At 40.0% G+C, this 250,803-nt stretch overlaps 1 protein-coding gene and 1 non-coding gene across 15 annotated transcripts; both read right to left on the reverse strand.

Moving 5' to 3' along the window:
* Positions 1–24,572: 24,572 nt before the first annotated feature.
* On the reverse strand, positions 24,573–231,670 carry LOC148879128 (uncharacterized). Of its 14 annotated transcripts, none has more exons than XM_088960544.1 (21): positions 231,108–231,586; positions 229,408–229,666; positions 225,389–225,467; positions 225,173–225,308; positions 201,204–201,468; positions 200,685–201,046; positions 199,032–199,105; positions 193,554–193,707; positions 186,355–186,544; positions 185,055–185,301; positions 161,451–161,957; positions 133,247–133,304; positions 117,890–117,977; positions 94,379–94,453; positions 93,839–93,922; positions 93,496–93,639; positions 60,501–60,582; positions 39,017–39,099; positions 38,838–38,892; positions 25,303–25,433; positions 24,573–25,207 (listed from the first exon to the last, which is right to left on the reverse strand). In XM_088960544.1, the coding sequence occupies exons 1-20, from the start codon at positions 231,382–231,384 to the stop codon at positions 25,368–25,370; spliced, it is 3,285 nt and encodes a 1,094-aa protein (XP_088816670.1). In that variant the 5' UTR covers positions 231,385–231,586; the 3' UTR covers positions 24,573–25,207; positions 25,303–25,367. The 14 variants fall into 14 exon arrangements, with proteins under 14 accessions (XP_088816670.1, XP_088816666.1, XP_088816667.1 ...); XM_088960540.1 differs by having other exon boundaries at positions 229,408–229,669; positions 231,108–231,519; XM_088960541.1 differs by having other exon boundaries at positions 24,573–25,210; positions 229,408–229,669; positions 231,108–231,519.
* Positions 110,779–110,885, reverse strand: LOC148879129 (small nucleolar RNA R71). The gene has a single exon (XR_016106374.1). It is a non-coding gene; the product is annotated as a small nucleolar RNA R71 (small nucleolar RNA).
* Positions 231,671–250,803: the final 19,133 nt, after the last annotated feature.

Here is a 250,803-nt window from a genome sequence, read left to right on the forward strand (position 1 = left end):
ATGCCAAAGTGATCAGATTCAAGAAAATTAAAAAAAGGGGGTAAATTTCTTAAATTATTTTTATGGTTTAGTTAATTAACTAAGTATATCTTAAGGCTATATTTACTGTTTTTGACAATTGAGTAATACTTCCATTACTGTTAACTTTCATCATAAACCGTGACCGTTATAACTTTCAAAAATATCCAACTTACCCTTCTTATAACTATTCAAATCACCCATCATCTGCAAGTTGGCCACATTCTCCTGCAAGAAGCTTCCTTCCCGAATCGTCGATCAGAGCCGATGGGTTAAGCTCTAGCTTATCAACCCTATTGAAAAAATCAATGAAAGTCTGTCTCTTGCCATCACGAAGAAAACCTGAAACCCCCGTAGATACAAGTTTCACATTCAGTGAAGTAACAAGCTGCCGATGTGGTGTTCCGGAAACCGGAAACCAAAATGGTCTCGGTGATCATCGGCGAGCTTTGAGGCGAGGTCGGCATAGTATTTCAACAGGTTCGGATGGCGTGGCGTCAGATCTTGACGACATTCGTGAGAGGAGGTGGACAAGGGGCGGCGGTGGAGTCGACGGATGAGCGTGATAATTTGGCGGGAGAAGGTCTGGTGGGACTCAGTGACGAGTGCTTTTGCTTGGTGGAATGGAGGGGAGGAGTTGGGCTTGGACTTGGAGGGAGAAGCAGGGAAGAGCCAATGATAACCAACTCTTTCATTCTTGGCCAACCATTTCTTCTGGTGAGAATTATCGTTTTTTATACAACTTTCGAGTTTTGGGTCAGGAAATCAAGATTGAATTTGAAAGGCGGGCCTCTTTTTTGTCGAGGTTTGGGTTAGGTTGGGTTCGACAGTTGGACTGTTAAATGACTTACTTTGCCGGCTGAAGTGTGTGACAGGGGATGAAAACTGTGAGAAGAGAAGAAGAAAGACAAAAATAAGAGAGAGACTGGAGGTGGGGTTTAGGAAGAATGTAGATGCCGGTGCCGAAGTTATAAGAAAGGTAAAGATGTGATGTATTACGGTACTGTACATTAGCCCTGTTCAGCTTCTTCAAGGTTGCAACACCGAACAGAGCTGGCGGCGAACCTTGTTCTGCTCTTCCATCTCTCTCCTTCCTGGTTCAACCTTGCGGCGGTGGCAACGAAGCCTCACCATGCTTGTCTACTGATTCGTAATGTGGATTTCAGCATTGTTCATCATCGAACACTATTCATCCATTGTCCCCAATCTCCCGTAAATCTGATACTCAGTTCATCATCTAAGGCAATGAAGATTTTCTACCTCCTCGCAAATCAGATTTTGGCATAGTTCATCAAACACTGTTCATCTATCGTCCCCAACCTCTTGCCTGATACCCTGTTCATGATCTCCATTACAATGTTGAACCAGAGGTGATGAGGTTCTCCACCTCACCCAAGCATTGAACCAGCACTGTTCATCGTGCAACAATTGTCGTCACTTGCAACTGGTCCTTCATCGGCAACACTGTCTTTGATTCCTCTATTCATGGGAGAGATGAGGGAGAGAGGGGGGCATGGATGGAATCGAAATTTCATCCGCTACCTCTGAATGTGCTCAGAGGTAGCTTGGGCGGTGGAACAGGGGAAAGCGGAAGTAGGAGCGAGAGAGAGTACGAGAGAGGGCGGTGGAACAAGGGAGAGTGGAGGTAGGGAGAGAGAGTACAGGTGGAGAGAGAGGGCGGTGGAGATAAGCCTCAGCAATCTGAGAAAGGTGTTAAAAATTTTGTTTTAAAAATTTAAAAAAGAATGATGGGTAAAATATTCTTTTTAATCCTTCCGGTAATGGATTGGATCCGGAAGTGTTAGTCAATTATCATAAAAGATTAGAACTGTTCATGGGTCGGGTCGGGCCTCTTCGTCAATAGAAATTTGTTCGGCCCGAGCTTGAGCCTGGCCCGACCAATGGGCCTATAACTTGGGCCTGAGCCCGCCCCTAATAAAAAGCCTAAAGTCCAAGCCTAGGCTTTTACTCATCGCCAGTGATTGTATTCGCCGGAGCTGAGTTCACGGTGAGCTGCGATTTTAACAATGAAAAGTGTGTTAGTTCGCATCTGAGAGAGAGAGAGAGAACTCACTATTGTAGTCGGTGTCTGAGATTTGAAAGAGAAGTGAGAAGATGAACGAGAGAGAGAGAAAGAAAGAGAGAGAAATAGAGAAAGAGAGAGAGAGAAGAAGATGACTCATTGCCGGAGTTGTTGCACCAGTGAATGTTCACCGCCTCACCGATTGTGTGGCTGCCTGAGAGTGTGAGGACTGAGGAGGATGTGAAGAGAAGAGAAGTTCAGCTAAGGGGAAAGAGGTGAAAGAGGTGAAAGAGAAGAGAGGTTCGGCCTAGGGTTTTTTAAGTTTACTCTATAGGTCGGGCCGAGCTATTTTGGCAAATCCCGAGGTTAAGCCCATGGGCTCATTTGCACGTTCAAACCTATTGGGGCCCGAGAGGGCCACCTGACCCATGAACATGTCTACACAGGATAGCGTTAATCAATTTTCAAAGAGTAAGGATACATTTAGTCAATTCACGAGGGTAATTTAAAAAATTTTCTCTTTAAGACGTGAATAATGGGAGTACTGGGGTTTTGGATCTTTTAGATGGTAGTAGACATCCTTCCAAGCCTGTCTCAATTACCAGGCTTTAAAAAAAAGATCTATATATTCATGGTATCCAATTTTTTTGGTATTGTATGTCAATATTTTGAACCTTGCAAGGAAGTTGTGTCACAGCAAATGTGAACCGATCGAATCGGCAAGTGGGTCTAATTTTGACGCAACAGGATATGCTACAAAGTACAAACACAAATGCGCAATAACCTCGCTAAGTAATCAATTATAAGTTAACACGCTAGCATTCTGTACACATGAACACATTTATTTGTGATTAGTTACTTAGCCAGGTTTACATACTTTGTGAGGAGCCATGCATTAATTCCATTATATTGATTGAAATCATGTAGTTTGAGTTATTGTTTTAAAACCCCAGCCAGAGCTTGAACCGTTCTGCCCTATATACATCAATGGATCAACCCATGGTATTGTCAACATAAGAATTTTTCAAGAAAAGAAATACAATAACCCACTGAACAGGTTAGACATATCTATCAACATAAGAATTTTTCAAGAAAAAAAAATACAATAACCCACTGAACAGATTAGACAGACCTATAAACAATTCAAGAAGGTGGGTTAAAGGGTTGTTCATCAATTCAACGAATTTTATAGAATAATGGGTTGAAATTTAACTCAATCAACAATGGATTGAAAATACTGATTTTAATCACAATTATAACCTTATAGTCCAATTAGGTGTGGTGCGCTCCAAAGTCAATGGATTCACGAAACATCCACATACAAAACACCTCGTTAACAATTCTGAAAATCTATCATATGGAAAGAGTTTTGACCAATCAAAATCCATTCATCAATTTTGATAAATAACACCAAATTTGCTACCACATTTATGATTTCAGTTTATTGATCAGTTGTTTTTTGGATGTCATATCTTTTTCATATAATAATCTAATCCTTAACAATTTAGCGTATGTTTGGTTATGTGGGCATTTCCTGAGAGGCGTTTTTTAGATAAACATTTATATGAAAAATGGTACTTAAAATTTTTTTTTTGCTTTTTTCTATTTGGTTGGATGTTTTATGGTTCTGTGGGTATTTCATTTTAAGAAAGTAAAACATAAATTTGACGTTTCCCCAAATGCCCTATGCACATAAATCAAAGCATTTCAGTTTTTTAGTGTTTATTTGATAAACGGTAAAACCAAACAATGGTTTCATATGCAATAAACACCAATGCTTGTGTGGCACTGATGTGGTGGCATTTTTTCAATAAATGCCCATGGAACCAAACATATACTTAAAAATTGTTGCAAAGTTTTAAACAAAAAGGTATTTGGGATGGGGACTTGGTGACTCGATTATCAATGTTTCTTCATGAGACGTATTTGATGCCACATTAAGGCTACGTTTGGAAACGATGCAAATAAGTGTGAATGTAAATATGTAGAGTGTAAAACGGTTCATATAAATTGCAAAGTTTGGTTAATTTTGCATTGGAAAATTTACCTTCTTACCAAACATGCTTTTAGCTGTAATGGATACAGACATGAATTTCAATAAAGCATATGCTTTTTTTTTATCAAAAGCCCACTTAAATACAAATTTACTTCTTTATTGATGTACTTTTACATCTTATTATCAATGTAAAGATGCATTGGTCTGTAATTTGTCAATGCATAAATGTAATGTTGTCAAACATAGGCAAAAGTGAACCAGAGTGCAAATTTACCCTGAACCGGGATTTACACTCCATTTGCATTGTTTCCAAAAACAGCCTATCACACACAAGTATTGATTCCACTTTAACGTTAACAAAACATATAGTAGCCAGTAGGGTTAGGTTCAACTTGAAATTAAATAAGATCAACATCACATTTTGCTTGAATTTGGCACATAAAGGGATGTCCCAATATATGTCAAAATGATTTTTCTTCTGAATATATTTTTATGTTTCTTGAATTCAAAGGATGTCCCAATATATGTCAATATGATTTTTCTTCTAAATATATTTTTTATGTTTCTTGAATTCAAAGGGCATTTTTTGTTTAATTTGTTTTATGTGGCATCTAATGATGCCTATTATTTCAAATAAAAATAAAATATAATGTACACCATACTATCAAAAACCATCTGCATATGCATCACCCATGATCAATAGTTTTTTTTTTTTTTTTAATTAGAAGGTCTTAGGTGAAAATGATTTTTCAGCATAAATTTATATTGTTATTAAAAGTGTGGAATTTTTGTTTGACTAAAATACTCCAATTTTTGAATTTGGTTTCTTTCTAATTGTATGGACAAAAATATAATTTAAACAACCACTTTTCTCCTCGTTCAAAATTTTGTCTTATATTTAAAGTATTAACTCCCATTAACATATTACTGAATTTTATTTTGGACTAGAATACTCCTATTTTTTGAATTTGGTCCATCTGCAATTGTGTGGATATAAAATGTAATTTGAACTACTACATTTTTAATCATTCAATTCTCTCTCATTAAGTCTTATATTTAGGGTATTAACTCTCATTCTTTCATTGAATCATATATGATAAAGAACAATTTTTTATTGATGATAGAAATAAAAGGCAAACTTAAAACCAACAAAAAAATGGAATTGTTTTTCTATTTGGTGGTAAGTAAACAATTTAACCTTTTAAGTCATATCTATCAATTCTTGATTTCATTAATTAAATAATAATAATAATAATAATAACAATAATAATAATAATAATTAAAAATAGATGAAAACACATAAAAGTATAAAAATATAAAAAAAAAATATAGAAAATATTTGAGCACATCTCAAATATCATATATTCAAGATATGAAAGAAAAATAAGTGTAACAAATAAAAATACTTTTTATAAATAAAAAAATATAAAAAAATTATAAAAAATTTTGAAAATATATTATTTAATATCATCATCATAAAAAAGCAATAGATACAAAAGCATATGCGCACTTACTTGTGCCAATTAAAAGGGGCATTTTGGGTTTCAAGTAAAAAAAATCCTGCAATATTCTATTGATTTAAAAAAGAGAAAAAAAAATTCAACCTGCACCATTTAGGCACGTGGCCTTAAAACTTTCGAGCCCTCTTCTTGTTGTAGGACTGGGACGAATTGATAAGACAATAGGACGTGGGCGTGGCTCATGATATCAAACCCCCTTCAGTCTTCACCATCCAGCCTGTTGCCAACTATTTCGTTTTCGATGCCATGATTTTTACACACTTTTACTTCTTTCTGAATTTTGTCATGGCCAAGTAGTGAGGTAAGTAATAGGATTTGAATCCTAATAACTTTTGTCAAAGATGATTTTTCAGCGCAAACTGGCCCAAGTTTGGGGCCGGAGGTCTCTTTTATCATGCCCCACCCACACAACAATGATTTTAATTTTTTTTTTTGTTTAGTCAACGTATTGAAAAGAAGAAATTTGTTGTCCTTATTTGCACTGACATGGTTTGATCACGGACAATCGGTTGTGGTGTTCATAAATATGCGAGTGCCAGTTTGGATCTCCTACAAGCAAAAAAAACTTGCTGCTCACATATCATCCAGCTGCCACATATTGAGAATTTCTCTGCATGAGCTTTTGTTGATTAAGTTTGTGCAGAGTTTTTGTTTCCTAAGATACCACTGGATTACCATGCTTTCAGAGTGTTTGCAGTCTAATTGCCCAATATGTATAATTTTATCAATGACCATCAAATATAATTAGGCTCTATATGAAAGGAGTATAAATACAAATAATTTAGGGGTGCTCACGATTCGGTTAATTGGAATCGAATAAGAACCTAATAGAAATATTAGGGGCATATTTTGGAATTGAATCGGTACTACTAGTTTTTGAAAAAGCAGTAATTGGAATCAAATTGAAGTTGGTTGGTTAACCAGTTGACCGGTTTGGTTAACCGTTGCTTTGGTTCGTTGGTTTTTTGGTTTTTTAACTTTTATAATATATATTATTAAAATATAATAAAAAATTATAAATATATATAAAATATTATATTTTAAATAATAAATAATATATAATATATTATAAATATATATTTATATATAATGTATATTTATTAATTTATAATATATTAAAAATATAAAATATATAGAAATATATGTATACTGGTCAGTTTGGTTAACCGCCGGTTTTCTATATTGGTTAATCGAAATCGAACTGATACCTTCAATTTTTTAAAAACACCGAATCAAAACCAAACCAATCGGTTCGATTAATCGATTTTTCGGTTCGATTTCGATCGGTTTGGTTTTTTGGTTTTTTTGCTCACCCCTAACAAATATATATAGTGCAGATACATATAAAATAATACAAACTGATCCTTAGGCTGTGTTTGGTTGCAACGCAATTTTATTTGCACTAGTACAAATGCATGAGAATGCAAATGTAACAAATGCAAATTCGTGTTTAATTTTATTTTGAATTTTACTTTATTTTGCTTCATGTCTTAATTTACTCCATTTATACTGTAATTAAACAAAATAAACTAAAATTTAAAACAAAAATAGGTCAGAATTTACACTCAAATCATTTGCACTGTCATGGTTTTGCATCAGTGCAAATTTATTTATATTGTAACCAAACACAGCCTTAAGGACCTTAATGGCTATGGGACCAATAATAATTGGGGATACGGGGCGTTATTATTGGTATTGACCCACGGCAGCCATAAAATACGTATGATTTCACTTGGCATTTAGGCTTGGTATATGGGGCGTTATTACTTATTATTGGTCCTACATCCCATGATACTGCCATGAAAATCAGTCAATTCATTCTCCAATTAAGGAGTAAAGTGGTGATAATGGAAATAGAAATCTCTAAGGCCATTGGTTTGAAAGAAAAGGTAAGGAGTTATTAAACACTTAAATTTGATTAACAAACGATGCTCTTATTCCTTAGTACGAATACAAATATGTAGGGTGCAAAATCATGTATTTTGTATTATTTTATATGTATTTATATATATATATATATATATATATATATATATATATATATATATATATATATATGTATTTGTACTCTTTCCAAACCGGCTCTTAGGCTGCGTTTGAAAATGATGAAAATAGAGTGCAAATCTCGGTTCAGGGTAAATTTGCACTCTAGTTCACTTTGTGTTTGGCAATATCACATTTATGCATTGACAAATGATAGACCAATGCATATTTACATTGATATAAGATGTAAAAATACATCAATAAAAAAGAAGTAAATTTGCATTTAAGTGGGTTTTTGATAAAAAAAAGCATATGCTTTATTGTAATTCATGTTTGCATCCATTACAACTAACATGAAGGAGAGTTCTCCTTGGTCTTCTTCAACCAAGTTGATGATTGGGACCTCCTCAATTGGAGTTGGGGGCGACAGGTTCAGCTGTTAGTGCCCGAGAAGAATCACCTTGGGATGCCTTTCTCTTCTTCTTCTTTTGCTTCATGTCAAAGAAAAGCCCTTTTGTCGATAGATCCTCCATAATGCTTACAGAAGACATCCTCCATAATGCTTAAAGAAGACATGTCGAAAGTTGGTCAAGGCAATATAAAGCAAAGCAATGTAAAGACAAAGTATCCAAACCCGAGGTGATGACCTATCCGGAGGACCCAATCCGGCCTGAATGAGTTTCTCCTCGGCTAAGTAATCCTTTAGCTTCAGGTCACGTTTTGCCAAGTTGCACATCTTGGCTTGCATTTTCTCATCCATTTGGTCCTCGGTGTCTTTGATACCTTTCCTCTAGTGTGTTGAGAAAGGCTACCCCCCATCACTAGCAAGAAGAAAGTGATGTAACCGTTTTCGGCCACGTACCAATGTTTTGTGATGTAAATTTTTTTGGCTAAGTACCTCGTCATTTGACCCGGTGGTGGTGTGCCTCAATGATGAGCTACTTGGTGGTGAGCTGCCTACTAGCGAACTGCTTGGTGGAGAACTGCCTAGGGGCGAACTACCTGGTGGCGAACTGCCCGGTGGCGAACTGCCTGGTGGCGAGCTCCCTGGTGGCGAACTGCCTGGTGGTGAACTGCTTGGTGGCGAACTCCCTGGTGGCGAACTGCCTGGTGGCGAGCTCCCTGGTGGCGAACTGCCTGGTGGCGAACTGCCTGGTGGCGAACTGCCCGGTGGCGAACTGCCTGGTGGTGAGTTGCTCGGTGGCGAACTGCCTAGCGGAGAGCTACCTGGTGGCAAACTCCCTACTAGGCGACCAGTGACTTAGAGAATAGTGGAGCTCCCTAGTGCGGCACAATCCGACTGCCCTCAGCATGAGGCGGTCTTCTTTCCTTTGTAGGCAGTGGGAGCTTAGGGACCTGCGAGAACTCCATCTTTTCCTCCTCTTTGTAGGTGGCGGGAGCTGAAGGGACCTGTGAGAACTCCACATTTTCCTCCTCTTTGTAGACGGCGGGAGTTGAGGGACCTGTGAGAACTAAATCAGAGGTCCCGAGGGTATTTTTCCAGTGGGGGCTCTCCGACGCTTAAGTTAGTGCTCTGATTGTAGAGAGCTCTAAAGATAATATGAGAGAGCTAGAGAGCAGGGGTTACTTCCCTTTTTCCATCCCCCTCCCCTTTGGGGGTTGAGGTCTTTATATACCGGAGTCCTCGTGGGTTAGGTGGGTGAAAAGCCTCCAAACGGTAAGACTCGTCACATCCTGTCAGAACCGGGGTACGGTGGTGAACTCCTCGAGGTCGTCAGGTTGGCGCTTGTGTCAGGCAGCCAGGTCGGCGCCTGGGCCGGGTTGTCAGGGCAGCGCCTGCGTCAGTCGGCGGGTCGGTGTTTGGGCCAGGTCGCCAGGTTGGCGCCTTTGTCAGTCGGCGGGTCAGTGTCTAGGTCAGGTCTTCAGGCAGGAGATCTTCCTGCGATACGCCAAACTACTCCTATACCGAACTTCTCTACAAGTGGCGAGCTGCCTATAGCGAGCTGTCTAGGGGCGAACTACCTGGGGGCCAACTCCCTGTGGCGATTTGCCAATGGCGAGCTCTGTCAAACTGTTTGTGGCAAGCTCTGCCGAGCTGCTGGCTCTTTGGCGAGCTCCCTTGTGAGTTATCGAGCTCGTGGGGTATGTATGCCGCTGAGTTTATCGGTGGGCGTCTTATGGGCGGCTTGGCCGGATCATGTGCTAGGCTGGTCCAGATCATCAGGTCATGCTGGCCGTGTGCCAGGCTGCGCACAGGTCGCGCAGGCCGTGTGTCAGGCCGCGCTCATGTCGCGCGTCAGGCCGCGCGCAGGTTGCGCGTGCCGCGCACAGGTCGCGCAGGCCGCACGTCAAGCCGCGCGTAGGTCGCGCCTAGCCGGCCAGACTGGTGCCCAGGTGGGTCACCAACTTCGTAAGTTTGTTGGCTGGGTGTTTACCTATTTGTCACGAGATGCCACGTGTCACAATTCCACTAGAGGGCCAAATCTTCCCTCATCAGAAAGTATCTCCTTTTCCAGGCTGTGACCTTTAAAGGAAAGTCATGAAGCAATTTGTATCCAGGCCGATAGGATAGGTAATAGCTAAATTTGTCCTTGGCACTAGCAGGATTTTGCTTGATTTGGCAAACTGAGTTGAAGGTCTTCATGTCTAGAGGGAGGCCGAGGTCAAAGAAAAGGGAAATTGTACCGACTAAGGTATGAACAAAGTTTGGGTGCAATTGGTCTATTTTGACATTGTAAAACTTTAAGGCCTCGGGGATGAATGGGTGAAGTTGAAAGCGGAGCCCGACCTTCAAATGCTCCGCGAAGACAATTATCTCTTCCTCATCGTAGTCCCAGGTAGAGGTGTCAACGGCATTCGAAAATCCGATTTCGAATTCGATATTTAGCATAATTGAATCGAATTCAGATAATTCGAATATCTAATCGGTCGAATTTGAATATCCTATTCTTACTGAATAATTAATCGGATTTGAATTCGGATATCACCTGATTCAATTCGATAAATATCCGAATTCGACCAATTATTTAATTCTTATATATAATATATAAAATATTTTATATAATTTATATATAATAATTAAGTTATATAAATAATTTATATATTTATACTTTATATCAATAAAATATTTTTTATATATTTATTAATTATCTAAAATAATTAATTAATCAAATTTGAATCGAATCGAATATTCAAATATTTAATCATATTCAAATTTGGACATTAATTTTCAATATCCGTCAGATATCGAATTGAATTCGGATATCGGATTTTCTAATTGGATTCGAATTCAGATATTGCATGATTCGATTCGAATTCGATCCGTTTACACCCTAGTCCTAAGGAAAACCCTCCAAGGGAAGATTATAACCGTAATGCTTGAGGAACTTATATTGAGCAACCAAGGCACTAATCTCCTTGGCAAACATTTGGGAAGGATCAAAGCAATCCAGTTCTCTAGGACGAGCTGCTCGGTGGGAAGACAAGGCCCTTTTGTGGGAACCTCACCGGTCTTGATTTGAGGTACCCTCCTCGGCCTGATCGGACTCCACCCTCTCTTCACTAAAATCACTACTACTCAACATAATGAAGGCAAAGAAATGAACCGAGCAGGAAAGATGACTTATCGAAAGGGAGAGAGAGATCAACCTCGACAACCGACCTGGTGACTTCGAAGACACAAAGACGATGCGTGACCTCCAAGTGCGAGAAATCAAATAGGATGAAGGGAAATGATCCCCTGAGGCCCCTATTTATAACCGGTATAACCGATCACGAACGCCTCAGATCGATAAGATCCAATGGCTCCCAGGAGGGCAATCGCTCGATTTTCGAGGTCAAATTCAGTTGAGTGTGTGTTTGACGTCCGCAGAGTTTATAGTCTATGTGATGTCTGTGCGTTCCCGAGATGCGATCTAGCTCTAAGGTCGAGCTAGTTGGGTCAATCAGGTCTGACTTGTAGACTGGACCTCGGCCAAACTAGAGGTTGAGCCAAATTTACCCAAACTTGTCCTAAACTTCCGCATCGAGTTGAGCATCTCTAGCATAGAAGTGTGGGGGGCAATTGATGAGGGGTAATTTGGCCCGACCTGTTAGCATGTGGGCACATGTTACGACCTGATGATTGGATGACATCTCAACACTTCCGGCCACCTCAGCAGGCCATGTCAGTTTGGGCACCTCGGCCAGGACCGAGGTTTGAGCAACTCGTGGTGTCTTGACATGCTGAGGTGCCATGTAGCCCACTTCTAGAAGCTAGCCAGCTGTCTTTGACCTTTTTGGGATCACACCACACGTTTGCGAGCCTTATCCTTATCCTGCCCGGATTGGACAGACTCAATAAGCCTTATTAGCTCACACGAAGTCCATCTCTAGGTGTAAAATGGACTTTGGGTAACACAAGCAGGGGATCTTGGATGTATTCCGTGAGGCTTGTAGCAGCTTGCCTATATAAGGGCATCACCTCTAACTTTACAAGGTACGCACGCAATTTAGCTCTCTAGCTCTCTCACTCACAAGCTCTCAAGCTCACAATTACATTCTTTGCTAACTTAAGAATCGAAGTACCCACACTGGGTAAAGCACCCCGGGTCCTCTGATTGTGTTCTCTTGTAGTTCGACCGGCCACATAAGCAAACCGATGTCTGAGCTACCATCCAACAGGGAGCGACCAAATCGTGCACCATTAGTTTGTTTGATAAGAAGGTAAATTTGTCAGTGCAAAACTAACCCAATTTTGCAATTTATATGAACCGCTTTGCACTCTACATATTTGCATTCACACTTATTTGCATCGTTTCCAAATGCAACAATTGCATATTGGAACTTGATAATTGTAGTGAGTAGTAGTGACACCAAATGAATATATATATATATATATATATATATATTCATATTATTAATAACTCAATACTTTTACAAAATTCATTATGAAATTATGTAGTAAGAATATAAATTATAATTTTACAAATTATTCAATTTAAATGTTATTCAAATAATAAAAATTTAACATTAAAAAATAAAACATTATTTAAATATTTTAATAACTAAAAATCTTAAATAGAAAACATTAAAAATAGCTAAATAATATAACAAAATATTTAATATTACATAATAACATTAAAATAAATAAAATTCAAATAAAGAAAATTTTTAAATATTTTACATATTATTTAAATATTTAAATAACGAAATTATGTAATAAATAAAAAAATGTTAAAAGTAGAAAAATAATTCTAATAGAATTCATAATATTCATATTAATAATAATTTAATGTTTTACCAAATTAATAACGAATTATGTAATAATAGTACAATTATAATTTTATGGATTATTAAATTCAATAAATAATTAATATTTTAAGAATTTAAATAACAATATTATTTAAATAACTAAATAACATTGTAAATAACTAATTTCACTTATATCAATTAATAATTATAGAAAATAACTATCATCAAAATTATATTTATTAGTAATAACTTTATAATAATAGTGTATATTAATTATATATTTATATATACTATATTTAATATTTATTTTATTTTCAGTAATTATTTATTGTTTTCTATAAATATGCTTTCTATAATTATCTATAAATGTATTTTTATTTTTGTCATTTAATAGAAAATTATCAATAATTGTTGGAGATTAAGCAACTATTATTTAGCTATTGAAATCTAATTTATCGTATTTATTGTATTTTTGTTATACTTTTATTTTTTAGTAATTATATATATTTTTTATAATTTATAGATTAATACTTTTTAGAGATTAAACTATTATTTAAGATTATACTATTTATTGAATAATTTAGTATATTTTAAATATTTATTATATTTTTGTAATTATTGTATTTTTATTATATATCTATTATATTTTCATTATAAACTTATTTTCAGTGGTTGTGTACGTTTGCTATAAATTTTCAATAATTATTGAATATTAAATTATTGTTATTTATTAGAGATTAGACTATAAATTTAGTTGAAATTAGGAGTGTTCAATGATTGATTCAGTTCAGTTGCAGGCTATTTCGCTAACCAAATTGATCTGGTCAAGTCCGCAGTTTGTCACTCGAAATTGATTGACCATTAGCGAAAATCCCCCAACTCGGGTTGTATTGATTTGAGTCTATTGTTTAACTTTTGCTTAACAAAGCACGGGTCCTCATCACCATGCCTCTCCTTCCTCCATTATCCCCACCCTGCATTCTCTTTACTTTCTCTCATTCCCCTTCTCACCACTCCCATTAAGCCATGTCACTCAACTACTTAAAAGTATTGCTATAATCTCTCTCCTAAGATATCTCATTTAAACGAATAGGAAAGTATCATGTTGCCCCACTCCCTAATCAATTCCTAAATTGCATCCCCCCAATCTATATCCATTCTCCCTCATTTAAAATGTTCATATTAATTAATAAATAGTTAAATTTGGTTAATATTTAATCCCACCCATATTCAATGAGTATTAAATAGTGTTATTCCCAAAAGTTAATAAATACGGTTAGTAAATTACCAAAAATTAAATAATCTTATTAGTATGAGTAGTAAATTACCAAAAATTAATAAATATTATTATTAATTAACTCAATAACAACATTTTATAGAAATTGAAAACTCTTTAACTAATTTCTATAAAATTAAGAATTATATTTAATAATTATCAAAAAGTATAAAATTTAAGTTATTGCTATTATTATAATTAATAACCAAATATAAATGGGGGAACAAAATATTATAATGTTAGAAAATGAAATTATTAATTAATTTATATTGAAAAATAAAAGATAAATTAGTGTAATTTTGTTAGTAAACTACCAAATAAAAAATATATTTAATAACAATTTAAAAAAAAATTCAATAAATCCCCATAGTTAGACAAATGTAATAAAATATTCAAAAATTTTTATAGAGCTACGCTTTTGTAAAATAGAATTTTTGCAATTAAAAGAAATAAAGTATTTGAAAGTTTATTTAAAATGCATTAAATAATTATTGAAAATTATTAGAATATTTTGGAAAATTTAGGAAAATTTATTACATTTGATATATTTTGGAAAACATTGAAAAATTATGTAAATTTTATTGCAAATTATTGAAAATTATTAAAGATAAATGACTATGGGAAATGGAAAACAATAATTTGAATAAATAATTACACAAATTATTGAGACAAATTAGTATAATATTATAAAAAGGAAATTATTGGTTATTTGATATTAGAAATTATAAGATAAATTAGTATAATTTTGTAATTAAACCATTTAAAAAGAAAATAAATTATTTAATAAAAATTTAAATAAATTTGAATAAATTTTCAAAATTACACAAGTACAATAAAGCTTCCAATTTTTTCATAAAATTACATTTTTGAATATGCAAGACAATTTAGTATACTTTTAGAAATTTACCTTGTGGTTGATATTCAATATATCATTTTGATCATTTCTATCATCAAATTGAATATTGGGTTGCCGTGAACAATGTTTTCAAAACTGGATCAAACATGATGGTTAGATCGGAAAAATTGGGAACCAAACATTGTTTCACCTCAAAACCACTTTTTGTCCAAAAACCGTTTATTTGGTTAGCGAACCGATGACTTAGGCGGTTGGATCGTCAACCCAGACAACAGTTTTTGGCCCTTTTTTTTGTTTTTCTATTTTTTTTTTGTCAAAGCAGGTCATCCATTCGGATTGAACAGTCAAACCGTTTGACTTTAGAACGGTTCCCTATCCAGTCCAATTTTAAAACCTTGGACAGGGAACGAGTGTCTTGCCTTAAGCTTGGCTTGGTGTGCGGCATGGCTTGGCCCAAGGCCCGGCCCATGGACCAGCCTAACCCACAACACGGCATGGGCCCGTGTGGGCTCGAGCCATGGGCCATGCCGAATTGACCCCCCAAATTATCGTAGAGGGGGGAGGCACGACCCAGGACGCCTCATAGGCCAACACGACACGACTCACACTTTGTGTAGGCGACATGTGGGTTGTGTCGTGCCGACCCAGCACGACCCAATTTACACATCTACTTGAACCCGCCCAATACTAGGGATAGGGTAGGGAAATTCGAGGATTCTCCATCCTTGATGAGGAGTGGTTACCTTGCCCCAAACCCGTGTGACACTAGGGACGGGGTAGGAATGGGGTATAGTGTCTTGACTATGGGCAGGGAAAGGGATGAAGTTTCCTGCTCTGAACCCACCACGTTGTCATTCCTATATAATTGTTAATTATTAATGAAATTAATAAAAATGTTAACTTTTATAATTATTTTTATTTATTTAAAATTAATCAAAATTTTATTTAAAAATAATAAAAAAGAATAAAAATTACAACAAATTATTAATAAAACTAAATTTATTAAAAAATATTTATTCATATTCAATTAACAATAATAATTTTTTATAAATCAACATTAAATAAAAAATAAAACTATTAAATCTTTCATATTTTTCTATGCATCGCACGGGTCCCTGCTAGTAACCATTTAAATTAGTGGGTGGGTCGTTGGCATTTGAAACTTGATAATCAAGACCTGTTGGTACCTATATATTACTCATAATAATAACGAAATTAAGTGGCAGACCTTTTTTTCCGGTTATGGCTATGATTTTGGAATTGGTTCAATGGGTCTCCGCTACCCCGAATGAATGGATCAGCTAGAATTCTTTCTAATGACTATTGGGCGGCAAGTAGCCCAAGCTCGTGTTAGGGCTGTTCATAAGAATGCCCAACCCGACTAAACCGATCAACCTGGACCGACCCAACCCGAGTCGGCTAGGTTTTCATTAGTACCAGTCGGTTTCGGGTTAGGAAAATATATAAACCGATATGTCGGATCGGTTTTGATTTTCTTGTATGAAAACCGAAACCAACCCGACCCGAACAGAACTAGTCTTCTATTAGTTCGGTAGTTTTTAGTTTGAGTAGTTTCCTACTTAACTATAACTAGTCTTCTACTAGAACTAGAAGGCCCATTAGGCAATTACAATTAGAATAGGCAATCTATCATAATTTCTAACTTTCTATAATCTTTTACACCAAATAGTCAACACATTAGGCAATTACAATTAGAATTCAATTAGGTATCATTTTGTACAGGAGCCAAACCGGAACCAACCCAAACCGATCGAACCCGACTCAAACTGACCAGGTCGGTTTGGCCTATTAGTGGGTCGGTTTCGGTTTCCACCTCAGGTAACCCGACTAGGTTGGTCGGTTAGGAAAACCCCAATAAACCGATCCAACCCGACCCGTAAACACCCCTAGCTCGTGTAATGCATTCTCCCTTGAAACCGGATTTACTATTCATGCATGACCTCACACCGATCTCACAGGCACATCCCACTGTAATTTTATGTTATTATTTATGGGAGACGTTCCCAATACAGGGTAGGATGTGCTTATGAGATCGTTGTGAGATGTCTTGTGTGAGGAGCAGATTTCACAGATTATACTAAAAGTCTAAAACCTAGCTTATAACTTGCATTTTACTAAAATACCCCTTAATCAGTTGTAAGTTGCAACAGATTTGCTTAATTAGCCTTCTATTAAAAACCAATTGTATTGCTGTCTTAAAATGGTCATGCAACCACCTAATCTAAGTGGAAAACGTTTTAAGGGCATGGTCCATATGGGCATGGACCACCCATATCTAGCTTTTAAAAAGACACAATATTTGGTTTTAGTAGAATGAAAGAAGATAAAACAATGGCATCTGGGTTTTTCATTTTGCAATAATAAATCTTTCTCATCCGAAATAGATAGAAGTTATTGTTAACTAAATCCATGAAGGTAGTAAGCAACGCAAAAACTCCATCAAAGTAAATTCGTGGAGTATTTTTCTTAAACAAACTATAGGAGTGTTTAAGTAAATTCATAAAAATATATGGGTGTTATTGTAAGCAACGCAAAAAATAAAAGGAAAAAGTTATTGTTAAGGATCTATTTAAACACCTCTATAATTTGCAACCTATTTCCTTAAACTCATTGTTTCGTGGCTTTTGCCATTGATCAAAACATCATTTTTCCCTCTCTCACTCTTTCTCTGCAAAACTTGAGGTGGCATGCTCACCTCCCTTATTCGATTCAAGGTGTTGGATCACAGTTTTGCTGAAAACTATGTTACTGAACCGACTTCAATTCAAGTTACGCCATCTTCAGTGGAAGCTGGTTTTGGTGCACTTTTTGGGCGTGAATTATCACTTTAGAAGCTACACTTGTGGATTCCATATCAGGTATATTTTTCCCTTTCTGTTAGCTTTAAATCTGGTATAGTTTCGGTGCAAGAACGATCATAAAAAAAAAACAATTTTTTGAAAACTAGGAATACAATTCCTGAAAGGGTAAAAATTTTTTTTTGAAATTTCGTCAAACCATCTAACATGGTTCGGCCATCCATATGATAGATTTCCTCTTCATACCTAAAGAGGAGGCACCCTTATTTATACTTGACCTTGCCTTGGAAGTGGTTATCCATTGACATGAAGGGAATAAGTGGTTCAGCCTCTGGGTTGAGAATTAATATGTAGGATAAACTAGATAATGGTCACCTCCTATTTAATTGGGGCCATTTTTCTAATTTATTTTGTTTGGAACCCGTTGTCTATATGGTAATGGTAAATTTAAGTTACATTTTTTATGTGATTTACGATGCTAAAATAGTTTTTATTTATAAATATTTGTATTTATAAAAAGCTTATTTTTGATAGGTGCATTTTGATAAAATTCAATAAAAAATACATTGGTCCCACATCATTTGAAGCAAATATTTTTTAATAATAAACTACTAGCTTTTTTTACTGGAGGGGAAATAACCATTCTCTAGGAATACTTTTTCTTGAGAAGACACGTGTCAAAAGCATAAAATTTTGTTTGGAAGTAAGAAGGCCTACTCTTTAAATATAAAATGATAGATTAGTCATTTGTAAAGTAAAAACCCTCCTGTCTAAAGCTTTATTTTAATATATTAAATCATTATTTTGGCGTTATCTTGCAATTATTTAATGTTAAAGAAGAAACTAGGAAAATAGTCTTCAATAATTTAAACAAAGAGTTTCTTAATTATAAAGAAGTTTTTAGTTTTTGCCAATGAAATGGGTGTTAGATTGGACAACAGGATGGGTTTTGTTATTGAAAACTACAATTGGACAAAAACCTTACCAGTGAGTTAATTGGCATTAAGGATGATATGGTGGAATTTGTTATGATAGAATTACACTCAACATTTTAGAATAAGCAAATTCATTTTCTCCCTTTTGTAGAATCTTAAGTTTTCACTTTTCACTAATAAGTAATAACCTTGTTTCTTTTTAATGTTCACCCTCCTTTCCACTCTTTAAACCCTTTTCTCTGCTTTTTGTGCCAAAGACCCATTAGTTGAGATGGTCATTAGGTGTGCATATAAAATCAAACCCGTAGAGATGCAGACTCTTCATGGTAAGGTTCATAGAGTTCATGTGCATCACAGAACCCCCCTCTCTCTCTCTCTCTCTCTCTCATTCATTGTATGTATAGTCTCATAGGGAGTTTGGCTTCTCTCAGGTCAAATCCGTGCTCTTACCGTTTGAACGACCCCTTACAACCTTGTATTAAGAATATCTTTCATAAAATAAATCATATAAGTACAAAAAATATTTCCAATGTAAGATTGTAAAGACTGTTGGAACTGGCTTTGCCCTGACCGAAGTTGGACTCTCCCATAAGCAGTATACCACGTGGCAATCTACTGCTTCACAAGAAAATGATAAATGAAACGAGGTTAACAGATAAACCCATCTTGTACGTATGGAGGATTCAAAATATAAATTGTACGCAAAGATTAAAATTTTGGCATTGGTGTAGAAGTCTTAATGAATGAATTTCCTCGGCAAGTCATATGTATACACTGTTCAGTTGGTGGGCCAAATATTGGGTTTATCTATACCAAAAAGAATCATAAAATGTATAAATCTTGGAAAAATCAATGATACCGGAAAGACATGATTCAGGAAGAGTTTTGACCAATCAAAGTATCCCGTGAATTTTGATGAATACCACACTTGAAACTAGAATTTTAATAACTAAAGTGCCATTTAGAAAACCTTTTTAGGAATGATGCCTAAAAGATGTATTGAGATTTTGGAGTCTACTGGGCTGTTAAATAAAAGATTTTAGGTGTGAAAAGGCAAGAGAAGTTTCATTTGAAGCTTCTTGCATTTTGGTTGTTTTGAGCTTCCGTGAGGTGTGAGCTTTTTGGGGCACAGGTCTTTTTGTCTTCCTATCTTTCATTGGCAAATGAAAAGAGGCCAAATTTTGATCTTCAAGCTTTCAAATGCTCAAAAGACTGCCTGAAAAAATTTGTTAAATGCCCTGCCCCCCTAATTAAATAAAGCTGATGTTTGCCTTGATTTTAGTATAGATCATAAAAGTTAAATTCGATACACTATATCAACTTAAACTCTATCGAATAAAGTCCTTAGGAGTTGTCAACATCATGTTCATTCTGGAAACATTTTTGACAATGGGAGTGAATACAATGACTATTTTAATTCTTTAGAATTAAAAAAAAAAATGAAAAGAAAAAAATTTAGTAATTATTTGAATGCATTTGGTTGCGGTGCAATTTTATTTATACTAGTAAAAATGCATGGGAGTGCAGATGAAAAAATGTGAATTCTTGTTTAATTTTGTTTTGGATTTTACTTAATTCTGTTTCATGTCTTAATTCACTTCATTTTCATTGCAGTCAAACAAAATAAAATAGATTACAATTTACATACAAATCATTTGCACTGCCATAATTTTGCATCAATACAAATTTATTTGCACCATTGCAGCCAAATACATCCAAAGATAGAATAACGAGGGCACCAACTGACCAACATTTGCAGTGACTTTTTTTTGCAACATTTGTTTGATTTTTGACGACAATTACGTAACATTACCAAAACACTTTTTTTTTAGTATAAATGATTTTGTAATGATTGATTAATACTATTTTAGCGACATAGGTTACATTACTATTAACGACATTTCTAATCCATGGTCATTTATCATTTGTCAAAAGTAAGTGGTTTAATTTGGACTAATTTTTCACAAATTTGAGATGAATGGATTAGGCTGTTGGGCCTAAATTTAGTTCAAATCCAGACTATCTGGCAGTGTAGGTCAGGCTTGAATTGTGCTAACACTGGCTGAGTTTGGAAAGAGTATAAATGTATACAGTATAAATACATATAAAGTAATATAAAATGTAACATTTTGCACTGTACATATTTGTATTTGCATTCCTTCTAAATTGAGCTTTAGGTTATGTTTAGAAACAATGTAAATAAGTGTGGTTGCGGATATATAGAGTGTAAAATGGTTCATATAAATTGTAAAGTTGGGTTAGTTTTGCAGGGACAAATTTACCTTCTTACCAAACAGACTTTTAGCCATAATGGATGCAAACATGAATTTCAATAAAGCATGTTTTTTTTTTATCAAAAGCCAACTTGAATAAAAATTTACTTCTTTTTTATTGATGTATTTTTACATCTTATTATCAATATAAATATGCATTGGTCTGTCATTTGTCAATGCAAAAATGTAATATTGCCAAACACAGGCAAAAATGAACTAGAATGCAAATTTACCCTAAACCAGGATTTATACTCCATTTGCATCATTTCTAAATGCAGCCTTAGTGAAAAGCAAGGAAAAAAATATTTATTCAAGTAAATATCAGCAGAAGGTAGACAGACATGCATTATCACAGTGATTTTATTTCTTTTCTAATTAGGCAGAACTCAGAAGCAGCCTTAAGCAGGTCTGAGTTCCAACCCAAAGCCAACTAGTTAACCGGTTGATCAGTTTGGCCTTCCATCGAATTAAACTCATTTTTCAGTTTTTGATATTTATAGTATATATTATAAATAAATATATAAATATATAACAAAATACTAAAAATAAATAAAATATATTATTTTATAAATAATAAATAATATAATATATAATATATAATGCATATATATTCATTTATAATATACAGATCAAGGTTCAAAGTATCGATATGACTGATACGTATCGTGCCGATGGCTTATCAATGGACCCCTTCAAGGGTTGTATCGGATCAGCCACCAGTTCAGAGGGCGGCTTTAAACCGACCCCTCTGAACTAGTTTCAAAAAAAAAATAAATAAAATTAAAAAAAATGTACCGACACAGGCCGATCCGTGTCGATATTTATTACCTTGATAGATGATATATTATAAATGTTGATCTGCCAAGGAATCCGAAGACAATTATTGAGGAGTGCTTGCAGCTGGACGTTCTTCTGGATTGTGGTTGTTGTTACAAGCATGTCTATAGCAAAGTAACTAAAGAAGCAGATTGGATGACTCATCCGGCTTCTCTCAACCTGGTTCTTGATGCATTTAACCTTCCTTGGGATTTAGCATACATTTGTTTTGTGATTTTTGGGGATGAGTAACCCCTTCTTGTATAACCTCTTTTGTACTATATAAAAAAATAATATAAAATATATATGAAAAACATATATAATATACATAAATATATACTATCTATAAATATACATATATTGGTGGGTTTGTAATTCGATTTGATTTATTGGTTTTTGATGACCACTCCTATCACCTATCAAAACAATGTTCTACTGAACTATTTGGGTGTAGGTTCAACCGAGGATGATAACTTTAATTAAGAAAATCTACGACCAAGGTACACAATAAGGTTCAAAGTATTGATACGTATTGTGTCGATGGCTTAGTGATACACCCCTCCAAAGATTATGTCGGGTCAGCCACTGGTTCAGAGGGTAGCCGGGTCAATGTACCAACACAGTTTTGGTACAGAATACACACAAAAGGTAGCTGTATTCTCAATTCGTGGTCAAACAGCCGGATCAATTGACTTGTCACCTGGTGGCCAGAATTTAGAGTCCTTTTATTTATTCATTTATTTCTTTTCTTTCTTTATAGGCTAAACAACGGAGGTAGCCCACCCCTCCCTTTAACCACCTTAACCCAGCTGGCAAGGTTTTTATTTCAACGAGTTAGAGATTCTACTAATTACCCCGTACTAAGTATGGGACCATTAATCTGAATTATTTCAAAATTTTAAATTATTTATATTAAACATTTAGGTTAGAGTTTTTATTTGATTCAAGAGACTTACCATGTTTTATCTAGAGAATGACCCCATACAAAGGGGCAACTACAAAGCCTACAATATCATTTAATTTGAAATTTACTATTTAACTATAAAAAGTTAAATTAGAAAAATTAACATGGGTCTTAATTGACAATCTAATCTAACCTACTTTGTTTGAAAATCATTATTAATTTATGTTGTTTTTAATATGATTTAAGAGATTAAATGAGGTCTTATTTGTAAGCAGTAATCCACTTTAATTGGTATTTATTATTTATTTGATAAATTTATTTTTAAAAGCTAAATTAGGTTATACTTCCAAAAAAAAGTTAAATCTAATTTGCAATTAATAAACTATTTCATCTAAAAGAATGGAACTCACACCATTTGTATTAATTGTTTAGTCATTTTTATGAATTTTATTTATTTTTATTTTTATCCATTTAATATTTTGAATATTTTTCAGTTAAATTATTTGTTCAATCATTCAGTGACATCACTGACCAATCAAACAAAAAGTGAGACTTAGTGTAACTAGAAAATAAGGTCACTGGGAACATGATTGAAGAAATTAGGGCAATACACATCCCAAGCTAGGGAGAGGAGGATAAAATCATATAGGGAGAGGACGAGAAAGGAAAGCTCTCAATTAAATCAGCATACAGCGTAATAATCAGTTAGAGAAGGGAAAATGACATTGTTAAAATGAGTAACAAACAATTAAATCAGCATATAGGGAAAATGAGTAATAAACAATTTGTATTTGTATCCCTACCTTTCCCTTTCTTTCCTACTTTTTCCTTCAAACCAAACTCAGCCTAAAAGAATTTAGAAGAGAGTGAAGAAACTCAATATTCCTCAAAACAAATGAAAAAAACTTCATCTGTCTCCTAATTGGGAACAAACCTCCCACAAAAAAAAAAAAGCTTAGTGATAGAAGAATTAATGTAGATAGACAGACAATGCCTTTTTTTTTTTGTGGAGAGGAAGAGAGTGTGCAAACCACACTTTCTTCAATTGCCCGCTAATGAGACAAGTTAGCATGGTGGTGGAAGACCAAATTCAACCTCCGGTTCCCAGGAAGAGGTGGAATCAATTAATGGTAGAAGAGATTAAGCAAATGATCTGAAGGCAAAATGCCTATAGAGAATTAGGAAAAATTCAGGATATGGAAGAATAGCTGCAAAAAAATATTTTGAACAGTGTTTTCAACCAGCCATTGACCTGCCCGGTTGAAGGGTCGGTTTTTAAAACTCTGCTTTCGAATGAAACATGAACTAGAAAGCACTGTGAACAAGGGCAGCCACAGTGGATTTTAATGAAACTAATCAAAATTATAACGGAGAAGTTTTGGCCTAAAAAATAGAACCGAATGAATAAATGGGTCAAATGCGACCCCCCTTCGAGGAGGATATGATCAAAATTAACTTTGATGTGTCTCAAAAAAGGGATGGTTATAATGTGCTATTGGATGTATTGCTAGAGACTCCAGGGGTATAAATTAAGTGCAGAGTCGTTGGGTACCTCATCAATAAATGTGACAGAGAGCTGGGAAGCCTGAGGAGAGAACCAAACAGCAACGGAGCGTGGAGCATCAAAGGTTTAGATCAAAGGAGATTCAAATATCGCCACAAGCTCCTTTCAGATGCGGTTCTCTTCAAGCAGCAGATTGGCTCTCCAGAGAACTTTACATATGTAGCATGGACTCGTGGGGTCGTCCTACTCTTAGATGTTAGAACCCCTTAGTTAGGTTTTGTCTCTCATTTATACCCAATAAAAGGCTTTGGAGGGTGGATATCTCCTTTTAAAATTTCTCGGCAGGACCTTACTGGACTGCACTTTTGTTAAAAAATGGAACAATTGTCGAAGTTCTGCAAATTCTTTATTATCATGTTCATAATTGACTTCATGTTAGTAGGGGAGAAAACGAAGAGAGAGAACAACAGATGTTCTTATTCACAAGGTCCTACAGAAATCACTGGCAGTCACCAAAACCAGAATAAAAGACTGAACGTAAGACACTTCAAAGTTTATACATTAACATGGCAATCGGCTTCTTGGTTAATTCGTAACCAACATAAATAAATAGAATTACCAACATAATAAAAAGAAGCATTGTAATACTTGCTTACAAGGTTGCAGTTTGAATTAATAGAACTGGATATATATTTGGAGACATGGCTGGAATAATAGAAATGCTGCATCAGTATAACTATACGTAGATCGGTAGATGGTGTCACTGAATGGAAGAATTTAACAGATGGGATCGATCCATCAAGGTGTTTGGCGATACACAATTTCCCACCACAAGGATCTTCTAGGTCTTGAAGTAGGATTCTGCAGAGTAATCATAAGAGTAGACGTTGAAGATGATTTATTGCTGTTCTTCAGAGTGTACGATCACCTGCAATTGGGTCAATTCACTGACCTAGAGAATTCCTACACGGGGCACTCTGTGCGCCAGTTATGCAGCGGGGCGGGCATTAAGAGTCCTGCCTTCCCTCCAAGGCCAAAGCTAAATATTCCAGTAATGATTCGTGCTTTGGGAAGTTTCCAATATCTGAAGACTGCTTTAACAGAATTGAAGGGTCTAAGATGATAAACAGAAACTTTTCCTCTGGCTTTACTACAAGCTAACAGTGAATAAATGAAAAATAGGTACCTCTTCTCAGGGAACGAAAACTGTAAAAGCTCGAAGGTAGGATAGATTTGATAATGCCTGTGAGCTCAATTTTTGGGAGGAGGTTGAAAATAAGGATGTTGCAAAGCATCATCAACACTTAGTCGTTCTTCCTGCAATTCAGGCCTACCGTAAGACCACATTCTAAACAAAAGTATCCATCAAATATACAAACGGCTGCTAGAACTCAAGAATATGATCAAAACACAACACGTTAAAAGACCAAATTATTTATTTACTGAGATAACCTTTTTTAAATTTCATTTATAGGACCTCATCTGGAAGCGGGAAGCCTATTCTCTCAAATATTGTCCCATCTACTGACAATTTCTCATTAGAAAGGAAAATTCTAAGTAAACCACAGAAGAGGATGGATGGGTTAATTAATTCCTGTTTGACTGGTATTATGATAATAAATAATGATGATAAATAAAAATGTCCACCATTAGACATGGGATATCTTGTCATTGAATTAAAAAAAAAGAATGGGGCATTCTATAAGTTCTAAAAATATATGCATACAGAGAAGTGCTGGTGATTATAAAAATTCTATTGCAACCCAGGTAATTTCTGCAAGGATGTCAAAACATGCATGGGAAAAAAAAACAAAAGAAAATTCAAGTCTCCAATCTGAGTGTTTGAATTCTAAGAAGAGTCCATGCAGAACTGCCCGAATTTGTCATGCATAAAATATTTGCAAGTATATGATAAACCTGACAGAATTTTCAACAATACAAAGAAAAATGTGAATGCATTTGATCCAGACTTAATATTCCAGATTAAGGGGAAAAAAGAGTCAAAAAACAAGGAAAAGAGCATCACAATGCAAAATGGATTATGAAATTATAAATTCAACAAACAATTTTTTTTTTTGACAAATCACGAAACAAATATCAGATAATTCACAAAAAGAAATCCTGATTGGAAATAAACTAATAAAGATGAAAAACATTTTGTTTTATTTGGAGGAGCCCTCTTCGTAATGCTTGATAAAACTAAGGCAGTCTTTCGGGACTAGTCTTTCAAGTCTCCAATCTGAGTGTTTGAATTCTAAGAAGAGTCCATGCAGAACTGTCCAAATTTGTCATGCATAAAATATTTGCAAGTATATGATAAACCTGACAGAATTTTCAACAATACAATGAAAAATGTGAATGCATTCGATCCAGACTTAATTTTCCAGATTAAGGGGAAAAAAGAGTCAAAAAACAAGGAAAAGAGCATCGCAATGCAAAATGGATGATGAAATAATAAATTCAACAAACAAATTTTTTTTTGACAAATCACGAAACAAATACCAGATAGTTCACAAAAAGAAATCCTGATTGGAAATAAACTAATAAAAATGAAAAACATTTTGTTTTATTTAGAGGAGCCCTCTTCATAATGCTTAATAAAACTAAGGCAGTCCTTCGGGACTAGACCTTAACTTGCTTGGGTTTTCCTTTAGGCACAGTCACTCAAGAGTCTTTCCTTACTGAAGCCAAGTTATTTCTTTTAATTTTTTAACATTTTTTATTTTCTCACCCCTTTAACTAGTTGAGTCCCTATCATGCAACCAAATACTAATGTGCACAATCTTCCAGGAAAACAATCTGTGAGGTGTTTGAACCCAAGAGCAATCAGTTGAAAAACAGCCCACTTGATGTATGGAACTGTTTGAGATTAGATGCAAACCAGAAAATGAACAAACAGGAGAAGAAGAGAAGAGAGAGCTGGCGGCAATGAGTGTTAGAGAGTAAGAAGTTCGAACATAACCTCTCTCTAACACTCTAAACATCTTATTAATAAGTTAATCTTTGACAAATTACAGAGAGGCCCTTGAGTGAGCAGGAAAATACAAAAAACAGAATATTACAGAGTATGGGCCCAGAATAAGGCCCACAACAGAGAGAAACATAACATAACATGAAATGACAGTCTATGGGCCATTCGGCCCATCTTCTCTACACAATCCATGTAACATATTAGCAGAGAAAAAAAGAGAAATAGGGAGGAAGCAGAGGAGAGAGAGAGAGAGAGAGAGAGAGAGAGAAGAAAAGAGGAAGCGTTTTTGGAGAGTTCAAATATGTCTGGCAGCACCAGCTTATATTATTATATATAGGGGGACCATAATTAAAAGGGAAAAGACCCTTATGCCACTGCTGTAGTTAAAGTACAAGAACAGTGATAAAAAAGTTATTTTAAACAGACCAAACTGACCCTAACTAAGTAGAATAGAAACATAAATGTAAAGTAAACATTCCAACACTCCCTCTCAAGTTGGGACATAGATGTCAATCATGCCCAACATGTCACACAAATCATTATGCCGCACACGATGAAGGCCCTTGGTGAAGATGTCTACAAGTTGTTCTTTTGAGCTGACATATGGAGTGAACACTTCTTCACTCACAAGTTTTTCTCTAATAAAATGCTTGTCCACTTCAATATGTTTTGTTCTATCATGGAGGACTGGGTTAGCAGCAATGTTGACAGTAGTTTTATTGTCACAATAGAGTGACATGGGTTTGTTAACTGCAAAACCTAGTTCACTTAATAGGTTTTCTATCCACATGATTTCAGAAATTCCATGAGACATAGCTCTGTATTCCCACTTAAGCACTAGACCTAGCCACCACACTTTGCTTCTTACTTCTCCAGGTACAATACCCACTAGTAGACTTTCTTCCATCGACTACCCTTACCCAATCAACATCTATATACACTCCAACCTTCAAATACCCATGTTTCTGGAATAGCAAACCATCTCCCGGGAACTTTTTGAGGTATCTAAGGATCCTTTCTGTAGCTTCAAATTGAGTTGTCTCAGGATTATGCATGAATTGACTAAGGACATTCACTGCATAGGCAATATCAGGTGTGGTCATAGACAAATATAAGAGTCTCCTTACAAGTCTTTGGAACTTCTTCACATCTTTCAAAACCTGCCCCTGACTGTCTCGCAACTGATGGTTAGGTTCAATGGGTGAATCAATTGGCTTCCCCCCTAACTTGCCTGCATCCTCTAAAAGATCTAGTACATATTTCCTTTGGGAAATAAAGATGCCCTTTTTAGATCGGGCGACTTTAATCCCAAGGAAATAACATAAGGAGCCTAGATCTTTCACCTTGAATTGAGTGGCTAAGAATTTCTTCAGCTTCTATATTTCAGTCTTCTATTCTCCTATGACCACTATGTCATCAACATACACAATTAAAGCTACAATTTTTCCTTTACCCTTCTTCACAAACAAAATATTATTTGACTGGCACTGTCTGAACCCCATCTGGTGTACAACTAAGTGAAACTTGCTAAACCAGGCCCGAGGTGATTGTTTCAACCCATATCAGTGTTTTAAAAGCGCAAGGGTCAATTTGCGCCTGAGGCGCAAGGCACAAGGCAAGGTGCACATCTTTTTAAGCAAGGTTCAATACTACAAAAAGAAACTAAAAAATAAAAAAAATGTCAGAAAATTCAAAAAAAGCCAAAAAAATTAAAAAAATGCAAAAAATATTAAACATAATGTTAATAAAAAATATAAACATAAATTTTAAAATAAATTTTTAAAAAACCTATTATCTAAAATTAAAGTACATAAACATAACATGTAAAGCGTATTCATATGAAAATTTAAAAATAAAAGCAAACATATAAAGCATTTGCAAGCATGTAAAACCCACAATCTCTTATTCTCCTTTATTGCATTGCTTCAAGTAGTTAATGTGATGTAAAACATATTGCATTCTTGATTCTATGAGTCACCTTTGTACCACACCCCTTGAGGCAAGCCCGAACAAGTCTATGTTAGAGTCTGAAATTCTTATTTATCACATAAAAAATAATGATTTTGTAACTTTCATTGCCTTTGGAAGATATTTTATTGCAATGAATGAATGAACAACATTAGCAAATAGGGGGTTCTCAGAGCTTTGGTTGTTTGGGCTTGCCTTGTGGGTCGTGGTCGGGGGTCCGAGGGTAGAGCCCCTGACCCAGTCATTAGATTGAAAAAAAAAAAAACAAAAAGCGCAAAATTTTGAAAAGGCGCACGCTTGGGCTGAGGCGCAAGGCGCATCAGGTGCATGCCTAGGCGCACTAAGCATGTGCCTTTTGAAAGGGGTGTGACTAGGACCTGGGTGAGGAGCATACCCCAAAATGCGCCTTGCCTGTGAGCCTAGGCGTGCCTTTTAAATCACTGACCCATATAATGATTTTTTTAACCTACACACCTTCTGCTCACTGTCTTTGGCACAATAACCTGGAGGTTGAGTCATGTACACCTCCTCCTCTAGGTTACCATTCAAGAATGCATTTTTATTGTTCAACTGGTGAAGTTCTCAGTCAAGATTAGCTATTAGTGAAAGGAGGATTCTGATAGAATTCATCTTGGCTACTGGAGCAAAGGTCTCTGCATAGTCTACTCCATATACTTGTGTAAACCCTTTGGTCACCAATCTGGCTTTGTACCTTCTGATTTTGTTGGGCTGGCTTCTTACTTTGATTAGATGCTGGTTTCTTACTCAATTCTTGAGCCCATTTAGTCTTCCCATGGAGGTCCCAACAAGGGTCTCTAGTGTGCCTAGACTTTTGATAGTGAGTACACCAAAGCTTGTCTTTGTTGTTCATTCTCTTCTATGAATCACCCTTCTTAAAAGAGCCTCCGACATTTGAACTTGTACCTCCTCGGACTGCTAGTGCAACCTACTCCCCCTTTGCACAATTCATCACACTTCTACTCTTTTCAGACTGAACAAAGGCATAAACCTCTTGAACTGAAAGTAAGTCCTTACTTCCTAATAAAATTGAGATACATTGTCCGTATGGTTTCAGATAAGAAGAAGGAGAAAAGGGAGAAGGAGAAGAAGGAGACGAAGAAGGAGGAGAGAAAGAATAGTTCCAGTCGAACTAGAGAGAAAAACCTGTCTTCTCTAGTTGGCTAGTCTTTATTTATACTTTTCTAAATAAACATGAATTACTATTATGCCCTCACTTAAGTGAGAGCCACATCAGCTAAACACTTAACATATAACTTAATATAAAAGGTCTAGACTACCCTTCTACAGCCGACTCTAACACTCCCCCTCAAGCTGGTGAGTATATGTCATATAGTCCCAGCTTGTTACATACGTAGTCCACTCTTCCCCGACTCAACCCTTTGGTAAACAGATCTGCCCATTGATTTCCTGTGTTCACATATGTTGTACTTATCACTCCATTAAGGACCTTCTCACGTACAAAGTGGAAATCAACTTCTATATGCTTCGTCCTTTTGTGAAACACTGGATTAGAGGAGATATGAATTGCAGCTTGATTATCACAATATAGCTTCATAGGAGTGTCAATTGAGTATCCCATCTCCTCTAGGAGATGTTTCAACCACACTAGTTAACATGTTTTGTGTGCCATGGCTCTATATTCAGCCTCTACACTGCTTCTTGCTACCACTGTCCGCTTCTTACTATTCCATGTCACTAAGTTCCCACCAAGAAAGTTCAATACCCTGTAGTGGACCTTTTGTCAGATATGGAACTGGCCCAATCAGCATTCGTGTATTCCTCTATCTCAAGACTTCCTCCACTCTTATATAACAAACCACGACCCGGAGCTCCTTTCAAATACCACACAATCCTTAGGACCACCTCCCAATGTGGAATTCGAGGATTTTGCATAAACTGACTCACTACACTGACTGCAAATGAGGTATCAGGTCGAGTGATGGTTAGGTAATTTAGCTTACCCACTAACCTTCTGTACCTTCCCAGATCCTCAAACTCCTCACCTGCATCACTACTCAACTTAACATTTGGTTCCATGGGTGTTTCAGCTGGTCTAGAACCTAACAACCCTATTTCTTCTAGCAGATCAAGAACATATTTCCTCTGGCACAGATTAATACCATTCTTGGACTTCGCTACCTCTATCCCTAGGAGGTATCTTAATTTCCAAGATCCTTTGTTTGGAAGTGATCATGTAAGTAAGTCTTCAACCTGTCAATCCCTAATTTGTCACTGCTTGTGATAACAATATCGTCTACATATACCACCAATATGATCTTCCCAGCATTGGATTCATAGCTAAATATGAATGGTCAACCTAACACTGTTTCATTCCAAACTTCCTTTACCATTTCACTAAATCTCCTAAACCATGCACGGGGAGATTGTTTGAGTCCATAAATAGCCTTCTTAAGTCTATATACCTTGTCACCCTCCCCCAAAGCAACAAACCCTGGTGGTTGCTCCATGTACACTTCCTCAAGGAGATCACCATGTAAAAAAGCATTCTTGATGTCAAGCTAAAACAAGGACCAATCAAACATTGCAGCAAGGGAAATCAGAACACGAACTGACCCAATTTTGGCAACTAGAGAGAAGGTGTGTATGTAATCAATACCATATAGCTGTGAATAATCTTTGGCAACTAATCGAGATTTCATCCGTTCCACACTCCCATCAAGTAAGTCTTTAACCGTGTACACCCAATTACAGCCTACAACATGCTTACCAGGCGGAAGAGTGGTGAGGTCCCACGTATGAGTACGAGTCAGGGCCAAGAGTTCTTCCATTGCTTGGCGCCACCCTGGAGAAGTGAAAGCTTCCTGGACATCCTTGGGAACAAAGACAGAGGATAACATAGAAACAAACTAACGATGGGAAGCCGGAAGGTGAGATACAAAAACATAATTGGAAATGGGGTGAAGAGTGCAACTGTGTTTACCTTTCCACAAAGCAATAGGGAGATCAAAGTTAGAAATAGGGGCTGGGGCTGGGGTGGTAACAATTGTTGGATCTGTGAACGGTGACGATGCTGGAGGAGGAGCCAGTGCCTGACGATGTGTATACACTTGCCGGATAGGTGGTCGTTCTGTAGGTAGCTACATTGGAGGCAAAGACTTGGTTACAACTGGAACAAGGAGAACGGGGTCCTCAACTGGAACTAGAAGAGGAGGTGATAGCAACGGAAGAGAAGAAACACCCGACCTGGAGAATAAAGGAACAAACTCAAAGAATGTAACATCAGGACACACAAAAGAACGCCGAGAACTAGGATTATAACACTTATACCCTTTTTGAGTCTTGGAATAGCCAAGGAAGATACACTTAATGGATCTAGCATCTAATTTGTCCATTCTAGGCCCAAGATTATGAACAAAACACACACATCCAAAAACTTTGGGAGTAAGGGGAAAAAGAGACAACGTGGGAAACAAAACAGAGAAGGGGGACTGACCTTCAAGGATAGACATGGGCATGCAGTTAATAAGGAAGTAGAATGTAAGTGCAGCATCACTCCAAAAGGGTTTGGGAACATTCATGTGATGTAAAAGGGACCGAGCAGTTTCCAAAAGGTGATAGTTCTTTCTCTCAGCCACCCCATTTTGTTGAGGGGTGTAGGTACACGAGGTTTGATGGATAATGCCATGTTGTTCCAAATATTCTTGAAATGGTGTGTAAAAATACTCATGACCATTATCAGAATGGAGAATTTTAATGTGTACACCAAATTGATTGCGAATTTCAGCATAAAATTTTTTGAAAATAGAAAACAGTTCACTCCTTTCTTTCATAAGGTAAAGCCATGTCATCCTTGAATAATCATCAACAAAAATTACAAAGTACTTGTAACCATTATAAGACACTACTCTGTTTGGACCCCAGATGTCCGAATGGACTAAAGACAAGACTCGATGTATGACTATAATTCTTAAGTTTTAATGTTTTATGGGATGGGAAAAACCCAACTCTCCTATCCAACCATAAAACATGCATTGGCACAACTTCTAAGTGAAAATATAATCAATAATTATTTATTATTTATTTCCAAAAATTATAAAAAAATTAACATTATATAATATATTAAAAAATAGCTATTAAAGAAGAAATTTCAATTGCTTTGTGGATATGATAGATCATCCATAGAATTATAATACACTCAATCATTGTGATCAAATGATAAAATATAATTAATTAATTATTCAAATTTTAATTCTAAAAATATAAAAATAAAAAATTATTAAATAAGAAATTTCAATTGGTTTTTGGATATGATAGATCATCCTTAGAATTATAATATACTCAATTGTTGTGATCAAATGATAAAATATAATTAACTATTATTTATTTTTAATTCTAAAAATATAAAAATAAAAAATATACTAACGAAGAAATTTCAATTGCTCTATGGATATGATAGATGAATCCATAGATCTAAAACATATTTAGTCTTTATAGGTAGAGAAAAATTACATTTTCAGATTTTTTTATTAATTTATATTTTCCCCAAATATCTTCATGAAATTTCCATAGATTTATTAATAACATAGAAAAAATTATGATTTTGAATGTAAGAAATGTAGATCAACATAAATTTAAATATTCAAGAAAAAAAGAAATCATAAGATATTATAAAAAATTGAAAGAACTTACCTATTTTTGACATATTTTTTCAAAATTTATTTTTTTTTCGAAAAAAGTTAACGATTCACACTTGTATCTTGCAAATTTTTGCAAATCCATCACTCTAGGAATGAGGTTTGGAGTTTTAGAGTCATTTGGGGGTGAAAGAAGGCTTATTTTAGGAAAAAGAAGCTTGCTTTTCCCCTTTATTTTTTTTTTCAGTTTTTGGTTGTATCTTTTTCATCGATATGCTACTTATGCCCCAATACACCCTTGATACGCCCTCGATACACCTCGATATGGGCCCGATACGCCTGAAAAAAGACGAAATGTTCGATTTTCATGCATATCCCGTAAATGTTTTTGAAAGATACGATATGATACGCCCTGTATCGGGCATATTGTATCAAAATTTTAAACTTACCTCCAACACAACCACCACCATGACCATACATGGGTCCACCACCACTACCACGACCAGGTTAACCTCCTCTACCACCATGACCTCCCCCTCTCGTAACTGCAAATGCAGACCTATTTGATATGGTGGAATTCTCTGTGGGTCCAACTGAGATCCTCTGAAGACGAGCAAACACTTCCTCAAGAGAGGGAAGAGCAGATCCACCTAGTATCTGTGCCCTTACTGGTTCATATTCAGACTTCAGCCCTACTAAAAATCTGGTCACATCCAACTGCTCTTTCTGTTACTGCTGAATTTTGACATTAGGTGTAAGAGGGTGATTACACATTCAACTCATTTCGCAGATTTCTCATACTTGCATTATAGTCTTCAAGACTCTGATTCCCTTGTTGCAAATTGAAATACTCTTTGTAAAGTTGGTAAACTCTAGTAGTGTTATTTTGTCCAGAATAAAGCTTCCTTGCATGATAGCATACTTCCTTGGCTGTATCTAAAAACATGAAGTTCACACTGAATTTGGATTCCATGCTGTTCCATAGCCATGTCATAATTTGAGCATCCTCTTGCTCCCACTCATCATATCCCAGAGAATCAATTGGGGGTTTAACTTCCCTCACATGCTTCACTTTCTTTTTGCCTTTCAGAAAAACTTCAATAGATTTAACCCAAGGAACATAATTCTCACCATTCAATTTTATAGAGGTCATCTGCACATTCAAATAATCACAAGGGACCATCACACTTGATTTGCATTCACTCCTGTCTCCCATGACCGCACAAGGAAAAAAAGGGAGAAATTCTACCACTAGGTTTTCACTCTACTGCACCAATTAGTCACCACACCACACACTAACAACTGAATAGTACTAGGGTTCCTAGTATCATAGATTTCAGCAACAACACTCACAACTCTTCACCACTGTTAGCAACAACACCACTGCTGCCATCCACTGTCAGCACAATAAACCCTCACAATACATCTCACGAATAGGACATTCAGTTCTGCAACATATCAAAAAAAAAAAAACTTTTCTGCTACACAACACAATTCGATTCAGCTACCATGTACCTGCCGAGTAGAGGGTACCAAACCTGCATTGTTACCATCATGAAACCAGCCCTCTTCGAACTGCCGAGTAGAGGGTTTTCTACCAACCACAACAGCACTCATTGGAGGCATGAAAACCCCTAGAAGGAGAAAACGACCAGTCCTTTTTTTTTTCTTTTTGAGAAACTCCTAGCTATCAGTGAGAATTCTGCAAAACTCTAGGAGAGAATGCGCAGAATAGAGAAAAAGGAAGGAGGTTGACCTGAACTAATTATCGTGGCTCTGATGCCATGATAAAATTCAGATACAGTGTCCGTATGATTTCAGATAAGAAGAAGGAGAAGAAGGAGACGAAGAAGGAGGAGAAGAGAAAGAATAGTTCCAGTTGAACTAGAGAGAAAAACCTGTATTCTCTAGTCAGCCAGTCTTTATTTATACTTTTCTAAATAAACATAAATTACTATTATGTCTTCACTTAAGTGAGAGCCACATCAGCTAAACACTAAACATATAACTTAATATAAAAGGTCTATACTACCCTTCTACAACTGACTCTAACACTTCCCAAGATTTGTACCCTAATAGACTCATATGTAGGATTCAACCCCAAAAGAAAAGCAAATACTCGTTATTGGAAAACAAGTGACTTGTAGGCCTTTGCATTTTCATCACACTTCCAATTCACATTTTGTTAATGATCCATTTCCTTCCAGATTGATGTCAAATTTGAGTAGTACACTGAGGGACTTCTCTACTTGCAAGTGGAGGATTTAGCTTGCAATTGGTATATCTTTGCATAGTGTCTCTGCTCCGAATAGGTAGATTTCGGTTGTTCCCATATTTCACAAGCTGTTTTACCCCACACAAATATCTTCCTTATTTGTGGCAGCATGGAAATCAAGAGCCACATCACCATACTATTTTCTTGGTCCTACCTATCATGTTCAGCACTTCCAGTCTTTGATTCCTTCACTTTACCATTAATGTACCCTATTTTCCCCATGGCATTAATGTAGAGTTTAATTCCCCTACACCATTAAAGGTAGTTTAGTCCACCAAAGGGAGTTACAACCATGGGGAAACTCATATCCATCCCCCCCCCCCTCATTATGTTTTGACCTCCTGAAACCCCAAAAGTTGCAGAATTCTCAGAGGACATGATTCAAAACACTATTCAGTTTCAACACACACCTTAAGACCCCTCTTGACACCCATAAAAAGTCCTAGAAACACACCAGAGATGCAGTCGACATGCACACACTCTGGTCTGGACACAATCTGAACACAGACCAGCTCCAATTCTCCAAAACAAATTTTTTTTAGGTTGATTTCAGCACTCCACAAGTTTAACAGTCAGTCCAATTTTCCAGATCATCTAAACACACCAACTACCAGGAGAGATCATAAAACAGTGTAGTCACACCAAAACAGGGTAAAAACAGGTCATTCGTGATCTACAGGTATCCCATTCTCAGGTACAGGATCACAATCCCTCTGACAGCATTCAGCAGTCTTGTTTCATAGGGTTTTTCTTGGTACACGACCAAGAGAAAGGAAAAAAAGGGTAAAATAAAACTTGTACCAGTCGTAGGTCAACTTCTTTGATCTCAGTCTGGAGAAGACAGAAAGATAAAGAAGAAAGAACTTGTTCGATCTGCTCTCAAACCCAGTAGAACCGCTCTAATACCATATTAGCAGAGAAAAAAAGGAGAAATAGGGAAGAAGAGAAGAGAGAGAGAGAAAGGAGAAGAAAAGTGAAGTGTTTGGAGAGTAAAAATCCGTCTGGCGGTGCCAGCTTATATTATTATATAAAGGGTGACCATAATTAAAAGGGAAAAGACCTTTATGCCCCTGCTGTAGTGAAAGTACAAGAACAGTGATAAAAAAGCTATTTTAAACAGACGAACCTGACCCTAACTAAGCAGAATAAAAACATAAATGTAAACATTCCAACTGCACATTTGTAATAAAAAATAAAACCAATAGTTTGGACAGTATAGATATGGCTGTTTTATCATATATAAACAGAATCTGAAAGATTTCTCCTTCAGAAAAAGCATAGAATGAGTAAAGAATTAAGAATGAAAATATCAGATAGAAGGATTGCAAAACAATAAATTAAACATGCAGAGTTCAGATAATTGAAAAAATACTAATTAGTAATAAATAAATAGAAGAGATATGAGCAATTTGGAAGCACAACCATGCATGAAACCAGATAAAAAATTAATAATTGAACATTGCATTCTCAGTATATAAATCAGCTATGGATTGACAGCTTCCTGATAAAGAGTAAAGTACAAAGAAAAAGAACATGTAAACTGGAAACTTTAAGGAACTAATTTAACATTGTCAAATTCATTGCAGTAACTGAAGATGAAACTAATGTTTTCAGACTTGGATCAGACCAGACATTTTCAGTCAGAACCAGAAACTGATTTCCATTCTGATTTTTTAGATCACTGGTTTTAAGCTAACTCATTACAACCATGATTATTAATAGCAACTTAAAATTCTCATGAATCAATGTTTTCAGACATGGAATGGACCAGACAATTCAACCGTCAGAACTGGGAAATGGTTGACATTCTGATTTATTAGACCACAGGTTTTTAGGTTTCTGAAGAAAAAGCTAATCTGTTGCAACCAATGAGAATTGTTAAAAACTGTCCAGGTTTCGGCAACCTAACTGGTTTTCAACAACCTGCCCAGGTCACTGTTTTATCACTTGTAAAATGACAATGGTGAGATTTGAACTTGTTAGATCTCCTTTGTATAGAGTAACATGTTACCATTGATTTATTACATCATTTTTGTTTATTTTTTTCTTTAATATCTATACTGACCAAATATGATTTATGAAAAAAAAAAGTGATTTATGAGACTCCAATTCTGGTCACTTGCATGAAAATACCAATGTGACACAAAAAATATGAACTTCTAAAGAATCACACTAGAATATAAGTCCAAAAAATGCATCAGAAATTCTAGAAGCATCAGAAAAATTATGACATCACAACAAATCTCTCACAAAAAACCAGCGGCATCATTGATTTTACAATATCAGTCAAGAAGTCTCATCTAATCAAGAGATCTCATGTAATCTATGACAACCGTATTTTCAAGAGATCTCACATAATCCCTTGTTCAGAATCTAGAGTTTTCCTTCTTATCTTTCATTGGGCATCTATTCAAATGCTGACATCACTATTCTGGCTGATGACGTCAGAAGGGTAACTCTCTGCAATTGATCACTGAGATTTTTCCTGCTCTGGTACCAAGAAAAATATTCATGCATCTCTGCTTTGATTAGTGGTGTGAACTGTCTAGAGAAGAAGTGGAGAGAAAAAAGAAATAAAGAAACATAGAAGAAAGAAGAGGAACAAGTATGAACTGCGCCTATTCTGTTGATTATATACTTTTTTATATAATGGTTGAAAAGCACAGAAATACTCCAATTAGTGTAACAAGTAACAATATATAATGAATAAAACTATTCTCTATGAACAACACCATCGACTTCAAACTCCTCAATTCTCTATTCCATCAAACAAGCAATGTCAGCAGTGGAACTTCTTTTATTTTGCCAACTATTGTTAAAATATCAAATTTTAAGTAAAAACATGATCCATTTATGCTTACAGAAAGAAACTGGGAAATCTCAATACTTACAGGCTCCCATACTAACAGCTGTCGCACTAAACGCAAAGCCCGGACATTTGGAAACCTTCCAAACATTGACAAAAAAAATACTAACTTAATTGGCAGAGGCAATCATTTTGAGAGGAAACATAAGAGAAGAAACGAATGGAGAAATTTAAGTAATACAGAAAGTGGTATGAGAAACTAACCCTAGTTTAAGAGGATCTCTACTTTTCACTTGATGTGAAAAATACTCCTCAGAGCACTTCCAGGAAGCTGGCCAAACCCCAACCTTGATTTCAAGAGATGAATTCCCATCAGTGTTATGGAATAGTGGCATGGAATTTTTACCTTTGATTAAGGAATAACTTGCAGTTCGGATAAATATGGAGATAATGCCATCCTGAAGGACAAACATTTCCTAGATCTAAAACATAACTTTCTGGATGCAAGTGTCAGAGACAATACCAGAACATTATATATTAACATGAAATAACAGGGCAACCTGATTTCATCTTTGTTTAGATTGATAATGTTTGCCTTTTTTCAATAATTTCTATAGAAATAGATGACACTATTCTATAATTCATACCTTCATATGTAACTTCTATCATATTGTGTGTTTAAATACATGTCAAATACCTCATGTTCATATGCAAGATTAGTAGACAACCATGTTGACACACTTGATACTCAAAACCTGAGTATTGAGCATGTTAGAACATGAAAATACATTTTTTTATATTTCTTCAGTTCAATAATTGAAGGACAGATGTATTAAGAGGAGTTCTAACATTTAAAACTACTGAAACTCCTTAAATGCTTGTTTTTAACATTTCAGGGACCCTGAAAACTGTCATGTATGGTACGATACGGTATGATACATATTGATACTTTTGAACCATGTACGAGTAAACCACCTGAAATCTTGCTTTCCTAAGTCTCATAAGAGCACCTTGGATGAGATAAAGTACTGCTAACAAGACTTATAGGCATAAAATCCTTTGGGTTTTGTGGCACTTTTCTATGTGATGAGTAAGGAAAAGAAAGGATCTCATATTTTCATCATTAAATGCTTTCTTATAAAATATTCCAGACATTCTCTATATAAAATATAAAATGCCATCATGAAGCTACTAGGATCCATCATACCTGAATACAGATACTGACAACAGGAAACAGGAGAACAATTCTCCATTTCCTAATTTTTTATAATATAGGAAAATTTTATTAAAAGCAAAAATTTAAAGAGAGAGATGGATTTATGGTCTAAACAAAAACAAAAAGCCCATTAGGATGTAGAATTTTTTTCTTCGATAATAAACTGTGGATTGTATTAATTGCCTTAAAGAACAAACCCAAGATTATCCAGGTTAGACAGCAGGGGCTATATACAATGCAGCAAATAGATGACCATACAATCCAGAAAAACTATGATTTTCTAAATATAAATGAACCCCAGGTCCTGGCATTCCCCAAAGACACCCTTGTCTAGCTACTCCAGTTCTGGCCAAGCTATCAGCTAGGGTGTTAGCTGATCAAGGAATCCACCTAAACAAGCAGTTCAGGCTACTTCCCAAGGAAATGACATCACTAACCTTCATTCAACCTTTTAAATAGGCAATTAAGACAAGTCAAAATAAACTCTGAGCCTACAGCCATACCATCAACCCTCATCAAGTTAATAATCCACACCCAACTACCCAAGCAGAAGAAAACCACTACACTGCCTTTCATTCCATAAAAATCAAAGATATGGATATGTATACAGTTACAGTGTCTTGTATGATATGCTTATATCATGTTGAGACTTATGCCTTACTGAATTTAATTAAATATCTAACATGTACAGATTTACCATTTGACTTAGTTTTAAAGTGTTAATTCCATAGAGCACATCTCCAAGTGTCCATGTAGTTCCTTGTTGAGAATGTGTATTTGGCTTTAGGGGTATAACACCCTATTCTCTCCCGTAACTCTTCTTCTTCTTCTCTTCTTCTTCTTCTTCTTCTTCTTTCTTCCCTCTTCTCTTCTTCTTCTTCTTCTTTCTTCCCTCGTCCTACACTCGACAACTTGGTATCAGAGCGGGAAGAAGCCTTGGACTAGGATCCTCTGCCAACTCCCAAACTCATGAAGACCTGCTGACATCAGACCGCCGCTGGATGATGTCAGCAGTCCGTACAGGGATTGGCAGCAACCCTTGAATCTGATATACTCTGGTTCGCCCTGATTTTAGGGTTATTAGGGTATGGTTCTTATCTTCATCTTGTGTCTATGACTTTTCCCAGATTTTACAATAAAAAATTACAGAAAAATACTGGTTCAATTTTGGATTTTTTTCTTCCTTGTCTGAGTTCAATGCATGCTTGAAACTTGTTGGTTTTGGTTTTTTCTTCCCTATATTTCCGCCAGTTCAGTTTTGGGCCTCCCATTGGATTCCAGCCGAGTGTTTCCCATCTTTTGTGGGTCTTGTGTGTGTCAGTTGGTGGTTGTAGTGCTGTAGAACTGTTAAAAGGCCTACTCAGCTCAAATGGATGTGCCTAAGGAGTTACAAACTGTTTCCAAAGTGCTACCGGGTAATGTCGATGTCTCCAGTGGTATGATAACCACTGTAAAACTTGATGGAACCAACTTCCTAGAGTGGTCTCAATCAGCCAAGCTTACTATCGGAGGTAGGGATAAGCTGGGATTTATTACTGATAGGGAGGAGAAGCCAAAAGCTGATGACCCTAAACTTGGTAGATGGGAATAAGATAATTCCTTGGTTATGTCATGGCTGGTGTGTTCAATGCAGCCACATATTGCCTGCAATTATATGTTCTTCTCCATTGCCAAGGATATTTGGGATCATGTTACAGCCACATACAAAAAATACAGCCCGAGTCTATCAACTCCGAAGAGAAGCCTATAATATACATCAGGGGAAGAGGACTGTAGCCATGTACTTCTCTTCTTTGCAGTCTCTATGGGAAGAAATGGATCATTTGGAGAATTTGCAATAGAACCCTAAGGATTGAGTGTTTGACTTCTTGGCAGGATTGAATGGTGTGTATGATTTTACTTGACAACACATCTTGAGTACAGATAATGTTTCCCTTGCTACTGCATACTCCTTGGTGCAGGGAGAGGAGAGTCGAAGAGTTGTTATGATGCATACCCTAGTGATGGATTATTCTGCTTACATGTCTTCAAGGTCCAAGTTGAGTACAAACAAACAGGGTACTAATGAAAAGCATGAAGATGTGGTATGTGATTGCTGCAAGAATCCGAGACATACAAAGGATAGGTGTTGCAAATTGAATCCACATTTGAAGCCTGACAAATTTAAAACTGCAAAGAAGGGTAATGCTCATCTTGCTATTGTTGGAGCTGATTGCCTTCCTAATGTACAAGTTCCAACACATGATTCCTTTGATCTGATGGAGGAGCTTAGGATTTTGTTGACTCAGCTTGAGAAGTCTGGGCTCTCTGCCTCTATTAGTTCTAGCAATCCTTCCAATGCTTTTGCAAAATCAGGTACTGCACTTACTTGTCAATCTTCTCCTACTAGATCCTGGATTGTGGACTTTGGAGCTAGTGCACATATGATTGGTATGTCTTCTCACTTCACCTCTTATAAGTTGGCTCCAGGGGAAGGGAAAATCACTGTAGCTGATGGATCTCAAACCCCTATCTCTGGTCTGGGGGAGGTTAAGCTTACTCATGATCTTTCCCTAAGCTCCGCCCTTCATGTCCCCCACTTGTACAAGAATCTTTTATCTGTTAGCACTCTTACCAAATCTCATAACTGTTCAGTGACCTTTTTCCCTTCTCATTGTGTTTTTCCAGACCTGAGAACGGGGAGGACGATTGGAACTGGACATGAAGCTGATGGAGTTTACCTTTTTGATCAAACCTCTGAGCAAGGATTATTGTGCCAGATTGAGTCATGTCATGATGAAAATTTGAGTTTTTTGAAGTTGTGGCATTGTCGCCTCAGTCATGTGTCTTTTAAGTCCATTAAATTTTTGTTTCCAAACTTATGTTAGTCTAAGTCTAGTTTGGGTATGCAATGTGAAGTTTGTCATCTCTCAAAACAATGTAGAACTATATATCCTAGAAGTAATAGAAGGAGTGGTGTTGCTTTCAACTTGATAGACACTGATGTTTGGGGCCCATACTCTATTCCATGTATGGGTGGCTATAAATATTTTATATTGTTCATTGATGATTACTCTAGATATACTTGGCTTTACCTAATGAAGAGTAGAGATGAGGTCCCTTCCATTGTTCAAAACTTCTTCAAGATGGTGGAAAAACAATTTGAAAGGCACATCAAGATAATACGGTCTGACAATGCTAAGGAGTAATTTGAAAAGCATTTGCAATTATTCCTTGAAGGAAAGGGAGCACTTCATCAAAGTTCATGCTCTCACACTCCGCAACAGAATGGTGTAGCAGAGAGAAAAAACAGACATGTTGTTGAGGTGGCAAGAGGCCTTCTCTTCCAGATGAATGTACCAACTTGATTCTGGGGATGCAGTTGAAGCAGTAGTGTATCCCATTAATAGACTTCCTTCATGATCCCTTTCTCTTCAATCACCTCATCAACTTTTGTTTCCTAAGGATCCTATTTTCAGTTTGCCTCTCAGAGTCTTTGGTTGTAGCTGCTTTGTTCATGACATGAGTCATTCTCACCTGAAACTTGACCCTAAATCTATCAAATGCATATTTTTTGGCTACTCTCTAGTCCAAAAGGGGTACAAGTGCTTTGATTCCCATACTGGCCGAAGGTACATATCTAAGGATGTTACATTCCTTGAGTCTACTCCATATTTTCAGTCCACTCGTCCTTCTCTTCAAGGGGAGAGTCTTTGTGAAGATCGAACTCCTTTTTGTTTTCCTGTTCCTACCTCTATGGACATTCCTAGTTTGTCTTGCCCTTGTAGTAACAGTGTTCCTACTCCTCCTCCTGTTCCTCTCTAGCGATCCTAGCAATAGTGGTTTATGTTGAGCAAGAGCAAGTGAAGAGAGGAGAGTCGAGTGACTGAAAGCCCTCTAGAACATAGGGGGGGAAAGAATGATTTTATTATTTATACTAGTACAGTCGAACAATATAAACAGAGGAGAAATTACAACAATACCCTTATGGTACTAAACCTGAATACATAAACAACTGTCAACACTCCCCCTCAAGTTGGAGCATAGATATCAATCATGCCCAACTTGTCACAAAGATCATGATGTCTGGAAAGGTTTAAACCCTTTGTAAAGATGTTTGCAAGCTGGTTCTCAGAAGTGACATAGGGGGTACACACTTCGCCTGTGATAACTTTCTCTCTGATAAAATGCTTGTCAACTTCGATGTGCTTTGTTCTATCGTGTAGCACCGGATTGGCAGCAATGCTTATAGCTGCTTTGTTATCACAAAATAGAGTTATAGGTTTGGTCACTGGCAGCAATTCTTTATCCACATGCCTTTAGCAACCCCGTGGGCCATAGCACGATATTCAGCTTCAGCACTGGATCTAGCTACCACATTTTGCTTTTTACTCCTCCATGTAACAAGGTTCCCTCCTATAAAGGTGTAGTAGCCACTGGTAGACTTTCTGTCACTTTGGAATCCAGCCCAATCTGCATCTATATAAACTTCAACTTTCAAATGTCTGTGCTTTTGAAATAACAAACCAGTACCCGGATACTTCTTTAGATATCGGAGGATTCTCTCTGCTGCTTCAAGATGGGAAGACCTAGGAGCATGCATGAACTGACTGAGGAAACCAACAACATATGCAATGTCTGGGCGAGTCAAAGAAAGGTATAACAATCTCCCTACAAGCCTCTGAAACTGTTTCACATCCTTAAGCGATTCACCACAGTTGTCACCTAATTTATGGTTGGGGTCAATGGGAGAGTCAACTGGCTTCACCCCCATCTTTCCAGTGTCCTAAAGTAAATCTAGGACATATTTGCTTTGAGAAATGAAGATACCCTTCTTTGATTGGGCAACTTCAATTCCAAGGAAGTATCTGGCAGGTCCTAGATCCTTCACTTCAAACTGAGTGGCAAGAAAAAGTTTCAATTTCTGAATTTCATCCTCCCAATCACCAGTAACAATTATGTCATCCACATATACAATTAGAGCAGCAATTTTACCTTCTCCTTTTTTCACAAACAGTGTGCGATCTAATTGACATTGCCTATATCCTTTCTGCTGAACTGCCACATGGAATCTGCTGAACCAAGCTTTTGGTGATTGTTTCAGCCTGTATAAGGACTTCTTCAACTTGCACACTTTTTGTTCATTGCCTTGGGCTAGAAAACCAAGAGGTTGAATCATGTACACTTCCTCTTCAAGGTCACCATTCAAGAATGCATTCTTGATGTCCAGATGGTGTAAAACCCAATCCAGATTATCTGCAAGAGAGAAAAGGACTCTAATGGAAATCATCTTGGCAACGGGGGCAAAAGTTTCTGCATAATCAACTCCATACACTTGAGTAAATCCCTTTGCCACTAAGCGAGCTTTATACCTTTCCACTGTTCCATCAGCCTTATGCTTGACTGTGAACACCCATTTACATCCAACTGGAACCTTTCCCTTAGGAAGACAACAAATTCCCATGTGCCATTTTTGTGAAGGGCATTAATTTCTTCCCTCATGGCATTTGTCCATTTAGGAACTGAAAGAGCTTCTACCACATTCTTAGGGATAGGGACACTGTCAATAGAGGTAAAGAAGGCACGGAATGAGGATAAAATGTTCTCATAGGAGACAAAGTTGGAAATGGGATGTTTTGTGGTGCACAATCTAACACCCTTCCTGTGAGCAATAGGACGGTCAAGATCATTAGCAGTAGAGGAATCATTTTCAATAGATTCAAGGACATCATTGGGAGCCAAAATACCTGAGTGAGTATGATCCTCCCCCGAGGAGTCTGGTGGCACTGGAGGTACAACTTCCGGATTCTCTATAGCTCTTGAATTTGGTTGGCCTTTGCGGCGACGAGAAAAAAGACGAAAAGGTGGAGGGTCAGGGAGAGAGGGAAGCTAAACCAGTTTCTCCTCATGCCTACACTCCCCCTGAGGAGAAACAAGATAGAAAGGCTCATCTTCAAAGAAAGAAACATCCATGGAGACAGAGAATTTACGAGAAACAGGATCAAAACAACGATATCCCTTTTGAGTGAAGGAGTAACCAAGAAATATGCAAGGGATAGCACGAGAATCCAATTTCCCACGGGTGGGAGACAGATTTTGGACAAAACACCGGCAACCAAAGACACGAGGAGGAATAGAAAGAAGGGGAGCCTTAGGAAAGAGAAGTTGATGTGGGGCTTTGTACTCTAACCGACGAGAGGGCATACGGTTTATAAGGTAAGTGGAACAAAGAACAGTTTCAAGCCAAAATAGTTTGGGAACATTCATATGAAGTAGTAAACCTCGAGCCACTTCAAGGAGATGTCGGTTCTTCCGTTTGGCCACACCATTTTGTTGTGGTGTACGGGCACAAGAGTTACGGTGAAGGGAACCATGCGAAGCAAAAAATTCCATGAGGTCACTATGAAAAAATTCTTTTGCATTGTCTGATTGGAAAATTTGGATTTCAGTTTGAAATTGAGTGAAGACCATCTGTTGGAAATCTTGAATGATTTTTGGTACTTCTTCCCTGGTTTACATCGGGTATACCCAAGTATATCTAGAATAATCATCAATGAGGGTAATGAAATACTTGTAGCCACTCTCAAATGGTAAAGTAACAGGGCCCCACACATCAGAATGAACAATGTGAAACAGAGATTCAGATTTACTATTTCTTTGAAGAAAATGAGTTCTACAATGCTTACTCAACTGACACGTTTGACAAGAAAAATCAGAAACAGACATTGACTTAAACAGTTCTAGGAATACAACTTTCAAAGACTCAAAAGACAAATGACCAAGACGACAATGCCATAAATAGACTTTTTTCTTACAGGACTGACTCATAGACTCTGTAACATGAAGACCAGCCTTATTCTCTAGCATGTAAAGTCCATCAGCCATACGACCCCTACCAATCGTCCTCCCCAAGGCCAGATCCTGAATCACACAATGAGAAGGGAAAAAAATCCACTGAGCAATTCAAAGAATTAGTAACACTACTAACAGAGAACAAATTAATGGGAAAATTTGAAACATGAAGAACATCGGAAAGGGTAAGGCCAAGAGGAAGAGAGAGAGTTCCTTGACCAGCTATGAAAGATTATGATCCATCGGCTAGTCTCACCTTGTCTCTTCCAGAAAGAGGGTGATAGGTTTGAAAGTAAGAGGACGTACCAGCCATATGTTTTGATGCTCTAGAATCAATCATCCATGGAGAGTCAAGGGTGTGAGAAGCAACATGGAAAGCAGTGGCAGGGTTACCTGATGTAGATGCAAATGAGGTTGCGGGAGGAGTATCCATCTGACAAATTGCTCTACCATAGAGCTCTAAATGGTCACGGAAGGAATTCATAATGTCCTCCCTCGGGTCAGGTTCAGTGAGATGTGTCTGAGTCACAGTAGAAATGGGGGGCTGATTCTCCTGAGTAGCCATGTTGGCCATGTGATGTTTCTTTGTACTTTGTTGTCCGTACTTCTTATTCACCTCTGAACCTTGCTTCTTAGTCAGATCTTGAGCCCATTTTGGTTTCCCATGAAGATCCCAATAGGTATCTTTGGTGTGTCGGGGTTTCTGGCAATGAGTGCACCACAATTTTTCCTTATCTTCAGTTTTTTTCTGGAGATCTCCTTTCCGGGAAAAAGATCCCACACTAGTAGATACATCCCCTTTTGCAACTAACACAACAGCATCCCCACCAGGGCTGTTCATCAAATTTCTCCTGCTTTCTTCAGATTGTACAAGAGCATAGACTTCTTAAACAGAAGGGAGATCCTTAGAGCTGAGAATCTGAACCCTGATAGATTCATACATAGGATTCAGACCATGTAAGAATGCAAACACCCTTTGCTGGGAGACAAGCTATTTGTACTTCTTAGCATCCTCATCACATTTCCAATCCACACTCTAGTAGTGATCCAACTCCTTCCAAACAGATGTTAAGTCAGAGTAGTAGACCGATAAACACCTCTCCCCCTATCTACAAGTAGAAGATGCTGCCTGCAGTTGATAAATTTTGGCATAGTGTCGCAATTCTGAATATGTAGACTTTGCTTGTTCCCAGATTTCATTCGCAGTTTCAGCCCACATGAAATTCTTCCTGATTTGAGGTTGCATGGAAACCAAGAGCCAGGACATAACAATACTATTCTCCTGATTCCATCTATCATATTTAGCACTCCTGGAGGATGGTTCTTTTATCCTCCCATTAATATAGCCTATCTTCCCCCTTGCAGTGATGTATAATTTGATCCCTCTTGACCACTCCAGGTAATTTAAACCATCAAGAGGGACAACAGCCATAGGAAAGGATAGGTCACCCCCACCCATTCCATTCAGCATTGAGGAAACTCCAGATGTGGCTGAATCTTCACTGCCCATGATATATGAATAAAAAGTTGAAACAACAACCAAAAAGGTACAGCCGTACAAGACTATTTCAGAGATAGGTCCTTCTGACCACCGGTTTCACTGAGAACAAAAGAAAGAGCACTGTTGTTGCAGTACAAGAACAGGTCCTTCTGACCTATAGTTCACTGAGAACAAATAACACACTGAACACTGCTGTTGCAGTACAAGAACAGGTCCTTCTGACCTACAGTTTCACTGAGGACAAACAACAAACTGAACACTGCTGTTGCAGTACTGAAACAGGTTCTTCTGACCTACGGTTTCACTGAAACAAGTCTGCACACTGCTGTTGCAGTACAAGAACAGGTCTGAATGACCTATTTAGTAGGGCTGATAGCTAACCAGTCAAGGAGATCAATAGGGTAGCCGAACAGTCAATTAATAAGATTAACGTTGAGCAGACAATTAGTCGGCTAAAACAGACCATCAACAGTCCACAATACCAACAAAAAAGGTTTGAATACAGTTACTGTGTTAAGGAATATAGTCGCTTAACAGTAGGGCAGCCGAACAGTACATCAGTCGAACAGACAACAGTAGGGTAGCCGAACAGTCACCAAACAGTTCAGCCAACAATAGGCATCCGAACAGACAAGGATGATAGTACCTCTTTTAGTTTCAGATGATAGTCTCCCTTATGGTAAACCAGAACTCCTTGACTGTAAACCAGAGCTCCTTCTACGAATCCTCAAACAATAGGCAGCCGAACAAAAGATGAGCAATACTTCTTTTAGTTTCAGATGCTAGCCTTTTTGAAGACAGAACACCCTCTACGAACTGCAAACAATAGTCTCTACAATCGAGCAGACAGGAGGAGCAATTTCTGGGCTGGAAGACGAAAAGACTGTAACTTCTGGGTCGAACTGACTTCACCAGATTAGAAGTTCGATTGGAGACAGCACTGGATGCAACAGTAGTTAGCTTGACACCACCCTTCAGGCCTAGACGACTTGCTCTGATACCATGTTGAGCAAGAGCAAGTGAAGAGAGGAGAGGAGAAGAGAGAAGAGAGGTGAGTCGAGTGACTGAAAGCCCTACATAACATAGGGGGCGAAAGAATGATTTTATTATTTATACTAGTACAGTCGAACAATATAAACAAAGGAGAAATTACAACAATACCCTTATGGTACTAAACCTGAATACATAAACAACTGTCAACAGTTTATAAGGCATAGAAGGAAGGATACTCCTGAGGCTGAATGTCCACAACAATCAAATCACCCGATTCTAGGTAACTCTAAAAGCAGCTATCAACTTCCTTCTCCTACTATTATTGAGCCTGATGTCTCACAATCTGACCTTGACCTTCCCATTGCAGTTAGAAAAGGAAAAAGGAAATGCAGTGCTTACCCCATCACTAACTATGTTTCTTATGATGCTCTTTCACCCTCCTATCATGTCTATGTTACTGTTATCTCCTCTGTTTCTTTTCTTCGTAATGTTTCAGATGCAGTTCAGTCACCTCAGTGGAAGGGTGCTATGAACCAAGAGATAGAGGCTCTCTTAAAAAACCATACCTGGGAGCTTGTTCCTCTTCCTGAAGGCAAAGTTCCAGTGGGCTACAACTGGGTGTATACCATTAAACATCGGGCTGATGGATCAATTGAAAGATACAAAGCTAGGTTGGTGGCAAAAGGATACACCCAGACATATGGGATAGACTATCAAGAGAACTTTGCTCTTGTAGCCAAAATGAACTCTATCCGAGTTATTATGTCTCTTGTTGCTCATTATTCATGGCCTCTATATTAGATGGATGTGAAGAATGCCTTCCTAAATGGAGATCTTCAGGAGGAGGTATACATGGATTTACCACCAGAGATAATCCTACCCAATAGTGAGGGGAAGGTTTGTCGCTTAAGAAAATCTCTTTATGGGCTTAAATAGTCCCCTAGAGCTTGGTTTAATAGATTCAGGAAGGCTTTTCTCAAAATTGGGTTCACATAATCACAAGCAGACCATACTTTGTTTATACAAAAGGTTAATGGCCTACTCACCTTGTTGATAGTGTATGTGGATGATATTGTTGTCATGGAGATGATCACTCTGGGATAAACCAACTAAAGTCATTCCTTGCTTCTGAATCCGAAATAAAAAATCTTGGGAATCTCAAATACTTTCTTGGAATCGAAGTTGCAAGGTCAAAGGGAGGGATTTTCATTTCACAGAGGAAGTATGTCCTGGATCTCCTTCATGAGGTTGGGAAACTAGGGTGTAAGCCAATTGAAACTCCTATTGACTCCAATCATAATCTGAGTGCTGATGATGAAGATATTCTTCCAGACAGGGGTGTCTACTAGAGGCTTGTTTTCCGGCTTCTTTACCTGTGCCTGACTAGACCTGATATAACCTGTGCTTTTAGCATGGTGAGTCAGTATATGCACAGTCCTAGAACATCACATATGCAGGCTATCAACAGGATTCTCGCCTACCTAAAGGGGTGTCTAGGTAAAGGAATGCTATACTCTAACCAGGGACATCTCAAGGTTGAGACTTATACTGATGCTGATTGAGTAGGTTTTATAGATGAAAGAAGATCCACCTCCGGTTACTGCACCTTGGTAGGAGGTAATGTTTTGTCTTGGAAAAGCAAAAAACAATATGTTGTTGGCTGATCTAGTGTTGAAGCTGAATATAGAGCTATGGCTCATGGTGTATTGGAGTTGCTATGGTTGAAGTCTTTGTTATCAGAAATTGGGATCCAAGCTGAAACCCCAATGATGCTACACTGTGTTAATCAAGCTACCATAAACATTGCTCATAACCCTATTCAACATGACCACACAAAGCATACTGATTGTGTGAGCATGATAGATATCTATGCTTAGCTTGAGAGGGAGTGTTGAGAATGTGTATTTGGCTTTAAGGGTATTGTTGTCTTTTCTTAATTTTTGTATTTGGATGCCCTTAAAGGGCATGGCTATAATTTCAGATTTAACATATAATGGAATATTTTGGGTGTGAACAGTAACACCCTATTCTCTCCTGTAACTTCTTCCTCTTCTTTCTTTCTTCCCTCTTCCTACACTCGACAACTTACCTGGGGCTATATCAGATATGCATTAAATCTGACACCATATAGAAGGCATGTAGTGGTATCCAAGTATTTAGATTAAGGGACATTTCTCCACCAGAACTATAACCTACCTTTGTGATTTATTCTGTTTGTTGGAATGAAGCTGCCGAGGGAGAAGAGAAGAAGAAGAAGAAGAAGGAGAGTTGAGAATGGCGGCAATAATCTCTCAGTCGTCCCTACTCTATTATTAATAAGTGTATTACATAGTGTTACACAAATAGACTAGAATGCCCCTGATTAGTGATGGGACACGTAGACATAAAAAAAACACTAAATAAGATTAGGCCCAATAGCTAAGGCCCAATAACAAAAGACTAAAGACCCAACAGAGATAGATAAACATATTAAGACAGTCGAACCAACACTCCCCCTCAAGCTAAGCATGGATGTCAATCATGTTTAGCTTGCCAAGTACGTCCAAGAATTTTACTGTAGCTAGCCCTTTAGTTAAAACATCTGCGATCTGCATCTCAGAGGGAGTATAAGGAATGCATAGTTCTCCTGAGACTATTCTTTTTCTGACAAAGTGGCAGTCTATCTCAATATGTTTCGTTCTATCATGTTGCACTGGGTTATTTGCAATGTTGATGGCAGCCTTGTTGTCACAGTACAAACTAAGAGGGGACTCGATCTTTATTCCAAGTTCACCAAGAAGGATCTTAAACCATAGAAGTTCAGCAATACCATGAGCCATAGCTCGATATTCAGCCTCTGCACTTGATCTAGCAACCACATTTTGTTTTTTACTCCTCCATGTAACTAGATTTCCTCCAACAAAGGTGCAGTACCCGGAAGTGGGCTTCCTGTCCCCAATAGAGCTAGCCCAATCTGCATCAGTATATGCTTCAACTTCAATCTTATTATGTTTTCTAAATAGAATCCCTTTCCCTGGGCAAGACTTCAAATATTTGAGAATCCTTTCCACAACTTTCATGTGAGGGATTTTAGGAGTGTGCATGAACTGACTGACAACATGTACAACATAAGCAATGTCAAGGCGAGTGAGGGACAAATAGATCAACTTCCCCACCAGCTTTTGGTATATTTCCTTATCAAGGTAGTCCTCTCCTACTAATTCCTGTAGGCCATGGTTCTATTCTATTGGAGTATCTACTGGCCTACACCCCATCATGCATGTCTCTTGTAGAAGATCAAGGACATATTTCCGCTGACACATGTAGATGCCCTCTTTTGATCTAGCAACTTCAATCCCAAGGAAGTATCTCAGCTGACCCAGGTCTTTGATATCAAATTCAGCAGTCAAGAAATCCTTTAGTCTTTTAATCTCTTCCTGATCATCCCCTGTAATCACCATATCATCCACATAGACAATAAGTGCTGTAAGTTTTCCATTTCTCTTCCTTATGAACAAGGTATGATCTGCCCCACTTTGAGTATAACCACCTTTCTTCATGGCCCCACAAAGCTTCTCAAACCAAGCTCGAGGAGACTGCTTAAGACCATATAGTGCTTTTCTCAGTCTGCACACCTTCCTGCCAAACTCGTAACCTGGTGGAGGATCCATGAATATCTCTTCATGTAGGTCGCCATTTAGGAAGGCATTCTTCACGTCCAACTGATGTAGCTCCCATGAGAAATTCGCAACTAATGACAATAGAACTCGGATTGTGTTGAGTTTTTCTACTGGAGCAAAGGTTTCTTTGTAGTCAATCCCTTCTTTTTGAGTAAACCCTTTTGCTACAAGTCTGGCCTTGTACCTTTCAATGGACCCATCCTCCCTATGCTTTACAGTGAACACCCACTTGCATCCAACAGTGCTTTTCCCTTCCGGTAGATCCACTAATTCCCAAGTCCTTGCTTTCATTTCTTCGTCCATAGCCTCTTTCCATCTTGGGTTAGATACTGCCTCTGAATACCTAGTAGGAACATGCACAGAAGAAAGAGCAGACACAAAAGAACAATAACGGGGAGACAAATGTGAGTAAGACACAAAATCGGCAATGGGGTGTCGGATAGTAACGGGTAGGCTTACGAAGGGCAATAGGAGATCCAAGTTAGAGGGATGTGTGATAGGATTACCTGGGGTTGCTGAGATAGGTTGATCCGAGTCCAATTGGTTGCTGTCATGAGTTGGAGGACCCTTTTTCCTTCTATTGTAGGTGATTCTTATATCTTTATGCTACCTTCTGGAGTCTTTAGTAACATCTGCAACATCACTAGTAGTAGCTGGTGCAATGGGAGCCTCACTAGATTCACCCGGGATACCACAACTAGGAGGATCAGGAGGAGAAGGTGGAAGGTCCGAGGCAGAAAGAGGCACAAAGAATGAGGGAACAGAAGAATCCTCTTCCATCCTACTAGTCTCCCCCTGAAGAGGATTCTGGGATGAATGAAAATAAGATTGAAACTGAAAAAAAACCACATCCTTTGTGACATTTTTTCTTGGTGACTGGATCATAACACTTGTAACCCTTCTGTGTAGGAGAGTACCCCAAAAAGATTCCTTTCGTAGCCTCAGGATCCAGTTTGGTCTTCTTTGGATCCTTTACATGTATAAAGCATACACAACCGAAGACTCTCGGTGGAAGAGAAAAGTCTGGAAGATGAGGGCAAAGGATAGAGAAAGGAGCTTTCATCCCTAATACCTTGGATGGCATTCGATTTATCAGATATGATGCAGTAAGGACTGCTTGAGACCAACAGTTTTGGAGAATCTTGTGCTGAAATAGTAAGGCTCGAGCAGTCTCCAATAGGTGTCTATTCTTGCGCTCAGCAACCCCATTCTGTTGGGGGGTACTAGCACAAGATGACTGATGGATCATTCCAGCATCCTCCATAAATAGATTCAAGGACCTTTCAAAGTATTCAGCTGCATTATCAGACCTGAATTGTTTAATTTTCTTGCCAAATTGTGTTTCAATCATTTTGTAAAACGCCATGGTTACTCGTGGCACTTCATTGCGTCCTTTTAACAAGTAGATCCATGTGCATCGAGAGTAGTGATCAATAAAACTGATAAAGTACCAAAATCCATCAATAGAAATAATGGGTGAAGGACCCCAAACATCAGAGTGGACTAAATCAAAAGAAGCTTGAATTTCATTACTAGAAATTGGATAAACAGTTCTACATTGTTTTGATAACTGACAGACTTCACAAACTAAATTTTGACTTGAAACACCTTTGAATAATTCCGGAAACAACACTTCTAATGATGAAAAGGGTAAATGACCTAGCCTAGCATGCCACAGATGTAACCTAGCTATTGACTCCACATTGGACTGACTACTAGTAGCAGATGTTTGTAAGGCCGAACTGATGTCTGCATCAAGGTAGTAGAGGCCTTCACACTCATGACCGCTCCCAATCGTTCTCTTCGTCAATCTGTCCTGAAAGACACAATGAGTAGGAAAAAAAGTTATGCTACACTTCAAATTCTTGGTAAGCTTTGAAACAAAAAAGAGATTTGAAGAAAGATTGGAACATGCAGGACAGATTTGGGTGAGAGGTCCTTGCTTAGGTCAACCACCCCTTTCCCAGAGATGGTAGAGAGGGAACCATCAGCAACCCTCATCTTATCTTGGCCAGACAGTAAATGATAGGAAGAAAATAAAGAAGACATATGTGTCATGTGGTCAGTTGCATCGGAATCAATAATCCAAGAAGCATGATCAATAGAACTAGTTGCACTAAAAGCAGAGGCAGTACCTGATCTGGCAAGGGAGGTGGAAGCAAGAGAATTGGTCCTTAGACGGGCTAGTGCCCGATTAAGTACCTCTACCTCATCGGCAGTGAAACCCAAGGCCCCGTGTCCGGGGGAATTAGCAATCTGTCCCATGGAAGAGGAAGTAACTGTGAATGAGTGTTTTGAGCCATCACCACTGTGACTGGCAACCAGATTCCCACTTGCAGCTTGACCCTTCTGATGCTTCTTATCTTTTTTCAAAGCAGCTGGTTTCGGATGTGGATAGAGAACCCAACAAGTCACTTTCACATGCCTTTCTCCTCCACAGTGGGTGCACTTCAGATGTCTCTTGTCCGAGTACTTATTCCCCTTTTTGATTTGTAGAAATTAGGGCCGAATGTTCCACAGACTGTTCAGTTCGCTTAGTTTGAGTATCAACTTGCATCTCTTTTCTTCTAACCTCTTCATTCCTCACGAGGTAGTAGACATGATGTAAGTCTGGCATTTCATCCCTTCCCAGAATTTGGGACCTTATGCCCTCATATATTGGATCTAGGCTAGCCAAAAATTTAAAAGTTCTGCCCTCTTAAATTTGTTTGTCATGCCTTTCCTTGTCTCTGACATTCTCCCAATCAAGAATAAGGTGATGATCTAGCTCTTCTCATAATCCTTCTAAGGTAGCAAAATATGTTGCAACAGTCATATCCCCTTGCCTCAAGGCAGCAATGTCTTGATTCAATCTATAAATTCTGGCATTGTTTTTTCTCTGCCCATAAGTTTTAGACACTTTCTCCCATATCTTGGTAGCAGTGGAGAAATGTTGAACAGTCCTAGCTACCCTTGGAGTCATTGAAGCAAGTAGCCAGGACATAACTGTAGCATTCTCCTTACGCCAAACTGCATAATCAATACTACCCACTTCAGGTTCCTTCTTCTGCCCGTCCAAATAACCAGTGAGTTCCCGGGATGTGATGAAGAGCATGGCTGAAACAGACCATTATCTGAAGTTATACTCATCCAACAACACATTAGTAATCTGCAGACTGTGCAGATTTTGGATTCTCCAGATTAGGGGACCTCCCACTAGTCCTAACATCTCTACAAGACATTTCCCCGGATATAGAAGACATCTTCTCCTACTTGCAAAGATCAAAACTGTAAACACAATATACAGAGAACTGTTTCAGACTTACGGAACTTGCTGCACTGCAAACTCTGTCCTAAGAATCCGTAACAGAGATGAAACCACGAGCACCACACTGCTGCACTGTGCTCTAATTACTGCTGTCACAGACTGTAATCAGTCCAGACTTCTACTGTGCTCTAATCACTGCTGTCACAGCCTGTAATCTCTGCCACGACCAGTTCTAGGACTGCCGAGATCAGTCCTCCCACCTAGATCTGTTCCACACAGATCTCTCTTAGCTGAATGGCTACAATCTGCTGTACTGAGTCTGTTAGGGCATCAGCCTCTGGGACTAACTCCCCTTGGGCCCTACAACCAAGGGAAACCCTAAATGTAGGTCCTGCTGTGTTCCACGACCAACCCTAGGGTTTCTTTGCAAAGATAGAAAAGAGGAAGAAAGAGAGTTGGATACGATTAGAAGATGAAGCGGCGGCTGTAACCAGGTGAAAGATTAGAGCTCTGATACCATGTTTTCTGGAATGAAGCTGCCGAAAGAGAAGAGAAGAAGAAGAAGGAGAGTTGAGAATGGCGGCAATCATCTCTCAGCCGGCCTTACTCTATTATTAATAAGTGTATTACATAATGTTACACAAATAGACTAGAATGCCCCTGATTAGTGATGGGACACTTAGACAAATAAAAAAACACTAAATAAGATTAGGCCCAATAGCTAAGGCCCAATAACAAAAGACTAAAGACCCAACAGAGATAGATATACATATTAAGACATACGAACCAACATATTCCCTTCAAATGGATTCATAAGCCACCATGGTGTTAGACAGTTTTGTATGCCCTTAGCTTCAATCTGATTTGATGTACTTTTGTTATTTAGTGGAAATAAATAAAGTGCATGTTTGATTCATGTTGTTTGGTTTAATTCTGTGTAAAACCCTAAAACTGGACATTTATAGAGACTCATGTTAGTTTTAAATGTTCACAGCCGTTGGATAAGTCTGGGGAGATTTATCCTGCCAAGGCTGATACTGGTGTGCCACCAAGTGTTGGGATGGCCTGTCTCAGCCATCAGGGTGAGACCCGAGGCACATGCAGTATGGGATTACTTGAATTCTTGAACCGGACCAGATTTCCAGTATTGCCCTGGACCTTGGAGATAGATGGGCAAAACTGAAAAGTTACACCTGACCCCTAGACTCGATTATGACATTTCACTAGGTGTTGGATCAGGCTGCCTTTGATATGCCAATCAGTGAGATCCTAAGCGGGGATCAAAACCTGGCTATGTTGGGGCAGTTTGAGAATTCATCTGAGTGGGTGATCATAGTGACAGAATCAGCCACTTTGTCGGACAAAGGGTAATGATCGGGAATGCACTCTCTCTGATGGAAACCAAACTGCCGGCAGTTGTTTTCAATCGTTGGAATTTTGTTTTGCAAAATTAATATATTTATATATATATGTACGGTTTCGAATTGTTTGCAAATGGTTTTAATTCCCGGGATCCATGTGAGAGGAGAGTGCGGCACTGTTCCTTGCAGTCGAGGGAGAGGTCCTCTCTTGTCGAGCAGTGCTTGATCATTAAGGGCTGAGAGGTTAAGTGTAAGACCATTGAGGATAATACCTGATGGGCTAATCTTGCACCTGCCCACAGTCCCTGGGTTTTTATAAGATGGCTTGGCCCAGGGACCACTTAATGTAAGTGTTGGGCCCATAGGGTCCATATGATGGACTCAAGGGGTTCATTGAGTTTTTCAGTGAATTCGGCTGGGCCTTGTATTAAAGGCTGGGCCGAACCCATGTGGCTGGTGTGTAGATCAATGCTTGGGTCCCACGCCATACAAAGAAGCCCAACTGGGCAGCAGATTGGAAAGTAATTAGACACTGAACACTTAATGGGCCAAAAGCCCATTTCGAGGTGGGCTGATATGATCACCCATCCTTGGGGCGAATTTGAGATTAAAGTTAGTAAAAGGATTGGGCCTTTAGCCTTATCCACTCTTGGAGACCAAATTCAAATTAGATTTGAATCTGGTAACCTCCTGATAAGATCAGGAGTAAGCTAACTCGATCTGCAAAAGGGATTAAGATTATCCCCTATCCAAATACTGATTTGGATTGGGATAACTCCTAAAAAGGAGGTTTCTTAATCAAGAAGAAAGGAGGAGATTTCGAACCACCTTGAAGAGGTATAGGATACCTCCTGCGAATTCAGATCTGATCTGATTCATACTCTCCAGAAAAACAGAAAAAGCAGTTCAGCCTTTTTCGATTTGGAGATCTCCTCCTGCCGCCGCCATCTGCCATTGCAAGATTAGATCTTTGCAGAGAAGAAAGTCAAGAAATCTGTTCTTGACATCAGTCTTGCAAGAAAGACTGAAAGGATTCAATGTTTAGTACTTCCAGAGGATTCTTGTGAAGGATCCAGTGTGTAGGACGCAACCTGCTGGTTCTGTTCCATCCACAGCTGTGTCATCTTCAGCAGGAACGGATCTTGGAGCATTCTTTGGGCGTGAACACCAACTTTGGGAGATACTGCTTCTCCGGATCAGGTATATTCCTCCCATTTATCTTTTGGTACAGATCTGGTTTGATTATGGTTCAAGTAGGATCCTTGAATACTGTATTCTAAATTTAGGGAATATGATTCCCAGCTGAGAGATGGTAGGAAATTTTTGAAATTCGCCCACCCATTCCGCAACCTTTTTGGCGTCCATTAGATGGATCCTACCATTCTTTCACATGGGAGTCCAACAGCAAGAAGCCACATTTCAAGACCATTAAGAAAAGGGTGCCTATGCCTTCTCACAACTACAAGTTGTAACATTAATAATCTCTCTTCTAACCATTACTTCAATGACCAGAAATAAGGATAAGTTGAAACCTTGGTTTTGCTGGCAATCTTAAAAGACCTTCTTAGTGTATGCGTGCATGGATTGGGGAGCAAATGAAAAATATGATGATGGTCATGGAAAATTAGAGTGAGGAAGGAAGATTGCAAATCATGGGCAGATTTGAAGGAAAGGTTCTCAAATTGGGTTAATATTGATGATGGGTCATTGAAGCCCTTTTCTTTGGGATGTTTCTTATGTGTTTTTCTTTCTTTCTTTCTTTCTTTCTTTTTTGTTTACTTACTTTTGATTTTGAATGCTTCGTATCCTCTGTTTATGTTATAGGGGATGGCAATGTGCCTTCATATATTTGTGGGAGGCTGTTGATTGATTTAGGTAAACTAACTTGGATTCAACATATCATAATCATTCATCATCGTCCATGCCTTATCCTAACTATGGTCTTCATATTTATATATAATTGCAAACTAATAAACACTTTACCTATAAGAAAAGATAAGTACAACATTTAGAAATACAACCTTCTGCTATAATTTTTGGGCAACACTAAATGTTGTAAATTAGCATCAAAAGAGTTGAAGAAACAACCTTATCCATAAAACAAAGAGATGAAGAAAAGAATGAGAAAAAAACGATAGAAAGTCATGTCATTACAACTATAATTCCTCTTGTTACTTGAATAACATGGTGCAATGGAAAATATTTAGTCCTAGGCTCCTAGAATGGAAGGCTGAATGCACCAAGGTATTAACACATAATCATATACATAAAGAACCATGCAGTAAAAAATTAGCATGCAATTATGTAGACAGTTGCATAGTAGACTGAGGAGATAAAATGAGAGTAGACTGAGGTGGTTAGGTCATAGGTATAGACAATCATCTACAGAACCCGTTAGAATAAGTGATCTGTTATAAGTTGAAGGGGCTAGAAGAGCTAGGGCTAGACCGAAAAGGACTTGGGTGGAAGTAGTAAGAAATTATTTAAGCATCCATAATTTAGTGATGGATATGGCAGTGGACAGAACGGAGTGGCAAAACAGGATTCATGTAGCTGAACCCATACAGTTGGGACAAGGCTTAGATGATGATGATAAGTTGCATGGTAAAAATTATAGCACAAAAATATATGACCATATGATGGCCTTGGGCTGGGACAAACTGCTAGTTTGCAGGCCTAGCCCATCCTGGCTAGACTTTTGACCAGGGCTAGAAAAGAGCCAGGCCAGACCTTTTCTTTTTATGTCAATGCGCAGCCCTAAATCTGAACTGGATTGGGCCAGCTGGGTGGCCCATAACCACCTCAGGTTAAACATAGAAGTTAAAATCTTTTAGATCCATCACTAAGAAGGTATAGAACATAAGAAACCAGCCTCCAAAGAGAGAGAGAGAGAGAGAGAGAGAGAGGAGAAAAAAGAAAAGGAAGGATTTATAAACTCACAAGGTCTTTCTTATTGCGACTTCGGTGATGTTTTAAGGAACTCCCTGGAATCAAGATGCACATTTCCATGAAAGACCTCAATCTGGCACCATATACATGAATATTCCAATTATTTTATCACCAATAACACTCTCTCAGAAGAAATTTAAAAAAAAGTTGTTCTCAAGCACACAAACCCAAAACTCAAAAGTTATGGCTTGACCACATTTTTAACATCAGGATCAATGTGCTCATTCATAGTAGAGTTTGCACCCCCATGGATACAAGTGATCTTATTGATCTTAAAGTAATTTCAGAATATTTTGGTCAGAAAAAATTATCCAAAGATATTATTTAAGAGTTTAGTTACTATATGAGAAAGTACAAATATTAATGTTTATAATTTTGAATATTGAGAGCCTACTACATTTCAGTATTAGGGATGATATGAGAACAGACCTAATTAAAAGATAGAGAAAATATTCGTTATAACGATAGAACTCAAAATTAAACATGACGGTATTTATTATCTGTTTCTAATATATATTTATTCTTATTGTTATGATGTGACCAAATCACACTCTAATATTTTATGGATGCACAAAAAGTGAACTCAATCTCAAAGAAAAAAGCAAAATCACAGCATCGTTGTGACTGCAAGGAAGCTCTAGGAATAATCAACAAATAAAAAGAACCTTAAAAAACTTGTAGAGATGAGAAGAAACAGAGAAGGTTGAACTTTTTATAGATAAAAAGAACCTTGTTTACCTTATAGGTTTTCATGTTGAACTTTTCTACACAAAACTCCTTGTGTATATATGTGATAAAAAAATACATCAAAATATCAATATTTGTTTTGTTTTAATCCATTTATGAAAGTCAAAAGGTTGATGACCATTAACTAGTAAATGCCTTCATGTTTCTTATTCTCTTTCTTGGAGAGAGAGAAAAGAGAGAAAGGAGAGAGGAGAGGATAAAAGAGGGAAGAGAAGAGAAGAAGAGAGAGGAAAAAAAGTTTAGGAGTCAAAAAGTGTTGCTGGCGGCACCCAAATTCTTATTTATAATGATAAAGCATAATAATAAATGGGAGATTACATTTATACCCCTAGCGGCACACCCTAATAATAAACTAATTAAAAGAAGAAAAGAACAAGCCGACAGCACACTAACAGCAAAGATAAAATAATAAGACTAACAACACTCCCCCTCAAGTTGGGCTGAATATGTCTATCATGCCCAACTTGTCACACAACTCATTGTGCCACAGGTATGGAAGCCCCTTTGTAAGGACATCAGCTAGTTGCTCCTTGGAGTTGACATAAGGAATACAAGTTTCTCCCTTTTCCAATTTTTCCCTTATGAAGTGTTTGTCCACTTCAACGTGCTTGGTCCTCTTGTGCAGGACAGGATTGATGGGAATGCTTATGGCTGCCTTGTTGTCACAGTAGAGAGACATAAGATTATGAACAGTAAATCCAAGCTCCCCTAGAAGATTTTTTAGCCAAAGTACTTCAGCCACCCCATGTGCCATAGCCCTATACTCCACTTCAGCACTTGACCTTGCTACCACACTTTGTTTTTTGCTTCTCCATGTCACTTGATTTCCTCCCACAAATGTGCAGTACCCACTTGTGGACTTTTTGTCATCCACAACACCTGCTCAATCAACATCCGTATAGACTTCCACCTTCAAATGATTATGTTTACTAAATACTAGACTTGTTCTTGGATACTTTTTCAAATACCTAAGAATCCTCTCTGCTGCCCCCATGTGTGGTTTCTTAGGGGAATGCATGAATTGACTCAGAACTCCAACTGAATAAGCAATGTTTGGATGGGTCATGGACAAATAAATCATCCTTCCTACTAACTTTTGGAACTGTTTCACATCTTCCAGAGGTTCACCATCACAGTCACCCAATTTATGGTCAACATACATAGGAGTATCTGCTGGATTTGCACCTAACTTGCCTATGTCTTATAACAGATCAAGGGTGTACTTCCTCCGAGAAATGAAGATGCCCCTTTTTGAGTGAGCAACTTCAATTCCAAGAAAGTACTTTAATGGACCTAGATCTTTCACCTCAAATTGAGATGCTAGGAACTGGTTCAACTTTTGTATTTCTGAGCTTCAATTTCCTGTAATGATGATATCATTCACATATACTATCAACACAACAACTTGTTCCTCACATCTCTTCACAAAGAGAGTGTCATCAGACTAACATTGCTTGAATCCTACTTGCTAGACTGCCATATGAAACTTACTGAACCAAGCCCTGGGAGATTGTTTTAAACCATAAAGAAACTTTCTCAGTTTGCACACTTATTTTCACTTCCCTTGGCACAGAATCTTGGGGGTTGAACCATGTACACCTCCTCCAGGTCACCATTTAAAAAGGCATTCTTTATGTCAAATTGATGCAATTCATAGTCAAGGTTAGCAGTCGATGATAGAAGAACTCATATTGAGTTCATCTTAGCTACTGGAGTAAATGTTTCATCATAGTCAATCCCATATATTTGAGTGTACCCTTTTGCTACTAATCTTGCTTTGTACCTTTCAATTGTCCCATCCGCCTTGTGTTTAACTGTAAACACCCATTTACACCCCATTGGGTCTTTCCCCCTTGGAAGATCCACCAACTCCCAAGTCTGGTTTTTATGGAGGGCATTAATAGCATCTGTCCATTCAGGTTATTTTAAGGCCTCTGCAACATTTCTGGGTACGGGGATGCAATCAACTGCAGATAGGAAGGCTCAATACGAGGGGGAAATGTGACCATAGGAAACATATTGGGTAATGGGGTGTTTGGTAGTGCATGACCTAACTGCCTTTCTTTGAGCAATAGGAATATCAAGGTCATCCACAACCAAAATGGGAGCAAGGGTATCAATAGGTGCACTAGGGTCTAGTTCATTTGGACTTACCTGCTGGGAGTTTGAAGGTGTCGGTTGCTTAATGTTCGGTGGCTTCACATCTTTGTCACATTGTTGATCTCTACAACATTTATGTTGGAAGACATGAAAAGGAGCAGGGTCTGGAATAGAAGGAAAAGAGACTTGACGGTCTTGGACCTACTTCTCCTCTTCCACACTACTCTCCCCTTGAGGAGAAGTAGGGAAGAACTGTTTAGACTCAAAGAAGGAAACATCCATAAAGACAAAAAACTTATGACTAATGTGATCAAAGCATTGGTAACCCTTTTGAGAGGAGGGATACCACAAAAAGATACATGGAATAGACCGAGGGTCTAACTTACCACGAGGCGGAGACAAATCATGGACAAAGCCACGACAACCAAACACTCTCATGGGAATGGAAAATAAAGGAGACTGGGGGAACAACAACTGATGAGGGGCCATGTAGTTTAACACTTTGGAGGGCATGCAATTGATGACATAAGTAGCTACAGGTATAACATCCATCCAAAATCTTTTTGGTACATTCATGTGTAACATCACCCCTCGTGCTACCTCAAGGAGGTGTCTATTCTTTCTTTCTGCTACACCATTTTGTTGTAGTGTTCTTGCACATGTGCTTTGTTAGAGTGAGCCGAATAGGGGTAGTTTAGTAATCTCATGTCAGTTAAGTACTTTGCTTATGTGGCTGTTTTATTAGAGTACTCTGCCCCACACTTAAGTGAGGGCAGTTTAGTCTTTGTAAGTGTAATTAGAACCTAATAAACATTAGGGGGTCGACTGAATGGGTGACTAATCAGTTTCGACTAAACCCTCTTGTTCTCTCTTTCTCATCTTCTTCCTCATCTTCTTCTTCCTTCTGCTTGTAAAGCATCTCAGCTGTGTTCGTGACACCTTCTTCTTCGTTTCTGGTTAGTTAATGGAGAGAGCTGGTTCGCCCTAGGTCTGAGACATCACAGCTCATTGCTCTCTCTGTGCATAGTTTTCTTCATCAAGGAAGGTGATTTCAGCAGTGAATGGTTGGCTGATACTCTCAAAGGAAGGTTGGTTATTTAGTCCTTTTGTGTTGCTGGTATTTTTGGGTAGGAACCCTTCAAGAATCAGTTAGTACTGATTAGAACCTAGAGAACTAGGTTCATTGTTGCCCTAGGAAGGGCTGTGTGTGCAGTAGCCGAATGGTGTAGGGCTGCTGTGAGTTGTTGAGTGGTGTTAGGGCTGCTGTAGGTGGCCGAATGGTGTAAGGTGGAATGCAGTGATCTTGCCAAGCTCCTTGTGATTGTGCAATGCCCTCTTAAGTGTGTTAAGCAAGTCTGAACTGGGTGTAGCAGTTTGACTGTGTTGTGGTGCTTGTGATGCACAATTTTTTTTATTGAGTGGTTGTAAGAGGGCCTACTGTTGTGTTGTGGTGCTTGTGATGCTTATGTGGGTTGTAGGTGTGTGCAGTCAGCAGTAGTGTGAAGAAGAATAAGTGTGTGCTCCCACTGTTGTGTTTAGGGGCTGCAATAGGTGCTGAAGTATCAAACTGTGAACAACATCAATCAGCTTGTAGCTGAGAAGTAAGGTTAGAGGCAACTGTGAAAGAGTACAATGGCAGCAATAGGAGATGGCTACAATGATCAGAAACCTAGTGTGGTAATTTCCTCCGACTACCTAGGGGTACAAATGACCTCAATTAAGCTGAATGGGGAGAACTATGTTCCATGGGCTAAATCAGTGGAAGTGTTTCTCAAGGCAAAGAAGAAAGTAAAGCATGTAAGAGATGAGAAGCCACCGGAGGACTCTCTAGGGTTTGATGATTGGGAACAAGAAGATGCTCAAATCATGACTTGGTTGTGGAATAGTATGGAACCCAAAATTAGTGCCAACTTCATGTTCCTTGATACGGCTAAGGATATATGGGAGCATGCTAAGAAGCTATATTCTGGACAAGATAACACAACAAGAGTATCAGCTTTATCAGGAGTATTTTGATTTACAACAAGAAACCAAAACACTAGAAGAGTACTATGCCTGCATGAAGAAAGGGAGCAACTAGATGTTACAAGATTTTTAGTGGGGCTGAAGTCAGAATATGAACCAGTTAGAGCCCAAATATTGGGGGGCTCTACTCTTCCTACACTTGAGGAAGTATTCTCAAGTGTAGGAATTTCTTTGGGACAGACAGAGAACTCCACACAGTTTGATAGATCAGCACTTGTGACAGCTAGAGGGGTTGGACATAGTACAAGAGGGGGAGGTCATGCTCCCCGAGGAGGCCGTGGCAGTTCCATGATTAGTCGGGGTGGTCGTGACTCAGGGGGAGGCCGTGGCAGAGGGAAGAATTGTTAGACAGTTTTGTATGCCCTTAGCTTCAATCAAGATGATGTACTTTATGAGTTTATTGTAAATGAATAAAAATGCATATTTGAATCATGTTCCCTTGGTTTGTTTCTGTGTAATACCCTTAAACTGGACACTTAACGAGATTCGTGTTAGTTTAAGATGTTCACAGCCAGTGGGTCGGTCTGGGGAGACCTACCCTGACAAGGTTGACACTGTGGTGCCACCAAGTCGGTTGGGGTGGCCTGTCTCAGCTGCCAGGGTGAGACCCTAGGCACACACAGTGTAGGATTAATTGAATCTATGAACTGGACCAGATTTCTAGTATTGCCCTAGACCTTGGAGATTGATGGGCAAAACTGGAAAGTTACACCCGACCCCTAGACTCGATTATGATACTGCACTAGGTGTCGGATTGGGCTGTCTTTGATATACCATTCAATGAGAGTGCATCCCCAATCATTACCTTTGTCCGACAAAGGGGCTGATCCTGTCACTATGATCACCCACTCAAATGAATTCTCAGACTGTCCCAACATACCTAGGTTTTGACCCCTGCTAAGGATCTCAATCGTTGAGATTTGTTTTGCAAAATATATTTTATATGAGATATAAAAGTATATATATTATGGTTTCGAAATGATTTGCAAAAGGTTTTAATTCCCGGGATCCATATAAGCAGAGAGTGCAACACTGTTCCTTGCAGCCGAGGGAGAGGTCCTCTCTTGTCGGGCAGTGTATGATCATTATGGGCTGAGAGGTTAAGTGTAAGACCATTGAGGATAATACCTGATGGGCTAATCTTGCATATGCCCGCAGTCCTTGGGTGTTACAAGGTGGCTTGGCCCAGGGACCACTTAGGGTAAGTGTTGGGCCCATAGAGACCATGAGATGGGTTTCAGGGGGTGCGCTGTCCATAATAGTGTATTCGGCCAGGCCTTGTAACAAAGGTTGGGCTGAACCCATGTGGCTGATGTGTAGATAAATGTTTGGGTTCCACGCCATACAAGGAAGCCCAACTGGGCAGCAATTTGGAAGGCTAAGTGAATATATAAACTTAAATGGGCCTTAAGCCCATTTTGAACTGAGCTGGTTTGACCAGTCATTTAAAAAGGGGCAAATTCTAAGATGGATCAGCTGATAGGATTGGGCCCAGACCCTATCCACTTAGAGAGTCCAAGATCTAAATGAGATTTAGATCTGGAAACCTCCTAATTAGATTAGGAGATGGCTGATCTAATCTACAGATAAGATAAGGGTTATCCCTTATCACTTAAAGGGACTTCTAATGCAAATATGATTTGGATCAGTAACTCCTAATGGGATTAGAAGCTGATCCCCTTTAAATCTATAAAAGGAGGAGGGGGCGGCAGCTTTTTGACAAGAAACCAACATACTCATGTCTTCAGAGCTGAAATCACAAGAAGAGAGAATTCTGCACCCTGCGAATACTCTCTTGCCGCCTCCTTCCTGCAGCCGCCGCCTCCAGCAGTTCGATCTCCTACTCTACAAGAGTAATCAAGATTTGATCTTGATACAAATCTTTTGGGGAAAAGATTGATTGAAGCTGTATTCACAAGCCATCCTATTGATTCTTGCGAAGGGTCAAGTTCTTTTGGAAGAACACTACTGATTCTGCTCCATCCTGCACTGCGCCATCTTCAGTGGGAGCAGATTTTGGATCCTTCCTTGAGCGTGAACACCTCCATTGGGAGATACTGTTTCTCTGTATCAGGTACATCCTCTCCTACTCCTTTTGGTTCAGATCTGGTTCAGTTTATGGTTCAAGAATGATCCTTTAAAATATGATTTTCTAAATAGGGAATGCGATTCCCAGTTGAAGGGAGAGAAAAAATTTTTGAAATTCGCCCCCTTATTCTGTAATCTTTGGGCGTCCATGTGATGGATATCCTATCCCTTCAAGAATAACTCTACAAGGAAATGTACTCATTGTGGTAGAGAGGGACACACAGTGAATTTCTGTTATGATCTACATGGCCCTCCCTTTAAATGGGCTAATCATGCTATAGCAGGTGAGGTTGATATCAATGACAGTAAACCGGTAGACCGAACTCCTCCCACATCTACATCTACCTCTGGGAGGGAGATGGTGAGCGTACTACGTGATGAGTATGAACGGTTCCTTCAAACTACTTCACAACATACCACTGCCACACTTGCCCAATCAGGTATTGCTTGCATGTCATCTAAAACCTCTCCCTGGATTATTGACTCTGAAGACTTAGATCATATGACTGGGACTCCAGGTGTGTTCTCTTTTCTTTCTGAAACCTCCACATCACAAACTATTACACTTGCCAATGGGTCCTCATCCCCCATATGTGGTGTTGGTAATGTTGACATGGCTTCTGTGCCCTTATCATCTGTTTTATATGTCTCTAAGTTTCCATTCAATCTTATGTCTATTAGTAAAATAACCAAAGCTCTTAACTGATCTGTTACCTTCTTTCCTTCCACTTGTGTTTTTCAGGATCTCAAGACGGGGAAGAAGATTGGTGGGGGGCATGAAGCTGGTGGATTGTATTATCTTGACGCTGGTGGATCTTCAATTGCTCTTTAGACTTCACTTACTCCTCTACAATGGCATTGCCGACTGGGACATCCATCTCTCAAGGCTCTCAAGATTTTGGTTCCGTCATTGAGTCATTTGTCAGTTTTGCAATGTGAGTCATGTCAGTTTGGGAAACATCGTCGTGTGTCCTTCAGTCCAAGAGTTGAGAGTCGTATGTTGAGTCCTTTTTCTTTGGTTCATTCAGATGTTTGGGGTCCAATCAAAATAGAATTTTATAATGGGTACAAGTATTTTGTCTCCTTTATTGATGATTGTTCAAGAATGACATGGATTTACTTAATGAAAGAAAGAAGTGAATTGTTTTCCATTTTTCAAAAATTCCATGCTGAAATACGCACACAATTTGGTGTTCCAATCAAAATTCTCTGTTCAGATAATGGTTGTGAATACTTTCTTCATTTCAACAGTATTTAGAACAGCATGGCATTATTCATCAGACATCATGTGCATTCACCCCTCAACAAAATGGGGTAGCTGAACAGAAGAACCGTCAGCTTCTTGAAACTGCTTGGTCTATTCTTCACCACATGAATGCTCCTAAATGGTTTTGGAGTGATGCTGTACTCACTGCATGTTTTTTCATTAATCGGATGCCCTCCTTCATCCTTCATGGTCGGTCCCCCTTCTCTATCTTGTTTCCCACTTTATCTCCATTCCCATTAATTCGTCGTGTCTTTGGTTGTGTGCTTTGTCCACAATCTGAGCCCTGGAATAGATAAGCTAGATGCACGCTCAATTAAATGTGTCTTCCTTGGATACTCACGGACTCAAAAAGGGTACAAGTGTTATAATCCCATTACTCGGAAGTGCTATGTCTGCCCTGATGTCACATTTTTTGAGTCAATCCCCTTCTTCTCAAGTCATGAAGCACCTTCGTCTCCACCCGTCCTTCCTCTTCCTCTTCCTGTCAGTGATCCAGTTCCAGATGCTGTTGTTGGAGTAGACTCATCACTTCATCCTGTGCAGATCACCACCGAACGTCCACCAATCTGGCAAGTGTATACACGTCGAACGACACCAGCCCCTCCTCCAACTTCTACCTCATTTGCGGATCCTCTTATGGCTCCTATTGTTGAACCTTCAGACCTTGACCTACCCATTGCCTTATGGAAAGGTAAACGCAGTTCTACCTTCCATCCCATTTCCAATTTTGTTTCATTATCTCATCTTTCTACCTCACATCGTTAGTTTGTTTCCCTTTTATCCTCTATTTCCATACCTAACAATGTTTAAGAAGCTCTTAGTTCACCTAATTGGCGGCGGGCAATGGAGGAGGAACTTTCTGCTCTTCAACATAATCAAACGTCGGAACTTACTACTCTCCCACCTGGTAAGCATGCTGTGGGCTGTAAATGGGTGTATACTGTGAAATACTTGCCAGATGGTAGTGTGGAGCGTCTGAAGGCCAGACTTGTTGCTAAAGGTTACTCACAGTTGTATGGAGTGGACTACATGGAGACATTCTCTCCGGTGGATAAGATTGGTTTTGTTCGTGTACTAATTTCCTTAGCAGTTATGTATGATTGGCCTCTGTTTCAGCTTGATATAAAGAATGCCTTTCTCCATGGTGATCTTGTGGAGGAGGTATATATGGAGCAATCACCTAGGTTTGTTGCTCAGGGGGAGGATGGTAAGGTATGTAGATTGAAGAAGGCAATTTATGGGTTGAAACAATTGCCGCGTGCTTGGTTTGGGAAGTTCAGTGAAGTGGTGAAGAGTTTTGGAATGAAGCAGTGCCAGGTAGATCACTCAGTGTTCAACTATGACTCAAAAGCTGGGAAGATTCTATTAGTGGTCTATGTGGATGATATTGTCATTACTAGAAGTGATAAACTGGGGATTGGCAAATTAAAGGTATTTCTGCAAAATCATTTCCAAACAAAAGATCTTGGAACATTGAAGTATTTCTTGGGAATAGAGGTTGCCAGGTCAAAACAAGGTGTAAATCTGTGCCAAAGAAAATATGTTCTTGATCTATTGGAAGAAATAGGATTGTTAGGTGCAAAACCGGCTGAGACCCCTATGGAACCAAATGTTAAGTTGAGCAGTGATACAGGAGAAGTATTTGAAGATCTTGGAAGGTATAGACGACTAGTGGGGAAGCTGAACTATCTGACTATCACGATACCCGACATATCCTTTGCAGTCAGTGTGGTGAGCCAATTCATGCAGAACCTTCGTATACCTCACTGGGATGCAATTCTTAGAATTGTAAGGTATCTGAAAGGAGCTCCAGGCTGTGGACTATTGTATAAACCAGGAGGAAAACTTGAAGTAGTGGGGTATACAGATGCAGACTGGGCAGGCTCAGTGAATGATAGAAGATCTACTACAGGCTATTGCACATTTCTTGGAGGAAATCTTGTGATGTGGAAGAGTAAAAAGCAAACGGTTGTGGCCAGAAGTAGTGTTGAAGTTGAGTATAGGGCCATGGCACATACTACCTGTGAGTTAGTGTGATTGAAGAATCTTCTACAAGAAATTGGGTTTCACATGATGAGATTGTATTGTGACAACCAAGCTGCACTCCATATCTCATCCAATCCTGTATTTCATGAGAGAACAAAGCACATAGAGGTTGATTGCCACTTTGTGAGGGAGAAGGTCCTTGCTGGAGAGATAAACACAGAACATGTTGGCTCGAATGACCAATGGGCAGATTTGTTTACAAAAGCTCTAAACTCAGGAAAAATGAACTATCTATGTAACAAGCTGGGATTATATGACATATTCTCCAGCTTGAGGGGAAGTGTTAGAGTGAACCGAATAGGGGTAGCTTAGTAATCTCATGTCAGTTAAGTACTTTGCTTATGTGGCTGTTTTATTAGAGTACTCTACCCCACACTTAAGTGAGGGCAGTTTAGTCTTTGTAAGTGTAATTAGAACCTAATAAACACTAGGGGGTCGACTGAATGGGTGACTAATCAGTTTCGACTAAACCCTCTTGTTCTCTCTTTCTCTTATCTTCTTCCTCATCTTCTTCTTCCTTCTTCACTGGTTCGGGTTACTGTAGCTGCTCCAAAACAATCTCTTATGAAAAGATCCATGAGAGGCAAAAAACTTATTGAGCTCACCATGGAAATATTCCTTTGCATAATCGGATTGAAAGATCTGGATTTCAATATGAAACTGTGTAAACACCATGCTCTAGAAGTCTTTTACAATCTTTGGAACTTCGTCTCTGCTACGCATGGGAAATACCCATGTATAGCGGGAGAAATCATCAATCAATGTGATAAAGTACTTATACCGACCCTCAGAGGTTATAGTAGTATGCCCCCATACATTAGAGTACACAATATGGAAAGGAAAACTTGATCTTTTATTACTTGAATGAAATGTTGTTCTACATTTTTTACTCAACTGACACGTTTGACATCGGAAATCTGACGCTGAACATGACTTAAATAAAAAAGGAAACAAAAACTTCACTATTTCAAATGAAACATGACCCAACCGACTATACCACAAAAAAAAATTGACTCTTATTTGACTGAACATACGACTCTGAGGATGACACCGAGAGACCAACCTTGTTGTCAAGAATGTAGAGACTATTCACTAAGCTTCCTCTACCAATCATCTTCCTAGAAGTTAGATCCTGAAAAAAAAGGTTACACTACAATTTAAAGAGCTTGTGATACTACTAATGGAAAGCAAATTGATAGGAAGTTGAGGAACACGTAACACATTATTCAGGTTAAGGCCATGAGGAAGGTGTTGACAGATGTATTGTATGTACTGTACACAGGTTTAGTGCCCATAGGGGTATTTTTGTAATTTTGTAGACCTCTTGTGTTGTACGGCCAGTATACTATAAATACAAATGCTTCACTCGCATGAAGCAATTCTTTTGAGGCCTTAAGTCTGCAGCCTCTTCTCTTCTCCTTCTTCCTTTCTTCTTCTTCTTCTTCTTCTGCTCAACATGGTATCAGAGCGGAACCGACCAGGCCTGGAAAACAACCAGCTGAAGTCTCTCTCCACTGCTGCGTAGAAGCTATAGTCCTGATGCTCAAAGACAAGGAAGAGGAAGCATTCTCTAGTGTTGCGGTTAGTTTCCACTGCCGAGTAGGGTTCTGCTACAAGAAAGCTGACCGTTCAACTTCCTAGCACAGGAAAGGGTTCTGCTACAAGTTTTTTCTTCTTTATCCTCCATCCCAGGTGTTGGTGACTGGAGTTGCCCGGCTAAGAAGACTGTAGAAAACCATCCCAGATGTATGAAGGGTTCTGGCCTGTAGAGAAGATTGAGTCCATGAGTGTACTGCCTATTCACAGTTCGGGTGACCTAGGTACTAAACTGAAGTTTCTCTATTTATGGTTCTCTTCTTGCACTATTTCGATAGACTATTAATGTCCTAAAATCCGAGTAGGGACTGTTCGGCTGTTTTTTCCCCCTCCTCCGATTGTGTGTTGCTCTATTTAGCTCTCTAAGGGACTTGAACCCTAAACCCTAACTGACTGTTCGGCTGCCTTGGAAAGTGGATATCGGCCGATTAGGTGTGGTGAACCACCACTTGTATTGCTGTTCCTACTGAGAGAGCTTCATCAAAGTTGTAAAATTGTAGGTCATTCAGACCTGGTTACACTGCAAGTGCAGTGTTTGTATATTGTTCTGTGGACTCCTACAAAGTGTAGGTCATACAAACTAGTACTACAGCTGCAATGTTTGTGCTTGGTTCTCTGTGAAACCAAAAAATCAGCAAGTGCCTAGTTGTGGGCTGTAGCAGCTCTATAAGGTAGTGTGCCTTTGGTTTTGTGTACTTCTAAACCTAGAATCATGAATAGTGAAGATTCAGCTACATCCGGAATCTCCACAATGCTGAATGGAATGAGTGGGAGCAGTGACCTATCCTTCCCTATGGCTGTTGTTCCTCTTGATGGGTTAAATTACCTAGAGTGGTCAAGAGGGATCAAGTTATACATAACTGCAAGGGGATAAATAGGATACATAAATGGAAGAATCAAAGAACTACCTTCTGGAATTGCAGAACATGATAGATGGGATCAGGAGAATAGTATGGTTATGTCATAGCTTTTGATCTCCATGCAACCCCAAATAAGGAAGAACTTCATGTGGGCTGAAACTGCAAATGAGATCTGGGAACAGGCAAAATCCACATATTCTGAACTTCGACACTATGCCAAGATTTATCAACTACAAACAACCTCATCTACTTGTCAACAGGGGGAGAGAAGTTTATCAGTTTATTACACTGACTTGACCACTATTTGGAAGGAGTTGGACCATTACCAGAATATTGATTGGAAGTGTGATGAAGATGCAAAATTGTATAAGAAACTTGTCTCATAGCAAAGAGTGTTTGCTTTTTTACATGGTCTCAATCCTATCTATGAATCCATCAGAGTACAAATTCTAAGTTCTAAGGATCTTCCTTCGATTCGGCAATGGGGACATCAAGATCTGGGAAGGATGATTCCAAGGGAGCTGAAGCAGTACCTGTTATCTCATCTGTGATTGAGAGTGTATGAGCCTCATCTGTTGTAAGGGAAACCACTTGCTCATTCCTGGATCTCTACCTTTGATACACTTTGGGATTATGGGTAGGACGAGGAGGTAAAGAAATAGGAGCACTAGGACAAGAGGAATGAAGTGGCTAATCCTCCTTTGATTCATTTGGTGAGGATACAGATTTGTCAAGAGACAGAACTGGGACAGGAAGGGGAAGAGCAAAAACTTGTGACAGACTCTCCCCCTTTTGACAATGTCCTTCCTGAGAGGAACCATAAAAAGGAGAAAGTTCGTCAAAGGTAACATCCATAGAGACATGTCGAGTGCCAGTCTTTGGATCAAAACAACAATAACCCTTTTGTGTGGGGGAGTAACCAAGGAAGATGCATCTGTGAGCTTTTGGTTCAAACTTGTGTCTATGCACACTTAGAATGTGAACATAACAGGTACAGCCAAACACACGAAGAGGAATTGGGAAGAGATCCTTGTCTGGATGAAGAAGACTAAAGGGGGATTTAAACCCTAAAACCCTGGATGGCATACGGTTTATGAGATAGGTAGCAGTAAGTGCAGCATCACCCCAAAATCTTGTGGGAACATGTGAGGCAAATAAGAGGCTCCTTGCAATTTCAACAATATGTCTATTTTTCCTCTCAACAACTCCATTTTGTTCAGGGGTTCTAACACAGGAGCTTTGGTGAATAACCCCCATGTCAGAGAGATACAGGGATAAACTCTTCTCAAAATACTCTTTTGCATTGTCAGATCTGAAAACCTTAATTCTAGTATCAAATTGAGTTAAAACAAACTCATGAAATTGCCTCACAAGTCTCGGACTTCGTCTCGGGATTTCATTAAGTATATCCAAGTGAATCTAGAAAAATCATCAATAAATAGGATAAAGTATCTGTAACCCCCCATAGAGGATAAGTGGTAAGACCCCCACACTTCAGAGTGTACAATATGAAAAAGAAAAGAAGATCTTTTATTGCTCACTGGGTAATTTTTTCTACAATGCTTTGACAACTGACATGAATCACAATTGAGACTGGACACACTAACTCCCTTAAACAGTTTGGGAAGCAAATGACTTAAAGCAGAAAAAGGTAAATGACCCAACCGACAATGACTCAACATAATTTGACTGACAGACTCTGAAGAAGTAAAACCATAAGCAACATTCTTGGGATGATCAAAGCATTGGGCAGGGGTGTCGAGCAAGTATATTCCATTCGCTTCATGGCCACTCCCAATCACCTTCCAAACTTCAGGTCCTGAAACACACAGTGAGAAGGGAAAAAGGCTACACAACAATTCAATGACTTGGTCAAGCTACTTACAGATAAAAAGTTGGTATTTAAATTAGGTACATGAAGAGGGGAAGATAAGAGTAAAGAGTCTGTAGGCTTGACAGTTCCCTTGCCAGAAATAGGGGCAAGAGAACCATCAGCTAAGGTGATTTTGTCACGAGGAAGCAAATCATATGACACAAAGAAAGTGGAAAGGTTGGTCATGTGATCAGAAGCACCTGAGTCAATGATCCAAGGGGACTTGGGATTACTTGAGGTAGATGCATGGTTAGCAGAAGCCCTTATACCTGAGTGAGCAAATGCGGTGGTGGCTGGACTTCCAGAAGAGTTGGATGATGAAGTTACACCTTCAAGCTGGCTGATCATCTTTCCAAACTTCTCACATTCAGCTTTCATGGCTGCCAATTGTGCACTGGCAGACTCAACCTCTGTATCTGTACTTGTGGCTGCATGTGCACTTCCTGTCTTTCTAATATCATTCTTCTTCTGGAATCGGATAGGGACAAGACTGGGATGCAATTTCCAGCACTTGTCCTTGGTGTGTTTCGGCTTTTTGCAATATTCACACACCACCTCCTTCTTTCCTGTACCACTGGGAGCTCCTGTAACCCCTTTGGGTTTAATTCCCATATTTTCAAAATGATCATTGGTACTGACTCCTTGAACCTGCACTTGCCACCTACTTTCTTCACTGCTGACCAAAGCATATGCTTGAGACAATGAAACATCTTCCTTGGACAAGATGTTTTGCTTTGTAATGTCATATTCAGAATTCAGCCCTATCAAGAACTCAAAGACCCTATTCCTTTCAACCAATTTCTTGTATGTTTCAGCATCCTTAGGGGTATCCCATGTCACAGCCTCTATCAAATCAATCTCTTGCCATATAGATTTTAGGGCTGAGAAGTATGCTGCAAGTGACTTCTCCCCCTGTCTTAGATTCTTCACATCACTTCTCAGTTTGTAAGCTCTGGCAACTTTCAACTTCTGGGAGTAAGTTTCTGCAACACTATCCCATATTTCTTTAGCCGAGTTCATTCACAGATAATGTTGACTAAGCTGTGGCTGCATTGAGTTCACAAGCCACCCAATCACTGTGTAGTTTTCTTGCACTCATCTCTCATAAGATGGATCATCCTCTGGAGGAGCTTTCTTGCTCCCAGAAATAAAACCCCATTTTCCTTTGCTACAAATATGGATTTTCACTGATTGTGACCAAGCCAAGTAGTTGGACCCATCAAGCTTGACTATAGTTACAGCCAGCATAGAATCGGTTGGGGTTCCCAAAATCTGTCTATATTCAACAGCATTCTTTTTTTCAAGGTTTGAGAAATCCATCATGTAAAGGCTCCAATTAGGATTTTCAATAGGTTTCCCAAGGTACTGGGGTCTTGATGAGTTTAGTTTGAGCTGAATAGGCAACAACAACTAGCTCACAGAATTAGTTCAATCTTGATAATCGTGATGGTCCAGTTCGGTGGTAGTTCTTTCTTTACTGTTTCACAGCCTTCAAAGGACACCCAACAAACCTCCAATCACAAGGTATTTCAGGTTCCCAGTAGCCGTTGTCCCAAAGAGAAGAAAAAAGGGCCACAGTCCTTAAGAGACCTTTTGTCGAACACTCAGTGTGCAGTACTTAACAGCCTACTATTAACTAGAAGAAACCACTTCAAAGTGTTCAGTATAGGTCCAAGAAGAGGCTGGGATGAAGATGAGACTAGTACCACTTAGTTTTAGATCAGTTTCAGCAGCTTGCCAGTCCAATAATCAGCCGAATAGCACTTCCAAAACAACCCATAAATTTCTGAGTAGAATCAGTCCAGCAACAGTGGGCCAAATGGAGGTGGGCTTTAAATGCTTTAACAGTCCTCCCAAACAACAAAAAATAACCCAACAAAGGACTGAGAAAAGACTTACAGTAAGAGAGTCTCTAGTTTGAACTATAAACCAGGCCGAACACTTGTTCTCTGAGATAACTTCGAAATTCTTTTTCTCTGATTTCAAATCAGGCCAAACAACTTGTTCTCTGATTCTTCCTGGTCACCAAATCCTTCTCCAAGTATATAGAAACTTGGGCACCCTCCAATGACCTCCAAGAACTAGGCGGATGACTGTAAACTTTCAGCCCTAAAACCTCCTCATGTAGTTGGCTGAACTAGAACCACATGAGGGACACGCCAAGCAATGGCCCGCTCTGATACCAAGTTGAAAAACAACCCACTTGATGTATGGAACTGTTTGAGATTAGATGCAAACCAGAAAAGCAAACAAGAAAAGAAGAGAAGAGAGAACTGGCGGCAATGAGTGTTAGAGAGTAAGAGGTTCGAACATTACCTCTCTCAAACACTCTAAACATCTTATTAATAAGTTAATCTTTGACAAATTACAGAGAGGCCCTTGAGTGGGTAGGAAAATACAAAAACAGAACATTACAGAGTATGGGCCCAGAATAAGGCCCACAACAGAGAGAAACATAACATAACATGAAATGACAGTCTATGGGCCATTCGACCCATCTTCTCTACATCACCCTCTTCCTGGAAGAGATAAAGTGAGACTAGCTGATGGATCATACACTTTCATAGCTGGTCAAGGAACTCTCTCTCCCCTCGGACTTACTCTTTTTGATGTTCTTCATGTTCCAAAATTCCCTATGAATTTGTTCTCAGTCAGTAGTGTTACAAATTCCTTAAACTGTTCTGTGACTTTTTTCCCTTCCTATTATGTGATTCAGGATCTGGCCTCGGGGAGGACGATTGGTAGGGGATGTATGGTTGATGGACTCTACATGCTAGAGAATATGGCTGGCCTTCATGTTACAAAGTCTATGAGTCAGTTCAAAAAGAGTAAAATATATTTGTGGCATTGTTGTCTGGGTCATTTGTCCTTTGAGTCCTTGAAAGTTGTTTTCCCAAAACTGTGTAAGCCAGTGTCTATTTCTAATTTTTCTTGTCAAACGTGTCAGTTAAGCAAGCATTGTAGAACTCAATTTCCTCAAAGAAATAGTAAATCTAAGTTTCCTTTTCACATTGTGCATTCTGATGTGTGGGGCCCTGTTACATTACCTTCCGAGAGTGGCTACAAGTACTTCATTACCTTCATTGACGATTATTCCAGACACACTTGGGTATATCCAATGCGAACCCGTGATGAAGTACCAAAAATTATCCAAGATTTTCAGCGGATGGTCTTCACCCAATTTCAGACCGAGATTCAAATATTTCGGTCAGACAATGCAAAAGAGTTTTTTCACCTCACAAAGTTCTTTGCTTCACTTGGCTCACTTCATCGGAGCTCTTGTGCCCGCACGCCACAACAAAATGGTGTGGCTGAACGGAAGAACCGACACCTCCTTGAAGTGGCATGGGGTCTACTACTCCACATGAATGTTCCCAAACGATTTTGGCTTAAGGCTGTTCTTTGTTCTACATACCTCATTAACCGAATGCCCTCTCGTTGGTTAGAGTACAAAGCCCCACATCAGCTTCTCTTTCCTAAGGCCCCTCTTCTTTCTATCCCTCCCCGTGTTTTTGGTTGTCAGTGCTTTGTCCAAAACCTATCTCCCACCCAAGGGAAATTGGACTCTCGTGCTATCCCGTTCATATTTCTTGGCTACTCATTCTCTCAGAAAGGGTATCATTGCTTTGATCCTGTTTCTCGGAGATTCTGTGTCTCCATGGATGTTACCTTCTTTGAAGATGAGCCCTTCTTTCCTGTTTCTCCTCAGGGGGAGTGTAGACATGAGGAGAAATTGGTTCCGCTTCCTCCTCTTCCTCTTCCTTCTCCTCCTTCCCCTTATCCTTCTGATCCTCCACCTTTCCATGTTTTTTCTCGTCGTCGTAAAGGCCAACCAAGTTCAAGAGCTGTGGAGAATCCAGAAGCTGTACCTCAAGTGTCATCAGATTCCTCGAGGGAAGATCATACTCTCTCAGATAACTTGACTCCCAATGATGGGCCTGTCCTCCCTGTTGCTAATGATCTTGACCTTCCTATTGCCCACAGGAAAGGTGTTAGGTCGTGCACCACTAAACACCCCATTTCCAACTTTGTTTCCTATGAGAACATCTCACCTTCATTTCGTGCCTTCCTTACCTCCATTGACAGTATCCCTATTCCCAAGAATGTGGCAACAACTCTCCCAGTACCAGAATGGAAAAATGCCTTGAAGGAAGAAATTGATGCTCTTTACAAGAATGGCACGTGGGAACTTGTTGATCTCCCTAAGGGAAAGGATCCAATTGGATGTAAATGGGTGTTCACTGTTAAGCATGGGGTTGATGGAACCGGGGAGAGGTATAAAGCTCGTTTAGTGGCAAAGGGTTTTACTCAAGTATATGGAGTTGATTATGCAGAAACCTTTGCCCCTGTTGCCAAAATGAACTCTATTAGAGTACTTTTCTCTCTTGCTGCCAATTTGAATCGGGATCTAGATCAGCTCGACATCAAGAATGCCTTCTTGAATGGTGACCTTGAAGAGGAAGTTTATATGGTTCAACCCCCCGGTTTTCTGGCTCAAGGAAATGAACAGAAAGTTTGCAAGTTAAAGAAGTCTTTATATGGGCTAAAGCAATCACCAAGAGCTTGGTTCAGTAGATTTCATACTGCAGTTCAGCAGAGGGGATACAAGCAATGTCAGTCAGATCACACACTGTTTATAAAAAGGGGAGAAGGTAAAATGGCTGCCCTAATAGTATATGTGGATGACATAATTGTTACTAGTGACTAGAAGGATGAAATTCAAAGTTTGAAGGGCTTCCTTGCCACTCAATTCGAAGTGAAAGATCTAGGACCTGCCAAATACTTCATTGGAATTGAGGTTGCCCGATCAAAAAAGGGTATCTTCATCTCCCAAAGGAAATATGTCCTAGACTTGCTTAAGGACACTAGAAAGATTAGGGTTAAGCCAGCTAACTCTCCCATTGACCCTTACCATAAGTTAAGTGACAGCCAAGGTGAACCTCTTAAGGATGTGAAGCAATTTCAGAGGCTTGTAGGGAGATTGTTGTACCTCTCTATGACTCGTCCAGACATAGCATATGATGTTGGTGTCCTCAGCTAGTTCATGCATGCACCTAGGTCCACTCATCTTGAAGCAGCGGAGAGAATACTGCAGTATCTTAAGAAATTTCAGGGTGCTGGCTTATTATTCCAGAAAGATGGACATTTGAGAGTTGAAATTTACATAGATGCGGATTGAGCTGGATCTCAAAGTGATAGAAGGTCTAGTAGTAGTTACTGCACCTTTGTAGGAGGGAACCTTGTTACTTGGAGGAGTAAGAAGCAAACCATGGTAGCTAGATCCAGTGCTGAAGCTGAGTACCGTGCAATGGCACACGGAGTAGCCAAAGGTATATGGATAAAGAATCTATTGGGAGAGTTGGGTTTTCCAATGGACAAACCCATGACTCTACTCTGTGACAACAAGGCAGCTATAAGTATCGTTGCTAACCCGGTACTACATGATAGAACAAAGCACATTGAAGTTGACAAGCACTTTATCAGAGAGAAAATCATCACAGGCGAAGTTTGCACTCCATACATCAGCTTTGAAGACCAACTAGCAGACATCTTTACAAAAGGGCTAAACCAATCCAGACACCAAGATCTTTGTGACAAGTTGGGCATGATTGATATCTATGCCCCAACTTGAGGGGGAATGTTGACAGATGTATTGTATGTACTGTACACAGGTTTAGTGCCCGCAGGGGTATTTTTGTAATTTTGTAGACCTCTTGTGTTGTACAGCCAGTATAGTATAAATACAAATGCTTCACTCGCATGAAGCAATTCTTTTGAGGCCTTAAGTCTGTAGTCTCGTCTCTTCTCCTTCTTCTTCCTTCCTTTCTTCTTCTTCTTCTTCTGCTCAACAGAAGGGATGTTGATTCTTGGCTTGCAATAGTTGAAAAACAGTCCTAGAAGTATGGAACTGTGCTAGAAGACCAGAAAAACTAACAAGAGAAGATTAGAGAAGATTAGAGAAGAAGAGAGAGAGAGAGAGAGCTGCGGCAAGGAGAGTTAGAGGATTAGGAGTTCGAACTTAACCTCCCTCTAACATTTAATACTCTTTTATTAAGTTAATCTTTTAGTAATTACAAGAGAGGTCCTTAGTTGGACAAGAAATTACAAAAAATGAACATAGAAGAGTATGGGCCCAAAATAAGGCCCATTACAAAGAACATAAAGATAATATACAGTAACAGCCTATGGGCCATTCGGCCCATCTTCTCTACACTCCCCCTCAAGCTGAGCATAGATGTCAATCATGCCCAGCTTGCCAGTGTCATGCTGAAGCCTTGCCTTGGGAAGTCCTTTGGTGAGGAAATCTACCAATTGTCCTTCAGAGGTAATGAATGGAAGATACACTTCACTTGAAGAGACTCTTTCTCGAATAAAGTGTCTATCAACCTCAATATGTTTAGTTCTATCATGCTCAAGAGGTCTACAAAATTATCACAGTACAACATCATTGGCTTCTCATAGTCAATCCCAAGTTCTTTCATCAATGACCTTTGCCACAACAGTTCAGAGACTCCATGTTCCATGGCCCTATATTCTGCTTCTGTTGAGGATCGGGCCACAACTGATTGTTTCTTGCTCCTCCAAGAGACAACATTACCAACCACCAGACTGCAATACCCTGAAGTGGATCTTCTGTCAACAATATTTCCAGCCCAGTCAGCATCAGTATAGGCTTCGAGTTTCAGATGTCCATGCTTGGTAAACAGAATCCCGTTTTCTCGGAGAGCCTTTCAAATAACACAAAACTCGTTCTACAGCTGCCATATGAGTATCTCTAGGTGCATGCTTGTACTGGCTAATGCAGCTAACAACATATTCAATATCTGGCTGAGTCATGCACAGGTACAGAAGCTTCCCAAGAAGTCTCTGAAAAACCCCTTTGTCTTCCAACAATGTCCCATCTGAAGCAGACAGTTTGTGACTCATATCAATAGGAGTAGCAGCTGGTCTAGCACCCATCTTCCCAATTTCAGATAGCAAGTCAAGGACATACTTCCTTTGGGAGATAAGAATCCCATTCTTGGATCTAGCAACTTCCATGCCAAGAAAGTATCTCAATTCCCCCAGATCCTTAATCTCAAATTCTGTACGAAGGAAAGACTTAAGAGCACGAATTCCTGAGACATCATTACCAGTCATAACAATGTCATCAACATACACAATGAGATAGACTGCTAGGGAATCACTTCTCTTCACAAAGAGAGTATGATCTGACTGTGTCTGAGTGTAGCCAAATTTAACAAGTGCTGTTCTAAATTTCTCAAACCATGCTCTAGGAGACTGTTTGAGGCCATAAATAGATTTCTTCAATTTGCATACCTTTCCTTGCATCTAATTTCCATACATTCCTGGAGGGAGAGACATATAAACTTCCTCATGTAAGTCACCATTCAAAAATGTATTCTTTACATCCAACTGATAAAGGAGCCAATCAAAGTGAGCTACCAGAGATAAGAGAACTCTCACATATGTCATCTTCGCAACTGGAGCAAAGGTCTCCAAGTAATCAATCCCATACGTATGTGTGTACCCTTTGGCAACCAGTCTGGCCTTATACCTCTCAATAGTCCCATCAGCCCAGTATTTAATGGTAAAGACCCACTTGCAACCAACCGGATCCTTCCCTTCAGGCAAATCCACCACTTCCCAAGTATCATTTTTGTGTAGGGCATCCATCTCAGATTGCATGGCATCTCTCCATTCTGGAATCTCAAGAGCTTCTGACACAGATCTAGGAATAGGGTTAAAAGCAATTGAAGGGAGATAGGCCAAGTATGAAGGAGAAAGTAGGTCATAAGAAAGGTGTTTGGAAATGCAGTGTGCAGTGCACTTCCGTTTTCCTTTCCTAACAGTAATAGGAACATCGAGATCCAGGAAAGATGGTTCCGAAGAGGTTAAAACAACACCTGTTGTCTCATCTGCGATTGGAAGTGTATGAGACTCATCTGCAGCAAGAGAAACAACCTGCTCATTCCTGGACCTTTGCCTTTGATACACCTTGGGATTGTGAGTAGGACGAGGAGGTAAAGAGATAGAAGTACTAGGACAAGAAGAATGAAGTGACTGGTCCCCCCCTGATTCATTTTGTGAGGACACAGGCCCATCAAGAGACTCAACTGGGACAGGGAGAGGAAGACCAAACACTTGTGACAGACTCTCCCCCTGTTGACAATGTCCTTCCTGAGAGGACCCATAAAAAGGAGAAAGTTCATCAAAGGTAACATCCATGGAGACATATCGAGTGCCAGTGTTTGGATCAAAACAATAGTACCCCTTTTGTGTGGGGGAATAACCAAGAAAGATGCATTTGTGGGCTTTTGGTTTAAACTTATGTCTCTAGACACTTGGAATGTGAACATAACAGGTGCAGCCAAACACACGGAGAGGAATAGGGAAGAGATCCTTGTCTGGATGAAGAAGACTAAAGGGGGATTTAAACCATAGAACCCTGGATAGCATACGGTTTATGAGATAGGTAGCAGTGAGAACAGCATCACCCTAAAATCTTGTGGGAACATGTGAGGCAAATAAAAGGCTCCTTGCAACTTCAACAATATGCCTATTTTTTCTTTCAGCAACTCCATTCTGTTCAAGGGTTCTAACAAAGGAACTTTGATGAACAACTCCCATGTCAGAGAGATACAAGGATAAACTCTTCTCAAAATACTCTTTTGCATTGTCAGATCTGAAAATCTTGATTCTGGTATCAAACTGAGTTAAAACAAATTCATGAAATTGCCTCACAAGTCTTGGAATTTCTTCACGAGATTTTATTAGGTATATCCAAGTGAATCTAGAAAAGTCATCAATAAACAAAATGAAATATCTATAGCCCCCCATAGAAGATAAGTGGTAAGGCCCCCACACATCAGAGTGCACAATATTAAAAAGAGAAGAGGATCCCTTATTGCCCAAAGGGTAACTATTTCTACAATGCTTTGATAACTGACAAGACTCACAATTAAGACTGGACACACTGACTCCCTTAAACAGTTTAGGAAATAGATGAATTAAAGCAGAAAAAGACAAATGACCCAAACGACAATAACTCAACACGATTCGACTGACAGACTCTGACAAGGTAGATCCAAAGGCAACATTCTTAGGATGATCAATGCATTGTCCAGGAGTGTCAAGCAGGTATATTCCATTCTCTTCATGGTCACTCCCAATCACCTTTCGAGACTCCAGGTCCTGAAAAACACAATGAGAAGGAAAAAAATGTTACACAACAATTCAATGATTTGGTTAAGCTACTTACAGATAACAAATTAGAATTCAATCTAGGTACATGAAGGGTGGAGGATAGGAGTAAGGAGTCCGTAGCCTTGACAGTTCCCTTGCCAGGAAGCAAATCATATGAAACAAACAAAGTGGAAAGATTGGTCATGTGATCAGAAGCACCTGAGTCTATGATCCAAGGGATCTTAGGATTACCTGAGATGGTTGCATGGTTAGCAAAAGCCCTTATACCTGAGTGAGCAAATGCAGTGGTGACTGAATTTTCTGAAGGGTTGGATGATGAGGTCACTCCTTCAAGATGGCTGATCATCTTTCCAAACTTTTCATACTCAGCCTTCATGGCTGCCAATTGTGCACAGGTAGACTCAATTTCAGCATCTGTACCCATGGCTGCATTTGCACTCCCTATCTTCCTACCATCATTTTTCTTCTGAAATAGAGCAGGAACAAGTCCGGGATGTAATTTCCAGCACTTGTCCTTGGTGTGCTTTGGCTTCTTGCAATACTCACAGACAACCTCTTTCTTTCTAGTTCCACTGGGAGCCCCTATAACTCCTTTGGGTTTAACCCCCATATTTGCAAATGCATTAGTGCCAACTCCTTGTACCTGTACCTGTCTTCTGCTTTCTTCACTACTGACTAAAGCATATGCTTGTGATAGTGAGACACTTTCCTTGGACAGAATATTTTGTTTTGTGATGTCATATTCAGGGTTTAGCCTAGTTAGGAAATCAAAAACCCTGTTCCTTACAACTAATTTCCGGTAGGTCTCTGCATCATTGGGAGTATCCCATGTCACTGCCTCTATTAGATCAATTTCTTGCCACAGAGATTTCAAGGTGGAGAAATATGCTGCAAGGGATTTCTCCCCCGTCTCAGATTCTTCACATCACTCCTTAGTTGATAGGCTCTGGCTACATTCAGTTTCTGGGAGTACGTTTCTACAACACTATCCTAGATTTCCTTAGCCGAATTCATCCAGAGATAATGCTGACTAATCTGTGGCTGCATTGAATTCACAAGCCACCCAATCACTGTGTAATTCTCTTGCTCCCATTTCTCATAAGAGGGATCATCCACTGGGAGAGCTTTCTTGCTCCCAGAGATAAACCCCCACTTCCCTCTGCTGCAAATATGAATTTTTACGGATTGTGACCAAGCCAAATAATTGGTTCCATCTAGTTTAACTGTAGTTACAGCCAACAAGGAATCAGTTGTAGTTCCCGAAGTATGTCCATATTCAGCAATACTCTTGTTCTCAATTTCTGAGAAGTCCATTATGTAACAACTCCAATTAGGGTTTCGGCAAGCTACCAATAGTATACTGATTTTAAAGAACTCAGATTGAGTTGAATCAACAACAAACACAGCAACTCACAAACTCAGTTCAGGCCTAACAGCCATGAAAACCAAGTTTGGTGGCAGCACTTTCAAGAAGAAGGAAGCCTGATTCAGCCTACAAGGAACAATCAGCTGACCTCCAAACACTAGGTATTCTTGGTTCCCAACAATATTTTCCCAAAGAGAACAAAAAATATAATCCACAGTACTTAAGAGACCTTTTTACAAACACTATGTATGCAGCAGTCAACACACCACTGTTAACAAGTAGGAATCACTTCAAGAACACTCCGTATAGGTCCAAGAAGTAGCTGAACTAAAGTAGAGGATTGTACCACTTAGTTTAGATCGGTTTTCAGCAGTTTGGAAGTCCAATAACAGCCGAACCACACTTCCAGAATAACCCAGAAATTGCTAAGTAGAATCTGTCCAGCAACAATGGAGGTGTGCTTTGAATGCTTTAACAAACCTTCCAAATAACAAAATAACTCAGCAAAGAACTGAGAAAACAACTTACAGTATCTCTGGTTTGAACTTCAAGCCAGGCCGAACACTTTGCTCTCTGAGCTAGCTTCGAAATCCCTTTTCTCTGATTTCAAATCAGGCTGAAAAACTTACTCTCTGATTCTTCTTGGTCACCGAACCCTTCTCCAAGTGTATAGAAACTTGGGCACCCTCCAATGACCTCTAAGAACCAGGCGAATGACTGTAAACATTCAGCCCTAGAACTTCCTCATGCAGTTGGCTGAACTAGAACCACATGAGGGACACGCCAAGCAGTGACCCGATCTGATACCAAGTTGAAAAACAGTCCTAGAAGTATGGGATTGTGCTAGAAAACCAGATAAACTAACAAGAGAAGATTAGAGAAGAAGAGAGAGAGAGAGAGAGCTGCGGCAAGGAGAGTTAGAGGATTAGGAGTTTGAACTTAACCTCCCTCTAACACTCTAATACTCTTTTATTAAGTTAATTTTTTGGTAATTATAGGAGACGTCCTTAGTTGGACAAGAAATTACAAAAAAGGAACATAGAAGAGTATGGGCCCAGAATAAGGCCCATTACAGAGAAGAACATAAAGATAATATACAGTAACAGCCTATGGGCCATTCGGCCCATCTTCTCTACAGCAATGAAGGAGAATGATCCATCTGCAAGCCTCACTTTATCCCTTCCTGACAAAAGGCTATAAGTTTGAAAAAGATTTGGCTTATCGGTCATGTGGTTAGAGGCTCCTGAGCAAATGATCCAAGGGGAATTAGTGGTAGTGGTGACATGGAAGGCAGATGACGCATTACCTGATGTAGACGCAAATGAAGTAAAAGGAGTACCAGTAACTAAACTATCCATCTGTCGCAAAGCCCTACCATATGACTCCAAATGATTTCGGAAGGAATTCATGATATCTTCCTTAGGGACAGAACCAGTTAAGTGGTCCTGAGTAGTACCAGCAGTTTGAGTATCTTGGGTTGCCATATTTGCTGCATTATGTGCTATATTTGGCTTCTTCTGACCCTGCATTTTACCCTGTTCTTGATTCTTCACAGCCCACTTTGGCCTCCCATGGATCTCCCAACATGTGTCACGTGTATGTCTTGAATGCCAGCAGTGGGTACAAAACTTGTCCTTATCATCAACCTTCTTGGAGTCATTTTTCTTTCCCATATTGTTACCACCCAGTGCAGCCAATGCCACCTGTTGCTACCCCTCAGTTGTAACCATCACACTTCACCTACTTTCCTCATATTGGACCAAGGCATACACCTCTTGAGCTGAAGGCAACTGTTTACTACCTAAAATCTGGACTCTAAGAGGTTCATATACAGGGTTTAGCCTCGACAAGAAGGCAAAATCCCGTTGCTGAAAAAGTAGCTTCTCAACATCATCATCATGTTTCCATTCTATAGCCTGATAGTGGTCCAACTCCTTCCTTACTGAAGTAAGGGCTAAGTAATAAGCTAATAAACTACAATTCCCCTACTTATAGGTTGAGGATTCAGCTTGTAATTGGTAAATCGTGGCATAATGTCTTTATTCAGAATAAGTGGTTTTAGCTTGTTCCATATTTCATTAGTAGTATCTGCCCACATAAATTTCTTCTTCACATCAGGTTCCATGGCTGCAAGAAGCCAGGACATCACCATACTCTTCTCTTGGTCCCACCTATCATATTTAGCAGTCCCACTCTTGGGTTCTTTCACCCTTCCATTTATGTAACCAACTTTTCCCCTTGCTGTTACATACAGCTTTATACCCTTAGCCCACTCTAGGTAGTTCAGGCCATTTAAAGGGGTAATTTGCATATGAAACATCATGTATTTACCTCCCATACCAGTTGATCCATGGGTTGATGTAACCCCGGATGAGGCAGAGTCACCGTTTTCCATTGAGAGCAACACAAACTACAAGAACCTGATCTACAGATACAAACAACCAGTCCCACTGAACTAGTACCTTTCACAGTCTCAATCTAGGCACTAAATGTGAAGATATATCTTGATGTACATTATTAGAGTAGTCTTTGTTGTACAATATCATAGTTCTTATTATTTTATTTGTTCTTTCTATCTTTCAGCCTTGTAAGGGCATTCTTGTAACTATACATACGTTTTATCTCTTTAATATAAAAGAGGCTCTTTGGGGTGGGGGTCGACTATTCTGGACACCTCTAATTCTGCTTTCTCCTAGATCTGAATTCAGTTCACATGGTATCAGAGCAGGTTGCTCTTTGATCTTCCTTCTCTCTGATTCGTTTTGTCCTTGTGATCTATTGAAAACCTACATCTCTGCCAAGTGGTCCTGGACTGTTTTGATCTATCCAGGAACTCCTCTTTTGTTTTCTGTGCACCCAGAGAGAGAGATTTTATTGGATCTATCTTGTTTGATCTCCATTTGCAGCAAGAATTGAAAGGAGTTGTCGCCCAAACCTTCTCAACAGATTCTGAAATTTTCACGGAGATCCGTGAAGTTTTGAGAGAGATCTGGACTCTTCTTCTTGGCTGCTGCCCCCAGACTTTCCTTTTCTGGACTGTGTTCAGCCTCTCTTCATTTTGGATCTTGAACAATCTCCGGTGAAAGTAAGGGGTTTCTATCTCAGTTTTATGACTCTCTTGGATTGATTATAGCCTATTTCTCGTCTTTGGATCAAGTTTTGCTTCAGATTAATTTCCTTAAACTTCAGCAGAACCCTATTTGTGCTATTTTCTTGCAGAAATGGCTTCAGACAGGTAATATCATCCCTGTAAAGATGAATGGACAGAACTATGGGATGTGGAAGTTTCACTTCGAATTTTATGTTGAGGGAAAGGGTTTAGAAGAATATCTGAATGGAATGATCACCAAACCAGCGGAGACCGAGGCCAAAGCTTTACAACAATGGAAGTTGGACAATGGTAAACTTGTTTCTTGGATGATGAGTTCTATTGACTATCATATATCTGTTCCCATGAGGAGAATGAAAACAACACATGAGATGTATATGTACCTAGAAAAGGTTTATCAACAGTCCAATGTATCTAAGCAATATGAGAAAGAATCAGAAATATTCTCTTATAGCCATGGAGATAGGAGGATACCAGAGTATAATTCTGGTTTTCTTGATTTATGGGCTGAATTGAGATTGTTCACATTGAACCCTCGGATCCAGTGGAGTGTGTAAAATATCTTCAGAAGCACTTTGAGAAGAGAAAGGTAACTCAGTTCTTGATGAGACTCATACCTGAATATGAGATAATCAGGTCCAACATTATGAGTATGGGATATAGTCCTGACCACAAAGGATTTTTGTGTTATGATCCTGCTATTCGTCGTATTCGGATTTCTCGGAATGTTGTGTTTCTTGAACATATCTCCTTCTTTGCTAGGGTTGCTAGATTGTCTACTCCTTCCATCTCTGTTTTGCAGGACTTTGATTCAAATGACACTACTACTTCCTCAACCGAGAGAGATCTTCTTGTCTTCACCTACAAGCGGCTACGTGTCCCGGCTCTTGCACCTACAACCCCCCTTCCACCCGGTCCAGAGCATTCATCTCAGATATCCTCTATAAGTGATACCTTGACCCAAGATCCTCCTATTTCAGATAGTAGTTCAATTATTCCACTTCGTCGTTCTACCCGTATATCTAGACCTCCTAACCGCTATGGTTTTCCTTCAAACCATAGTTCCTTTTGTTAGACAGTTTTGTATGCCCTTAGCTTCAATCAAGATGATGTACTTTATGAGTTTATTGTAAATGAATAAAAGTGCATATTTGATTCATGTTCCCTTGGTATGTTTCTGTGTAATACCCTTAAACTGGACACTTAATGAGACTCGTGTTAGTTTAGAATGTTCACAGCCAGTGGGTCAGTCTGGGGAGACCTATCCTGACAAGGCTAACACTATGGTGCCACCAAGTCGGTTGGGGTGGCCTGTCTTAGCTGCCAGGGTGAGACCCTAGGCACTTACAGTGTAGGATTAATTGAATCTTTGAATTGGACCAGATTTCCAGTATTGCCCTGGACCTTGGAGATTGATGGGCAAAACTGGAAAGTTACACCCGACCCCTAGACTCGATTATGATATTGCACTAGGTGTCGGGTTGGGCTGTCTTTGATATACCAATCAGTGAGATCCTTAGCGGGGGTCAAAACCTGGGTATGTTGGGACAGTCTGAGAATTCATCTGGGTGGGTGATCATAGTGACAAGATCAGCCCCTTTGTCGAACAAAGGTAATGATCGAGGATGCACTCTCACTGATGGAAACCAAGACTGCCGGCAGCCGATTTCAACCGTTGAGATTTGTTTTGCAAAATATATTTTATATGAGATATAAAATTATATATATATATATATATATATATATATATGGTTTCAAAATGTTTGCAAGAAGGTTTTAATTCCTGGGATCCATATAAGCAGAGAGTGCAACATTGTTCCTTGCAGCCGAGGGAGAGGTCCTCTCTTGTCGAGCAGTGTATGATCATTATGGGCTGAGAGGTTAAGTGTAAGACCATTGAGGATAATACCTGATGGGCTAATCTTGCATCTGCCCACAGTCCCTGGGTGTTACAAGGTGGCTTGGCCCAGGGACCACTTAGGGTAAGTGTTGGGCCCATAGAGACCATGAGATGGTTTTCAGGGGGTGCACTGTCCATAACAGTGTATTCGGCCAGGCCTTGTAACAAAGGCTGGGCTGAACCCATGTGGCTGATGTGTAGATCAATGTTTGGGTCCCACACCGTACAAGGAAGCCCAACTGGGCAGCAGTTTGGAAGGCTAAATGAACACATAACCTTAAATGGGCCTTAAGCCCATTTCGAACTGAGCTAATTTGATTAGTCACTTATGGGGCGAATTCTAAGATGGATCAGCTGATAGGATTGGGCCCAGACCCTATCCACTTAGAGAGTCCAAGATCTAAATAAGATTTAGATCTGGAAGCCTCCTAATTAGATTAGGAGATGGCTGATCTAATCTGCAGATAAGATAAGGGTTATCCCTTATCACTTAAAGGGACTTCTAATCCAAATATGGTTTGGGTTAGCAACTCCTAATGGGATTAGGAGCTGATCCCTTTGAGATTATAAAAGGAGGAGGGGGCGGCAGCCTTTAGACATGCAATCCATAGATCCTTGTCTTCAGAGCTGAGATTACTAGAAGAGAGAATTCTGCACCCTGCAAATACTCTCTTGCTGCCTCCTTCCTGCAGCCGCCGCCTCCAGCAATTCAATCTCCAGTTCTTGGGAGAAATCAAGATTTGAACTTGATACCAATCTTTTGGAGAAAAGATTGGTTGGATGACTACTCCCTCTTTGTTAAGAGAAGACCCCAGGGTATTTCTATTCTTCTATTATATGAAGGACCTGGGTCCTCTCACTTACTTCCTGGGTTTGGAGGTTCATCGTAGCAATCGAGGGTAATTTATTTGTCAACAAAAATATGCCTTTGATCTTGTCAAACTAGCTGGAATCATTGATGAGAAACATGTTGATACCCCCCTAGAGCTGAATGTCAATCTATTCAAATCCGAAGGCTTCATCCTTCCTGTTGCCACCTGTACTGTCATCTTGTTGGCTCTTTGATCTATCTTACTATGACCAGGCCTGATATTTCACATGCTGTTCAAGTCGTCAGTCAATTTGTCCCTGCCCCAAGACAACCACATATGACTGCAGTTCGTCGCATCATCCGTTATGTTCGAGACACAACCTCTCAGGGACTGTTTTTCTCTTCTTCATCATCCATACAGTTCAAGGTTTATGTTGATGCTGATTGGGCTGGTTGCCTTGACACTCGCCGATCCACTACTGGGTGGTGCGTCTTCATGGGTGACTCTGTCATCTCTTGGAAGTGCAAGAACAACAAACAGTCTCTAAGTCTTCCACTGAAGCCGAGTATAGAGCTATGTCTTCTGCATGTAAAGAGATTGTTTGGCTGAAGTCACTTTTCATTGATCTTGGGATTTCTCTTCCCACTCCTATCCCTCTATATGCCGACAACACCAGCGCTATCAAGATCGCGTCTAATCCAATCTTTCATGAGAGGACTAAACATATCGAGGTGGATTGTCACTTTATTAGAGGCCTCCTTGTTGCAGGCTATATATCTCTTCCTCATGTTGCCTCTCACATGCAGATTGCCGACATCTTCACCAAGGCCATGACTAAGAGTCGACATCTCATTCTTATGGGCAAACTGATGCTGATGTCTACACATCAGTTTGGGGGGAGTGTGAAGATATATCTTGATGTACATTATTAGAGTAGTCCTTGTTGTACAGTATCATAGTTCTTATTATTTTATTTCTTCTTTTTATCTTTCGGCCTTGTAAGGGCATTCTTGTAACTGTACATACGTTTTATCTCTTTAATATAAAAGAGGCTCTTTGGGGTGGGGGTCGACTATTCTGGACACCCCTAATTCTGCTTTCTCCTAGATTTGAATTCAGTTCACACTAAACACCAAACCAAACACCACTGAAATGCACATCAGCAACTAAACAGTCCAGGAACAATCAAGTAGTCCAGAAATAAATAATAAAATACTGCTGAAACTCAAGGTTCAAAGTATCAACACGTATCGGCCGATACGTATCGTTTTGGGAGCTCCCCGATATGCCCCTACAGGGGGTGTATCGGGGTTCTGACTGGTTCAGGGGGTGGAGGAGCGTTAAACCAGCCCCCCTGAACCGGTTGTGAAAAAAAAATAAAACAAAGTATAAAACAAAGTAGCGATATTTTGAACCTTGCTGAAACTCACTAACAGCAACCAAACAATCCAGATATTTAAATCTCAGTCCTCATTGGGCTACCCACTACACATACCAACACATCACAGCACATACCCGTGACAAAGGGGATCACATGCCCCTGTTCAACACCTGTTCGAAGGTGCAAATCCAAAGAAATAGCCTTCACAGCATCAGCCAAAGAGAGAACAGGGTCTTCACAGCATCGGTTCTCTTTTTCTAGGGTTACCTTGGTGCTACGACAAAGGACTCCTATCGCCCAGAACCTTGCTCTGATAACATATTTTCTTTTTGGAGAGAGAGAAGATAGAAAGGAGAGAGGAGAGGAGAGAAGAGAGAGGAGAAGGGAAGAAGAGAGAGGGAAAAAAGTTTGGGAGTCAAAAAGTGTTGCTGGTGGCACCCAGCTTCTTATTTATAATGATATAAGATAATAATAAATGGGAGACTACATTTATACCCCTGGTGGCACACCCTAATAATAAACTAGTTAAAAGAAGAAAACAAGCTGACAGCACACTAACAGAAAAAATAAAATAATAACACTAACAACATTTCTTAAGGTAGGACTCACTTATAAGCAATCTCCTTTGTGCCTTCATTCCAACCCTCAAGATGCTGGTCCAAAAGAGCATGTGTTCGAGCACTTAGCTGGAAAACATGAGGTGATCCTAGGATCAACTCTAAAATCACAACCCCCACACTCCACATATCATACCTGAAAAAGAGCACATATAATCTTTTAAGAAAAAAGAACTTTATTCGTTGCCGTGTATCATAGCTATTTGTTTATTGGAAACAACCAAGAAACTTTATCAATTTGTTCGACATGTATAAGCATGAAATTCAGCCAATGGTTGAACTAAGAAATTAGAACACTCAGTTTCCACCATAAGTTTTGAGGGATCTTAAGATACTTCATAGTTATGCTTCTTGCACCCTGAAACCAGCTAGCATTCAGAAGAGCTTCTGGAGGACTATATTCTGAAGTCTGTTCAAATCTGAAACACAATAAACAAAATACAATGAAAAATAGAAGTATACATGGTGGTTTAATAAGAACGTATATATGTATATATACAATTAAATAAATAACTTCTGTTACCTTACGTACAATTTCATAATGAGAAAAGCAAAATACAGAATCAAAAGCAGAAAAGCCAAAGGGAAATTGAATAACATGTTGTCCAATACAATGTACATTAATGAACCACCATTGACGGGTAGGAATCTATGGATATCCTAAATCTTGACAAGAAACCTCCTAAAAATGTATCCCTCTCCTTCAGCTCATCAACCTCCTAGAAAATCCATTTAGCTTATAGAAACATTATTAACTCATCTGTATGGGCTTCTTTTTCTACTTTTCTTTTCTGAGGCATTGGATTGGTTACTATTTATCAAAGAAGAAAATAATTTATTAAACATGGATATTTCACGGTGAAAATGGGTCAAACCTAGAAGGTCCATTCGGTCCATATAGATGCTTCATGGTGAACTCATCAATTGCACTACCAAAGTCAATAATACGCCTAAAACAATAAAATAAAGTGTCAATCAGTAATCTGTATCAAAATTTATAAAATAGTATACAAAATATTCAGATAAGCATATTTTAATTTCATCAAATAGGTAATGAAATGGAAATAGCAAATCCTGAGGTGGGAAGGTATAGCGGGAAAACAGATAACTAGAGAGATTATTTTTACAACATCATCCATTCTGCCCAAAATAACTACCCTTGATTTACCCCTTGTTCTACCAAAGCATCAGCAAGCAATCCCCTTTTCTGATCTTTGTTTCCATTTTACATTTACAACTCTATCCATTTTCAGCATTTTTATCCAATCATGACTTTTTTTATCAATAACAAAACTTTCAATAAACTTTCAAAATAGAAAGAAGTACGAAGGACTAGGGAGGGGTAAACTCTCTTAACCCTCCTCAAAGAAATATAATCTAATTACAGAATGGCCTAAAACAGTTGTTCCCTTCCCACCCCTTGCTTAGCAAGGGTACCTGCAAAAGAGTTAGCACATATTTTTTACCTGTTAGAATACACGAATCAGGGGTATTTTGGTCATTTTGGTTTATCTGTTTGAGAGTGAAAGGTCTATTTTATTTAAGTTTAAGTTATGTGTCCCATCTTTCATGAGGGACAATATGGTCTTTCTTGTAACTCTATTATTTGAAATAAATACAAGTGGATTGGCTAGGGAGGACTGATTTTTCTTCTTCCTAATATGGACGAACCCTTTTTTTCTTCTTCTTCTTCTTCTTCTTTCTTCTCCTCTTCTCTACTTTAACCTAGAATCGAATAGGGTTTTCTTACATGGTATCAGAGCGGTAAAACCTTGTTCTCCTTTCATTCTTCCTTGCTGCTGTCTTCTTCCTGGGTTCGCCGCCAACCATTTCAGCTTTCCTCAATTTTCTGCTAGCCTGAGTGGAAGCTTGACAAGGGGCCAAAAAGGAGTCGTCATTTTGTGGTTCTGGAGGTGAGAATGCCTCCAGTTACTGTGGTGGTGGTCGTTGAAGTTGTGTACTAGATGCCCTCTATTCAGTGATACGAAGAGGGCTGTTTGTGGACAGGTATGAACAGTGCTGTTTTTTGCCCAAATAGTGGACTGTGAATGCTGTGTTTTGGTTCAAAATTTTTTGTTGTGGAGGTTTGGAGTGACTAGTATGCATATCATTCTTGTTCTTCTCTGTTTTACCTCATATGTGTGCTGAAAGTCGGGTTTTTCAACTGCTGAAGTTCACAACAGCAATGGTGTGATGGTAGTTGTATTGTGTTGAATGGTGTATTGATGATTCTGAATACTTAAAAGTGAACCCTTGGATCTGGTGTGTGAACAGTTCTGCAGTGTACAGTACAAGTGTTTGATTTAATGACTGAGTGACTTCAGCCCTTGTATTTTGGTGGGTGAATGGTTCTACAGTGTACAGTACAGGTGTTTGATGTAATGACTGAGTGATTTCAGCTTTAGTATTTGATTTAATGACTGAGTGACTTCAGCCCTTGTATTTTGGTGGGTGAATGGTTCTACAGTGTGCAGTACAGGTGTTTGATGTAATGACTGAGTGATTTCAGCTTTAGTATTTGATGTGTAATGTGTATTTGAAGAAGTTGGTGGTGTCGTAAGTGAGATAAGTTTTGTGGAAGTGTGTGAGGTTGTGTTTCATATTTGAAGGTGAATTAGTTAAGATGGCATCAATTGGAGATGGGAATGACAATAAAACAGGCGTCATGCTTTCTCCAGACTACCTAAGTGTTCAAATGACATCTATTAAGTTGAATGGTGAGAATTATGTGCCGTGCGCAAAATCTGTGGAAGTGTTCTTAAAGGCAAAGAGAAAGGTAAAACATGTGAGAGAGGAGAAACCTTCCTCTGATTCTCCGGGGTTCAATGACTGGGAACAGGAAGATGCACAAATAATGACATGGCTATGGAACAACATGGAACCAAAAATTAGTGTGAACTTTATGTTCCTAGATACAGTTGAAGAAATCTGGGATCATGCTAAGAAGCTATACTCTGGACAAGAAAATATAACTAGGGTGTATAAGTTGTACTAAGAGTACTTTAATCTGAAGCAAAGCAGTCAAAGCTTGGAGGAATACCATGCAAGTCTGAGGAATATCCGAAATGAGCTCAATGTGTATCATCCTCTGACATCGGATGTTCAGATTCAACCACAGCAGCGTGAACAACTTGATGTGACAAGGTTTCTAGTGGGTTTGAAGGCTGAGTATGAGCCTGGCCGAGCACAAATATTGGGGGGGGGGTCTGTTCTTCCCTCACTTGAAGAAGTTTTTGCCCATCTTAAGAGGACATCTATTGAGTCTGTAGAGCATTCCTCTCTCTCGGACAGATCTGGTTTCATGGTGACTAAAGGGGGTGGCCGTGGAAATAGAGGTGGTGGTGGTAATAGTGGACTTCTAGGCAACTGTGGTGGTCCCATGTTTAACCGTGCTGGTGAACGGAGTGGAGGTCGAGACTCAGGGGGAGGTCGTGGTAAAGGAAGAAGTAATGCCCCTAGGACTAGGAAGTGTACACACTGTGGCTTAGAGGGGCACACAGTTAATTTCTGCTGTGATTTACGTGGTCCACCCAACAATTGGGCTAACCATGCTATGACTAAGGGTAGTGGTACAATTACTGAAAGCCAGCAAATTGACCCGATTCCTTCAGACATCTCAGGAGATGGTGAGTGTACCCCGTGCAGTATATGAGCAGTTCCTTCAGACATCTCAATAGAACACCGCTACCCTTGCCCATTCAGGTATGGCTTGCTTGGCTTCCAAGCCCCCACACTGGATCATTGACTCTGGAGCCTCGGACCATATGTCTGGGACTCCTAATGTATTTTCTTCCCTTTTTTGGCCCTCCACATCTCAAACAGTTACACTTGCTAATGGTTCTACATCTCCCATCTGTGGTGTTGGTGATGTTGATCTCTCCTCCTTGTCTTTATCATTTGTTTTATATGTTCCCAAGTTCCCCTTTAACCTTATGTCTATTAGTAGATTAACCAAGTCTCTTAATTGTTCTATAACCTTTTATCCCTCTTCTTGTGTTTTCAGGATCTCAAGATGGGGATGAAGATTGGTGGAGGGCATGAGGCAGGTGGATTGTATTACCTTGATGGTGGTGGCCCTCCAGTAGCTTTTCAGCTGTCTCTTACTCCTCTTCAATGGCACTGTAGACTTGGTCATCCTTCTCTCAAGGTTCTGAAGTTGTTGGTCCCTTCCTTGAGTCATCTTTCATCTTTGGATTGTGAGTCATGTCAACTGGGGAAACATCATAGAGTCTCTTTTAGTCCAAGAGTTGATAGTCGTGTCTCGAGTCCTTTTTCTTTAGTTCATTCTGATGTCTAGGGTCCAATCAAAGTGATGTCATACAATGGCTATAAGTATTTTGTAATTTTTGTTGATGACTTTTCAAAGATGACATGGATTTATCTTATGAAAGATCGCAGTGGATTGTTTTCTATTTTTCAAAAATTTTATGCTGAAATATGCACCCAATTTGGTGTTCATATTAAAATTCTTCGCTTCGATAATGCCAAAGAGTACAACTCATCACCATTTTAGCAATACTTAGAGTACCATGGGATAATTCATCAAACTTCTTGTGCCTACACCCCACAACAGAATGGTGTAGCTGAACGGAAAAATCGACATTTCCTTGAAACTGCTCGGTCCTTGAAGCTTAATATGAATGTCCCAAAGCATTTTTGGAGTGATGCCGTCCTCACATCCTATTTTTTGATCAATTGGATGCCCATGTCCATCCTTGGAAGTCAATCCCCCTTCTCCGTGTTGTTTCCCACCTTGTCTCCATTTCCTCTCACCCCAAGCGTCTTTGGATGTGTTTGTTTTGTTCAACACTTGGGGCTTGGTTTAGACAAGTTAGATGCACGAGCTACTAAGTGTATCTTCCTTGGCTACTCGAGGACTCAGAAAGGGTATAAGTGCTATAACCCTAAATTCCATAAGTCATTTGTGTGCTCTGATGTCACCTTTTTTGAATCAGTTCCTTTTTCTCAGATGCTGTGGTTTCTTCTCCTTCCTCCGTAGTTCCTCTTCTCGTCCCTGTTGCGGATCCCCTTCCCATGGCTCTCATTCCTACTGCAAATTCACATCCCATGCCAGTTACTACTGAGAAGCTGCCAATCACACAAGTGTATACCCACAGAAGAGCATCGACCCCTCCTCCAATTCAGCCCTCGTCGACAGATCCTGCTATTGCTTCTTCTCCTTCAGATCTTGATCTTCCTATTGCTCTGCGGAAAGGTAAACGTACTTGTACTTCTCATCCTATTTCACACTATGTTTCAGCTGCTCACCTTTCTGCTTCTCATCGCAACTTTATATCATTGCTCTCATCTGTTTCCATTCCCAAGACTGTCCAGGAAGCCCTTACCTCCCTAGGGTGGAGGCAAGCCATGGAAGAGGAACTCTCTGCTCTACAACACAATCACATGTGGGAACTCACTGCTCTTCCTCCTGGTAAGCATGCTGTTGAGTGTAAGTGGGTCTACACAGTAAAGTATCTTCCAGATGGCAGTGTGGAGCGATTGAAGGCTAGGTTAGTGGCCAAGGGCTCTTCTCAGTTGTATGGTGTGGACTATATGGAGACATTTCCCTGTGGCTAAGATTGGTTCAGTTCGGGTGTTGATTTCATTAGCTGCTATGTATGATTGGCCTCTTGTACAACTTGACATAAAAAATGCTTTCCTACATGGTGATCTCATTGAGGAAGTATATATGGAGCAACCACCAGGGTTTGTTGCTCAAGGAGAGGATGGTAAGGTTTGTAGACTCAAAAAGGCAACTTATGGACTGAAACAATCTCCACGTGCTTGTTTTGGCAGGTTCAGTGAAGTGGTGAAAGACTTTGGGATGAAACAGTGTCAGGTAGACCATTATGTGTTCAGCCATGACTCAAAAGATGGCAAAATCTTGCTAGTGGTGCATGTGGATGATATTGTCATAACTGGGAGTGACAGTAACGAAATCGACAGGTTGAAGAAATTCCTATAGGACCACCTCAATACAAAAGATTTGGGTAAGTTGAAGTACTTCCTGGGAATAGAGGTTGCAAGGTCAAAACATGGAATTAACTTATGTCAGAGAAAATATGTTCTTGACCTACTTGAAGAAACAGGGCTGTTAGGTGCTAAACTAGCAAAGACTCCTATAGAACTCAATGCCAAGTTGAGTGTTGATGCAGGTGAAGAGTTTGATGATCCTAGAAGATACAGGAGATTGGTGGGAAAGTTGAACTACCTGACCATTACCCGACCAGATATATCATTTGCTGTGAGTATGGTGAGTCAGTTTATGCAACATCCTCAGATTCCTCATTGGGAAGCAGTTCTAAGGATTGTTAGGTACCTGAAGGGTGCTCTAGGTCGTGGTTTGCTATACCGAGGTGGAGGGACCCTTGAGATAGTAGGGTACACAGATGCTGATTGGGCTGGTTCTATATCAGACATGAGATCAACTACAGGGTATTGTACATTCCTTGGTGGAAATCTTGTAACTTGTGTTGACAGATCTTGTTGTACACATATGTTTAGTACCACAAGGGTACTTTTGTAATTTCTTCATTTTTTACGTTGTACGACCATCCTAGTACAAATAATAACATACTGCACACGCCTGCAATATTCTTTTGGGCTCTCAGTCCTCTCGCCTCTCCTCTCTTTCTCTTCTCTTGTTCAACATGGTATCAGAGCAAGTCGTCCAGGCCTGAAGGGTGATGTCGAGCAAATCTGATTTGTTCGTCTTCCAAAGTCGAGTAGTCAATCTCTTCATCTCCCAGCTGTATCCATCTGCTGTTCGACCTTAAGCGAGTAGAAGCATGCCTGACTTTTCATCTTCTAGCGTAGACAAAGTTCTGGTTTATAGAGAAGCTATCATCTGATGTTCAAGAAGGTATTATCTACTGTTCAACTGCTGTTCGGCTACCCTATTGATGGACTGAAGTAGCTCTTTCTTTTACTTTGCTCTCATTGACTGTTCGGCTGCCCTGAAGTTGGCACTGTACCAGGTTTGCCGATTAGGTGTGTGGTGAACTTCACCTTGCTCCTTCCATTCTGTTATGGGGTCATATGATCTCTGCAAAACCGTAGGTCATACAGACCTGTTTATGTGCTGCAACAACAGTGTTTGTTCTTGGATCCCTGTGAAACCGTAGGTCATAAGGACCTGTTTGTGTGCTGCAATAGCAGTCCTTTTAGTGGACTGAAGGTCAGGAAGTGCTTGGTGCCTTCTTTAACAACTCTGTGAGGCAGTGCTTCTTCTTTGGGTGCTGTTTCTTAAACCTGAAATCATGAGTGGTGAAGATTCAGCCACATCTGGAGTTTCTTCAATGCTGAATGGAATTAGTGGGGGTGGTGACCTATCATTTCCTATGGCTGTTGTCCCTCTTGATGGTTTAAATTACCTAGAGTGGTCAAGAGGGATCAAGTTATACATCACTGCAAGGGGGAAGATAGGCTATATTAATGGGAGAATTAAAGAACCACACTCTGGGAGTGCTGAATATGATAGATGGAATCAGGAGAACAGTATGGTTATGTCTTGGCTCTTAGTCTCCATGCAACCTCAAATAAGGGAGAATTTCATGTGGGCTGAAACTACAAATGAGATCTGGGAACATGCAAAATCTACATATTCAGAACTGTGACACTATGACAAGATCTATCAACTGCTGGCAGAATCGTCTACTTGTAGACAGGGGGAGAGGTGTTTATCAATATATTACTCTGACTTGACTTCTGTCTGGAAGGAGTTGGACCATTACCAGAATCTGGATTGGAAGTGTGACGAGGATGCAAAACTGTACAAGAAACTTGTCTCCCAGCAAAGAGTGTTTGCCTTCTTACATGGTCTGAATCCTATGTATGAATCTATCAGAGTCCAGATTCTCAGTTCTAAGGATCTTCCATCAGTTCAAGAAGTTTATCCTCTTGTACAATCTGAAGAGAGCAGAAGGAATTTAATGAACAACCCTGGTGGGGATGCAGTTGTGTTGGCAGCAAAAGGGGGTGTCTCTACTAGTGTGGGATCTTCTTCCAGGAAAGGAGATCTCTAGAAAAAAACAGAAGATAAGGAAAAATTGTGGTGCACTCATTGCCAGAAACCCCGACACACCAAAGATACCTGTTGGGATCTTCATGGGAAACCAAAATAGGCTCAAGATCTGAATAAGAAGCAAGATTCAGATGTGAATAAAAGGTCCGGACAGCAAGGTACAAAGAAATACAACATGGCCAACATGGCTACTCGGGAGAATCAGCCCTCCATCCCAACTGTGGCTCAGACACATCTCTCTGGATCTGACCCAATGGAGGATATTATGAATTCCTTCCGTGACTATTTAGAGTTCTATGGTAGAGCATTTCGTCAGATGGATGCTCCTCCCTCAACTTCATTTGTGTCTACGTCAGGTAACTCTGCCACAGATTTCCATGTTGCTTCTCACACCCTTGACTCTCCATGGATCATTGATTCTAGAGCACCAAAACACATTACTGGTACATCCTCTTACTTTCAAACCAATCACCTTCTTTCTGGAAGAGACAAGGTGAGACTAGCTGATGGATCATACACTTCCATAGCTGGTCAAGGAACCATCTCTCTTCCCCTTGGCCTTACCCTCTCTGATGTCCTACATGTTCCAAAATTTCCCATTAATTTGTTCTCTGTTAGTAGTGTTACTAATTCATTAAGCTGCTCAATGACCTTTTTCTCTTCTCATTGTGTGATTCAGGATCTGGCCTCGGGGAGGACGATTGGTAGGGGACGTATGGTTGATGGACTTAACATGCTGGAGAATAAGGCTGGTCTTCATGTTATAGAGTCTATGAGTCAGTCCTGTAAGAGTCAAGTTTATTTATGGCATTGTCGCCTTGGTCATTTTTCTTTTGAGTCTTTAAAAGTTGTGTTTCCAGAACTATTTAAATCAATGTCCATTTCAGATTTCTCTTGTCAAACGTGTCAGATAAGTAAACATTGTAGAACTCATTTTTTTCAAAAAAATAGTAAATCTGAATTTCCTTTTCACATTGTTCATTCTGATATATGGGGCCCTGTTACTTTACCATCTGAGAGTGGTTACAAGTATTTTATTACCCTCATTGATGATTATGGTCTTCACTCAATTTCAGACTGAAATCCAAATTTTTGAGTCAGACAATGTGAAAGAGTTTTTTCATAGTGATCTCACAGAGTTCTTTGCTTCGCGTGGTTCACTTCACCGTAGCTCTTGTGCCCGGACACAACAACAAAATGGTGTGGCTGAATGGAAGAACCGACATCTTCTTGAAGTGGCTTGGGGTTTACTACTCCATATGAATGTCCCCAAACGTTTTTGGCTTGAGGTTGTTCTTTGTTCTACCTACCTCATTAATCGTATGTCCTCTCGTTGGTTAGAGTACAAAGCCCCACATCAGCTTCTCTTTCCTAAGGCCCCCCTTCTTTCCATTCCTCCTCGTGTATTTGGTTGTCAGTATGTTCAAAATCTATCTCCCACCCGTGGGAAATTGGATTCTCGTGCCATTCCTTGCATATTCCTTGGTTACTCCTTCACTCAAAAGGGATACCGTTGTTTTGATCTTGTTTCTCGGAAATTCTATGTCTCCATGGATGTTTCTTTCTTTGAGGATGATCCAATCTTTCCTGTTTCTCCTCAGGGGGAGTGTAGGCATCAGGAGAAACTTGGTTCAGCTCCCTCCTCTTCCTGATCCTCCTCATTTTCGTGTCCTCTTTCATTGTCGCAAAGGCGAACCAAATTCAAGAGCTATGGAGAATCTAGAAGCTGTACCTCTAGTGCCATCAAACTCCATGGGGGAGGATCATACCCACTCAGATAACTTGGCTCCCAATGATGTCCCTGATTCTATTGAAATTGATACCTCTGCTGCTAATGACCTTGACCTTCCTATTGCTCACAGGAAAAGTGTTAGATTGTGCACCACTAAACATCCTATTTCCAAATTTGTTTCCTATGGGAACATTTTGTCCTTTCCTTACCTCTATTAACAATGTCCCTATCCCCAAGAATGTGGTAAAAGCTCTTTAAGTACCTGAATGGACAGATGCCATGAAGGAAGAAATTAATGCCCTTCATAAAAAAGGCACATGGGAACTTGTAGATCTTCCTAAGGAAAAGGATCCAGTTGGATGTAAATGGATGTTCATTATTAAGCATAGGGCTGATGGAACGGTGGAGAGGTATAAAGCTCGCTTAGTGGCAAAGGGGTTTACTCAATTGTACAAAGTTGATTATGCAGAAAATTTTGCCCCTGTTGCCAAGATGAACTCCATTAGAGTTCTATTCTCTCGTGCTGCTAATCTGGATTGGGATCTACATCAGCTTGACATCAAGAATGCATTCTTGAATGGTGATCTTGAAGAGGAAGTTTACATGATTCAACCCCCTGGTTTCCTGGCTCAAAGCAATGAACAGAAAGTGTGCAAGTTGAAGAAGTCTTTATACGGGTTGAAACAATCACCAAGAGCTTGGCTCAGCAGATTCCATGTTGCGGTTCAGCAGAAAGAATACACGCAATGTCAATCAGATCACACACTGTTTGTGAAAAGAGGAGAAGGTAAAATGGTTGCTTTAATAGTATACGTGGATGACAAAATTGTTACTGGTGACTGGAAGAATGAAATCCAAAGGTTGAAGGGTTTCCTTGCTACTCAGTTTGAAGTGAAGGATCTAGGACCTCCCAGATACTTCCTTGGAATTGAAGTTGCCCGATCAAAAAGGGGTATCTTCATTTCCCAAAGGAAATATGTCCTAGATTTACTTCAGGACACTGGAAAGATGGGAGTGAAGCCAGTTGACTCTCCCATTGACCCCAACCATAAATTAGGTGACAACCAAGGTGAACCTCTCAAGGATGTGAAACAGTTCCAGAGGCTTGTAGGGAGATTGTTATATCTTTCTATGACTCGCCCAGACATTGCTTATGCTGTTGGTGTCCTCAGTCAGTTCATGCATGCACTTAGGTTCACTCATCTTGAAGCGGCAGAAAGAATCCTCCGATATCTAAAAAAGTTTCCTGGTGCTGGCTTGTTATTTCAAAGACACGGGCATTTGAAAGTTAAAGTTTATACAGATGCAAATTGGGCTGGATCTCAAAGTGACAGAAAGTCTACTAGTGGCTATTGCACCTTTATAGGAGGGAACCTTGTTACATGGAGGAGTAAAAAAGCAAAATGTGGTGGCTAAATCCAATGCTGAAGTTGAATATCGTGCAATGGCTCACGGAGTAGCTGAAAGTATGTGGATAAAGAATCTGTTGAGTGAGTTGGGTTTCCCATTGGATAAGCCTATACACTATTTTGTGATAACAAAGCAGCTATAAACATTGCTGCTAACCCAGTGCTACATGATAGAACAAAACACATCGAAGTTGACAAGCATTTTATCAGAGAGAAAGTCATCACAGGCGAAGTATGTACTCTCTATGTCAGCTCTGAGAACCAACTTGCAGACATCTTTACAAAAGGGCTACATCATTCCAGACATCATGATCTCTGTCACAAGTTGGGCATGATTGATATCTATGCCCCAACTTGAGGGGGAGTGTTGACAGATGTTGTTGTACACATATGTTTAGTACCACAAGGGTACTTTTGTAATTTCTTCATTTTTTATGTTGTACGACCATCCTAGTATAAATAATAACATACTGCACACGCCTACAGTATTCTTTTGGGCTCTCAGTCCTCTCGCCTCTCCTCACTTTCTCTTCTCTTGTTCAACAACTTGGAAGAGCAAGAAACAAACAGTGGTGGCAAGGAGTAGTGCAGAAGCTAAGTACAGGGCTATGGCTCATACCACATGTGAACTAGTATGGTCGAAGAGCTTGCTACAAGAGATGGGGTTCTAAGTTGATAAACCCATTAAACTATACTGTGATAACCAAGCTGCTGTTCTCATCTCTTCCAACCCAGTCTTCCATGAGAGAACTAAGCATATTGAGGTTGATTGTCACTTCGTAAGAGAGAAAGTGATAAGTGGAGTGATAACCACATCTCATGTGAGCTCAAGAAATTAGTGGGCAGATCTCTTTACAAAGGGATTGTCTCAGGGCAGAGTGGATTATATTTGTGACAAGCTAGGACTATATGACATATACTCTCCAGCTTGAGGGGGAGTGTTAGAATACATGAATCGGGGGTATTTTGGTCATTTTGGTTTATCTGTTTGAGAGTGAAAGGTCTATTTTATTTAAGTTTAAGTTATGTGTCCCATCTTTCATGAGGGACAATATGGTCTTTCTTGTAACTCTATTATTTTAAATAAATACAAGTGGGTCGGCTAGGGAGGACTGATTTTTCTTCTTCCTAATCTGGCCGAACCCTTCTTTTCTTCTTCTTCTTCTTCTTCTTCTTCTTCTTCTTCTTCTTCTTCTTCTTCTTCTTTCTTCTCTTCTTCTCTACTTTAACCTAGAATCGAATAGGGTTTTCTTACATTACCCATTGAAACTGAATCGTCACACCTTGTGCTAGCTGGTTGAACATTCTTTTTTCATTAGCAAACTTCCAAAATCCAATCTTCTCTTCTTGCAACCATATTATAACCAATTTTGAATCCCCTTCAATAATGAGCTTGCGGCAGCCCAGCTCTCGCGCCTTCTTTATTCCTTCCACCACAGCCAGAATCTCAGCTCGAAAAGAATGACCTACACCAGTAGGGCCAGAGAATAGAGCAATGACTTTCCCATCTTCATCCGTAAAGGTTCCTCCAATTCTAGAAGGCTCCGGATTACCTTCACTACTCCCATCAAAGTTCATCTTAGTCAAGCCAAAGGCTAGGGGAGACTAAATGGAACTTGTCTTGGGTTTAGCAAGTGCTGAGTTGGCCACTTCCTTCCAATTTCTTCTTATCATATCTGTGGAGATATTCTCAAACAAATCTAGAGATTTCACCCAACACACCACTCCAATAGTAATTGTTTCAATAATGACCTCCTTATTCCTCTCCTTTTCATTAAAGATCCTTGAATTTCTTTCCTGCCACATTGTCCAACATATGGCAGATCTAACACATCTCCAAAGAATTCTACCCTCTTCTTTGGCCAACTTAAAAAGGAAGAGGCAAACAAGCTATGTACATCTAGCGGGGGCATCCATCTGCAACCAAATAAAGAGAAAAACCATTCCCAAATATATGAAACAAGAGAAAAAGATATTAGTAAGTGATAGCAACTCTCACCATTTGCCTTACAAAGGATGCACCAATTAGAGGTTAGACACCAATTAGGTCTTTTTCTCTAGAGCAAGTCACAAGTGTTACATCTTCCAGAAATGCTTCCCAACAAAAAGCATCAATCCTTGGGGGAATCGGCTTGCCCCAAAGTTCAAGATTTGGAAGGCCTATATCCGAGCTATTAGAGGGTTGTGTTAAGGCCTTAAAAAAGGAAGCACAAAAAAACTCACTAAAAGAGGTCAGAGTCCAAAGTCTACCTTCCCTTCTCCCTGGTTCCAAGATCACCCCACCCAAGGTCTGAATTAAGGCAGAAACATGGTTGACTTCAACATCCCTAAGGGCTCTTCTCAGACCCAAATCCCAATCAAAGCCAAGAAATGTATTTGTAGGTGCCACAAAGGTGGACACAGACTCATTTTTAAACATGGAGATGGAATACAAGGAAGGGAATTGTTCTTTCAAGGTCACACCTCCCACCCAAGTATGTTCCCAAAATTATACCTGGTTTCCAAAACATAGGTCATACCTGATCAATGGCAAGAAGGAACGAAGAATGGCATGTATAGATTTCCAAGGAGAAGCTTGTGTAGCCCTTGCCAAAACTCCAACATCCCATCCATCTGCCATTTGCCCATGAATGCTCACAATCACCTTAGTCCATGGATTATCCTCCTCCCTTGGCAACCTCCACAACCATTTCCTAAGTAAAGCCTCATTTCTCCTTCGAATACTTCCTATCCCCAATCCATCCATCTCCTTAAATATGGTGACCACCTCCCACCCAATTCTATGATCTCTTTTTTTTTCCCCCGGTTCCCATAAGAAATCTCTCATCAAATTTTCCAACACCCTGCTCACTCCTTCCAGGATCCTAAATACAGATGAGAAGTAAATTAGCAAGTTGGTCAAGGTAGACTTTAATCAAAGTGATTCTACCACCCAAGGAAAGGTAATTCCTCTTCTACAAAGCTAACCTCTTAGCAAACCTATCCACCACCAGGTTCCAAAAACTATTATTTCTTAGATTAACTCCTAAGAGCAAACCCATATAATTTATAAGCCACTCAGAGGTTACACATCCTAGAATTTCTGCCCTCTTAGCCAACTCTCTCTCCTTCATATTGATCCCCACCACACAACTTTTCTCAAAATTCACTCTTAAGTTTGACATTTTTTCAAAGATCTATACCACCAATTACAAATTCCTGACCCATCTAAGCTCCTCACCTTCACAAAACAAAACGGTATCATCAACAAACTGCAGGTGGGTGATTAGAACTCTATCTCCGCCCACTCTGCATCCCCTCACTAGGTGTCTAGAATCTACCCTAGTTATTAGTCTGCCCAAAACTTCAGCAACTAATGTAAACAGAAATGGAGAGAGGGGCCCCCCTTGCTTAAGGCCCCTAATTGCAGGGAAATTATCTTACACTGCTCCATTCACTAAAATAGAGTAATGGCAAGAGTCTATAAAGCCTTGAATCCACTTGCACCATTTAGCCCCAAATTCAAAAATTTCCAAGACTTAGTAAGAAGGACCAATCCACCAAGTCATAAACCTTCTCTAGATCCAACTTACATATGATTCCTTTTCTCCCACTTCTTTTCAAGTCCTCCACACTCTCGTTGGCTATTAAGATCTGATCTGTTATTTTCCTATTACTAACAAAGGCACCTTGATTTTGGGAAATGAGGTGAGGAAACACAGCCCTTATTCTCCTTGAGAGCACCTTAGCAATGATTTTGTAAAGGTTGTTTACCAAATTGATAGGTTTGAACTCCTTAGGATGAATAGCACCACTCTTCTTTGGAACCAAAGCTATAGAGGTAGAATTCAACCCTGGGTTTATCACACCCCTCTCGAAAAATTCATTAAAGACTCTCTGAAGGTCATGTTCGAAAATGTCCCAACAATTTTGGTAAAAAACCATTGTAAAACCACCTGGTCCTAGCGCTTTAGTTCTATCAATTGAGAAAACAGCTTTCTTTATTTCCTCCAACTCAAACCTCCTTTCAAGCCACACCTTAAGCTCCTTAGGTACCTTAGGCCAGTCCAACCCTTCTAGCCAAATTCTTCCATTTAGGGGTCCCCTATAAATATATTTGAAATGGTCCACAAACACCCCAGCTATCTCAGATTGTTGAGTAAGTGTTACATCATCAACCACTAATTTAGAGGTTAAATTTTTCTTTCTTCTATTATTTGCCATAGCTTGAAAGAATTATGTATTCTTCTCTCCTTCCTTCACCCATTTGTGTATGGATTTTTTCCTCCAACTAACTTCTTCCTTGTATAGATGATCTTCTAATTGCTTCCTTAAAATCTATCTTCACTGTCCATCTCCTCAATTCTATCTATCACTTCCTAGTTTTTATCTTCCTCATACTTACTGTAGTTCTTTGCCTCAGGCTATAAAAAGAACCATAGACTCAAGGCAAAGGGGCACATCCTTACAGAGAATTTGGCAGAGAAGAAAAGAGGAAGCAGTCTCAGCACACTAGAGAAGAAGAGAGGAAGCAGTTTCAGCACGCTAGAGAAGGAGAGGAAGAATCTGAATCCAAGAGGGAGGAAGGTTTAGTTGCTGCACTTGTCTTCAACCTCCAAAGGCTAAAGTTTTCTTGTTATTCTATTCATTCTTTGATGTGTTCTTGTTGTGTTTCCCCTTTAATTTTCTTGAGTATGCTGAATTTAATGATGTCTAGCTAAATTCTCTTAACTAGGGTTTAGATGGATTTTGATCTTAAGATTATATAGTTATTTGTTTAATTCAATTCAAGACCTTTATTATTTGTATGAGGAATTTTTATTGTTGTGCTTAATGCTTTAAAAGAATTGGCCAAAGGATTGTTATGAATTAAATCCCTAGGCAATAAAAATCGTATGATAGACTATGATATCGAAAGATGATTAGCTCATGTGTGGGAATCAAGAAAGCTTAGTGAGTCAAATCCCCTTCTACGATTAGAGGTTTCCAAAGAAATTAATGCTTATTTTACCTTTTGACAACCACTTAGAAATTTGATGGTAGAATTGGATTAATAAAGGATTAATATGACTTGAAAAAGCTTATTAATTAATTGAGGGAAATCCACCATCACATGCAAATAACTTTAATATACCTTAGGGTAATTTTGGTCTTGAGTTGGATTAAATAGGTAATTATATAACCTTGATTTAATGAAACCTAAACCCTATCTGCATTCATCCATCAATTCAGTTTTTATTAAGTTCTTGGATTTGCATTAACTCTTTTAGTTTTTATTCATTCAATTGATTCACGAGTTCAACTTAGGTTAGTTTAAAATTGATTTGGTAATTTGATCTAGTCTTTATAGGATCGACACTTTTCTCATCATTATACGCACATTTGACTAAGGTACACTTGCCTGAATTAACTGTGCAAAAATTATGCAACAAGTTTTTGGCGTCGTTGTCGGGAACTAATTTATTGCATATGAAAACTACTGAATTAGCCTTAGATTGAACATCTATTTGTTTTATTTTCGGATTTAATTAGGAAATTTTTTATTTTTTTTCTTTTCTTTGCAGGTTCTTAGTGCATGACACACACTAGTGGTGGAGAATTAATACCACTTGATCAAGAAGTCAAAAGGACTTTGAAGAAGCGAACGAGGGAGAGAAAGAACAAGATGGCTCAAGACCAAAATAATCCAAGGACATTGAGCTTCTAAGCTATACATACTCTAGATGGTACTACATCAAGCATTAGGAGGCCGAATGTGCAAGCAAACAATTTTGAGATCAAGCCTGCAATTATTCAGATGATCCAGATGAGAGTACAATTTCCTGGTCCCAATGATGACCCTAACTCTCATATTAAAAATTTCTTGAAATATGTGATACTTTTAAGCATTATGGAGTTAGTGATGATACCATTAGACTTATGTTGTTTCCATTCTCCCTATGGGATAAAGCAAAAGATTGGCTTAACTCTTTTCTTACAGGTTCGACTACTACATGGGATGGGTTGTTTCCATTCTCCCTAAGGGATAAAGCAAAAGATTGGCTTAACTCTCTTCTTGTAGGTTCGATTACTACATGGGATGACTTAGCACAAAAGTTTTTATCTAAGTATTTCCCACCTGCTAAAACGGCTAAATTAAGGAATGACATAACAACTCTTTCTCAATTGGATAATGAAACCTTATATGAGTCGTGGAAGATATTTAAAAAACTGCTTAGGAAGTGTCCTCACCACGGTCTACCTGTTTGGATGCAAGTGCAAACTTTTTATAGTGGCATTAATCAATCTAATCGTTCAATGTTAGATGCAGCTGCAGGTGGTACGCTTATGAGAAAAACTCCCGAAGAAGCATATGAACTTTTGGAGGAGATGGCAACCAATAGTTAGCAATGAGGCAATGAGAGAACAAATAAAAAGGGAGTTGGAATTCATAATGTTGATTCTATCACTATTTTATCGACTCAACTTGTTGCATTAAATAAGAAATTGGAAAATTTGGGGGTTTCAATCCCTACTCCAACACTTACAATACAGGATGGAGAAGCCATCCAAATTTTTCTTGAAGTAATAACCAACAAAGAGTACCTCCCGGCTTTCAACAGAAACACCAAAGAGAAGAAGTCAAATTTGGAGGATATGATGGCACAATTTTTCAATAGTATGAAGGCAAGAATTCAAGGGTTAGGAACTCAAATTGGACAACTTGCTCAAGCAATTTCAACAATGCCACAAGGAGGATTACCTAGCAATACCGAGAAGAATCCCAGGGAACAAGTAAAGGCCATCACTCTGCGAAGTGGAAAAGAACTTGGAAAAAAAGGAAAATATGATAAGCAGGTAAAAGAGGAAGAAATCCGAGACCTTAAAGCCAAAGAGAAGACTGTGAGTCATCAAAGGAGAAAAAGGGAAGTTCTTCTACTCTTAATTTAAAATCTTACAAACCCCCTCTTCCTTTTCCTAAAAGATTTCTTAAGGCTAACTTGGATAAGCAATTTGCTAAATTTTTAGAGGTGTTTCAAAAGTTACATATTAACATTCCTCTTCTTGATGCTATTTCTCAGATGCCAAGTTATGCCAAATTATTGAAGGAAATAATCTCAAACAAAATAAAATTGGAGGAGTTTGAGATGGTAAAGCTTAATGAGGAATGCTCAGCGATCCTACAAAATAAATTACCTCCAAAACTCAATGATCCAGGGAGCTTCACTATTCCGTGCACCATTGGTGAAATTAATTTTGACAAGGCTTTATGTGATCTTGGTGCAAGCATTAATTTGATGCCCTTTTCTGTAAGCTTGGGTTGAAGGAGCCAACACCTACCACTGTTTCTCTTCAATTGGCTGACAGAAGTATCAAATATCCAAGGGGAGTAGAGGAAGATGTTTTGGTAAAAGTACATAAATTTATTTTTCTTGTTGACTTCATCGTTTTGAACATGGAAGAAAATTATGATATGCCCCTAATTTTAGGAAGACCTTTTCTTGCCATAGGAAGAGATTTAATTTATGTCCAACAAGGAAAACTTAGCCTTAGAATTAATGATGAGGAAGTTATTTTTAATGTGTTTAAGGCTATCAAACATTCCAATGATGAAAAAGAAGTCTTAATGATAGATTGCATTGATGATTTCGCAGATAGAAAGTTCCATACATTCAGGTTAGATGATCCCATAGAAAATTGCATTGCTAACTCTTTTGATGTGAACGAACAAATTTTAGATGAGAGGCATAAGGAGGCCATAGGCTATTTGGGAGAAAAGCAAAGAGGACTCGTGACAAAAAGAGAAAAACTTTTGCCTTTGGATATTTCCTCTTCTTCTTCAAAAGCCAAGCCATCAATCGAGAAGCCTCCTACTCTTGAACTTAAACCTCTTCCTTCGCATTTAAAATATGTTTTTTTAGGGAACTCATCTACCTTACCTGTGATTATTCCTTCTTATTTGACAGGTCTTGAAGAAGAAAAGTTGATAAGGGTGCTTAGGGAACACAAAAAGGTGATTGGATGGAGCAATGGTGACATTCAAGGAATAAGTCTATTAGTTTGCATGCACAAAATCTTGATGGAAGAAGGATTCAAGCCTATGGTGCAACCCCAAAGGAGGTTAAATCATAAAATGAAAGTAGTAAAGAAAGAGGTGATAAAATGGCTTGATTCAGGTATTATTTTTCTTATCTCTAAATCTTCTTGGGTAAGTCCTATGCAAGTTGTACCTAAAAAAAGGAGGGACCACTGTAGTCGAAAATGAAAATAATGAATTAATCCCTACAAGGACAGTAACAGATTGGAGGGTATGTATCGACTATAGGAAATTGAATGATGCTACTAGAAAATATCATTTCCCCCTTCCCTTTAATGATCAAACAATTGAAAAACTTGCTGGTCAGGAATTTTATTGTTTTCTTGATGGTTATTCTAGTTATCACCGAATTTTCATTGCTCCTGAAGAACAAGAGTTACCTTTACATGCCCTTATGGAACATTTGCATTTAGGAGAATACCTTTTGGTTTGTGCAATGCCCTACGACTTTTCAAAGATGCATGATGTTTCTATTTTCGGATTTCATTGATGATTTTATGGAGATATTTATGGATGACTTCTTTGTTTTTGGATCTTCATTCAATGCATGTTTGCATAGTTTGTCTTTGGTGCTTAAAAGATGTGAGGAATCTAACATTATTCTTAATTGGGAAAAATGTCATTTTATGGTTAGGGAAGGAATTGTTTTAGGCCACAAAGTATCTTCTAAAGGTATTAAAGTGGATAGAGCTAAAATTGAATTAATTGAAAAGCTTTCTCCTCCAAAATCATTGAAAGAAGTTAGAGGTTTTTTGGAACATGCAGGTTTTTATAGGAGGTTCATTAAGGACCTTTCTAAAATTGCTAGGCCTTTAACTAATCTTTTAGTGAATGACGCACCTTTTGTGATTGATAGTGCTTGTTTACATGCATTTAATTGTTTAAAAGAGAAATTGATCCAAGCTCCCATAGTTTCGGCCCCTATGTGGAATTTGCCTTTTGAGATCATGTGCGATGCAAGTGATGATACTTTAGGTGCAATTTTAGGACAAAGAATAGACAAGAAATTTCATACCATTTATTATGCAAGTAGAACCATGAATGATGCACAAAGAAATTATACAACAACTGAAAAGGAATTAATTGCTGTAATATTTGCTATTGAAAAATTTAGACCTTATTTGATCTTATCTAAAGTGATTGTTTATACTGATCATTCTGCATTGAAGTATCTACTTGCTTAAAAAGATGCAAAACGTAGGTTGTTAAGATGGATTTTATTATCGCAAGAATTTGACCTAGAAATCAAAGACAAGGCATCGAAAACATGGTAGTTGATCATTTGTCTAGATTGGATGGAGAGTATGTGGAGAGCATGGATAAACACCCTTTGCATGATGAATTTCCTAAAGTGAAATTATGTTTTGTGCATGATAATGATGAACCATGGTATGCTGATTTTGCTAATTTTCTTGTAGGTGATGAGTTGCCCCCTAACATTTCTTTTCATCAAAAGAAAAAAAAAATTATCTGATGTGAGGCACAATCTTTGGGAGGAACTGTATCTATACAAGATTTATGCAGATGGCATGGTAAGAAAATGCATACCAAAGGAAGAGGTGCGAAGTATACTTAGTTTTTGTCATGACAAAGAAGCAGGGGGATACCATGGACCATCCAAGACGACGGCAAAGGTTTTACAAAGTGGATTTTATTAGCCTACCTTATTTAAGGATACTTATTCCTTTGCAAGTTCTTGTGATCGATGCCAACAGATAGGTAATATATCAAGGAAAAATGAGATGCCCCTAAACAATATTCTTATTTGTGATATTTTTTATGTTTGGGGCATTGATTTCATGCGTCCTTTTCCAAAATCCTTCAATAATGAATATATACTTGTTGTTGTTGATTATGTGAGTAAATGGGTGGAAGCAATTGCATGTCCCACTAATGATGCTAAGGTTGTAATTAAATTCTTGAAAAAAAATATTTTTACTAGATTTAGTACACCGAGGGCTATCATTAATGATGAAGGTAAACACTTTTCCAATAAACAGTTTGATAATTTATTAATTAAATATGGTGTTACCCATAAGATTGCTATCCCTTATCATCCTTAAACTAGTGGACAAGTAGAAATTTCAAATAGGGAATTGAAAGGTATTTTGGAAAAGACTGTGAGCTTAATTAGGAAGGATTGGTCAATGAAATTAGATGATGCGCTTTGGGCTTATAGGACAGCTTTCAAACCGCCTATTGGGATGTCTCCTTATAGGTTGGTGTTTGGTAAGACTTGTCACCTTCCTGTTGAATTAGAGCATAAAGCATACTGGGCTATGAAACTGCTTAACTATGATTTGCAAGTTGCAGGTGAACAAAGATAGATGCAATTGAATGAACTTGAAGAATGGTGGCACAAAGCTTACGAGAATTCTAGAATTTATAAAGAAAGAACCAAGGCATGGCATAATGCACACATTAAAAAGAAAGAGTTCACAGTTGGGGACAAGGTTCTTCTTTATAATTCTATATTGAAGTTTTTCCTAGCAAACTAAGGTCAAGATGGAGTGGTCCGTACATAGTGACTAAAGTTTTTCCTCATGGTGCAATTGAAGTATTTAATGAAACTAAGGGGGCTTTCAAAGTCAATGGGCAAAGATTGAAGCCTTACATTAATGGTGGACATAATTCTTTCTTCAAACCCATCTTTCACTTGAAGGATCCATGAAAATGGAAATAGAGTCAAGCTAACGACTATAACTTAGAACTATATTTTTCATTTATGCACTTTAGGATTTCTAGTTGTTTCATGTTTCTTTATTTCCTTTTAAATTTTGTTTTAATTTGTGCTTTTCTTTGCTACTGCCGTTTTTCTTTTCTTTTGATTGATGAAAGGCAGATTGCAATTTTGGAGTCTAGAGATATGAAATTTCAACATGTGCAGCTGAAACCAAGACCAACTCTTAGATCACTAGGCCCTACGAATTACTATGAAACCTTTAGTAAGGAACCTTTCGTCTCTCCCCTCTTCCACTGAATTCAATATCCCCTTCAATGTCCAAAATAAATCTCTCAACTTCTAATCTTTTCTTCTTTTCCCTATTCTTATTGACCTCAGTTGTCCTAGAAGTCTTTGCGATTCCTATTTCCATCTCCACTCTTTGGGGCTTACAGAAGGCTCTACACGTTTTGGAGTTATTTCCAGCAACTCTTCTTTCTGTTTGTATTCCTCCAACAACTCACAATTCTCTCTCCTTTGTTTCAAAAGGAAAAACTTCCTCACTTCCCTTTCTAATCTTTTCTTCTTTTCCCTATTCTTATTGACCTCAGTTGTCCTAGAAGGCTTTGCGATTCCTATTTCCATCTCCACTCTTTGGGGCTTACAGAAGGCTCTACACGTTTTGGAGTTATTTCCAGCAACTCTTCTTTCTGTTTGTATTCCTCCAACAACTCACAATTCTCTCTCCTTTGTTTCAAAAGGAAAAACTTCCTCACTTCCCTTTCTGTCACCTGTTTTTACACATTGTGATGCTGGGGTAACTGTTTCAGGCAAAGAACCCAGATTAGTACCCGAAAACAAATGGACAAATGTACCTGGACCTGTTGGAGGTAAGTGAGAAGAGGGCTGAAGAGGGATTTGAAGTTTCCTCAGGAAGCTTCCCCTTCAACTGTCATTCTCTGTAATGTGACAGAGTAGGATGAATTCCCTCTTGACCGATACCATGAAGAGGCCGTGTTTCATGAATAAGCTTAGTTGTTAGAGGGGTGGTCTCCTGCTGAACCTCAGTAAGTGTTGCTAAAACCACCTTACCATTGTGCAACACACCATCTGGAGAAGGAGTAACCTGTAAGCAATTGTTGGAGCTCAACATTTTTTCATTCTCTTCTATTCCCAGACTAGACAAAGCCAAACCTTGTATTTTCTCCTCTTTGAATGGAAGCTCAGTATTCAAACTACCCTCCTCAAAGATATCGCCTAAATCTTGTAAATCAACACTGCCCAGACTAAGAGTTTCTCTCGTATCCGAATCAGAACAGTTTTTGTCTTCTATCAACATCTCCACCTCGAGATGTTGCCAAAACAGCATCTATCTCTACCCAACCTTGATTGTTTTTTCCTTCAGAAAAACAGACCAGCTGCTTCCTACATTTGTTGAAGAACTCTTATAGGAAAATGAAAGAACCCTTTGCATTCCTTTTTCTTTCCACTACATACCTTCTAACAGTCTCTGAAAACTTTTCTTTCCATCTAACCTGCTTCCCTTTAGCTGCAGCTCCAGACACAAATGATTTGAGCCAATCAACCATCTCTAGGCCTTCCACTAGAACCATGGCCTTCTTCATCGCCCTTATCTTCAGGCTACATCTTCCTTTGATCCACATCTCTTCGAAAAGAAAGTCATAGCCACAACCTTCACGAATCCTACCTCCATCTCTTCTCCACTAACTTGCCTTTTTTTTAAATTCCGCTATTCATCAACTATTAGCTTGTCTGTAAATTGTAATTATTTTAGATTCCACCACCCATATTTGGACATCTATTTTCTTATCTCTTTTTTCCATCTTTTAATGTGAGCATCTACAACTACTAATTTATGATGTGTGGTTAAGTTATCATTTTTAACTGAAAATTCAAAAGACGTAGCTTTAAGGAAAATCTTACAGGTTTGAGTAACAAATGTTTATTGTTTAGTTGGAACTTTTTGTACATGTAAATTGAAAAAGAATGACTATTAATAATAACATAAACCTTAAGGTGCGTATGTTTCTCCATAAAATGGACATAAAACTTTTCAATCTAAAATATTTCGGCCACTATTTCCATCCCTTTCTGAAAACAAAATTTTCTACTCTTCTAATTTTCTTTTATGCAAATGACAAGGAAAACAAAGTTTTCATTGTAAAAGGGGCAAAGATATAGCTCAAACATTTCAGCATGAAAAAATTTCTATCCATTCTATTTTGAAACAAATGGAGCCAAAGTTGTTTCAGCATGAAGTAATGAGAGCATTAAGAAGTACATAGAAGAATGTTACAAGCAGGTTCTGTTGTGGAAAACATTTCATAGAAAACTTTAGGAAATATTGAAAATATTGAAAAGCATGCCTAAACAACATATCCTGTGCATAGTCAATAATCCTAGAATATTTGAACAGTCTGCAAAGATGAACCAGCATAAAAGTAAATAGTTAATGAGAAAGATGTGAATAATAGAAGTACTACATTTTAATATGGGTAGACTTATCTCCACTTGGACTTTCCATTGAACATCTTCCTGTGTCCTCATCTTCAAAGCATATCACCATGTTCTCTTCATAAAAGAATTATGGGGGAAAACTGCGTTAGCATGATCATTTCTTTTCTTAATAAGCTCAAAATCTTTTTACTAATGTATGAAATGGTATGTATAGATATATAGGAAAATCAGCTGGCTCAAATAGATTTACAGTATACTGCTCTCTACACCCAAAACATTCAACCAATTACAAACAAAATATCTGCAACTAAAGCATTTATTCATTCAGCGCAAAACCCTATGCAAAGGAAAGTTACTGTAGAGGAGATGGGCCAAATGGCCCATAGACTGTCATTTCATGTTACGTTTATGTTTCCCTCTGTAATGGGCCTTATTCTGGGCCCATACTCTGTAATGTTCTGTTTTTTATAATTTCTTGCCCATTCAAGGGCCTTTCTGTAATATTTCAAAGACTAACTTAATAAAATGTTTAGTGTTAGAGTGAGGTTTAGTTCGAACCTCTCACTCTCTAACTCTCATTGCCGCCAGCTCTCTCTCTTCTTCTTCCTCTTAATCTTCTCTTGTTTGTTTATTTTCTGGTTTGCATCTAATCTCAAGCAGTTCTATACATCAAGAGTACTGTTTTTCAACTTGGTATTAGAGCGGGTCAGAGCTTGGCGTGACCCTCATGTGGTTCTAGTCCAGCCAACTGCATGAGGATGTTCTAGGGCTGGAAGCTTAAAGTCTTTTGCCTGGTTCTTGGAGGTCTTTGGAGGGTGCCCAAGTCTCTACCTACTTGGAGAACAGTTCGGCGACCAGGAAGAATCAGAGAGAAAAGTGTTCGGCCTGATTTGGAGCTCAAATCAGAGATTCACATACTTTAAGTTACTGCAGTTGTTGTTGGGTTGTTTTCTTTGCTTGGGAGGGCTGTTAAAGTACTCGAAACCCTTCTCCATTATGCCCTACTGTTCGGCTGTTGCTGGACTGATTCAACTCAGAAATTTCTGGGTTATTTTGGGGTGCAGTTGGGCTGTTGTTGGACTGTAAAGTTGCTGAAACTGGTTTGGACTCAGTGGTATTAGTCTCTAATTCAATCCAGCCTTTTCTTAGAATTATACGAAATACTATTGAAGTGGTTTTCTACTAGTTATCAGTAGGGTGTTAACTACTGCACATAGAGTGTTTGTTAAAAGGCCTCTTAAGGACTGTGGACTGTTATTTCTTCTCTTTGGGACAACAGTTGTTGGGGACCTGAAATACTTTGTGTTTGGAGGTCAGCTGGTTGTTTCTTGAAGGCTGAATTAGTATTTCTTCTTCAAGAAAGAGCTGCCATCAAGACTGAACTAATTTTGTGAGCTGTGTGGTGTTGCCAATTCAGCTCAAACCAAGTTCATCAAGAATCCCTGCACCTTGAGAAACTTATTAAAACCCTAATTGGAACCTTTTCATGATGGACATCTCAAACCTTGAAAGCAAGAGTGCTGCCGAATATGGACAGACTTTGGGAACCCCAGCCGATTCTATGTTGGCTGTAACTACAGTTAAACTTGATGGGACCAACTACTTGGCATGGTCACAATCAGTGAAAATCCATATTTGTAGTAGAGGAAAATGGGGGTTTGTTTCTGGGAGCAAGAAAGCTCCCCCAGATGATGATCCATCTTATGAGAGATGGATGCAAGAGAACTACACAGTGATTGGGTGGCTTGTGAATTCAATGTAGCCACAGATTAGTCAACACTATCTTTGGATGAATTCGACTAAGGAAATCTGGGATTGTGTTGCAGAAACCTACTCCCAGAAATTGAATGTTGTCAGAGCCTAGAAACTGAGGAGTGATGTGAAGAATCTAAGACAGGGAGAGAAATCCCTTGCGGCATACTTCTCAACCTTGAAATCTTTATGGCAAGAGATTGATCTGATAGAGGCTGTAACATGGGATACCCCCAATGATGCTAAAACATATAGGAAATTAGTTGAAAGGAACAGGGTCTTTGAGTTCCTAACTGGGCTGAATCTTGAATATGATATCACAAAGCAAAACATTTTGTCCAAGGAAAATGTTTCATTTTCACAAGCATATGCTTTGGTCAGTAGTGAAGAGAGTAGAAGACAAGTACAAGTTCAAGGAGTTGGCATCAATGATCATTTTGCAAATATGGGATTTAAACCCAAAGGGGTTATAGGGGCTCCCAATGACATAGGAAAGAAGGAGGTGGTATGTGAATATTGCAAGAAGCCGAAACACACCAAAGACAAGTGCTAGAAGTTGCATCCCAATCTTGTCCCTACTTGGTTCCAGAAGAAAAATGATAGTAGAAAGACAAGGAGTGCAAATGCAGCCATGGGTACAGATATAGAAGTTGAGTCTGCCTGTGCACAATTGGCAGCCATGAAAGCCGAGTATGAGAAGTTTGGAAAGATGATCAGTCATCTTGAAGGAGTAACTTCATCATCCAACCTTCTGGAAATTCAGCTACCACCGCATTTTCACACTCAGGTATAAGAGCTTCTGCTAACCATGCATCCAACTCAGGTAATCCTAAGACCCCTTGAATCATAGACTCAGGTGCTTCTGATCACATGACCAACCTTTCCACGATGTTTGTTTCGTATGATTTACTTCCTGGTCGTGACAAAATCACCTTAGCTAATGGTTCTCTTGCCTCTATTTCTGGCAAGGGAACTATCAAGGCTACAGACTCCTTATTCTTATCTTCAGTCTTCATGTACCTAAATTAAATACCAACTTATTATCTGTAAGTAGGATAGAGAGAAATTTTTTGAAATTCGCACAATCTATTCCGCAAGATTCGGGCGTCCATACGATGGATATCTCATCCCTTCACATTATTGGAAGACAAAGGGGTCTTTCAGAGACTTCTTATGAAGCTTCTGTACCTATGCATGACTAGGCCAGATATTGCGTATGTTGTCAGTTGTATTAGCCAGTTCACGCATGCTCCTAGAGATACTCATATGGCAGCAGCAGAACGGATTTTGTGCTATCTGAAAGGCTCTCCAGGAAAATGAATTCTATTTACCAAGCATGGTCATCTGAAACTTGAAGCCTATACTAATGCTGATTGGGCTGGAAATATTGATGATAGAAGATCTACTTCAGGGTTTTGCAGTCTGGTGGCTGGTAATGTTGTCTCTTGGAGGAGTAAGAAACAGTCAGTTGTGGCCCGATCCTCCAAAGAAGAAGAGTATAGAGCCATGGCACATGGAATCTCAGAATTGTTGTGGCTAAGGTCCTTAATGGAAGAACCTGGGATTGATCATGACAAACCCATGATGTTGTACTCTGATAATCAGGTTGCCATCAACATTGCTCACAACCCAGTACAACATGATAGAACCAAACATATTGAGGTTGATAGACACTTTATTCGAGAAAGAGTCTCTTCCGGTGAAGTGTGTCTTCCATTCATTGTTAGACAGTTTTGTATGCCCTTAGCTTCAATCAAAATTGATGTACTTTATGAGTTTATTGTAAATGAATAAAAGTGCATATTTGATTCATGTTCCCTTGGTATGTTTCTGTGTAATACCCTTAAACTGGACACTTATTGAGACTCGTGTTACTTTAGAATGTTCACAGCCAGTGGGTCGGTCTGGGGAGACCTATCCTGACAAGGCTGACACTGTGGTGCCACCAAGTCGGTTGGGGTGGCTTGTCTCAGCTATCGGGGTGAGACCCTAGGCACATACAGTGTGGGATTAATTGAATCTTTGAACTGGACCAGATTTCAAGTATTGCCCTGGACCTTGGAGATTGATGGGCAAAACTGGAAAGTTACACCCGACCCCTAAACTCGATTATGATACTGCACTAGGTGTCGGATTGGGCTGTCTTTGATATACCATAGACTGTCATTTCATGTTATGTTTATGTTTCCCTCTGTAATGGGCCTTATTCTAGGCCCATACTCTGTAATGTTCTGTTTTTTGTAATTTCTTGCCCACTCAAGGGCCTCTCTGTAATATTTCAAAGATTAACTTAATAAAATGTTTAGAGTGTTAGAGGGAAGTTTAGTTCGAACCTCTCACTCTCTAATTCTCATTGCCACCAGCTCTCTCTCTTCTTCTTCCTCTTAATCTTCTCTTGTTTGTTTATTTTCTGGTTTTGCATCTGTAATCTGAAGAACTATACTCGAAGTAGCAAAGAAGAGAAGAGAACCACAGAACTGAAGAGAATGTCGATATGTACTATCCAGTCGACCAGTCCTTTATTTATAGATGAATATAGTACAAGGTACAAGAAATTACTAGGATGCCCCTGATTAGTGATGGGACACCCAGATGACTTAAATCATTAAATAGGATTAGGCCCATTAACACAAGCCCAGTTACAAGATAAGTTAAACATAAGAATGGGCTAATAAGAACTCTTATCAGCCGAACATCACTCTAACATTCTAACACTCCCCCTCAAGCTAAGCATGAATATCAATCATGTTTAGCTTGCCAAGTGTGTCCCTGAATTTCGTTGATGCCGGCCCTTTAGTTAATACATCTGCAATCTGCATCTCTGATGGAGTATAAGGCACACAAAGTTCTCCTTAAATAATTCTCTCTCTGACAAAGTGTTGATCAATTTCAATATGTTTTGTCCTGTCATGTTGCACAGGATTGTTGGCAATGTTGATAGCAGCTTTATTATCACAATACAGCTTGAGAGGACCCTCAGTCTTGATACCAAGCTCATTAAGGAGAGTCCTGAGCCATAAGAGTTCAGCAACCCCGTGTGCCATAGCCCGGTATTCTGCTTCTGCACTTGATCAAGCCACAACATTCTACTTCTTACTACGCCATGTGAATAGGTTTCCTCCCAAGAATGTACAGTAACCTGAGGTTGATTTTCTGTCTCCAACGGACCCAGCCCAATCAGCATCAGTGTAGGCTTCAATTTCAAGTCTGCTGTTTTTTCTTAATAGAATTCCTTTCCCTGGGAAAGTCTTCAAGTATCTGAGGATTCTTTCCACTGCTCTCATATGAGGGGTCTTTGGTGAGTGCATGAATTGACTGACAACATGCACTGCATAGGCAATGTCTGGCCGTGTAAGGGATAAGTATATCAGTTTTCCAACCAACTTTTGGTACCTTTCCTTATCACAGTATTCCTCACCCATTGATTCTTGTAATCCATGGCTTGGTTCAATTGGATTGTCTGCTGGCCTGCACCCCAACATGCCTGTTTCCTCTAGGAGATCTAGCACATACTTTCTTTGACATATGTAGATTCCTTCTCTTGATCTAGCAACTTCAATTCCAAGAAAGTATCTCAGATTTCCCAGGTCTTTGATCTCAAATTCTGAAGCTAAGAACACCTTCAGCCTCTTCATCTCTTTCACATCATTTCTAGTAATCACCATATCATCCACATACACAATGAGTGCTGTAAGTTTGTCATCCAGTCTCCTTGTAAACAATGTATGATCTGCACTGCTCGGAGTGTACCCTACTTTCTTCATGGCCAAACAAAGTCTCTCAAACCATGCCCGGGGAGATTGCTTCAAACCATATAATGCTTTCCTTAGTTTACATACCTTCCTTCCAACATCATATCCAGGTGGGGGTTCCATGAATACCTCTTCATGAAGATCACCATTTAGGAAGGCACTCTTCACATCCAGTTGATAAAATTCCCAAGAGAATTTTGCTGCTAGTGACAGTAAAACCCTGATTGTGTTGAGCTTTGCTACTAGGGCAAAGGTTTCCTTGTAGTCAATTCCTTCCTTTTGTGTAAATCCCTTTGCCACAAATCTGGCCTTCTACCTCTCAATTGACCCATCTTCCCTGTGCTTTACTGTGAATACCCACTTGCACCCAACAGTGCCTTTCCCTTCTGGCAGGTCCACCAATTCCCATGTCCTTGCTTTCATTAGGACTTTCATCTCCTCATTCATGGCTTCTTTCCACCTTGGATCAGATGCCGCCTCTGAATACCTGGAAGGGACACATACAGAGGAAAGGGCAGACACAAAGGAATGATAGGCAGGGGATAAGTGTGAATAAGAAACATAATCGGCTATGGGATGCCGAGTGGTACAAGAACGAACAGGCTTACGGAGAGCAATAGGAAGATCCAAATCTGAATTGAGTGAATCAGAATTACCTTGGATTGCAGAGACAGATTGATCTGAGATCAACTAGTTGCAATCATGAGGTTGAGGGGCCTTCTTCCTTCTACTGTATGTAAGTATCTCTTTCTCTTGTTTACTAGAACCTTCAGAAGCATCAGCCGAATCTGGAGAAGCAACTGGCACAGTGGAAGTCTCACTAGGTTGACCCGAAATGTTACAGCTAGTAGTAGTGGAAGGTGATGAAATGGGAACAAAAAAGAAGGGAGAATGAGAATCCTCTTCCAACCCACTACTCTCCCCCTGAAGAGGATTCTGAGAAGACTGGAAATAGGGTTGAGACTCAAAAAAGACTACATCCCTAGTGACATATCTTTTCTTGGAGACAGGATCATAACACTTATACCCCTTCTGCGTAGGAGAGTACCCCAAAAATATTCCCTTTGTAGCCTTAGGATCCAGCTTGGTTTTCTTTGGATCTTTCACATGTATGAAGCATGTACAACCAAAAACCCACGGGGGAAGAGGAAATTCTGGAAGAGTGGGACACAAAACAGAGAAAGGGGTCTTCATACCCAGTACCTTAGATGGCATCCGATTTATCAGGTATGATGCAGTAAGAATAGCTTGAGACCAATATTGCTTGGGCACATTCTGCTGGAAAAGAAGGGCTCAAGCTGTCTCCAATAGATGCCTGTTCTTGCACTCAGCAACCCCATTTTGCTGAGGGGTGTAAGCACATGATGATTGATGTAACATGCCTGCATCTTCCATGAATGAGTTCAGGGATCTTTCAAAGTATTCAGCTGCATTGTCTGAACGGAATTGCTTGATCTTTTTATCAAATTGTGTTTCAACCATCTTGCAAAACATCATAGTTATCCGGGGAACTTCTTCACGTCCTTTCAACAGATAAATCCAAGTGCACCGAGAATAATGGTCAATAAAACTGATAAAGTAACGGAAGCCATCAATGGAAACAATGGGTGAAGGACCCCAAACATCAAAATGAACCAAATCAAAAGGGGCTTGAATTTCATTACTAGAAATTGGATACATTGATCTACATTGTTTTGACATTTGACACACATCACAAATTAAACACTGACTCGGAATGCCCTTACATAATTCGGGAAACAACATTGCTAAGGAAGAAAAGGACAAATGACCTAGCCTAGCATGCCACAAGTGCAGCCTAGCTATTGACTCCACACTTTCCGGACTAGTAGTAGAAACTTGCAAGGCTGAGCTGACATCTTCATCAAAATAGTAGAGGCCCCCATACTCATGACCACTCCCAATCGTTCTCCTCGTCAATCTGTCCTGGAAGACACAATGAGAAGGAAAGAAAGTTATACTACAGTTCAAGTTTTTTGTAAGCTTTGAAACAGACAACAGATTTGAGGTAAGACTAGGAACATGTAGGACTGATTTAAGAGAGAGATCCTTGCTTAGGTCAACAACCCCCTTTCCAGAGATGGTGGAGAGGGACCCATCAGCTACTCTCATCTTATCCTAGCCAGACAACAGATGATATGTGTAGAATAAGGACATATGTGTCATATGGTCAGTGGCTCCTGAATCAATCACCCAAGAGGTAGAATTAATGGAACTAGATGCACTAAATGCAGAGGTTGTACCTGATTTGGCAAGAGAGGTGGAAGCTAAAGAATTGTTCTTCAGACAGGCTAATGCTCGGCTGAGAACCTCTACCTCACTAGCTGTGAAGCCCAAAGTACTTGGTCCAGAGGAGTCGGCAGCCTGCCTTGCGGTGGAAGATGACACTGTCTGAATACTCTGTGAGTTGTCACTACTGTTGTTGGTGGCAAGATTCCCACTTGCTGTGTGGCCCTTATGTTGCCTTTTGTCCTTTCTCAGAGCAGCTGGCTTCAGATGAGGGTACAGGACCCAACATTTCTCCTTTGTGTGTTTCTCACCACCACAATGTGTACACTTGAGGGACTTCTTGTCTGAAAATCTATTCCCCTTAGTGGAGACTAAGGCTGAATGTTCTCCAGGTAGTTCTATTGACTGTGTCTGGAAGTCAACTTGCATCTCCTTTCTCCTATCTTCTTCATTCCTCACCAGGTAGTAGACATGGTGAAGCTCAGGTTATTCATCTCTCCCTAGAATCTGTGACCTTATACCTTCATATACAGGGTCAAGACCTGCCAGAAACTTGAAGGCTCTACCCTCCTCAATCTGCTTATCATGCCTCCCCTTATCATTAACATTTTCCCAATCCAAGATCAAATGGTGGTCAAGCTCTTCCTAGAGGCCTTCCAGTGTTGCAAAGTAGGTTGCCACGGACATGTCTCTTTGCCTTAGGGCTGCAATGTCTTGGTTCAGCCTGTAGATTCTAGCATTGTTCTTTTTCTGGCCATATGTCTTAGATACTTTCTCCCAAATTTTAGCAGCTGTGGGGAAGTGATGAACAGTTCTGGCCACCCTAGGAGTCATAGAGGCCAGCAACCAAGACATGACTGTGGCATTTTCCTTGCGCCACACGGTGTATTCAGGACTGCCAATTTCTGGTTGTTTCTTGTCTCCATCCAAATATCCTGTGAGCTCATGAGAGGTAATGACCAGCATTGCTGAGACAAACCACTCTTTGAAGTTATACTCATCTAGCAGCACACTTGTAATCTGCAAGCTGTGCAGATTAGGGTTTTCCAGGTTTGAGGACCTTGTAACAGGTCTGTTATCTCTAGAGGAAACTTCACCGGATAGTGAGGACATCCTGACTTCAGTCCAAGAGTTGTTCACAGTACTATAGGTGATTCTGTTAAGGACTGGTCAAATTGGTCACTGTGTTCACAGTACGGGTACAGTAGCAAGTAGAGGTCTGTAACTGAACCAGTTCACAATGTTGGTAAAAGTTTAAGGCTGCAACTGTGTGGTGCAAAAGTTGCCGCAGGTTTGGTAAAAGGTAAGGGTCTGTAACTGAACCAGTTCAGTCCAAGAGTAGGGCTGATAACCGACCTGAAGAAAATCTGTAACTGATGTTGCCGCAGTTCTGTAAGTGTCTTGCTGATGCACTAAGACTGCAACTGTAGAAGCTGATGCACTGAAACTGCAACTGAAGTTGAAGGAGCTAAGTCTTTACCACTTGTTCTGATGCACCAAGACTGCAACTGAAGTTGAAGGAGCTAAGTCTTTACCACTTGTTCTGCACAAGTCTTGCTGGAGCACAAAGCTGCAACTGTAGAGGAAGTTTTCCCCCTCTCGGCTAGTGCTAGGACTGTTGAATCAGCCCTCAACCAGGTCTGTCCTATATAGACCTCTCTTAGTAGCTCAATAGCTACTACTTGCTGGTGTAATCTAGTAGGACATCTACTTCTGGGTCTTACTTCCCTTGAGTCCTACAACCAAGAGAAACCCTAGGTTCGAACTTGCTTTACTCTCTTACACTCCTAGGTCTTCACTGCAATAACCCAGAAAAGGAAGAGAGAAGATGAAAGGACAGCAAGAGAAAAGGGTGCGCCTGCTAAAACCAGGAAGGAGCTAATGCTCTAATACCATGTAATCTGAAGAGCTATACTCGAAGTAGCAAGGAGGAGAAGAGAACCACAGAACTGAAGAGAATGTCGAACTATTCTATCCAGTCGACCAGTCCTTTATTTATAGATGAATATGGTACAAGGTACAAGAAATTACTGGGATGCCCCTGATTAGTGATGGGACACCCAGATGACTTAAATCATTAAACAGGATTAGGCCCAGGCCCATTAACACAAGCCCAGTTACAAGATAAGTTAAACATAAGAATGGGCTAATAAGAACTCTTATCAGCCGAACATCACTCTAACATTCTAACAAAATGCAATCATACAACTTTTTGTTTTCTAATGATATCCCCAAAATGACAAACAAAATCTCTCATATATGGGGTCAAAATGGATATTTGATACTGTTGTGAGGATTATTTAATTGTTATTTTATAGTTTCTGTAACTGGGTTGTCAGCTTAAGATGCTGTTAGTTAGTTATTTTCTTTCTTTCTTATTAGTTTGTTTCTAGGGAGTGCCACCAGGGGCATACTTGTAATCTCCATTCTTTTTATATTAAGTTAATATAAATAATGAACTGGCGGCAGCCAGAAGTGGTTTTCTTTTTCTCTCAATCATATCTTCCTCTTCTTCTCTTTCTCTCTCTCGTCTCTCTCTCTCCATGAATGATTACATGGTATCAGAGCAAGGTTCTGGGCTATAAAAGAATTTCGGTCTCTCCTATTTGAACCTGCTTCGTCCTCTTTTCCTTCTTTGATTTCTTGGACGTGGAAGACAAAGAAACCCTAGCAGACTACTTGCGGCTCTTCCTTCGGGTTCTTCCTTGGTCGTAATATCAAGGAAACCCTAGTCGAAGAAGGGCAATGCAGAAAGAGACTCCCTTTCTTCTCTGTTCGATGCTGTGAAGTCAGTTTCTGGTTGGCACCCTCATACAAGTGCTGGACAGGGTATGTGTTCTTGTTTTTTTGTCTTTTGGCCAATGGTGTGAAGGCCTCATCCCTTGGTTCTATACATTCATTTGGATTCTATATTGTTAGACTGTATGGGCTGTAGTCGGACTGATAGTATACTATTCTAACGTCTGCCTTGGCTGGTGTTGGACTGATTACTGGGCTGTTTTAATGACTGAACCATCATTGAGTTGACTTCAGCAGTTTTTTTGTTTTCTTTTCCACATCCCAAAAGTAAATTTCTTGAGGGTTGGTATTCTGTTTGTGGCTGTTGTGTAGTTGTGTGGGATTTGGTCTGATTTCAGCAGTACTCTATGGCAAACTATGATTCAACTTCATCGAGGGTTACACCGACCCGCAGCACAGCTGGTATGGGAGGTAAAATTTTATGTAACGGCAAGGGGAAAAGCTGGTTACATAAATGGAAGGGTGAAAGAACCCAAGAGTGAGACAGCTGAACATGATAGGTGGGACCAAGAAAACATTATAGTGATGTCTTGGCTCCTTGCAGCCATGGAACCTGATGTGAAGAAGAACTTTATGTGGGCAGACACCGCTAGTGAGATCTGGGAACAGGCCAAAACTACCTATTTTGAGCAAAGGCATTATGCCAAGGTTTACCAATTGCAAGCTTAATCCTCAACCTGTAACTAGGGAAATCGTAGTTTGTCTTCCTATTATTCAGCTCTTACTTCCATATCAAAAGAATTGATCATTATCAGGCTATAGAGTGGAAACATGATGACAATGCTAAGGCCTACAGGAAGCTGGTTTCTCAGTAGCGTGTGTTTGCCTTCCTGTTGGGACTGAACCCTGCCTATGAACCCTTGAGAGTTCAGATCTTAGGAAGCAAAGAGTTGTTGTCGGTTCACGAGGTATACTCCCTTGTTCAATCGAAAGAAAGTAAGCGGAGTGTGATGGTTACAACCGAGGGGGAGCAACAAGTTGCTTTGGTTGTAATAACATGGGGAAGAAAAGTGACACCAAGAAGGCTGATGATAAAGACAAGTTGTTATGTACCCACTGTCGGCGTTCACGGCATACACGTGACATATGTTGGGACATTCACGGGAAACCCAAGTGGGCAGTGAAGAACCAAGAATAAGGTAAAGGGCAAGGTCAGAAGAAGATGAACACAACACATAATGCAACACATGTCGCAACCCAAGATACTCAGGTTGCCGGTACTACCCAGGACCACCTTAATAATTATGACCCCAAGGAAGATATTGGTAGAGGGAGCCTAGTGGATGGTCTCTACATTCTCGACAACAAAGCTGGTCTCTCGGTGTCGTCCTCAAAGTAACATAGTCAGTCAAATAAGAGTCAAATTTTTTTGTGGCATAGCCGGTTAGGTCATGTTTCTTTTGAAATAGTAAAGTCTTTGTTTCTGGTTTTATTTAAGTCATGTTCAGTGTCAGAGTTCCAATGTCAAACGTGTCAGTTGAACAAACAATGTAGAACAACTTTTCACTCAAATAATAAAAGATCGTGTTCCTTTTCATGTTGTGTATTCTAATGTATGGGGGCCTAATACGGTAATCTCTGAGGGCGGATATAAGTACCTTATCACATTGATCGATGACTACTCTCGCTATACATGGGTATTCCCTATGCGTAGTAGAGACGAAGTTCCGAAGATTGTGAAAGACTTCCAGAGGATGGCATTTATGCAATTCCATGTTGAAATACAGATCTTCCAATCCGATAATGCAAAAGAATACTTCCATGGTGAGCTCAACGAGTTCTTTGCCTCCCACGGATCTATTCATGGGAGCTCATGCGCTAGAACACCACAACAAAATGATGTTGAAGAAAGAAAAAACAGGCACCTCTTTGAGGTAGCTCGAGGGATGATGTTACACATGAATATTCCAAAAAGGTTTTGGATGGATGCTATACTTGCAGCTGCTTATGTCATCAATCGCATGCCCTCCAGAGTGCTGAACTACATGGCCCCTTATCAGTTGTTGTTCCCTCAATCCCCTTTATTTTCCATTCCCATGAGAGTTTTTGGTTGTCATGCCTTTGTCCATGATTTGTCTCCATCTCAAGGTAAGTAAGACCCTCGGTCCATTCCTTGTATCTTTCTGGGGTATCCCTCCTCTCAAAAAGGGTATCGGTGCTTTGATCCCGTTAGTCATAAGTTTTTTGTGTCTATGGATGTGTCCTTTGAGTTTGAACCGTTCTTCCCTGCTTCTCCTCAGGGGGAGAGTAGTAGTGCGGAAGAGGAGAAGCAGGTTCAAGTCCGCCAAGTCTCTCTTCCTTCTATTCCGGCCCTTGCTCCCTTTCGTGTCTTCCAACGTACATGCCATAGAGATCAGCAATGTGATAGAGATGTGGAGCAGCCAAACATTGAGTAACCGACACTTTTAGACTCCCAAGAGGTAAGTCCAAACCCTATTGCACCTACTGATACTCGTACTCCTACTGTAAATGACCTTGAAATTCCTATTGCTCAAAAAAAGGGAGTCAGGTCATGCACTACCAAACACCCCATTACCCAGTTTGTCTCCTATGATCACATTTCCCCCTCATATCGAGCCTTTCTATCCGCAGTTGCTTGCACCCCTGTTCTAGAAATGTTGCAAAAGCCTTAAAATGCCCCAAATGGATAGATGCCATGAAGGAGGAGATTAATGCTCTTTATAAAAATCAAAGTTGGGAATTGGTGGATCTCCCAAAGGGTAAAGACCCCATGGGGTGTAAGTGGGTGTTTACACTTAAACACAAGGCAGACGAAACATTTGAAAGGTACAAAGCAAGATTAGTAGCCAAAGGGTACACTCAAGTATACAGGGTTGACTATGATGAGACTTTTGCTCCAGTAGCTAAGATGAATCAATTAGGGTTCTCCTATCATTAGCTGCTAACTTTGACTGGGAATTGCATCAACTGGACATAAAGAATGCTTTTTTGAATGGTGACTTAGAGGAGGAAGTATACATGGTTCAACCCCCTGGATTCTGTGCCAAGGGAAGTGAAAATAAGGTGTGCAAGCTAAGAAAGTCTCTTTATGGTTTAAAACAATCTCCTAGAGCTTGGTTCAGTAAGCTTCACATGGCAGTTCAACAAGTGGGCTTCAAACAATGTCAGTCTGATCATACACTCTTTGTGAAGAGATGTCAGGAACAGGTTACTGTATTGATAGTGTATGTGGATGATATCATCATTACAGGAAATTGGAGTTCAGAAATACAAAAATTGAAACAATTCCTTGCATCTAAATTTGAAATGAAAGATTTAGGTCCCCTGAAGTATTTCCATGGAATTGAAGTCACCCGCTCAGAAAAGGGTATCTTCATTTCTCAAAGGAAATACACCCTTGATCTATTACAGGACACAAGCAAATTAGGTGCAAGGCCAGTAGATACTCCCATGGATGTTGACCACAAGTTGGGTGATTGTGATGGTGAACCTCTGAAAGATGTGAAACAGTTCCAAAGGTTAGTGGGAAAGCTGATTTATTTGTTCATGACCCATCCAGACATTGCCTATTCAGTTGGGGTTCTAAGCCAATTCATGCACTCTCCTAAGAAACCACACATGGAGGCAGCAAAGAGAGTTCTTAGATACTTGAAAAAATATCCCGGAACAGGTCTACTATTCAGTAGACATAACCATCTAAAGGTGGAAGTCTTTACAGATGCTAATTGGGCAGGTGTTGTGGATGACAGAAAGTCCACGAGTAGGCATTGCACATTTGTGGGAGGAAACGTAGTACTTGGAAAAGCAAGAAACAAAGTATGGTAGCAAGGTCAAGTGCTGAAGCTGAATATAGAGCTATGGCACATGGGGTGGCTGAAGTCCTTTGGCTAAAAAATCTTCTAGGGGAGCGTGGAGTTGTTGTTCATAATCCTATGTCTCTTTACTGTGACAACAAGGCAGCCATAAACATCGCCAGCAACCCTATCCTACATGAGAGGACCAAGCACATTGAGGTGGACAAACACTTCATAAGGGAAAAATTGGAAAAAAGGGAAATTTGCATCCCTTATGTCAACTCCAAGGAACAACTCGTTGATGTCCTCACAAAAGGGCTTCCATACTCGCGGCACAATGAGTTATGTGACAAGCTGGGCATGATAGACATATTCAGCCCAACTTGAGGGAGAGTGTTGTGAGGATTATTTAATTGTTATTTTATAGTTGTAGTTAGTGGGTTGTCAGCTTAAGATGCTGTCAGTTAGTTATTTTCTTTCTTTCTTATTAGTTTGTTTCTAAGGAGTGCCACCAGAGGCATACTTGTAATCTCCTTTCTTTTTATATTAAGTTAATATAAATAATGAACTGGCAGCAGCCAGAAGTGGTTTTCTTTTTCTCTCAATCATATCTTACTCTTCTTCTCTTTCTCTCTCGTCTCTCTCTCCATGAATGATTACAGATACTTTTCAGAATTCAGAATTCAGAACAACATTCTTTGCATTCAGAGTTTAGAGGAAAGAAAAGTTCACCAATACCAATATACCTCTTAATGTAATTATTACACTTTCAAAAGTCAGACTTCAGAGCAAACGAACTGGCCCTAAGAAATTTTTAGTTCTAAGTTTCTATCAAAACATAATAACCGAATATAAGTTCCAATTGTTTTTGGAGCACCTAAAACTACCCAGAATGCAAAATTTAAAATCTTGGCCCATCCCAAAAATATATTTGATAGGAATATTGACCTTGATGACAGGCTCATGATAAGCTAAACACTACTTGATTTTCAACCAAGAAAGGCAAGTAAAAAGACTGGCTTTTTTCCATTGTGTCTTACATGGTTGAACAGATTTAGTGCAAGGAATGCGTACTCACCTGGTTTAATATCTCTGTGGGTGATATTTCGATCATGACAGGATTTAAGTGCCATCAACTGAAGACAAGGTAAAAAGGATTTGTAACTGAGTCTGAGAATAAGCTTTCAGAAAAAAAAAAGAAATACAAGGAAGAAAAATGAAAATATTTAGAAATAATAAAAGATCTGAAACATAAAAAAACTAGAAAAGGTCATATATGAACAACATGACATATATAAAGATCCAAATGTGCTTCTGCTTCACTTATATTAATTTATTCTCTTAGACACAATAATGAGCACCTTCCTGTTATTTAATATGATGGTTTTAATTCCAGTTACAGTGGTCATAATTATAATTTTTATGCTCTTCTTTCCTCCAACTTACATAAGTATACCTCAATGTTCAAAATGCCGATATGCACGATACGCCAGTAGAGGTGTATCGGGCAGTATTGGTAGATTTTTTTTTTTATTTTTTTAGTTTTTTTCAAACCTGGTTCAGAGGGACCAGTTTAAGGTCCGTTCACCTCCTGAACCGATCAAAAGCCCGATACACCCTAAGTAGGGGTGTATCGGGAAGCTCCCGATACGATATGTACCAGCCGATACATATCGATACTTTGAACCTTGGTATACCTTATTGTGATTTTATTTCTAATGATAAAGAAATGCCATCACACAATGATGGTTTCTGCTATTCGAGGTGTTGAGATGGGTTGACAGGGTACGGACCTAACCTCCAGTGTTTTACGAAGTGGCAACTCTCATCTCAAACCTGTGTTCACACAACGGTACAGGCTTAACCCCCCCCCCCCCCCCAGCAGAGGTCACAGACCAAATATGGACCTTTGACAATCCAGATCTACAGGCAAAGGGTTAAGAAAAGGCCACCAGCAAATTAATAAGATCTCCTTTCCATAAATTGGCAGAGACTTCATCAAAAGTCCATTCGAAGGCCTCCACTAAAGATGGGGCAAAATCAACAGCCTGAGTCTCAGACAACAGCATCATAAAAAGGCTACTACTTGATGTTGATCCCAGCTATCTAGGGTTCTTGATATGGGTGGACTGTATATAAAACTAACCTTTGGCATTTATTTTCACAAAGTGGCTGCTCTCAGACTTGAACCCACATTCTTATGCTTGTCAGCCCAAGATTTTACCTTTATGCAAAGCAATGACCCTAAGACAATGGCATCATCTCAACAAGATATTGGAGACGGAAATTTGCAGAAATACCTACTACTACACTGTATTAGTACAAATGTTTAGAGGGCTTATAACAAATGATGGCAAATTTCCATTTACCAAACAGACTAGGATTTGCATTTTAACCAAGATGAAAGGACAATATAGACGTTAAGTTGGCACTGTCTACCAAGGGATACCCTTTTAATAGGATTGAGAGAACATAAGCATGGTTTGAAGAAGACCTTTCCAGATCAGCCACACAATCCAATTATCCAAATAGAGATAAAACCCAAATCCACTCCTTATGCCTCCATTTATAATCAAGGCAGCTACCCAAAAGAATGGTTCTTTGGTGTTATGACCAAAGAAAGAAGACTGAATGAAGAGTTTTGTCTTTCCCAATCAGTATAGTCCAGATTTGGAAACTGAAAGTCCTTCCAAGTCTCACCAGAAGATTAGAGAAGATAATAGAGAGAGGAGAAGAGACCCACGAGCCCCAAATCTTCTGTTAAACCTACTCTGTTACCATGAAACCTGATTGGGAGAAGAATAAAAGAGAGAATAGAGAAAGAGACATGTTTGAGGAATCCCAAATGGGTAGCATATACAACAGAACCTTAACCTTGTGCTCTAATGTCAATTAAGTCAAAGAACCCCTGGCATGCAGCAATAGGTTTCAGTCAACTCACAAGTAGTAACAAGCAAATAAAGAAGAGAAAACAGAAGAAATATGGTAGAAACAGAAAATGACTCTTTATTCACTCCTTAGCAGAATATATAATATATATAGATTAGATATATATATATATATATATATAGAGAGAGAGAGAGAGAGAGGGAATAGAAAACTCTTTTGACTTTACAAGAACCAAACCAAAAATAGTATCTTTCAACTTGTACTTGGACTCTTAACTCTCGTATTCAAACTATTAAAAAAGAGAAATTTCCTATCCAAACTAGGATACATTTATAATTCTTGCAGTTCTAGTGTTCTACTAAAACTAAATTAAAAAAAAAAAAAAAAAAAAACAGGAATTATGAAAGATTGTATATCATGGTTTTACTATAAATAGTAATCACAAAAAAGTACTATAAATAGAAATTGTGGGGATTAATGTTGTTTTGAATGCAACTACAGTAACCCGAACCAGGAGAGAAGGAAGAAGAAGATGAAGAAGAAGAAAAGAGAAAGAGAGAACAGGAGGGTTTAGTCGAAACTGATTAATTCACTATTCATTCGACCCCCTAATGTATATTAGGTTCTAATAACATTTACAAAGACTAAACTGCCCTTAATTAAGTGTGGAGCAGAGTATCTCTAATAAAACTGCCACATAAGCAAGGTACTTAACAAACATGAGATGACTAAACTACCCCTATTTGGCTCACTTTAACAAATGTAAACGTCATAAAGCTATTATAAATAGTAAACTTCTAGATGATTGAAACTTAACTCTCTAATGACCAAATCAACCAAAACTTGACAATCATAGTCACTTCTTTTCTGGTCAACAGTGCACTACTGCACTGTGCAGGTCTGCCATTTGATTCTTTTCTTCAATTTCTTTGCTTCCATGTTTGCTTCAGAGAGAGAGAGAGAGAGAGAGAGTACCACAGGAATAAGAAATTTCAATGGGCAAAGTTCAAACTACATTTAAAAAAAATCCTACAACACAGAACTAAAACAGATTAAGAAAATTACAATGATTATAATTTCATAATTCCCATCTTGTTACTCTCTATATTACAAGGTATATGAACATGGTTGTTCACCAAGTACTCCCTACTCCCTGAGTAAATTAAGTCCACTTATTCATGTAATAGAGCACAATGAACTAGCCATGCACAAGATATACATGCTTGGAATTACATGTATGACGATATAACATAATTCTTCTTGGCAGTAAATCCGATTGAAAAATGAGGAAGAAGAGAAGAGAAAGAAAGAAGAGAGAAGAGAAGAAGAAAAGGTTTGGAGCAATGGAACAGTACTGGCGGTGCCAGATTATATTATATTATATAGGGCGACAAAAATAAGAAGGGAAAAGACACCTGTGCCCCTTCAGTAAGTGAAGTACAATAACAAAAAATAAAAAAAAGCTTTAACTAGCCAAACAGACCCTAACATGAATAACTAAATTATTTCAACACTCCCCCTCAAGTTGGAGCATAGATGTCAATCATCTCCAACTTATCACACAAATCATTGTGTCGCACATGATGAAGACCTTTGGTGAAGATATCTGCAAATTGTTCTTCTGAGCTAACATATGGATTACACACTTCTCCATTTACAAGTTTCTGCTTGTCCACTTCAATGTGTTTCGTCCTATCATGCAGGACTGGATTAGTAGCAATATTGATGGCAGCTTTATTGTCACAGTAGAGTGACATAGGGCTGCTCACTACAAAACCCAGTTCACCTAACAGATTTCTTATCCACATGATTTCAGCAACCCCATGAGACATCGCTCTATATTCTACTTCAGCACTAGATCTAGCCACCACAATTTGTTTTTTACTTCTCCATATGACCAGGTTTCCTACTACAAAGGCACAATACCCACTGGTAGACTTTCGGTCATCAACTGCCCCTGCTCAGTCAGCATCAGTATGTACTTCCACCTTTAAGTGTCCATGTTTCTGGAGCAACAAACCAGCTCCGGGAAACTTCTTGAGGTATCTAAGGATCCTCTCTGCAGCTTCAAAGTGAGTTGTCCTAGGATTGTGCATGAACTGACTAAGGACACCCACTACATAAGCAATACCAGGCCTGGTCATAGACAAATAAAAGAGTCTCCCTACAAGTCTCTGGAATTTCTTCACATCTTTCAAAAACTCTCCCTAACTATCTCCCAGTTGATGATTAGATTCAATTGGTGAGTTAATTGGTTTTACCCCCAACTTGCCTATATCTTCTAGTAGATCTAGTACATATTTCTGTTGGGAAATAAAGATGCCCTTGTGAGAGCGGGCAACTTCAATTCCAAGGAAATAACGTAAGGGGCCTAGATCTTTCACCTCAAATTGAGTGGCTAAGAATTTTTTTAATCTCTGTATTTCAGCCTCCCAATTTCCTGTGATCACTATGTCATCCACATACACAATTAGAACTGCAGTTTTCCCTTCACCTTTTTTCACAAATAGAGTGTGATCTGACTGGCATTGTTTGAACCCCATCTATTGAACTGCTAAGTGGAACTTACTAAACCAGGCCTGAGGTGATTGTTTCAACCCATATAAAGATTTTTTTAACCTGCACACTTTTTGTTCACTGCCTTTGGTACAAAAACCTAGAGGTTGGGTCATGTACACTTCCTCTTCCAAGTCACCATTCAAGAAAGTATTTTTGATGTCCAATTGGTGAAGTTCCCAGTCAAGATTTGCTACCAATGAAAGAAGAATCCTAATAGAGTTCATCTTGGCTACTGGAGCAAAAGTCTCTGCATAGTCCACTCCATATACCTGTGTAAAACCTCTTGCTACTACTCTAGCCTTGTACCTTTCAATAGTTCCATCAACCTTGTGTTTCACTGTAAACACCCACTTGCAACCCACTGGTTCCTTCCCTTCAGGAAGATCCACCAACTCCCAAGTGCCATTTTTGTGTAATGCATCAATTTCTTCCTACATTGCATCTGCCCATTCAGGTTTGGATAAAGCTTTTGCAACATTCTTAGGAACGGGAACACTGTCCACAAAAGAGAGGAATGCATAGAATGAAGGTAAAATGTGATCATAGGACACAAAATTAGAGATAGGATGATTAGTGGTACAAGATCTAACACCCTTTCTCTTAGCAATAGAAACATCAAGATCATTAATGACAAGGGAATCAATATTGAGAGGAACAGGCATATCAATAGGAGCAAGTGTACATATGGCTGATGAGAAGGATCTGCCTCTGCCGAATCCAATGAAATTGGTTGCATAGTGTCAGGTTCCATGGCTCTTGAACTCTGTTGCCTTTTATGGCCGCGATGAAAGACACGGAATAGACGAGGATCGGGTAGAGGAGGTAGTTGAGTTTGAGCTGCCTGTTTCTCCTCAACCCTACTCTCCCCCTGAGGAGAAACCGAGAAGAAAGGTTGATTCTCAAAGAATGATACATTGATGGAGACATAGTACTTGTGAGAGGTAGGATCATATCAACGATACCCCTTTTGAGATAAAGGGTAACCAAGGAAAACACAAGGAATAGCCAGATGATCAAGCTTACCTCGAGTAGGGGACAAGTTATGGACAAAGCAATGACACCGAAAACTACATCCATCCAAAAACGTTTTGGCACATTCTTATGAACTAATAAGCCACGAGCTACTTCGAGAAGGTGACGGTTCTTTCATTCAGCAACACCGTTTTGTTGGGGTGTCCTAGCACAAGAGTTTCGTTGAAGTGACCCACTCAAAGCAAAAAACTCCATGATATCACTACGGAAGTATTCCTTCGCATCGTCAAACTAGAAGATATGGACTTCAATTTGGAACTGAGTGAACACCATGCGTTGAAAATCATTCACAATTTTTGGCACTTCATCTCTAGATCGCATAAGCTAAACCCAAGTGTATCTAGAATAATCATCAATCAAGGTAATGAAGTACTTATATCCAACCTCAATAGGTAACAGGGCCCCAAACATCAGAATAAACAATATGAAATGGAAATTCAAATATTTTATTTCTCAAAGGAAAAGAACTTCTACAATGTTTACTCAATTGGCATGTCTAACATTGTAACTAACTCACTAACAGGGACTCAAACAACTTTGAGAACATAACTTTTAATGACTCAAAGGAAAGATGTGTTAGACAGTTTTGTATGCCCTTAGCTTCAATCAAAATGATGTACTTTATGAGTTTATTGTAAATGAATAAAAGTGCATATTTGATTCATGTTCCCTTGGTATGTTTCTGTGTAATACCCTTAAATCGGACACTTAATGAGACTCGTGTAAGTTTAGAATGTTCACAGCCAGTGGGTCGGTCTAGGGAGACCTATCCTGACAAGGCTAACACTCTGGTGCCACCAAGTCGGTTGGGGTGGCTTGTCTCAGCTGCCAGGGTGAGACCCTAGGCACACAGCGTGGGATTAATTGAATCTTTGAACTAGACCAGATTTCCAGTATTGCCCTGGACCTTGGAGATTGATGGGCAAAACTGGAAAGTTACACCCGACCCCTAGACTCGATTATGATACTGCACAAGGTGTCGGATTGGGCTGTCTTTGATGTACCATTCAGTGAGATCCTTAGCGGGGGTCAAAACCTGGGTATGTTGGGACAGTCTGAGAATTCATCTAAGTGGGTGATCATAGTGACAGGATCAGCCCCTTTGTCGGATAAAGGTAATGATCGGGGATGCACTCTCATTGATGGAAACCAAGACTGCCGGCAGCCGATTTCAATCGTTGAGATTTGTTTTGCAAAATATATTTTATATGAGATATAAAAGTATATATATTATGGTTTCGAAATGTTTGCAAAAAGGTTTTAATTCCCGGGATCCATATTTGAGAGAGTGCAACACTGTTCCTTGCAGCCGAGGGAGAGGTCCTCTCTTGTCGGGCAGTGTATGATCATTATGGGCTGAGAGGTTAAGTGTAAGGCCATTGAGGATAATGCCTGATGGGCTAATCTTGCATCTGCCCATAGTCCCTGGGTGTTACAAGGTGGCTTGGCCCAGGGACCACTTAGGGTAAGTGTTGGGCCCATAGAGCCCATCTGATGGATTTCAGGGGGTGCACTGTCCTTAACAGTGTATTCGGCCAGGCCTTGTAACAAAGGCTGGGCTGAACCCATGTGGCTGATGTGTAGATCAATGTTTGGGTCCCACGCCATACAAGGAAGCCCAACTGGGCAGCAGTTTGGAAGGCTTGATGAATACATAACCCTAAATGGGCCTTAAGCCCATTTCGAACTGGGCTAATTTGATTAGTCTTTAAGGGGCGAATTCTGAGATAAGATCAGCTAATAGGATTGGGCCCACACCCTATCCACTTAGAGAGTCCAAGATCTAAATGAGATTTAGATTTGGAAACTTCCTAATTAGATTAGGAACTAGCTGATCTAATCTACAGATAAGATAAGGATTATCCCTTATCTTAAAGGGACTTCTAATCCAGATATGATTTGGGTTAGCAACTCCTAATGGGATTAGGAGCTGATCCCTTTAAGTCTATAAAAGGAAGAGGGGGCGGCAGCCTTTAGAAACAACATCCAACTAACTCAAGTCTTATTTTCAGAGCTGAGATCATAGAGGAGAGAATTCTGCACCTGCAAATTCTTTCTAGCCGCCTCCTTCCTACAGCCACCGCCTATTGCAATTCGATCTCCATTCCTTGGGAGAAATCAAGATTGGATCTTGATTCCAATCTTTTGGAGAAAAGATTGGTAGGAGTTGTATTAACAAGTCGTCCAGGTGATTCTTAGGAAGAATCAAGTTCTTAGGAAGGACACTGCTGATTCTGCTCCACCTTGCACTGCGCCATCTTCAGTGGGAGCAGATTTTGGTTTCTACCTTGGGCGTGAACACCTCCATTGAGAAATACTATCTCTCTGTATCAGGTATTATCTCTCTCTCCTCCTTTTGGTTCAGATCTGGTTCAGTTTATGGTTCAAGAATGATCCTTGAAAATATGATTTTCTAAATAGGGAATTCGATTCCCAATTGAAGGGAGAGAAAAATTTTTGAAATTCGCCCCCCTTTATTCCGCAATCTTGGGCGTCCATATGATGGATTTCCTACCGATTCAAGATGACCAAGATGATTGTGCCATAAATAAGCTTAATTCTCACTGGACGAACTCATGGACTCTATAGCCACAAGACCGGCTTTATTCTCCAACACGTAGAGACCATCCACCATGCTTCCTCTACCAATCGTCTTCCCCGAGGCCAAATCCTGAAACACACATGAAGACGGAAAGAAAGTGACTGAACAGTTCAAGGAGTGAGTAATACTACTAATGGAAAGCAAATTTATAGGTAATTTCGGAACATGCAGTGAAGGGATGTGAGATCTATCACATGGATGCCCAAACAGTGCGGAATAGGGTGGGCGAATTTCAAAAATTTCTCTCACTTCAACTGAGAATCGTATTCCCTATTTTAGAAAAATCATATTTTTCAATGATCAATCTTGAACCATAAACCGAAACAGATTTGAAACGAAACAGTGGGAGAGGGATATACCTGATACAAAGAAATAGTATCTCTCAATGGAGGTGTTCACGCCCAAAGAAGATCACCAAAAACTGCTCCCACTGAAGATGACACAGTGGATGGAGGAGCAGAATCAGCAGGGTCCGTCCCACGAAACGAATTCTTCAGCAAGAATCCAATGGAGGTAGTGAGCACAACTTCCTATCAGCCTTTCAGCAAAGACTGATATCAAGATTCAATCTTGACCACTCCTACAATGTTGGAAAACGAACTAGCAATATGACGGCGGCAAGAAGGGATCACAGGGAGAAGGCGCAGTCACACTGTGTATTCTTCTCTCTGTAATTTGAGATCTGGTATCTCTGGAATTTCTAGGATGGTTTTGATGGTTCACCCCCTCCTGCTTTTATAGGTTTAAAGAGATCAGCTCCTGATCCTATCAAGAGTTTCCTAATTCAGATCATTATCTGAATCTGGACTCACTTCAAGCGATAAGGATAAGACCCTTATCTTATCTGCAGATTAGATCAGCCTTCTCCTGATCTTATCAGGAGGTTTACAGATCTGAATTCAAATCTGGTCTCTCTGAGTGGATAGGGCAGGACCCTATCCTATCCGCAGATTTAATCCCAGATCCGCCCCATCTATTTAACTAATCAAATTAGGCCAGTTCGAAATGGGCTTCAGGCCCAATAAGTCTATGTGCTTAAAACTGCTTCCAAACTGCTGCCCAGTTGGGCTTCTTTGTATGGCGTGGAACCCAAGCATTGATCTACACATCAGCCACATGGGTTCGGCCCAGCCTTTGTTACAAGGCCTGGCCGAATACACTGTTGTGCTTCTATTGGGCCCAACACTTACATTAAGTGGTCCCTGGGCCAAGCCACCTTATAAAAACCTAGGGACTGTGGGCAGATGCAAGATTATCCCATCAGGGATTACCCTCAGTGGCCTTACACTTAACCTCTCAGCCCATGATGATCAAACACTGCCCGACAAGAGAGGACCTCTCCCTCGGCTGCAAGGAACAGTGTTGCACTCTCTGCTTATATGGATCCCGGGAATTAAAACCTTTTGCAAACATTTTAGAAACCGTAATATATATACTTTTATATCTCATATAAAATATATTTTGCAAAACAAATCTCAACGATTGAAATCGGGTGCCAGCAGTCTTGGTTTCCATCAGAGAGAGTGCATCCTCGATCATTACCTTTGTCCGACAAAGGGGCTGATCCTGTCATTATGATCACCCACTCAGATGGATTCTCAGACTGTCCCAACATACCCAAGTTTTGACCCCCACTAAGGATCTCACTGATTGGTACATCAAATACAACCCAATCTGACACCTAGTGCAGTATCATAATCGAGTCTAGGGGTTAGGTGTAACTTTCCAATTTTGCCCATTAATCTCCAAGGTCCAGGGCAATATTGGAAATCTGATCCAATTCAAAGATTCAATTAATCCTACACTTCATGTGCCTTGGGTCTCACCCTGGCGGTTGAGACAGGCCACCCCAACCGACTTGGTGGCACATCAGTGTCAGCCTTATCAGGATAGGTCTCCCCAAACCGACCCACCGACTGTGAACATTCTAAACTAACACGAGCCTCATTAAGTGTCCAGTTTAAGGGTATAACGCAGAAACAAACCACAAGATCATGAATAAAATATGCACTTTATTCATTTACAGTAAATGTCTAAAGTACATCATTCTGATTAAAGCTAAGGGCATACGAAGACTGTCTAACATGCAGTACATTAGAAAGGGTAAGGCCGAGTGGGAGAGGTATAGTGCCTTGGCCAGCTATGGTAGAGAAAGAACCATCAGCTAGTCTCACCTTATCTTTCTCAGAGAGAAGGTTATATGTCTAAAATAAATTTGACTTACCGGTCATGTGGTTTGAGGCTCCGGAGTTGATAACCCAAGGAGAATCAATGGCATGAGATGACACATGGAAGGCAGTGGCAGCGTTACCTGATGTAGACACGGAAGGAGTTGATAATTTCTTCCTTAGGGTCAGAACTGGGATGCCTCTCCTGAGTTATCAATGGACTAGTCTCCTGAGATGCCATATTAGCTGAGTTATACTTTTTCTGATTCTGCTGATTTGGTTTCTTGCCCTGATCAGGTGTTGACTTCTTACCCAAATCCTATGCCCATTTAGGTTTTCCATGGAGATCCCAACATGTATCTCTGGTGTGTCTTGTCTTCTGGCAATGAATGCACCAAAGTTTACTCTTATCATCTGTTCTCTTCTGAGAATCACCTTTCTTAAAAGCACCTCTGACATTTGTATCTGAATTTCCCCGGACAGCTAGGGCAACTGACTACCCCTCTGCACAATTCATCACACTTCTTCTACTCTCTTCTGACTGCACTAAGGCATACACCTCCTGAACTGATGGCAAGTCTTTACTACCCAAGATCTGCACCCTAATGGACTCATATGAAGGATTCAGCACTAGGAGGAAGGTAAAGACCCATTGCTGAGATACAAGTGACTTATATGCCTTTGCATCTTCATCACACTTCCAATTTACATTCTAGTAGTGATCAAGTTCTTTCCATATCGATGTCAAATCAGAATAGTACATCAAGAGACTCTTCTCCCCCTGCTCGCAAGTAGAGGATTCAGCTTGCAATTGGTATATCTTGGCATAGTGTCTCTGCTCTGACTAGGTGGACTTTGCTTGTTCCCATATCTCACAAGCAGTTTCAGCCAACATAAATGTCTTCCTTACCTGTGGCAGCATGGAAACCAAGAGCCATGACATCACCATACTATTCTCTTGGTTCCACCTATCATATTCAGCACTTCCGTTCTTCGGTTCCTTCACTCTCCCATTGATGTATCCTATATTCCCCCTAGCAGTGATGTAGAGTTTTATTCCCCTAGACCACTCAAGGTAGTTTAGACCATCAAAGGGAATAACAGCCATGGGGAAATTCATATCCATTCCCCCACTCACTCCATTTTGGCTCCCTGAAATCTTTGAAGTAGCAGAATTCCCAGACAACATGGTAAATACAAAGTTTTTTTTATCTAAACTCTCCACTTAGGATCCCATCTTATATCGACAAAAAACTCCACACACAACAATTCAGTTCTGGACTTAATCTGAGCACAAAAAAACAGCACCAATTTCCAAAGAAGAACTATGACGAGACTGATTTTCAGATCTGCATGAAGAACAGTCCCAGCCTACTAGTTTTCCAATAAGTTCAACAGCATTAATCAATAAGAGAGATCTTAACACACGTGAAATCAGACTAATGAGCAGAGAAAACAGGTCATCTATGACCTACAGTCACCTTTTCACAGGTTACACGATCACACGATCCAACAAATAAAAGAGGTATAACCCTCACAAAAGTCTGCCGACATTCAATGGTTTGGATTCATTTGCTCTCCACTTGGTACACAACAAAGGAAAGAAATAAAAGAAAAAACAACTTTAGGGTTGTACCAGTTGCAGATCTGATTTGATCAGCCCAGATTCAATCCTCTGTTCTGCCCAGATTCAGCAACTCGAAGAGAAAACTTGGTCGCCCAGTTTCAACAGCCTTGCTCTGATATCATCTTGGCAATAAATTCGATTGAAAAATGAGGAAGAAGAGAAGAGAAAGGAAGAAGAAAGAAGAGAAGAAGAAAGAAAGGAAGAAGAAAAGGTTTGAAGCAATGGAACAGTACTGGCGGCGCCAGCTTCTATTATATTATATAGGGCAACAGAAATAAGAAGGGAAAAGACACCTGTGCCCCTGCTGTAAGTGAAGTACAATAACAGAATAAAAAAAAAACTTTAACTATCCAAACAGACCCTAACACAAATAACTAAATGTTGGAAGATTTCGGTAATTATGTATTATATTATGTGCTATTTTAGGTAGTTGAGAGATGTGAGCTGTACAAATAATTTTAGAAATCAGTTTTATTTTTTCCTATATTTAGGGAGATTTGTTACCTAGTTTGTATCCCAGAGAGAGCTATAAATTTTGATGTACAAAAGCATAAAAAACCATCCCATTCTTATTATCTTTTTGTCTCTTCTTTATGGTATCAGAGCAGAAAAGACCTGGGGTTCGTTTCTGCGTTTCTGTCCCTAAAAAATGTCCGAAGTCACGTCCAGTTCTCAGCCTCCTCAGCCTTCTTAGCCTGAGCCCCAGATTTTCCGGGATATGCCTGAAAATCACCCTATTCAGATCAGTACAATCCGACTAAATGGTGACAACTTTCTCCAGTGATCACAATCTGTTCGCATGTATCTCAGAAAGAGGGAAAATTGGCTATATCACAGGAGACACGAAGAAGTCGGATGTGAAGGATCCAGCCTATGCTGTTTGGGATGCTGAAAATTCCATGGTGATGACGTGGTTGGTTAACTCCATGACTGAAGAGATAGGGGAAAATTATCTCTGCTATTCTACAGCCAAGGAATTATGGGACAATGTCTCACAGATGTACTCTGATTTAGGGAATCAATCCCAAGTGTACGAGTTAACTCTACAACTCGGAGATATTCGCCAAGGTGAGAACTCTGTGACAATGTCTCACAGATGTACTCTGATTACAAGTGGAAGTCACCCGATGATTGCAATTATTACAAGAAGATGGTGAAGGTTGGCCGAGTCTTCAAGTTTCTTGTAGGTTTAAACGTTGAATTCGATGAGGTTCGTGGACCCTCTGCCCCCAATCGGTGAGGTATTTGCAGAAGTACGTAGAGAAGAAAGCCGGAGACAAGTGATGCTTGGAAAGAAGGCTACAGGTACAACCGGACCTGTGGAAGGGTCAGCCCTAATTATTTTCAAGGCCCAAGTCAGTCGAAGGTCATCCCAAAATCAGCGGGTTGGAGACAAGAATAACCTGCACTGTGATTACTATGGGAAACCTCGCCATACCCGAGAGAATTGCTACAAACTGCACGGGAGACCATCCAATGGCAAGGCGAACAAACTTGGTGAACAGAATATACCTACAGCAAACGAGGTTGAATCATCTCCATTCAGTAAAGAGCAAATAGATCACCTTCTTAAACTACTAAAATCCTATTCGTCACCTAATACACCTGTCGGGTCTATGGCACAAACAGGTAACAATTCTTTGGCACTCTCAATTCTAGGAAAATCCGGTCCTAGGATCATAGATTCAAGGGCCTTCGATCATATGACAAGCTGCTCTAATTTATTTAGTCCCTATTATCCTTGTTCTGGTATTGAAAAAATGAGAATAGCTGATGGTAGTCTTTCATCTATTGCATTCAAAGGAAACATTAAAATTTCAGAAAAAATTACTTTGAAATCTGTTTTACATGTTCCAAAACTTGCCTGCAATCTTCTTTTTGTCAGCAGATTGTCTAAAGATACTAACTGCTCCATTCTTTTTCTTCCTTCCACTTGTGTTTTTCAAGACCAGAACTCGGGGAAGACGATTGGAACTGCTAGAGAGATAAATGGAATCTACTACTTTGATGAAACCGCTATTGGTAATAAAAAAGTTCATGGTTTAAGTAGTACGAGTTCAATCTCTGTTTGTGATCAAGTTGTATTATGGCATATCAGATTAGAGCATCCTAGTTTTCCATATCTCAAACATTTGTTTCCTAAATTGTTTAAAGGAATTGATTGGTTTCATTGTGAGGCTTGTCATTTGGCTAAAGATCATCGTGTTTTATTTCCAATAAAACCTTATTTTGCTTCAAAACCATTTTATTTGTTACAGTAGAAAGCCTTATGTGCTGATTCGGCCAAACTTCTTGTGAAAGGAAGAGGAGAAAGTTGTAGATTTCAGCAATAGACAAATGAGAGGAAGAAAAGAAGAAGAAGGTCAACTAGGATTGTGTGTCATTACCCTAGCCGCAAGCCCCTCATTATATTTATAATTAACTTAAATATGAAATATTACAAAGATGCCCTTAGTAGGGTGGCAACTCAAACTAAATAGTTACAACTCTTTAAAAAATAAAAACTAATGGGCCCAAGGCCCAACAACTTCTTAATTTAAAGGAAAATAAACTAAACAAAAATCGGCCCACTCAACACTCCCCCTCAAGTTGGGAGTAGATGTCACACATTCCCAACTTGCATAGATCATGCTCCAGCTTATTCTTTGCAACGCCTTTTGTGAGAACATCAGAAAGCTGCAGATCAGAAGAAATGTATGGAAGACAAACTTCTCCAGAATTTACCCTTTCTCTGATAAAACGTCTATCTACTTCAATGTGCTTAGTTCGGTCGTGCTGGACTGGATTATGGGCAATATTAATTGTTGTCTGGTTATCGTAGTATAGCATCATAGGTTCTTCTGCCTGTGCACCGATTTCTTCTAACAGAGAACGGATCCAGAGAAGTTCTGAAACTCCATGTGCCATGGCCCTATATTCGGCTTTTGCACTTGATCTTGCCACAACTGTTTGTTTTTTACTCTTCCATAGACTAGGTTACCCCCAACTAGGGTGCACACTCCTGAAGTTGATCTTCTGTCATCAAGGCATCCTACCCAATCCGCATCTGTATAGGTCTCTAGCTTCAGCTGTCCATGATCAGTAAACAATATGCCTCTGCCTGGATGTACCTTCAAATAAGCAAGGATCCTGTCAACTACCTTCCAGTGCTGGTCTCATGGAGCATGCATGTATTGACTCACTACACTTACTGCATAGGAGATGTCCGGTCTTGTCATACACAAGTATAGTAGCCGAACCACAAGTCTTTGGTACCTCCCAAGGTCCTTTACTGTTTCACCTTCTGATGCACTGATTCTATGGTTCTGATCAATGGGGGTGCTAGCTGCCTTTGTTCCAAGCTTCCTTGTCTCTTGGAGAAGGTCCAAGACATACTTCCTTTGAAAGACAAAAATTCCATGTTTCGATCATGCAACTTCGATGCCTAAGAAGTATCTCAGTTCTCCAAGGTCCTTAATCTCAAATTCCTTATGCAGATTCCTCTTCAGACCATCAATCTTACTCAGATCATTCCTAGTGACAACAATATCATCCACATAAACAATTAGGATTGACACCAAGGATCCCTGCGTTTCACAAACAAGGTGTGATCAGATTGAGTTTGAGTGTAGCCAAAAACAATTAGGGACTTTCTGTCGAACCATGCTCTAGGAGACTGTTTCAAGCCATATAGTGACTTCTTCAGCTTGCATACCTTTCCCTTTTCAGCATTATCATAAAAACCAGCTGGAAGATCCATATACACCTCTTCTTGCAGATCCCCATTTAGGAAAGCATTCTTCACATCCAGTTGAAACAAGGGCCAAGAGTATGAGACAGCAAGAGAAAGGAGTATTCGAATAGAGGTCATCTTTGCAATTGGTGCAAAATTCTCTAGATAATCAATGCCATAATTCTGTGTGTATCCTTTTGCAACAAGTCTTGCCTTATACCTCTCTATGCTTCCATCTGCCTTATACTATACTGTGTAAACCCATCTGCATCCAACTGTCTCCTTGTCTTTTAGTAGGTCCACAATCTCCCATGTCTGATTCTTAATTAAAGCCTCCATCTCTTCCTGCATAGTTGTCTTCCACTCAGGTTTGGAGAGAGCCTCACTAACACCCTTGGGTATAGACACGGAATCAAGAGAAGAGAAAAAGGCACGGTAGGAAGGAGAAAGTCCATTGTAGGATAAGTATTGTGATATGCAATGAGCAGTGCACTTCCTCTTCCATTTTCTAAGAGAAATAGGGAGATCAAGGTTATCTGTAACAGTGTTAGTGGGACCAATGGGAACTGAAATAGTAGTGGGATGAAGAGGAATACCTGGATCTGTATCAGCCGAATCTGGAGTCTCCAAGGGATCAACAAGAAGTGGTGTGAGTTCTGCTGTAGTGGAATCAACCTCCTTATGAAGTCTCTGCCGTGAGTAACACTATGAGATGGAACGCAAAGGGGGTGGCAAGGTAGGTGACATCGGATGGTTGTCAAGCACAGTAGTAGACACAGGAACTGAAACTGGGAGAGGGATAGACTGCTGACTTACTTCCCCAAAACACTCCCCCTGAGAAGGATTCCTTGAGAAGAAGTATGTAGATTCGAAAAAGGTAATGTCCATAGTAACAAACCAGTTCCCAGAGACTGATCATAGTAGCGGTACCCTTTCTGATTCTCTGCATATCCAAGGAAGACACATTTCTTTGCCTTGGGATCAAGCTTCGAATGGTAAGGACCAAGAATATGCGCAAAGCAGACACCCAAACACCCTTAGAGGAATGTGAAACATCTCCCCCTGAGGAAAAAGAAGGCTGAATGGAGTGTCGAATCCAAGTATACGAGAGGGCATACTGTTAATCAGATATACTGCCGTGAGAACAGCATCACCCCAAAAACGAACCGGAACTGTAGCTGTGATCATCATGCTTCTTGCCGTCTCAACAATGTGTCTGTTCTTTCTCTCTGCAACACCATTCTGCTGTGGACTGTAGGAGCAACTACTCTGATGGACAACACCATACTCCAACAAATATGAGGCAAGATGTCTCTCAAAATATTCCCTAGCATTGTCAAATCTGAACATCTTGATTCTAGATCCAAACTGCGTTAATACCATCTGGTGGAATTGCCTCACCAAGGATGGTACCTCATAGCGATAGCCGCCCATAGAGGGAACATGATAAGGGCCCCACACATCCGAATGAATAACATCAAAAGGAGAAGAACATCTTTTATTACTCGGTTTAAAAGAGTGTCTACAATGCTTTCCAAGTTCACAACCTTCACACTTCAACCTTGACAGACTCACAAACTCAAACAGCTTTGGAAACAAAGAACTTAAAGAAGAAAAAGACAAATGACCCAGACGATTATGCCAAAGTATAATCTGATCCATAGGTTTTGACTCACTGCCCTTGCAAACATGATGACTTTGGTGAATTGAAAGAGTATCCAAGAGGTAGATTCAATTCACTTCATGGCCACTCCCAATCGTCCTCTTTGAATCCAGATCCTGCAAAATACAACGTCCAGGAGAAAAAATTACTAAGCAGTTCAGATTCTTGGTCAAACTACTAACAGATAACAAGTAGGTGCTCAATCTAGGAACATGGAGGACAGAGGGTAAACAAATGGAATCATTAATCTTGACAGATCCCTTCCCAGCAATAGGAACATGGGATCCATCAGCTGTGGAGACCCTATCTCTGCTAGAACTGAGCTGGTAAGAGGAGAAAATGGTGGAGCAATGGGTCATGTGCTCTGAGGCTCCAGAGTCTATAATCCAAGGAGATCTCTCCTTACCTGAAGCAAAAACAGAGTTTGCAGTGACATGTGGACTACCTGTGTGGGCAAGGGAGGTAGAGTGAGCTCCACCTGTGCTACCTGTACCTTGTTGTCTGGTCGCGGCTGAATTAGAACTAGTTGTATCCCTCTGATTCAGAAGTAACCCAAACCTCTCAAGCTCGGCCCTTACTGTAGCAGCTGCAACGGACTCCAAGGCAGTTGTAGTAGGAGGGGTCGGAGTGTCACCAGTAACAACCATATGTGTATTTCCTTTCTTATTCTTCAATCTGGTCGGCACAAGATGTGGGTGAAGCTTCCAACAAGTATCTCTTGTATGCTTCGGTTTCTTACAGTAGTCACAGACTAAGTCCCTTTTGTCTTCCTTCTTGTTCTCATTGCCATTCTGTTTAGATTTCACAGCACTTACCATAGCGGACTGATCAGACATGAGATTCTTCATCATTACATCCCTCCTACACTCCTCTCCTAACACAAATGCATATGGTTGGGAGAGAGTGACATTGTCCCTGGAAAGAAGATGCTGTCGTGCAATGTCATACTCAGGGTTAAGGCCAGCAAGGAATTCGAACACCCTATACTTCTCTAAATGTCTTTGATAGGTAGTTGCATCCTTGGTGGTTTCCCAAGCACAAGTCTCTAGATGGTCAATCTCCTGTCACAGGGTCTTAAGGACTGAAAAATAAGCTGCAACAGATCTATCTCCCTACCTAGTAGCAATAATTTGATTTCTCAGTTGATAAGCCCTAGCAACATTCTCCTTCTATGAATAGGTTTCTGCAACCCCATCCCATATCTCCTTAGCAGTATTTGCCCATAAAAAAATTTTTCTTATATGTGGCAACATGGAATTACACAACCATGTCATCACCATATAATTTTCCTGCACCCACCGGGAGTTGCCAGTTTCAGGTTTCACCTTTTCACTAGTAATATACCTGTAGAGAAGATGGGCTGAATGGCCCATAGACTGTTTATTCTTTTCTTATTATTTATGTTTTTCTGTAATGGGCCTTATTCTGGGCCCATCCTGTCTATATTATGTTCATTGTAATTTCTTGCCCAACTAAGGGCCTCCTTGTAATTATTCAAATCTATCTTAATAAAACAGTGTTAGGGTGCTGAGAGAGAGTATGGTTCGAAACTCACTCTCAAACCCTCATTGCCAAACTCTCAGGTCTACTCTCTTCAGTTTTCTTCAAGGTATCAGAGCATACCTGAACTTCAATATCCTAGGGCTGGAAGCTTAACTCGTGTTGCCTGATTCTTGGAGGTCATTGGAAGTAACCAAGACTCGAATCTCTTGGAGAAGTGGTTCGGTGGCCAGGAAGAATTAGAGAAAAGAAAAAGGGGGAAGGGGAACAGCTCGGTTCTGATTTGAAGCTCAAAATTGTAAGTTGTGCTCAGTTTTCTGGTTATTTTTGAGTGTGTTTGGACTGTTGTAGTGTCTGAAATTTCTGGGTTGTTTCTGTACAACTTTCGGCTGCCCTTTAATCTGGTTTAACCCAGAATTTCTGGACTGTTTTCTGGGCTGTTTCCACTCCTTCTTGGACTGTCAAAACTGCCGAAACATCCTTGTATCAAGAGCTGTGGATTGTTGCTTCTATTTGGCTGCTTTTGGGGACTGCACGAACTGCTCTTGAGGCCTTTTTTCTTTTTGACAGTGGGGTCATCTCTATTGCCCTCACTGTGTTTGTAAAAAGGTCTTTTCAGCAATACTGATTGGTATTCACTCTTCTTGGCTATTTCTTTGGTGATTACCTTGAAGTCCCTGATTTAAAAAGGAACTTCGGTTGAGTGCACAGTGCCAAGAAGTTTCTGCTTACTTCTTAAAGGCCGAACCAAACTGTTTTTGGGTGACTCGTGTAGAAGTTTCTGCTTCAGTCTTGGTTCTCACAACTTTTGGGTGTAGTTTGGCCTTGTGTATTGCCTTCTTGAGGACGGTTGAACTCAGCCCTTGCTCGTCCTCATTCAGTATACTTGTAGAAGTCATCTGAAATCATATTTGAAGTGTTTACATGATGTACTCCTTAGAGTTTGAAAACAAGAATGGTGCTGAATATGGACTGGTTCAGGGGACTCCAAGTGATTCTTTATTGACTGTGACCACAGTCAAACTAGATGGAACTAATTATCTGGCATGGTCACAATCAGTAAAGATATATGTATGTAGTAGAGGAAAGTGGGGGTTCATTTCCGAGAGCAAGAAGGCACTCCCAGAAGATGATCCATCCTACGAGAAATGGATGCAAGAAAATTACACTATCAATGGGTGGCTTGTGAACTCAATGCAGCCACAAATTAGTCAACACTACCTATGGATGAATTCAGCAAAGGAAATTTGGGACAGTGTTGCAGAAACCTATTCCCAAAAACTCAATGTGGCCAGAGCATATAAATTGAGAAGTGATGTAAAGAATTTAAGGCAAGGGGAGAAACCTCTAGCTGTATATTTCTCAACCCTGAAGTCTCTATGGCAAGAGATTGACCTAATAGAAGCTGTAACTTGGGACACCACCAATGATGCAGGGACCTACGAAAAATTGGTTGAAAGGAACAGGGTGTTTGAATTCTTAACCGGACTAAACCCAGAATATGATATCACAAAACAGAATATTCTTTCCAAGGAGTGTGTCTCATTGTCTAAAACTTATGCATTGATGAGTAATGAAGAGAGCAGAAGGGTTGTCCAGGTTCAAGGGGCTGATATTAGTGATCACTTTGCGAATATGGGGGTTAAACCTAAAGGGAGTACTGGAACTTCTGGTGGCACAGGAAAGAAAGAAGTTATATGTGAGTATTGCAAGAAGCCGAAGCACACCAAAGACAAGTGCTAGAAATTACATCCTAATCTTGTTCCCATTCGGTTTCAGAAAAAACATGATAGTAAAAGATCAGGAAATGCAAATGTAGCTGTCGGGCCAGATACTGAAGAGATGTATGCATGTGCACAGTTGGCAGCCATGAGAGCAGAATATGAAAAGTTTGGAAAGATGATCAGTCAGGTGGGTGATGTGACTTCTCCTTCCAATCCTTCAGGAAATTCAACTTCTTCTGCATTTGCTCACTCAGGTATAAGGGCTTCTGCCAATCATGCAACCACTTCAGGTAATCTCAAGATCCCTTGGATTATTGACTCAAGTGCTTCTGACCAGATGACCAACCTTTCTACCTTGTTTGTTTCATATGACTTGCTTCCTAGACGTGATAAAATCATTTTAGCTGATGGTTCACTTGCCCCTATCTCTGGTAAGGGAACCATCAAGGCTACGAATTCCTTGTTCCTACCTTCTGCCCTTTTTTCCTTCCTACTGTGTTTTTCAAGATCTAGAGTCTCAGAAGGTGATTGGGAGTGGCCATGAGGCGAACGAAATATACCTGCATGATACTCTGGGACAATGCACTGATCATCATGGGAATGTTGCTCTCGTATCTGTTTCTTCAGAGTCTATTAGTCGGATTATGTTGTGTCATCGTCATTTTGGTCATTTGTCTTTTTCTGCCTTGAGTCATCTATTCCCTGAACTGTTTAAGGGAATTAGTTTGTCCAGTCTTCATTGTGAGTCTTGTGAGTTATCAAAGCATTGTAGAAACAATTATCATTTGAGCAATAAAAGATCTTCTTTTCCTTTTAATATTGTGCACTCTGATGTGTGGGGGCCTTACCACTTACCCTCCATGGGTGGCTACAAATATTTTATCCTGTTTATTGATGATTTTTCTCGGTTCACTTGGATATTCCTACTGAAATCCCGTGATGAAGTTCCAAGGCTTATAAGACAATTCCATGAGTTTGTTCTAACTCAATTTAATACCAGGATTAAAATTTTCAAATCTGACAATGCAAAAGAATATTTTGAGAAGAACCTATCCTGCTATCTCTCTGACATGGGGGTTATTCATCAAAGCTCCTATGTTAGGACCCCAAAACATAATGGAGTTGCTGAAAGGAAAAATAGGCATATTGTTGAAGTTGCAAGAAGTATCTTATTTGCCTCACATGTTCCTACAAGGTTTTGGGGTGATGTTGTTCTTACTGCTACGTACCTTATAAACCGTATGCCATCCAGGGTTTTGGGGTTTAAGTCTCCCTTCAATCTCCTTCATCCGGACAAGGACCTTTTTCCTATTCCTCTTCGTGTCTTTGGCTACACCTATTATGTACATGTCCCAAGTGTCCAAAGGCATAAATTTGAATCCAAAGCTCAAAAGTGTATCTTCCTTGGTTATTCCCCCACACAGAAGGGTTACTGTTGTTTTGATCCAAAGACTGGCACTCGGTATGTCTCAATGGATGTCACCTTTGATGAGCTTTCCCCCTTTTATGGTTCATCTCCAGAAAGACATTGTCCACAGGGGGAGGATTTGTCACAAGTGTTTGCTCTTCCTCTTCCTGTCCTAGTTGAGTCTTTTGATGTGCCTGCTTCTCCTTCAAATGTATCAAGGGTGGATCAGTCGTTCCATTCTCCCTGTCCCAGTACTCTTCAACCTCTACCTCCCCGTCCTATCCTCAATCCCAAGGTGTATCAAAGGCAAAGATCCAGAAATGTGCAGGTTGTTTCTCCTACAATACATGAGCCTCATACACTTCCAGTCACAGATGAGACAACAGGTACAGTTTCAGCACCTTTGGGGTCATCCTTCCCTGACCTTGATATTCCCATTGCTGTTAGGAAAGAAAAACGGAAGTGCACTACACACTGCATTTCCAAGCACCTTTCTTACAGATTGATTTCACCTTCATACTTTGCCTATCTCTCTTCTATTGCTTCTAACCCTATTCCCAGGTCTGTGTCAGAAGCTCTTAAGATTCCAGAATGGAGGGATGCTATGAGATCTGAAATCGATGCCCTACACAAGAATGACACATGGGAAGTGGTGGATTTGCCTGAAGGGAAGGATCCAGTCGGTTGCAAGTGGGTCTTTACTATCAAATACCAAGCTGATGGCACCATTGAAAAGTACAAGGCCAGGCTGGTTGCAAAAGGCTAAGCACAGACATATGGGATTGATTATCTAGAGACCTCTGCACCTGTTGCCAATATGACATCTGTAAGGTTTCTTCTATCTTTAGCTACTCACTTTGACTGGCCCCTTTATCAATTGGATGTGAAGAATGCATTTCTGAATGGTGAATTACATGAGGAGGTTTATATGTCTCTTCCTCCAAGGATGTATAGAACTGATATGAAAGGAAAGGTATGCAGGCTGAAGAAATCCCTTTATGGATTAAAACAGTCCCCTAGAGCATGGTTTGAGAGATTTAGAATAGCACTTGTTAACTTTGGTTATGTGCAAACACAGTCCGATCATACTCTTTTTGTGAAGAGAAGTGGACCTCTGGCAGTATACCTCATTGTGTATATAGATGATATTGTAGTGACTGGTAATGATGTTTCAGGAATTCATGATCTAAAATATTTTCTCCATACAGAGTTTGAGATTAAAGATTTGGGGGAATTGAGATACTTCCTTGGCATAGAAGTGGCACGATCCAAGGATGGGATTCTTATCTCCCAAAGGAAGTATGTTCTTGACTTGCTCTCTGAAACTGGAAAGATGAGTGCTAGACCAGTTGCTACTTCTATTGATATGAGTCAAACTCTCTGCCTCAAATGGGACATTGTTAGAAGACAAAGGAATTTTTTAGAGACTTCTTGGGAAACTTTTGTACCTATGCATGACTCGGCCAGATATTGCATATACAGTCAGTTGCATTAACCAATTCATGCATGCTCCCCGAGACATTCATATGGCAGCTGCAGAGCAAATCCTATGTTATTTGAAGGGCTCCCTAGGAAAGGGAGTTCTGTTTGCCAAGCATGGTCATATGAAACTTGAAGCCTACACCGATGTTGACTAGGCCGGAAACATTGATGACAGAAAATCTACTTCTGGGTATTGCAGCTTGGTGGCTGGTAATGTTGTTTCTTGGAGAAGCAAGAAGCAATCGGTTGTTGCTCGGTCTTCCGCTGAAGCAGAATACAGGGCCATGGCACATGGAGTTTCTGAATTATTATGGCTAAAATCATTGATGGAGGAACTTTGGGTTGAACATGACAAGCCAATGATGTTGCACTGTGATAATCAGGCTGCCATTAACATTGCTCACAACCCAGTGCAACATGATAGAACTAAGCATATTGAAGTTGATCGACATTTCATTAGGGAAAGGGTCTCTTCGGGTGAAGTATGTCTTCCTTTCATCACATCTGAAGGACAGTTGGAAGATTTTCTCATCAAAGGCATTCACAAGGCAAAACTTCAGCATGATACTAGCAAGCTTGGCATGATTGGCATCTATTCTCAGCTTGAGGGGGAGTGTAGAGAAGATGGGCCGAATGGCCCATAGGCTGTTTATTCTTTTCTTATTATTTATGTTTTTCTGTAATGGGCCTTATTCTGGGCCCATCCTGTCTATATTATGTTCTTTGTAATTTCTTGCCCAACTAAGGGCCTCCTTGTAATTATTCAAACCTATCTTAACAAAACAGTGTTAGGGTGCTAAGAGAGAGTATGGTTCAAAACTCTCACTCTCAAACCCTCATTGCCGAACTCTCAAGGTCTACTCTCTTCAGTTTTTTTCAATTCCCCAATTTTCCACGAGCCCCAATGGCCATCTTTGCAGATTAGGACCATTCCAAGTAGTTTGTACCATCCAACCTAACTATAGTAATGGTTCCAGCTCCGAAGGAGTCTCCAACACCTCCTCCCACGAGTCTCATTTCATTCCCGAGCTTATATTCAACTATGTGTCCCTCCATGCTTCTCAAAAGGATATAGAAAACAAATAAAAAATGCAGCAAAAACAAACAAAACACCCTCTGGAACCAACGACACTTCTTTGGTGTCCTGAACTTTCTCCCCACGAAAGATTCCTTTTCTGTGGGGTAGGAGAAGGGAGAGAAAAAGCAACCGCCCTCTCTAGAAGCCTCCAGACCACGTGGGACTTGAATCGCCCCTTATAATAAACTCCAAAAAACCCTAAAAAAATAGGGCGCCACTACCTAGGTCAAAATTGAAGAGTCCAACAAAAACAAGACTCTTCCCCTTTCTTCAGTTTTTCCTGATTCTGACGAGAAACCCTAGACCAGCTACAGGGCATATAGATCCATCAAGAAAATCCAAAAACTGGGCTTACATGAGAGCTTCGATCAGCCTCTTAAATCTCCATGCAGTCGGCCAATCTAGGGCTGCATGAGAGAATCACTTCAAGAACCTTCAATCTCCATGTAGAAAGCCTTATGTGCTGATTCGGCCAAACTTCTTGTGAAAGGAAGAGGAGAAAGTTGTAGATTTCAGCAATAGACAAAGGAGAGGAAGAAAAGAAGAAGGTCAACTAGGATTGTGTGTCATTACCCTAGCCGCCATCCCCTCATTCTATTTATAATTAACTTAAATATGAAATATTACAAAGATGCCCTTAGTAGGGCGGCAACTCAAACTAAATAGTTACAACTCTTTAAAAAAATAAAAACTAATGGGCCCAAGGCCCAACAATTTCTTAATTTAAAGGAAAATAAACTAAACACAAATCGGCACACTCAACAGTTACATAGCGATGTTTGGGGCCCATCTAAGGTTAACACACTTTCTGGAAAAAAATGGTTTGTGACTTTTATTGATGACCATACAAGGGTATGTTGGGTTTACGTGTTGGAAAGGAAATCAGAGGTTGAACAAAGATTTAAAGAATTTTTCCTAATAATTGAAAATCAATTTCAAACCAAAATTGGTATTCTAAGATCAGATAATGGGACTGAATACTTTAACAAATACTTAGGAGCATTTCTGACCGAAAAAGGTATTATCCATCAATCAACTTGTCGTGACACACCACAACAGAATGGGATTGATGAAAGAAAAAATAGGCACCTTCTTGAGGTAGCTAGAGCCATCATGTTTTCTATGAATGTACCTAAATATCTCTAGGGAAATGCTCTCCTAACTGCATGTTACCTGATAAATAGAATGCCATCTTGAGTTTTAAAATATGAAACTCCTTTACAGAATCTGAAAAATTGTTTTCCCACATCTCGAATAACCACAGATCTTCCTTTAAAAGTGTTTGGTTGTGTCTGTTATGTGTATATACCAAATGTTTTTCGATCAAAACTGGATCCAAAAGCTGAAAAATGTGTGTTTCTTGGTTATGCATCTAATAAAAAAGGGTACAAATGCTTTAATCCAGTTACAAAGAAATTTTTTTGTGAGTATGGATGTACACTTTGTTGAGGACCAACCTTTCTTTCAAAAAAATTCTCTTCAGGGGGAGCATAAGTAAGGAAGATAATTTTTGGGAAACTTTACCTATTCTAGAAGAATTTATACCTTTGATTAATTCTGATAAGCAAGTTTCGGAAACAATTGATGAAAGAATGGACCTAGTGACAGTACTCTTAATCTAAATTTTCCAGATACTACGTTATCAGAGACAGAGGGAGAAGTACTTCAAACGGATCACAATCCTCATCTTGAGCTTCAGTTTTATACTAGGAAGAGGTTTCACAAAAGTACTATTGTTCCAGTTGTTTCTACAGCAGAAGTCTAATCCAATTTACCGAGTGAAGGTCCTACAACTCAAAGTAATCCTTGACATTCCAATTGCATTAAGAAAAGGTACCCGAGCTTGCACAAAACATCCTATTGCAAAATACTTGTCATATGAGAAATTATCACATACTCATAAAGCATTTGTGTCTAGGATTTCTAATCTGTATGTGCCAAGAACTGTTCAGGAAGCATTAGATGATCCGAAGTGGAGGTTAGCTGTGATGGAAGAGATGAATGCTCTTAGGAAAAGTAATACGTGGAGTATTACTAATCTACCCCATGACAAGAAGACAGTCGGGTGCAAATGGGTGTTTACAGTGAATTGCAAGGTTGACGGAAGTGTGGAGAGATACAAAGCAAGACTCGTAGCAAAAGGATTTACCCAAACCCATGGTATAGACTACCAAGGGACTTTTGCTCCCGTTGCTAAAATTAACTCTATCAGAATACTTCTTTCTCTTGCAGTTAATTTTAACTGGCCACTTTGTCAGTTCGATGTCAAGAATGCCTTCTTGAATGGAGACCTAAAGGAAGAAATATATATGGACCTACCACCAGGATTTGAAGAAAGTCTTGGAAGAGGCAAAGTTTGTAGGTTAAAAAAAATTCCCTATATGGGCTAAAGCAATCACCAAGAGCTTGGTTTGAACGATTTGGGGATGTAGTAAGGCGGCACGGCTTCTCACTAAGTCAAGCTGATCATACTTTATTTTTCACACTCCACCGAAGGTAAAATAGCTATTTTGATAGTGTATGTAGACGATATTATCATGACTGGAGATGATTTATTCGAAATCAACAAGTTGAAGAATAAGCTTGAGGCTGAATTTGACATTAAAAACTTGGGAAAACTTAAATATTTTCTCGGAATGGAGTTTGCAAGGTCCAAGGAGGGAATCTTTATCAACCAACGCAAATACATTCTCGATTTGCTCAAGGAGACAGGGATGACAGGTTGTAAAGCCGTGGAAACTCCAATGGACCCAAATATGAAGTTAAAAGCAGCAACAACAAATTAGGTGGTTGATTGAGAACGTTATCAAAGATTAGTTGGAAGACTAATCTATTTGTCGCACACAAGACCTGACATAGCCTTTGCAGTAAGTGTAGTAAGTCAGTTTATGCATTCACCTGGACCTACTCACTTTGAAGTTGTCTTCAGGATTTTGAGATACCTGAAAGGAACTCCAGGGAAAGGACTCGTTCAAAAATAGGGGTCATCTCCAAGTCGAAGCCTACACAAATGCAGATTGGGCAGGTAATATAAATGATAGAAGATCTACTTCAGGTTACTGCACTTTGGTAGGAGGGAATTTGGTCACCTGGAGGAGCAAAAAACATAGTGTTGTAGCAAGGAGTGGTGCAAAGGTAGAATTCCGCTCTGTTGCACATGGCTTTTGTGAAGTATTATGGATCAAAAAGCACCTAGAAGAGTTGAAGGTTCCTACACCAACACCTATTAAAGTCTATTGTGATAACAAGGCAGCTATTTCCATAGCTCATAATCCAGTTCTACATGACAGAACAAAGCATGTAGAAGTGGATAAACAATTCATCAAGGAGAAGATAGACGGTGATGTGATATGCATGTCCTACATACCCACCACGAGCCAAGTAGTAGACATTCTCACCAAAGGGCTTCCTAGGGCGCAGTATGAGAACTTAGTTAGCAAGCTTGCCATGAGTGATATATTCATGCCAGCTTGAGGGGGAGTGTTGGAAGATTTCGGTAATTATGTATTATATTATGTGCTATTTTAGGTAGTTGAGAGATTTGTGAGCTGTACAAATATTTTTAGAAATCAGTTTTATTTTTTCCTTTATTTTGGGAGATTTGTTACCTAGTTTGTATCCTAGAGAGAGCTATAAATTTTGATGTACAAAAGCATAAAAAATCATCCCATTCTTATTATCTTTTTGTCTCTTCTTTACTAAATTATTTCAACAATTTTTTTACATATTAAAACAATTAAGCATACACCATAAATTTTGAGAAGGCCAACAATGCCAAAGGTACCACTAGTACAAAACAACCAAAAAATAATAATGGATACTTCTAATGAAGACTTACCAACTGCCATATAAGACTGCGCATTTCCTCTTTTCCAGCTTCAGTTGTCCTCAGCCAACGCCACCATGTAGATGGATGAAGCACCTGTATATTTTTAACTCGTTCACCCCTTCTCTCATTAGCTATATTTTCTGAATCTTCAGTAGTATATATCAACTTTGACAAGGATACACCTTCATTTCTGAATACAAGCCATATTTCCTTTGATGGAGATTCAAAGTACTCTACATATCTAGCAATATGTTTTAATCCTTCTTCAGGGTCACCTCTTGACATTCTAAACTTATCGGTGATTCTCTTGCCAGGATTCAATCCATATTGTATCTCATCAAAAAATGATCTGTTCTTTCTGAATAAACTGTAGGGATCATGTTTTGATACTTTTGAAAAGGAATTTAGTAATCCTGATGACAACACACCTCCAAGAGAAAAAGAGGCACTTAAGAAAATTTCCCCAAAATATTTCTCTCTTAACCCACTTAAGTATACATTTGCTCCTCTCTCCACCTATTTTCAGAAATCAATATTGGAATATTCATGAATCATAAGCTTGATTAGAATGAAAAAAGTGTTACAATAAAAAGCTTTCATGTAATATTGAATAAAAAAAAAATCAATATGTACTTGTCATGAAGAGAAACATAGTCCAGTTGGAAAGAATTGGTGCCAAACATAACCAAAACAGAGAAGGAAGACGGAATATACAGAGAAAAACATATTGTTGGAATGACAAAAACCAAAGAATCCAGGCGCCTCAGAGGCATCAACACCTCCAACATGTGCCTGAGGGCATTGTGAGGGTGCCTCACCTGGAGGCACACCTCCAGGCGTATGCCTCCCATGCCTTTTAAAGCATTGCTCCAGGTGCACCCCTCCATTTTTCCCATCCTGCTTTCTAGGGATGAAGGACAATATCTTCCTCTATATCTCCCCTGATATGGATTATCAAAAGGTAACAGAAGAGGTTACACTGAGTTATCTCTGTTGAGCTATAGGTTCTCAAATGTTGTAAGGGTATTTTAGTCATTGTCTCTGTATGATTTACATTTTTATATTTCTCTATCAGGGGCAATGATGCAATTGTGCGCTTATATTCATAATGAATAAAAGTTAGAGAGGAGAAGTTTAGGGTCTCATTTGAACCACCCTCCTTCCCTCTTTCTCAGATTTCTTTCTTCCTTCTTCTCCTTCACTAAAACCCTAAAACCTAAATCTCTCCTCTTTTTTTCCTTGTTCACAACCAACTTGCTGTCAGAGCGAAGTTAGAACAAAGTTGAGAATGAATTGTGCATTCTAGATGGCCTGCTGACGTCTTCTGTATGGCCTGATGACATCAGCAGCCTAACAGCTCGTCTGGTGAACGTACCAGAGGATGGAGCATGATTTATAGTCTTCTGGTATAGGTTTTTCCCATAGTTATCAGAAGGTTAGAATTTTTTGTGAATTTATTTTGGAAAAATTGTGAAAAATCAGAATCAACTGCGGACAGCTCTGCTTTCAGTTTGTAGTGGAGTTTTTTTATGCAGTTACTCTGGTGAGATACCCTACATATTTGTCTGTTTATGGGACTTGGTCTCTTTTTTTTCTCTTGCAAGGACAGAATATTTGGAGATTTTTTCTTCCCTCCTATTTTACCACCCAGCCAGATGGTTCCTTTTTCAGAATTGTTGTGTTCAGTCCAGAACTTGCTGGGCGTGTAGGGGATCTATTGTCCATGGCTAGAAACTACCTCTCTGAGTAAAGAAGGGTTTTTCTTGTTGAGGATTGATTCTGTTATGACTATCAATAGTGTTTCTGAAGTTGTATCCTCCAAGGACACCACAAAGGGTTTTAGCTCCCTGTCGTCGGCTTTGGAGAACATTGGGATTCAGGTTATTAGTATAAAACTGGATGGAACAAACTATTTGCAATAAGCACAGTCAATGAGAATGCTCATTGGTAGTGAAGGAAAGCTTGGATATCTCAATGGCAAGACTGTTGATCCTGATAAGAGCGACCCAGCCCATGCCAATTGGGAGGTTGAGAATTTGATGATAATTTCTCATCTCTTGAACTCTGTGCAGCCTGAAATCAGTTGTGGGTTTATGCTTATGAAGACAGCAAAAGCCATTTGAGATGCTGAAGCTGAAACCTATTCACAGGTCAAGAACTTTGCTAGAATTAACCAGTTAAGCCAGGAGACAGCTCACCATTGGCAGGGGGAGAGATCCTTAGCCAATTATTTTGCCTCTGTAAGATGAATGTAGGAGGAGCATTCATCTTAGAGAGTAACTATGCCTCTCTAAGATGAATGATCCTTGGCCAATTACTATGGTCTTTACACTCCAGTGTGCCAAGGAGGATGTCGTTGCCTATAAAAATAACTGCCCTTAAGGAAGTCTCTGAGTTGGTTCGTGTGCAAACCTTGAGCAGAGATGAACTTTCTACTTTGAATCAGGTGCATGCTCAAGTCCAGAATGAAGAAAGCAGGAGAGTAACTATGCAGCATTATGGGACAGGCTCTATAGAGAGGTCTACCCTTGCAGCCATTCCAACAAAAAATAAATCTGAAAAAAAAAATGAATAGGGAGAAATTAATTGCTCTTACTGTGGAAAAGAGGGGCATGATAGGGAGCACTACTAGACACTTCATGATCAACCTACAAAACCTGGGAAGAAAGGAAAGAATTCAACTGCACGCAACATTTCTAATGAGCCCCCTACTTCCAGAATTTCACCATAAGAAGATGTAACCTCCGATGTGTCCTTTTCAGGTAATCCTAAGAGGCTGGTTACAATTCCTGAGGCAGAACTGGAGATGCTTAGGTTGAAAGCATAACAACAAGGCATTTCTACTACTTCAGCTTTTGCTCATTCAGGTAAAAGGGCATCTTCCTTCCATTCTTCTGCTTGATCTCTCCCCACCTGATTATGGATTCTTGACTCCGGTACTTCAAACCACATGACAGGTGATGTCCCTAGTTTTTTTCTAGCTATTCTGTTTGCTCTGGTAGGGAAAAGGTAAAGGTTGCTACATCCCTAAATCCTGCGGTACAGGAACTGTGGTCCCCACCAACATTCCAAAGGACAAAGTTGAACTTTGATAGAAGCTCTATAGGTAATCCAGGCCCATCAGGTATAGGGGGAGTATTTAGAGATGGAGAGGGCAGAATTATTGCTATGTATTCGGGGCCAATAGGTGCAGGAGACTCGTTGAGAACAGAGGTGATGGCTTTACTTCAAGTCATGAGATACACCAAACAATTGGGGTTGCATCAAATGGAGATTGAAGGGGACTCTAAGTTGTTAATTGGTTGGATGCAGCCAGGTTGCCTGGGAGCATGGAAATATAAACAGATGATAAGGGAAATCTTGTAGAGAAGATGGGCCGAATGGCCCATAGACTGTCATTTCATGTTATGTTATGTTTCTATCTATTGTGGGCCTTATTCTGGGCCCATACTCTGTAATGTTCTGTTTTTTGTATTTTCCTGCCCACTCAAGGGCCTCTCTGTAATTTGTCAAAGATTAAATTATTAATAAGATGTTTAGAGTGTTAGAGAGAGGTTATGTTCGAACCTCTTACTCTCTAACACTCATTACCGCCAGCCCTCTCTTCTCTTCCTTTCTTGTTTGTTTTGTTCTGGTTTGCATCTAATCTCAAACAGTTCCATACATCAAGTGGGCTGTTTTTCAACTTGGTATCAGAGCGGGCCATTGCTTGGCGTGTCCCTCATGTGGTTCTAGTTCAGCCAACTACATGAGGAGGTTCTAGGGCTGAAAGTTTACAATCATCCGCCTGGTTCTTGGAGGTCATTGGAGGGTGCCCAAGTTTCTATTCACTTGGAGAAGGGTTCGGTGACCAGGAAGAATCAGAGAGCAAGTTGTTTGGCCTGATTTGAAATCAGAGAAAAAGAATTTCGAAGTTATCTCAGAGAACAAGTATTCGGCCTGGTTTATAGTTCAAACCAGAGACTCTCTTACTGTAAGTCTTTTCTCAGTCCTTTGTTGGGTTATTTTTTGTTGTTTGGGAGGACTGTTAAAGCATTTAAAGCCCACCTCCATTCGGCCCACTGTTGCTGGACTGATTCTACTCAGAAATTTCTGGGTTGTTTTGGAAGTGCTATTCGGCTGATTATTGAACTGCCAAGCTACTGAAACTGATCTAAAACTAAGTGGTACTAGTCTCATCTTCATCCCAGCCTCTTCTTGGACCTATACTGAATACTTTGAAATGGTTTCTTCTAGTTAACAATAGGCTGTTAAGTACTGCACACTGAGTGTTCAACAAAAGGTCTCTTAAGGACTGTGGCCCTTTTTTCTTCTCTGCAATACTCAATATAATGAGGGAGATTGGTGTGTACTTCAAATGGACAAGAGGGTCAGCTAATGGGCTAGCGGATACCTCAGCAAAACAAGGGACTGTAAGGGAGAACATGTTTTGGGAAGTTTTGCAATGAGTATGCAAATTGGGTCAACATCATAATATGGGGGTTGACGGTTGTATTTTGAAAGATTTTTAATGAAGTTACCATTTCCAACCAAAAAAAGTAAAGGTTGCTGAAGGCTCTCTCTCTTCAATTGCTAGGAAAGGAGTTGTCCCTATCCATTAGAACCTCACCCTATCATCCATTCTTCCTATTCCCAATCTTACCACTAACTTGCTTTCAATTAGTAGTATTACAAAGGACATAAATTGTACTGTAACTTTTTTTCCTCACTCAATGTTTTGCAACGTCTCCTCAGTCCTTAGGGATCAATAGTACTACAAGTGGGGAAATAGACAATTTTGTTCACTGTCATTAGCATCTTAGACATGTGTCTTTTTCTTATCTAAAACGATTGCTTCCTAATTTTGCTAATGTAAATCCTTTGAAATATCAATGTGAAGTTTGTGAATTGGAAAAGCATTGTAGAACATCATATCCTTCGAGTAATACTAAAAGTTTGGCGAAAGAAGGAAAGAAGGTTTTGGTACTATGTTAATGAAAAAAGGAAGTTTTAAATGACTGACCCAGGGTATGGAAATAAAATAGCAATGGGTGAAGAAAAGTGCTAATTCTTTTGCTGATACACTTGTTAAGCAAGGGGTGGGAAGATTTGGAATGTTTTGGGCACTGCTGTAGTCCTGAATAGTTTCTTTGGGGAGGGTTAAGAGAGTTTACCTCTCCCCTTGATTCTTGTATCATCTTGTATCTTTTCAATGTTCATTAATAAAATTGTGTTCTGTTATTGATAAAAAAATACTAAAAGTTCTGCACCTTTTGCTATTATTCATACTGATGTTTGGGGACCCATATCTACTACTCTCTTTGGTTATTGTTACTTTGAAAGCTTTGTTAATGACTATTCTCGTTGTACTTGGGTGCACCTAATGAAATCAAAAGATGAGGTTTATACAATCTTTCAAAGTTTTCATAAAATGGTTTGCACTCATTTTGAATGACCTCTTAAAGGTTCTTCGCTCAGACAATGAAGGGGGATACCATAGTTGTCAAGGCATTGCCTAGGCGACTAGGCACCCTTGGCTGGGTGCCTCACCCAAACGCCTTGACTTTAAGCAACTAGGCACCCGCATAAGTGACAAAAATGACAAGGTGGGCGCCTTTTATAATATCATTTATATTGCAGTATCTTATTAATGTATGTGTTAATACATTTTATTATATGCTATATATATATATATATATATAGATATATATATATCAATTATACTTTGTTTTAATGTTTTACTATTGAAATTTAAAAGATTAAAGGGTTTTGAGAAGAGAAAAAGAAAGAAAGAAAGAAAGAAAGAAAAGAAAGAGGATAGAAAGAATAGAATAATAAAGTTCTTTTTTTCTATTCTCTCTCTCTAATTAAATAAAACAGAAACTCCATCCTTGTTTTTTTTTCTATTTTACTTTCCTATTTATCATATAAAGTTAATAACCTTCTTTAGCTGCTAATTAATATGAATTTGCTCTATTAAATACTTATTATAGTAGTATTATTTTTTAAAATAATGAAATTAATATATGTAAAATATTTTTATCTTTTAGATGTGATGATTTGCCACATTTTTAGAGGAAATTTAATGTTCTTAATAAAGAGAATTGCTATTGTTTCAATTAGCATACATGCTGAATGGTATATGAAACTAGGAAACTAGGCAAAAGTCAGTTTTTTATGTTACAAAATTTTTATCGCCTAGGCGACTAGGCGCCCCAATGTCACCTAGAATCGCCTAGACACCTTGAAAACTATGGTGGATACATGTTATCTGGCCTTCAATCTTATTTGGTAGCCCATGGGATAGAGCATCAAACTACTTATCCAAGAACACCACAACAAAATGGTAAGTGAAAAAATTGTCAACTTCTAGAGGTAGCTCACGTCCTTATGATTGGTATGAATGTTCCAAAAACCTGTTGGTCAAAGGCTATCCTTACTACTTCCTAATTAATCAGGTACCCTTACGTGTTCTTGGTTTTGAATGTCCCCTTGAACTGCTTCAGCCTAATTGTCTTTTATTTCATATTCCTCCTGAAGTGTTTGGATGTGTTTTTTAATGTTCACATTCCCTCTTCCTCTCATTCCAAACTTGATCCCCATGCCCTAAAGTGTATTTTTCTTGGATATCTACCACTCAGAAAGGGTATAAATGCTATCATCCTACTTTCCAGAAAACGATTATTTCTATGGATTTGTCATTCTTTGAGTATATGCCTTTCTTTGCTTCTAGGGATGCCACTCTTCAGGGGAAGCAAGGAGAGGCTGAATATTCCTCGTACCCTTGTTCCTGTTCATCCTTCAATCTTTGACTCTAGAGTGCTTACTAGGTCAAAGGACAAGGTGAGACTGCTAACAAGGAATTAAGGGTGTTTTGAAGAGGAAAAAGAAGGGCCACTCAGAGGAGCAACCATCTCATGATCCTTATCTGTTTAGGTACTATCTCAGGTCCCACTGAATCTATTGACCCTTTTGATCCTGTAACTTCTTGTGTTCCTCCTCCTTCTGATCCTATTATTTCTTGTGTTCCTTCCCCTTTTGACCTTAATTTGCCTATTGCTCTCAGGAAAGGAAGGTGAACTTGTGCTAAGTATCCTATTTCTGACTATGTTTCTTACCACTCTATATCTCCTTATTACAGATCATTGCTTCTAGCTCTTCTATTGCTTTATCCACTGGCATCACAGAGGCAATATTCAAACCTGAATGGAGAGATGTCATGTGTTGGTTCAGCTGATATGTTGTTATTCTCTTGTCTGGGCTGGGTATTAGAGTCTCTAGTTAATGGGCCTTAGTAACTGGGCCTAATTGTATCTTGTGTTTTATTAGACTGGGTGTCCCATCACTAATCAGGGGCATCCTGGTCCTTTCATGTAAATTATGTATTGCTCTTATATTAGTGAGCAGTGCCCATTCGAACACATCAGACTCTCCTCTCTTCTTCTTCCTCTTCTTCTTCTTCTCAGCTCTCTCAACAGGTTCAGTTTGGCAAACATGGTATCAGAGCTCTAGGTCTGGTCGTAGAACACCTCTCTTGCCTGGTTACAGCAGCTGTCTCGCACTTCTCTCTTAGGTCTGGTCGTAGAACACAGCAGAACCTATACCTAGGGTTTCCCTTGGTTGTAGGGCCCAAGGGGAGTTAGTCCCAGTAGCTGATGCCCTAAGAGATACATAGAGCAAGGTGTAGCCATTCGGCTAAGTGAGATCTGTGAAAAACAGATCTAGAAGAGAGGACTGATTTCAGCAGTCCTAGAGCAGTTCGTGGGTGAAGGTTAACCTGCGATAGCAGTGATTGGTGTGTGGTAGAAGCCACAACAGCTAGGTCAGGGTTGCGGCAACAGTGGCCAAACACAGAAGAATTTTTTTTTTTTGGTTTGGCACTTCAACTGTAAGTGGCAGCTTGCGACAGCAGTGAGTGGAGCAGTGCAGCAGAGTGGTAAGGGTATTACAGCCCTAAAACAGACCCTCAGGTCTGAGATTACAGTGCTGCAAGGTCTGGAAGTCTGAAGAGATTTCACATAACCTGTGTGACAGTTTTGGTACTCTTGCAAGTCGGAGAAGATGTCTTCCATATCTGGAGAAGTTTCTTCTAGAGATATTAGGACTAGTGGGAGGTCTCCTAATCTGGAGAACCCTAATTTGCACAGCCTACAGATAACAAGTGTGTTACTTGATGAATACAACTTTAGGGAATGGTCTGTTTCGGCCATGCTCTTTATCACATCCCGGGATCTTACAGGCTATTTGGACGGGCAGAAGAAAGAACCCGAAATAGGGAGTGCTGAATATGCTGTTTGGAGAAGAGATAATGCTACAGTCATGTCCTGGCTGCTTGCTTCAATAACTCCCAGGGTAGCTAGGACGGTTCAACACTTCTCCACAGCTGCCAAGATATGGGAGAAGGTGTCTAAGACCTATGGGCAGAAAAAGAATAATGCCCGAATCTATAGACTGAATCAAGATATTGCTGCACTGAAGCAGGGAGACATGAGTGTTGCTACATACTTTGCTACATTAGAAGGATTGTGGGAAGAGCTGGATCACCACCTCATCATAGACTGGGAGAATGCCAGAGATAAGGAGAAACACGACAAACAAGTTGAAGAGGGTAGAGCATTCAAATTTTTGGCTGGCCTAGATCCGGTATATGAGAACATAAGGTCCCAAATTCTATGAAGAGATGAGATGCCTAATCTACATCATGTCTACTATCTTGTGAAAAATGAAGAGGTGAGAAGAAAGGAGATGCAAGTTGATGCCCAGACTAAACCAGTAGAGCAGTCTATAGAACATTCAGCTCTCATTTCTACAAGCCAAAGGGGGAACAAGTTCTCTGACAAGAGACACCTGAGGTGTACTCACTATGGGGGAGAAAAACATGTGAAAGAGAACTATTGGGTTCTCTACCCTCATTTGAAACCAGCAGCATTGAGGAAAGAGAAGAAGCACCAGAAGGGCCATTCGGCAAGTGGGAACCTAGCAGCAAGTAACAGCGATGGAGGTTCCAAACACTCATCCACAGTTGCTTCCTCTTCTTCGGGACAGACTACCAGTTCCCAAGGACATGGGCCTATGGATTTCACAGCTGATGAGATAGAGGTACTTAGCTGGGCACTGGCCCACCTAAGGACAAATTCTCTTGCTTCCACCTCCCTTGCCAGATCAGGTATTGTTTCAGCCTTTAGTGCAACTAGTTCCATTGATCCAACCTTCTAGATTATTGATTCTGGTGCAACTGACCACATGACTCACATGTCTTCCTTATTCTCTTCATATCATTTAATGTCTGGTCAAGACAAGATGAAGGTTGTTGATGGTTCCCTCTCTACCATATCTGGGAAAGGAGTGGTTGACCTAAGAAAGGACATCTCCCTCAAATCTGTCTTTCATGTTTCCAATCTCTCTTCAAATCTTTTATCTGTTTCAAAACTTACCAAGAACTTGAATTGTAGCATAACCTTTTTTCCTACCCATTGTGTTTTTCAGGACAATTTGACGAAGAGAATGATTGGGAGCGGTCATGAGCGTGGAGGCCTCTACTACCTGGATGCAGACATCAGTTCAGCCCTTCAAACATCTACTACTAGTAGTCAATCTAATGTGGAGTCATTATCTAAGCTGCACCTGTGGCATGCTAGACTAGGTCATTTACAGTTCTCGTCATTGGAAATGTTGTTTCCGGAATTGTTTCAAGGTGTGTCAAGTCAAAAGTTAGTCTGTGAAGTCTGTCAATTATCAAAACAGTGTAGAACTGTGTACTCAACTTCTAGTAATGAAATTCAAGCACCTTTTGACTTAGTGCATTCTGATGTTTGGGGTCCTTCTCCCATTGTTTATGTGGACGACTATCGATACTTTATCAGTTTTATTGACCACTATTCTCGACGCACATGGATCTACTTATTAAAGACACGAGATGAAGTGTCGCGGGTAACCATGGCATTTTGCAAAATGATTACAATTTGGCAAGAAAATCAAGCAATTCAGGTCAAATAATGCCGCTGAATATTTCGAAAGATCCTTGAACTTGTTTATGGAAGATGCAGGAATGATTCACCAATCATCTTGTGCTAGTACCCCCCAACAAAATGGGGTTGCTGAGCGCAAGAATAGACACTTATTGGAGACTGCACGAGCTTTATTATTTCAGCACAAGGTTCCAAAAGGCTATTGGTCTCAGGCAACCCTCACTGCATCATATCTGATAAATTGAATGCCATCTAAGGTCTTGGGAATGAAGACTCCATTTTCGGTTCTTTTCCCTCATCTCCCTGTTTTTTCTCTTCCACCGAGGGTCTTTGGGTGTGTATGTTTCATACATGTCAAGGATCCAAAGAAGACAAAACTGGATCCTTGAGCTACAAAGGGAATCTTCTTGGGTTATTCTCCTACTTAGAAGGGATACAAGTGTTATGATCCAGTCACTAAGAAACGATATGTCACCAAAGATGTGGTGTTCATTGAGTCTCAATCCTACTTTCAATCTTCCTCGGATCCTCTTCAGGGGGAAACTAGTAGGATGGAAGAGGACCCTCCGGTTGATTCTTTTATTCCCCATTTCTTTGTGCCCCTCTCTGCCTCATATCTTCCATCTTCTCCTCTTGATCCTCCTAGTTGTGGTATACCAGGTGAATCTAGTGAGGCTCCCATTGGCCCAGCTACTACTAGTGGTGTGGAAAATGTTACTAAAGGCTCCAACAGGTAGCAGAAAGATATCAGAGTTACCTATAATAGAAGAAAGAAGAGCCCTCCAACTCATGACAGCAACCAATTGGACTTGGATCAACCTGTCTCAGTAACTCAAGGTAATCCTATCAATTCCTCTGACTTGGATCTTCCAATTGCACTTCGTAAATCTACTCATTCTTGTACTATCAGATACCCCATTGCGGATTTTGTGTCTTACTCACACTTGTCCCCTAGTTATTGTTCTTTTGTGTCTACTCTCTCTTCTGTGCATGTTCCTACTAGGTACTCTAAGGCTATGTCTGATCCAAGGTGGAAAGAGGCTATGAATGAAGAAATGAAGGCCTTGATGAAAGCAGGGACTTGGGAACTAGTAGATCTACCGGAAGGGAAAGGTACTGTTGGATGCAAGTGGGCGTTCACCGTGAAGCATAGGGAGGACGAGTCCATTGAAAGATACAAGGCTAGACTCATGGCAAAGGGGTTTACTCAAAAGGAAGGAGTTGACTACAAAGAAACATTTGCTCCCGTAGCAAAACTCAACACTATCAGAGTCCTACTCTCATTAGTTGCAAACTTCTCGTGGGAGCTTCATCAACTGGATGTGAAGAATGTTTTTTTAAATGGTGATCTACATGAGGAGGTATTCATGGATCCTCCACCAGGTTATGAATTTGGCAGAAAAGTGTGTAGACAGAGAAAGGCACTATATGGCCTTAAACAGTCCCCTCATGCCTGGTTTGAGAAGCTATGTGGAGCCATGAAGAAAGGTGGTTATACTCAAAGAGAGGCAAATCAAACTCTATTTATAAAGAAGAGGAATGGGAAACTTATTACTCTTATCGTCTATGTAGATGATATGGTAATTACTGGGGATGATAAGGAGGAGATCAACAGACTGAAGGAGGTCTTAGCTACTGAATTTGAAATCAAAGACCTGGGTCAACTGAGGTACTTCCTACGGATTGAAGTTGCTAGATCCAAAGAGGGCATCTATATATATTAACGGAAATACATCCTTGACCTTCTACAAGAGACAAGCATGTTGGGGTGTGTTAATAGGTGTAATATATGTAATGTTCACAGTCTTAATACCCTCAAGGGTATTTTTGTAATTCTATAGACATATTGTTATGTACGGCTAGAATAGTATAAATGCAAAGCTTCACTCGACTGAAGCTAAGTTTTGTTGAGGCCTTAACTCAGTTGCCTCTTATTCTTCTTCCTCTTCTCCTTCTTTTCTCCTTCTTTTCTTCTTCTTCTTGGCCTCCTGCTCAATATGGTATCAGAGCAGGTTCGTCCAGGCCTAGAAAACAACTAACTGAGGTCTCTCTCCTCTGCTGCGAAGGAGCTATAGTACTGATGCTCGAAGACAAGGAGGAGGAAGCTTTTCTAGTGCTGCGGTTAGTCTTCACTGCCGAGTAGGGCTCTGCTACAAGTATGTTGATTGTTCAACTTCCTAGCACAGAAAAAGGGTTCGACTACATGTTTTTTGCTGGTAACTGGGTTGCTTCGGCTAAGAGGACTGTAGAAATCCATCCTAGATGTTCGAAGGAAGGCTTTGACCTGAAGGGGAGTTCGAGTTCATGGCTGAACTGCCTATTGCAATCTGACCTGAAGGGAAGTTCGAGTTCATGACTGATGACTGTGCTGCCTATTGCTGGTACTGAGATTTTTTTCTCTCTTCCGGTTTATGGATTCTCACACGACTGTTAATGTTCCAGAATCTGAGTAGGGACTGTTCCCCTTCCTCCAGTTGTATGTTTCCCTAGTCTGCACTATAAGAGGCTGTTGATGAACCCTAGAACTTGAGTGACTGTTCGGCTGACCTGGAAAGTGGATATCAGCCGATTAGGTGTGGTGAATCACCACTCGTATTGCTGCTCCTACTGTGCCTTTTTTGGGCAGAGAAGCTGTATCAAAGTTGTGAACTGTAGGTCTTTCAGACCTGGTTACACTGCATGTGCAATTCGTATAGTGTTTTTGTGAACTCCTACACAGTGTAGGTGATAACCCCTAGTACTGCAGTTGCAGTGTTTGTGTTTGGTTCTCTGTGAAACTGAAAATCATCAAGTGCCTAGTTGTGGACATAACAGCTCTGTAAGGTAGGGCAGAGAAGCTGTATCAAAGTTGTGAACTGTAGGTCTTTCAGACCTGGTTACACTGCATGTGCAATTCGTATAGTGTTTTTGTGAACTCCTACACAGTGTAGGTGATAACCCCTAGTACTGCAGTTGCAGTGTTTGTGTTTGGTTCTCTGTGAAACTGAAAATCAGCAAGTGCCTAGTTGTGGACTGTAACAGCTCTGTAAGGCAGTGTACCTGTGTTTTTTGAGTACTTCTAAACCTAGAATCATGAATAAGGAAAGATTGTGGTGCACTAATTGTCAGAGGCCCCGACACACCAAAGATACTTGTTGGGATCTCCATGGGAAACCAAAGTGGGTTCAGGATTTACCAAAGAAGCAAGGCTCAGATGTAATTAGAAGACCCGGGCAACAAGGTACCAAGAAACACCACATGGCAAATATGGTTTCCCGGAAGAATCAGCCCTCCACTTCTACTATGCCTCAAACACCACATAGCCAACACAACTACTCTTGATCAAACCCAAGGGAGGATATTGTAAACTCCACCACCTCTTTTGCATCCATATTAGGTAATTCTGCCACTGCATTCCATGCTGCCTCACACAACCTTGACTCTCCATGGATCATCGATTCTGGAGCATCAAAACACATGACTGGTATGTCCTTTTACTTTCAAACTTATCACCCTCTTTCCGAAAGAGATAAAGTGAGACTAGCTGATGGATCATACACTTCCATAGCTGATCAAGGAACTCTCTCTCTTCCCCTCGGCTTTACTCTTTCTGATGTTCTTCATGTTCCAAAATTCCCTATGAATTTATTCTCAGTCAGTAGTATTACAAATTCCCTGAACTGTTCTGTGACTTTTTTCCCTACCTATTGTGTGATTCAGGATCTGGCCTCGGGGAGGACGATTGGTAGGGGTGGTATGGTTGATGGACTCTACATGCTGGAGAATACGGCTGGCCTTCATGTTACAGAGTCTATGAGTCAGTTCAAAAAAAGTAAAATGTATTTGTGGCATTTTCGTCTGGGTCATTTGTCTTTTGAAGCCTTGAAATTGGTTTTCCCAGAACTGTGTAAATCAATGTCTGTTTCTAATTTTTCCTGTCAAACGTGTCAGTTAAGCAAGCATTGTAGAACTCAATTCCCTCAAAGAAATAGTAAATCTGAGTTTCCTTTTCACATTGTGCATTCTGATGTGTGGGACCCTGTTATTTTACCTTCTGAGAGTGGCTACAAGTACTTCATTACCTTCATTGACGATTATTCCAGATACACTTGGGTATATCCAATGCGAACCCGTGAGGAAGTACCAAAAATTATCCAAGATTTTCAGCGGATGGTCTTCACCCAATTTCAGACCGAGATTCAAATATTCCAGTCAGACAATGCAAAAGAGTTTTTTCATAGTGACCTCACTGAGTTCTTTGCTTCACATGGCACTCTTCATCGGAGCTCTTGTGCACGTACGCCACAACAAAATGGTGTGGCTGAACGAAAGAACCGACACCTCCTTGAAGTGGCACGGGGTTTACTACTCACATGAATGTTCCCAAACGATTTTGGCTTGAGGTTGTCCTTTGTTCTACAAACCTCATTAACCGAATGCCCTCTCGTTGGTTAGAGTACAAAGCCCCACATCAGCTTCTCTTTCCTAAGGCCCCTCTTCTTTCTATCCCTCCTCGTATTTTTGGTTCTCGGTGCTTTGTCCAAAACCTATCTCCCACCCGGGGGAAATTGGACTCTCGTGCTATCCCGTGTATATTTCTTGGCTACTCATTCTCTCAGGAAGGGTATCGTTGCTTTGATCCTGTTTCTCGGAGATTCTATGTCTCCATGGATGTTACCTTCTTTGAAGATGAGCCCTTCTTTCCTGTTTCTCCTCAGGGGGAGTGTAGGCATGAGGAGAAACCGGTTCAGCTTCCTCCTCTTCCTAATCCTTCTCCTTCTCCCCTTTCTCTTCCTGATCCTCCACCTTTCCGTGTTTTTTCTCGTCATCATAAAGGCCAACCAAGTTCAAGAGCTGTGGAGAATCCAGAAGTTGTACCTCAAGTGACATCAAACTCCTCGGGGGAAGATCATACCCTCTCAGGTAACTTGACTCCCAATGATAGTCCTGACCTCCCTGTTGCTAATGATCTTGACCTTCCTATTGCTCATAGGAAAGGTGTTAGGTTGTGCACCACAAAAACCCCCATTTCCAACTTTGTCTCCTATGAGAACATCTCACCTTCATTTCGTGCCTTCCTTACCTCTATTGACAGTATCCCTATTCCCAAGAATGTGGCAGAAGCTCTCTCAGTACCAGAATGGACAAATGCCATGAAGGAAGAAATTGATGCTCTTCATAAGAATGGCACGTGGGAACTTGTTGATCTCCCTAAGGGTAAGGTTCCAGTTGGATGTAAATGGGTGTTCACTGTTAAGCATGGGGCTGATGGAACTGTGCAGAGGTATAAAGCTCGTTTAGTGGCAAAGGGTTTTACTCAAGTATATGGAGTTGATTATGCAGAAACATTTGCCCCTGTTGCCAAAATGAACTCTATTAGAGTACTTTTCTCTCTTGCTACCAATCTGAATTGGGATCTACATCAGCTCGATATCAAGAATGCCTTCTTGAATGGTGACCTTGAAGAGGAAGCTTATATGGCTCAACCCCCCAGTTTTTTGGCTCAAGGAAGTGAACAGAAATTGTGCAAGTTAAAGAAGTCTTTATATGGGCTGAAGCAATCACCAAGAGCTTGGTTTAGCAGATTTCATACTTCAGTTCAGCAGAGGGGACACAAGCAATGTCAGCCAGACCACACACTGTTTGTAAAAAGGGTAGAAGGTAAAATGGCTGCCCTAATAGTATATGTGGATGACATAATTGTTACTGGTGACTGGGAGGAAGAAATTCAAAGTTTGAAGGGCTTCCTTGCCACTCAGTTCGAAGTGAAAGATCTAGGACCTGCCAAATACTTCCTTGGAATTGAGGTTGCTCGATCAAAAAAGGGTATCTTCATCTCCCAAGGGAAATATCTCCTAGACTTGCTTAAGGACACTGGAAAGATTGGGGTTAAACCAGTTGACTCTCCCATTGACCCCAACCATAAGTTAAGTGACAGCCAAGGTGAACCTCTTAAGGATGTGAAGCAATTTCATTGGCTTATAGGAAGATTGTTGTACCTCTCTATGACTCGTCCAGACATAGCATATGCTGTTGGTGTCCTTAGCTAGTTCATGCATGCACCTAGGTCCACCCATCTTGCAGCGGCAGAGAGAGTACTTCAGTATCTTAAAAAATTCCCAGGTGCTGGTTTATTATTCCAGAAACAAGGACACTTGAGGGTTGAAATTTACACAGATGCGGATTGGGTTGGATCCCAAAGTGACAAAAAATCTACTAGTGGTTAATGCACCTTTGTAGGAGGGAACCTTGTTACTTGGAGGAGTAAGAAGCAAACTGTGGTAGCTAGATCCAGTGCTGAAGCTGAGTACCGTGCAATGGCACACGGAGTAGCTGAAGGTATGTGGATAAAGAATCTATTGGGAGAGTTGGGTTTTCCAGTTGGTAAACCCATGACTCTACTCTGTGACAACAAGGCAGCTATCAGTATCGCTGCCAACCTGGTACTACATGATAGAACAAAGCACATTGAAGTTGACAAGCATTTTATCAGAGAGAAAATCATCACAGGCGAAGTATGCACTCCATACATCAGCTCTGAAGACCAACTAGCAGACTTATTTACAAAAGGGCTAAACCATTCCAGACATCAAGGTCTCTGTGACAAGTTGGGCATGATTGATATCTATGCCCCAACTTGAGGGGGAGTGTTAACAGGTGTAATATATGTATTGTTCACAGCCTTAATACCCATAGGGGTATTTTTGTAATTCTGTAGACATATTGTTATGTACGGCCAGAATAGTATAAATGCAAAGCTTCACTCGGCTGAAGCTAAGTTTTGTTGAGGCCTTAACTCAGTTGCCTCTTATTCTTCTTCCTCTTCTCCTTCTTCCTTCTTCTTTTCTTCTTCTTCTTGGCCTCCTGCTCAACAGGGTGCAGGCAGCAAATACTCCAATAGAACCGAATCATGGTCTACAGGAGTCAATGGGAGAGGACTACCCTGATAAGGAGAGATACCAGAAGTTAGTGGGGAAGTTAATTTACTTATCCCTCACTCGTCCCGACATTGCTTATGTCGTTCATGTTGTCAGCTAGTTTATGCACAACCCCAAAATTCCTCATAAGAAGGTTGTAGAAAGAATTCTCAGATATTTGAAGTCTTGCCCTAGGAAAGGGATTCTGTTTAAAAAAAACAATAGAATTGAAATTGAAGGATATACTAATGCAGATTGGGCTGGTTCTGTGGGTGACAAAAAGTTGACTTCAGGTTACTACACTTTTGTTGGGGGAAATCGAGTTACATAGAGAAGTAAAAAACAGAATGTTGTTGCAAGGTCTAGTGCAGAGGCAGAATATCGAGCTATGGCTCATGGTGTTGCGGAACTGTTGTGGCTTAAAATTCTTCTTGGTGAACTGGGAGAGAAAACTGAGTGTCCTCTCAAGTTGTATTGCGACAACAAGGCTGCTATCAACATTGCAAATAACCCAGTGCAACATGATAGAACAAAACATATTGAGATAGACCACCATTTTATTAGAGAAAGAATAGTCACAGGAGAACTCTGCATTCTTTACACTCCCTCAGAGATGCAAATTGCATATGTTTTAACTAAAGGGCTAACCACAGTGAAATTTTTGGACTTACTAGGCAAGCTAAACATGATTGACATCCATGCTTAGCTTGAGGGGGAGTGTTGGTTCGGCTGATATGTTGTTATTCTCTTGTCTGGGCTGGGTATTAGAGTCTCTAGTTGATGGGCCTTAGTAACTGGGCCTAATTGTATCTTGTGTTTTATTAAACTGGGTGTTCCATCACTAATCAGGGGCATCCTGGTCCTTTCATGTAAATTATGTATTGCTCTTATATTAGTGAACAGTGTCGGCCGATGAACAGTGCCCATTCGAACACATCAGACTCTCCTCTCTTCTTCTTCCTCTTCTTCTTCTTCTCAGCTCTCTCAACAGGTTCAGTTCGGAAAACATCATGTATAGAAAAACGAGAGCATTGGAGAATCAAGCGGTTGTGGCAAGGTCAAGTGCAGAGGCTGAGTATAGATCCATGGCTCAAGGTGTCTCCGAACTTCTTTGGGTAAGATCTCTTTTTAGTGAGATTGGGGTGAAAGTAGAGAAACCTATGATGTTATACTGTGACAATCAAGCTGCAATCAATATTGCCCACAATCCAATTCAACATGATAGGACAAAACACATTGAAGATGATAGACACTTTATAAGAGAAAGGGTAACAACCGGAGAAGTTTGTTTGCCTTATGTCTCTTCGGAGTTGCAGCTGGGTGATGTTCTCACTAAAGGGGTGGCAAAGAACAAGCTTGAACATGATCTATGCAAGTTGGGAATGTGTGACATTTACTCCCAACTTGAGAGCGAGTGTTGAAGATTAATCAATTTTATGATGTTTTTCTGAGTAGATGTTTTATGTTAGTTGTTAGATAGGAGGTGGGGACCACAGTAATTATGTGAGTCCAAATTTTATTATGTTTTTAAGTGTTATATATGCTGTTTTATGTTTTGTCGCCCTATAAGGACATAGTTGTCTTTGTACTGCTCCATTATTTTTAGTATAAATAATAAGTTAAGGGGGCGGCCAGATTATTGCTCTCTTTTCTTTTCAACTTCTCTTCTTCTCCTTCTCTCTCCCTTCTCTCTTCAAGAAACTACTTTTCTTTCATATTTTTTAATTCAGCAGATTTCTACTCTCAACACTCCCCCTCAAGTTGGGAATAAATGTCACACATTCCCAACTTGCGTAGATCATGTTCCAGCTTGTTTCTTGCAACTCCTTTTGTAAGAACATCAGCAAGCTGCAAGTCAGGTGCAACATATGGCATGCAAACTTCTCCGGATGTCACCCTTTCCCTTATAAAGTATCTATACACTTCTATATGCTTCGTCCTATCATGTTGAACTGGGTTGTGGGCAATGTTAATTGTTGCCTGATTGTCACAATATAGCATCATAGGTTCTTTGGCCTCAATTCCAATCGCCCCTAACAATGAACGGATCAAGAGGATCTCTGAAACACCATCTGTCACGGCTCTGTATTCAGCTTCTACACTTGACCTTACCACAACTATCTATTTCTTACTCTTCCATGAAACTAAATTAACCCCAACAAGAGTAAAAACTCCTGATGTAGATTTCCTGTCATCTAGGCACCCTGCCCAATCAGCATCTGTGTGAGCCTCTAACTTCAACTATCCATGGTCAGCAAACAATATGCCTCTACTTGGATGTCACTTCAAATAGAAAAGTATCCTGTCAATAGCCTCCCAATGCTGAACTCATGGGGCATGCATGTATTGACTCACCACACTCACTGCATAAGAGATGTTTGGTTGTATCATACATAAGTATAGAAACCGCCCCACTAACCTCCAATATGTTCTAACATTCTTCACCAATTCACACTCTAAAGCATTTATATTGTGCTTCTGATCAATAGGTGTATCAGCTGCTTTTGCCCCAAGCTTTCTTGTCTCCTATAGTAGATCTAGAACACACTTCCTCTGTGAGATGAAGATCCCATGCTTGGACCTTGCCACTTCAATGCCCAAAAAGTACTTCAGCTCCCCAAGATCCCTAATCTCAAACTCTTTGTGCAGATTCTTCTTCAGGGTATCAATCTCACTCAAATCATTTCCTATAACTACAATGCCATCCACATACACTATCAAAACTGACACCAGTGAACCCCTCCTCTTCACAAAAAGAGTATGATCAGATTGAGTTTGAGTATAACCAATTACAACCAATGCACTTCTAAACCTATCAAACCAAACTCGAGGTGATTGTTTTAAACCATATAGGGACTTCTTCAAACTGCATACCCTTCCTTTTTCCGCATTATTGCGGAAGCCAGCTGGAAGGTCCATATACACCCCCTCTTGCAAGTCCCCATTGAGAAAAGCATTCTTCACATCAAGTTGGAAGAGTGGCCAAGAGTATGCAGGTGCTAGTGATAGAAGAATTCAAAAGGAAATCATCCTTTCCACTGGTGAAAAAGTTTCCAAGTAGTCTATGTCATTAGTCTAAGTATACCCTTTTGCAACTAGCCTCGCCTTGTACCTTTCCATACTCCCATCAGCCTTGCACTTCACTATATAAACCCATCCACATCCAACAGTCTCCTTGTCATCAGGCAAATCCACAATCTTCCATGTCTGATTTTTAATCAATGCTTTCATTTCCCCTTGTATAGATATCTTCCACCCAGGTTTGGAAAGAGCCTCACTAACACTCCAGGTATAGACACAAAGTCAAGGGAGGAAAGGAAGGCCTGGTAGGAAGGGGATAATCCACTATAGGAAAGATAGTGTGAGATGCAATGAGTAGTACATTTCCTCTTCCCTTTTCTGAGGGAAATAGGGAGATCAAGGTCATCTGCAATGGCATTAGGAGCAGGGGTAGTAGTATCAATAGGAACTAAACCATCAAGGGAAGAGCTCAACATCATGCTTCTTGCTACTTCCACAATATGTATGTTCTTCCTTTCTGCTACACCATTCTATTATAGAATGTATGTACAACTGCTCTGATGGATAATTCCATGCCCAAAAAGGTATGATGGCAGGTTTTTTTCAAAGTATTCCCTAGCATTGTCTGATCTAAACACTTCCACTCGTACCTCAAACTGTGTTAGCACCATCTAATGGAATTGTTGAACCAAAGACGGTACCTCATCATGGGATCTCATCAAATATAACCAAAAGTACCAAGAATAATCATCCACAAACAAAAGGAAATACCGATGGCCACCCATAGAGGAAACATGGTATGGCCCCCACACATCAATATGAACAATATCAAAAACAAAAGAACATCTTCTATTACTTGCTTTAAAGGAATGTCTACAATGCTTTCCAAGTTGACAACCCTCACACTCCAAACAAGACAAATTAACAGACTCAAACAATTTGGGTAACAAAAAACGCAAAGAAGCAAAAGACAAAAGTCCTAACTGATTATGCCAAAGCATAATCTAACCCGCTGAATCTAACTTAATACTCCTGCTAACATGATGATTCTGATGACTGGGAAGCGCATCAAGAAGATAGGTTCCATTCACCAAACAACCACACCCAATTGTCCTCTTTGATTCCAAATCCTACGAAACACAATGACCAGGAGAAAAAATACAGAACGGTTTAGTGCCCAGTCTAAGAACATGAAGGACAGAAGGTAGGGTAATGGTATCAGTTATCCAGACAGACCCTTTCCCAGAAATGGGAACATGTGATCCATTAGTTGTAGAAACTCTATCTTTGCCAGAGCAAAGGTGGTATGAGGTAAAAATGGTGGAAATGTTGGTCATATGTTTTGAGGTTCCTGAGTCTATGATCCAAGGAGGTCCCCCCTTACCTGTAGTGGATACATAATTTGCAGTAGCATGTGAACTACCTGCTTGTGCAAACGAGGTAGAATGACTACCTCCTAATCCACCTAATACTAAGTTGGAACTAGTTATTGTCCATATCTCTCCAATTCGGCCCCCACTGCATCTGCTACAACAGACTCTAAAGAGATTGTAGTAGGTGGCCCTAATAAATCACCAGTCACTACCATATTCGCATTTCCCTTCTTATTCCTGAGTCAGCTCGGTACAAGGTGCAATAAAGCTTCCAACAAGTATCTCTGGCATGTTTGGGTTTCTTACAGTAATCACGGATCAGATCCCTTTTGTCCTTCCTCGGTTCATTTCCACACTTATCCCCACTCGGCTTAGAAATCATTGTTCTAACCATAGCTAATTGCACAAGGCATGGGTTCCTCATCATCACATGTCTCCTACTCTCCTCTCTAGACACAAAGGCATATGTCTGAGAAAGAGTTACATTGTCTCGGCAAAGAATATGTTGTCGTACAATATCATACTCAGGGTTAAGTCCAGCTAAAAACTAGAAAACCCTATTCTTCTCTACCAGCTTCTGATAAGTTGTTGCATCTTTGCTACTTTCCCAAACCACGGTCTCCAAATGATCTATCTCCTACCATAAGGTTTTTAGGGCTGAAAAATAAATAGCAACAGACTTGTCTCCCTGCCTAGTAGTAATCAACTGGTTTCCCAACTGATAGGCTCAAGCAACATTTTCATTCTGTGAATAGCTTTCTTCTACTCCATCCCAAATCTCCTTAGTTGTGTTAGCCCATAAAAAGTTCTTATATAGGCAACCTGGAAATACACAGCCAAGTAATCACCATGCAGTTCTCTTGTACCCATCGGGAATGGTTAGTTTCAGGTTTCTTTTCCTCACCGGTCACATGCCCCAATTTCCCACAAGCACCAATGGTCGTCTTTGCATATTGTGACCATTCTAAGTAGTTTGTATCATCCAACTTGACTGTAGTAATGGTTTTGGCCCGAAGAGGTCTCCGACACCTCCTCCCGTGGATCCCATTTCTCGTAAAAAATTGTTTTCAACTACACAGCCCTCCATAACTCTCTGAATGGGTTAGGAAATCAAATTGAGATGAAAAAGAAGGTATTTATCTCCTTTAGAAACCACAAACACCCTCTTGGAGTTCTAGAAGCCCCTCCCTCCAAAGATTCCTTTTTCCGTGGGAGCGGGAGAAGAGAGAAAAGAGGTTGTCGCTCCCTCTAGAGACCTCCAAAAAGGCTAGGACTTGAACCACCCCCTTCAGAAAACCTCAAGAAACCCTAGAAAACTATAGCACCACTTCCTAAGTCAAAATTGAAGAGTCCTACTAAAACAAGACTCTCCCCCTTTCTCCCGTTCTTCCTAATTTTGGTGTAAAACCCTAGACCAGCTACAAGGGGTTGCAATTCCACCAAAAAATCCAAAAACTAGGCTTACCTAAAGTTTTCGATCAGCCCTTTACCTTATTATGCAGTTGGCCTTGCTAGGGCTGCATGATGAAGCAGCTCAAGAAATGTTTAAACTTGCTCTAATACCAAGTATAAAGGTTTGGACAGCCTGCTTTGATATAAAAACTGTAAAAGAAAGAAGAAAAGAAAGAGGAGAAAAGGTTTCACCTAAGAAAGAGAAATGAGAGATAGAAGAGAATGGGAGAAGCTCATAATTAGGTCTGGCCGGCCCTTTCATTAGATTATATACTCATAAATAAAAGAGAGTACAAAGACAAGTATGCCCTTAGTAAGTCGGCTACTTGTGAGAACTTAAAAAACACCTTTAACTTAAAACATAAACTAATGGGCCTAAGGCCCAATAACTCCCTAACTATGCTACGTTAATAAAAAACATGTTATATCAGCCCAAAACTCAACAGTCCCTTCATTTGTGTTCTAACATAGTTGTTGCCTCCTCATATATATCCTTAATTAGGCCTACATACCTATTTTAAACCCCTTTCTTTTCCAAGACCCACCATATTATCTCTCTAGGAACTTTATCATATGCCTTTTCTAGATCAATGAACACCATATGAAGACCTTTCTTCTTCTCTAGTCTAAATACACTTCGGCAAGCATACATACTGGTAAATATATTGGGATCGAACTACTCAAAGATTCAATCTAAGCCCAATTTGTGCTGAGTCAGCCTGATTTTTCAGGCCCATTCCCAGACCAAAGGCCAAAATTCCAAGCCCAGCCCAATTGAGTTGGGCTAAGTTGGGCCTACTCAAGTTGCACCAGTAGGAGGCATCAATTTTCTGCAAATATAAGCACATTTTGACCAGAAAAAGCATATCAAATCACAGATTGGGGTGCACCTATTAGAAACCAATACAAGTAGATTGTACTTACCATTATACGCTTCAAAATGAATGAACTGTCATCACAAGGACCATCATGATAATCATGATGACCAGATGAATTACTTTGTGAACCTATGTCATACTCATAAGGGTGTTCCAGATGAAAATTATTCATTGAGCAACTATTATTTCGGGGCATCCAATTTAAAGTATCACTTCCTTGAGAACAATTCCAATGAAAAGCCAACCAAACTTCACCATATGCTCCACGGTTAAACATCCTCTTCAGTACATACCTAAATTCAAGTACATATAGCTTTCTACATTAGAAACATACTCTGAAATTAAAATTAGAATACACAAGAGAAAAGATAACAAACGAAGAATGCAGAAAACAAATTTTACTCCCAATTATCTAGCAAAATTTTAAATATGGGCATAAAGTTGCATTTATAAGAACCGTCAACTCAACTCAATTCAGCCTTAATCCCAATCCCCAACTACTTGGTGTTTGTTACACGAATCCTGTCCTCCCATTGTGCTCTATCAAGAGCCATGTTTTCGGTTAATTTATAAGTTCTCAAATATTTTTTTCACCTCAGATTATGTTTTTATTGGTCTTTCCCTTGCTATTTTAGAGCCTTCTATTTGCACCAATTCACTCCTCACTGCTGTATTCATTGGTTGTCTATGCACATGACTAAACTATCCCAGTCAACTTTCCCTCGTTTTATCACTAATAGCAGCCACTCCTAAATTCTCTATAATGCACTTTTTTCTCCTGCCACTCATCCATCTCAGCTATGCTGGCCACACAGCACACTGGATGCACTACACCATTTCAAACATCCTGCTCTGATTCTACAGACAGCATTCTCTTTAACTTCTCCTACATTATAGATCAAAGTTCAAAGTGTCAATACACCCGATACACACGATACACAAGAACATGTGTATCAGGTGTTTCAAAGTCACATAACTTTTTTCTTCAATCTGTTTTTTTTTACTAAAAGATACAGTATAATTGTGTTTCCAAAAAAGTGGGAGGGAATATCTCCCAATATGACTCAATCTGGCATTGGCATATCAAAGAGCATGAGAGACTAAAATTTAAGCATTCTCTCTAAAGAAATGGTAGAAAATATTGTAACCAGTTTACATTAAAAATTTCATCTGGTTTTACCACTAGCATATTAATCTTGCACAATTGCACCTGTATATGAGGGGCCATACAAGAGGCCTTTAGAATTTTGAGATGGCAACCACATGGAAACAATAATATACTACTTTCTTAAAAATATCCCTTATAAGTTGGCAATAATTGAACAGCACAAACTAAATATAATTACCTTGAGTCAGGCATGGCATATCCAAATGAGTCAGAAGAATTTGAATTGGTATCAGGAAAAGGAATTGATGCAAGAAGACCAATAAACATAGCAAAGCCTTCAGGATTTATGCATTGTTCCTTATCTTCTTCAATATCCATGCCAAAGTGTAAACACAAACTTTGGTCATTATAAAAATTCAAAGGACCACCTGAATATGTGAGAACAATTAGTGTTACCGTATAAAGACAACCAAACAACCTATGCACTGGTGCAATGTAAGCAAATTGCATAGATAATTGTCCAACTTGTATTGTCCCTGTGTTTAATCTGATCAGTCAAGGCTTTTTCCATGGTTATCAATACAATTTTCTCAGTTAATTATCAAAAAAAATTGTCCAACTTGTATCCTAGACTAGGGATGTAATCGGGCCAGATTCAGCAACATCTGAATCCAATCCAATTATTGAAATTCCAAATCCAAATCAGATCTGAAATCAGTTTAAAATTAGATTGGTAATAGAGGTCTGCAAAACCATTGGCAGATATGTTAGCAAAGTAAGGGGTTAACAGAAACCATATTTTTTGTGCTCAATTGTAACGCAAATGTTCCTATCATGTAATGGGGAAGAAAAAGCAGGGGCTCTGCTCTCATGGTCTTTTCTTTTTTGTACTTGTAAAGGGTTGGACAGAGCTGCTCTCAGGGTTGGACACATCTCAACCCTGGGTGCGGGATGCTAGCTTTTGTACTTTTTTTAATTTAATGAAATTACTTATGTTATTCATCAAAAATCCAATCCAAAATCCAAAATATCAAACTCGGATCAGATCCGGATTTAATCCAGATCCGCTTTATATTCAATAAAATAAAATAAAATTATGTTTGAACTTATATAAAAATATTGTATAAGGGCAGCCCAGTGCACGAGGCTCCCACCAATGCAGGGTCTGGGGAGGGACAGATGTACGCAGCCTTACCCTGCACATACAGAGAGGCTGTTTCCAAATAAATATAAAATATTGTATATAATATCTATATATATGCATTATTATAATAGTATGATATGATCAGACTCCGATTATTAGCAGATCAGATGGGATCAAATTCACATCCAATCTGATTACTAAACAGATGCAGGTTTAAACATCCAAATTGTTGGTTCGGCTGGTTTAGTGTTTATGTTAGTCATATTTGTGTCTTAAGTTCTTAGTTATGGGGCCTTAAATATTGGGCCTAATGCTTAATTTTTTATTTGTCTAGGTGCCCCATCACTAATCAGGGGCATTCTAGTCCATTCATGTAACATTACTTTGTAAACATCTATATAAGATTGTAGGGCCGGCTGAAGTGAGTAAGCCGCCATTCTCAAATCTCCTTTTCTTCTTCTTCTTCCTCTTCTTCTTCTTCTTCTTCTTCTTCTTCTTTGGCTGTTGTTTTCCAGCAAACATGGTATCAGAGCACTAATCCGTCTGTCTGGTTACAGCCACCTCTTTTCTCCTCTTCTCTATTCCTTTTTTTCTCTCTCTCTCCTATCTTGGCCGTTGTGAAGAAACCTAGGGCTGACCGTAGAACACAGCAAGGTCTGTATCTAGGGTTTCCCTTGGTTGTAGGGCCCAAGGGGAGTTTGTTCCAGAAGTTGATGCCCTACTAGACAACCTGAAGCAGGTAGTAGCCATTCGGCTGCTAAGAGAGATCTGTGTGGAACAGATCTAGGTAGAAGGACTGAATGAGACAGTCCTAGTACAGATCGTAAGGGTGGTCACAGTCTACGACAGCAGAAGTCAAATCCCAGCCTAGTCCAGAAGAGTTCAGCACAGTACAGAGGTGGATTGTTCCTGGTTTCAGACCTGTTACGAGGGGTTTTCAGACTTGTAACAGCTTCGGTGAGTCTGAAATCGTGTTCTTTGTACTGAGTTTTCAATTGTGATCACTGTAAGAGGAAGGAAATGTCTTCAATATCGGGAAAAGTGTCTTGTAGGGATAATAGAACTGGTGGGAGGTCTTCTAATCTGGAAAACCCAAATCTGCACAGCTTGCAGATCACCAGTGTATTGTTGGACGAATATAACTTCAGAGAATGATCTGTTTCAGCCAAGTGCTTAATTACTTCTCGGGAACTTATGGGTTATTTAGATGGACAGAAGAAGGAACCTGAAGTGGGTAGTATGGAGTACGCAATATGGCATAAGGAAAATGCTACTGTTATGTCCTGACTGTTTGCTTCGATCACTCCAAGAGTGGCCAGGACTGTTCAACACTTTCCCACTGCGGCTAAGATTTGGGAGAAAGTGTCTAAATCTTATGGACAAAGAAGGAACAATGCAAGAATTTATAGGCTAAACCAAGACATGGCTGCATTGAGACAAGAAGATATGACAGTTGCAACATATTTTGCAACCCTAGAAGGACTATAGGAAGAACTTGATCATCATCTTATTCTTGATCGGGAGAATGTAAAAGACAATGAGAGGAATGATAAACAAATTGAAGATGGTAGAGCCTTTAAGTTCTTTGCTGGATTAGACCCAATGTATGAAAGCATAAGGTCTCAAATTTTGGGAAGGGATGAAATGCCAGATTTACACCATGTCTACTATCTAGTAAGGAATGAAGAGGTTAGGAGGAAAGAGATGCAAGTTGACACTCAAATACAGCCTGTTGAACATTCAGCCCTGATTTCTTCAAACCAAAAAGGGAGCAAGCATTCAAACAAGAGGCATCTTAAGTGCACTCATTGTGGAGGTGAAAGGCATGTAAAAGAGACTTGTTGGGTTCTTTGTCCTCATCTAAAACCAGTTGCGTTAAGGAAAGACAAGAAGTCCAGGAGGAATCAAACAGCAAGTGGGAACCTTGTTACTAGTCACAGTGGTGATAGCTCGAACAACACATCTACAGTTACGCCTCCTCCCACGGGACAGACTGCTAATTCCACCACATCCGGGTCCTTGAGTTTCACTGCTGAGGAGGTAGAGGTCCTTATCCGGGCCTTAAACCGTCTAAGGACTAATTCTCTTGCTTCCACCTCTCATGCCAGATCAGGTATTATCTCTGCTTAATGTGCAACTAGTTCTATAGACTCTACTTGTTGGATTAATGATTCCGGCGCAACTGACCACATAACACACATGTCCTCCTTATTTTCTTCTTACCTTTTGATGTCTGGCCAGGATAAGATGAGAGTTGCTGACGGTTCTCTCTCCACCATCTCTGAGAAGGGGGGGTTGACCTAAGCAAGGACCTTTCTCTTAAATCTGTTCTACATATTCCCAATCTTACTTCCAATCTCTTATCTGTTTTGAAACTTACCAAGAATTTAAATTGTAGCATAACTTTCTTTCCTACTCATTGTATCTTTTAGGACAGACTGACGAAGAGAACGATTGGGAGCAGTCATGAGTGTGGAGGTCTTTACTATTTTGATGCAGACATCAGTTTGGTCTTAAAATCATCTGCTGTCAGTAGTTAGAATGATGAGCAGTCAATAGCTAGGTCACACTTGTGGCATGCGAGGCTAGGTCATTTACCTTTTTCATCATTGCAAGGGTTGTTTCCTAAATTATTCAAGGGTATTTCAAGTCAAAGTTTAGTTTGTGAAGTGTGTCAGTTGTCAAAACAACGTAGAACTCTTTATCCAATTTCTAATAATGAAATTCAATCTCCTTTTGATTTGGTACATTCTGATGTTTGGGGCCCTTCACCTCTTGTTTCTGTAGATGGCTTTCGTTACTTTATCAGTTTTATTGATCACTATTCACGATGCACATGGATCTACTTGTTAAAAGGACGTGATGAAGTGCCATGGATAGCCATGACATTTTGTAAAATGATTGAAACTCAATTTGACAAGAAGATTAAACAATTCTGTTCAGACAATGCTGCTGAATATTTTGAAAGATCCTTGAACCCGTTCATGGAGGATACAGGCATGCTACACCAGTCATCTTGTGCTAGTACCCCTCAATAGAATGGGGTTGCTGAGAGCTAAAATGGACACTTATTGGAGACCGTTCGAGCTTTACTTTTTCAGCACAAGGTTCCCAAACACTATTGGTCTCAAGCAGTTCTTACCGCATCATATCTGATGCCATCCAAGGTGTTGGGTATGAAAACTCCTTTCTTTGTCCTTTGCCCTAATCTTCTAGACTTTCCTCTTCCACCTAGAGTCTTTGGTTGTGTATGTTTTATTCATGTAAAGGATCCAAAGAAGACCAAGTTCGATCCTAGGGCTACGAAAGGAATCTTTCTAGGGTATTCTCCTACACAGAAGGGTTACAAGTGTTATGATCCCGTTACCAAGAAGAAATACGTCACAAAAGATGTGGTATTTTTTGAGTCTCAATCCTATTTTCATTCTTCCCAGAATCCTCTTCAGGGGGAGACTAGTGGGATGGAAGAGGAGTCTTCTATCCCTCTTTTTGTGCCCCTTTCAGCCTCGGGCCTTCCATCTTCTCCTCCTGATCCTCCTAGTTGTAGCATCCCAGGTGAATCTAGTGAGGCTCCCATTGAACCTGTTACCGCTCTTGATGCTGCAGATGTAAATTGAGGACACTAGTAGGCAACAAAAAGATATAAGAATCACCTACAACAAAAGGAAAAAAGACCCTCCAACTCATGGCAGCAACCAATCAGACTCAAATCAATCTGTCTCAACAACTCCAGGTAATCTTATCACTTATACTTCTTATTTGGATCTCCCTATTGCTCTTCGTAAGTCTACCCGTTCTTGTACTATCTGACACCCCAATGCTGAATTTGTTTCCTACTCACGTTTATCTCCTCGTTATTATTCCTTTGTGCCCGCTCTCTCTTCCGTGCATGTCCCTACTAGGTACTCAGAGGCTACGTCTGATCCAAGATGGAGAGAGGCTAAGAATGAAGAAATGAAAGCCTTAATGAAAGCAAGGACTTGGGAAATAGTGGATCTACTAGAAGGGAAGAGCACTGTGAGATGCAAGTGGGTGTTCACTGTGAAGCATAGGGAGGACGGGTCCATTGAAAGATACAAGGCCAGACTTGTGGCAAAGGGATTTACTCAAAAAGAAGAGATTGACTACAAAGAGACCTTTGCTCCAGTCGCAAAGCTCAACACAATCCGGGTTCTATTGTCATTAGCTGCAAACTTCTCATGGGAGCTACATCAGTTGGATGTGAAGAACGCTTTCCTAAATGGCGATCTACATGAAGAGGTATTCATGGATCCTCCACCAGGTCATGGCTTTGATGGGAAAGTGTGTAAGCTGAGGAAAGCATTATATGGTCTTAAAAAGTCTCCTCGGGCTTGGTTTGAGAAGCTCTGTGAGGCCATGAAGAGAGTGGGATACACTCAAAGTGGTGCAGATCATACCATGTTCATAAGGAAACAGGATAGCAGACTTACGGCACTCATCGTCTCTGTGGATGATATGGTGATTACAGGGAATGATCTAGAAGAGATAAAGAGATTGAAGGAGTTCTTGGCTTCTGAGTTTGAGATCAAAGACTTGGGCCATCTGAGATACTTCCTTGGAATTGAAGTTGCTAGGTCATAAGAGGGCATCTATATATGTCAACGGAAGTATGTCCTTGATCTTCTAGAGGAGACAGGTATGATGGGGAGTAGACCAGCATATACTCCAATAGAACAGAACCATGGTCTACAGGAATCAGTAGGAGATGACTACCTTGATAAAGAGAGATACCAAAAACTGGTAGGGAAGTTGATATATCAGTCTCTCACTCGACTAGATATTGCTTATGCTGTACATGTTGTCAGCCAGTTCATGCACTCTCCAAAGATTCCTCATATGAGAGCAACGGAAAGGATTCTTAGGTACTTGAAGACTTTCCCAGGAAAAGGAATTCTATTCAAAAAACACAATAAAATTGAAATTGAAGCGTATACTGATGCAGATTAGGCTGGTTCTGTTGAAGACAGGAAGTCTACTTCTGGGTATTGCACGTTCGTTGGAGGAAATTTGGTTACATGGCGAAGTAAAAAGCAGAATGTGGTTGCTAGATCAAGTGCAGAGGCTGAATATCGAGCTATGGCTCATGGTGTTGCTGAACTATTGTGGCTTAGGACCCTTCTTGGTGAGCTCGGGATAAAGGTCGAGTATCCTCTCAGGTTGTACTGTGACAACAAGGCTGCCATCAACATTGCAAATAACCCAGTGCAACATGATAGGACGAAGCATATCGAGATTGACCGATACTTCGTTAGAGAAAGAATAGTCTCAGGGGAAGTCTGCATTCCTTATACTCCTTCCAAGATGCATATTGCAAATGTACTAACAAAAGGACTATCTTCAACGAAATTCTTAGACTTACTTGGCAAGCTAAACATGATTGGCATCCATGCTTAGTTGTTTTTAGTCATATTTGTGTCTTAAGTTCTTAGTTATTGGGCCTAAACTTGCTTAACTTTTTATTTGTCTAGGTGTCCCATCACTAATCAAGGGCATTCTAGTCCATTCATGTAACATTACTTTGTAAACATCTATATAAGATTGTAGGGCCGGATGAAGTGAGTAAGCCGCCATTCTCAAATCTTCTTCTTCTTCTTCTTCTTCTTCTTCTTCTTCTTCTTCTTCTTTGGCTGTTGTTTTCCAGCAAACACAAATCCAGTATAATTGGATAGAATGATGGTTCAGGTATAGGATTTTCAGAGTCCATTCACAGCCCTATCCCAAACAATGTCAGTCTTATTTTTCATTATAAATAAGTTTTCTATTCATCAATTAAAAAAATGTCAGGTTCTGTTTGACAACAACTGAAATTGCTGAGCTGAATGGCTTATCGCTTTATCTTTAAGTGGATGACATAAATCATAAGTAGTTTATTAGTTTCTTAATGGCTAAATGGCATGTTCAGTATACTAGTAAAACCCTTAAATATTTATTATACGACTATTTTAGCAACTAAAAGACAGCTATAAGTCATTCACCTGAGCCCCTTTAGCTGTTATCTAAAACAATGAAAATGCAATATTAGAATTTGTTCTAACTGAAACCAAAGACAAAGCAATATCCAATTTTCTTTTCTGCAAGTAGAAACTAAAGAATTAAAAGCACTTCTATTCCCCTAGCAATATACTAATTTACATGTAGAAATTTGTCTGATAAATCAAGGTAAGAATAAAATGAAGTCAATATCATAAAGTAATTAAAATATTTTGAAAGCACAAGGATAGGTTGAGATAAATCATTTCAGTAAAATACCATTTTAAAAGTATTATACTTACCATGTTGATGCCCAAGAGCTTGAGGCAGAGTTTGATGTAAATTATACATATCATCTTTCTGGTCATCCTTTTGAATACGAAATGCATAATCCATGTTCTCATTGAGATTTTCTGACAAATAGAAACAACCAAGTCTACCATGTTTTCCTTCAACCTAACAAAAAATGGCAATCAACACCATTCACATACAATGTGAAATGAACATATAATAGATTTAAAAGAGTATTTTTTTCAAATAATAAACATAAAAAAGTTTTGGATTACTATAAAAACAATGTGACTGGGGCATGACAGAGAAATATCCTATATGCAGCATCTAGAGAAAACTTTCTAAAAAGATTTTTAAAAAGTGAAAAATAAAAGGCAATGTTCAGGCACTGCTATAGGGTCCATCTTAGGTGCAAATGTTTTAGTTAGACAGCTACATTGGTCAATGACTTTAATAGTTGTTATGTATTTGAAAAAAAAAAAAAAAAATGAAGCATGTAATTGTGGTATTTTTGCAGCTACAAGGAGGATACTGATCAACCAACTCCAGAACATTTCCACAATTTTGTGGACTGAATATAGTTAGAGTGTTTGAAATTTTTAATTGAAAGATCCCACGTGTCATGTAATTTTTGAACAAAGGAACCTATTTAAGATTAGAAAAAAAAAACAAGTGATATCATGATTCACAAAATCAACAATATTTGGCGAAATTTCTCCAAAATTTCCCCATTTTGGTAGGGGAAAAATAAAATTATCCATGAATATTTTCTTCCTAATATCTCCAATATATTGTTGATACATCCTATTGACTTCTCACCACTATGCCCCTATTCACTTTGTGAGGAGGTGGCTACATTTGCATTTCCACCTTTCTCATTCCCATTCCTTTTTCTAGTGTTTGCATTATTGAGTCTGGCAAGCTTAAGCTTTGGATGCAGCTTCCAATAGGTGTCATTAGTATGTTTAGGCTTTTTGCAGTATTCACAAATAACATCTTTCTTTCCAGTGCTGACCTTTGGCTTCATCCTAGCATTAGCATAGTGATCCATCTGTGGCTCTACAGACTGAACCTATCTCCTGCTCTCCTCACTACTCACCATAGCATAAGCCTGAGATAAAGTCACCTCATCCTTCGCAAAAACATTTTGCCTCACAATATCATACTCCGGGTTGAGTCCAGTAAGGAACTCAAAAACCCGATTTTTGTCCACCAGGTTCCTATGTGTTTTGGCATCCTTTGTGCATCCCCAAACCACAATCTCCATCAAATCAATCTCCTACCAAAGAGATTTTAGCATAGAGAAACAAACGGCTAAGGGCTTCTCCCATTGTCTTAGATTATTTACATCATTCTTCAATTTGTAAGCCCGGGCAACATTCGATTTTTGGGAATAGGTATCTGTGACACTATCCCACACCTCCTTTGCAGTTTCCATCCACAAGTAGTGTTGGATAATAAGTGGATGCATAGAATTCACTAACCAACCCACTACTATGTAATTCTCCTACATCCACCTCTCATGGGTAGGGTCATCCTCCCCTGGTTTCTTCTTGCTCTCGGTGATATAACCCCATTTCCCTCTACTACAAACATGTATCTTAATAGACTAAGACTAGGCTAAATAATTGGTCCCATCTAGCTTCATAGTAGTCACTGCCCCAAAAAGATTCTCCATTGACCCCCCATGTCCAAACCCGAAATCTGTGGGATATTTGGTTTCTCCTCCAGTTTGCTTCATTGAGTGAAACGAAGATCAAAATAAATGCCAACTAAGCTAGAATTGCTATCCCAAGCAAAAAAATTACTCTTCAAACATTACAGGAATCGCCCAAATGGGAGAAGAGGAGAAAGTTCAACCGCTCCTACCAGAGGTTCCAGAACCTTGTCATACTCAAATCACCCTTAATGAAAATCAAAAGGCTACCCTTTGATCCCCAAGCGCCAGCTTCAAAGTTTCTCTAGGACCTATAACTAGTTTTCTCCAATTGTCTAGGGTTTTCGAAAAAAAAAAAAAAAGAAACCCTCCAAGAACCTGCCTTGGGCTTCAACTAGGAATGAAAATTTTCACAAAACCTCTACAAAAACCATCCCAACTGGGCTACATAAGCTGCTTCCAAATCAGCCAATCAATTCTCCATACACACAATGTATGGGCAAAGAAAGAAGAAAGAAAAGAAGGTGAGAACCTACTCTAAAACCAAGTTGTAAATCACACCTACAATAGTCTGAATTAAAAGAAAAGAAACATGAGAAAAGGAGATTGAAGAGAGAGAAGTGACGGAGGAAGAAGATGGAAGAAAAGGAAGAAGAGAGAGTAGCTTAAAACCTCTCTTCAGCCCCCAATGATCTCTTTTATTCTTTTGTTGTGAAAAATAAGGACAATTACATGAGTGCCCTTAGTAAGGCGTCCATCACTAAAGACGACAATAAAAAACAATAAAAAAGGAGAAAACATGCCCATAACTAAGGCCCACTACCTACTAACACAAGTCATAAACATAACTTAAAGAAAAACAAAGAAACTAAGGCCCATTCAGCCCATTATCTCTACATATACAAAGCAACCAGCTGGGAGAAAGCTTCCACCCTAGGTGGAATAGGGTTTCCCCAAACACCTCTCACCACCGATCTCTCTACCCAATTCCTCAAGAGAGCTTTATAGAAAGACTTCACAGAAAATCTTCCATTACTGGACTCCTTCCACCACCTCATATCCCTTCTCTCCACCTGCAACTCAACCGGTTGTAATTTTGATAGCAATTCCGCACACTCATAAATCTCCCACTCCAACAAAGGCCTTTTGAACTTTGGGCACCACATCACCCTTCTTGAATCACTTCAAATTTTTTCTAAAATAGAGGTATCTTGTTTACTTAACCTATATAAACATGGGCACAAATCACACCCACCCAATCATCTTCCCAAAAATTTATGGCCAATCCATTTCCAACCTTATAGGAGACAAAATTAAGAAAGGCTGATTGGCAAATCATTATTCCTTTCCAAACACTTAGTCCATAAGAAGACCTTACCTCCTTAGTGTCCCACCCAAAACCCACCACCTGATATTTACACACCACTACTTTCTTCCACAGAGCTTCCCTTTCCAATCGAAACCTCCATAACCACTTTCCTAGTAAAACTTTGTTAAACAACTGCATAAAGACTTTGGACCTCTTCCAAGAGTTCTCAAATACTGATATAATAAGGGATTGGACCGAAGTGGCACAAACAGAGAGGCATGTAGAAAATGTATGGGTGTAATGGAGGCCACCATCTCTTAACTAACTAAAGCTGAACTATGATTGCAGCTCATTGGGTAATCCAGGAAGAACAGGCACAGGGGGCATATTCAGAAACAACCAAGGAGGGGTAGTGAGTGGCCTTGTCTTGTATTCAGGACCATTTGGCTTTGGAGACTCAGTTCAGGCTGAAATATTGGCTCTGCTACAGAGATTGAGAACTGCAGTTCATCTTGAAATTAGGGAATTGGAAATTGAAGGAGACTCACAACTAGTCATTAATTGGAACAAGAAAATCAGTTCAGCCCTTGGAAATACAGACCTGTCCTCAGAGAAATCGACACCCTAGCAGAGAGGTTTAATTCTACTTTCAGCTGGATAAGAAGGACTACCAATGGGATGGCAGATGTATTAGAAAAACTGGGAGTTGACAGGCCTCTCTTGATTTGGACAAAGTTGTAGTATGATGTAATATAGGGTGTGAAATTCCTTTAATGATTGTACTCAAGTTCATGAATTTTTAATGAAATCTTTTTACTGATCTAAAAAATTCCTTGTTAAATAACTTCACCCTCCTAATTCCTAAACCTCCCTCCTCTTCCCTACACACCCAGTCCCATTTCACTAGATGATATTTCCTCTCGTCCCCTTTAATACCCCATAGGAACTCTTTCTGCATCTTCTGAATATAAGCCTCTATCCATTCTGTACTTAGCATTGTCAACAGTAGAATCAGTGAAAAAGTAGGATTCCATGAGATTTATCAAAAAAAAAGTAAGATTTCATGAGGTTTTACAAAGCCACAGTAAATGATCCAACCCCCAGATTGTGAACAGCATCCCCCACCCGAATTGTATGGGTAGGTTGTGAACAGCATCTCTCTCAGTTTTCTCATTAATATACTTTTTTATTGGTTTACCTGAGATTGCACCAGGTTATTTTTAGTAGGCAAGGCTCTTATTAATGATTTGAGGTGAGATACTGACTAGACTACTTCTAATGCTTAAAGAAGGATTTGCTAGAAGAGGCTTAGGTTTCAAGGGAAGTTAAAGTCAAACAGAGTCGTGGCCTTTTGAAGGGGATAAGCTCTGAGGAGGGAAGGTAGTCCAAGGAAGTGACAAAGTTTAAATGTTGGTCAACAGACCAAGCTTCATTGGATTAAAGTAAACTCATCAGATCTTGTGGGAGGCTGAAGAAAGGGAGGTTGAGGCAGTAGAGTCAAGGAAGGAGCTGTAGGGGAAGAGCCAGTACATGAAGATTGATTGGTAATTCTGAAGGGTCCAGAGGGTTATGTAGAAGTTTTATTGGAGCTGGGTCTTTAGGAGTTGTTGCGTCTTGAGGCTTGTGTTGGCTTGTATTTAACTAGGAATAGGATCTTTAAAATGAGCAATCAACTAGTCCACAATAGCTGAACCTGTGCCCGCACATATTCTTCTGTAATGTAGTATTTTGCATTCATATATTCATCTATTTATTTCCTTTCATATCCCCAACAAACTGCAAAAGAATCATGTCCCAATTAGCTTCCTTGTTTCCAAAAAATAAAGACCAAGGGAAAAATAATCTGAGAATGAGAAGAACAGAATACCAGTGTTACCAGACTCAAGAGCGGACCAGATGGTTGAACCAGTGATACAGTAACCTTTCCAAGTCCTGGTTAAATGGCAGTTTCGTGGTTTGAACAGGTTAACCAGCCAGTTAACTGGTATAACCATGATCCAGTGAATAATCCAGTTTTCTGACTGGTCTAAATCTAATAACATTCTTGAGTATCTTTTCCAGACTGAAGCATAGAAGGATCAAACAAATTCAGCCACTCTACCATGCTTTAAATACTAAAGTATAGTAGGAGATATAGGGCATTACCCCTTAGTTGTAATTTGGAGAATTTGTAAGGAGAGAAAAGAAGAATATTTGATGAGTACAGAACACTCCAGAGAATATGTTGAGACATCTGTTCATCCATCTTGGATTGTCTTTAAATGGTTCGAAGATTTGAATTGGACTGATATCAAGTCTCAATGGGATGAGATTACGAGACAAATATTATTTTTCCTGGTTTTGGTGTATATTAGGTCATTGAACTGATTATGCTTTTTGCATTTGATGCATACCTTCATGTATCTGGAATTCTACTGATACTTTCCTTCTTTTCAATATTATATATTGAAATCACCAGTCACCAATAAAAATGATGGTTAAGCCACTAGGAGATTGAGTTGAAAATTCCATTTTCTGCCTTACCAGTAACCTTTTGAAGTGCCCCATAGTTTGATGAACATACTCCATTGATACAAGGCCAGACATTTTGAAATCAGCTGATCAGAGACAAATATGTTTAAGTCAGTAGAAATCTATCATCATAGTAAGCATGAGATGGTAAGAAAAGATTGTCAAATAGAAATGTCAATAAGGTATAGATTTTTAGTGGATGATTGGGATAGCGCCCCCGATTTCAACATGGCAACATTAAAACGATGTATGTTATAATTTTGGACAATGAAGACAATAAAAACCGCTGATTTTAGAAATGACCAGATAATACAAATACAAAACTAGGTTTACACTCATTTATAGGATGTACATGTACTACTTGAGCAAAACTATCAAAATGATATATCTTGAATAACTAGACCCAACAAAGAGTGAAAATTAATTCTAATTAGTAGATTAAAATCATGATATATGCTTCGGCATACATGAACCCTGCTCTCCAGACTGTAGTCTCAGGCAAGCTTTACCTTGTATAGGCTTCCCTACCTCTTCTGGGGATTCTATCAGAAAATAGCTATAATCCCTTATCAAAGTCCTTAAATTGGATGTCTCTAGGAGTTGGGAGAGATTGGAGATTGAGGGAAATTCACATGCAATCATTGGCTAAAAATATATCTATGCAGAAGACATGGGCTATGGAGAGACCAACTTAGAAAAGATAAGGTGTTTGTCTCCAGATGAACAACTAATTCAGATGGATCCCAAGCTCTACCAATGCTCAAGATGACATGATGATAAGAAAGAGAGTTGGTCAGAGTGTTGCTAACATGGGAGGCAGGCCTCATGGGTTAATCAGTGTCCTGGAAGGATTTACTTGTATAACCTTAGATATGGAACCAAGATGTTTAAGTGAACAAAACTGACTTGTTAAACCAGATAATCTGAGACCTCTCCTGTTATTGAGGGGGAACAGCATAGTGAAAAGAAACGACACAAGGTACTCCTATTTATTGCACTAAGAATGTAATAATACATGGGGAAGGGGGTAATAATCATTGTTTGAAAATGGGACATGAGGCGAGATACCAGAACCTTCAGTTGAGTAAAAGCATGCGTCTCAAAGCCTAAGTCTGAAGCTTCACAAGTTAATTTTTAATTAAAACACGAAATTAAAAAAATGAATATATAAGAGAAGAGCACGTAAATGAATAAATGATCACATAAACAAGAAAATTAAAAATAATAAGAGCTTTAGTGAAAGTCATTGCATTATTCCAAGCCATTCAATAACTATTAAAAGACCTTCAAATGTAAACTGTAAAGTACTGTCTCAAAATGATTTTAAGCATGTTGAAGATACAAGCACAAAAAAGCATGTACATGCACATAAGACATCTCAAGGTGTGAGGGAATATGCCTTGTGCCTTCAGGCATGATGTTCAAGGATGAACTCCTTGAGCCTCACCTTGAGGCTTACCTCAAGACATAAGCCTTATACTACTTTTAAAACACTAATAATAACTAGGGTTTTACCCCATTTACCAAAAAGAAGGTGCACCATAACCACCACCTTATAACAATACTCTCGCAGGCCCTCAATTCCTTTACTTATAAGATGTGTAGCAAACAAAAGTATCTAGGAAAGTGCTTGAATTTCTGAAAATTGTAAGTAGGAGAAGTTACTTGACTCGATGAGCTTCTGCAGTTCGAAAGTTGAGGTTTCAATGCTCCTCTCTCTATCATAGCTATCTTTTATCAGAGTCCTGGAAAAAGCAGTTGGTCTCAATGGAACCACAATAGCCGCCATGTTATCCATGCTGCCTCTCTCAAAAGCAGTATTCACTATACAGTCGGCAAATGAATGCATGCATGAAGAAACAAGTTCTGAGTGAACATGGATTTGCTTGTCCGCAACCCATAAGAGATCACAAATGTCCTGTGTGGTTAGCTTTTCAAATATGCCATCAGATGCGATCACCAAGTAGCTATCATTGGAAGTTAAAGGTAACCAATCTGTCACTTCTGGCGTAGGTATAACACCATAACTGACAGTAACAAAGACCAAGTAAGAGAAGGTTCAATCTTGGACTCTAGATATAAACAGAATAGGACCAAATTTAAGGTTTTTTTGGAATTGTTGGAGGGGGAGATAATTAAAACCACAGACCATTTTTTTCTGGGTTGACCAATTGAGAATCATACCTTTTAAGGGACACATCACCAATAGCTCGAGAAACAGCCAATTCACCATTGACTCGAAAGATACCACCTCTATCAACAACATAACCGCCGGCAGCTTCCACCCTAGACCTTTCATCATCTCTGTCAGGATGATGATCTCTGGTCAGTTCCTTAACAAAAAAATGCACCAATCCATTGGAAGCAGCTAGCCTGAATTTTTCGTTATCATTTATAGGAATTATAGCACCATTCTGTCTTTTCCTTCTATAGAATTTTGATAAATTGCCTGCAGATTAAAAGTCACACAGATCAATCAATATTTACAACACTTGAGCACAGAAAATGGTAGAAAACAATTGTTCAACTAGATCATATATTCAGGATTAAAATGACACAAGTTGCACCTTTTTTTTTAGAAATTGTGACACAAGTTGCTTTTCACAAATCACAATCATTAACAATTAAAAACTAAGTAAAAGTTCTTTTGGTATTTTAGTTTAGACCACTGCCACTATACAACCTCCTTTATAAACCATAGTCTTCAGTTATTCATGTTGACAGGGAAATCCTACAGCATACCCACCCATTTCCACCCCTTACAAGGCCAACTTAACTTTGGTGGTCATAACAATTAGGGAAAGAAATAATTAATTCACCTTAGCTTATATAGTGGAAATTGGTTGTCTTGGTATAGGCAATTTACAGAAAACAAACGTGGCTTTACTAGGTGAATGGTTGTGGAGACTACTTGTGGATAGGGATAAATTGTGGGCTAAGGTAGTGGTAAAAATTCATGGGCTTGTGGTGGATGGTTGGGATGCTAGAGTACTGACTAGGGCCACAAGATCCTCTCCTTGAAAGGCCATTCATACCATTCTACCTTCATTTCTTCCATTTATCAGGTATGATTTGTGCTATGGAAATCTTATAAAATTCTGGGAACATGCTTAGGTGGGGAACCTTCCTTTAAAAGGCCAATGCCCCTCTATTTTTGCCCTCTCAAGGTACAATGATGAGCCTATTTCCACCTTTCTTGTCCCTTCTAGTTCAAGAACTGATTTTTATTGGGACATGGATTTGAGAAGGGGACTAAGGGATTCAGAACTGAATAGTGTTTTGGCTTTGCTTCATATAAGGGTCCTTGTATCACACAAAAACTTGAAGGGATGAGAAATCCATCATATGGATGGCCGAACCCTGCAGGAAGGTTGGGCGAAATTTCAACGATTTCTCTCTCCCACGTGGGAATCACATTCCCTATTTTAGAAAACTGCATTTTCAATGATCAATCTTGAACCTAAACCAGACAAGATCTGAAACCAAAAGGGAGTGGAGGGCTATACCTGATACGAAGTAACAATAACCTCCAATGAAGGTGTTCACGCCCAAGGAAAGATCCAAAGGCTACTTCCACCGAAGATGACACGGTGCAGGATGAAGCAGAATCAGCAGGATGGCTCTTCAACAAGAATCTGATGAAGGGCTAGTGCACACGACTTCTGATTACCTTTTCTGCCAAAAGGTAATATCAAGAAAACTTCTTGATCGCTCCCACAGGTGGAGATCGAACTGGTATGGCGGCAAGAGTAGGAGAGAAGGAGACAATGCAGTCTAATTGTGTTGTCTCTCTCTGATATCAGCAGTCAGATTAGTTTCTTGTGTGTACTGAGGGTTCGCCCTGCTCTCCCATTTATAGCCTTAAAGAGAGGTTCTCCTAATCCCATTAGGAGTTTCCGAATCCAAATCTTGTATTTGGATCTGGACTCTCTTTAAGAGATAAGGATAATCCCTTATCTTATCTGCAGATAAAGATCAGCCCTCCTAATCTAATTAGGAGTTTCTTGATCCAAATCTTTATTTGGATCTGGACTCTCTGAGTGGATAGGGACAATCCCTTATCCCATCTGCTGATCTAAATCCTAGAACCGCCCTCCTTTAATTAATCTCATTAAGCCGATTCAAATTGGGCTTTAAGCCCACCAAGTCTATCTGCTCAGTTACCCTCCAAACTGCTGCCTAGTTGGATATCCTTGTATGGCGTAGGACCCAAACATTGATCTACACATCAGCCACATGGGTTCAGCCCAGCCTCTGTTACAAGGCCTGGCCGAATTCACTATAGGAGACAGTGAACCCCTGAGTCCATCACCATGGGCTCTTAATGGGCCCAACATTTACACTAAATGGTCCATGGGTCAAGCCACCTTATAAAAACCCAAAGACTATGGGCAGATGCAAAATTAGCCCATCAAGTATTACCCTCAATGGTCAAACACTGCCTGACAAGAGAGGACTTCTCCCTCGGCTGCAAGGTATAGTGTTGCACTCTCTACTCACATGGATCCCGAGAATTAAAACCTTTTGCAAACATTTTGAAACCATAATATAAATATGTATCTCTTGTGAATAAACCCTAGTTGATTCTAAGTCAAAGTAGAGAAGAAGAAAGAAAAAAGAAAAAGAAGAAGAAAAGTGTTCGGCCAGACTAGAAGAGAGAATGTAAAAAATTACTCTCCTAGCCGACCCACTTGAATTTTATTCATAAAACTTAGAGTTAAATGAAAGACAATTTTGTCCCTCATAAAAGATGGGAGACATAACTTAAATTCATATACAATAGACCTTTCACTTTCAAGAAGATACACCAAAATGACCAAAATATCCCTGACTCGAGCATTCTAACACTCCCCCTCAAGCTGGAGAGTATATATCATATAGTCCCAGCTTGTTACAAATGTAATCTATTCTTCCCCGAGACAATCCTTTTGTGAAGAGATCTGCCCACTGATTTGCTGAGCTCACATGAGATGTAGTTATTACCCCACTTATCACTTTCTCTCTCACAAAGTGACAATCCACCACAATATGTTTAGTTCTTTCATGGAAGACGAGATTGGATGAGATGTGAACAGCAGCTTGGTTATCACAGTATAGTTTCATGGGTTTGTCAATTGAGAAACCCATCTCCTGTAGTAAGTTCTTCAGCCATACTAGTTCACAAGTGGTATGGGCCATAGCCCTATACTCTGCTTCTGCACTACTTCTTGCCACCACTGTTTGCTTCTTGCTCTTCCAAGTTACAAGATTGCCACCCAGGAATGTACAATACCTTGTGGTTGACCTCCTGTTTGATATAGAGCCAGCCCAGTTAGCATCTGTGTACCCTACTATCTCAAAAGTTCCTCCCTTTTGGTATAACAAACCACGACCTGGAGCACCCTTTAGGTACCTAACAATTCTCAGAACAACTTCCCAGTGAGGAACCCGGGGATGTTGCATAAACTGACTCACCACACTCACAGCAAATGATATATCTAGTCAGGTAATGGTCAGGTAGTTCAACTTTCCCACCAACATTCTGTATCTTCCAAGATCATCAAACTCTTCACTCACATCCACACTTAACTTGCCATTGAGTTCCATAGGAGTCTCTGCTGGTTTAGCACCTAACAACCCTGTTTCTTTAAGTAGATCAATAACATATTTTCTCTGACATAGGTTGATCCCCTGTTTTGACCTCGCAACCTCTATTCCTAGGAAACACTTTAGCTTCCCCAGATCTTTCGTATTGAAGTGGTCCTGTAAGAATTTTTTCAGCCTATCAATTCCATTGTTGTCACTTCCAGTTATGACAATATCATCCACATACACGACTAGCAAGATTTTCCCATCCTTTGAGTTATAGCTAAACACAGAATGATCAACATGACATTGTTTCATCCCAAAGGCCTTCACCACTTCACTGAACCTACCAAACCATGCACGTGGAGATTGTTTCAATCCATAGATTGCCTTTTTGAGCCTGCACACCTTACCAGCCTCCCCCTGAGCAACAAACCCTAGTGGTTGCTCCATATACGCCTCCTCAACAAGATCACCATGTAGGAAGGCATTTTTTATGTCAAGTTGTACGAGAAGCCAATCATACATAGCAGCTAATGAGATCAACACCCGAACTGAACCAATCTTAGCCACAGGAGAGAATGTCTCCATATAGTCCACACCATATAACTGAGAATAGCCCTTGGCCACTATTGAGCAAGAGCAAGAGAAGAGAGGTGAGTCAAGTAGACTGAAAGCCCTCCAGAACTTAGGGGGCGAATGATAGAAATTATTATTTATACTAGTCCAGTCGTACAATATAAACAGAAGAGAAATTACAACAGTACCCTTGTGGTACTAAACCTGAGTAAACAAACAATTGTCAACACTCCCCCTCAAGTTGGAGCATAGATATCAATCATGCCCAACTTGTCACAAAGATCATGATGTCTGGAAAGGTTTAAACCCTTTGTAAAGATGTCTGCAAGTTGGTTCTCAGAAGTGACATAGGGGGTACACACTTCACCTGTGATAACTTTCTCTCTGATAAAATGCTTGTCAACTTCGATGTGCTTTGTTCTATCATGTAGCACCGGATTGGCAGCAATGCTTATAGCTTCTTTTTTATCACAAAATAGAGTTATAGGTTTGGCCACTGGGAAACCCAACTCCCCTAACAAATTCTTTATCCACATGCCTTCAGCAACCCCATGGGCCATAGCACGATATTCAGCTTCAGCACTGGATCTAGCCACCACATTTTGCTTTTTACTCCTCCATGTAACCAGGTTCCCTCCTATAAAGGTGCAGTAGTCACTGGTAGACTTTCTGTCACTTTGGGATCCAACCCAATTTGCATCTGTATAAACTTGAACTTTCAAATGTTCGTGCTTTTGAAATAACAAACCAGTACCCGGATACTTCTTTAGATATCAGAGGATTCTCTCTGTTGCTTCAAGATGGGAAGACCTAGAAGCATGCATGAACTGACTGAGGACACCAACAGCATATGCAATGTCTGGGTGAGTCATAGAAAGATATAACAATCCCCCTACAAGCCTCTGAAACTATTTCACATCCTTTAGAGGTTCACCACAGTTGTCACCTAATTTATGGTTGGGGTCAATGGGAGAGTCAACTGGCTTCACCCCCATCTTGCCAGTGTCCTGAAGTAAATCTAGGACATATTTCCTTTGAGAAACGAAGATACCCTTCTTTGATCGGGCGACTTCAATTCCAATGAAGTATCTGGCAGGTCCTAGATCCTTCACTTCAAACTGAGTGGCAAGAAAAAATTCCAATCTCTGAATTTCATCCTCCCAGTCACCAGTAACAACTATGTCATCCACATATACAATTAGAGCAGCAATTTTACTTTCTCCTCTTTTCACAAACAGGTGTGATCTGATTGACATTGTCTGTATCCTTTCTGCTGAACTTCCACATGGAATCTGCTTAACCAAGCTCTTGGTGATTGTTTCAACCCGTATAAGGACTTCTTCAACTTGCACACTTTCTGTTCATTTTCTTGAGCTAGAAAACCAGGAGGTTGAATCATGTACACTTCCTCTTCAAGGTCACCATTCAAGAATGCATTCTTGATGTCAAGCTGGTGTAAAACCCAATCCAGATTAGCAGCAAGAGAGAAAATGACTCTAATGGAATTCATCTTGGCAACAGGGGCAAAAGTTTCTACATAATCAACTCCATACACTTGAGTAAATCCCTTTGCCACTAAGCGAGCTTTCGGGGACTGATACCATGTTGAGCAAGAGCAAGAGAAGAGAGGAGAGAAGAGAGAAGAGAGGTGAGTCGAGTGGACTGAAAGCCCTCCAGAACTTAGAGGGCGAATAAAAGAAATTATTATTTATACTAGTCCAGTCGTACAATATAAACAGAAGAGAAATTACAATAGTACCCTTGTGGTACTAAACCTGAGTACACAAACAACTGTCAACAGCCACTAACTGTACCTTCAATCGTTCCACACTGCCATTAGGAAGATGCTTCACTGTATAGACCCATTTACACCCAACAGTGTGCTTACCAGGAAGAAGGGTGGTGAGTTCCCACGTGTGATTATGTTGTAGAGCAGAGAGTTCTTCTTCCATGGCTTGCTGCCACCTTGGGGAGGTAAGGGCTTCCTGTACAGTCTTGGAAATGGGAACCAATGAGAGTAATGATATAAACTTGCAATGAGAAGCAGAAAGATGAACAGTGGAAACATAGTCTGAAATGGGATGAGAAGTACAAGTACATTTACCTTTCCGCAAAGCAATAGGGAGATCAAGATCTGAGGGAGAAGGAGCAATAGCAGGATCTGTCGACAGGTGGTGAAGTAGAGGAGGGGCCGAAGCACTTCTGCGGGTATACACTTGAGTAATTGGCGGCCTCTCTGTAGTAGCAGGCATATGATGTGCATCTGCAGTAGGAATGGGAGCTACGGGAAGAGGGTCCACAACCGGTATAGGAAGAGGAACCACAGAGGGAGAAGAAGAGACCCCGACATCTGAGAAAAATGGAACTAATTCAAAGAAGGTGACATCAGAGCACACAAACGATTTATGAAATTTTGGGTTATAACACTTATACCCTTTCTGAGTCCTCGAGTAGCCAAGAAAAATACACTTCGTAGCTCGAGCATCTAGCTTGTCTACTCCAGGCCCCAAGTGTTGAACAAAACAAACACAGCCAAAGACTCTTGGGGTGAGAGGAAATGGAGACAAAGTGGGAAACAACATGGAGAAAGTCCAGAAACTTTTCAAGACTTCTCCTAAACTGACTTATTTAGAAATTGGAACTCTAATAGTTGTCTCTCCCTTCTCCCTTGTAATTCAAGAGGTTTGGTTACCACCATCTCAGTTCATGGTGAAATTAAACTTTGATGGAAGCTCATCAAGTAATCCAAGCCCATCAGGAGTTGGAGGTGTCTTCAAAAATGAGGAAGGAAGAGTCTTGACCCTTTACTTGGGCCCGGTTGGGGTGGGAGATTCTTTTAGGGAAGAAGTCATGGCCTTACTTCAAGGACTGAAATTGGCAAAACAATGGGGTATGCAACACTTAGAAGTGGAAGGAGTTTCCAAGTTGGTAATAGGGTGGAAGGAATATAGAAACATAGGAGTATTGCTCACTTGGACAGCCTTTAAGAGAGGTTATTAGCTTAGCAAGGAAACTTGGAGTGCAATTTAATTGGGTAAGAAGGTCAGAAAATGGAATCGCTGACACATTAGCTAAGCAAGGAGTTATTAGGGAGACTTTGTTTTGGGCTTGTATGTATGACTTTTATTCTGATTTTCCACCCATACTTTGGGGGGTGATAACTGTACTCTCCTTTTAATATCTTTAATGAAAGTTACCATTTCCTATCCAAAATGTTAGACAATTGTATGCCCTTAGCTCCAATCAGAATGATGTACATTATGAATTTATTGTAAATGAATAAAGTACATATTTGATTCATGTTCTTGTGGTGTGATTCATGTTCACAGCCATTGGATAAGTCTGGGGAGATCTATCCTGCCAAGGCTGACACTGGTGTGCTGCCAAATGTTGGGGTGGCCTGTCTCAGCTGCCAGGGTGAGACCCAAGGCACATGCAGTGTAGGATTAATTGAATCTTTGAACCGGACCAGATTTCTGGTATTGCCCTGGACCTTGGAGATTGATGGGCAAAACTGGAAAGTTACACCTAACCCCTAGACTTGATTATGATACTGCACTAGGTGTCGGATTGGGTTGTCTTTGATATGCCAATCAGTGAGATCCTTAGTGGGGTCAAAACCTGGGTATGTTGGGACAGTCCGAGAATTCATCTGAGTGAGTGATCATAGTGACAAGATCAGCCCCTTTGTCGGACAAAGGTAACGATCGGGAATGCACTCTCTCTTATGGAAACCAAGACTGTCGGCAGCTGATTTCAATCGTTGAAATTTTGTTTTGCAAAATATATTTATATTGATATACATATATATATATATATATATATTGCGATTTCTAAACATTTGCAAAAGGTTTTAATTCCCGGGATCCATGTGAGTAGAGAGTGCAGCACTGTTCCTTGCAGCCGAGGGAGAGGTCCTCTCTTGTCGGGCAGTGTTTGATCATTATGGGATGAGAGGTTAAGTGTAAGACCATTGAGGATAATACTTGATGGGCTAATCTTGCATCTGCCCACAGTCCCTGGGTGTTACAAGGTGGCTTGGCCCAAGGACAACTTAGGGTAAGTGTTGGGCCCATAGAGCCCATTTGATGGGTTTCAGGGGGTGTACTGTCCATAACAGTGTATTCGGCCAGGCCTTGTAACAAAAGCTGGGCTAAACCCATGTGGCTGATGTGTAGATCAATGTTTGGGTCCCATGCCATACAAGGAAGCCCAACTAGGCAGCAGTTTGGAAGGCTAAGTGAGCACATATCCCTATTGGGCCTAAAGCCCATTTCGAACTGGGCTGATTTGATCAGTTAAATGAGGGGCAAATTCTGAGATTAGATTAGCAGATTTAGAAACCTCCTAATGGGATTAGGAAAGGGCTGATCTAATCTGCAGATAAGATATGGGTTTACCCTTATCACTTAAAGGGAATTTTGATCCAAATATGATTTGGACCAGCAACTCCTAGTGGGATTAGGAGCTGATCCCTTTAAGCTTATAAAAGGAGAGGGCAGCAGCCTTCAAAGATATTCATATTCACATTCTCTTCAGAGCTGAAATCACAGAAGAAAGAATTCAGCACCTCTGTGAAAATTCTTTCTTGCCGCCTCCTTCCTGCCACCGCCATATTTGCCAGTTCAATTTCCTATTCTCAGTGGGAGTGATCAAGATTGGATCTTGATATCAGTCCTTTGTGAAAGGGCTGATTGGAAGTCGTGCTCATGTGTTGCCTAGCTGATTCTTACTAAGGATCTGGTTCTTTTGAAAAACGTTGCTGATTCTGCTCCATCCTACACTACGCCATCTTCAGTGGGAGCAGTCTTTGGTTCCTTCCTTGGGCGTGAACACCGCCATTGTGAGATATTGTTTCTCCGTATCAAGTATATCCCTCTCCTACTGTTTTTGTTCAGATCTAATTCGGTTCTTGGTTCAAGATTGATCCTTGAAAAATATGATTTTTCTAAATTAGGGAATACGATTCCCAATAGGAAAGAGAGAAATTTTTTAAATTCGTCCATTCTATTCCGCAAGATTCGGGCGTCCATACGATGGATCTCTCATCCCCTCACAAAAAATAAAAGAAAAAGGGAAGAACAATGTGGAGATGTCTAAGTGCTGCTATGAGCCGGACCATTTGGGAGAAAAGGAATTTAAGGATGTTCTTTGACAAGGATAGAAGTGGAAAGGCAATTATTGAAACCATTACTATTGGTACAATTGGTTTAGTGTTTATGTTAGTCTAATTTATGTTTTAAGTTCTTAGTTATTAGGCCTAAACTTGTTTTATTCTTTTTTTATGTCTAGGTGTCCCATCACTAATCAGGGGCATTCTAGTCCATTCTTGTAACATTACTTTGTAAACATCTATATAAGATTATAGGGCCGACTGAAGTGTGTATGTTGCCATTCTCAAATCGGCTGATGTTCTCCAGCAAACATGGTATCAGAGCACTAATCGGTCTGACTGGTTACAGCCGCCTCTTTTCTCCACTTCTCTATTCCTTCTTTTTTTTCTCTCTCCTATCTCGGCCACTGTGAAGAAACCCTAGGGCTGACCGTAGAACACAGCAAGGTCTGTATCTAGGGTTTCCCTTGGTTGTAGGGCCCAAGGGGAGTTTGTTCCAGAAGCTGATGCCCTACTAGAAACCCTACAGCAGGTAGTAGCCATTCGACTGCTAAGAGAGATCTGTGTGGAAAAGATCTAGGTGGAAGGACTGAGTTAGACAGTCCTAGTACAGGTCGTAAGGGTGATCACAGTCTACGACAGCAGAAGTCAAAGTCCAGTCCAAAAGTGTTCAGCACAGTACAAGGGTGGATTGTTCTTGGTTTCAAACCTGTTACGAGGGGTTCTCAGACTTGTAACAGCTTCGGTAAGTCTGAAATCATGTTCTTTGTACTGAGTTTTCAATTGTGATCACTGTAAGAGGAAGGAGATGTCTTCAATATCGGGAGAAGAGTCTTCTAGGGATAATAGAACTGGTGGGAGGTCTTCTAATCTGGAAAACCCAAATCTGCACAGCTTGCAGATCACCAGTGTATTGTTGGATGAATATAACTTCAGAGAATGGTCTGTTTCAGCCATGCTCTTCATTACTTCCCGGGAACTTACGAGTTATTTAGATGGACAGAAGCAGGAACCTGAAGTGGGTAGTGTGGAGTACGCAATATGGCATAAGGTCTTAAATATTGGGAAGGGATGAAATGCCAGATTTACACCATGTCTATTATCTAGTAAGGAATGAAGAGGTTAGGAGGAAAGAGATGCAAGTTGACACTCAAATACAGCCTGTTGAACATTCAGTCTTTATTTCTTCAAACCAGAAAGGGAGCAAGCACTCGGACAAGAGGCATCTTAAGTGCACTCATTGTGGAGGTGAAAGGCATGTAAAAGAGATTCGTTGGGTTCTTTATCCTCATCTGAAACCAGCTGCGTTAAGGAAAGACAAGAAGCCTCAGAGGAATCAAACAGCAAGTGGGAACCTTGTTACTAGTCACAGTGGTGAGAGCCCAAAGAACACATCTACAGTTACACCTCCTCCCATGGGACAGACTGCTAATTCCCACACATCCGGGTCCTTGGATTTCACTGTTGATGAGGTAGAGGTCCTTAGCTGGGCCTTAACCCATCTAAGGACTAATTCCCTTGCTTCCACCTCTCTTGCCAGATCAGGTTTTGTCTCTGCTTATAGTGCACCTAGTTCTATAGATTCTACTTCTTGGATTATTGATTCCGGTGCAACTGACCACATGACACACATGTCCTCTTTATTTCTTCTTACATTTGATGTCTGGCCAAGATAAGATGACAGTTGTTAATGGTTCTCTCTCCACTATCTCTGAGAAGGGGGGGTTGACCTATGCAAGGAACTCTCTCTTAAATCTGTTCTATATGTTCCCAATCTTACTTCCAATCTCTTATCTGTTTCGAAGCTTAATGTTTTCTCTGTAGCTATGGTAGTTCAAACCAGAAGAAGATGAAGAGAACAGTCGAACCTAATAGGATAAACCCTATCAGTCGACCCTTAATATAGACTAGGCTCTAATTAGTAGTACAAAGACTAAACTGCCCCCACTTAAGTATGGGATAGGAAGTCTCTATTAAGACTGCCACATAAGCACATAACTTAACATAAGTAAAATGACTAATCTACCCTTATTCGGATAGCTCTAACACCCCCTCAAGCTGGAGAATATATGTCATATAATCCCAGCTTGTTACATATATAGTTCACTCTCCCTAAGCTTAAGCCTGTTGTAAACAAATCTGCCCACTAATCACCTAAGCCCACATGTTCTGTGCTTATCTCTCCAGTAAGGACCTTCTCCCTCACAAAGTGGCAATCAATCTCTATGTGCTTTGTTCTCTTATGAAAAACAAGGTTGGATGAGATGTGGAGTGCAGCTTGATTGTCACAGTACAATTTCATAGGTTTATCCTTGGAGAACCCGATTTCTTGTAGGAGATTCCTCAGCCATACTAATTCACATGTAGTGTGTGCCATGGCTCTGTACTCGGCTTCAGCACTGCTTCTAGCCACAACCGTCTGCTTCTTACTATTCCATGTCCTCCAAGAAATGTGCAATAACCTGTAGTAGATCTTCTATCAGACACAAAGTCTGCCCAACCTGCATATGTATACCCAATTACTTCAAGTTTTCCTCCTGGTTTGTATAATAACCCATGACCCGGAGCTCCCTTCGGGTACCTTACAATTCTAAGAACTGCATCCCAGTGAGGTATACTAGGGTTCTGCATAAATTGGCTCACCACACTGACTGCAAAGGAGATGTCCGATCTCATGATAGTCAAATAGTCCAGCTTCCCCACTAGCCGTCTATACCTTCCAGGATCATCAAATATTTCCCCTGTATCACTGCTCAACTTAACATTTGGTTCCATAGGAGTTTCAGCCGGTTTTGCACCTAACAATCTTGTTCCATCCAGTAGATCAAGAACATATTTTCTTTGGCACAGGTTTACACCTTGTCTTGATCTAACAACTTCTATACCCAAAAAATACTTCAATGTCCCAAGGTCTTTTGTTTGAAAATGATTTTGCAGAAAGACCTTTAGTTTATCGATCCCCAATTTGTCACCACCAATTATGGCAATATCATCCACATAGACCACTAATAAAATCTTTCCGGCTTTTGAATCATAGCTGAACACTGAGTGGTCAACCTGGCATTGTTTCATTCCAAAATTCTTCACCACTTTACTAAACTTCCCAAACCAAGCACGAGGCGATTGTTTCAACCCATAAATTGTCTTTTTCAGTCTGCACACCTTACCATCCTCCCCTTGAGCAACAAACCCAGGTGGTTGCTCCATATATACCTCCTCCATAAGGTCACCATGAAGGAAGGCATTTTTAATGTCAAGTTGAAACAAGGGCCAATCATATGTAACTTCCAGGGAAATTAACACACGGACAGAGCCAATTTTACCATTGGAGAGAAGGTCTCCATATAATCCACTCCATACAACTGTGAATAACCTTTAGCAACAAGTTTGGCCTTCAGACGCTCCACACTACCATCTGGCAAGTATTTAACATGCTTACCAGGTGGAAGAGTAGTGAGCTCCCACGTGTGAGTATGCTGAAGGGCAAAGAGTTCCTCCTCCATTGCCCGCCGCCACCCAGGTGAGCTAAGAGCCTCCTGGACATTCTTAGGTATAGAAATAGATGACAACAGTGAAACAAACTGGCGATGTGAGGCGAAAAAGCAAGATATTGAAACAAAATTGGAAATGGGATGGAGGGTACAACTATGTTTACCTTTTCGTAAAGCAATGGGTAGATCAAGTCCTGAAGGTTTAGGGACAGGAGCAACAACAGGATCCGCAGACAAGGTAGAAGCTGGAGGAGGAGCCAGTGTCTGTCGACGAGTATACACGTGCCGGATCGGTGGTCGTTCAGTAGGGATCTGCACTGGAGGAGGTGAACGGTCAACCCCAACAAGAACACCCAAAATGGGATCACTGACTGGAAGAGGAAGAAGAAGCAAAGGTGGAGACACAAATACTCCAAGTCCTGAGAAGAAGGGGACAGACTCAAAAAAGGTAACATCAGGATAGACATAGCACTTCCGAGTAATGGGATTGTAACACTTGTACCCTTTTTGAGTCTGAGAGTAGCCAAGAAAGACGCACTTAATGGAGCGTGCATCTAGCTTATCTATTCCAGGACTCAGATTGTGAACAAAGCACACATAGCCAAAAATATGAGGTGTTAATGGAAAGGGAGACAAGGTGGGAAACAAGATAGAGAAAGGAGACCGACCATGAAGAATGAAGGAGGGCATCCGATTAATGAGGAAACACGCAGTAAGTACAACATCACTCCAAAACCGTTTAGAAACACTCATATGATGAAGAATAGACCGAGCAGTTTCAAGGAGATGACGGTTCTTCCATTCAGCCACCCCATTTTGTTGAGGAGTGGATGCACATGAAGTTTGATGAATGATGTCATGCTGTTCTAAATATTGTTGAAAGGAAGTAAGAAAGTATTCACTACCATTATCTGAATGAAGAACTTTGATTGGAACACCAAATTGTGTACGTATTTCAGCATGGAATTTTTGAAAAATGAAAAATAATTCACTCCTTTCTTTCATTAAATAAATCCATGTCATCCTTGAACAATTATCAATAAAAGTGACAAAATACTTATAACCATTATAAGACTATTTTAATCGGGCCCCAAACATCTGAATGAACCAAAGCAAAAGGACTCTTACGACTTTCAACTCTAGGACTGAAGGGAACACGACGATGTTTCCCATACTGACACGACTCACACTGTAACGACAACAAATGACTCAAACACGGAACCAGTATCTTAAGTGCCTTGAGAGATGGATGTCCCAGCCGACAATGCCACTGTAGAGGAGTGAGTGAAGTCTGAAGTGCAACTGACGATCCACCACCATCAAGGTAATACAATCCACCAGCCTCATGCCCCCCACCAATCTTCTTCCCCGTCTTGAGATCCTAAAAAACACAAAAGGAAGGGAAAATGTAATAGAGCAATTAAGAGTCTTGGTTAATTTACTAACAAACATAAGATTGAATGGAAACTTAGGGACATATAGAAGAGATGATAAAGAAAGAGAAGTCGTGTCAACATTACCAACACCATTGGCAAGGGTAACAGTTTGAGATGTGGAAGTTTCCGAGAGGGAAGAAAACATACCTGGAGTCCATCATGTGATTAGAGGCTCCAAAGTCAATAATCCAGGGAGAGGGTTTGGATGACAAACAGACTATACCTGAGTGGGTAAGGGTGGCAGTAGTATGCTGTGAAGTAGTCTGGAGGAACCGCTCATACTCATCACACGGTACACTCACCATGTCCTTCCCAGAAACAGATGTAAATGTGGAAGGAGTTAGATCTGCCTATTGGTTATCACTGACATCAACCCCACCAGCTACTGCATGATTGGCCCATGTAGAAGGAAGGCCATGGAGATCATAATAGAAATTCACCGAATGTCCGTCCCTGCCACAATGGGTACACTTCCTTGTAGAGTTACTTTTTCCTTTACCACGGCCTCCCCTTGAGTCACGACCATCACCACGGCCAAATACGAAACCACCACAACCTCCTCGGGAGGCATGTCCTCCCCCTTTAGTACCACGTCCACCTCCTCTAGCTATCACAAATGTTGATCTGTCAGACTGTGTGGGATTCTCTGTAGGTCCCAAGAAATCTTACGAAGTCGTGCAAACACTTCCTCAAGTGTAGGAAGAGTAGAGCCCCATAATATTTGGGCCCTAACTAGTTCATATTCTGATTTCAACCCCACTAAGAACCTAGTGACATCTAGTTGTTCCCTTTGTTGTTGCTGAACCTTAACATCCGGAGTGAGGGGATGATAGACATTGAGTTCATTTATGAGGTTCTTCATACTGGCATAGTACTCTTCTAGGGTTTTATTCCCTTGTTGCATATCAAAATACTCCTGATAGAGGTAATATACCTTTGTAGTATTATCCTGCCCAGAATAAAGCTTCTTGGCATGTTCCCATATGTCCTTAGTTGTATCTAAGAACATAAAGTTGGCACTTATTTTGGGTTCCATACTATTCCATAACCATGTCATAATTTGGGCATTTTCCTGTTCCCAATCATCAAACCCTAAAGAGTCAACTGGTGGTTTATCTTCCTTCACATGCTTCACTTTCCTCTTTGCCTTGAGAAAAACTTCCACTGACTTGGCCCATGGAACATAGTTCTCACCATTAAGTTTAATTGAAGTCATATGCACACCCAGATAGTCAGAGGGAATCACCACACTAGGTTTCTGATCACTACAACTATCTCCAGTTGCTGCCATGATGCTCTTCCAATGCTACTTCTAATCTGAATTCCCAGTCACCAACTAAGTACTGTTGTTAGGAGTTTGATGTTCCAGACACTACAGCAGTCCCCTAACACAATGATAGGCTCACAACCAGTCACAATCAATCAATACTGTTCACAACCAGTCACAATCAATCAGTCCCCAAACATAGTTGATAGGTACACAAGCTTTTGTTCTTGTTCACACCACTACCGATTTCACAAAACCATGAATCACACTGACATTAATTCAGCACTCACACTGACATTAAGTCAGCTCTGATACCATGTTTTCTCTGTAGCTACAGTAGTTCGAACTAGGAGAAGAAGAAGAAGAAGAAGATGAAGAGAACAGTCGAACCTAATAGGATTAGGCTCTAATTAGTAGTACAAAGACTAAACTGCCCCCACTTAAGTATGGGACAGGAAGTCTCTATTAAGACTGCCACATAAGCACATAACTTAATAGAAGTAAAATGACCAATTTACTCTTATTCGGCTAGCTCTAACACTTACCAAGAATTTAAACTGTAGCATAATTTTCTTTCCTATTCATTGTGTCTTTCTGGACAGACTGACGAAGAGAACGATTGGGAGCGGTCATGAGTTTAGAGGTCTCTACTATTTTGATGCAGACATCAGTTCGGCCTTACAATCATCTGTTGCCAGTAGTCAGAATAATGAGGAGTCAATAGCTAGTGGTTGTCTCCCCTTCAGTGTTCCTTTCCTTGCTAGAAAGGAATAACTCCATCAGACGCCGCGACTCCCTTACTTCGTCTTATATCTCACGTACTTCAGAACAGGTCTCCACGAGTTGGTGCTCGAGGTCGTGGACCCTGGATGGCAGTTGCTCCAGATCTCCCATGACGCCTTGCTCTGATACCAAGTTGTTGAGGGCCCGAGAATAGGATCTCGTCACGGGTCGGTCCACGGGGAAAACCTCCTGTTTTCCCTTGTTCCTTCCTGCTCTTGATGAACATATCTTGGCGCCTTGGTGATTTGTTCAAGAGATCACCAACTCTCCTAACTCACTTCTTTAACTGAATATTCAATATCCTCATTCAATAATGGTGTCTCCTTAAATAGGAGACTACAAGAGTCCTAATCTTAGGGGGTCTCCTTGCTGAATAGGGAGACTTCCAGTTCTATCTTGCTAAGGATAAGATAAGTTAATCCTAATCTGATAATCCACTAATAAGATAAGATAAGATCAATAGAATAAGATAAGAACGATAAGATAAGAACAAGCAAGATGATCTAATCTGATCTGGATGAGACTGTTGTTGCCAAACTGGGTAGGATGAGAATCATTGAATCACTGCTGCTGCTGGCGGTGGGTTAGGTTCCTGCTGCTGCCGGCGGCGATGATACTTCTTCCCGAGGAACGCGTCCATAACAATTGAAACTCAATTTGACATGATGAAGTGCCACGGATAGCCATGGCATTTGTAAAACGATTGAAACTCAATTTGATAAGAAGATTAAGCAATTCCGTTCAGACAATGCTGCTGAATATTTTGAAAGATCCTTGAACCCGTTCATGGAGGATACAGGCATGCTACACCAGTCATCTTGTGCTAGTACCCCTCAATAGAATGGGGTTGCTGAGAGCTAAAATAGACACTTATTGGAGACCGCTCGAGCTTTACTATTTCAGCACAAGGTTCCCAAACACTATTGGTCTCAAGCAGTTCTTACCGCATCATATCTGATAAATCGGATGCCATCCAAGGTGTTGGGTATGAAAACTCCTTTCTCTGTCCTTTCCCTAATCTTCTAGACTTTCCTCTTCCACCTAGAGTCTTTGGTTGTGTATGTTTTATTCATGTAAAGGATCCAAAGAAAACCAAGTTCGATCCTAGGGCTACGAAAGGAATCTTTCTAGGGTATTCTCCTACACAAAAGGGTTACAAGTGTTATGATCCCGTTACCAAGAAGAAATACGTCACAAAAGATGTGGTATTTTTTGAGTCTCAATCCTATTTTCATTCTTCCCATAATCCTCTTCAGGGGGAGACTAGTGGGATGGAAGGGGAGTCTTCTATCCCTCTTTTTGTGCCCCTTTCAGCCTCGGGCCTTCCATCTTCTCCTCCTGATCCTCCTAGTTGTAGCATCCCAGGTGAATCTAGTGAGGCTCCCATTGAACCTGTTACCGCTCTTGATGCTGTAGATGTAAACTGAGGACACTAGTAGGCAACAAAAAGATATAAGAATCACCTACAACAAAAGGAAAAAAGACCCTCCAACTCATGGCAGCAACCAATCGGACTCAGATCAATCTGTCTCAACAACTCCAGGTAATCTTATCACTTATACTTCTTATTTAGATCTCCTTATTGCTCTTCGTAAGTCTACCCGTTCTTGTACTATCTGACACCCCAATGTTGAATTTGTTTCTTACTCACGTTTATCTCCTCGTTATTATTACTTTGTGCCCGCTCTCTCTTCCGTGCATGTCCCTACTAGGTACTCAGAGGCTACGTCTGATCCAAGATGGAGAGAGGCTATGAATGAAGAAATGAAAGCCTTAATGAAAGCAAGGACTTGGGAAATAGTGGATCTACTAGAAGGGAAGAGCACTGTGGGATGCAAGTGGGTGTTCACTGTGAAGCATAGGGAGGACGGGTCCATTGAAAGATACAAGGCCAGACTTGTGGCAAAGGGATTTACTCAAAAAGAAGAGATTGACTACAAAGAGACCTTTGCTCCAGTCGCAAAGCTCAACACAATCCGGGTTCTATTGTCATTAGCTGCAAACTTCTCATGGGAGCTACATCAGTTGGATGTGAAGAATGCTTTCCTAAATGGCGATCTACATGAAGAGGTATTCATGGATCCTCCACCAGGTCATGGCTTTGATGGGAAAGTGTGTAAGCTGAGGAAAGCATTATATGGTCTTAAAAAGTCTCCTCGAGCTTGGTTTGAGAAGCTCTATAGGACCATGAAGAGAATGGGATACACTCAAAGTGGTGCAGATCATACCTTGTTCATAAGGAAACAGGATAGCAGACTTACGACACTCATCGTCTCTGTGGATGATATGGTGATTATAGGGAATGATCTAGAAGAGATAAAAAGATTGAAGGAATTATTGGCTTCTGAGTTTGAGATCAAAGACTTGGGCCATCTAAGATACTTCCTAATTGAAGTTGCTAGGTCACAAGAGGACATCTATATATGTCAACGGAAGTATGTCCTTGATCTTCTAGAGGAGACAGATATGATGGGGAGTAGACCAGCATATACTCCAATAGAACAGAATCATGGTCTACAAGAATCGGTAGGAGAGGACTACATTGATATAGAGAGATACCAAAAACTGGTAGGGAAGTTGATATATTTGTCTCTCACTCGACCAGATATTGCTTATGTTGTACATGTTGTCAGCTAGTTAATGCACTCTCCAAAGATTCCTCATATGAGAGCAGTGGAAAGGATTCTTAGGTATTTGAAGACTTGCCCAGGAAAAGGAATTCTATTCAAAAAACACAATAAAATTGAAATTGAAGCGTATACTAGTGCAGATTGGGTTGGTTCTGTTGGAGACAGGAAGTCTACTTTTGGGTATTGCACGTTCATTGGAGGGAATTTGGTTACATGGCGAAGTAAATAGCAGAATGTGGTTGCTAGATGAAGTGCAGAGGTTGAATATCGAGCTATGGCTCATGGTGTTGCTGAACTATTGTGTCTTAGGACCCTCCTTGGTGAGCTTGGGATAAAGGTCGAGTGTCCTCTCAGGCTGTACTGTGATAACAAGGCTGCCATCAACATTGCAAATAACCCAGTGCAACATGATAGGACGAAGCATATTGAGATTGACCAACATTTCGTTAGAGGAAGGATAGTCTTAGGGGAATTTTGCATTCCTTGTACTCCTTCCGAGATGCAGATTGCAGATGCACTAACAAAAGGACTAGCTTCAACGAAATTCTTAGATTTACTTGGCAAGTTAAACATGACTGACATCCATGCTTAGCTTGAGGGGGAGTGTTGGATCAATTGGTTTAGTGTTTATGTTAGTCTTATTTATGTTTTAAGTTCTTAGTTATTGGGCCTAAACTTGTTTTATTCTTTTTTTATGTCTAGGTGTCCCATCACTAATCAGGGGCATTCTAGTCCATTCTTGTAACATTACTTTGTAAACATCTATATAAGGTTATAGGGCCGGCTGAAGTGTGTATGCCGCCATTCTCAAATCTCTTCTTCTTCTTCTTCTTCTTCTTCTTCTTCTTCTTCTTCTTCTTCTTCTTCTTCTTCTTCTTCTTCTTCAGGTGATTCAGTGGTTTAAATACTTGGAGCTCTTCGCTGATTTTTCCTTAGGTGACCTAATGAGAAATTGGAAGGAAGTGTCTTGTTCTAAAGGGCATAAGTCTATTACAAGCCCATCATGGCCTCCACCAGTTAGTGGATTCATCAAGCTTAATTTTGATGGGAGTAGTGCAGGGAACCCAGGTCCATCAGGTATTGGAGGTGTCATCAGAGATGAGGAAAGCTGAATTATTGGTTTAATTTCAGGGCCAGTTGGTGTAGAAAATTCTTTAAGGGCTAAGATTTTGGCTCTAATGGAAGGAGTGCAAAGGGCAAGGGACATGAACATTAACAAGTTGATTATAGAAGGTAATTCAAAGCTGGTCGTGGGATGGCTCCAAAAGGAAGAAGCTGGACTTTGGAACTACAAGAGTGAAAGAAAGAATTTCAAATGGCTGACACAAGACATGGGTGTGAGAATAGGATTGGTTAAAATAACTGCTAATGCCTTTGCTGGTGTACTAGCAAAGCAAGGGGTGGAAAGAAACCAACTTTTTTGGGCTCAATTGTAACTCTATTTTAAGCTTTTAAAGAGAGTTAAGAGAGCTTATTTCCCCTCTTGTTTGCTCTTCATGTACTCTGTTTTAATTAATTAATGAAATCTGCAGTTATTGATCAAAAAAAGAGATAAATAAATGCTTGCTCCTCGTGCACTCTATTTTAACTTATTAATGGACTCTCTAGTTGACAATCAACAAAATCTAGGACCAAGATTTGAAAGCTTCACTGCCCTACCCCAACCATCCTCCCAAAATCTAATGGTTGTTCTGTCTCCAACTTTAAATCTTGAAATCTGAAAAAAGGATTGCTGAAAAAAATCAATACCCTTACACGCATGTCCCATATGAAGATGACACCTCTCTAAGAGCCCCAACAAAAGCACAAACCCCTTATTTACAAGCAATCACTCTTTTCCAAAAAGAATCCTTCTATCTCCAGACCTCCAGAACCATTTTCCAAGGCTCCAAGCAACGCTTTGCTAAGAACCCTTTGTTAGACAGTTGTATGCCCTTAGCTTCAATCAGAAATATGTACATCATGAATTTATTGTAAACGAATAAAGTACACATTTGATTCATGTTCTTGTGGTGTGTTTCTGTGTAATACCCTTAAATTGGACACTTAATGAGACTTGTGTTAGTTTAGAATGTTCATAGCCATTGGGTAAGTCTATGGAGATTTATCCTGCCAAGGCTGACACTGGTGTGCTGCCAACTGTTGGGGTGGCTTGTCTCAGCCACCAGGGTGAGACCCGAAGCACTTGCAGTGTAGAATTAATAGAACCTTTGAACCGGACCAGATTTCCAGTATTGCCCTGGACCTTGGAGATAGATGGGCAAAACTGGAAAGTTACACCTAACCCCTAGACTCGATTATGATACTACACTAGGTGTCGGATTGGGCTGTCTTTGACATACCAATCAGTGAGATCCTTAGCGGGGGTCAAAACCTGGGTATGTTGGGACAGTCCGAGAATTCATCTGAGTAGATGATCATAGTGACAGGATCAGCCCCTTTGTCGAACAAAGGTAATGATCGGGGATGCACTCTCTCTGATGGAAACCAAGACTGTCGGCAACCGATTTCAATTGTTGAGATTTTGTTTTGCAAAATATATTTATATAAAGATATATATATGTTATGGTTTCGAACTGATTTGCAAAAGGTTTAATTCCCGGGATCCATGTAAGCAGAGAGTGCAACACTGTTCCTTGCAGTCGAGGGAGAGATCCTCCCTTGTCAGGCAGTGTTTGATCATTATGGGCTGAGAGGTTAAGTGTAAGACCATTGAGGATAATACTTGATGGGCTAATCTTGCATCTGCCCACAGTCCCTGGGTGTTACAAGGTGGCTTGGCCTAGGGACCACTTAGGGTAAGTATTGGGCTCATAGAGCCCATTTGATGGGTTTCAGGGGGTGCACTGTCCGTAACAGTGTATTCGGCCAGGCCTTGTAACAAATGCTGGGCTGAACCCATGTGGCTGATGTGTAGATCAATGTTTGGGTCCCACGCCATACAAGGAAGCCCAACTGGGCAGCAGTTTGGAAGGCTAAGTAAGTACATAACCTTAAATGGGCCTTAAGCCCATTTCGAACTAGGCTGATTTGATCAGTCAATTAAAGGGGGCGAATTCTGAGATGGATCAGCTGATAGGATTGGGCCTAGACCCTATCCACTTAGAGAGTCCAAGATCTAAATGAGGTTTAGATCTGGAAGCCTCCTAATTAGATTAGGAGATGACTAACCTGATCTGCAAATAAGATAAGGGTTCTCCCTTATCACTTAAAGGGACTTCTAATCCAAATATAATTTGGATCGGCAGCTCCTAATAGGATTAGGAGCTGATCCCTTTAAATCTATAAAAGGATGAGGGGGCGGCAGCCTTTAGACATGCAACCTAAGACTCTTATCTTTAGAGCTGAAATCACAGAAGAGAGATTTCTGCAACCTCTGCAAAATCTCTCTTGCCACCGCCTTCCTGCCGCCACCATTACTTTCAGTTCGATCTCCAGTTCTTAGGAGAAATCAAAATCTGATCTTGATACCAATCTTTTGGGAAAAGATTGATTGAAGCTGTACTCACAAGCCATCCAATTGATTCTTGCGAAGGGTCAAATTCTTTTGAAGAACATTGTTGATTCTGCTCCATCCTGCACTGCGCCATCTTCAGTGGGAGCAGTCTTTGGATTCTGCTCCATCCTGCACTGCTCCATTTTCTAAAATAGGGAATTCAATTCCCTGCAAATATGGGAGAAATTTTTTTTGAAATTCGCTCAGTCCTTTCCGCAAGACTTCGGCGTCCATGTGATGGATATCCCATCCCTTCACCCTTATCCTTCTCAAACCTAGTCCTAAGGTTTTTAGCAAGTGAATTAGCTAAATCGGGTGCCTAGAACACAAATACAGAACTGTATAGAGTTAAAACTTTTGTTTGCTTATTAATGGATAGTCTTATTTTAAAACTTGGAACTACTCAATTGATTGAACCATGCTTGGACTCTTTTTTCAATTTTGCTCTTTACTTATTTATTAGAAGTCGATTGTCACTGATAAAGAAAAGAAATGTTTTTACATTATTAACTTATTATTCCTCTTTCTATTTTCTTCTCTCCCCATCATCTATCTGTTTTCTGCGTAAGAGTTAAGACATTCAGTATATATGTCTGGCTGCTTATACATCTATCACGACACAAAGGATCTGAGAATGACATGGCATAATTATGGATTTCTGTGGAAGGCACAACATCTATTCCGGTTGTCAACCATTCATTGCTGTCTGGTGAGACATTTTGATAGGATTCATCCAGAATATCTGGATCTCAAAACAATCAAAGATTAGGTGTCCATAAGTTGGTCTTGCTGGAGGTGACCTATCATTAGGTGTCTCAGTGGGAGTTTTCTCCTCATCCCTGCATCTGAAGGAGCACCTTTTTTATGGTAAAGGTAAGTTTTCATTAAAAGAAAAAGATGGAAAATATGTGATTAGGAATCACCCAGAAAGAGGAGAATAACAGCATGCAATCCCACATTTTCACAAACAAAAGCAATCTCAAATAACCCATCATACTAACTCATAGCAATAAAAATCAAAAAATTACACACTCCTGATACAGCTTTATGATTATGAATCAGCTAACAAGAATCATTACAAACAGAACTAGACAGCAAGGAACCTCTCATACTGGTACCAAAGTCCCCAAACCATCACCAAACCACTATCAATTGTCACCAAAAAAGCCTCCAATTATGTAACATGGAAAAACTGCAAAAAATGACCAAGTTATTGACTGATATGCTATCGGAAGAACACAGCCAACAAAGGGTAAACTCCAAGGTCATTCCTCTCCTTGCCAAATTATCAGAAGCGAGACATTTTCCCAAGCAGCAGTCCAAGCAAAGAAGGAAATCTTAGAGGCTTTCACCCAAATAGCTTGGTGAGGAAAGCGAAGGTCCACAGAAGAAGAAATAAAATGAAAGAACGATATGACCAAGAAGGCCCCTGATGGCTCAGCTGCCCCTTATGTACCAGAATCATCTAGAGGAGGATGTATCATCTTAAAGGGAGCCACCCAGTCGCTGGTCCACATGATTCGTACAGGCTAAAGGAAAGAACTCAACTTATTGATTTCACTGCTATCATTACAATTGTTATTTTCAAAATATAATTTGGGAATAGCACTCAAATTCTATACCAGTAATCAGCTACTCTATTCATGATTCTTCATGAACTTGGGGGGGGAAGAAAAATTGTTGAGCCAAAAGATAGAACCTCTACTTGAAACCTTTGTACATGGGGTTTCTTTCCCTGGTACTAATTAGCAAATTTTAATATATCATCAAAAAAGAAAATGCCAAACCTCTACCTTCTTGAGAAGACTGCAATTTTTCTGAGCATAGAAGAGCTTTTGAGTCTCCAACATTAGCTACTAAAATTTGTCCATCAACCTTAAGAACCACAGTGGCTGTAGATCCCGAATCAAGGTTATATCTCAAAGCTTCCTACAGTTATTTAATAAATTAAAATAAAAGCATAAGATAAATGGCAAAAAAACACAATTGAAAAATAATACAGCCCTTGCCTTGGAAAACTTTTCATCTATATCATGGATTGCCCTCAATAATGATTCCTTCAATATTTCCATGCGAAATGATCCATCGCTGAACTCAAAGAAAAGAAGGAAAAAAGATTGAAGAAACCACCAAAAATCTCAAGTAACATCCATTTAGACCTGTGACAGCAACATGAAATAGAAGTACGTCTACAAAAGCTCATATATGGATGCAGTGATACACCATTAGAAAAGTCTGAGAGCAGGTTCACTACTTGGGTCATCAGGTACTGAACGATACTTTTTTTTTTTATCAATAGGTACTGATCGAGATTTGAACACAAGGCAAGGTTTTGGGGCAGAAATTTATCCCATGAATCTATATACTTATATAAGTACCAGTTCAATGCAGTATTTCCTATTGTGTCATATTTGTCCTAGCCTTTTTCTGACCATTTTGTTCCCAGCTTTTGTGAAACTAGTAATTACCATCCTAATATATCCAGTAATTAAAAATCTGAAGGAGACAGAGACAAATTAGCACTAGTTTTATGGGCTTTACATCTGAATGGCCAATTATTTTTCCCAGATATTTTATGGACATAAGTGTTCCCCACAAACTTCATTTAGCAGTGAGGGGTAAATTATCTTTAGACCTCTATCCCAAACCTAATGTTAGCCAACTATCTTAAACATCTAACTTAAAAATCAGAAGTCAACATATTAAAATAGATTTAAAACTCTTCCTCCATATTATCAAATTGACCATTTATCATTTTAGACACTAACTTCTTGTGATAATATCTTTCACATCAACTCATGGGCAATATTGTTCTTTTATCAAAGAATGTCAATGCAACATATTTCCTTGAAAAACATTTTTCTTCTCTCAAAAAACATGTCTCCTTAAAAACAAACAGAAAAAAAAAAAAAAAAAAACAGAGGAGACTTTCTCATCAGCAAACAAGTAGAGGGCTATTCTTCAATATTGAGGCCACAAAAAGTTTATTGTGGAACCGTGGAGGAGAATGCAAGAAAAGCCTTCAAGGAATCGGAACATAAGTACTCTTTGGACTCAAAAAGTCATTGCAGAGCTTTGAGAAGTAAATCGCGTATAGATTTTGGGATGTAGGGGGAGTTAATATTTTATTTTGGATTCTTGATGAGTTTGGGTTTGGGTAATGAGGCTCTTTTATTTTTCAAGCAGTGGGAAAGGAAGAAATTGTACTACAAAGGGTGGGGGTTCTGAAATTTGGGTCTTAAGGTTATTTTTTTCTGGTGGTGATATCTTATCACTTTTGCTGTATCTTCTTCTTTTTTTTCTTTTTATTAATAAATTTACTTTTTTATTTATTACCAAAAAAAAAAAGGTAAAAGAAGTTGAGAAACGAACAGTATTCACAATTGGAGAACGCTGGTGTGGTTTAAAGTGTTTCTTTAAGGAGTTATATGCATGGATTGATACCTAAATGGAGAAATATGATAACACAGGAAGTGAAGTGTTATGCAGCAGAGAGAAAAAGAAGCAACAAAGGATGGTTTTTGAACCTAACTAAACTCTTTGTCCCAAGTATAAAACAAAATTATCTGTACCACTCAAGGCAAGAAAACCTTGGGATGGAGCTCTTTCTCTATGATTTTACAGGAATATTTAGAGAAGAAAAGTTGGGTGGAGAGAAGTAGCAGAAAAATGAAGGAATTATCCAAGCTCTACCCCTCTGAGCAGCTCAATCACCCCAAACTTATATGCAGAAGGAAATTAATTCACTTGCCTGATGTGCAAATAAATAAATCATCACCATCTAAGCCTTATACAGTTATACCAACTATATGAGGCCGGCTACATGAATCCTGTTTAGCCATTCCATTCTGTTTTGGTAAACTGAAATATTTCTTAGGGATAAAGGTAGCAAGATCCAAGTATGGTATTAATCTGTGGCAGAGGAAATATGTGCTTGATTTGCTGGAAGAAACAGGCTTGATGGGTGCTAAACCAATTGAAACACCTATGGACACAAATACCAAGCTATGCAATGATATGGGTGAAGTGTTTGAAGACTCTGGCAGATACCGATGACTTGTGGGTAAACTGAACTACCTAACCATTACTAGACCAGACCTCATTTGCGGTTAGTGTGGTAAGCTAGTTCATGCAAAAACCTTTGATTCCTCATTGGAATGCAGTTCTGAGAATTGTGAGGTATTTAAAAGGGGCTCCAGGTCGCAGTCGGATATACAAGAGTGGCAGCAAACTTAAAATAGAAGGGTATTCTGATGCTAACTGGGCCGGTTCTATGTCTGATAGGCGGTTGTGGCAAGAAGTAGTGCAGAAGCAGAATATAGGGCTATGGTGCACACCGCTTGTGAATTAGTGTGGCTAAGGAACCTTCTACAGGAAGTAGGGTACAACATCAACACTCCAATGAAGCTCTATTGTGACAATCAGGTTGTAGTTCATATTTCCTCTAATCCGGTGTTTCATGAAAGAACCAAGCACATTGAAGTTGACTATCACTTTGTGAGGGAGAAGGTGCTGAACGGAGTATATCATATACTCCCAGCTTGAGGGGGAGTGTTAGCGTAGGGGTATTTCTGTCTTTATACCTAGATTAATGTTGCTGATTTGTAATGTTGTGTTAGAACCAATGCTCCTTACTTAAATAAGGGCACATATGTCTTTTCAATTATTTTTAATAATAAAAGTACTGTCTGGCCGACTGGGAGAATTGACTTAAGACTTCCAGTTCGAACCAGATTTTCTCCTTTCTCTCTTTCTCTCTTTCTCTCTTTCTTCCACCTTTCCACCTCTTTCTACATAACCGATCTCAGACAAATAGAACTCCAAGGCAGGCCGAATCATAACAAAAGCAATTATTTTTTCTTCCTCATCCCTAAAAACACCTCCAATTCCTGAGGGCCCTGGATTTCCAGCACTGCTCCCGTCAAAACTCAGCTTAACAAACCCACTATTGGGGGGTCCAGAAGGAGAATTAAGGCATCCTTATTCCTTGGCCGGGGCTGAGGAAGCAACTTCCTTCCAAGGACTTGATCTAGTGTACCGCTCTATTCAAAACCACCTCTATGATAGCTTCCTTTGCTTTTCTCCTTGTCTGAAAATAATCTTGAGTTTCTTTCTTCCCATATGGTCCAATTTATAGCAGAAGCAACAAGTAATCATTTAAAACACTTTAGTGAAAGTAGTGCATTAGGTAAAACCTTTGGACATTTGACCATGGCTATGGGTAGCTTATCACAAGGGGTGTAGATCAAGTACAATGGAATCCACCAAGTGCTGACCAAATAAAGATGAACTTTGATTAGCATTGGGAAGTGGGAACTCATGACCTTCAAGCATAGGTGGGGTGTATAAAAACAAGCATGGAACCATATTAGCAATATACTCTGGTCTAATTGGATATGGGGACACCATAGGAGTTGAACTGCCAATGGTATTACAAGGCTTGAGAGTGGGCAGATGAGCATCTCTCGAAAATGTATTGGATTAATGAGATTCAAAAGTGGTAGTGGGTTGGATGGTAAGTAACATCCAAGGGATTATGGTAGCATCAACACATTGTTACGGAGATAAGACACTTGGTATAGGAGTTGGATTCTGCATTCTCTTCAGCTCAAAGATCAGAAAATAATTTAGCTGATGCTTTGGCCAAACAAGGGGCGAAAAGGGACCTACTATTTTGGGCTCATTTTTAATGTGAATATAAAGTTTGAATAAGGTGGCTAATAGCCAGCCCATTGTACCTAGGGATGCTTCGCACCTTGTACATATCTTGCTCTTTGTGATCTAAGTCTTAATAGTTACCAATCAAAAGGAAAAAAAAATAATAAAAAGAAACTATATTGAAACTCAATATCAAACCTCAACTCAGCATATTAAAATACAAACAGAACCCCTCCTTTCTGCCTTGTATACATGCATAAGAAAGAGAGGACTTGAAAATCCAAAGGACAAAAAAAAGACAAAAAAAAAAAGAAAAAACATTTGTCCATATACATTTTACATGCATAAACAAAGCAAGAAAATAACACACCTTCCAGCACTTAAATCACGCTGATTTTGTCTTTCGTCCCAATTGAGGACTTGAAAATCCAAACCTGCTTCTCCCTTGTATGGCAACCTTCCTGTTGGTTTCTTCAAGGCAACAGAGTATATACCATCTAGAAGGAAATATATGTGGAGAAAAAAGTACTCCAACAGAAGTTTTGATGCCAACTCACTAGCTTCGGCACCATTATGACCATCAAAAACTCCCACAACTCCAACCGTAACCTCCTTAGTCCCAGCACTTCCTGCTTCAACATCAATTATTTTAAGTCACAAGCAGTCACTTCCTGTATAACTTGGCAGAAAGAAATTTGATTTTTTTTCTCATTGATATACTTTATTTTGTAATCATGATATGCTTTGCATCTTATGAGCATCAGCAAATCAAAATCTTAATTGCAATCTAAATCACATTGAATGATTGTTTCTGATTTTTGCTCTTGTCACAGGCACATCCAAAATAAGCTTTATCCACACAACCTTCATTCTGTCTGTATTCTATATAAAAGGCTTCACTTCTGATGTAAGAATATAGAAAAAAAAAGAATAAATTATTTTTCTAGTAAATAAACACCTCTAAAGATAACTTTTTTAAAATTTTAAGACATAGCTCTTCACATCACAGCTCTTCTTGAGAGTTTTTTTTATCAATAACTAAAACTTAATTTATTAATCAAATAAATAAGACAGTAACGAAACAGAGCATCCCATTAAGAGAGCTACCCTTTTTACATTACAATATATCCCCAGATAGCTTAGTTCACAATTCCCGAGAACAGTCCACTACTATTAACCCCCAAGTCCCTAACTTAGTTTATTCCCGAGAACAGTTCCCCAGGTAGCTTAGTTTACAATATATCCCCAAAAGCTGGTTTCTTTCACAACTTCTTGTTGTAATCCTGTTTTCTTCTAATTAATGAAATATTTTTTTTCTGTGTTGTAATCCTGGGAGTCCATGAGAAGAAGCATCTCAACTATGCAGCCAGGGTGTAACTGAATCTCCAAGCCCCTCTCTCCTCATTCTTCAGCTATCCTATTATCACTTTTATATCTTCCTCTATGAGAATGTTCTGCATGTTGCATCTCTTCTTGAAGACTTACATTTTTTGAAAGCCTCTTAAAAACTTACATAATTACATTCAAAACATTTTTTTCTTGTAAATATGATCTTCTCGCAATTAAAGGCATTACCTTAATTTCACTCCCAACGTACATTTTATTTCTTACGTTTTCTGGTAGGTATGCACTAATTAAGTCGATTTGAAAAACCATGTCATATATGGTATATGTTCCGTGTTCAAAGTTTTGCAAATCTACCATTTGTAGTGAAGTTCGACTAATTTTTCAATAAATTATCTTCTTCTTTACATGGTTGGTATGCGTAAATGAATTAAAACAACTCAACCTAAATTCTTTTCGTTTTTATCGGTTATTGAAAGTTTTATTAATAGTATGAAAGTTGCAGCATGGCATGTGATACATCTGTTTTAATTGAACTTTCTACAACATTTTTACATGGGGGAAAATAAGAAAGAAGAAAGTGAACTCTCTAGCAAATGAATAAGCGATTGGGGAATCATTGTTTTATAAATTAGAAACTACCTATGATTACATATTGGCATGAGACAACATTTTATGGAAGATATATAAGCTCCAATTATTGAAAAATTGAGGGATTGAGCTTACCCGGAAACGGGATCCGCACGTCGAGAGCGCAGACGATGCGATCCTCCTGATACTTCCTCCTCCCCTGAAGCATGGCAGACTGACAATTCTCCGTTCGTCTTCGTACAGCATCGGTAGATAGAGTCCAGTGAGGACACTTTGGGGATTGAAAAACTGCGGGTGCACCACCTTCCTTGTAAACCATGAGACACGTTGAGGATTCCCCGTAAGAACATGGTACAAGATAGAGGAGAACCCCCACTAAGAACCGAAGAAAATTGAATGCCTTGATCAACATTGAAGAATTAAAAATGTTCAGTCAAATTCGGAGGAAAAATAAGGAGTGAAGGAAGCATGGACGAGAACAATTAGCAGGACTCCTGCTTCTAAGTTCCAACTTCTAAATCCAAATATTCGGTGAATGTTTTCACTTCGTTTCTTTTCTTTGTATTACCGGTGCAAGGGAAAGTTGGCAACTAACGATGAGATGAAAGGGTGAGGTAAAACACTTGAAACTACCCTTAATTTAAGAAATTGACTAATCATATCCGGGTAAATTGCATATTAGTAATACCATATAGTTTGTATTTCTATCAATGATATGAAATGATACAAATACCCCTCGGGTTTTGAATGGGCGAAAGAAATGTAATTTTGAAATGATCAAAATATTCGTATTAAATCCTTTTTATTGTAATTGAAAACCATTTTTAACTTTATGTCGAACAACCGGTGCTTTTTTATCGCCGAAACACAATTGGTTGTGTTTGTGTTTTTTATTTAATTATTTAACATGTCAATTAAAGAGGTGGTTTAGTTGATTTGTTAGCTGGTTCGTTCCAGTGTAGATATGGAGTTGATTCCCGCAATAACCAACTTCGGGGGCTTATAGGTGTAGTGTAGTGAATATCACCACATATAAAAAAAATGATTATTGAATATCATATTCTATAAGTTATATAATTTTTATACTAGGAAATTGTTTTTGTTTTAAAAACCTATGTTTTTATTGGTTTAAATAACATGTATTGTTTTTTTAACAAAATCAGCTTGTTTTTCTCTTAAAAAAAAAAGAAAATATAATTCAAGAGCATGTTTTTGTTTTTTTGTTGATGTGGAGATTCCAAAAATAAATGAAAATAAATACATTCATGTTGTAGAAGGCCTCGTGAATTGATGGACAATCTTTGGTGGATCATTGGCTTTATGCAACTGTTTGATGATGCATCTTAGAAGTTAGAATAAAATGATTAAGGAACTGTTTGATGATACATCTTAGAATAAAATGATTAAGGTAGTTATACCTCCACTATTAATAGAAAAAAAAAATAAAAACCAAAGGTGGACATTACCTCGATGATTGTGCTTCTTCAACCTCTACCTTAGGTCTTCCGTGGATCGTGCCCACGCCAATTAAACATCCTCTGGTTCATTTGGAACCCCACTGCATACTTCCATGATAATTGACCAAAACAACAGATAAAACAAGCAAGTGTTTTCAACCCATTGTTGATCCGACCGATTGAACCATTTGAACCATCATTGATCAAGATTCCAGGTCCATTTTTAGTAAAACCATATGACAATAAAAAACCATTGACTTTATAAAAAAAAAATCGTTTGACCCGAACAATTGGACAATTGACCCATTTGACCCGGTGACCAAGTCACTGGTTGCACACTAAACATGTATGCAAACTTCGAGAGGCCATAACTTTGCACTCTAATGTCCAATTGAGATTTTTTTTGTTATTTTGTGTAACTTTTTGAGATATATGCGTCCTAAGGAACCTTGTCCCACTATTTTCACCAAAAAAAAACTTTTTTGGCTTCAAATTGCAAGTTTTAGTATTTTTTACAAAAAAAAATTAAACATAAATTAAATACAAAATAATACATGTTTTTATATATTATTTATTGATAAAATGCATGTTTATACATACCTATAATACATATATATATATACATATATATTATATATATATATATATATATATATATATATATATATATATATATATATATATAATGTGTGCACTACTTTACATATTGCTAATGTAAAAAAAACAGACTATATTATCATTCACAAAAAATTCAAAATATTATTAAATTCAACACTTGTTACATAAGGTTTATATGCTTTCTAACAATATATGGGTCGGGAAAGGATGGGTTTAGCCTAATACAGTACCCTACCTATACCCATATGGGTTGTAGAATCCCAAAACCCGTACCCGTCCCAAAACCTGCCATTTAAGCAAAAAAAAAAAACTATCGAGGAGGGTAGGGGCGGGTACCCACCAAGTAGGTAGAAATTGTCATCCCTAAATACAAATGAAAATGCAAAAGAGAAAGAATTCCAATCAAGGGAAGAAAGAAGAATTGCAGAAGTTGCGTTCATCGAATTTCATTTGAAATAAAATCCTAACACAAATCAAAATTTTCACGAGCAACAAAAACAACAAAGCTGAAATAAAAAAAAAAAAATAATTACTAACCTAGGTCAGAAATCAATGGAGGATTTAGTTCATTGTCTGTGACGATTTTTGCATTTTTTTGGCCGAGTATCTTGAGTTTTTGTTTTGAAACACCATTCAGGTATCTTAGATCACCGATTCAAAAGAAGGAAGAAAATGGAAGAAGAAAACCGAGGAGAATAGAGGATTTTGTACCTTCCATGGCGTGAGTGTTATTGAAAAGCAAAATTCATAGCAATTTCTGTGATCCCTGGTCTGATGGATGAAGAATGAGATGGAGTAGATCTTTTGCTCTTGATCAAATTGAAGAAACTATTAACCAAGTTTGTTTTGAAAAAGTTATCTTGAGGCTTCAGGCTTGAAGATGACAATGCCTTCCCCATCGTCTCTATAAGCGATCAACATGGTGAGAACGCCCACTACCATGATAATGTTTCATTTGAACTTAATGAATTTGCTCTCTTGTTCATCGCAGCTTTTGGTGCCAATTTATTTAGAGTCAAAGAGTTTTCTGATAATTGTTTCTAATTGTTTCGACATGTTTGAATTGGTAGTTCCTTGTTGTTGTCTTGTTGATGGGTTATGTAGATATCTTGAAGATACCTTCATGTTGGGTCTCTTAAAGCTAGTTGTTGAAGAAAAGTAGGACGAGTTTGATGAAGATAAGGATGATTTCCTGCCTATGGTTGGAGAACCAAAGTTAGTGTTGGAAAAATGATTCATTGCATTTTGATTCCGAGTTAAAAATGTCGAAAAAAGAGTATGATGTTCGTTGATATCTTCGGTCAAGAGCATTTTCATTTATGAACAACCTTCAAAGAACTAAAAATGAAGCATTAGAACAAGTCTTTCATGTACATCTCGACTTTCCGATGTATGTCATTGACCCCCCAATGATGGGATAATGGTTATCTTTTGAGTTCATATTTTCATTTTCAAACCTGTTGATTTTAGAGCAACTCTGTTGCTTGGCAAGATATTGGGAGTTGTTATTTGTAGAGGATTATCACTATTTATTCTATTTATAAGATCATTTACGCTCGTTCGCTGTAAAGCAATTACTTGGGTAAGGATTTCTTGGGGAACACTTCCCTAGGTAAGTGCATTTGTCCATGTTCTTTTATTTCTCAGGTAAATAACGAAATGACCATTTTAGCCATAAAAATCCATTACTAAAATGGGCATTTTTGTTTCATTCAAGTTTGACAATTTTTTCCCCAAGTGAGAAAGTTATATACCCACCTAGGAGATGGGTATTACTTATTTCCTTGGTCCCCACATAAATCTAAAAAACAAATTATGAGATTCTTGTTCAATGGAACCAAAATCCATTGACCAAATTTCTCCCTCTCGTTCCCAAGATGATCAGCTATAGTACCCGATTTTTTATCCAAAGATTGAGAAGTATTCAAGAAGGCCAAATCCCTCACATAAGTCCTATTTCATCCCCGTTTTGATGTTTCTGAACATTGGCGGCTGAGCCAATCTTTAGTCGGAGAGGTGATAGAGTTACCATTAATTCAAGCTTTAATCTGTCTCACGTATCCTTGTGTCTAGGCCCAGCTTCCACACATTGCTGACTAATGAACTTGCTGGAAATGAGAGGATGCCACCAAATTTGCTAGAGATTTCTCACCAAAGAAAGTTAGGTTTTATTCCTTTTCTGATGATGATCAAAATTATTTTTGAGATAGTTAGGTTTTAAGAGAAAATGACAAGAAAAAAATAGATAAAGCTTAGAGGGATATTTTGATAATTTAACACCTTTTATTATCTGAGTTAACGACCAAATGGAGTATTTTTAGCAATGTTAAAGTTCATGGGGTCTTTGTCACAAATTAAGTATAGGGGGGTATTTATAACTTACCCTAATACAAATTACAATACAATTGAACTATTGCATACGTATATACATACATCTGAACGTCACAATCCACTTTACAACTCTATATTTATGTCTCCGTCTTATGACCCCTATTTTTGCAAATTTTTACAATTAATGAAATTTACATTCGTCACCTTGGGTCCGGGGCAAGGGGGTGGAATGGGGAGATATTTGTTAATGAACTTTGTCATACTTTCAATTCACTAAGCCTTGTAAAAATGATGGTTCTATAAAAAGCATATCCATAGATTATTTCAACCCCAACCAACACGCCCTAGGGCTAATTAAACTCGGCCCTGTTCAACCTGAGACCAAGCCTAACCCAAGTTGAGTTAAAGCTTGGGTTGGGCTTGAGTTGAAAATTTTGGGCTTGACCTTGAATCATGCCAAGCCTAAGCTCAAGGTTTGCATCTTAGGGTTGGGCTTGTTGACCCTCAACCCAAATTGCATAATGATTGGTTACTACTTTTGTAGTACTAGTAATTAACCACATGCATTGGACGTGATAATTTTTTCTTGATATTAATTACTTGATTTTTTGATATGTCGTATCTAATATAGAAATTGAAAATTATCAAAAATAACAACACGATTAAAAAGAAAACTTTAAATGCTTGTAGTTTTAGTTACATAATGTTGTGGAAATTACATAGAATTGAAATGAAATTACATAATCTTATGAGATAATAACTTCTATCTTGACAAATTTGCAATACTTTTTCACTTTTGAAGGTTCTTCATTTTTTTTTCAATCTTGATATTTTTCATTCTTTTTCAATTGGTTCAGAACCTATGCCAATGCACTCGAAAATGATTTTTCCTTTGAGTGTGTGCAACTATATGACACGTAAAAGGTTGGATGAATAGGATAACACAAAATTATATATGTATATAATATATATATATATTGTATTTTCTTCCATTTAATATTTTATTTTTCTTTTACTAAAAATATAAATAGTGAAGAGAATAGGATAAATACTTTCTGTTCCTTTAACTCCATGAATAGTTTTGTAGTCTAAGTTTGATAGAGTTGGTAATGGTGAGGAACTAGCCATTGCAAGACCATGAATAGACTCCTTTGATTTGAATAGAATAAAACTAGCCAAATAACACAGCTCGATCTATCACCTAGTCATTGTAATTGCAACTTAAACTAATAAAAAAATCCAACTAAGACAAAAAAATATGTAGATCCAGAAACTACTGAGACGTTTTATTATATGGTTTACTTTTCATTGATCCTCATGCGAGTATTATTAAAAGACATCCACTGCCATGCGTATCTAAAACTGGTCTTGGTTGTGCTTGAGTGAACATCAAACATGAATCTAAACAATCAATGGAAGTTTTAGTACACAAAGTGAGAAAAATGCAAGTAGCTTGTGTTAGACAGTTTTGTATGCCCTTAGCTTCAATCAAAATTGATGTACTTTGTGAGTTTATTGTAAATGAATAAAAGTACATATTTGATTCATGTTCCCTTCGTATGTTTCTGTGTATTACCCTTAAACTGGACACTTATTGAGACTCGTGTTAGTTTTGAATGTTCACAGCCAGTGGGTCGGTCTGGGGAGACTTATCCTGACAAGGCTAACACTCTGGTGCCACCAAGTCGGTTGGGGTGACTTGTCTCAGCTACCGGGGTGAGACCCTAGGCACATACAGTGTGGGATTAATTGAATCTTTGAACTGGACCAGATTTTCAGTATTGCCCTAGACCTTGGAGATTGATGGGCAAAACTGGAAAGTTACACCCGACCCCTAGACTCAATTATGATACTGCACTAGGTGTCGGATCGGACTGTCTTTTATGTACCAATCAGTGAGATCCTTAGCGGGGGTCAAAACCTGGGTATGTTGGGACAATCCGAGAATTCATCTGAGTGGGTGATCATAATGACAGGATCAGCCCCTTTGTCGGACAAAGGTAATGATCGGGGATGCACTCTCACTATTGGAAACCAAGACTGCCGGCAGCCGATTTCAACCGTTGAAATTTGTTTTGCAAAATATATTTTATATGAGATATAAAAGTATATATATTATGGTTTCTAAAATGTTTGCAAAAGGGTTTTAATTACCGGGATCCATATAAGTGGAGAGTGCAACACTGTTCCTTGCAGCCGAGGGAGAGGTCCTCTCTTGTCGGGCAATGTATGATCATTATGGGCTGAGAGGTTAAGTGTAAGACCATTGAGGATAATACCTGATGGGCTAATCTTGCATCTGCCCACAGTCCCTGGGTGTTACAAGGTGGCTTGGCCCAGGGACCACTTAGGGTAAGTGTTGGGCCCATAGAGCCTATTTGATGGGTTTCAGGGGGTGCACTGTCTTTAACAGTGTATTCGACCAGGCCTTATAACAAAGGCTGGGCCGAACCCATGTGGCTGATGTGTAGATCAATGTTTGGGTCCCACGCCATACAAGGAAGCCCAACTGGGCAGCAGTTAGGAAGGTTAAGTGAGCACATAAGCTTAATGGGCCTAAAGCCCATTTCGAACTGGGCTATTAATTTAGTTAATTAAAGGGGCGAATTCTGAGATGGATTAGCAGTTAGGATAGGGTCTTAATCCTATCCACTCAGAGAGTCCAGATCTGAATGTGATTCAAATCTAGAAATCTCCTAATAAGATTAGGATAAAGCTAACCTAATCTGCAGATAAGATAAGGGTTTATCCTTATCATTAGAAGAGAATGATGATCCAAATATGATTTGGATAAGCAACTCCTAATGGGATTAGGAGCTGATCTTTTCAAGTTAACAAAAGGAATGAGGGGGCGGCAGCCTTGAGAGAGACCAAGAAACACATCAGATCCTCTTTAGTGCTGAAATCAAGAAGAGAGAATTCTACACCCTGCGAATACTCTCTTGCCGCCTCCCTGCTCTTGCCGCCCTGTTTGCCAGTTCGATCTCCAGATGTGGGAGAAGTCAAGATTGGATCTTGACATCAGTTCTTTGAGAAATGATTGAAAAGGGAAGCTGTGCTCACATTTCATCCTGTTGTTTCTTGTGAAGGACAGAGTTCTTGGGGAAGAACACTGCTGATTCTGCTCCATCCTGCACTGCGCCATATTCAGTGAGAGCAGTCTTTGGATCCTTCTTTGGGCGTGAACACCTTCATTGGGAGATATTACTTCTCCGTATCAGGTATCTTTCTCTCTCATTCCTTTTGGTTCAGATCTGATTCAGTTTAAAGGTTCAAGATTTATCCTTGAAAATATGATTTTTTAAATAGGGAATGTGATTCCCAGTTGAAGGGAGAGAAAAATTTTTGAAATTCGCCTCTTATTCCGCAATCTTTGGGCGTCCATGTGATGGATCTCTCAACCCTTCAGCTTGCATAGAACAACTTTTCATATATATATATATATATATGAAAAGTTGTTCTATATATATATATATATATATATATATATATATATATATATATATATATATATATAAACCCTTAGATGAAAGGGCACTTCAATCTCCGACCAAATTATCTATTTTCCTAACTCCATCGTCTTCCTAACCTCTAACCAAACACCTCTGCACAGGTTGTTGGAATATCTTCTTTAGTTTTGGGTACTCTTCCTAAAATCCTATCAGACGATCCCAAATTGCACAAATTCCTTCTTGTCAAGATCCCAAATCGTGAGACATTCAATTTCATTATTTACTAAAAACACAAATTTTTGAGATATTCATTATACCTTTGATTTTCATAAGAAAAATAAACAAAACAAAATTGATTTGGTTTAATTAACCCTTCTTACAAGTATCAAGTTTGGGTGACCTAAGCCAATTCCAACATCTCTTAAAATGAGTAAACTCGAATGAAAATCCATCCGAGTCTAAATGGACAGGATCCAGAGTGATTTTAGCTACAACACATATGCTAACAAAATTTTAGTTGGATATATTGTGAATTCAACAAAAATTGAAACTTGAGAAGAGTTTGTTGTCAGACATTTAAAAGTAATCACACTTTACTTTTTTACTCTCACATAGCATTCACAAAGAAGTTGAACAGATGGCATAGTTGTTTCAAAATTACATCTTTTCAACTTATTAAATATGAATAAGTGATTGCTCCATTTGCCCTTATCTTTATATCAATAAACTTAAACACGGGATAAATTTTGTCATTACAAATTTTCAAAAATATTTTAAGAGTATTCCTGATTTTTAAAGTAATATAAATTTATTACCTATCCGTGATATTTAGAATCATAAGAAGAACTTGGACCAATCAAATTGCCCATGAATTTTGATAAAATATCACCTAATTGAGGGTCCAAGCTATTCTTTTCATAACTAGGGTCCAAGTTATTCTGGTATTATATCTTTAGGCTGTGTTTGGTTTCAAATAAAAGGTAAGGAAAGGAAGGGAAAGTCAGGTGTGAGCACCGGAAAAACGATTCATTTGCCACTTGCAATGGAAAGGAGTCGCCACCCAATGGAGTCGCTACCCAATCGGTAAAAACGAGAGTGGAATCGGGTTGGTATCGAGAGTTACAAGAGCACATTGATGAGCCCGATCTCTCTCTTCCCATATGCAGATTTCGCAGAGAAAAACCAAGAAAAATAAATAAAGAACTGAACGAGAGAGAACAGGAATTGACATATGGCCTGAGATTGAGATCGAATCCTACAAGCGGAAGATCCAACTAAATTTGGTTGCCTCCTTTCTTGATCGACGATGGCAACTAGCGAATGCAACTGATGGTGTCTGACGTTGAAGTTAATCGATCGAACAAGGAGGACCAGAATCAGGTTGTACGTTGTTAGCTTCTGTAACAAGGATGCATGAAACTTGTAATCGCCTCCACAAGTCGACTCAGGTTATGGCTACTGCAACACATTCCGTGCTAAGGGTGGTGAATACAGAAAACAGGGGAGACGAAAAACGATGGAGAAAGGGAGAAGGCGAGCGAGAGAGAGAAAGAGAGAGAGAGAGAGAGAGAGAGAGAGAGAGAGAGAGAGAGAGAGAGAGAATAAAGAGAGAATGAGGGGGAAAGAGGAGGTCGAAGGTGAGTTCAGATCCGCCGCTGCAGCGCGGTGACGAAACAGAGGAAAAGAAAAAGGGAAAAAAAGCGGTGGGCAATCACGGGGAAGAAGAAGATCAGGAGAGAGAGTGTGGAAGAGGGAGGCCAGAGACTTGGGGGCGAGTGGAGAAACCGCCGTTGCAATTCTGTTCGAACAGGGGCTATGGATTAACCGATTTCGGCAGATCAGAGAAGAAGAAGATGAAGGAGAAGGAGAAGAAGAAGAATGAGAAGACAGAGCGAAAAGGGAGAAAGAGGTTGGAGGAGCAGAGAACTACCCGGAGGGGTGCCACCGCTCTATTTCGATCGAGAGGAGGAAGGGAAACAGTGTATTCCTTCCAATTTTTCGTTTTGTTCGGATTAGGGCAAAACAAAGTTTTAGTTAAATTTATAATGAGTATTAGGGGCATTTTCATAATTTTTGGGAATACCATGGGTATTTTTGTAATTTGGGATAAATTTGGTCTAACCGAGTCAATAGGTGGTCAAACCGAGGTTTTGGATGAATGGCTAAGATTTTGGATAAAAAATGGAGGGTTGAGATGGGTCTGACTATTGAAGAGATTTGTGTGAATATGGAGATTGATCAAAATGGAATCTTTTTAGATGGAATGATAAATGAGAGTATTTTTTAATAATTTCACATGAGGTTTTTGGGCATTTTGAGTTGATTGGTGGGGTCATATTGGCCCAAATGGGCTCAGATTGGGCAGATCTGGAAAGGGTTTGATTCAACTAATCTGGAACCTTGGAATGAAATCTTGGTGCAATGGAGAGGTAAGCAAATGTGCTTTGGGATGAAATTTTACAGGTGGGTATTTGGAGGTGTTTAGGATCTGATGATGAGGTATGATCAGTCTTACATGGTCAAGATCATAGGAATTTATGTCAATGAGATGTTTTGAAGCAGAATCTTGGTTTGATGGAAGAACAAATGAGGGAACATGGGGTTGAAAATTCATGGTCAGGTGTTTTGGTGTGTGTCTAAAGGTGTTGTCTGGTTTGGGTGTGTCAAGATCAAGGTAATTTGGGTTCAGAGTGTTTAAACTAATGAGGGAGGTCAAAATAGAATCTTTGTTTGATGAGGGGGTAAACAGGGGAATCTTGAATTGAAATTTTATGGGTAGGTATTTTGAGAGGTCTTGGGTCTAATTGTTGTGTCATATCTAGTGGTTAAAGTGTAAGTAGGGGTCGATTGGGGCCATCAGATTGGTATTAGACAGGTTTAACGGTGGATCTGAGGGCTCTCGAGATGAAACTTGGGTTTTTTAGGTTTTTGGTGTTTCGGAGAGGTCAGAAGGGTCTGATCGTGTGATTGGGGTGAATTGGAGGCTCAAGCGGCGAACCAAGCAAAAATCGGGTATTGACATCAAGGAAACCAAGCACAACATTAATTAAAGAATATTGTATAGGTTTCCCTACCTTTCCCTTCCATTCCCTACATTTTCTTTCAAACCAAATATAGCATTAATACATAGATATTGCCTCTTAACGGGCAAAAACTTTCTTTTCCTAACTTAATAGTAGTTAATGCACCATTTATCTATGAAATACTAAGATCCCTTTTGGGAGGGCTTATGTAATTATTGAGTTGTGTTGACAAGCTGCTTAACCTATGATTTTTTTTTGGCTCATGTAAGGTCATTTTCAATATTTCATATTTTTATCAAATAAAACTTCACGACATTTGAACCTTCTTGACTCATATAACACGAGAAACCATCTTGTAAAAACCCTCCCACCCCGGTTTTGATCTCCTACTCACAAACACCTATCCACGCATCACTACAACCGCACATTGAGAACATCTCCCATATTTACATATTACCATTGATGGGAGATGTTCCCCATGTGCAGCTGCAGAAATGTGTGGGATTTTAAAAACCAGACTGGACATGAACCCTTATGGGACTAGTCCCCATGTTGAAAAGTATGGCTGTTTGGTTCGAACTGACAACCTGTTATGGCTTAAAAAATAAGTAAAATGAAAAGTGATAAAAAGCCATTTATTCGGATTGATCATTCAATTGTTCGGGTCAGCGGGCCACTGACCAAATCAATGATTTTTGGCCAAAAAGCGATTTTAGGGTGAAATAGGATCGGTACCTGATCGGTTATCGGATCAACTGGTCCAACCGTTTGATCTAGTACAGTTTTCAAAACCATGGGTAAGATTTTTGTGGTCTTGTGGGTAAAAAAAATTGGGTTGCTTCCAAAAGGCTACTAACAGACAATTTGGTTCGCACGACCAGGATGAGAAAATAGGAATATTCGATCATATTTGTTTTAGGCAATATATTGCGATGCAACAAGAATACACTTCTCAATATATGGGACATGGTGTCTCACCAAATAGGTGCAACCCCACTGAGAAGTGAAAGCAACATGACAATAGTGAGAAAAAGTTGTCGAGGGTGGACTATTTTCATCTCCCACCCCTGCAACGGTCCAAACTCCAACCACCTGTATCCGTTCATCTTTGGTGAAGTTTATACCCTCCGGTAAACACTTCCATTCTGTTTCACGCAGTTTAAGGTTATTTGTTATTTTATTCCACCGAAAATCTCATTCCCTTCTGATGAAGGAAGATTTGGCCCGACCACTTTATTATGAGACACGTGGCAGAAATGACAGCTCGGCAAAAGGGGTCAAGCCTAGGCGGGAACAAGGGCACACTTCGCCGAATTGCCGCCTTGTAACAGCTCGGGATAGACTTCGCCGAACTGACCTTGTAACAGCTCGGGGTAGATTTCGCCGAACTGACCCACCTTGTAACAGCTCGGGGTAGACTTCGCCGAACTGCCACCTTGTAACAGCTCGGGGTAGATTTCGCCGAACTGACCCACCTTGTAACGGCTCGGGATGGACTTCGTCGAACTGACCACCTTGTAACAGCTCGGGATAGACTTCGTCGAATTGCCGCCTTGTAACAGTTCGGGATAGACTTCGCCGAACTGACCACCTTGTAACAGCTCGGGGTAGATTCGCCGAACTGACCCACCTTGTAACAGCTCGGGGTAGACTTCGCCGAACTGCCACCTTGTAACAGCTCGGGACACACTTCGCCGAACTGACCCACCTTGTTACAGTTCAGGATACCTCCGAGCTCAAGACCGCCTCGCTCAGCACTTCACATCATCTTCTAGGCACCAAAGCCAAACAAGTTGTACCATGCCTGGCACTAGGGAAGTCTGTGCCCGAGGGCGCCACGCCTGACTGACTTGGGATCTGACGTTTTGGCAGCAGCACTCTAAACGGCCACCTGCCACCGCCACTGACGCCGCCATCTCCAGTTAGACAGTTAGGCAGTGACGGTTCTGTCTCAGCAGAAGGGACGACGACCGAGTTGACAAGCGCAAGGGTAATCATACCCGATCTGACAAGGGCCTCGGGACGAGTACGCGAAGCGACTATAAGAGCCCCCTGCCCCCCGACAACGGAGGTATGCAAACTTTGCGCTATCTGGTATTACGTTGCTTTTGAAAGATTCTAACTTGAGCTTCGGAGCCTCTACACCGGGTTCCCCCGGAGCTTTCCCATCTCTCCCGTTTCAGGATCCTTGCTACCCCGTTCGAAAGCAAGGCAACGGACAACTAAGACCAGCCGGATCGCGCTCCATCAATTGGCGCCGTCTGTGAGAAAACGCTTCAAAAAGCCTCCCTCCAAACTTCGATACCCCCTTTCTTCTTCAAAAATCCCAACTCGTGGCCTCCTCCAGCAACATCGGACGCGGCACGGAGACAAACGCCACCGGGGAGCAACTTCAGGTCCCCGTAGTGTGCGTTGGACAGTTCACCATCCCCCTTTCGGTGGATGGGATCCCCATCCTGAACACGCCACAAGCAGTGGCACCCGTAAACCCTCCTACCACAAACGTCCCCTTTCCTCTCCCCATTGAGACAACTTTCACTGAACCAACTGCCGTCCCCCTGGCAGCTAGCCAAGACCGGTTGGAGGACCTGGTGCAGTGCATGCAGGCAATGCAAGCCCAAATGCAACAGTTCCAGCAACACCAGCTTCACCAGCACCAAGTGTTGCACAACATCTCCCAGTATCACTACCAACAGCAGTTCCCCCAATTGCCACTGAACCAACCACTACTTCCACCTCGCCACCCCGCTCCGAGGCCGGTCAAGGCCTCCCCGCAGGATGGGCGCCCCCGCCAGGCGAAGGCCTCCCGGCCCCAAAACCACCCCAACAGCCAGGCCTCGTCCCCAGGCCAAAGAGAGAGAAATGTCATCCCCGCCTCGCAACTCGCGGGTGGGTCAGGAACCTCGCCCGCGAGGTCGGCACCCCGGCGCTCCAAGCCCGAGCTCCCGCTCACCGAAAATCGATTCAGCGCCCTGGTGGCGGACTACCAGCACTTCGGGCCCATCGAGCTCGGTAACACGGAGGCCAGCAGCGCCAGCACAAGGCCCGCTCAACGGCGAAGGTGCCGGCGAAGTCGCCAGACCGCCACCCGTGCCTTGTCGGAACTCAGAGGCAAAGCCACGAGCTCGGACGAGGTAGGGGCTACCCCGGCTCTCTCCGTTCCTTCCCCCCTCGCATCGGAACTCCTGGCGGTCCCCTTACCCAGAGACTTCAAACTCCCACCTCTGGACAAGTACGACGGGTCCTTCGACCCCAACGACCACGTTGACGCCTTTCAGTCGCAAATGCACCTCGCTAGGGATAGCGAATCGTGCATGTGCGTGGCCTTTACCACCACCCTCAGGGGGGTAGCCCGCACTTGGTACAGGAACCTGGCCCCCGGGTCAATAAAGTGCTGGGCCCAGTTCGTGCAAGTCTTCACCACACACTTTGTCACCAGCCGACGGTGCCCCAGAACAGAGGAAAGCATCTTCGGAGTGGTCCAAAGAGAAGGAGAATCTATTCGGGGCTACATCAAGCGGTTCAACGAAGCATGCTTGCAAATACCGCGGTTGGACCCCGCAGTGCAGCTCGCGGCGGCCAAAAGAGGGGTGACGCACAAAGAGTTCAAATGGCACATGGTGGCCAACCAGCCCGCGACCGTGGCCGAATTCCTCAAACTCGCAGATAAGTTCATGAGGACTGAGGAAGAGATCAACCAACGAACCGAAGGCGAAAACGAGAAAAGAAAGAGAGAAGGCGAGCTCTCCAACCCGGTGAGTAGAAAAAACCTGACCCGGGAGCCGAAGCCAACTCAGTCCTTCCGGGCCCCCTTAGCAGTTCGGACGGACTACACGCCGTTGAACACGAGGCGGACAGAGATCTTAATGATGATCAAAGACGCTCCGTACGTTAAGTTGCCACCTCGCCTGAAGGGAAATCCGAACGATAGAAACAAGAATTTGTATTGTAGTTTCCATAGAGACCATGGTCATAGCACCGAACAGTGTAATAACCTCCGGGACGAGATAGAGGGACTCATCCATCGCGGATACTTGAGAAATTTTGTACAGCACAACAATAACAATAAAGCAGGTCGGCAAGGGGAGCAAGAAAAGGATGCACCCGAGTCTAGCAACAGACCTGCCGAACCGTTGCAGAAGCAGCCTCCGGAAGAGAGGCCAGTTCGGGGAACCATCCATGTAATAGTGGGAGGATCCGTAGTAGCAGGGTGTACCTCGGCAGCAGCCCGGACTTTAGTTCGCGAAGTGGCCCTCGAAGAAAGGAACCCCCCAAAGAGGCTAAAGACCGAAGAGCTGATCTTTTTCACGGAGGACGACGCGTGAGGAGTCCACTACCCCCATGATGACGCGCTTGTCATTAAGCTAAGGATCAGCGATTTCGAGGTCAGGCGCGTACTCGTAGATTCGGGCAGCTCAGCGGACATCTTCTTCAAATCGACATTTGACCAGCTGCAGTTAAAGAGGAGCGAGCTGAAACCCGCGAACACTCCCCTAGTAGGTTTTAGCGGAGAGGAAGTTAGGCCCCTCAGGAAAATAACTGTCCCTGTGGAAGTCGGCACATGGCCTTGTGCGGTCAGACTCAACCATGATTTCCTGGTAGTCGCGACCCCCTCCCCATACAACGCCATAATAGGGCGGCCGATCACGCATGTCCTACGGGCGGCGGTCTCCACCTACTATTTGGCCATGAAGTTCCCTACGGACTTCGGTATAGGGGTAGCGCGGGGCGACCAGCTCGAGTCCCGCAAGTGCTACGTTGCCGCCCTAAAGGGAAAAACCAAGGCGGCCGACGACCTCGAGCTGGAGCGGCCGGCGGAGCAAGGTGAGGAGCGAGCTTCGCCCACGAAGGAAACAGTCGCAATCCAGGCTTCAGCTACGGACCCAACTCGCACACTAAGCATCGGAGCTTCCATCGAAGATCCCCTACGAGCCGAACTAGTAATTTTTTTACTCCAAAATTTAGATATTTTTGCCTGATCCGCGGCCGACATGCCCGGCATTAGCCCCAGACTGATAACTCACAAACTTAATACTGACCCTGTAGTCAGACCCGTTAGACAGAAGAAACGCAACTTAGCCCCAGAACGCTGGAGAGCGGTCAACGAGGAGGTTGAAAAGCTCCTCGCAGCAAACTTCATAAGGGAAGTCCACTACCCGAGCTGGGTGGCCAACCCGGTGTTGGTAAAAAAGGCAAGCGGCAAGTGGCGCATGTGCATCGACTATACTGACCTGAACCGAGCTTGCCTGAAAGATTGCTTCCCCCTCCCCAGAATTAACCGCCTAGTGGACGCGACCTTGGGAAACGAGTTGCTAAGCTTCCTGGACGCTTACTCGGGCTACAACCAAGTTAGGATGGACCCATCCGATGAGGAAAAAACCAGCTTCATTACCGAGTTCGGCCTGTATTGCTACAAAGTCATGCCCTTCGGACTAAAAAACGCCGGGGCAACTTTCCAAAGACTTGTAAATAAGCTATTTCGGCCCCTGATTGGTACGAATATAGAGTGCTATGTAGACGACATGGTCGTCAAAACTCAATTTTCACAAGAGTTAATACAAGACTTAGATTCTGTTTTCCAAATCCTGCGACACTTTAGCATGAATTTGAATCCCAACAAGTGTGTCTTCGGCATCACCTCGGGCAAGTTCCTAGGCTACATTGTCAATCGGCGCGGTATTGAGGCCAACTCGGGCAAAATAAAAGCCATTCTAGATATGAAACCACCTCGGAAAGTAAAAGAGGTCCAGAGGCTAAACGGCCGCATAGCCGCTCTAAGCCGCTTCTTATCTAAGTCAGTAGACCGCTGCCTACCCTTCTTCAAGGCAGTCAAAGGCAAAGGGTTCGAATGGACCCAGGACTGCCAGTTCGCGTTCGACGAACTAAAAGGTTACCTCGCTAGTATACCAACCTTAGCCCGGCCCAAGGTGGGCGAGGTCTTACAACTGTACCTCTCGGCGAGCGACGAGGCGGTCAGTTCGGTACTAATAAAGGAAACAGACCGGGTCCAATGATCCATATATTATGTTAGTAAAATTTTGCAAGGAGCAGAGGCAAGGTACCCGGAGATAGAAAAATTAGCATACGCCCTAGTAATAGCAGCTCGGAAACTCCGCCCGTACTTCTAGGCTCATACAGTCATCGTCCTAACTGACAAACCACTCAGACAAGTTTTACTCAAACCCGAAGTCTCCGGTCGATTGACGAAATGGGCCATCGATCTCAGCGAGTACGATCTCCAGTACAAACCGAGAACCGCTATCAAGGCCCAAGCTTTGGCAGATTTTATCGCCGAGTGCACTTTCAGCCACGAAGCCCCACAGGTTGAGCCCGACGTCCCCATTTGCGGCGAACTCGGAGCTCCTGAGCCCATAGAGTTTGAACCCCGTGAAGTAGCATCCAGTGTGGCATCTCTCCTGATCAGGCGAAGAGCGAATTGGGATGAGGAGCCCTGGATCCTTCACGTTGATGGTTCCTCAAACCGCCAGGGCAGCGGAGCTGGAATAGTTTTGTGCGGCCCGAGCGGCACAAAAGTAGAGTACGCGCTACGCTTTGAGTTCGCGGCATCCAACAACGAGGCAGAGTACGAAGCGCTAATCGCCGGGCTGGACCTAGCACGAAAGTTTAAGGCAAAACACTTGGTCATCTGCAGCGATTCTCAGCTCGTGGTAAACCAAGTTATCGGCGAGTACGAAGCACGCGATCTCTCCATGATCGCATATTTGGCCAAAGTAAAAGAAGCCCTGCTCAACTTCCGGTCACAACCACCAGCGTTCTTGAGTAAGGCACGTTTCCAGCCTTCTAGAAAACTGAAAAAACCCTAGCAAAAGCGTCTCATACAGTGAAGGTTTGAAGGACGGGACAAATCTACAACCACCTCGTGAAAACTCCCCGCACCATGGCAAGGCCCTTGGCGCAAGGAGTGGGGGGCAATTGATGAAGGAAGATTTGGCCCGACCTCTTTATTATGAGACACGTGGCAGAAACGACAGCTCGGCAAAAGGGGTCAAGCCTAGGCGGGAACAAGGGCACACTTCGCCGAATTGCCGCCTTGTAACAGCTCGGGATAGACTTCGCCGAACTGACCTTGTAACAGCTCGGGGTAGATTTCACCGAACTGACCCACCTTGTAACAGCTCGGGGTAGACTTCGCCGAACTGCCACCTTGTAACAGCTCGGGGTAGATTTCGCCGAACTGACCCACCTTGTAACGGCTCGGGATGGACTTCACCGAACTGACCACCTTGTAACAGCTCGGGGTAGACTTCGCCGAACTGACCACCTTGTAACAGCTCGGGGTAGATTTCGCCGAACTGACCCACCTTGTAACAGCTCGGGGTAGACTTCGCCGAACTGCCACCTTGTAACAGCTCGAGACACACTTCGCCGAACTGACCCACCTTGTTATAGTTCGGGATACCTCCGAGCTCAAGACCGCCTCGCTCAGCACTTCGCATCATCTTCTAGGCACCAAAGCCAAACAAGTCGTACCATGCTTGGCACCAGGGAAGTCCGTGCCCGAGGGCGCCACGCCTGATTGACTTGGGATCTGACGTTTTGGCAGCAGCACTCTAAACGGCCACCTGCCACCGCCACTGACGCCGCCATCTCCAGTTAGACGGTTAGGTAGTGACGGTTCTGTCTCAGCAGAAGGGACGACGGCCGAGTTGACAAGCGCAAGGGTAATCATACCCGATCTGACAAGGGCCTCGGGACGAGTACGCGAAGCGACTATAAGAGCCCCCTGCCCCCCGACAACGGAGGTATGCAAACTTTGCGCTATCTGGTATTACGTTGCTTTTGAAAGATTCTAACATGAGCTTCGGAGCCTCTACACCGGGTTCCCCCCGGAGCTTTCCCATCTCTCCCGTTTCAGGATCCCTGCTACCCCATTCGAAAGCAAGGCAGCAGACAGCTAAGACCAGCCGGATCGCGCTCCATCACCTTCCTCCCTTAACTTTGACTTCAGATCCCCATGCGACAAGGAGACAGGTTATTCTTTTTTTTTTTTTTTTTTTTTTTGCATTTTTATCAAGAACTCAGTTTTTTCTTTCCATGTGTTCCAGATGCTTAATGGACAAGGAGCACGGATTTGTTTTTGGAGTTCTCATCCTAATCTTTTGCGAAGGCCAGATCTGATCGGGTATATTCAAAATTCTCTTCTTCCCATGACTTCTTCATTTGTGGTGTTAGCGGATCTAAACCCCTTCTGTTTTTTTTTTTTTTTTTTGTTTTTTGCTATAAACCCCTGTTGATTGTATGTATATGCTAAGCTAAACGTAATTTGTTATAGATCTAACATGTATTTAAGTTTTTCATGATTTATACCATAAATTTCTCTTCTAAATCTGCTACTGGATTAACCAGCTCTCAGGTACAAATTAAATTTCATTTTATGTTTTTAGATCAATTGCCCTTTCCCTATTCCTAAAGACATTGTATGCTAAACCGATTGTGCTTACTTGTACACGTCTTATGATCCGTACGCGTCCTTACAATGTTATTTGCCATCTTTGTTTTGGTGTTAATTTTATTACTGTTTAATACATGCATATACACTGCTAACCAAAGTGTAAATAAAAAATCTTAGTAAAAAGTTTGTTTCATAATCACTAAATTGATTATTGATTAGTAAAAGATCCTTTTTTCATGGATTATTTCTCAGTTAAAAATGATACATATTGAAGCATGTAGTGAATATCTGTCTATATTGAGAAGCAGATTTGATCGCTAATTTCAGCAATTAAATATAAACACAGATAACAGAACTGAAAAAATAAAATTTCCTTTCTCATTTCATCCTTTCTCATCCCATATCAATTCTTTTTATGTAGTTGTGCGGGCGTTTGCGCACCTCACCCCATTCACACGTTCCATTTTCTTCGCTCCTTTCTTTCCTGTCTCTATTTTTTTTCCTCACGTGCACCACTATTTTATGACTTTTATCGTT

The sequence above is a fragment of the Nelumbo lutea genome, chromosome 1 (genome assembly GCF_056320005.1).
Source record: "Nelumbo lutea isolate HS-2025 chromosome 1, American lotus-T2T, whole genome shotgun sequence".
NCBI lineage: Eukaryota > Viridiplantae > Streptophyta > Magnoliopsida > Proteales > Nelumbonaceae > Nelumbo > Nelumbo lutea.

Bases quoted from the DNA above. Each gene is read 5' to 3' on its own strand.
- LOC148879128 (XM_088960538.1), bottom strand. From the start codon at position 231,384: ATGTTGATCAAGGCATTCAATTTTCTTCGGTTCTTAGTGGGGGTTCTC. The intron at 199,106-200,684 runs GTAACTTCTCCT...GTCTCTGATCAG, and splicing joins GCAGAAGCTCATCGAGTCAA to CTGATTTCAAAATGTCTGGC. The intron at 117,978-133,246 runs GTGAGTACGCAT...TCTTTTATGAAG, and splicing joins CCACAGAGATATTAAACCAG to AGAACATGGTGATATGCTTT.